This window comes from Grus americana, chromosome Z, assembly GCF_028858705.1.
Source record: "Grus americana isolate bGruAme1 chromosome Z, bGruAme1.mat, whole genome shotgun sequence".
Taxonomy (NCBI): domain Eukaryota; kingdom Metazoa; phylum Chordata; class Aves; order Gruiformes; family Gruidae; genus Grus; species Grus americana.
This window is the reverse complement of record NC_072891.1, coordinates 51,501,774-51,790,131: the sequence shown is the minus strand read 5'-3', so window position 1 is coordinate 51,790,131 and position 288,358 is coordinate 51,501,774. Positions and strand designations below refer to the sequence as shown.

Below are 288,358 nucleotides of genomic sequence, written 5' to 3'. Positions count from 1 at the left end.
TAGTAGGAGCAGAGGCTGGAGCCGCGCCTCTTCTTTTCGCTCAGCTCGGCCACTTTCGGGGCGATGAGCCAGGAGGCGGCGGTGAAACCCAGCACCAGCCCCAGCCCCAGCCCCACGCTCAGCCAGGGTCTCCGGGACCGGGCTGCCATGGCGCGGGCGGGGCGGCTCCCGGAGCGCCGCTGCCGCCGCCGGCTTCCCCCCGCCGCCTCCCGCTGGAGGCGACCCCCGTCCCGCTGCGGCCCCGGGTGCGGCGACTCCCGCCGCGGCTCCCTGCCCCGCCGCGCCGGCCCGGGCGGCTGCGCTGCTCCCGAGTCAAACTTCTCCGGGCGTGAGGGCGGCGGCCCCTCCGCTCCGCTGGCACCTTGTCACCGCGGCGGCTGGTCCCTCCCCCCCCCGCCCACCAGCTCAGCCACCACCACACGGCGGCCGCGGCCCCCGCTCCGCGCTCCGCCCTTCAGCCCGCTTCCACCGCGGCTGCCGAGCGCCTCACCCCGGAGGGCGCCGCCGGCCGTGCCCGAGCCGCTCCGGGGAAGTGGCCGCCGCCGCCGCCGCCGCTCCGGAAGGAAACGATTTTTTTAGGTGCCGCTCGCAGCTCCCCCGCGCCGCGGCCCCGCCACCCTCCGGCGCCCCCTTCCAGTCCCGGGACCAGGGCCGCCCGCCCGGCCGCGCCTCTTGGCCCCGGGTGCGCCCCGGTGCGCCCCGCTCCCGCCTCCGCGTCGGGAGAGGCCGGCGGCTCATCTGCGGCCGCAGCTTCACATCACCCGAGGGCGGCCACGGGACGGCGGGTGGGACCGTCCTGCCCCGGTTTCTCATCCCAAGGGTGGTCATGGAAAGACAGCTGAGGGCTGTAGTTTCAGGAGGAGGGAAGCCGTCTCCTCTGCCCCTGCTCCCCGGCCTCTTCACTTCAAACGCTTCATAACTTTCCAGCCAAGAACTGTAGCCCTCCCTGACCATGTCTTTTCCTGTGGTGTGGATTCCCACAGCCTGCGTATGTTGTTATCACCAGCTCCAAGGTGCTGGAGCAGAGCCTCTTCATCCTCCAGCCTCGGGGTGACTGCACCGTCCACAGCCCAGGATGACTGACACCTGGAATTAAACGTTCAGGCCACTGTGCCTGCAGAGATAGCTTTAATTCTGAAGTTTAAGGTCTCCCTTGCCTCCTCCATATTTATATGCATCCCTAATTTCATTGTGCAAGATGCTCATCTCCAGCAAGAGTCATAAATTGTTCATCACATCCATTTGTCATTTCACTGAAATACACCAAAGCTACTGAAGATGCAGTAGCAAATGTTTAATCATTTGTCAGCAAAACCACCCATTTTTGTAGCTAAGTCTACGGGATTTTCTGTCACTTCACACGACTTTATCAGTTGTCAGGCACATATGTCAAGGCAAGAGGAGGAGTATGGAAGCTGGTACGGTGTGATGCTAGCAGAAGTAATGGAATAGTTGTGAGAGAAAAAATTTCAAACCTTTTTCCAAAAAGACAGAAATTACTTTGCCCACCTAACGAAGAAAAAGGCCTCCTACTCTGCATAGTCTTTAGCTATGAAAGATCACTCACTGAAGTAAATTTCAGTTTTTCCTTGTGCCTTCACCACATGCAGTGAGCAGGCTGTGGGCTCTTTGTGTTTCTGAGATGTGCAAGCATCATGCTCAGGAAACATACCCTCTGGCTTCCCCAGGGCTGAGCATCCTTTCCAAAGCAGCCCATCATTAATTTCCTCTGTACATCACACAAGCTGCAGGATTTATAATGCCGAGCAGCAAGGCACTGAGTACCAGTTATTCACTCCGCTGTCACCACTAAAAACAACAGCCCGATCAATGTGTCCGGGCACATAAATGTTCTGGGAGCAACAGGGTGGCAGATTCTGGGTCTGCCTTCACGGAGCTACTAACAGGCAACAAGTGAAGGGGGAAGGCTCTCCTTCAGAAGGCTTCACCATGGCATGAGGGATTACCAGGATTAGGATTGTCTCAGATTTCCATATGAGTCTTCCATTTAAAAAATGCTGTCCCACAGTCCTTCCCCTCCACTCCCACAAACAGTTGGGGGGTGCTGGGTCCCAGCAAGTCCTGCACAGTATGACTTCCAGCAGTAAGGGCTCCTTTACACCTACACAACCTCACCATCACAGTGTCCTAAAATTTCAGACAACTTGCTGCTAAGGGGTCGCACAGGTGCAATGTCTGACGCTGCGCCACTTCCATCGCTTATGCATACACTGAAGTGACTCCGGTCAGTATCAGCTGTGCCAGCTCCTTAGGTCTGACAGTGCTTATTTTTGTCACAAAAATAGCAGGTGGGCCCATGAGAGGTGACCATAAACCTTTTACACACCTCAAAGATGAAAATGGACCTTAAGGCATTATGTGTTATCAAGACAGTTTATAAGGGAATAGAGTATAAGGATATTTGGAGCAGAAATAGTACACGTGTGTACCTGCATTTATATTTTTTAGTTCAATGCTATACCAGTATTTCAATACACCGCGGGGAAATGTGTTCTGGGTTTTTACGGACAGACCAAAACACAGGCTGGGCTGCTTCTATAGGAACAACAGTGGCATCTAGTGGTTAATAATAAGTCCCAGACCTGTGTTCAGTAAAGGAGCGACACTCAGAATGCCTTTCCAATTAAAAGAAGTATTTGATATAATCACTTGTTAAGCTGGGCTTAGTCACTTCATGTCTACATGGCTTGTTATGTGTTCGAATGCATTTGATAAGACTATTACTCCAATGTCACACTGAATGTGTTTGGAGGGAATGGGAGAGGCGAGGGCCTGGCAATTTCTTAAAAAACCTGAAAAGTAATCTTGTAGCAAAAATTGGATTGGAAATTAGAAATCCTGCCTTCTGTCCACTGTACCATGTGTTTCTAATTATAATCTCAGGGGAGTCTCTTAACATTTTTAGTTCTTCTCTTGTGAAAAAGGTGGAAAACACAATCTCCCATTTCACCATAGTCGTTTTACAGCCTCTAATCAAATTTTACACACATGTCCTTTGATGAAGAAACAGCAGAAACATAGGGCTATGATTGTCATTAGCAATACTTTTAAGTGAAAACAATGGGGCTTTAGCTCCAGAAGAAGTGGGCAATCTTTCTTACACAATGATGCCAGCAGAAGCCAGAGTTCAAACGGGTGGGTATCCACTTCTCACTCTCACTTTACTTTTTTCAGAGTCATTCTGGCCATACTGAACCCAGTCACTTTGTCTTCACCGGGCACAAAGCCCTGAACTGAAGGAGTGGTCAACACGTCTGCAGTCTCAGAGAGGAACAGAGCTGGGTCTTACTACTTTTTCTTCTCAGGTGGAAGTCCAAAGCCATCAGTGATAGATTGCTAGGAATTCCTACTAGGTTTCAAATTCAACACTAGACAGAAAATAAAGGGTGATAAAACTTGAGTGCTTTATTGGATGTTTTCATTCAACTAGCTTGCTGAAATGCCTGAATATGATGCTGACACTTGAGCTGCGCTTTACAGGTTGTACCTATTGTGTAAAGGGCATCTAAACCAAGATAGACATAACACTGTTTGCAATCTCTTCACAGCAGCCATAGGTGAAAAGCATTGACTAAAGCTAGCTCCACTTTAAGTGAGGCTCAGGGTAAGTTGTGAAACTGTATCTTTGGGCACAGTCTCTTATCCTGCTAGTCCCATGTCTTGCGTCAGTCATCTCCAGAAGGAACACTTTAACAGCAGAGGTTGATCATCTGACACAGACATCGCCCTGGAGCAGATTAGAGCTGAGCAGGGAAGAAAAACCAAGTTAATTCCACCATCACAAAGGATCTCACTGAACTGATTTCTGTTCCAGTTTTATTTCACTCAGAAACAGATATCCTAAATAAACAAATAGGTCAGTTAGAACAGCAGCATTTATTTTGTGCATTAGTAACCAGTTGCTACAACATGCAATAAGTCAGCTGTAAAACAAAAGGAGAGGTGCCTGAGGACTGGAGGAAAGCCAACGTCACTCCGGCCTTCAAAAAGGGCAAGAAGGAAGACCTGGGAAACTACAGGCCAGTCAGCCTCACCTCCATCCCCGGGAAGGTGATGGAACAGCCCATTCTGGGGATCATCTCTAAGCATGTGGAGGAAAAGGTGGTTACCGGGGGTGGTCAGCATGGATTCACCAAGGGGAAATCATGCCTGACCAATCTGATAGCCTTCTATGATGGCATGACTGGCTGGGTGGATGAGGAGACAGCAGTAGATGTTGTCTACCTCGACTTCAGCAAGGCTTTTGACACCATCTCTCATAACATCCTCATAGGTAAGCTTAGGAAGTGTGGGTTGGATGAGTGGACGGTGAGGTGGGTAGAGAAGTGGCTGAATGGCAGAGCCCAGAGGGTTGTGCGAAGCAGCACAGAGTCTAGTTGGAGGCCTGTAGCTGGCGGTGTGCCGCAGGGGTCAGTACTGGGTCTGGTCTCGTTCAACATATTCATCAATGACCTGGACGAGGGGACAGAGTGCACCCTCAGCAAGTTTGCTGACGATACCAAGCTGGGAGGAGTGGCCGATCCACCAGAAGGCTGCGCAGCCATTCAGCGAGACCTGGAGAGGCTGGAGAGCTGGGCGGAGAGGAACCAAATGAAATTCATCGAGGGCAAGTGTAGGCACCTGCTCCTAGGGAAGAACAACCCCAAGCACCAGTACAGGTTAGGGGCTGACCTGCCGGGAAGCAGCTCTGAAGAGAAGGACCCAGGAGTCCTGGTGGAAAACAGGTTCTCCATGAGCCAGCAATGTGCCCTTGTGGCCAAGAAGGCCAGTGGTATCCTGGGGTGTATTAAGAAGAGCGTGGCCAGCAGGTCGAGGGAGTTTATCCTCCCCATCTGCTCTGCCCTGCCCTGGTGAGGCCAGATCTGGAGTTCTGTGTCCAGTTCTGGGCTCCCCAGTTCGAGAAAGACAGGGAAGTACTGGAGAGAGTCCAGAGGAGGGCTGCAGAGATGATGACGGGACTGGAGCGTCTCTCCTGTGAGGAAAGGCTGAGAGAGCTGGGTGTGTTTAGCCTGGAGAAGAGAAGACCGAGAGGGCATCTTACGAATGCTTATAAATACCTAATGGGTGGATGTCAAGACCATGGGCCAGACTCTTTTCAGTGGTGCCCAGCAACAGGACAAGGGGCAATGGGCACAAACTGGGACACAGGAAGTTGCATCTCAATATGAGAAAAAGCCTTTTCTCTGTGAGGGTGACAGAGCACTGGACCAGGCTGCCCAGAGAGGTTGTGGTGTCTCCTTCTCTGGACATACTCAAAACCCGCCTGGACGAGATCAATCTGAACATGAAAAAAACTTCTTTACTGTTAGGATGACTGAGCACTGGTCCAGGCTGCCCAGAGAGGTTGTGGAGTCTCCTTCTCTGGTGAGATTCAAAACCCGCCTGGGTGCTATCCTGTGTAACCTGCTCCAGGTGATTCTGCTTTAGCAGGGGGATTGGACTAGATGATCTCTAGAGGTCCCTTCCAAGCCCCACCATTCTGTGGTTCTGTGTAAATATGTGAGTCACAAACAGTGAATTTCATAATGTCTCTCTTCACTGTAGCCCCTTCAAGTGTAAAGATTCATTCCAAGGGGAAACTATATTTTGAGTTATGTTTCAATGTGTTTAGGCTTAATAAAATTAACTTTGATATTAAAAAGAAGTGTAAAATGGACACAATTTCAAACACATCCTTTCCATAATCATGGTAAGCATGACAAGCTTAATACCATATTAATGATTTTGAACCTGTGCTTCTAAATGTAAATCAGTACTTTTACTTCATAGAATCATAGAATCTTAAGGTTGGAAAAGGCCTCTAAGATCATCAAGTTCAGCCGTTGACCCTACACCACCATGCCTACTAAAACATGTCCTGAAGTGCCACATTTACATGTTTTTTGAACACCTCCAGGGACGGTGACTCCACCACCTCTCTGGGCAGCCCGTTCCAATGCCTGACCACTCTTTCCGTGAAGAAATGTTTCCGAATATCTAATCTAAACCTCCCCTGATGCAACTTGAGACCATTTCCTCTTGTCCTTTTGCTAGTTACTTGGGAGAAGAGACCAACACCCACCTCACTACAACCTCCTTTGAGGTAATTGTACAGAGAAATAATGTCTCCCCTCAGCGTCCTCTTCTCCAGGCTAAACAACCCCAGTTCCCTCAGCTGCTCCTCATAAGACTCGTGCTCTAGACCCTTCACCAGCTTTGTTGCCCTTCTCTGGACATGCTCCAGCACCTCAATGTCCTTCTTGTACTGAGGGACCCAAAACTGAACACAGCACTCAAGGTGCGGCCTCACCAGAGCTGAGTACAGGGGCACAATCACTGCCCTACTCCTGCTGGCCATGCTATTCCTGATCCAAGCCAGGATGCTGTTGGCCTTCTTGGCCACCTGGGCACACTGCTGGCTCGTGTTCAGCCTCTTGTCAACCAGCACCGCCAGGTCAACAAGTTATCCATGAGCCATCAGAGAGCTTTATGGAATAGTAAGATTAAAGATATGCATTAATTTAGGCGCTCACATCAAAGATCAAGTAGCTGTTATGGTATTTGTCGATAAAGCAACTTAGTGCCATGCCAGCTAAGAAGCCATTTACTAGGGATTGTTGGCATGATGAGTGTCTCAGCTTTCTGTCTGAGTTTTGTTTGTATGTGTGTGGGATTGGAAGTCATATGAAGTGTGGTTCCCCCAAGGAAGACCAAAACCAACTTTAATGTAGAATTAGGTTTTTTGTTTAGATTTTGAGGTATGAAGAACTGGTTCAGAGAATATCAGAGATGGAAAACAATTTCAGATATCTATTTTGTGTTCTTTTTAAGAGGATCTTGGACACATATTGTGTGAACTCAAAAAGCAGCCTTAGGGATGGCTTCAATTATGTTGTTGCAGCCACTGCAATCCATTCGAGCTCTGTTAGGAAGTTAAGAAGGAGTGATGGTGATGAATGCCATTTTCAAAAGAAAACAAAAAAGCCTTAAAAAATGGTGACAAATGGATCTGCTTGATGCAAGAGAGGAAGAACTCAAGTCTGACATATTCATTATTGAAAGGACTGGCGCTCTTTGTATCACTAATCAGACAGGTCTCGTAATTTTGCGGTAGGGTCTCAGTCTTTGAAGCCAAAACAAAACTTTTTTCACTGCTTTTTCATTTTTGTTCTTTAAAATATCACCAGGAAGCAGGGAATAGTTCCCTTTTAGTTGTGTGAGCTCACAGAAAATTTATAGCATTGGGCTTTAAGTGGTAGACCGTTATGTGCCCAACCCCACAAAAATGGCTCATGTCAGAGCTAGCGTGACCATCTGCAAAAGACAAAGACATTTCAATTGTCTTGCAGAGGAAACTTTTGAAAACATTAAGCCTGAAATTCCCCTGGGGCATTCAGTATTACTGTAGAGGCATATACACATCACTTACAGAGCAGTAGTTGCAACTGCCAACTGTCCTTTAACATTTTCATCAGCATATATTTATTCATTGGTACATCTGGGTAATCACATGCATTAATGGTATATTAACTAAGAAATAGTTTAATGGTCTTTATTTTTATTCTTGTGTTCTAAAACCCGAGGGTGTTTATGCCAAACTTGGTATTGTTATGTGGTGCCTGCATGATCGCAACATCTGATACTATAGCCGTTTGCATTTCTACATACAGTTTGATTTTGGAAAGTAATTGTTGCTCCAAGCCATTAAGGCTCACAGCCATCTGAGGGCATTTGATTAAAGCCTTTTCTGTTGATTTTCCTGGGCACTGCACCTAGCCAGATCTTGCATAAATGTTGCCATTTCTTTCAAGAGAGATCAGCTCCTTCTGTATATTCAGTCACATTCACACACTCATGGTCTTGCCACTGTTTCCTTGCAGAGCAATGACAGCTACTGGAGCAGGAATTTGACTGCAGGACCTTGCTCCTTCCCTACTGTCCACAGAGCCATTTCTGAAGCTCCATGTACTCAGTCCTGCTCCAGACTGAGATCAGTGAAGTGCAACGGGCATTACTGAAAGCAAATCCTTTATATCTTACAGAATTATGTGCAGTTCTGAAAATCCAGCAGTAGCCTGAATTTTAGATTCAAGATGAGTTTGCAACATCAGCTGTTACCAACCTCATCTTTTACTTGTGAAGTGAACATATTCAATCTGCAATTTAATGAAAGATAAACGTGAACTCCGTAGTCCTGTAATTTATTTTTGGATTAAAGCCAAATTGAAATAATATGTGTGATAGGCGAGGCTGTGAAATCCATGCTTATGAAAACCCTTTCAGATTTCACCTTTGCAACGTTTATTTATGAAGAATTATTGTGACACAACTTTACATTGGCAATTTATATGTAAATTGTATTTAACCTGTTTTATTTTGCTCCCCTTTCAAGCTGTTGATTTTTTCTGTATTTTGTAGTAGTTTTCTCTCTCATCTTAGAATATAAATAAATGAGACTAAATCACACTCTCTTATGAATCCATACATGCTCCCACCTATATGTGTGTGGTGGGTTGACCCTGGCAGGGTGCCAGGTGCCCACCAGAGCCGCTCTATCACTGCCCTCCTTCGCTAGACAGGGGAGAAAAAGTATAACAAAAAGCTTGTGGGTCAAGATAAGGACAGGGAGAGATCACTCACTAATTATCATCACGAGCAAAACAGACTGAACTTAAAGAGAAAATTCATCTTATTTATTACTAAGCAAAACAGAGTAGAGGAACGAGAAATAAAACCAAATCTTAAAACACCTCCCCTCACCCCTTCCATCTTCCCAGGCTCAACTTCACTCCCGGCTTCAACCTCCTCCCCCCTCAGCAACACAGGGGGACGGGGAATGGGGGTTACGGTCAGTTCATCACACGTTGTCTCTGCTGCTTCTTCATCCTCAGGGGGAGGACTCCTCTCATCGTCCCCCTGCTCCAGCGTGGAGTCTTTCACACGGGCTACCGTCCTTCATGAACTGCTCCAGCGTGGGTCTCTCCCATGGGGTGCAGACCTTCAGGACCAGACTGCTCCAGCACGGGTCCCCCACAGGGTCACAAGTCCTGCCAGCAAACCTGCTCTGGCGTGGGCTCCTCTCTCCATGGGGCCACAGGTCCCTGCCAGGAGCTTGCTCCAGCATGGGCTTCCCACGGGCCACAGCCTCCTTCGGGTGCCTCCAGATGCTCCGGCATGGGGTCCTCCACGGGCTGCTGGTGGAATCTCTACACCCCCTCATCCTTCCTCCATGGGCTGCAGGGGGACAGCCTGCTTCACCATGGTCTTCACCACAGGCTGCAGGGGAATCTCTGCTCCAGCACCTGGAGCACCTCCTGCCCCTCCTTCTGCACTGACCTTGGTGTCTGCAGAGTTTCTTACATCTTCTCACTCCTCTCTCTGCCTGCAAAAGCTCTCTCTAACTTGTTTCTTCCCTTCTTAAATATGTTACCACAGAGGCGCTGATGGGCTCGGCCTTGGCCAGCAGTGGGTCTGTCTTGGAGCCGGCTGGCATCGGCTCTGTCAGACACAGGGGAAGCTTCTAGCAACGTCTCACAGAAGCCACCCCTGTAGCTCCCCCACTACCAAAACCTTGCCACGCAAACCCAACACAATGTGGGATATAGTAAATGGTCCTGTGTAGAGAACAGCAGTATTTACTCTCTGCCTCCTCAGGTACTGCAACAGCTGTGGACTCATACGGAAGGCAGAGTCTCAAGTGGTTTCAGCAGGTTTGGGAGATTGTGTATGATTTCTCCCCAGAGGGGCTGATCTCCATAGGCAATACTCAGATAAGTTAGGAAGGGTGCATCTTTCCCAGCATCGCAGGTCCATTGCACCCTCATGCCGTCTAACCTGTAACGCAGATATGTTTTGTAGCTCACCGCACAGGCTTTGATCCTGACATCAGATCAGGCACGTGGCTGGAGAGCACTGTGGCATCCTTCCAGTCCACAGGCATGGCATCTTCTCCTTTGAAGCCACAGGATGAGACTGTATGGTGCATGGGCAACTCTTGTGCTGACAGAGACTCTCTCACCTGGAAGCAGGGAAGCACTCTCTGGAGCCACAGTATGCAGGCACTGGTAGAGGCTGCAGGGAAAAAGACTCTTCCAAAATGCTGCAAAACCTGGAGGTTTCCAAATCTGAAGCACGGTCTGCAACTGTCATCCCAAGAAGCGTGCTTTGACCTTACCTGGGTGTTTTGGGATAATGTTCCTGAAAGAATCGTAAGCAGGGGAATCTGGAGAATGTTTCAGGGCAATTGAGGACCTGTTCACCCCGGGGGAACTGTTGGCGGAAGGAGTCTGTTTCTTAGAGGTTCTTGCACATTTCTGATACTAGAGAATGCAGTGTTGTTTCCTGAATTAACATTTTGGTCACACCTTATTGCCTACAATTCTAGCGGCAGACATAAGGATTAAGCCGAGTGATTTCTGCCCTTTGAAAGAAAGTCAGCAATGTGCTGCATCTCCCTATGTGATTAGGAAAGACAGAAAGCCATGTACATCAATGCCGGAAAAGAGGTAGCTGCAATTGTAAAGAGCATGACAGAAAATCTCTCTTTTAAAGACCTCAGCAGAAACATTTGGTTCTCAATGTACTCTGGGCACCGACAGTATGCAGAAAGATTAAGATTGAAAGTAAAAGCCTTTCTTGCTTAACATAACTTCCCTACAGTATCTACAGTAGGAAAAGAACGTGTGTAGTGCTTTCTTCCACAATTTTAAAATATGTTCATAAGGCAGAAAAAGTTCTTGTTGAAATAGCTTTTACTAATTGCTGTAATACCAAAGGTAACACCACCATGTTATCAACCTGGCCACAAGAAGTCATCTTTTTCTTTTCTCTTTTTTTTTTTTTTTTTTTTTCTGGGAGACAAAAGAAACAAAAGAGGGTAAAATACCAGATTAATTTCTAATAGCAATAGCTGTATCCTCTGTACAAAAATACCTTACTGGCTAATCTGCAGGCTGAAGCAACGCATGCGAGGAAGCTGCATGGCATATACTTTGTTGTGTTGTTTTGTGAAGGCAGAGGGTACTGCTTGAGAAGTGGATGCCAAAACCTCTGCAGGTTGTTCAAGCCATTTTAAAAGAAAAATCTCACAGACTAAATAAAAATCTAAACTAAATTAAAAACAAAACCAAAACACTTAGAAGAAAACCCTAGAAAAGCAACATCAGGAAGCCTAGAGAGGTGAGCAGCTATTGCTCCCAGAGGAAGAACTGGATAGTTATCTTCCACTATAAGTCAGCCAAAACAAAAGTGACAATAAAAACATGCACACGCCCTTTTCCATGTAGTGTCACTGAAGCATGCAACATCTTAAAAGGAAAAATTAGAAGGAGAGAGCGGTGAGCCCAGCAGTCTTTTGTATAAGCTTTCTTCTGATCCTAGGCGTGTTGGTCTGGTGAGTTTCCTACAATGTTTTGTTTTATGTAGACCTTTTTTAAGAATTGAAGAGGATATTAACAAGTTTATAACAAACTTTTTTTCCAAATTTGCTAGGAATTTTACTCAAATATCACTTTTCCTCAGGTTTAACATCAAAGTCACCTAATGGAATGTCCTTCTAGTATGCAACTTGAAATGTCAGGATGAAAAAAGTCTCACCCTTTGCGTTAAACGTTACAGCAATATTGTTCTATTGTTATATAAATCTAGTAAAACAAAGTTTTAATTTGTATATTATGTCATGTTTCCCTCCTGCTCTTAGAGATTAATTTCCAAAGTTTGGATTAAGAATATAAAGAATTGTACTGAAACATTAAAGCAAAATATCAGGAATTCTAATTACAACACACTTCTGCAGTATGTGTTTTGTATTTACTTTTGTCATGGTTTAACCTGGCAGCCAGCTAAAACAACCACACAACCATTCACTCACTCCCCCTCTGATCCCAGTGGGATGGGGAAGAGACTCAGAAAAAGAAAAAAAAAAGTAAAACTCATAGGTAGAGATAAAGACAGTTTTATATGACAGAAAAGGAAGAGAATAAGAATAATAAAGATAACATAATAAACAAGTGACGCACAGCACAATTGCTCAGCATCTGCAGACTAGTGATGCCCAGCTAGTTCCTGAGTCACCATCTAAAGCCCCAGCCAGCTTCCCCCAAGTTATATACTGAGCATGGTGTCATATGGTATGGCATATCTCTTTGGCCAGTTTGGGTCAGCTGTGTCCTCTCCCAGCTTCTTGTGCACCACCAGCCTCCTTGCTGAGAAGCTGAAAAGTCCTTGACTTAGTGTAAACATTGCCTAGCAACAACCAAAATATCAGTGTGTTATCAACTCATCCTAATTCTAAAACACAGCGTAGTGCTGTGTTTTAGAATTAACTGCTAGGAAGAAAATTAACTCCATCCCAGCCAAAACCGGGGCAACTTAGAAGCAGTCTCATTGAACTTGGTAGGATTACGGATGTGTCAATTCAGCTTCTAGTTCTGATTACTAGCTGAGTTTATTAGTAATCATACTAAGATTTCTGAAAAGCCGGACGAGAGATAAGCATTATGAGCTTCTTTCTCTGGAGAAGTTTAATATCTTGTCTGCTGTAGCTAATCACGCACGGGATTAGAAAGCCTGGCAGGAGAGCTTTCAGAGGGGATTGGAAAATGGAAGAGCTGTAACTCTAGATTCCTCTTTCCTCCTCCCCTTCCAAAACATTTGCTATACAATGCATAATCTAGGCACCCAATATGATGAAGAGTATGTTTTCTGCTTTGTCAGCTCAGCACCGGATGATGCTTGCTGAGAGATGGCTACATCCCTTCACGTGCACTGGTGGCATCAGAAAATCGTGTGACTTAACAATTCTGTGCCAAACAGGGGGAGGTGAGTTCCTCACCTGAAAACTGATATTAATTGGATTATTCTGTTAGCTCCATGGTAACCTTTTGGCGAAGAGAAAGATTTCCACAGAAGTAATGAATGACAAGCCATGTTTGTGCCGAGATGCCTGTTTCAAAGGGATGTGTTCAAAGGACCTGCCATTGATCAGCTGAGGAATTTTTTTTCAGCACTGAAGCTAAGGAGAGTTGGGCAAATATTCCTTGTTCGTGGCATTCCCTTATTTCTCACTAGAATCACCTCTCTGGTTTTCTAGGCGCAGTTGCCATTTGAAATTGCAATTGCAATGCCTGATGAACGGTATGTCTTGCTTTTTCAAGATCACCTTTTACGAAAAGAGCTACTCAACCTGTGTAGGATTGTGAAGTCCTGCAGACAAGACTGCTACCCAAATCAGTCCAAGTGGGTTCAGGTAGTAACATATCACACCAGAAAGTGTGTCCCATCTGCCGCATGATGGTACGGAAAAATTGTCAAATTCAAAACAAAGACAGAAAGGGAGGGCAGTGCACCCAGGGTAAGCTGTCCTCGAGAAAATTACGTCTGTAAAAATAACGTAGAAAATTACAAGCAATTATAAACCCGCGGTGGATAAACTACTAAATTCCCATCGAAGAGGCTGGAAAGCCGCTCGATTTCAACAAGCCTTGGGCTGGGCACAAAGGCTACCTACCTTGCTTATGCCTTCTGTGACTGCAGACAAGCAGGCTCTTTCACAGCTGCACGGGGATGTGAACCACTTCTCTGGTGGCCGAGGAAAAACGGACGTGCGTAATACGAACAGCAATTGTGCCACCTTGTGAAACAATACTGTGGGTACAGCCTGATGGCTTCTGGCGGCATTTCATTATAATTCAAACCATCATGAGGCATCTTCGGGACCAAGTTACTATGACACCGTTTTGTTTTATTTTATACCCTTCGTTAGAAAAGCCTTTGACAGAAGCTGCTTCTCGGCTTGCTTTCTGAATTATTTGCTAAACATTCCATTAGAGTAACATTATCTTTTACCTGCTGATTTCCGGCCATATGTAGCTGGAATGAGTTGTGCAAAGAGTAGCTAGCTCTTGATGGCAGAAGGTTTTCCAAAAGAATTGTGTCTTTGGCAGAAATAGCAACCAATTTATATAAAGTGTCCTGTCCAGACTATCTAGAATTTTAAGGGGGGGGTGGGGGTGGTGATGGTGGGGGAACGACAAACAGACAAATAAACATTCTACAAGCACAGGGAATTTTCTGGGGGAAAAGTTAAATTATGCGTTTTTTCATTTTATAATTACATTCAAGAAGAAAAAAAATTTGATTTAAAAGATATGATGTTTTGTGAGTACAAGTATGTGTAGGAAATAGCACTCATGCAATCAGTTCAGCAAACTTCTACAAGGAAACTGTTGCTCTGTTTGAAAAATGCATCATATAAAATAATACAGCATGGTTTTTACCATCACTGCTTACCGATAATAGGAATAGGAGATTGGATTAGCAATGCTTGAAACCCGCATGTGGCTGAAGAGAATCCAGCAGTTAAAGAAAGAATCACCCCGCATTTCCTTTCCACCCTTCACTTGATTAACAAGTGATTTGGGGCATATTTTGACTTCTCAGTTACCCAGCAGATGGTGGCCCAAATTCAGCAGAATATATTCTTTCTGGCGTAGAAGCAATCCTGATGGAACTAGGACATTAGATTCTAGAGCTCTCAAAAGTGTAGAAGGTTCCTGATCAGTCCCCGGCTGACCAGAAGTTAAAGCCCATTACACAGAATCACAGAATCGCAAAATCACAGCATCACAGAATGGTGGGGGTTGGAAGGGACCTCTGGAGGTCATCTGGTCCAACCCCCCTGCTAGAGCAGGATCACCTGGAGCAAGTTGCACAGGATCTCGTCCAGGCGGGTTTTGAGTATGTCCAGAGAAGGAGACGCCACAACCTCTCTGGGCAGCCTGGTCCAGTGCTCTGTCACCCTCACAGAGAAAAGGCTTTTTCTCATATTGAGATGCAACTTCCTGTGTCCCAGTTTGTGCCCATTGCCCCTTGTCCTGTTGCTGGGCACCACTGAAAAGAGTCTGGCCCATGGTCTTGACATCCACCCATTAGGTATTTATAAGCATTCATAAGATCCCCTCTCGGTCTTCTCTTCTCCAGGCTAAACACACCCAGCTCTCTCAGCCTTTCCTCACAGGAGAGATGCTCCAGTCCCTTCATCATCTCTGCAGCCCTCCGCTGGACTCTCTCCAGTACCTCCCTGTCTTTCTGGTTATTTGCTGGCTTATTCCCCAGTTGGATGCGATGGCACGAGCATTGGACCCCAGCCCCCGAGTCCTTCAGATTAAAGCCCGTCTCACCAAGTTGGCTGGCCTGCTGCCAAAGATTGCTTTGCCCCTTCCGGACAGGTGGATCCCCTCCCTCCCTAACAGGTTATAGTCATCAAAGAATGCAGGGCCTTGCCCAAACACCTCTTTGTAAGGCTCTGACAGGCATGGGGCAGCCACCAGCTCTCTAGGAAGCCTGTTGCAGCCTCTGACCACCCTCTTGGCAAAGAAACACTGAGACTTGCTCTGTAGTTTTCATGCTTGTCTTTTATTGGGATGTTGGGATTTGGGGGGCTGGGAGCTCTTGATGGCTGGTGCAGGCCCCAGCTGATGGCCCAGTCCTGGTCTGGCCGTCCCCCAAGGCACCCTGCTGGGTCACCGCCGCGGTGCTGGCCTCTTGTTGGCTGGAGAGGCGTCGGAGCTGCCGGTCCTCCTCTTTGGGGGTCGCTGTGGCCCTTCAGGGGAGCCTTCGGTGCCCCGGCTGGAAGCGGAGGGCCCGGGCACAGCCTGCCCTGGCTCCTCCTGGGGCTCCTCTTGCTCCGTGGGGATGGCAACGGGAGCAGAGGGCTGGCTGCCGGGACCCCCACCACGGGCTGCGGACGAGGTGCCGGGGAGCTCCTCCGTGCTGGGTCTCGCAGGGCTGCCGGAGGGGGCTGCGCTGGTGGCGAGAGACCCTCCCTGGGAGGAAGCGGGGCCTGGGACGCCCGTGGGGCTGCCCTCCCGCCCCCCGGCAGCATGGCCGTCCCGCCGTTCCAGCAGACGGTGGGCCTCTCTGCTGCGCCCTTGCACGGCGACACGTGCACGCTGTCGCGCCAGTGTCGCCGTGCGGTTTTGGCGGGAGACCCCCAGCATCCGGCCCGGCAGCTCTCTCTCCAGCCCGCGGTTGTTCGGGGTGCCCATGAGGGTGGCAAACATCATCTCCTGCTCCCGTTGGACCAGGGGCTGCAGGATCTGGATGAGCGTTGAGTTGTTTCGCAAACCGCTCATCCAGTTTGGGGTGTAGAGGCCACCCACAGGACGCCTGGGCAGCCCTTCTGCAGCCCACCGTTGGGGTGCTCCAGGGTGATGGAGGTGGTGGGCGGCTGGGTGCCTGGGAGCTCCTCCCCCCTGGCGGACGACGACTGGTGGAGTCACGGGTGGTGTGACGACGTGCTCCACGTAGTCATCGTCCGCCCGCACCGAGTGCAAGATGGAGCGGATTCCCCTCTTGCAGAGGGGGCACTCGGGCTTGGTCTCAGCCCACCGCAGGATGCAGGGGTAGCAGAAGCGGTGGAGGCATGGCATCACGAAGCTGGGCTCCTCCCAGCTGCCCAGGCAGATGGGACAGCGGTCCTCCAGCTCCGTGGCCATGGCCTCCATGTTCTCCGGTGGGCTGGGGGGAGCTGGCGATGACGAGCCGCTCCCTCTCACCGGCGCTGCAGCAGCGGGCGTCACGCTAGAAAAGGAGGAGAGGCCACGAGCGTTGGCTGGCCCGTTGGCTGGTGGAAGACATGCCCAGGTCCCTCAAGGAGGAAACCCTGGCAGCCCCCCAGGGTGAGGTGCCCCCTCCCAGCTCACCTGCGCTGCTGCGAGCGCGCCTCCTGGGTGCCCTGGCTGCCTGAACCTGGCAGGGCCGGGGGGAGTCCTCCGACGGCTCTGGGGTCGGGCACTGAGAGCTGCACAGAACAACTCCCCGAGCACAACACCAGCACCAAAGGCCTCGCTCAACACTCCAAACCTCGCCAACTGCTCAGCCGGAGTGCGGGCACGAACCAGCTGGGTGTGGCCCAGCGCCCGAATATAAGCAGCAGGGGACGCCTGGTCACAATCCATCGCTAGGTGACATCACAGTCCATCGTTGGGGGACATCTCAGGCCATCCGTCGGTGACGAGAGAACCCATCGCTCGGGGAATCGGTGACATCATTGTTTGGTGACGTCACAGTCTATGGCTCGGGGATGCCACAGCATCCATCCTTTCCCAAGGCGCTCACCCCGGCAGCGCTGCAGCCCCAGCACAGGCATCTGGGGTTACCGCAACGCCACCGCCCGCTCCATCCCCCCATCTCTTGTCTTCTGCTCGGCACAGTGTCTTCCCAGGGCCCCAGTGGCCCCCTCAGGTCGCGCTGGCCATGGCAGATGTCTCCAGGCACATGCGGCAAGAGGGTTCACTTGGTAACACCTCGTGCCTCCCTGGGAGGCTGCAGGACAAAGTCCCACAGGCTCTCCCCACACCCCAGCACTGCTGGCCAGCCCTCTGGGCTCCCCCGATTCCTCCCAGGAAGCACGTGGCTCCTGCAACATAGACAGTAAACGCCACTTGATATCGGCACCAAAAGATACTGTTACAGGAAAGTCAGTGCTTCAAGTCTAGTGTTAGCTATATTTGTCTTTATTTCACCAGTAATAGTAAATAAGCAAGCAAGGAATCAGGATTACTTTGCCCTCGCTCTGTCTATGTCACTAATCCTTATTTCTGGCTTCTTCCATTCAAGTAATCGCTACTTTGAATTTCCAGGCCAGAGCTTATATTTGTCAGCTAACAACTTTCTTCTCTTAACAATATTTTCCACAGATTTCAGCTGTTCAGCAGCTGGTGCAAACTAAGACCGCATCCAATAAACCATGCCCTCCCAATTGCAGCCTTTAGCTGCTGCCAGGGTAAGAAAGGTGACTACCATGCTAAAACGACTGATACTTAAATCACTAAGTGTAGCTCATCAGTATTTTTCCTTAGGCCAACTGAGCACACATCAAGTTCCCTGGGACTACCTTGAGAGGAGCATTCCCCAAACAACACCAGACTGCACAGTTTCTTTGCTGGAGAAGAGCACTCTCAAGAGGTCGGCCTCCCTGTTCGGATGTAAAGGGACTGACCTCAAAGAGTGTGACTCTTCTCACACTCCGTTTTTTCCCCAAGGTGTGATTGCCTGAGCAGAGGGGAGGCAGGGCATTCCTTACCTGTCTCTTGCAATGTCAGGCAGGAAATGATGGATTCTGCTGAAGATTTAAGAGTCGCCATTCTCTCTTATTTAGCTTCACTCTTTTAAGCCTGGGACAGGGAGAAGAGTTACGTCGTCACCTTCAGTACACTCAGTGATTCATCTCTTCTCTTTTCAGAGTTATATAGGAAAGCTTCTTCACACTGAAGAGCGCTCAGCGCGCTGCTTTATGCCTACACACTAGCTGACAGATCCAACGTAAGGAAAAGGGCTTCCCTTTCAATGAAGCTGACACTAGCGTGGGGCGGGTGTTCTTCTTATTTTTGCATTAGAAGAGAACCCACCGCTGACACCTCTTTTCCGCAGAGGACTGGCAGGCTTGAATAAGCTCCGAGCACTGGCAGGCAAAAATCCCTTGGGAGGTGAAGGAAGAGAAGGAGCGGTTCCTTGAAGAAACAATGCCAGGGCTAAGAGAAAAAAAATTCCCATTACGTGTGTTTCCAGCACACCCATGGTTGTGTGCAATAACGGACCAAGGTGACTTAACTGCACATTCTTTAACGCCTTAAAGAAAAAAAGGTGCCTTAGATGCAGGAAGCGGAAAATAAGTCAAATTGCTGAAGGCAAGGATGAAAATGTCATCCAGCACCCAGGGACCAAAGGGGTGCAAGATAACAACAGGTATCTGAGGTATCAAGAACTTACCCTGCAGGCACACAGAAAGTGTGTGTCAGGAAAGCCGTGATGCTGAGCAGGGCAGAGGGCGTGCAAGCAAGCACTCATTGTATCTTTCTTTCCTTTAAAAGGCCTGAATTGGGACGCAGCTGTAAAGGCAGAAGTTCTCTCAGAATAGCGAGTTTGGTGAGATGCTAAGAGAACGGAACAGGACCAACATAACTTTGGTGCTTAAAAATTGATCAATCTGCTTAACTCTGGCTTCTAGAGAGAATAACCTGAAGCAAACCCACCAATTTCTTATTATGTGAAAACATGAGCAGAGCTGAGAGGGGGAAGCTCTCCTGAGCAGGGGGCTCTCCTGAGCACAGGAGGCTGTGCTTGGCCCACCTCTCTTTGTTCTTGACAACAACCAAAACACGTCTTGAAACATTAAGGTGCCTCATAGAATCAGATTAGCATTTCTCAAAGATGACTCGGGTTCAGTCGCTCAAAAATGCAAGTAAAGCAGAGGGAATTCAAGATATTATTCTAGTACCAATTCTTTGACTCCATCCAGATTTTTCAGGGCCTCTACTGAGACTGACGTGGAAAACTAAGAGTCTGCACTGATGGTTTTATTTGAAAAGCGCTCCCCCTTAGTTCTGCTCAGGAGCTCCCATCTGCTCTCTGGCTAAGGCCAAGGGACCTCGGTTTCTCCTTCTAGTTCCGCTGGACACCTCCGCAGTACTTCTGCACTCTCCGGCACGTGGATGAATTTTTCCAAAGACTCCTGTGGAGGTTTCTAGGTGGAGGCCCTAATGCCCTGCCAGAGCAAGTGATTTTCTGCCTTGTCCGTGCTGTACACGCCACTCTCTGACCCTGTGCAATAAAACATGCCTGTGCTCGTTTCTAGCCAGCATTTGCTGGTACACCGACAGCAACGATTTTTTTCCAAAAAGCTGTCTTCCTTGCCTGCCATTTCCCTGTCTAGGTCACAAGCGCAGTGCCTGCGAGAATATGTTTTAAGAGCAGTCTCCAAAAGGAAAGGCGCAAATAAGTTTGGGGTTTTTGAAATTCTTAGTCGAGGTGTGCAATGTCATGATGTCCTAGGAGAAAAGGATTGGGTTTCTATTTGCAGGTGTTGTTAGCAGTAAGTTTGGTCAGGGTGCATTTCATACCAAAACCAGTTTAATTCACAATGACAAAGTTAAATTATTTTGTTGAGGTGTGGGTGTGGGGGGTTTTTTCCATATAAAAAATGGAAAGATAAAATCAAAGATTAACCCTCTGAAATTAGAGATTAGCATTCTTCTCACCAGTTCTTCTGTTACTCTCCTCTCCTCTGCTCTTGCCAAAGCAGGAGGCCTCGGAAGGCAGAACCAGGCTGTAAGGCAGAACAGTCTGCTGCTACTTACTGGAAAAAAAGGGACTGTCTAGTTTTTGACATACTCTGCCAGCAGAGTTACAGCAGAGCACCATCCTTGTTTATGAGCATCATGCCGAATTACTCAGACCTCCTTCATTTTTTTGTCTGGAATGGACAGTCAGTAGTTTTGTGCTTTAGCACTACCGCGTGCATGAAGTGACACACGCAAGACCAGTCAAGACCATTCACCTCTTTGCGTCTGGTTTCCCCCACGCGCAGCAGCCCCTGGCCGCTGGCTGCAGGGCTGCCCCACTCCCCAGGGAGCTGCTACAGCCTGCCAAGCTGCTGCAGCGTCCAGCTGCCCAGATCCTCGTCTGAGCTGCCTGTCCGACAGGCAGGGTCCCTGTACCCCTGTGTAGACTCGCAGCTGCATGGGAAATGCAGCTTACCATAGAAGCAGAGAATGGTTTGCGTTGGAAGGGACCTTAGAGATCATCTCTTTCCAACCATGGAAACCAGGGACGCCCTCCACTAGACCAGGTTGCCCAAAGCCCCGTCCAGCCTGGCCTTGAACACTTCCAGGGAGGGGACATCCACAACCTTCAAGGTCAGACATGCGTTTATCTCCTTAGCAAACTCTTCTCTCCCTCGGCAGTTTGTTATATACTGCAATGTGCATTTCCACGCAACATTACTGCTATAAACCCTCCTTTTTCACTTTCTCGGGAAGCACCAAGTTATTTAGAAGAGAGAGACCCAAACAGCTCAACACAAAATACTGCTTCAGGCTGCACACTTCTATGGAAGTTTTCAGAATTCGGGTGTGCCAAGAGAGAAGCAGCTTTGAAAGTTGAACATTTACTTCATATACTGCACACCCGCAGGTATTAGAAAAGAGAAGTGCACCAAATCTGAAGCAAGTAAGACTGATACCCAGTAGGTTTGTGCTGTGCGTTGTACAACAACTGTGTGCCGTCATAAAACTCTGCCTTAGGGCATTTTCCCCTGTTGAGCTTCTGACTGGCAGAATATTTCACATGTGTTGAAATTTACCTGTATAGTAGTTGTATGTTTAATCCTGCTGCTGTTAGATTGTCACATATATTTTGACAAGCAATCAAAAGTTATAAAAGTTAGGATAATTTGATTATATTTGTAACTTAAAGTTATAAGGTAGCTATAGAATCAGATTGGGAAAATTAGTTTGTAACCAAGGTAATAGGTAATGAAGCTAACTGACCATGGCAAGATACAATGCTGCTATGTTCCTTGTACAGTCCCTACCCAACCGGACAATAGGCCCGGGAATATTAATCTTATGAAGTAAGTTGCTATGGGTAGATGCACCTACAACAAGGGTACTGCGCATGTCTGCATGAAGGAGGTCATCCAGCGGACACAGGTGCAAGACCACTGACGACCACCAGAGACCCTTGAGGACCACCGACTCAAATCACTGAGCATGCGTGACGGGGAGGAGAATATGGAAATGATTTCCCAGAAATGATTATCATAGGACTGCCTTTTCTTGGAAACATAATGAATATGTATATTTTGATTCTATATAACCTGTGTGTTGGTGATCACCTGGCATGCACGTTGGGTGGAGCTATCCCCCGTGCATCCAGCGCTGCAATAAAGAATGCCTGCCTTTTAACACTACATTGGTGTTACGAGGTTTATTCCCGGATTTCGGTGACAGTTTTGGCGACCCAGATGGGACACTGCTTTTGAACCTCGACGGATCCGTGGGATCGCAGGACCTCCAGCCTGCACCGGGGAATTCTCGGGCAGAACCTCCGATCCCCGGACCGAAGAGCTTTGAGCAAGACCCCTGGGAGAGGTAAAGGCATTCTCATTTAATTGAAGTTTGTGAAGGTACCTTAAATAAGGACCCCGTGGCTCCGGGACAGGCCCGTATCGGGACAGGCCCGTATCGGGACAGGCCCACATAGGGACAGGCCCACATAGGGACAGGCCCACACGAAGAGCACGGGAGGCCTGCTCGTAAGGCGCGGTGAAAGCTGCGCAGAGATGGGCTGGAGAGACGTCTCAGGTAAAAGTCTCTGCTAGGCGAAAGCCTGTGGAGCAGGGCCCAGAGGGGAGGGGAAGCCTCCAAGGCTGGGATTTCTGGTGGCAGGAGAAATCCCTGGGATTTCCAGTGGCAGGGGAAATCCCTGAGGGAGCTCTAACACGGGTTGGGGTCCCTCTGACTGAGTGCTTGTGATAGTGCACAATCACAACCACTAAGTCCCTGGGAGATGGGCACTTTTCCGAGTAAGAAACCAATCCCACGAAAAACACCACTGGGATGCATTTTGGAGCACTGGAAAGATCTGGGAAATGTTGATCCTTTGACTCGGAAACAGTTGATTGAATATTAGAATCATTGGTGGCCACTATACACTTTAGAAAATGGGGAAAAGTGGCCGGAAAATGGGACATTGCAATATAACACCATTTTGCAATTAATGTTATTCTGTAAAAGGGAAGGTAAATGGAATGAAATGGCATATGTAGATCTGTTTTTCACATTGCGAAATCATCCGGAATGGCAAAGGCAATGTGAATTGTTTTCACCTAGTTCCGTGATAATGGCATTAAAGGGGCAGGAACCTGATAAAAATTTGGAAAAAGATTGCTCAGCTTGTGATAATGGTAAACGGTGTCTTAAACGTGAATTTGAAGATGATGATGTTGAACTATTGGTTGCGCCTCGCAGAAGGCTAGGAAATGATCAGAGGGGTCAAAATCTGGAGGCTAACAATGCTTCTGCCTCTCCTGTGGAAGGGGAGGCAGAAGGATTCAGCCCGATTGCAGGGAGAACGAGAGGAAGAAGGGGAGGAGACGGATTAACTGTCCTCCAGGCCCCTCTTCGACAGGCTGTTGGCAATGAAGGTCCAGTAATGGTGAAAGTCCCCTTCTCAATAACTGATTTGAGGGCATGGAAGGAGACTGCGGGCACCTATCGGGACGATCCTGAAAGGGTTGCCAAGGTAGTGGAAACAATAATTAGAACCCAAAACCCCGATTGGGAAGATTTACAAGTAATATTGGATACATTGTTGGAAAGTACTGAAAAGAAAATGGTATTAAATCCAGCCAGGAAAGAAGTGGAAAGATCCCATGCTAACGGAAATATACAAGGGACAGTGGACCAGAATTTTCCATCCACAAATCCCGAGTGGGACCCTAATCAGCCGGGACCCAGAGGGATGCTGACTAGGTACCAGAAGTGGATTTTATTTGGCGTTAGACATGCAATGCCAAAAGCAATTAATTGGTCTAAATTATATGAAGTAAGACAAGAACTAAACGAATCCCCTTTGGCCTTTATGGAAAGACTGAAGGTGACAGCTAGAAAATATACTAATCTGGACCCAGAAGAACCTGAGGAGGCTATACAATTGGCCTCTATATTTATGGGACAATCAGCCCCAGACGTCAGGAGAAAACTTCAAAAATTGGAAGGAGCTGAGTCCAGAGATTTGGGCAAAATGCTTGAAATAGCTTGGACCGTGTATAACAATAGAGAAAAAGAAAGAGAAGTCAGACAAATGCAAAGGGATGGAAAAATTCTGGCCATTTTGACTGAGAATAATAAGGGGGGCATGGGAAAAGGACGAGGAATGAATATCGTTGGTCGGGGGCTTGGGAGGGGAAGAGTGGTCTCTAGATTGGCAAAGGATCAATGTATGGTTTGTAAAGAGCGTGGGCATTGGAAAAAGGATTGTCCCAAAGCTGGGGGATTAAATTCAACACTCCAGGCTATTAAATTGATGACTTTGGATAATGAGTCATGAAGGGGACCGGAGGAATCAACCCTAGCTGAGCCCCTGGTTACATTAAGGCTAGGGAATGAAGAAATGGAATTTTTAATAGATACAGGGGCTACATATTCGGTATTGAACACATGTAAAGCAAAACTCAGCCATAAATCAGCAGAGGTCGTTGGTGCGACGGGGCAAAAGGAGAACCAGCCTTTCCTGAAACCATTAAAATTTAAGTTAGGAAAACAGTGGGTTACACATCAATTTTTGTATATGCCCGAATGTCCGTTGCCTCTATTAGGGCGAGATTTATTAAGCAAATTAGATGCACAAATAATTTTTAAAGATGGAGAAATCAGATTACTAATACCAGAATCAAAAGCCATAGAGGCGAGAGTGTTTATGTTACAGGACTCCTCCAAGGAGGAACAGATTCCAGAAGTGGTGGACAATGCAGTAACCCCTTTGGTATGGGCAAGTGAAGCTCCAGGACGATCTAAACTGGCAGAACCAGTAAAGGTGACTTTAAAACCCGGAGCCAAACCGGTAAGACAAAAACAGTATCCTATTAAGTGGGAAGCCCAAAAGGGATTAGAGGAATTAATTACAAAATTCTTAGAATATGGACTGTTAGTAGAATGTGAATCAGAATATAATACCCCTATATTACCAGTGAAGAAATCAGGAGGCAAGGAATACCGACTGGTCCAGGACTTAAGAGCCATAAATCAAATAGTTCAAGATATACACCCAGTAGTGGCTAATCCATACACTTTACTGACATCTTTGAAGGAGGAACATAAATGGTTTACTGTACTGGATTTAAAGGATGCCTTCTTTTGCATACCTCTGGATGCAAAAAGTCAAAGCATATTTGCTTTTGAATGGGAAAGTCCTAATACGGGACGAAAAATGCAACTAACATGGACTGTACTTCCACAAGGATTTAAAAATAGCCCCACATTATTTGGAAATCAATTGGCAAAAGAGTTAGAAATGTGGAAGAAACAGAATCAAGGAGACGGTATATTATTACAGTATGTGGATGACATTTTGATAGCAGCAAAAAGCAAAGAAACATGTTTTGAAATGACCATCAGTTTACTGAATTTCCTGGGCCAAGGAGGATACAGAGTTTCCAGAAACAAAGCCCAGATAGGGAAAGAAGCAGTGATTTATTTGGGATTTGAGATATCTCAAGGACAGAGACAATTGGGAAATGAAAGAAAAGAAGCCATTTGTCAGATCCCTGAACCTAACAGCCCAAAGGAATTGAGAGCCTTTCTGGGAATGATTGGGTGGTGTCGACTCTAGATTTTAAATTATGGACTGTATGTGAAACCCCTATATGAAGCCTTGAAGGAATCCAAAGACCGATATTTGATTTGGACACCTGAATGCCACAAATCATTTAAAGAACTCAAAAAGGCATTGATGACAGCCCCCGCATTGGGTTTACCTGACTTAACCAAACCTTTTGAGCTGTTTGTGCACGAAAGGCAACATTTGGCCCTTGGAGTACTGGCGCAACGGCTGGGATCCTGGAAGCGACCAGTGGGATACTTCTCTAAACAACTTGACAACGTGAGTAAAGGATGGCCGGGATGTTTGCGTGCCGTGGCAGCGACAGTGCTGCTGATCCAGGAAGCCCGAAAATTAACCATGGGCCAAAAGATAGTGGTATATGTACCACACATGGTTATAACTGTCTTGGAACAAAAGGGGGGTCACTGGCTATCCCCTAGCAGAATGTTGAAATACCAGGTTGTCCTATTGGAACAAGATGATGTGGAATTAAAAGCCACAGCAATTGTAAATCCAGCAATGTTCCTGACAACAGAAAATCCTACTGAGAAATTGGAACACGATTGCTTGGGAACTATTGAACAAGTTTATTCCAGCAGACCGGACCTGAAGGACGAACCTTTGAAGGATCCTGATCTGGAACTGTTTACGGATGGAAGCAGCTTTGTGCAAGAGGGAAGGCGAATAGCCGGATATGCTGTTGTTACCACTGACAAGGTATTGGAGTCAGGGACACTACCTGCAAATACATCAGCGCAGAAAGCAGAATTGGTGGCGCTGAAGCAGGCTTTACGGATGGCAGAAGGGAAAAGGGTAAACATTTGGACGGATTCTAAATATGCATTTGGTGTGATCCACGCTCATGGAGCCATCTGGAAAGAAAGAGGACTGTTGTCAGCCCAGGGCTCACCTATAAAATATAAGGAGGAAGTTCTTCAACTTTTGCAAGATGTACAGAAGTGGCTGTAATGCATTGCAAGGCTCATCAGTTTGGTCAAACTGCTATAAATATAGGCAATCGATTGGCGGATAAAGCTGCAAAAGAGACTGCAGAACGAGGTGTCCTTGCATTAGTACCAGTAAAACAGATAAAAATTCCAAATTTAAAAGCAAGATACAGTAAGCTAGACGAACAACTAGCAGAGAACTTAAAGACATCCCAAAATGCGGAAGGATGGTGGGTAACACCAGAGAATCAGGTAATAGTGACCCCACAAATTATGACAGAGCTTGCAAAGAAAGAACATGAGCAGACACATTGGGGTGTGGATGCTATGGTTACAAATTTGAGAACATCTGTAGTGTGTGTAGGAGTGACAGGAATAATTAAATCAATAATAGCTAAGTGTCCAATTTGTCTTAAAAATAATCCCTTAAACCAGAGGAAAGCACCTTTAGGAGTAACAAAGCAGGGTAATTCCCCAGGAGATTATTGGCAAGTCGATTTCTCTGAGTTACCTAGACAGAATGGGTATAGATATTTGTTGGTATTGATTGATACGTTTTCTGGATGGCCGGAGGCTTTTCCTTGCCGCACCAACAAAGCAAGAGAAGTGGTCAAAATATTACTAAAAGAAATAATACCGAGATTTGGGGTACCATTGGGCGTATCTTCTGACAGAGGACCACATTTTGTAGCAGAAATAGTCCAACAAGTAAGTAAAATCCTAGGGATAAATTGGAATTTACATACTCCCTGGAGACCGCAATCAAGCGGGAAAATGGAAAGGATGAACCAGACCTTGAAAAGACAAATGAGTAAAATTTGCCAAGAAACATCTTTGAAATGGCCACAGGCTTTGCCATTAACTCTGTTAAGAATAAGAATCCAACCAAGGTCTAAAGACGGTGTAAGTCCATATGAAATATTATATGACAAACCCTACCAAACTCCCTTAATCCCAGGGAACATGAGGGTAACAGGGGAAATAGATTTAAAAACATATCTGATTTCTTTAGGAAAGACCCTTGAAGCGCTTAGAAGATATATTGTGCTGACCAGGCCGCTTGCTCTTGATACGCCTGTACATCCATACCAGCCGGGTGACCTTGTGTATATAAGGACATGGGGTTCTGAACCACTCCAGGAGAAGTGGAAGGGACCTTTCCAGGTACTGTTAACAACTTATACCACAATCAAGGTAGAAGGAGTGGAGCCTTGGATTCACTACACTCGAGTAAAGAAGGCACCGCCAGATCAGTGGACATGTACGCAAGAGGGACCTTTGAAACTTAGACTGTGTAAAAATTCTAAGGACCAGTTTCTTTAGCCTGTTATCTATTGAATTATGAATATTATGAATTGTTTGATTAGACTGATAACACTTTTTTATATTTCATCACTAATTTGTAGCCAAAGAAATACAGAATGGCCATGGTCCCAAGCTATTGTCCAATATACCTGGAGTGTGGGACCATATCCCAAAGACCGTTCCCCAGATTTAGCCACTGTAGTAATGCATGAATCTGAAGTTTACCACCCACCTGAGTGGGCATGGGACAGAAAGGACTGGGTCCGTGTCTTGACTGAAGCAATTGGGGAAAGAATTCAAGTAGGATGTAAAAAGATGGAAAGATCTCTTCATGAGAAAGCTTCCTCAATTACCATCTCCAGAAATCTATTAGACCCTAGTTCTAGTATTACAAGACTCTGTCCCACCACTGAATGGAAATGTAACAAACAAGATTCTCTCATTACGTGTTGCCGCCAACAGAATGTCGGTCACTACTCCTTAGACCCTAGTACCAATAATGTTGAAATCACCAAATCCTGTATTAAGGAACAAGGAGATTGTTGGCATAATTTTACTTTAACTAAACCAGTTTATGTGGTGTGCAATTGGCGACCTAATCCATTGACAGGAGGACTGTCAGGTCTTACATTTAAATTCAAAATAAATGCTGTAACTAAACCCCTAGTGATGCTTGTTGCAGTAGTCACTCATGCTGATACAGATACTCTCTTTACGTTAACTAGTAAAGGTGAAGTCACCCCCTCTTTTATGGTACCACAAGGAAATGACATCACAATAAGATGCAGATTAATCACTGAATCTCGCATTGAACCTATAAACAGTTATGAAATTGGACCACATGGCCCTATTTTGTGTAAAAATCAAAATTTAGACTGTTGGTTAATTGTGACTGCTGTACAATACTCCCATAAAGTAATATGTGGTAAAAATAACACCAAATACTGGGGAGAACTTAAAATAGATGTCATAATACCTACTACCCAACCAATTGTTGCGCTTAATTCGAAAATCTTTGAAATTGGACCGTATGTGATTAGAAATACAGGCTTGCAACAAATGTTGTTTAACCTGGCATGGTCTCTCAAACAAGTTGAATTGTCAATGCGAAACAATATTTCAGATATTCAACCAGCTTGTTCACCTTTCTTAAAAATTTCATATGAGGGATGGACAACCTGGCTACAGAAACGAACTCTTACTATGAAAAGGACATGGAGAGACTTGACCGGTGTTTTGGGAACAGGATTGGGAGTTTTAAATAGCATTGATTCAGAAGTAATAATGAACAAATTGGCTGCCTCAGTTAGTGATTTGACTAAATTACAACAACCCTTACGATCTTCTTATTGACTCTAGGAACTAACCAGTGGCTGTTGTCAAATATATTGCCAACATGGGAAAGAGTAAATGTAAGGGACCACGAATTAATTACGGACGCACTTGGGGTGATCCAAAATAACCTCTCTTTGGCTCTGAGTTGTATCCAGGCTCAATTATGGATGCAGTTGGTAGCTGCCTCAGTTATAAGAGAAGGTGAAGAAAGCACTCTCCCCACTGAAATTAGGAAAATAGTTTGGGACAGTGCTACTGATTTTGAGAAAGAACTCCAGTCCTGGTGGAGCCTGGTAAACTTTACTTATGATCCCGTTACAAACACAGCTACAACTTTTGTGCTCACTATATCTAATGCTACTATATACCCAATTTATCCCATTGTTGCATTAGGGTTGAACCACAACGGAACTATACTCTATCCTTCCGAGCATAGAGTATGGGCCCGAAAAATGAATGAAAAATGACAAACTGTTAATTTGGAATCTTGCATCGTGTGAAAACAACAAGGATTTGTCTGCGAAGGTAATGCAATTGAGGCACAAGATATTTGCCTGGATACTGAACAAAATATTTGCCATTTTGAGGTTCATCCTAACGAGAACCCTAAAACAGTTATTATATATATTGGTAAGGGCTGTGTATGTTTAAGGACTGTTTGTGATTCTTTATATGTAGATAAGGTAGTCGTAGAGATTAAAAATCATTCAAATTTTTGTGTTTGTAATTTTACTAAAATTGATGGATGTGACTTTTCTTATTCGACCCCAGTCACATCTCACCAACTTTTGCAGTCTAACTACATGTTGATTCATGAATTATTACCCATACCTATTGGAATGAATCTCACTTTAGTGAAACAGTTATTACAACACAAGGATTTGATTGCAATTCTGGAAAAAATCAAGGAAAACGGACAAAAAAACCCTAATAACTGTTCATCACAATGTGAAAGAAATACACCGAGTTTTTGAAAGAGCGCAGAGAGATGCAGAACTTAGATGGTGGGACACACTTTTCGGATGGTCACCTACTGCTACAGGCATCCTAAACAAGTTGTGTCACCCCATCGTGATTCTCTTAATATTGGTTTTGATCAGTTTGACCTTGTCAGCAATATTGTATGTCATAGCCTGGAAAATGATGAATCGGTTAACATATCTGAGAAAGCAAATTACTCGTGAAGCTTCTTTCACTCATATGATCGTCCAAGCTGTTGCAGAACAGCAAAAGAGACAAACAATCCCAGAGTTTCCTCCAACATAGAAAATGATTAATATAGTGAAAGTATTGAAATAATTTTCAAAACTTTCGAAGGGGGGAAATGTCACATATATTTTGACAAGCAATCAAAAGTTATAAAAGTTAGGATAATTTGATTATATTTGTAACTTAAAGTTATAAGGTAGCTATAGAATCAGATTGGGAAAATTAGTTTGTAACCAAGGTAATAAGTAATGAAGCTAACTGACCATGGCAAGGTACAATGCTGCTATGTTCCTTGTACAGTCCCTACCCAACCGGACAATAGGCCCGGGAATATTAATCTTATGAAGTAAGTTGCTATGGGTAGATGCACCTACAACAAGGGTACTGCGCATGTCTGCATGAAGGAGGTCATCCAGCGGACACAGGTGCAAGACCACTGACGACCACCAGAGACCCTTGAGGACCACCGACTCAAATCACTGAGCATGCGTGACGGGGAGGAGAATATGGAAATGATTTCCCAGAAATGATTATCATAGGACTACCTTTTCTTGGAAACATAATGAATATGTATATTTTGATTCTATATAACCTGTGTGTTGGTGATCACCTGGCATGCACGTTGGGTGGAGCTATCCCCCGTGCATCCAGCGCTGCAATAAAGAATGCCTGCCTTTTAACACTACATTGGTGTTACGAGGTTTATTCCCGGATTTCGGTGACAAGATAACTATGCTGTCCTAAAGATGATGTTGCAGCACGAGGTAAAAATTGCCTTTTCCTGTGTAAGGGCAACATGCCTGATTAGCTGGAGAGGGAATGTGTTGTATTGCATGATCACATCCCATGTGCAAAATGCTAGCCGTTGTTCCAGGTCTACTTGTACCTCTTAGCAGACAAATGACTACGAATAAGACTGACTTCATCTCACAAAGAGCTTAATCACACATGATGTTAATCGTTGAGGGCTTTCATTCCAACTAAAGGAAGCAATTCAGTGCACTTACAGGAAAGTTGCCTTTTGGTCTTTCAAACTGATACTCTGTGATTTTCCATTTTCTTTTTTGACATCGGTCATTGTGAAATTACTGCAACTAAACGTGTAAATTGTTAGAAGCCCCCAAAGGAGCTCAAATCTTTGAACACTGGACTTTCTTTTTCAAATCGGTTAGTTGGATCCAAAGGTGAACATGCGTGGAAGACAAACAGGCAGTAGTTTCCCGTTCTGCTCTACGGCCGTGGTAGCCAGGAGAAATACTGAATGAATACTGGAGTCTGTTGGGAGAGTTGATGTTTCTACTTGAAGTACGTTGACCGTGCAGTGCAGATCTTTTCAAGCTGTGACTTCACACCTACTTTGGAAAAATAAAAATCCTGCGCGTACTATTTATGAATGCTTTAGTTCATGGCGAATCAAAGTGGAAGACTCCTATTAATTGTTTAAGGAACGAAAGCGTGAAGAAGTGTCTCTGTATATGTGTACACACACGCATGTATGTGTGTGTGTGTGTACATATATATATAAAAACAATGGTAGGAGAGCATACCAGTACTCTTGAGTCTGACAGTTTGAGGTAATTTCCTTGAAATATCCGCAGTAAAATGCAGATGTTTAAAAGAGGTTTTTGGACAGGTTGGGAAATATGTTCCCATGACAACAAGGCCTGCATAAATGCATTGCTTTCAAGAGATTAAGGTCTCTGAAGAGAAAATGGCACATGTGCAGCGTGGATACGTTCTCCAAGCTTTCAGCTTTCTCTTCTTTAAAGCCAGCAGTCCTGGCTGGCTGCGCTGAGTATGAGTTTGCTTCTCACACGTGGATTGAATGAGTTGTATGAATAGACTTGCCAAGAAGTCACCCTGTAAGAGATCTATAACTAGCGTGAGATGACAGTGATTTCCAAAGGTAGTGAAGCCTTTATCTGAGGCCACCATATTCTTTTTCCCCAGCCACTATCTTAAATGGCTTTTGTAGTAGCTATAGTATCACCTATGCAGAAGATTTAATTACACGCCCTCATAGCTGCCATTCATTATGTTTTAGAGGAGGAGGCCATGTTTCTGCCCACTTGAGGTGCCTGCAGATTTCTATCTGGTAACGTGTGTTTTCCTAGAGTTTCTCCTGGAATGCCTGCAGCCATGTTCCGCGTTCTAAATCTTTCAGATTTAATCAGTTAAATGTGGTTAGTTCACAACGTGAGTTGGATGGGAGACTTATGGCAGAAGAGCTTTGGTGTTTGAAAGAAATTATCTTGGCAATACCCGGTGCAGTTCTCACTTTCCTGAATCCCCACTCAGCGAATGCCTCTGGACTATAGTGAAGAGGGGGCTCTCGGGGTAGTGCTTGTTGAGATGCTGTCTCTATAGAAGGTACCAAGTTGTGGTCCTGGCAGCTAATGACACAAAGAGATCCCGTGTTAAGCTACTGGACAGCCTTTGCCTGTAGGAGAGCTGAACTCCTTGGACTTCTATCCAACACAAGTAATTCTAAAATCTTTTGGTGTTCAGATGGTTTACGACCTTCATGCTGGTGACTTTTCTTTCACTACATGCGTGCACAGTGAGCAGTTTAAGCAAATCAATAGTAGGCAAAGCTCAACAGGCTGTTTGGATTGTGAACTGCTAGTGCACGCCGTTGGGTTGGCTGCAGAGTTTCTATAACCGTTTTGTAAAGTGTTTCTGAAATGTAGGTAGAGGGACAAATTCGTTAAAACCTTTTTTCCAAAGCTTTAGGAGGAGGTACACACTCAAGGGATGAACAAACCCAATTAGTTGCCTTGGAATACAGATCACATCAGTTACTATATTGTGTGTTTATATACAGACACACGTGTATGCATGCAGAAATAAGCAGATTCTTCTTGAGCAAAAGAATAAAGTAATTTTTTTCTGCAAAAACCTGTGCAATATGTCATTACATAATAATCTATTTTAGCAAACCGATCGCTTTAGAAATAAATAGTCATTAAAGTGGCAGGCACTGTCTTTTGGATGATTTAGAAGCTCGCACAGGAATTTCCAGAGCGGAAGCTGTCTTTGCAAGTGAATTTCCCACTAGCAGAGGTTATTCTCTATGCCGCTGAAAAATGGAATTGTAGCCAAGATGCAAGGAACGCTGTTGTTTCCAAAGAGTTCAGAGGACAAGGCCCTGACCCAGCGGGTGACACGGTGCCGGCAAAGCCCTGCAGCGGTGAAGAGCGGGGAGGGGTGGGAACATGACATCTGCAGCTTGCACGTCCGCATGATCAGCGCTGAAGACGGAAGACGAGGAGATGGAAGGCGAGACTGTGAGATGTTGTTAGTAGGCAGAATGAGGGTACTCACTTGAAAATCTCTTGAGAGAGAGAAAGAAGAACTCCGTGGAAGTGTCTCGCCGTCTTGTCCCATGGAGGGGAGAAGGATGTGACAAAGTGAGAGCTTGAAAGAGGAAAGCAGAAAGTAAGGAAGAAATGCGGTCCCCTAGGAAGGGATAAAACCCAAGTATGTCTAGTGTGGGGTGAAATGTAGAGCTTTGGGGCAGGGCCGTGAAGCTGAGGGCTTTTGACCAAATGGTGTTAGAGTTGGAAACAGGGGGAGGCTTTGCGTGACTGTGCGTGTCTTGCTGCCAGCAGAGGAGATCCATTTGGGGCTCTCGTAAGTAGGTGAAGAAAGGATAAGGTGGAAGGACTATTCAGTGCTAATAACGTCAAAAGGCAGTCAGTTTCAAACATCATGGTAATGGAGATGGGATGTTCTGAGTGAAATTAAAGCTCCACTGGTTAAGCCCTGATCTGTGTTTGGCAGGAGTAGCTACTGTGCTCTTTTTCTTTAGAAGAGGCAGTTTATTAAGGGTTTACACCTGACATAAAGGAAACTTGAATGAAGGGTTTAGTCGATTGTGGTTTTAATAACAAAAAGTCTTCCCTGAGTCTCTTTAACAAATTGGGCATTTCTTTACAGCCCTCCAGGTTTAGTTTATTTTGGGGGGCGGGGTGTTAATTTTTTTTATTTTTTATTATTTTTACAGCAGAGGTGCTGGGCACCCAAATCAGCACAAGATGAATAGAGCTGTACAAAAAAGCAATGATCCGTGAATGAAAGGGAAGTGTGGGAGTCACTTTAAATGTGTGCAGGTATGGTTTATAGTGATTTGCCACTGCTGCTGTTTTCCTCTTTGTTGTTCTGTTTTTTCCAGCTTAATGGATTAGTGTTGTCACTCAGGCGTTCTTGGTCTGTAAATTCTTGGGACTGTAAGTCCCCAGCCTTTCACTATTAGCAGCAACAAGAAGAAGTCACGTCAGAGTCTGTGCGGTAGGCTGATGATGTTGTTCATCTTCTTCACTTCCAGAATGCACACGCGTCTCTTGTCTACTTGTCGAGTGCTGGATTGAAACACCCGGTTGTAGCACCCGGTTGCTTGCCCAGTTAGGTCAGACAGAGCTGAGGGTGTCCGTTCTAATAGGTCTGCCTCCACTTAGGAACCAAATCTTTTCTTCTGTAAAAATTTCATGGTGTGGGTCCAGTTTAAAAGGGCAGCAGGGGGAAAAAAGAAGTCTGAACTTGCAGACTGAGCCTGACTCAGGCTCCTTCCAAACTATTTCCAGTGCTGCAATGTCTACAGACTTTTCCTTCAAACCCCTCACCTAGTTCTTTTCAGAAACTCTGATTTCAAATTTACTTGACATCAAAAGTTTCTGGATAGGTTTAACTCAGAACCTTGGAACTAGTTAAAGACAGGTTCATTGCAACTCTGCAATGAGCCCAAAGTGACAACTTCTACATCTGCAACCCAATATATATACACAGATACACGCGTAAGTGCGCGAGTATTTCACAGATGAATGACAGCTGACAAACAAGCAGCCCATTAAACCACTCAAACAAAAGCAAGTGACAAACAGGGAAGCATACAGTTACTCCAGTTAACTTTTCACAGTGTTTTCAATACTGCAAGCAACCACGCTCACAACCTAGGCTTACAAGTTCAGTTTCTTCTTTCTTTCCTAAGAGCAGGACACTGCACGAGTAACAGCAGCAGCAACAAGCGCAGACCAAAAGCAAGCGGGTTGCAGAACATCTTTTTTTAATGGTGCTGTAAAACTCGTGAAATAGGGCCAGTGCTTTTCAGAGACACACGCTGCAAAGAACAGCAGCTTTACAAGCAGCCTTCGGCGGCGGCGTTTGCTCAGCCCAAGTGTCAGCGAGCCAACGCAGAACTTTTGTTACTGCTCAAAACATCACTTCCGAGCAGTACCGAGTCGAAGCCTTCGGGCTGAGCCGCAACCGCGGCGGGGGCTGCCCGGCCGGAGCAGGACGCAGTCGGCAGAGCTCTTCGCCGCTCCCGCCCGCCGCCTGCCCACGGGCGGCGGGACGAGGCGGGACTGCCACCCTTGGGCTGCGCAGCCGAGCGCGGCGGGACGCGGCGCCGGCACCACCCCGCCGCTCCGCTGCCCGCCCACGGCCCCTCTCCGCCGGGCCGGGCCGACCCTCTCCGCCGGCCCACGGCAGAGCCTCGCCCGGAGAGCCGCGCCGCAGCAAGCGCGGGGGCCGCAGCACCGAGATCCCACGCCAGGACCGCTCACCGCGCCCGCCGCGGTCCAACCCCCCGCCTCAGCCCTCCAACGCGCCCCGGCACCGCGGCCTCCCCAAGGACGGCCCGGCCCGGCCCGGCCCGGCCCCGCGGGGGCACCTCGAGGTTCCCACCGGCACCTCAGCGCCGGGACAGCACCCCACGGCCCGCACACGGTGGCTGGAAGCAAACTCCGCCGGGGCGGTGGGTGGGCCGAGGTACCCCTTGCGCTCCGCCACCGGGCGGGAACCGACTCTCCCCACCCCCCGCGGGACCCCGCCGGGCCGCCAGGCCATCGCTCCGCTCCCTCCCTCCCGGCGGCGGGGCGCGCCCCGGTCACCTTTAATGTAGACGTCGTCGTCCGCCCGCATGAACCATTCGTACTTGTCCAGGTAGCGGTCGTGCATGTACTTGATCATCATGAAAGACTTCTTCTGCGGCGGGTAGGAGTCGTCCACGCCGGGCAGGGCGACGACGGGCAGCCGGGGCAGCCCGGGGGGCGCGGCGGAGCCCTGGCTGGAGAAGAACTCCACGCGGCCCGGCACCGAGGGCGCCCACGTCCGCTGCGCCGCCACCGCCCGGCTGCCCAGGTACTTCTGGGCCGTCATCACCCCCACGTAGAGGAAGTTGCGGGGCTTGGCGTAGCCCGGGGCGCCCCCCCAGTCCCCGCTCCCGTTGTGGCTGCCGCCGGGCCGGCCGCTCCGCTTCTCGCCGCCTTCCTCCTCCTCCTCCGGCTCCCCTTCCCCGCCGGCGGCGGGGCTGGACACCATGCCCTCCGCCGGCGGCGGCGGCAGCTCCCAGGGGCTGCTCCTGAAACTCGTGCCGCCCAGCACCGCCGCTGCCTCCGGCGGCGCCTGCTGCCCGCCCGGCACCGCCGCGCCCCCGGCCGCCCCCGGCCCCGCCGAGCGGCCGTAGTAGGAGCAGAGGCTGGAGCCGCGCCTCTTCTTTTCGCTCAGCTCGGCCACTTTCGGGGCGATGAGCCAGGAGGCGGCGGTGAAACCCAGCACCAGCCCCAGCACCACGCTCAGCCAGGGTCTCCGGGACCGGGCTGCCATGGCGCGGGCGGGGCGGCTCCCGGAGCGCCGCTGCCGCCGCCGGCTTCCCCCCGCCGCCTCCCGCTGGAGGCGACCCCCGTCCCGCTGCGGCCCCGGGTGCGGCGACTCCCGCCGCGGCTCCCTGCCCCGCCGCGCCGGCCCGGGCGGCTGCGCTGCTCCCGAGTCAAACTTCTCCGGGCGTGAGGGCGGCGGCGAGGACGGCAGAGCACTAGCGGCGGCCCCTCCGCTCCGCTGGCACCTTGTCACCGCGGCGGCTGGTCCCTCCCCGCCCCACCCACCAGCTCAGCCTCCTCCACACGGCGGCCGCGGCCCCCGCTCCGCGCTCCGCCATTCAGCCAGCTTCCTCCGCGGCTGCCGAGCGCCTCACCCCGGAGGGCGCCGCCGGCCGTGCCCGAGCCGCTCCGGGGAAGTGGCCGCCGCCGCCGCCGCCGCTGCCGCTCCGGAAGGAAACGATTTTTTTAGGTGCCGCTCGCAGCTCCCCCGCGCCGCGGCCCCGCCACCCTCCGGCGCCCCCTTCCAGTCCCGGGACCAGGGCCGCCCGCCCGGCCGCGCCTCTTGGCCCCGGGTGCGCCCCGGTGCGCCCCGCTCCCGCCTCCGCGTCGGGAGAGGCCGGCGGCTCATCTGCGGCCGCAGCTTCACATCACCCGAGGGCGGCCACGGGACGGCGGGTGGGACCGTCCTGCCCCGGTTTCTCATCCCAAGGGTGGTCATGGAAAGACAGCTGAGGGCTGCAGTTTCAGGAGGAGGGAAGCCGTCTCCTCTGCCCCTGCTCCCCGGCCTCTTCACTTCAAACGCTTCATAACTTTCCAGCCAAGAACTGTAGCCCTCCCTGACCATGTCTGTTCCTGTGGTGTGGATTCCCACAGCCTGCGTATGTTGTTATCACCAGCTCCAAGGTGCTGGAGCAGAGCCTCTTCATCCTCCAGCCTCGGGGTGACTGCACCGTCCACAGCCCAGGATGACTGACACCTGGAATTAAACGTTCAGGCCACTGTGCCTGCAGAGATAGCTTTAATTCTGAAGTTTAAGGTCTCCCTTGTCTCCTCCATATTTATATGCATCCCTAATTTCATTGTGCAAGATGCTCATCTCCAGCAAGAGTCATAAATTGTTCATCACATCCATTTGTCATTTCACTGAAATACACCAAAGCTACTGAAGATGCAGTAGCAAATGTTTAATCATTTGTCAGCAAAACCACCCATTTTTGTAGCTAAGTCTATGGGATTTTCTGTCACTTCACACGACTTTATCAGTTGTCAGGCACATATGTCAAGGCAAGAGGAGGAGTATGGAAGCTGGTACGGTGTGATGCTAGCAGAAGTAATGGAATAGTTGTGAGAGAAAAAATTTCAAACCTTTTTCCAAAAAGACAGAAATTACTTTGCCCACCTAACGAAGAAAAAGGCCTCCTACTCTGCATAGTCTTTAGCTATGAAAGATCACTCACTGAAGTAAATTTCAGTTTTTCCTTGTGCCTTCACCACATGCAGTGAGCAGGCTGTGGGCTCTTTGTGTTTCTGAGATGTGCAAGCATCATGCTCAGGAAACATACCCTCTGGCTTCCCCAGGGCTGAGCATCCTTTCCAAAGCAGCCCATCATTAATTTCCTCTGTACATCACACAAGCTGCAGGATTTATAATGCCGAGCAGCAAGGCACTGAGTACCAGTTATTCACTCCGCTGTCACCACTAAAAACAACAGCCCGATCAATGTGTCCGGGCACATAAATGTTCTGGGAGCAACAGGGTGGCAGATTCTGGGTCTGCCTTCACGGAGCTACTAACAGGCAACAAGTGAAGGGGGAAGGCTCTCCTTCAGAAGGCTTCACCATGGCATGAGGGATTACCAGGATTAGGATTGTCTCAGATTTCCATATGAGTCTTCCATTTAAAAAATGCTGTCCCACAGTCCTTCCCCTCCACTCCCACAAACAGTTGGGGGGTGCTGGGTCCCAGCAAGTCCTGCACAGTATGACTTCCAGCAGTAAGGGCTCCTTTACACCTACACAACCTCACCATCACAGTGTCCTAAAATTTCAGACAACTTGCTGCTAAGGGGTCGCACAGGTGCAATGTCTGACGCTGCGCCACTTCCATCGCTTATGCATACACTGAAGTGACTCCGGTCAGTATCAGCTGTGCCAGCTCCTTAGGTCTGACAGTGCTTATTTTTGTCACAAAAATAGCAGGTGGGCCCATGAGAGGTGACCATAAACCTTTTACACACCTCAAAGATGAAAATGGACCTTAAGGCATTATGTGTTATCAAGACAGTTTATAAGGGAATAGAGTATAAGGATATTTGGAGCAGAAATAGTACACGTGTGTACCTGCATTTATATTTTTTAGTTCAATGCTATACCAGTATTTCAATGCACGGCGGGGAAATGTGTTCTGGGTTTTTACGGACAGACCAAAACACAGGCTGGGCTGCTTCTATAGGAACAACAGTGGCATCTAGTGGTTAATAATAAGTCCCAGACCTGTGTTCAGTAAAGGAGCGACACTCAGAATGCCTTTCCAATTAAAAGAAGTATTTGATATAATCACTTGTTAAGCTGGGCTTAGTCACTTCATGTCTACATGGCTTGTTATGTGTTCGAACGCATTTGATAAGACTATTACTCCAATGTCACACTGAATGTGTTTGGAGGGAATGGGAGAGGCGAGGGCCTGGCAATTTCTTAAAAAACTTGAAAAGTAATCTTGTAGCAAAAATTGGATTGGAAATTAGAAATCCTGCCTTCTGTCCACTGTACCATGTGTTTCTAATTATAATCTCAGGGGAGTCTCTTAACATTTTTAGTTTTTCTCTTGTGAAAAAGGTGGAAAACACAATCTCCCATTTCACCATAGTAGTTTTACAGCCTCTAATCAAATTTTACACACATGTCCTTTGATGAAGAAACAGCAGAAACATAGGGCTATGATTGTCATTAGCAATACTTTTAAGTGAAAACAATGGGGCTTTAGCTCCAGAAGAAGTGGGCAATCTTTCTTACACAATGATGCCAGCAGAAGCCAGAGTTCAAACGGGTGGGTATCCACTTCTCACTCTCACTTTACTTTTTTCAGAGTCATTCTGGCCATACTGAACCCAGTCACTTTGTCTTCACCGGGCACAAAGCCCTGAACTGAAGGAGTGGTCAACACGTCTGCAGTCTCGGAGAGGAACAGAGCTGGGTCTTACTACTTTTTCTTCTCAGGTGGAAGTCCAAAGCCATCAGTGATAGGTTGCTAGGAATTCCTACTAGGTTTCAAATTCAACACTAGACAGAAAATAAAGGGTGATAAAACTTGAGTGCTTTATTGGATGTTTTCACTCAACTAGCTTGCTGAAATGCCTGAATATGATGCTGACACTTGAGCTGCACTTTACAGGTTGTACCTATTGTGTAAAGGGCATCTAAACCAAGATAGACATAACACTGTTTGCAATCTCTTCACAGCAGCCATAGGTGAAAAGCATTGACTAAAGCTAGCTCCACTAGCTAGTGAGGCTCAGGGTAAGTTGTGAAACTGTATCTTTGGGCACAGTCTCTTATCCTGCTAGTCCCATGTCTTGCGTCAGTCGTCTCCAGAAGGAACACTTTAACAGCAGAGGTTGATCATCTGACACAGACATCGCCCTGGAGCAGATTAGAGCTGAGCAGGGAAGAAAAACCAAGTTAATTCCACCATCACAAAGGATCTCACTGAACTGATTTCTGTTCCAGTTTTATTTCACTCAGAAACAGATATCCTAAATAAACAAATAGGTCAGTTAGAACAGCAGCATTTATTTTCTGCATTAGTAACCAGTTGCTACAACGTGCAATAAGTCAGCTGTAAAACAAAAGGAGAGGTGCCTGAGGACTGGAGGAAAGCCAACGTCACTCCGGCCTTCAAAAAGGGCAAGAAGGAAGACCTGGGAAACTACAGGCCAGTCAGCCTCACCTCCATCCCCGGGAAGGTGATGGAACAGCCCATTCTGGGGATCATCTCTAAGCATGTGGAGGAAAAGGTGGTTACCAGGGGTGGTCAGCATGGATTCACCAAGGGGAAATCATGCCTGACCAATCTGATAGCCTTCTATGATGGCATGACTGGCTGGGTGGATGAGGAGACAGCAGTAGATGTTGTCTACCTCGACTTCAGCAAGGCTTTTGACACCATCTCTCATAACATCCTCATAGGTAAGCTTAGGAAGTGTGGGTTGGATGAGTGGACGGTGAGGTGGGTAGAGAAGTGGCTGAATGGCAGAGCCCAGAGGGTTGTGCGAAGCAGCACAGAGTCTAGTTGGAGGCCTGTAGCTGGTGGTGTGCCGCAGGGGTCAGTACTGGGTCTGGTCTCGTTCAACATATTCATCAATGACCTGGACGAGGGGACAGAGTGCACCCTCAGCAAGTTTGCTGACGATACCAAGCTGGGAGGAGCGGCCGATCCACCAGAAGGCTGCGCAGCCATTCAGCGAGACCTGGAGAGGCTGGAGAGCTGGGCGGAGAGGAACCAAATGAAATTCATCAAGGGCAAGTGTAGGCACCCGCTCCTAGGGAAGAACAACCCCAAGCACCAGTACAGGTTAGGGGCTGACCTGCTGGGAAGCAGCTCTGAAGAGAAGGACCCAGGAGTCCTGGTGGAAAACAGGTTCTCCATGAGCCAGCAATGTGCCCTTGTGGCCAAGAAGGCCAGTGGTATCCTGGGGTGTATTAAGAAGAGCGTGGCCAGCAGGTCGAGGGAGTTTATCCTCCCCGTCTGCTCTGCCCTGCCCTGGTGAGGCCAGATCTGGAGTTCTGTGTCCAGTTCTGGGCTCCCCAGTTCCAGAAAGACAGGGAAGTACTGGAGAGAGTCCAGAGGAGGGCTGCAGAGATGATGAAGGGACTGGAGCGTCTCTCCTGTGAGGAATGGCTGAGAGAGCTGGGTGTGTTTAGCCTGGAGAAGAGAAGACCGAGAGGGGATCGTACGAATGCTTATAAATACCTAATGGGTGGATGTCAAGACCATGGGCCAGACTCTTTTCAGTGGTGCCCAGCAACAGGACAAGGGGCAATGGGCACAAACTGGGACACAGGAAGTTGCATCTCAATATGAGAAAAAGCCTTTTCTCTGTGAGGGTGACAGAGCACTGGACCAGGCTGCCCAGAGAGGTTGTGGTGTCTCCTTCTCTGGACATACTCAAAACCCGCCTGGACGAGATCCTGTGCAACTTGCTCCAGGTGATCCTGCTCTAGCAGGGGGGTTGGACCAGATGACCTCCAGAGGTCCCTTCCAACCCCCACCATTCTGTGATGCTGTGATTTTGCGACTCTGTGATTCTGTGATTCTGTGTAATGGGCTTTAACTTCTGGTCAGCCGGGGACTGATCAGGAAGTTGGACTAGAAGACAGTTGTAGGTCCCTGCCAACTGTGACTATTCTATCCTATCCCATCCCATCCTGTCCCGTCCCAGCCCGTCCTGTCCCGTTCTGTCCTGTCCTGTCTTGTCCTGTGCTAAACAAATATTTGTGAAAGCTGCTGAATGAAATGAAACCAGGAAGTCAAAATCCTCTGGAAGCTGTGGCATCTTTGGAAACCTTTGCTGTGTTTCCCACTGGCAATGCTTTCTCTTGCAGGACTTCAGTGCGCAACGCTTTGCGATCTTGTGACAGTTGTGCTCTGGGTTGTGGCCACTCAGGTCTTGAAGACCTCCAGGCTCAGGGATCCCACAACCTCTCGGGGCAACCCACTCCAGTGCTTCACGATCCTCACAGGGATTTTGGTTTTCCTTCCTTATCTGCAGCCCAAACCTCTCTAGTTTCAGGAGATGCCACTGTCTCTCACCCTCCCACCAGGCAGCGCTGGGAAGAGCCTGTTGTCCCCGTCCCCTTGATGCCTTCCTCACAGGCACCAGGCCATGCTGTGAGGTGCCCCGATGACTTCTCTGCTCCATGCTGAACCAGCCCTGGCCCCACAGACCCTTCTTGCCTCCCCTGAGCCCCTCTGGCCTGACAAGCTGTCTCCAGGACCCCAAAAAGGACGGAGTGCCCAGATGAGGCCTGATGGATGCTGAGGCAGAGGGGATCATCACCCCTGTGCCCTCTGGCTAGTAGAGAAGGCAGGAGAAAACCCCCAAGAGCCAGCCAAGTGCTTCCTGGGAAGAATCAGGGGAAAAGAGGTGTCAGCGGTGGGTTCTCTTCTAATGCAAAAAATAAGAAGAACACCCCCCCACGCTAGTGTCAGCTTCATTGAAAGGGAAGCCCTTTTCCTTACGTTGGATCTGTCAGCTAGTGTGTAGGCATAAAGCAGCACGCTGAGCGCTCTTCAGTGTGAAGAAGCTTTCCTATATAACTCTGAAAAGAGAAGAGATGAATCACTGAGTGTACTGAAGGTGACGACGTAACTCTTCTCCCTGTCCCAGGCTTAAAAGAGTGAAGCTAAATAAGAGAGAATGGCGACTCTTAAATCTTCAGCAGAATCCATCATTTCCTGCCTGACATTGCAAGAGACAGGTAAGGAATGCCCTGCCTCCCCTCTGCTCAGGCAATCACACCTTGGGGAAAAAACGGAGTGTGAGAAGAGTCACACTCTTTGAGGTCAGTCCCTTTACATCCAAACAGGGAGGCCGACCTCTTGAGAGTGCTCTTCTCCAGCAAAGAAACTGTGCAGTCTGGTGTTGTTTGGGGAATGCTCCTCTCAAGGTAGTCCCAGGGAACTTGATGTGTGCTCAGTTGGCCTAAGGAAAAATACTGATGAGCTACACTTAGTGATTTAAGTATCAGTCGTTTTAGCATGGTAGTCACCTTTCTTACCCTGGCAGCAGCTAAAGGCTGCAATTGGGAGGGCATGGTTTATTGGATGCGGTCTTAGTTTGCACCAGCTGCTGAACAGCTGAAATCTGTGGAAAATATTGTTAAGAGAAGAAAGTTGTTAGCTGACAAATATAAGCTCTGGCCTGGAAATTCACAGTAGCGATTACTTGAATGGAAGAAGCCAGAAATAAGGATTAGTGACATAGACAGAGCAAGGGCAAAGTAATCCTGACTCCTTGCTTGCTTATTTACTATTACTGGTGAAATAAAGACAAATATAGCTAACACTAGACTTGAAGCACTGACTTTCCTGTAACAGTATCTTTTGGTGCCCATATCAAGTGGCGTTTACTGTCTATGTTGCAGGAGCCACGTGCTTCCTGGGAGGAATCGGGGGAGCCCAGAGGGCTGGCCAGCAGCGCTGGGGTGTGGGGAGAGCCTGTGGGACTTTGTCCTGCAGCCTCCCAGGGAGGCACGAGGTGTTACCAAGTGAACCCTCTTGCCGCATGTGCCTGGAGACATCTGCCATGGCCAGCGCGACCTGAGGGGGCCACTGGGGCCCTGGGAAGACACTGTGCCGAGCAGAAGACAAGAGATGGGGGGATGGAGTGGGCGGTGGCGTTGCGGTAACCCCAGACGCCTGTGCTGGGGCTGCAGCGCTGCCGGGGTGAGCGCCTTGGGAAAGGATGGATGCTGTGGCATCCCCGAGCCATAGACTGTGACGTCACCAAACAATGATGTCACCGATTCCCCAAGCGATGGGTTCTCTCGTCACCGACGGATAGCCTGAGATGTCCCCCAACGACAGACTGTGATGTCACCTAGCGATGGATTGTGACCAGGCATCCCCTGCTGCTTATATTTGGGCGCCGGGCCACACCCAGCCGGTTCGTGCCCGCACTCCGGCTGAGCAGTTGGCGAGGTTTGGAGTGTTGAGCGAGGCCTTTGGTGCTGGTGTTGTGCTCGGGGAGTTGTTCTGTGCAGCTCTTGGTGCCCAACCCCAGAGCCGTCGGAGGACTCCCCCTGGCCCTGCCAGGTTCAGGCAGCCGGGGCACCCAGGAGGCGCGCTCGCAGCAGCACAGGTGAGCTGGGAGGGGGCACCTCACCCTGGGGGGCTGCCAGGGTTTCCTCCTTGAGGGACCTGGGCATGTCTTCCACCAGCCAACGGGCCAGCCAACGCTCGTGGCCTCTCCTCCTTTTCTAGCGTGACGCCCGCTGCTGCAGCGCCACTGAGAGGGAGCGGCTCGTCATCGCCAGCTCCCCCCAGCCCACCGCAGAACATGGAGGCCATGGCCACGGAGCTGGAGGACCGCTGTCCCATCTGCCTGGGCAGCTGGGAGGAGCCCAGCTTCGTGATGCCATGCCTCCACCGCTTCTGCTACCCCTGCATCCTGCGGTGGGCTGAGACCAAGCCCGAGTGCCCCCTCTGCAAGAGGGGAATCCGCTCCATCTTGCACTCGGTGCGGGCGGACGATGACTACGTGGAGCACGTCGTCACACCACCCGTGACTCCACCAGCCGTCGTCCGCCAGGGGGGAGGAGCTCCCAGGCACCCAGCCGCCCACCACCTCCATCACCCTGGAGCACCCCAACGGTGGGCTGCAGAAGGGCTGCCCAGGCGTCCTGTGGGTGGCCTCTACACCCCAAACTGGATGAGCGGTTTGCGAAACAACTCCACGCTCATCCAGATCCTGCAGCCCCTGGTCCAACGGGAGCAGGAGATGATGTTTGCCACCCTCATGGGCACCCCGAACAACCGCGGGCTGGAGAGAGAGCTGCCGGGCCAGATGCTGGGGGTCTCCCGCCAAAACCCCACGGCGACACTGGCGCGACAGCGTGCACGTGTCGCCGTGCAAGGGCGCAGCAGAGAGGCCCACCGTCTGCTGGGACGGCGGGACGGCCGTGCTGCCGGGGGGCGGGAGGGCAGCCCCGCGGGCATCCCAGGCCCCGCTGCCTCCCAGGGAGGGTCTCTCGCCCCCAGCGCAGCCCCCTCCGGCAGCCCTGCGAGACCCAGCACGGAGGAGCTGCCCGGCACCTCGTCCGCAGCCCGTGGTGGGGGTCCCGGCAGCCAGCCCTCTGCTCCCGTTGCCATCCCCGCGGAGCAAGAGGAGCCCCAGGAGGAGCCAGGGCAGGCTGTGCCCGGGCCCTCCGCTTCCAGCCAGGGCACCGAAGGCTCCCCTGAAGGGCCACGGCGACCCCCAAAGAGGAGGACCGGCAGCTCCGACGCCTCTCCAGCCAACAAGAGGCCAGCACCGCGGCGGTGACCCAGCAGGGTGCCTTGGGGGACGGCCAGACCAGGACTGGGCCATCAGCTGGGGCCTGCACCAGCCATCAAGAGCTCCCAGCCCCCCAAATCCCAACATCCCAATAAAAGACAAGCATGAAAACTACAGAGCAAGTCTCAGTGTTTCTTTGCCAAGAGGGTGGTCAGAGGCTGCAACAGGCTTCCTAGAGAGCTGGTGGCTGCCCCATGCCTGTCAGTGCCTTACAAAGAGGTGTTTGGACAAGGCCCTGCATTCTTTGATGACTATAACCTGTTAGGGAGGGACGGGATCCACCTGTCCGGAAGAGGCAAGGCAATCTTTGGCAGGAGGCCGGCCAACTTGGTGAGATGGGCTTTAATCTGAAGGACTCGGGGGCGGGGGTCCAATGCTCGTGCCATTGCATCCAACTGGGGAATAAGCCAGCAAATAACCAGAAAGACAGGGAGGTACTGGAGAGAGTCCAGCAGAGGGCTGCAGAGATGATGAAGGGACTGGAGCATCTCTCCTGTGAGGAAAGGCTGAGAGAGCTGGGTGTGTTTAGCCTGGAGAAGAGAAGACCGAGAGGGGATCTTACGAATGCTTATAAATACCTAATGGGTGGATGTCAAGACCATGGGCCAGACTCTTTTCAGTGGTGCCCAGCAACAGGACAAGGGGCAATGGGCACAAACTGGGACACAGGAAGTTGCATCTCAATATGAGAAAAAGCCTTTTCTCTGTGAGGGTGACAGAGCACTGGACCAGGCTGCCCAGAGAGGTTGTGGTGTCTCTTTCTCTGGACATACTCAAAACCCGCCTGGAAGAGATCCTGTGCACCTTGCTCCAGGTGATCCTGCTCTAGCAGGGGGGTTGGAGCAGATGACCTCCAGAGGCCCCTTCCAACCCCCACCATTCTGTGATGCTGTGATTTTGCGACTCTGTGATTCTGTGATTCTGTGTAATGGGCTTTAACTTCTGGTCAGACGGGGACTGATCAGTCACCTTCTACACTTTTTCTTTTGAGAGCTCTAGAATCTAATGTCCTAGTTCCATCGGGATTGCTTCTATGCCAGAAAGAATATATTCTGCTGAATTTGGGCCACCATCTGCTGGGTAACTGAGAAGTCAAAATATGCCCCAAATCACTTGTTAATCAAGTGAAGGGTGGAAAGGAAATGCGGGGTGATTCTTTCTTTAACTGCTGGATTCTCTTCAGCCACATGCGGGTTTCAAGCATTGCTAATCCAATCTCCTATTCCTATTATCGGTAAGCAGTGATGGTAAAAACCATGCTGTATTATTTTATGTGATGCATTTTTCAAACAGAGCAACAGTTTCCTTGTAGAAGTTTGCTGAACTGATTGCATGAGTGCTATTTCCTACACATACTTGTACTCACAAAACATCATATCTTTTAAATCAAATTTTTTTTCTTCTTGAATGTAATTATAAAATGAAAAAAAGCATAATTTAACTTTTCCCCCAGAAAATTCCCTGTGCTTGTAGAATGTTTATTTGTCTGTTTGTCGTTCCCCCACCATCACCACCCCCACCCCCCCCTTAAAATTCTAGATAGTCTGGACAGGACACTTTATATAAATTGGTTGCTATTTTTGCCAAAGACACAATTCTTTTGGAAAACCTTCTGCCATCAAGAGCTAGCTACTCTTTGCACAACTAATTCCAGCTACATATGGCCGGAAATCAGCAGGTAAAAGATAATGTTACTCTAATGGAATGTTTAGCAAATAATTCAGAAAGCAAGCCGAGAAGCAGCTTCTGTCAAAGGCTTTTCTAACGAAGGGTATAAAATAAAACAAAACGGTGTCATAGTAACTTGGTCCCGAAGATGCCTCATGATGGTTTGAATTATAATGAAATGCCGCCAGAAGCCATCAGGCTGTACCCACAGTATTGTTTCACAAGGTGGCACAATTGCTCTTCGTATTACGCACGTCCGTTTTTCCTCGGCCACCAGAGAAGTGGTTCACATCCCCGTGCAGCTGTGAAAGAGCCTGCTTGTCTGCAGTCACAGAAGGCATAAGCAAGGTAGGTAGCCTTTGTGCCCAGCCCAAGGCTTGTTGAAATCGAGCGGCTTTCCAGCCTCTTCGATGGGAATTTAGTAGTTTATCCACCGCGGGTTTATAATTGCTTGTAATTTTCTACGTTATTTTTACAGACGTAATTTTCTCGAGGACAGCTTACCCTGGGTGCACTGCCCTCCCTTTCTGTCTTTGTTTTGAATTTGACAATTTTTCCGTACCATCATGCGGCAGATGGGACACACTTTCTGGTGTGATATGTTACTACCTGAACCCACTTGGACTGATTTGGGTAGCAGTCTTGTCTGCAGGACTTCACAATCCTACACAGGTTGAGTAGCTCTTTTCGTAAAATTTTGGCCACCACTCTGAAAGGTGATCTTGAAAAAGCAAGACGTACTACCGTTCATCAGGCATTGCAATTGCAATTTCAAATGGCAACTGCGCCTAGAAAACCAGAGAGGTGATTCTAGTGAGAAATAAGGGAATGCCACGAACAAGGAATATTTGCCCAACTCTCCTTAGCTTCAGTGCTGAAAAAAAATTCCTCAGCTGATCAATGGCAGGTCCTTTGAACACATCCCTTTGAAACAGGCATCTCGGCACAAACATGGCTTGTCATTCATTACTTCTGTGGAAATCTTTCTCTTCGCCAAAAGGTTACCATGGAGCTAACAGAATAATCCAATTAATATCAGTTTTCAGGTGAGGAACTCACCTCCCCCTGTTTGGCACAGAATTGTTAAGTCACACGATTTTCTGATGCCACCAGTGCACGTGAAGGGATGTAGCCATCTCTCAGCAAGCATCATCCGGTGCTGATCTGACAAAGCAGAAAACATACTCTTCATCATATTGGGTGCCTAGATTATGCATTGTATAGCAAATGTTTTGGAAGGGGAGGAGGAAAGAGGAATCTAGAGTTACAGCTCTTCCATTTTCCAATCCCCTCTGAAAGCTCTCCTGCCAGGCTTTCTAATCCCGTGCGTGATTAGCTGCAGCAGACAAGATATTAAACTTCTCCAGAGAAAGAAGCTCATAATGCTTATCTCTCGTCCGGCTTTTCAGAAATCTTAGTATGATTACTAATAAACTCAGCTAGTAATCAGAACTAGAAGCTGAATTGACACATCCGTAATCCTACCAAGTTCAATGAGACTGCTTCTAAGTTGCCCCGGTTTTGGCTGGGATGGAGTTAATTTTCTTCCTAGCAGTTAATTCTAAAACACAGCACTACGCTGTGTTTTAGAATTAGGATGAGTTGATAACACACTGATATTTTGGTTGTTGCTAGGCAATGTTTACACTAAGTCAAGGACTTTTCAGCTTCTCAGCAAGGAGGCTGGTGGTGCACAAGAAGCTGGGAGAGGACACAGCTGACCCAAACTGGCCAAAGAGATATGCCATACCATATGACACCATGCTCAGTATATAACTTGGGGGAAGCTGGCTGGGGCTTTAGATGGTGACTCAGGAACTAGCTGGGCATCACTAGTCTGCAGATGCTGAGCAATTGTGCTGTGCATCACTTGTTTATTATGTTATCTTTATTATTCTTATTCTCTTCCTCTTCTGTCATATAAAACTGTCTTTATCTCTACCTATGAGTTTTACTTTTTTTTTCTTTTTCTGAGGCTCTTCCCCATCCCACTGGGATCAGAGGGGGAGTGAGTGAATGGTTGTGTGGTTGTTTTAGCTGGCTGCCGGATTAACCATGACAAAAGTACTGGACCAGGCTGCCCAGAGAGGTTGTGGTGTCTCCTTCGCTGGACATAGTCAAAACCCGCCTGGACGAGATCAATCTGAACATGAGAAAAAAACTTCTTTACTGTTAGGATGACTGAGCACTGGTCCAGGCTGCCCAGAGAGGTTGTGGAGTCTCCTTCTCTGGTGAGATTCAAAACCCGCCTGGGTGCTATCCTGTGTAACCTGCTCCAGGTGATTCTGCTTTAGCAGGGGGATTGGACTAGATGATCTCTAGAGGTCCCTTCCAAGCCCCACCATTCTGTGGTTCTGTGTAAATATGTGAGTCACAAACAGTGAATTTCATAATGTCTCTCTTCACTGTAGCCCCTTCAAGTGTAAAGATTCATTCCAAGGGGAAACTATATTTTGAGTTATGTTTCAATGTGTTTAGGCTTAATAAAATTAACTTCGATATTAAAAAGAAGTGTAAAATGGACACAATTTCAAACACATCCTTTCCATAATCATGGTAAGCATGACAAGCTTAATACCATATTAATGATTTTGAACCTGTGCTTCTAAATGTAAATCAGTACTTTTACTTCATAGAATCATAGAATCTTAAGGTTGGAAAAGGCCTCTAAGATCATCAAGTTCAGCCGTTGACCCTACACCACCATGCCTACTAAAACATGTCCTGAAGTGCCACATTTACATGTTTTTTGAACACCTCCAGGGACGGTGACTCCACCACCTCTCTGGGCAGCCCGTTCCAATGCCTGACCACTCTTTGAGTGAAGAAATGTTTCCGAATATCTAATCTAAACCTCCCCTGATGCAACTTGAGACCATTTCCTCTTGTCCTTTTGCTAGTTACTTGGGAGAAGAGACCAACACCCACCTCACTACAACCTCCTTTGAGGTAATTGTACAGAGAAATAATGTCTCCCCTCAGCATCCTCTTCTCCAGGCTAAACAACCCCAGTTCCCTCAGCTGCTCCTCATAAGACTTGTGTTCTAGACCCTTCACCAGCTTTGTTGCCCTTCTCTGGACATGCTCCAGCACCTCAATGTCCTTCTTGTACTGAGGGACCCAAAACTGAACACAGCACTCAAGGTGCGGCCTCACCAGAGCTGAGTACAGGGGCACAATCACTGCCCTACTCCTGCTGGCCATGCTATTCCTGATCCAAGCCAGGATGCTGTTGGCCTTCTTGGCCACCTGGGCACACTGCTGGCTCGTGTTCAGCCTCTTGTCAGCCAGCACCGCCAGGTCAACAAGTTATCCATGAGCCATCAGAGAGCTTTATGGAATAGTAAGATTAAAGATATGCATTAATTTAGGCGCTCACATCAAAGATCAAGTAGCTGTTATGGTATTTGTCGATAAAGCAACTTAGTGCCATGCCAGCTAAGAAGCCATTTACTAGGGATTGTTGGCATGATGAGTGTCTCAGCTTTCTGTCTGAGTTTTGTTTGTATGTGTGTGGGATTGGAAGTCATATGAAGTGTGGTTCCCCCAAGGAAGACCAAAACCAACTTTAATGTATAATTAGGTTTTTTGTTTAGATTTTGAGGTATGAAGAACTGGTTCAGAGAATATCAGAGATGGAAAACAATTTCAGATATCTATTTTGTGTTCTTTTTAAGAGGATCTTGGACACATATTGTGTGAACTCAAAAAGCAGCCTTAGGGATGGCTTCAATTATGTTGTTGCAGCCACTGCAATCCATTCGAGCTCTGTTAGGAAGTTAAGAAGGAGTGATGGCGATGAATGCCATTTTCAAAAGAAAACAAAAAAGCCTTAAAAAATGGTGACAAATGGATCTGCTTGATGCAAGAGAGGAAGAACTCAAGTCTGACATATTCCTTATTGAAAGGACTGGCGCTCTTTGTATCACTAATCAGACAGGTCTCGTAATTTTGCGGTAGGGTCTCAGTCTTTGAAGCCAAAACAAAACTTTTTTCACTGCTTTTTCATTTTTGTTCTTTAAAATATCACCAGGAAGCAGGGAATAGTTCCCTTTTAGTTGTGTGAGCTCACAGAAAATTTATAGCATTGGGCTTTAAGTGGTAGACCGTTATGTGCCCAACCCCACAAAAATGGCTCATGTCAGAGCTAGCGTGACCATCTGCAAAAGACAAAGACATTTCAATTGTCTTGCAGAGGAAACTTTTGAAAACATTAAGCTTGAAATTCCCCTGGGGCATTCAGTATTACTGTAGAGGCATATACACATCACTTACAGAGCAGTAGTTGCAACTGCCAACTGTCCTTTAACATTTTCATCAGCATATATTTATTCATTGGTACATCTGGGTAATCATATGCATTAATGGTATATTAACTAAGAAATAGTTTAATGGTCTTTATTTTTATTCTTGTGTTCTAAAACCCGAGGGTGTTTATGCCAAACTTGGTATTGTTATGTGGTGCCTGCATGATCGCAACATCTGATACTATAGCCATTTGCATTTCTACATACAGTTTGATTTTGGAAAGTAATTGTTGCTCCAAGCCATTAAGGCTCACAGCCATCTGAGGGCATTTGATTAAAGCCTTTTCTGTTGATTTTCCTGGGCACTGCACCTAGCCAGATCTTGCATAAATGTTGCCATTTCTTTCAAGAGAGCTCAGCTCCTTCTGTATATTCAGTCACATTCACACACTCATGGTCTTGCCACTGTTTCCTTGCAGAGCAATGACAGCTACTGGAGCAGGAATTTGACTGCAGGACCTTGCTCCTTCCCTACTGTCCACAGAGCCATTTCTGAAGCTCCATGTACTCAGTCCTGCTCCAGACTGAGATCAGTGAAGTGCAACAGGCATTACTGAAAGCAAATCCTTTATATCTTACAGAATTATGTGCAGTTCTGAAAATCCAGCAGTAGCCTGAATTTTAGATTCAAGATGAGTTTGCAACATCAGCTGTTACCAACCCCATCTTTTACTTGTGAAGTGAACATATTCAATCTGCATTTTAATGAAAGATAAACGTGAGCTCCGTAGTCCTGTAATTTATTTTTGGATTAAAGCCAAATTGAAATAATATGTGTGATAGGCGAGGCTGTGAAATCCATGCTTATGAAAACCCTTTCAGATTTCACCTTTGCAACGTTTATTTATGAAGAATTATTGTGACACAACTTTACATTGGCAATTTATATGTAAATTGTATTTAATCTGTTTTATTTTGCTCCTCTTTCAAGCTGTTGATTTTTTCTGTATTTTGTAGTAGTTTTCTCTCTCATCTTAGAATATAAATAAATGAGACTAAATCACACTCTCTTATGAATCCATACATGCTCCCACCTATATGTGTGTGGTGGGTTGACCCTGGCTGGGTGCCAGGCGCCCACCAGAGCCGCTCTATCACTGCCCTCCTTCGCTAGACAGGGGAGAAAAAGTATAACGAAAAGCTTGTGGGTCAAGATAAGGACAGGAAGAGATCACTCACTAATTATCATCACGAGCAAAACAGACTGAACTTAAAGAGAAAATTCATCTTATTTATTACTAAGCAAAACAGAGTAGAGGAACGAGAAATAAAACCAAATCTTAAAACATCTCCCCCCACCCCTTCCACCTTCCCAGGTTCAACTTCACTCCCGGCTTCAACCTCCTCCCCCCCCTCCATCTTCTGACAGAGGACCACATTTTGTAGCGGAAATAGTCCAACAAGTAAGTAAAATCCTAGGGATAAATTGGGATTTGCATACCCCCTGGAGACCGCAATCAAGCGGGAAAATGGAAAGGATGAACCAGACCTTGAAAAGACAAATGAGTAAAATTTGCCAAGAAACATCTTTGAAATGGCCACAGGCTTTGCCATTAGCTCTGTTAAGAATAAGAATCCAACCAAGGTCTAAAGACGGTGTAAGTCCATATGAAATATTATATGACAAACCCTACCAAACTCCCTTAATCCCAGGGGACATGAGGGTAACGGGAAATAGATTTAAAAACATATCTGATTTCTTTAGGAAAGACCCTTGAAGCGCTTAGAAGACATATTGTGCTGACCAGGCCGCTTGCTCTTGATACGCCTGTACATCCATACCAGCCGGGTGACCTTGTGTATATAAGGACATGGGGTTCTGAACCACTCCAGGAGAAGTGGAAGGGACCTTTCCAGGTACTGTTAACAACTTATACCACAATCAAAGTAGAAGGAGTGGAGCCTTGGATTCACTACACTCGAGTAAAGAAGGCACCGCCAGATCAGTGGACATGTACGCAAGAGGGACCTTTGAAACTTAGACTGTGTAAAAATTCTAAGGATCAGTTTCTTTAGCCTGTTATCTATTGAATTATGAATATTATGAATTGTTTGATTAGACTGATAACACTTTTTTGTATTTCATCACTAATTTGTAGCCAAAGAAATACAGAATGGCCATGGTCCCAAGCTGTTGTCCAATATACCTGGAGTGTGGGACCATATCCCAAAGACCGTTCCCCAAATTTAGCCACTGTAGTAATGCATGAGTCTGAAGTTTACCACCCACCTGAGTGGGCATGGGACAGAAAGGACTGGGTCCGTGTCTTGACTGAAGCAATTGGGGAAAGAATTCAAGTAGGATGTAAAAAGATGGAAAGATCTCTTCATGAGAAAGCTTCCTCAATTACCATCTCCGGAAATCTATTAGACCCTAGTTCTAATATTACAATGAGATTCTGTCCCACCACTGAATGGAAATGTAACAAACAAGATTCTCTCATTACGTGTTGCCGCCAACAGAATGTCGGTCACTACTCCTTAGACCCTAGTACCAATAATGTTGAAATCACCAAATCCTGTATTAAGGAACAAGGAGATTGTTGGCATAATTTTACATTAACTAAACCAGTTTATGTGGTGTGCAATTGGCGACCTAATCCATTGACAGGAGGACTGTCAGGTCTTACATTTAAATTCAAAATAAATGCTGTAACTAAACCCCTAGTGATGCTTGTTGCAGTAGTCACGCACGCTGACACAGATACTCTCTTTACGTTAACTAGTAAAGGTGAAGTCACCCCCTCTTTTATGGTACCACAAGGAAATGACATCACAATAAGATGCAGATTAATCACTGAATCTCGCATTGAACCTATAAACAGTTATGAAATTGGACCACATGGCCCTATTTTGTGTAAAAATCAAAATTTAGACTGTTGGTTAAATGTGACTGCTGTACAATACTCCCATAAAGTAATATGTGGTAAAAATAACACCAAATACTGGGGAGAACTTAAAATAGATGTCATAATACCTACTACCCAACCAATTGTTGCGCTTAATTCGAAAATCTTTGAAATTGGACCGTATGTGATTAGAAATACAGGCTTGCAACAAATGTTGTTTAACCCGGCATGGTCTCTCAAACGAGTTGAATTGTCAATGCAAAACAATATTTCAGATATTCAACCAGCTTGTTCACCTTTCTTAAAAATTTCATATGAGGGATGGACAACCTGGCTGCAGAAATGAACTCTTACTATGAAAAGGACACGGAGAGACTTGACCGGTGTTTTGGGAACAGGATTGGGAGTTTTAAATAGCATTGATTCAGAAGTAATAATGAACAAATTGGCTGCCTCAGTTAGTGATTTGACTAAATTACAACAACCCTTATGATCTTCTTTATTGACTCTAGGAACTAACCAGTGGCTGTTGTCAAATATATTGCCAACATGGGAAAGAGTAAATGTAAGGGACCACGAATTAATTACAGACGCACTTGGGGTGATCCAAAATAACCTCTCTTTGGCTCTGAGTTGTATCCAGGCTCAATTATGGATGCAGTCGGTAGCTGCCTCAGTTATAAGAGAAGGTGAAGAAAGCACTCTCCCCACTGAAATTAGGAAAATAGTTTGGGACAGTGCTACTGATTTTGAGAAAGAACTCCAGTCCTGGTGGAGCCTGGTAAACTTTACTTATGATCCCGTTACAAACACAGCTACAACTTTTGTGCTCACTATATCTAATGCTACTATATACTCAATTTATCCCATTGTTGCATTAGGGTTGAACCACAACGGAACTATACTCTATCCTTCCGAGCATAGAGTATGGGCCCGAAAGATGAATGAAAAATGGCAAACTGTTAATTTGGAATCTTGCATCGTGCGAGAACAACAAGGATTTGTCTGTGAAGGTAATGCAATTGAGGCACAAGATATTTGCCTGGATACTGAACAAAATATTTGCCATTTGGAGGTTCATCCTAATGAGAACCCTAAAACAGTTATTATATATATTGGTAAGGGCTGTGTATGTTTGAGGACTGTTTGTGATTCTTTATATGTAGATAAGGTAGTCGTAGAGATTAAAAATCATTCAAATTTTTGTGTTTGTAGTTTTACTAAGATTGATGGATGTGACTTTTCTTATTCGACCCCAGTCACATCTCACCAACTTTTGCAGTCTAACTACATGTTGATTCATGAATTATTACCCATACCCATTGGAATGAATCTCACTTTAGTGAAACAGTTATTACAACACAAGGATTTGATTGCAATTCTGGAAAAAATTAAGGAAAATGGACAAAAAAACCCTAATAACTGTTCATCACAATGTGAAAGAAATACACCGAGTTTTTGAAAGAGCGCAGAGAGATGCAGAACTTAGATGGTGGGACACACTTTTCGGATGGTCACCTACTGCTACAGGCATCCTAAACAAGTTGTGTCACCCCATCGTGATTCTCTTAATATTGGTTTTGATCAGTTTGACCTTGTCAGCAATATTGTATGTCATGGCCTGGAAAATGATGAATCGGTTAACATATCTGAGAAAGCAAATTCCTCGTGAAGCTTCTTTCACTCATATGATCGTCCAAGCTGTTGCAGAACAGCAAAAGAGACAAACAATCCCAGAGTTTCCTCCAACATAGAAAATGATTAATATAGTGAAAGTATTGAAATAATTTTCAAAACTTTCAAAGGGGGGAAGTGTTACATATATTTTGATAAAGCAATCAAAAGTTGATTATATAAAAGTTAGGATGATTTGATTATATTTGTAAAATTTTAACTTAAAGTTATAATGTAGCTATAGAATCAGATTGGGAAAATTAGTTTGTAACCAAGGTAATAAGTAATGAAGCTAACTGACCATGGCAAGGTACAATGCTGCTATGTTCCTTGTACAGTCCCTACCCAACCGGACAATAGGCCCGGGAATATTAATCTTATGAAGTAAGTCGTTATGGCCGGGTACATCCACAGCAAGGATACTGCGCATGCCTGCATGAAGGAGGTCATCCAGCGGACACAGGTGCAAGACCACTGACGACCACCAGAGACCCTTGAGGACCACCGACTCAAATCACTGAGCATGCGTGACGGGGAGGAGAATATGGAAATGGATTCCAAGAAATGATTAGCATAGGACTACCCTTTCTGAGAAAAACGATGAATATGTATGTTTTAATTCTATATAACCTGTGTATTGGTGATTACCTGGCATGCACGTTGGGTGGAGCTATCCCCCGTGCATCCAGCGCTGCAATAAAGAATGCCTGCCTTTTAACACTACAGTGGTGTTACGAGGTTTATTCCCGGATTTCGGTGACATTACCACAGAGGCGCTGATGGGCTCGGCCTTGGCCAGCAGTGGGTCTGTCTTGGAGCCGGCTGGCATCGGCTCTGTCAGACACAGGGGAAGCTTCTAGCAACGTCTCACAGAAGCCACCCCTGTAGCTCCCCCACTACCAAAACCTTGCCACGCAAACCCAACACAATGTGGGATATAGTAAATGGTCCTGTGTAGAGAACAGCAGTATTTACTCTCTGCCTCCTCAGGTACTGCAACAGCTGTGGACTCATACGGAAGGCAGAGTCTCAAGTGGTTTCAGCAGGTTTGGGAGATTGTGTATGATTTCTCCCCAGAGGGGCTGATCTCCATAGGCAATACTCAGATAAGTTAGGAAGGGTGCATCTTTCCCAGCATCGCAGGTCCATTGCACCCTCATGCCGTCTAACCTGTAACGCAGATATGTTTTGTAGCTCACCGCACAGGCTTTGATCCTGACATCAGATCAGGCACGTGGCTGGAGAGCACTGTGGCATCCTTCCAGTCCACAGGCATGGCATCTTCTCCTTTGAAGCCACAGGATGAGACTGTATGGTGCATGGGCAACTCTTGTGCTGACAGAGACTCTCTCACCTGGAAGCAGGGAAGCACTCTCTGGAGCCACAGTATGCAGGCACTGGTAGAGGCTGCAGGGAAAAAGACTCTTCCAAAATGCTGCAAAACCTGGAGGTTTCCAAATCTGAAGCACGGTCTGCAACTGTCATCCCAAGAAGCGTGCTTTGACCTTACCTGGGTGTTTTGGGATAATGTTCCTGAAAGAATCGTAAGCAGGGGAATCTGGAGAATGTTTCAGGGCAATTGAGGACCTGTTCACCCCAGGGGAACTGTTGGCGGAAGGAGTCTGTTTCTTAGAGGTTCTTGCACATTTCTGATACTAGAGAATGCAGTGTTGTTTCCTGAATTAACATTTTGGTCACACCTTATTGCCTACAATTCTAGCGGCAGACATAAGGATTAAGCCGAGTGATTTCTGCCCTTTGAAAGAAAGTCAGCAATGTGCTGCATCTCCCTATGTGATTAGGAAAGACAGAAAGCCATGTACATCAATGCCGGAAAAGAGGTAGCTACCATTGTAAAGAGCATGACAGAAAATCTCTCTTTTAAAGACCTCAGCAGAAACATTTGGTTCTCAATGTACTCTGGGCACCGACAGTATGCAGAAAGATTAAGATTGAAAGTAAAAGCCTTTCTTGCTTAACATAACTTCCCTACAGTATCTACAGTAGGAAAAGAACGTGTGTAGTGCTTTCTTCCACAATTTTAAAATATGTTCATAAGGCAGAAAAAGTTCTTGTTGAAATAGCTTTTACTAATTGCTGTAATACCAAAGGTAACACCACCATTTTATCAACCTGGCCACAAGAAGTCATCTTTTTCTTGTCTCTTTTTTTTTTTTTTTTTTCTGGGAGACAAAAGAAACAAAAGAGGGTAAAATACCAGATTAATTTCTAATAGCAATAGCTGTATCCTCTGTACAAAAATACCTTACTGGCTAATCTGCAGGCTGAAGCAACGCATGCGAGGAAGCTGCATGGCATATACTTTGTTGTGTTGTTTTGTGAAGGCAGAGGGTACTGCTTGAGAAGTGGATGCCAAAACCTCTGCAGGTTGTTCAAGCCATTTTAAAAGAAAAATCTCACAGACTAAATAAAAATCTAAACTAAATTAAAAACAAAACCAAAACACTTAGAAGAAAACCCTAGAAAAGCAACATCAGGAAGCCTAGAGAGGTGAGCAGCTATTGCTCCCAGAGGAAGAACTGGATAGTTATCTTCCACTATAAGTCAGCCAAAACAAAAGTGACAATAAAAACATAAACACGCCCTTTTCCATGTAGTGTCACTGAAGCATGCAACATCTTAAAAGGAAAAATTAGAAGGAGAGAGCGGTGAGCCCAGCAGTCTTTTGTATAAGCTTTCTTCTGATCCTAGGCGTGTTGGTCTGGTGAGTTTCCTACAATGTTTTGTTTTATGTAGACCTTTTTTAAGAATTGAAGAGGATATTAACAAGTTTATAGCAAACTTTTTTTCCAAATTTGCTAGGAATTTTACTCAAATATCACTTTTCCTCAGGTTTAACATCAAAGGCACCTAATGGAATGTCCTTCTAGTATGCAACTTGAAATGTCAGGATGAAAAAAGTCTCACCCTTTGCGTTAAACGTTACAGCAATATTGTTCTATTGTTATATAAATCTAGTAAAACAAAGTTTTAATTTGTATATTATGTCATGTTTCCCTCCTGCTCTTAGAGATTAATTTCCAAAGTTTGGATTAAGAATATAAAGAATTGTACTGAAACATTAAAGCAAAATATCAGGAATTCTAATGACAACACACTTCTGCAGTATGTGTTTTGTATTTACTTTTGTCATGGTTTAACCTGGCAGCCAGCTAAAACAACCACACAACCATTCACTCACTCCCCCTCTGATCCCAGTGGGATGGGGAAGAGCCTCAGAAAAAGAAAAAAAAAGTAAAACTCATAGGTAGAGATAAAGACAGTTTTATATGACAGAAAAGGAAGAGAATAAGAATAATAAAGATAACATAATAAACAAGTGACGCACAGCACAATTGCTCAGCATCTGCAGACTAGTGATGCCCAGCTAGTTCCTGAGTCACCATCTAAAGCCCCAGCCAGCTTCCCCCAAGTTATATACTGAGCATGGTGTCATATGGTATGGCATATCTCTTTGGCCAGTTTGGGTCAGCTGTGTCCTCTCCCAGCTTCTTGTGCACCACCAGCCTCCTTGCTGAGAAGCTGAAAAGTCCTTGACTTAGTGTAAACATTGCCTAGCAACAACCAAAATATCAGTGTGTTATCAACTCATCCTAATTCTAAAACACAGCGTAGTGCTGTGTTTTAGAATTAACTGCTAGGAAGAAAATTAACTCCATCCCAGCCAAAACCGGGGCAACTTAGAAGCAGTCTCATTGAACTTGGTAGGATTACGGATGTGTCAATTCAGTTTCTAGTTCTGATTACTAGCTGAGTTTATTAGTAATCATACTAAGATTTCTGAAAAGCCAGACGAGAGATAAGCATTATGAGCTTCTTTCTCTGGAGAAGTTTAATATCTTGTCTGCTGCAGCTAATCACGCACGGGATTAGAAAGCCTGGCAGGAGAGCTTTCAGAGGGGATTGGAAAATGGAAGAGCTGTAACTCTAGATTCCTCTTTCCTCCTCCCCTTCCAAAACATTTGCTATACAATGCATAATCTAGGCACCCAATATGATGAAGAGTATGTTTTCTGCTTTGTCAGATCAGCACCGGATGATGCTTGCTGAGAGATGGCTACATCCCTTCACGTGCACTGGTGGCATCAGAAAATCGTGTGACTTAACAATTCTGTGCCAAACAGGGGGAGGTGAGTTCCTCACCTGAAAACTGATATTAATTGGATTATTCTGTTAGCTCCATGGTAACCTTTTGGCGAAGAGAAAGATTTCCACAGAAGTAATGAATGACAAGCCATGTTTGTGCCGAGATGCCTGTTTCAAAGGGATGTGTTCAAAGGACCTGCCATTGATCAGCTGAGGAATTTTTTTTCAGCACTGAAGCTAAGGAGAGTTGGGCAAATATTCCTTGTTCGTGGCATTCCCTTATTTCTCACTAGAATCACCTCTCTGGTTTTCTAGGCGCAGTTGCCATTTGAAATTGCAATTGCAATGCCTGATGAACGGTATGTCTTGCTTTTTCAAGATCACCTGTTACGAAAAGAGCTACTCAACCTGTGTAGGATTGTGAAGTCCTGCAGACAAGACTGCTACCCAAATCAGTCCAAGTGGGTTCAGGTAGTAACATATCACACCAGAAAGTGTGTCCCATCTGCCGCATGATGGTACGGAAAAATTGTCAAATTCAAAACAAAGACAGAAAGGGAGGGCAGTGCACCCAGGGTAAGCTGTCCTCGAGAAACTTACGTCTGTAAAAATAACGTAGAAAATTACAAGCAATTATAAACCCGCGGTGGATAAACGACTAAATTCCCATCGAAGAGGCTGGAAAGCCGCTCGATTTCAACAAGCCTTGGGCTGGGCACAAAGGCTACCTACCTTGCTTATGCCTTCTGTGACTGCAGACAAGCAGGCTCTTTCACAGCTGCACGGGGATGTGAACCACTTCTCTGGTGGCCGAGGAAAAACGGACGTGCGTAATACGAAGAGCAATGGTGCCACCTTGTGAAACAATACTGTGGGTACAGCCTGATGGCTTCTGGCGGCATTTCATTATAATTCAAACCATCATGAGGCATCTTCGGGACCAAGTTACTATGACACCGTTTTGTTTTATTTTATACCCTTCGTTAGAAAAGCCTTTGACAGAAGCTGCTTCTCGGCTTGCTTTCTGAATTATTTGCTAAACATTCCATTAGAGTAACATTATCTTTTACCTGCTGATTTCCGGCCATATGTAGCTGGAATGAGTTGTGCAAAGAGTAGCTAGCTCTTGATGGCAGAAGGTTTTCCAAAAGAATTGTGTCTTTGGCAGAAATAGCAACCAATTTATATAAAGTGTCCTGTCCAGACTATCTAGAATTTTAAGGGGGGGGTGGTGGTGATGGTGAGGGAACGACAAACAAACAAATAAACACTCTACAAGCACAGGGAATTTTCTGGGGGAAAAGTTAAATTATGCTTTTTTTCATTTTATAATTACATTCAAGAAGAAAAAAAATTTGATTTAAAAGATATGATGTTTTGTGAGTACAAGTATGTGTAGGAAATAGCACTCATGCAATCAGTTCAGCAAACTTCTACAAGGAAACTGTTGCTCTGTTTGAAAAATGCATCATATAAAATAATACAGCATGCTTTTTACCATCACTGCTTACCGATAATAGGAATAGGAGATTGGATTAGCAATGCTTGAAACCCGCATGTGGCTGAAGAGAATCCAGCAGTTAAAGAAAGAATCACCCCGCATTTCCTTTCCACCCTTCACTTGATTAACAAGTGATTTGGGGCATATTTTGACTTCTCAGTTACCCAGCAGATGGTGGCCCAAATTCAGCAGAATATATTCTTTCTGGCATAGAAGCAATCCTGATGGAACTAGGACATTAGATTCTAGAGCTCTCAAAAGAAAAAGTGTAGAAGGTGACTGATCAGTCCCCGGCTGACCAGAAGTTAAAGCCCATTACACAGAATCACAGAATCGCAAAATCACAGCATCACAGAATGGTGGGGGTTGGAAGGGACCTCTGGAGGTCATCTGGTCCAACCCCCCTGCTAGAGCAGGATCACCTGGAGCAAGTTGCACAGGATCTCGTCCAGGCGGGTTTTGAGTATGTCCAGAGAAGGAGACACCACAACCTCTCTGGGCAGCCTGGTCCAGTGCTCTGTCACCCTCACAGAGAAAAGGCTTTTTCTCATATTGAGATGCAACTTCCTGTGTCCCAGTTTGTGCCCATTGCCCCTTGTCCTGTTGCTGGGCACCACTGAAAAGAGTCTGGCCCATGGTCTTGACATCCACCCATTAGGTATTTATAAGCATTCGTAAGATCCCCTCTCGGTCTTCTCCAGGCTAAACACACCCAGCTCTCTCAGCCTTTCCTCACAGAAGAGATGCTCCAGTCCCTTCATCATCTCTGCAGCCCTCCGCTGGACTCTCTCCAGTACCTCCCTGTCTTTCTGGTTATTTGCTGGCTTATTCCCCAGTTGGATGCAATGGCACGAGCACTGGACCCCCGCCCCCGAGTCCTTCAGATTAAAGCCCATCTCACCAAGTTGGCCGGCCTGCTGCCAAAGATTGCCTTGCCTCTTCCGGACAGGTGGATCCCGTCCCTCCCTAACAGGTTATAGTCATCAAAGAATGCAGGGCCTTGTCCAAACACCTCTTTGTAAGGCACTGACAGGCATGGGGCAGCCACCAGCTCTCTAGGAAGCCTGTTGCAGCCTCTGACCACCCTCTTGGCAAAGAAACACTGAGACTTGCTCTGTAGTTTTCATGCTTGTCTTTTATTGGGATGTTGGGATTTGGGGGGCTGGGAGCTCTTGATGGCTGGTGCAGGCCCCAGCTGATGGCCCAGTCCTGGTCTGGCCGTCCCCCAAGGCACCCTGCTGGGTCACCGCCGCGGTGCTGGCCTCTTGTTGGCTGGAGAGGCGTCGGAGCTGCCGGTCCTCCTCTTTGGGGGTCGCCGTGGCCCTTCAGGGGAGCCTTCGGTGCCCTGGCTGGAAGCGGAGGGCCCGGGCACAGCCTGCCCTGGCTCCTCCTGGGGCTCCTCTTGCTCCGCGGGGATGGCAACGGGAGCAGAGGGCTGGCTGCCGGGACCCCCACCACGGGCTGCGGACGAGGTGCCGGGCAGCTCCTCCGTGCTGGGTCTCGCAGGGCTGCCGGAGGGGGCTGCGCTGGGGGTGAGAGACCCTCCCTGGGAGGCAGCGGGGCCTGGGATGCCCGCGGGGCTGCCCTCCCGCCCCCCGGCAGCACGGCCGTCCCGCCGTCCCAGCAGACGGTGGGCCTCTCTGCTGTGCCCTTGCACGGCGACACATGCACGCTGTCGCGCCAGTGTCGCCGTGGGGTTTTGGCGGGAGACCCCCAGCATCTGGCCCGGCAGCTCTCTCTCCAGCCCGCGGTTGTTCGGGGTGCCCATGAGGGTGGCAAACATCATCTCCTGCTCCCGTTGGACCAGGGGCTGCAGGATCTGGATGAGCGTGGAGTTGTTTCGCAAACCGCTCATCCAGTTTGGGGTGTAGAGGCCACCCACAGGACGCCTGGGCAGCCCTTCTGCAGCCCACCGTTGGGGTGCTCCAGGGTGATGGAGGTGGTGGGCGGCTGGGTGCCTGGGAGCTCCTCCCCCCTGGCGGACGACGACTGGTGGAGTCACGGGTGGTGTGATGACGTGCTCCACGTAGTCATCGTCCGCCCGCACCGAGTGCAGGATGGAGCGGATTCCCCTCTTGCAGAGGGGGCACTCGGGCTTGGTCTCAGCCCACCGCAGGATGCAGGGGTAGCAGAAGCGGTGGAGGCATGGCATCACGAAGCTGGGCTCCTCCCAGCTGCCCAGGCAGATGGGACAGCGGTCCTCCAGCTCCGTGGCCATGGCCTCCATGTTCTCCGGTGGGCTGGGGGGAGCTGGCGATGACGAGCCGCTCCCTCTCAGTGGTGCTGCAGCAGCGGGCGTCACGCTAGAAAAGGAGGAGAGGCCACGAGCGTTGGCTGGCCCGTTGGCTGGTGGAAGACATGCCCAGGTCCCTCAAGGAGGAAACCCTGGCAGCCCCCCAGGGTGAGGTGCCCCCTCCCAGCTCACCTGTGCTGCTGCGAGCGCGCCTCCTGGGTGCCCCGGCTGCCTGAACCTGGCAGGGCCGGGGGGAGTCCTCCGACGGCTCTGGGGTCGGGCACTGAGAGCTGCACAGAACAACTCCCCGAGCACAACACCAGCACCAAAGGCCTCGCTCAACACTCCAAACCTCGCCAACTGCTCAGCCGGAGTGCGGGCACGAACCGGCTGGGTGTGGCCCGGCGCCCGAATATAAGCAGCAGGGGACGCCTGGTCACAATCCATCGCTAGGTGACATCACAGTCTGTCGTTGGGGGACATCTCAGGCCATCCGTCGGTGACGAGAGAACCCATCGCTTGGGGAATCGGTGACATCATTGTTTGGTGACGTCACAGTCTATGGCTCGGGGATGCCACAGCATCCATCCTTTCCCGAGGCGCTCACCCCGGCAGCGCTGCAGCCCCAGCACAGGCGTCTGGGGTTACCGCAACGCCACCGCCCACTCCATCCCCCCATCTCTTGTCTTCTGCTCGGCACAGTGTCTTCCCAGGGCCCCAGTGGCCCCCTCAGGTTGCGCTGGCCATGGCAGATGTCTCCAGGCACATGCGGCAAGAGGGTTCACTTGGTAACACCTCGTGCCTCCCTGGGAGGCTGCAGGACAAAGTCCCACAGGCTCTCCCCACACCCCAGCGCTGCTGGCCAGCCCTCTGGGCTCCCCCGATTCCTCCCAGGAAGCACGTGGCTCCTGCAACATAGACAGTAAACGCCACTTGATATCGGCACCAAAAGATACTGTTACAGGAAAGTCAGTGCTTCAAGTCTAGTGTTAGCTATATTTGTCTTTATTTCACCAGTAATAGTAAATAAGCAAGCAAGGAGTCAGGATTACTTTGCCCTCGCTCTGTCTATGTCACTAATCCTTATTTCTGGCTTCTTCCATTCAAGTAATCGCTACTGTGAATTTCCAGGCCAGAGCTTATATTTGTCAGCTAACAACTTTCTTCTCTTAACAATATTTTCCAGATTTCAGCTGTTCAGCAGCTGGTGCAAACTAAGACCGCATCCAATAAACCATGCCCTCCCAATTGCAGCCTTTAGCTGCTGCCAGGGTAAGAAAGGTGACTACCATGCTAAAACGACTGATACTTAAATCACTAAGTATAGCTCATCAGTATTTTTCCTTAGGCCAACTGAGCACACATCAAGTTCCCTGGGACTACCTTGAGAGGAGCATTCCCCAAACAACACCAGACTGCACAGTTTCTTTGCTGGAGAAGAGCACTCTCAAGAGGTTGGCCTCCCTGTTTGGATGTAAAGGGACTGACCTCAAAGAGTGTGACTCTTCTCACACTCCGTTTTTCCCAAGGTGTGATTGCCTGAGCAGAGGGGAGGCAGGGCATTCCTTACCTGTCTCTTGCAATGTCAGGCAGGAAATGATGGATTCTGCTGAAGATTTAAGAGTCGCCATTCTCTCTTATTTAGCTTCACTCTTTTAAGCCTGGGACAGGGAGAAGAGTTACGTCGTCACCTTCAGTACACTCAGTGATTCATCTCTTCTCTTTTCAGAGTTATATAGGAAAGCTTCTTCACGCTGAAGAGCGCTCAGCGTGCTGCTTTATGCCTACACACTAGCTGACAGATCCAACGTAAGGAAAAGGGCTTCCCTTTCAATGAAGCTGACACTAGCGTGGGGGGGTGTTCTTCTTATTTTTTGCATTAGAAGAGAACCCACCGCTGACACCTCTTTTCCCCTGATTCTTCCCAGGAAGCACTTGGCTGGCTCTTGGGGGTTTTCTCCTGCCTTCTCTACTAGCCAGAGGGCACAGGGGTGATGATCCCCTCTGCCTCAGCATCCATCAGGCCTCATCTGGGCACTCCGTCCTTTTTGGGGTCCTGGAGACAGCTTGTCAGGCCAGAGGGGCTCAGGGGAGGCAAGAAGGGTCTGTGGGGCCAGGGCTGGTTCAGCATGGAGCAGAGAAGTCATCGGGGCACCTCACAGCATGGCCTGGTGCCTGTGAGGAAGGCATCAAGGGGACGGGGACAACAGGCTCTTCCCAGCGCTGCCTGGTGGGAGGGTGAGAGACAGTGGCATCTCCTGAAACTAGAGAGGTTTGGGCTGCAGATAAGGAAGGAAAACCAAAATCCCTGTGAGGATCGTGAAGCACTGGAGTGGGTTGCCCCGAGAGGTTGTGGGATCCCTGAGCCTGGAGGTCTTCAAGACCTGAGTGGCCACAACCCAGAGCACAACTGTCACAAGATCGCAAAGCGTTGCGCACTGAAGTCCTGCAAGAGAAAGCATTGCCAGTGGGAAACACAGCAAAGGTTTCCAAAGATGCCACAGCTTCCAGAGGATTTTGACTTCCTGGTTTCATTTCATTCAGCAGCTTTCACAAATATTTGTTTAGCACAGGACAAGACAGGACAGGACAGAACGGGACAGGACGGGCTGGGACGGGACAGGATGGGATGGGATAGGATAGAATAGTCACAGTTGGCAGGGACCTACAACTGTCTTCTAGTCCAACTTCCTGATCAGTCCCCGGCTGACCAGAAGTTAAAGCCCATTACACAGAATCACAGAATCACAGAGTCGCAAAATCACAGCATCACAGAATGGTGGGGGTTGGAAGGGACCTCTGGAGGTCATCTGGTCCAACCCCCCTGCTAGAGCAGGATCACCTGGAGCAAGTTGCACAGGATCTCGTCCAGGCGGGTTTTGAGTATGTCCAGAGAAGGAGACACCACAACCTCTCTGGGCAGCCTGGTCCAGTGCTCTGTCACCCTCACAGAGAAAAGGCTTTTTCTCATATTGAGATGCAACTTCCTGTGTCCCAGTTTGTGCCCATTGCCCCTTGTCCTGTTGCTGGGCACCACTGAAAAGAGTCTGGCCCATGGTCTTGACATCCACCCATTAGGTATTTATAAGCATTCGTACGATCCCCTCTCGGTCTTCTCTTCTCCAGGCTAAACACACCCAGCTCTCTCAGCCATTCCTCACAGGAGAGACGCTCCAGTCCCTTCATCATCTCTGCAGCCCTCCTCTGGACTCTCTCCAGTACTTCCCTGTCTTTCTGGAACTGGGGAGCCCAGAACTGGACACAGAACTCCAGATCTGGCCTCACCAGGGCAGGGCAGAGCAGACGGGGAGGATAAACTCCCTCGACCTGCTGGCCACGCTCTTCTTAATACACCCCAGGATACCACTGGCCTTCTTGGCCACAAGGGCACATTGCTGGCTCATGGAGAACCTGTTTTCCACCAGGACTCCTGGGTCCTTCTCTTCAGAGCTGCTTCCCAGCAGGTCAGCCCCTAACCTGTACTGGTGCTTGGGGTTGTTCTTCCCTAGGAGCGGGTGCCTACACTTGCCCTTGATGAATTTCATTTGGTTCCTCTCCGCCCAGCTCTCCAGCCTCTCCAGGTCTCGCTGAATGGCTGCGCAGCCTTCTGGTGGATCGGCCGCTCCTCCCAGCTTGGTATCGTCAGCAAACTTGCTGAGGGTGCACTCTGTCCCCTCGTCCAGGTCATTGATGAATATGTTGAACGAGACCAGACCCAGTACTGACCCCTGCGGCACACCACCAGCTACAGGCCTCCAACTAGACTCTGTGCTGCTTCGCACAACCCTCTGGGCTCTGCCATTCAGCCACTTCTCTACCCACCTCACCGTCCACTCATCCAACCCACACTTCCTAAGCTTACCTATGAGGATGTTATGAGAGATGGTGTCAAAAGCCTTGCTGAAGTCGAGGTAGACAACATCTACTGCTGTCTCCTCATCCACCCAGCCAGTCATGCCATCATAGAAGGCTATCAGATTGGTCAGGCATGATTTCCCCTTGGTGAATCCATGCTGACCACCCCTGGTAACCACCTTTTCCTCCACATGCTTAGAGATGATCCCCAGAATGGGCTGTTCCATCACCTTCCCGGGGATGGAGGTGAGGCTGACTGGCCTGTAGTTTCCCAGGTCTTCCTTCTTGCCCTTTTTGAAGGCCGGAGTGACGTTGGCTTTCCTCCAGTCCTCAGGCACCTCTCCTTTTGTTTTACAGCTGACTTATTGCACGTTGTAGCAACTGGTTACTAATGCAGAAAATAAATGCTGCTGTTCTAACTGACCTATTTGTTTATTTAGGATATCTGTTTCTGAGTGAAATAAAACTGGAACAGAAATCAGTTCAGTGAGATCCTTTGTGATGGTGGAATTAACTTGGTTTTTCTTCCCTGCTCAGCTCTAATCTGCTCCAGGGCGATGTCTGTGTCAGATGATCAACCTCTGCTGTTAAAGTGTTCCTTCTGGAGACGACTGACGCAAGACATGGGACTAGCAGGATAAGAGACTGTGCCCAAAGATACAGTTTCACAACTTACCCTGAGCCTCACTAGCTAGTGGAGCTAGCTTTAGTCAATGCTTTTCACCTATGGCTGCTGTGAAGAGATTGCAAACAGTGTTATGTCTATCTTGGTTTAGATGCCCTTTACACAATAGGTACAACCTGTAAAGTGCAGCTCAAGTGTCAGCATCATATTCAGGCATTTCAGCAAGCTAGTTGAGTGAAAACATCCAATAAAGCACTCAAGTTTTATCACCCTTTATTTTCTGTCTAGTGTTGAATTTGAAACCTAGTAGGAATTCCTAGCAACCTATCACTGATGGCTTTGGACTTCCACCTGAGAAGAAAAAGTAGTAAGACCCAGCTCTGTTCCTCTCCGAGACTGCAGACGTGTTGACCACTCCTTCAGTTCAGGGCTTTGTGCCCGGTGAAGACAAAGTGACTGGGTTCAGTATGGCCAGAATGACTCTGAAAAAAGTAAAGTGAGAGTGAGAAGTGGATACCCACCCGTTTGAACTCTGGCTTCTGCTGGCATCATTGTGTAAGAAAGATTGCCCACTTCTTCTGGAGCTAAAGCCCCATTGTTTTCACTTAAAAGTATTGCTAATGACAATCATAGCCCTATGTTTCTGCTGTTTCTTCATCAAAGGACATGTGTGTAAAATTTGATTAGAGGCTGTAAAACTACTATGGTGAAATGGGAGATTGTGTTTTCCACCTTTTTCACAAGAGAAAAACTAAAAATGTTAAGAGACTCCCCTGAGATTATAATTAGAAACACATGGTACAGTGGACAGAAGGCAGGATTTCTAATTTCCAATCCAATTTTTGCTACAAGATTACTTTTCAAGTTTTTTAAGAAATTGCCAGGCCCTCGCCTCTCCCATTCCCTCCAAACACATTCAGTGTGACATTGGAGTAATAGTCTTATCAAATGCGTTCGAACACATAACAAGCCATGTAGACATGAAGTGACTAAGCCCAGCTTAACAAGTGATTATATCAAATACTTCTTTTAATTGGAAAGGCATTCTGAGTGTCGCTCCTTTACTGAACACAGGTCTGGGACTTATTATTAACCACTAGATGCCACTGTTGTTCCTATAGAAGCAGCCCAGCCTGTGTTTTGGTCTGTCCGTAAAAACCCAGAACACATTTCCCCGCCGTGCATTGAAATACTGGTATAGCATTGAACTAAAAAATATAAATGCAGGTACACACGTGTACTATTTCTGCTCCAAATATCCTTATACTCTATTCCCTTATAAACTGTCTTGATAACACATAATGCCTTAAGGTCCATTTTCATCTTTGAGGTGTGTAAAAGGTTTATGGTCACCTCTCATGGGCCCACCTGCTATTTTTGTGACAAAAATAAGCACTGTCAGACCTAAGGAGCTGGCACAGCTGATACTGACCGGAGTCACTTCAGTGTATGCATAAGCGATGGAAGTGGCGCAGCGTCAGACATTGCACCTGTGCGACCCCTTAGCAGCAAGTTGTCTGAAATTTTAGGACACTGTGATGGTGAGGTTGTGTAGGTGTAAAGGAGCCCTTACTGCTGGAAGTCATACTGTGCAGGACTTGCTGGGACCCAGCACCCCCCAACTGTTTGTGGGAGTGGAGGGGAAGGACTGTGGGACAGCATTTTTTAAATGGAAGACTCATATGGAAATCTGAGACAATCCTAATCCTGGTAATCCCTCATGCCATGGTGAAGCCTTCTGAAGGAGAGCCTTCCCCCTTCACTTGTTGCCTGTTAGTAGCTCCGTGAAGGCAGACCCAGAATCTGCCACCCTGTTGCTCCCAGAACATTTATGTGCCCGGACACATTGATCGGGCTGTTGTTTTTAGTGGTGACAGCGGAGTGAATAACTGGTACTCAGTGCCTTGCTGCTCGGCATTATAAATCCTGCAGCTTGTGTGATGTACAGAGGAAATTAATGATGGGCTGCTTTGGAAAGGATGCTCAGCCCTGGGGAAGCCAGAGGGTATGTTTCCTGAGCATGATGCTTGCACATCTCAGAAACACAAAGAGCCCACAGCCTGCTCACTGCATGTGGTGAAGGCACAAGGAAAAACTGAAATTTACTTCAGTGAGTGATCTTTCATAGCTAAAGACTATGCAGAGTAGGAGGCCTTTTTCTTCGTTAGGTGGGCAAAGTAATTTCTGTCTTTTTGGAAAAAGGTTTGAAATTTTTTCTCTCACAACTATTCCATTACTTCTGCTAGCATCACACCGTACCAGCTTCCATACTCCTCCTCTTGCCTTGACATATGTGCCTGACAACTGATAAAGTCATGTGAAGTGACAGAAAATCCCGTAGACTTAGCTACAAAAATGGGTGGTTTTGCTGACAAATGATTAAACATTTGCTACTGCATCTTCAGTAGCTTTGGTGTATTTCAGTGAAATGACAAATGGATGTGATGAACAATTTATGACTCTTGCTGGAGATGAGCATCTTGCACAATGAAATTAGGGATGCATATAAATATGGAGGAGACAAGGGAGACCTTAAACTTCAGAATTAAAGCTATCTCTGCAGGCACAGTGGCCTGAACGTTTAATTCCAGGTGTCAGTCATCCTGGGCTGTGGACGGTGCAGTCACCCCGAGGCTGGAGGATGAAGAGGCTCTGCTCCAGCACCTTGGAGCTGGTGATAACAACATACGCAGGCTGTGGGAATCCACACCACAGGAACAGACATGGTCAGGGAGGGCTACAGTTCTTGGCTGGAAAGTTATGAAGCGTTTGAAGTGAAGAGGCCGGGGAGCAGGGGCAGAGGAGACGGCTTCCCTCCTCCTGAAACTGCAGCCCTCAGCTGTCTTTCCATGACCACCCTTGGGATGAGAAACCGGGGCAGGACGGTCCCACCCGCCGTCCCGTGGCCGCCCTCGGGTGATGTGAAGCTGCGGCCGCAGATGAGCCGCCGGCCTCTCCCGACGCGGAGGCGGGAGCGGGGCGCACCGGGGCGCACCCGGGGCCAAGAGGCGCGGCCGGGCGGGCGGCCCTGGTCCCGGGACTGGAAGGGGGCGCCGGAGGGTGGCGGGGCCGCGGCGCGGGGGAGCTGCGAGCGGCACCTAAAAAAATCGTTTCCTTCCGGAGCGGCAGCGGCGGCGGCGGCGGCGGCCACTTCCCCGGAGCGGCTCGGGCACGGCCGGCGGCGCCCTCCGGGGTGAGGCGCTCGGCAGCCGCGGAGGAAGCTGGCTGAATGGCGGAGCGCGGAGCGGGGGCCGCGGCCGCCGTGTGGAGGAGGCTGAGCTGGTGGGAGGGGCGGGGAGGGACCAGCCGCCGCGGTGACAAGGTGCCAGCGGAGCGGAGGGGCCGCCGCTAGTGCTCTGCCGTCCTCGCCGCCGCCCTCACGCCCGGAGAAGTTTGACTCGGGAGCAGCGCAGCCGCCCGGGCCGGCGCGGCGGGGCAGGGAGCCGCGGCGGGAGTCGCCGCACCCGGGGCCGCAGCGGGACGGGGGTCGCCTCCAGCGGGAGGCGGCGGGGGGAAGCCGGCGGCGGCAGCGGCGCTCCGGGAGCCGCCCCGCCCGCGCCATGGCAGCCCGGTCCCGGAGACCCTGGCTGAGCGTGGTGCTGGGGCTGGTGCTGGGTTTCACCGCCGCCTCCTGGCTCATCGCCCCGAAAGTGGCCGAGCTGAGCGAAAAGAAGAGGCGCGGCTCCAGCCTCTGCTCCTACTACGGCCGCTCGGCGGGGCCGGGGGCGGCCGGGGGCGCGGCGGTGCCGGGCGGGCAGCAGGCGCCGCCGGAGGCAGCGGCGGTGCTGGGCGGCACGAGTTTCAGGAGCAGCCCCTGGGAGCTGCCGCCGCCGCCGGCGGAGGGCATGGTGTCCAGCCCCGCCGCCGGCGGGGAAGGGGAGCCGGAGGAGGAGGAGGAGGAAGGCGGCGAGAAGCGGAGCGGCCGGCCCGGCGGCAGCCACAACGGGAGCGGGGACTGGGGGGGCGCCCCGGGCTACGCCAAGCCCCGCAACTTCCTCTACGTGGGGGTGATGACGGCCCAGAAGTACCTGGGCAGCCGGGCGGTGGCGGCGCAGCGGACGTGGGCGCCCTCGGTGCCGGGCCGCGTGGAGTTCTTCTCCAGCCAGGGCTCCGCCGCGCCCCCCGGGCTGCCCCGGCTGCCCGTCGTCGCCCTGCCCGGCGTGGACGACTCCTACCCGCCGCAGAAGAAGTCTTTCATGATGATCAAGTACATGCACGACCGCTACCTGGACAAGTACGAATGGTTCATGCGGGCGGACGACGACGTCTACATTAAAGGTGGCCGGGGCGCGCCCCGCCGCCGGGAGGGAGGGAGCGGAGCGATGGCCTGGCGGCCCGGCGGGGTCCCGCGGGGGGTGGGGAGAGTCGGTTCCCGCCCGGTGGCGGAGCGCAAGGGGTACCTCGGCCCACCCACCGCCCCGGCGGAGTTTGCTTCCAGCCACCGTGTGCGGGCCGTGGGGTGCTGTCCCGGCGCTGAGGTGCCGGTGGGAACCTCGAGGTGCCCCCGCGGGGCCGGGCCGGGCCGGGCCGGGCCGTCCTTGGGGAGGCCGCGGTGCCGGGGCGCGTTGGAGGGCTGAGGCGGGGGGTTGGACCGCGGCGGGCGCGGTGAGCGGTCCTGGCGTGGGATCTCGGTGCTGCGGCCCCCGCGCTTGCTGCGGCGCGGCTCTCCGGGCGAGGCTCTGCCGTGGGCCGGCGGAGAGGGTCGGCCCGGCCCGGCGGAGAGGGGCCGTGGGCGGGCAGCGGAGCGGCGGGGTGGTGCCGGCGCCGCGTCCCGCCGCGCTCGGCTGCGCAGCCCAAGGGTGGCAGTCCCGCCTCGTCCCGCCGCCCGTGGGCAGGCGGCGGGCGGGAGCGGCGAAGAGCTCTGCCGACTGCGTCCTGCTCCGGCCGGGCAGCCCCCGCCGCGGTTGCGGCTCAGCCCGAAGGCTTCGACTCGGTACTGCTCAGAAGTGATGTTTTGAGCAGTAACAAAAGTTCTGCGTTGGCTCGCTGACACTTGGGCTGAGCAAACGCCGCCGCCGAAGGCTGCTTGTAAAGCTGCTGTTCTTTGCAGCGTGTGTCTCTGAAAAGCACTGGCCCTATTTCACGAGTTTTACAGCACCATTAAAAAAAGATGTTCTGCAACCCGCTTGCTTTTGGTCTGCGCTTGTTGCTGCTGCTGTTACTCGTGCAGTGTCCTGCTCTTAGGAAAGAAAGAAGAAACTGAACTTGTAAGCCTAGGTTGTGAGCGTGGTTGCTTGCAGTATTGAAAACACTGTGAAAAGTTAACTGGAGTAACTGTATGCTTCCCTGTTTGTCACTTGCTTTTGTTTGAGTGGTTTAATGGGCTGCTTGTTTGTCAGCTGTCATTCATCTGTGAAATACTCGCGCACTTACGCGTGTATCTGTGTATATATATTGGGTTGCAGATGTAGAAGTTGTCACTTTGGGCTCATTGCAGAGTTGCAATGAACCTGTCTTTAACTAGTTCCAAGGTTCTGAGTTAAACCTATCCAGAAACTTTTGATGTCAAGTAAATTTGAAATCAGAGTTTCTGAAAAGAACTAGGTGAGGGGTTTGAAGGAAAAGTCTGTAGACATTGCAGCACTGGAAATAGTTTGGAAGGAGCCTGAGTTTTACCTTGTTCCCACAATTACTCCGCAATGAAACATATTTACCTTGGTTAATCGAGATTTGCTTTGGTCTTTTCAAAAATTAATCCTATTAAAATAAGACCCGGCATTTCCCTTTCCCTTCCCTCCCTCCCTCCCCAGCCTGGAACTATATTGGCAAATTGTCCTACTTTAGAGAGAGTTTTAAACTACCAAGGAAGTGCTTTCCATTAGTCCTGATTGAGCAGAACAAGGTTTAGTGGTAAAATGAAGTTTTGATCACGTTCTGGCTTTTGGCTGAATGAAAATGTCATTGTAATGTTAATTAAGAAAAACAAAAGAAGCTTGTGAAAGGTAAACTTGTCCAAGGGTGTTTTCAGTTAGGTACAGAATACTGCTTTGGAAGTGATTTTCTGTGACAGTCTCAGGTGCCTGTTACGTTTTTAAAAAAGCTTGAAGTACAGGAAAAGAGATGGCTGGCAGACTAGGCAGAGAAATAACAGTAATCTTTTATCTTTTTCAGGTGAAAAATTGGAGGAGTTTCTTCGCTCACTGAACAGTAGTAAACCTCTGTATTTGGGACAGACTGGTCTGGGTAATATTGAAGAACTCGGAAAACTTGGGCTGGAGCCTGGAGAGAATTTCTGCATGGGAGGGCCGGGAATGATCTTCAGCCGGGAGGTTCTCAGGAGGATGGTGCCACATATTGGTGAATGCCTTGGAGAAATGTACACCACTCATGAGGACGTGGAGGTGGGCAGGTGTGTCCGAAGGTTTGGAGGAACTCAGTGTGTTTGGTCATATGAGGTGAGTGACAGTGTAAATTGCAATGTGCTGTTTGTTTACAGAGTTTTATGTCTTGCAATGTAAGTAACTGTATCTGCAACCTCTTTCCACCGTAATTATGTTTTAATGCATGCATCAGAATGTAAACTGCAGACTGTAAGGAAAAAAGAGAGGAAAACGTTCACGGCATGTTGCTGCAAGCATAGTCATTTCTACTTGTCTTTCAATTTTCGTTGTTGACAATTACTGCAGCCACGTTGTAAGTATTGCTATGCTATAAGTTGCTAGAGCTTCACCTTGGGCATTTCTACACATAATGCTTGACAGGATGCTGCTGTATTTGACGTATGCTCTTCAGGTAGGATCTTTTTATGAACTTGTCTTTGGATAAGCGTGCGGCATATCTGTTCTGCATTGCAGGTTCTTAAAATATGTTGTAGTGTTTGAAGAAGAATTGCCTGTATTTTCTTAATTACTCAGCTGTATTTTAATGGAGTTCATGACTGGCAAAAGCAGAAATAGTGGTTGTGGGTTTTTTTTCTTGTACAGAAATGAAATTTGTTGCGCTGTCTTTGTGTATGATAAACTTTTACTAGTGTTTTTCTTAGTGTAGAACAGTGTTAAAATGCATTAAGGACATACGCAGTGTAACAAATCTTCCTATGCTGAAGTCATTTGGGGAGCAAATGACTTCGTTCCATAGTATCGTTTTCTAAAGTAATCAAAATGTGGTGCAGTACCCAAAAAGTTTGTTTGCGCTGCCATAACTAAAATTCAGACCTCTTTCTCTGGAAACGTTGTGATTAGTGGCAAGACTAGCTTTGTAGATAAAAATAGACTAAGCGTGCAACTGCCAGAAAGGGTAAAGGGTGATAGTTAATGTGATGAACAGGATTTCAGTTACATTGACTCATTCTTTAATATTAATATATGCTTGCCCTTGTGGCACTCCCTTGTTCAGCAGGAAGAATCGTTTAAATGGGCCACTGAAAGAGGTTATGTGCTATTAAAAACAAAAAGACAGGAAACATAATTGATTTTGCAGATAAGTGTTTTTCTGGATGACCTGGGGAGGGGAAAGGTTGCCATTTTAAAAATGGGCTTGGTAGGCTACAATGCATGTAAAGAGGTGAACAAAAGTAAATTTTGATTAGTTGATACTAACTAGGTAGAAACCTTAGAGGTGGAAATCGGATCTTTTACTTCACAGTAGAAAGGTGCTTTTAGAGACTATTTCAATCAATGTTATAAGTCCAATGTAAAATAATACACCTGTTGCACTGGTAGAGCAGGGCAGGCATTTATCGTGCAGATGGATAGTGATGTAGGACTAGTGGTCCTTAATCAGACTTCCAAACCGCATGCTACACTGGCAGCTTAATCTGACACTCTGGTGTATTTGTGCTGTGTCATCCTTATGGGCATGTGATGCCTGCTGATCTCTATCAGCAGAATTATGATTCTGCCTTGACAGTTACATGTTGGAAGGGGTTTTGGTTTTGTTTTTCTGGTTTGTCTTCTTGGGAAGAAATCTGGGAAGGGAAGAAAACTGATAATAGATAACATTATCACTGCATTGGTTGTTATTTATTTTGATGTTGAATGTCAGGAGTTTTTGGCTCCAGGCACTGAGCGTAAGTGGGATAGAGTGAAAAATTATGTTTACTTTCTTCTGTTTTGGAGACTGCGTTACAGGACTGTCCAGCAGCTCAGCTTTTCATGGTAGGATTGGGGCCTGAAAGCATAACCATTTTGGAAAAAGCATGTGTTTTTATGGGATGTGGAATAGACTGACACCAGTCTTGATTGTCAGTTACTCTTGAAGGCCCGAGGTCTATATAATAAAGAATGGAAAAAGAAGAAAATGTGTTAGGCATTGCAATAGCAGCTGCTCATTTCTGATCAGTATTTCCGTCTGTTAGAAGAATCTTTGACTCTGTGGCCGATACAGGAGATGCTCCGGAAGATGCAGATGACTAAGCCAAAGCTGCTTAGGATGCTATGCCAGCGTTAAGTGTGTATGGAAGGGAAGGAGTGAAATAGAGTGAAAGGCGAGAGAGGTTGCATTCATGCTCTGGCATAGTTTGTGTTGTGTAGCTGGTTGTTTCAAGCAATCTAGTAGGGTACCTGAACAGATTGGCTTGTTGTGGGTTGGTAAATTAATTGGTGACAAGGGTGACTTTTTTTCCTAGGGCACTGAAACTCTTGCTGTGTGATTTTTCACTCCTGCCTTAGATCAGGAGCGCTCTTTGTGTGCTAGAAGGGGAATTATTCCCTCAGGTACACGTGTGCAAAACCTGAGATTGGGGCCAGGACTTTCTGCATAGGCAGTTGCCCTTTTGTCCTGAAGTCCTCTTGTTGTATTTACGTATTAAACTGAGCCTCGTTGAGCTGCAAGATTTTTATGGACTTCACTGCTTTTGGGAAGAGGCATGACTTGTGTTTAGGATGTTGCTGAAGACTAATATAAACTGAAAACAATGATGGTGACATTCATAGAAGCAGAAAAGATCTAGAAGAGTTGAATCTCTGTTGCATCATTTTTTACTAGACTTCTTTTCTAAGAACTGGAACGGAAAGTCTCTTTTTGGTGAGGATGAAAGCAATCAAAGAGTTCAAGAGAAAACCTGAAATGCTTGATCTTTGCTGGGTGGCTCAACTGGCGTAGGTAAGACTGGCTGCCTGTCAGGGTTTATTCTATTGCCTTGTAGAGGTTGCAGGTAAGCTGCGCTAGTTTATATGTGTAATATGCTTGCTGGCAAGGAGAGGGTTACAACTTTGACTTTTTTTTGTCAGAATGAATAGGAAAAGAAGAGGTGTACAAGTCTGCAATGAGCCACTCTTGTTCTTGATGCTTTCCAGAGTTTAATTCTTGTTCTGCCAGATTTGAGGCCGGGGCTAAAGGCTGGGTCTCCCACATACGAAATGACTTATGGCTGAGGTGATGAGTCTCTCCTGGTCTCTGCTGATGGAGCTTCTCCACTTTGAATAAAGAATTAGTCATTGGATTTCTGAGCGAGTGAATCTAATAACAGGGGTTTTAGAGCAGTTGTGCAGAATGGAGGAGATAAAAACCTGCCCTCGGGCTGCAGTTTGACAGTTGCTCTAAGCCGACGTAAATATGGGCTTTGGCTGAAGGGTAGTTGCTCCTTTCGGTTGCTGTCCTGTTCTGCAGGACTTGTGCAGCCCTGTGGTGAGCTGGGGCAGGGGTGGGATCCACTTGTAACCTGGACCTGACCAAGAGTGTTTTCTTCAGCTGAATCAGCACTCACGGCAAAGCTTTGCTGAGCACAAGCATCAGAAGAACGAAGAGGTGGTCACGTTCATCCAGGAATGAAGGGGCAAGAGAGTGCCAAACTGCCTGTCTTGGCAGCAGCTTACCTTCAAATTGGCTGGAAGCAACACTGAACTGCAGCCTAAATCTAGTTCCTTGCTCCATGAGGAATTATCAGCTAGAAGTGTTGTATTTTGAGTGGATGATTTTCTTTCTACAGGAGATCCATCCTTGTTCTGATATGTTTTTTAAGTATATCTTAATTTATCCTCCAGTTTTGATGATGCTGTAATGATTAAGGTGTAATAAACCTGAGAAATTTGGCTAAAATATTTCTGCAAAATGCCTTTTTGGTTTTGAGAGGTGTTAGCAACTTCTGCTTCCCCAAATCAGTAACAGTAGAGATTAAAAAGGGCCTTTTGCTTTTGTGCTTTCCAAATCCGTACTTCAAGTTAGCACCTTCTCTTCCACTAATTTTAAATCCTTGAAACATTTTTCTTTAAATGAATGAAGAGATTAGCTTGATTTTAGTGACTCATACTAATTTTATTCTTTGGAAGCACAAATATAGTTAAAAACCTGAGATGCTGTGTTATACCTCGCTTTGCTGTTTAGGAGGGACTTGCCTACAGAGGGCCATTTGGAAAAAGCCTGATTGCTTTATTTGTCCCCCTGACGCTTTTTTTTTTTTTTTTTTTGGAATGATGTTTCTGGGTCTAGAAGACCATTTTGTAATTTGTAACCTAAGTTTATAACAGATCAAATAGTGTTGTTTCACAAAAGGCCAAACTAAAATGCAACACATGAATTAAGTGGCTATAACAATTCAAGCAGATATCAAACATTGTCAGGGTATAAATACCGACTGTCAGAGAAGGTTTCTCTTCAGAAAATGCAAAATGACAAATGCAGCATAAAAAAGATTTAAAGACCATTCCTCAGTGTATTTGGGACATTTGTTCTAATGTTAAGTTTGTAAAGCTTTTCTTTTTGTAGCCTTTTTTCCCTTTCTCTGGTGGAAAATATCATAGAATCAAAATATCTCAAATCAGAAGGCACCTATAAGGATCATCAAGTCCAACACCCACTACATGCATTTTAAACTTAAAAACTACATTCATGCAAAAAACTACATTCATGCAAAACACCCCATATACTTTTGATCTTTTGGTAATATGTACGTTGATATTGAAAGAAAATAGTGCACTTTGTACATACCAGCAGTCCACATTAACGTTTGTATCTGTTTTCCCATTGTGTTTTCCTTTTTGGGTTTGTCACAAGTCTGTGACAACCATAGAATACAGTCTCATCACTATAACATTTTCTTTAAAAATACAGATAATATTAATAATATTAATTTAAAATTAATAATAATTTTATTTTTTTCATTTGAGGTTTTGTCTTTATCTTTGGTGAAGATGTTGGTGGATCACAACTCAGCTTTGACTAGAACACTCCACCAAACAGAAGCATTAGAGGTGTATTGGCCTTTGATGATGGCCAGATGGCATTTTGCTCATTTGGGTACTGGAATGGTCAGTCTTGAAGCAGCAGTACCCACCCCCACTTAAGCTCTTGGTTTTGGTCAGCTTCATTAGGTAGTTACATAAATGCAGCCATCATTTTCGAAAAGCATAGAGCGAGCTATCAGTAACCCTAGAATAGAAATGCATGGAAGAGTGGATGATTAAGATTGTAGCAGGGGTCTCTGAGGGTATCTGGAGAGGAACAGGATGGTCACAGAGGCCTCAGAACCGTTTGCATTAATGGCCAGTTACTGACATGGGATGTGCTCTCTTAGCTATTTGTTTTTAAGAGTTGTCTGATCACAGCAACGTTAAAGGTAGTTACGAAGCTTTTTTACTTCAAAACGATTCTCAGTTGGTTAGAAAAGTGAGTTCTATTTCCGTACCACTGTAGTATAGTATTTCTGTGTGTACAGGATACCGAATAAAATGCAAGTCGTTAAGTGCATATCCTATTGCAGTAACTGTGGTGCTAAAGTTGGCTCATTACTCTTGCCCTATGCGGCTCTGGTCTCATCTGAGCTGTTGTGCTGTACTGTGCAGACTCCTTGCTCTTTCTCTGGCTTTGTAAGTAACCTCCTGTTATTCATTTGCTCTTTTACGCCGGGAATTTGGGGAGACTGCCCTGGGGTCCTTGGGGACTCCTTGTCTTCTTGCCCCTTCTTCATCCTGTGTGGTGGGTTGACCCAAGCTGCTCTATCACTGCCCTCCTCAGCTGGACAGGGAGGGGAGAAAAATGAGATAGAAAAAAACAACCCCAAACTTGTGGGTCAAGATAAAGGCAGTTTAATGCAGCAAAACCAAAAGGCTGCACTTGGGAGCAAAGCAGAAGCAAAAGATTATTCTCTGCTTCCCATCAGCAGGCAATGCTGGCCACTTCCCGGGAAGCAGGGCTTCAGTATGCGTAGCAGTTGCTCTGGAAGACAAATGTAAAAAGCCGAATGCCCCCAGTTCCTCCCCCTCTCAGCTTCTTATTGCTGAGCAGATGTCATATGGTATGGAATATCCCTTTGGTCAGTTTGGGTCAGCTGTCCTGGCTTTGTCCCCTCCCAGGAGCTTGCCCACCCCCAGCTTACTGCTGAGGAGGGGAAGAAATGTTGGAGAGACAGCCTTGATGTGTGCTGGCACTGCTCAGCAGTAGCCAAAACACCAGTGTGTTATCAACACCTTGCTAGCTACCAATACACAGCACGGCACCAGGAGGGCTGCTGTGGTGAAATTAACTCCATCTCAGCCATACCCCATACGTCCTGCAAGATGAGCTTGGCTGGGAGTTGAGGAAGTTTGTGGTGAGGAAATAGAGTTGTCTCTGGTACTTACATGTTATTGAGGGTCTTAAGTGTTTCCCCATGTGGCTCAGCAGGACTGCAAGAGTTGGAGATACCTTGTTTGGGGGCTTTTATTGTGAAGGTATTCCCACAGCTACCGTGGAGGTGTGCACCAGCACACACAAGCCCGTGGCTGTGGTCCCTGGCATGATGGCATCTTAGCTGTGGAGCCAAGAGCTAGGGGGGTGTTTCTCAGCCTGACTGAGAGTCAGCTTGTCATAGGTTTCTGGCTTATTTGCAGATTGGGTGCCCCAAGAGGAAATACTGCTTGTGCCTATTTGGAGTTTGACAGCTGTGTAATTCTGACTCCTGGTGCTGAGTTCACGAGGTGCAGGAGGACTCTGGGGATGTGTTTGCATGTCCATGATGTAAAGAAAGTGTGGATACACCTTCCTCTTAACGCACTTTCCTCTAAGATGCCAGCAGCTGTTTATGTGCAGGACTGTGTGGGCTAGCTAACAGCTTTCTGGTCTGCGTTGCATGTTTGTATGTTCTTAAAGCAAATATTTCAAAGGTTTTCCTCTTTAAGAATAAGCTCTTGTTTGAATTACCAAAGCATCCCACAGACAAGCAAAAGGAAAACCTTAGGAAAAGTTCTTAAATTATTAAAAATATGTCTTTAATTCTGCATATGGGTACCATGAACCATCTCTCAACCTACATGGAAATTTAGACCTAACCATGTTCACTTTCTTCTCATGTTTGCTCTCATTTTATTGGAAATGTTTTCTCCAGACTTTTGTGCAATTGCTATATTGGAGGTGGTATGTCCATAGAAGTCTAGTGCAGAAGGCTGGCTGGTCAAGTGTGTTTAAAAACAGTTTGACATGAGATGACACAGTTGTGGCACAACTGTTGTAAGAGTCATCTCATTTAAACCCCTCACATCATCATTCTTGACAGTGCCTGTCACGTTAGACAAGGAGTAAGCTTGATTTTTCAAAAGAGACTTACAGGTGAAGAACTTGTTGGCTTTAGGGTCAACAGTGGATTCAGTGCTTTAAGTGAATCCCTGAAACAAAGCACAATGAAACCCTAATGTTTTTTAGTGTTTACCCTGAAATAGTTTTCGATCCTTTACCTTAAAATCAAGTAAACCAAACCACATGCGAAACATTAGTTTCTATAGATACTCACAGAATTATCTTTATTTTCAAAATTTTGTCTTTCCTAGGTGTTCAGAAATAAATTTCCCTTTCACGTGTACAGATTTCATTGTGGTTATTGGTCATACTTTGAGAAAATGTTTTGTTAAACTGTCCTGCTTGAGCCTTTCTGAAGATGAAGTGTTCGTTGCAGGTTACCAGGTAAAGCAAATAGTACAGAGGCGCTCCAAGTGTGTATAGTCTTCTCAAAGACACTGACAGTCCACAGGTTGTTTCCTCCTGTTCCCTCCCAACGCCCAGAGCTGACGGATTTTGTTCCTTTTCCTGGGCTGTTCTTTGTATCTCTTCTTGTCCTGACTTAGAAATCTCCCAGAGATAACTTTTTCCTGACTTTCACTTGCCAGATTCATGTCTTTTGATGAGATCAAATGATGTGCTTCTACTGAAATGGAAAATGCTCACAAAGAGTGAAGCTGGAAGTTGTAAACAAGGAGAGTTACAGAAATTACTTGAAATAGGTGCTAATTAGATGTACTTCTATTTACCGTGGTATTTCACTGGGTATCAAAGATAGGATATGTTTCTTTTTTTAGAAGAATAAGCTTTCAAGCTCTCTTCCAATTCTGTATGTTTCTTGGGAGTTTTCTGGAAGCAGACAAATAGGGGTGAAGTGCAGCTAGTCCTCGGACTTTATTTATTTATTACTATTTATTCTGTGGCTCTCATTACCAAACTAGTTTCCACCTATCTTCAGTTCTTATGTGAGAAGGTATGACATGTATTAAGCCATTGTCAGTATATGCTGCTGTAACACATTCTCTAAAATATGCTTTTATTTACTGATTGGATTTCATTATATAACATGAAATATTCAAAGAATACATACATTATTTAAAATGTAGCAAGAACTGCTACGCTTTGAGGAGTTTATTCCATCTGACCAGTGTGGGCTGATGATTTAAGCTCAAGGTGAGTGCCCAGGTTGTTTATTCTTTAGTACACATTTGAAACTGGGCAGCAAGTAAATGTGTAGTCCCACCCCGGCTGCAGTATTTTTGGCTTCCTGAGTATCACACTAAGACAAGATTTTTGGCCTGCTTTTAAGAAGTCTTTTAAATCATATGTATACTTTAGGAAACAAAGAACATCTTAAACTAGGGGTATAATTTTAGGAAATCTGGAGGATGATAAGCAGCCTTGTAACTGATACAGGCTTCTTGAATGCTGCTTTATGTATGACTTAGTCTTGAAACGAACCTAGGAAAGGGAAGGTTACCTTTTCATTTATTTTTTATTTAGTGCTTTCAAGACAAATTTTCCAAAGTTGTTTTCCACATTGGTTGAAGTTTTACCTTCAGTAAAGTAACCTCTGTGAACATTTAAAAATAAAAAAAAAGAAAAAAGAAAAAAGAAAAAAAAGTCTGAAGTCTCTTCTGGAATGTGCTGGTTTAACCAGGCAGTTAGAATACTGAAGATTAAAACCTGAGCTACTGACTGGACAGATGGTTTGTTTGCTTGGTTTTGGTTCTTTAATATTTAGTTTGTGATAAAATATTTGATTTAGAAACTTGGAAGTATTCCTTTTAATAATTTTCAAATAGGATTGTCATTTTGTGCCTTGTTTTTTTGTGCACTTGATACTTGGAAGGATTTTATATTTTTAAAGACTGCTTTATGGTGCATTTGAGTCCCTAAACATTTTTGCTTTTTGTTTCTTTCTTATTATTTTTTTACAAGCATTCAAGGGCAAATGAACATCTGAAGGATGTTAACTTGATCGCCAGGGACGATGCTCCTTCTGACTCTGCATTTGCTGGTCTCAGGGAGGTGTTTGTTCACTGGGCTCTTTCTGAGTGCAGCGTGTGTGAACAAGCTCCTCATGGCATGGAAGCAGCTGTACCAGAGAAACGCAGCATTTCTTTAGTTGTACACGTGGCCGCAATGCCGTGGAAGTCTGTGTGGCCTTAACAGCTACACGAGGCATACACTGTAAATCTGTGTGCATGGAGCTGTGTATTTGTACGTACATATGCATATGTTTAAAGCTTGTGCCTAGTTGATAACCAAGCTCCCAGGGGCATGAGTGAAGGTCCTTTGGAGCTTTTAAGCTGTGCTTCCAGGTATTTACTGCAATATCTCTCCTGTAAAGCTTAAGAATTTAGCTTTCAGCTTGTTCTTCATGTCTCTTCATAGTTATATCTGTGCATTTCTCTTCTGTATGTATGTACATTTTGGCTTCAAGCTTCAATTTAACGTAGTTTTTTGGCTATTTTCCTTGAAAGCATTTTCTTTCTAGCTACAGACTGTAGCACATTTATTATCATAATAACTTTTTATCACCAAAGGGGACTCTCTGATGGACCAGCTCTCACCCTGCCAGAATTGCACAGCTTCCTATTGTTGACCATGATAAAACACAGTGACTTTTTCTGTCATTTTTTATCAACTTTGTGCAAACTTTTCTGAAGTGCGTGAAGTGCATGAGGACTCAGTTCCAGAAGTCAGGGAATTAACTGGAACAGATGTAGGTGACGACATACCTTTTAGGAGAGTGTTTAACTCGGCAAATGAAACAGTTTTGTTATGTGCTATTGATATTTTAATTGTTGTTTTAAAACAATTTTATAGGTATAAATCTATCCTGCTAGAATGAACAAAAGCAGGCGCTAGTATTTTGGATTCTTCTTTTCTTCCACTCTAAATTTTTGTGATTGAAGATACTTTTCTCCATGTGGTAAGGGGAAATAATTGCACCTAGGTGAGGGTAATAACTAACTGTAACAGAAAATATTGTCAAGCAATTAAAAGTATTTTTTCTTAATATTTGGCTGTGGTAATTTTGGGAAATGTAGTATTAGCGTATCCAGGAGGGTGGTGTAAGTATGTATATTTCTTTTGTGGCTTTTGATGCTTGGGGTTTGCTTGGAGTTGTAGACCATGTCTGTTATGTCTTTGCAAAAATTGATTATTGTTTGTACCTTCAAGAAAGAATTCTGTACAGAAACTATGCATTGGGCTTTCCTCCATCCTGGGCATGGTAAGTTGGTGCTCACTTCCCTCTTCCAAACCTGTTAGCCTGAGTTTTTACTGTGCTAAACCCAAGAATAAACATACCTTCAGACTCTGTTCTTAATGTATGCTTGAAGATGACAACTCTGTCATGGTAGAGGGATGTAAGACATGTCTGGTCTTTATGGGTCAGAGAGCCTTGAATGAGTAAGGGCTGGTCTTTCTTCAGTATGCTTATCAACTCTTCCAGCCCAGCCTGAGCTTCCTAACTTGTCACTGGAAAAGTATTTTGAACAGCAGTGGCTTTATTATTTTAGCTACACAAAATGCTAGAAGCAGGAGAGGGAAATGCTGGAAGAAGGTGGGTTGGAATAACAGATTGACTTTGTTGAGTTTGGCGTGTTAGAAAACAGCTACTACAAATAAGCAGTTCATGACTGGGAGTTGCATCCTCGCAAGTAAGACTTCTTTCATGAGTTTGTGCATTAAAAAGGATGTGGTGCCAGTGTTCTCTGTGTATGTGTGTAGATGTGTATATATGTGTGGGGATGGTGGTGTGTGTGTATTTTAGGAGTCATGCAATGTATTGACATTTGCGTTTTTGCTCCGCTTTGAGCGTTGAATAGTCATAAAGACTATTACATTCATGTCATTAACTTGTTACCAGCTGTTTCTGGAGACTGATGATTACGATAACAATTGCTGTGCCTAGACCTATGTGGGCTTGCAGGAACCTCACTCCCATGTGCAAATCTAGTGTTGCGCTATTCTGTCTTTACTAAAGATGCCAGTTACCTTCTAAAGTATTCGCCTACTGACTGTGTTTTGTTAGTGCATTGAGGAATGTGAAACCATTTACGCTCCCACATTGATCTGAATAGTATGTCTGTTAGTGGTGTATGCTGCTGATACAATGCTGGTAATAGTTCATTAGTTCAGAAGGGGAAAAATTGAACTGAGGCCCTCGGAACAGCCATGTTAAAATAAGTTCCTGAGTGTAGGTTAGTTATTGACTTGATTAAAAAGGACCTCTCAAATTTTTCTTACTTCTAAGCATTGGTGATACCTACTTCAGTGTCCAAAAATACGCTTCGGTAGTAGCATTCCTGCAGGTAAGTCCAGAACTGCAGCAGCTTCCCGCTCATCTCATTTTAAAACAACTTTGCCCCTGCTAATTGGAATGTTTGGCTTAGTACTAAACTCATCATTTTAGTACCTCACTTCAGTGCTAATTTTCCATTGCGAAACGACATTTGGAGACCTACTGTTTTCCTTGGAAATGGCCTTTGAAAAGATTTATTTGGAGGTTCTGCCATAAATCTGTGGAGTGGCCAATGAAAACAAACCAGCTGATGGTTTCACCAGTTTTAATATCCATGTTACCTTCAGTGTAGGTACACTTTGTGTTCTTTCAAGCTTGAAAGAAGATAAAATGTGACGCCCTGGGTTGGGGAAGGAAGGGATTTGTGCTTTTCTTGTTGATTTTTATTGAGTTGTTTCTGTTTAGCCATAATTATATTAATCAGCTTGGTGAAAATAAGTCTTTCTCTGCAGACTAGATACTACCTTGTACAAACGAAGTAACTTTTCATCCTTATTACATCCCTTTCATCCCTACCACATGTAGGTAGGTAACAAAAATAGTTGCTGGATTAAGTGTTTCGGTTCTATGGGAAGAGAAGCTTTAATGACTAGTACAAGGATAGACTCATACAGTGTTGCTCTGTTATTTTTTAAACAGTTTCGAGAAAATTGTTCTCTGTTTTGTAGTGTAATTATTGTTCTTTCTTCAGTGGGGATCAATACATAGTAATGAGAGATGTCCAGTAGTTTTTGGCATCTCTTCATCAGTACAGATAATAAAACAGCAACACTGTTGTGTGTAACAGGTTGATATTTGCCTTCATCCACACACTCTAAGGAGGTATTTAAGTGCAGAACTATTTGTCTGTCTGTCTGTGTGTAATTTGATTCGTGATTGTTTGCCTGCCTGCCTGTACGTGTGACCTGATTTAACCTCCATCTGTGTGTGCAACCCTGCTGTAAGTTTCGGGTGACACTCGCCACCCTCAAGTCTTTAACTGAGTCGCTATTTTGATTGTAACAAATGCCATTGAATTGCTTTGTTAAAGTGGCTGATGATTAAGTGCTGTTAATAATTACACAACCTAATCCTGTGATCACTCTCAAAAATATTAATAAATCCTAAATTGCTGCTAAACCAAAGCCCTGTAACAAAATCTCCACCGCGACAGGTAGTTTTGCTGGTTTGTTGTGATGAGTGCTTGTCTTTTTTCATTTTCTATTGCCTGCTCCTCTGAGAGAGCGGAGCTATGGACTGATAAATGGTTGGTGGTTTGAGCGGGACAGTCTTCGCTTCTGGGTGCGGGAAAACTTGGTTTTGTAAGCAGTAATGGGTTGGCTAGTGTAAACAGCGATCTTTTTCCCAGCAAAATGAAACTAAGCAGAAGATCAGGCAGCGGCTTCCACTATATTCAGATGGTCTTTGAATCAATGCTGAGGCCTGTACACCAAAAGCAGAATTACTGTTTTCTTTCTTTCAGCTTCAGTAAAGTCAAACATCACTGTTTATATGGCAGTACGCATCATTCTTCAGCTGACAATGGATGAGCTACTGTTTAAAAAATGACGCAAGTGTAATATAAATGCCTCCCTTTCAAGTTTAGCAGCAGACTTTTAAAGTAGTTTCATTAAATTCATTTAAATGTGTGTTTAATAAAAATACTGATGTATGGGCGTGTGAAATATATTAGCCTTTGTCTCCAGTGTGGGCATTTTTTGAAGTGCAGATAAATTATATACCATTATATACCGTAGGTGGTGTAATCTAGGACAGGAAGAATGAATACTCATGGAAAGAGGAGAGTCATTCTGACACTTAGATGGGAACTGACCTCAGGAAAAAGTGCATCATTGCAGTTACTGAAATTCACCTCTTTCTTTACGTTTTTAAAAACGTAATGCCGACAAATGCGAGGATTATTTCCAGCATTAATGCTTCTTGAGAGCTTTTCCACCTCAGTAATAAGTAGTAAACGTATGTGTGTTAAATCTCATGTGTACCTATATTCCTTAAGGAGTTTTGATCATGCCTGTGTCTGGAGGTTGGCACCAGTCCTGCAACTAATATGAAACAAACATCTCTGTCTTTGCAGCGTACAAGCAGTCTGCTGCTGCCAGCTCTGGGAGCTTTCTTGGAAGAGAGATGTCAACTTTTGCAGAACTCAACTTTTCCTAAGGAAATAAATTAATGCAAGTTGTAGGCCTAAAGCTGCCTCCAGAGTCTCCTTGCAGTGACCTGCATTGCATGCTGCTACATCCTTAGGTATGGAAAAATGTGGTTTTGGTGCCCTTTGGGCATCATTCCAGGGATGAGAGGAGCCAGAAAACCCTTGAGGAAGCTCTGGGGAGGCCAGTGTGCACGCAGGGGTTAAAGCTGCTGCCCATGACAGGTGGTGTGAGCTGAGCTGGAATCAGTCACCTTCTCTCTTTGCTCGGATCAAAACCTCTGTCTTTTTATACCCTTTTCTTATAGCTGTGACGGGAAACCTTTGGCTGGCAGGAGAGATGCAGCCGTGGAGTCTGGCAGAGGCTGTAGCGGCTTTTTTGTGCTTTGCTCTCAGCTAACACAAACCCGCGTGGTAGCAGGAAAGCTCACCAAAGGGTTTGGTTAAGTGCAGTCAGTCCTCACCCCGGGAAGGTTTGTCCCCTCTCCTATCTTGCTCCACGTGCTTTTAGAGAGCATTTTCAACGTTTAATAATTCCATACGCTTTCGTACCATCAATGTTCTCTAGACGACGAAATCGCCCAGCACTAAAAACGCTTTCAGCATGGTAACGTGTGTTTTCCTAGAGTTTCCCCTGGAATGCCTGCAGCCATGTTCCGCGTTCTAAATCTTTCAGATTTAATCAGTTAAATGTGGTTAGTTCACAACGTGAGTTGGATGGGAGACTTATGGAAGAGCTTTGGTGTTTGAAAGAAATGATCTTGGCAATACCCGGTGCAGTTCTCACTTTCCTGAATCCCCACTCAGCGAATGCCTCTGGACTATAGTGAAGAGGGGGCTCTCGGGGTAGTGCTTGTTGAGATGCTGTCTCTATAGAAGGTACCAAGTTGTGGTCCTGGCAGCTAATGACACAAAGAGATCCCGTGCTGTGCTACTGGACAGCCTTTGCCTGTAGGAGAGCTGAACTCCTTGGACTTCTATCCAACACAAGTAATTCTAAAATCTTTTGGTGTTCAGATGGTTTACGACCTTCATGCTGGTGACTTTTCTTTCACTACATGCGTGCACAGTGAGCAGTTTAAGCAAATCGATAGTAGGCAAAGCTCAACAGGCTGTTTGGATTGTGAACTGCTAGTGCACGCCGTTGGGTTGGCTGCAGAATTTCTATAACCGTTTTGTAAAGTGTTTCTGAAATGTAGTTAGAGGGACAAATTCGTTAAAACCTTTTTTCCAAAGCTTTAGGAGGAGGTACACACTCAAGGGATGAACAAACCCAATTAGTTGCCTTGGAATACAGATCACATCAGTTACTATATTGTGTGTTTATATACAGACACACGTGTATGCATGCAGAAATAAGCAGATTCTTCTTGAGCAAAAGAATAAAGTAATTTTTTTCTGCAAAAACCTGTGCAATATGTCATTACATAATAATCTATTTTAGCAAACCGATCGCTTTAGAAATAAATAGTCATTAAAGTGCCAGGCACTGTCTTTTGGATGATTTAGAAGCTCGCACAGGAATTTTCAGAGCGGAAGCTGTCTTTGCAAGTGAATTTCCCACTAGCAGAGGTTATTCTCTATGCCGCTGAAAAATGGAATTGTAGCCAAGATGCAAGGAACGCTGTTGTTTCCAAAGAGTTCAGAGGACAAGGCCCTGACCCAGCGGGTGACACGGTGCCGGCAAAGCCCTGCAGCGGTGAAGAGCGGGGAGGGGTGGGAACATGACATCTGCAGCTTGCACGTCCGCATGCTCAGCGCTGAAGACAGAAGGCGAGGAGACGGAAGGCGAGACTGTGAGATGTTGTTAGTAGGCAGAATGAGGGTACCCGAGTGGATGCTCACTTGAAAATCTCTTGAGAGAGAGAAAGAAGAACTCCGTGGAAGTGTCTCGCCGTCTTGTCCCATGGAGGGGAGAAGGATGTGACAAAGTGAGAGCTTGAAAGAGGAAAGCAGAAAGTAAGGAAGAAATGCGGTCCCCTAGGAAGGGATAAAACCCAAGTATGTCTAGTGTGGGGTGAAATGTAGAGCTTTGGGGCAGGGCCGTGAAGCTGAGGGCTTTTGACCAAATGGTGTTAGAGTTGGAAACAGGGGGAGGCTTTGCGTGACTGTGCGTGTCTTGCTGCCAGCAGAGGAGATCCATTTGGGGCTCTCGTAAGTAGGTGAAGAAAGGATAAGGTGGAAGGACTATTCAGTGCTAATAACGTCAAAAGGCAGTCAGTTTCAAACATCATGGTAATGGAGATGGGATGTTCTGAGTGAAATTAAAGCTCCACTGGTTAAGCCCTGATCTGTGTTTGGCAGGAGTAGCTACTGTGCTCTTTTTCTTTAGAAGAGCCAGTTTATTAAGGGTTTACACCTGACATAAAGGAAACTTGAATGAAGGGTTTAGTCGATTGTGGTTTTAATAACAAAAAGTCCTCCCTGAGTCTCTTTAACAAATTGGGCATTTCTTTACAGCCCTCCAGGTTTAGTTTATTTTGGGGGGCGGGGTGTTAATTTTTTTTATTTTTTATTATTTTTACAGCAGAGGTGCTGGGCACCCAAATCAGCACAAGATGAATAGAGCTGTACAAAAAAGCAATGATCCGTGAATGAAAGGGAAGTGTGGGAGTCACTTTAAATGTGTGCAGGTATGGTTTATAGTGATTTGCCACTGCTGCTGTTTTCCTCTTTGTTGTTCTGTTTTTTCCAGCTTAATGGATTAGTGTTGTCACTCAGGCGTTCTTGGTCTGTAAATTCTTGGGACTGTAAGTCCCCAGCCTTTCACTATTAGCAGCAACAAGAAGTCACGTCAGAGTTTGTGCAGTAGGCTGATGATGTTGTTCATCTTCTTCACTTCCAGAATGCACACGTGTCTCTTGTCTACTTGTCGAGTGCTGGATTGAAACACCCGGTTGTAGCACCCGGTTGCTTGCCCAGTTAGGTCAGACAGAGCTGAGGGTGTCCGTTCTAATAGGTCTGCCCCCACTTAGGAACCAAATCTTTTCTTCTGTAAAATTTCATGGTGTGGGTCCAGTTTAAAAGGGCAGCAGGGGGAAAAAAGAAGTCTGAACTTGCAGCCCGAGTGACTCCTGATCACCTTACGGCAACCATTCCTAGGCAGAAGTGCTACTGCGTAGCCCCCATGTAATACCTGGTAGGCCCAGGTTTTCCTGGCGCTCTTGCTTTTTAGGCATCGGATGAAAGCAGAGCTCTTTTTCCATAGTCCGAATGCACCGTCCAAGTCAAGAGCATCTCTCTGTGCAGAGGCTCTGGCTCCTGCCAGTTCAAACAGGCTTCCGGGGCTCTGGGGAGCAATGTGGGGCTGGAACCCAGGGTTTTTCAAATTCGTGGGGGTTATCTGCTGCTTTGGATGCTTCCCCTCTGGCTTGAAATAATTGTTTGTTTTCAGCTGATTTGTTCTCTTCCTATGGAAAATTACCATAGAAGAAATGAAAGGACTGGAAAATGTGATCCTGTTTATTCAGTCAATTTTACTGTTTTGCCTCATTATTGAACTTCAGGCAATTTTTGATTCTACTTGGTGATTTTTGGGGACACTGTGTCTTATTTTTAATGCAGTATGTATCTTATGCCGCATACCGTTCCTTTATGCAGATTTCCAGTTGAGAATGTGTCCTCTGGCTTCACCTCTACCAACAGTTATCTTCAGTAAGCTTACTGCAAAGCAGCTCAGGTTTCAATATGTGGCAGGTTAGAGCAACTTCTGCAAGCGTGAGCTAAAGCTGAGGTTCCGCTGTCTGGGCAAGTTGCCTGTTTTTGCAGACTGTGTCCTGTGCGGTACAGAAGTAGAAAAGCAAACTCACTTCAGAATAGCTTTCTGAGCACACACTCAGAAAGATGTCACCACCATCCTAGTAATAACCTTTAGTTTTCATACTCCGTATCTTACCTGCAAATCAGTACCTTTTTTGAAAGCGAGCCTGAAATGTCTCCCCTGGATGAATTTTTTTCCTTTCCTTTAGTCTAAAGTAGTGTTTTGGAGGCTTTCAGTAGGCTTGGGACCTCTGTGCTATGCTTAGATGTGCTAAATATAGAAGGTACAAAAAAGGGAGATGACTGAATTTACCAAGGTGTGCAGAGCAGGAAGGAGTTCTCCAGCTGTGTTGGGATGAGTAGGATGTTGCACCCTCCTCGGACAGCGCAAATCCTCAGGGACGACTGCAGCACGTTCCCTGCAACAGGCAAATAGCAAGGAAAACGTGCAAAGGGAAGGAAGATAATCAAGAAGAGTTGATGGTATTGAGGCAAGCAACGCCTGACCAGCCTTACTGCCTCTTAAGATGAAATGACAGGCTTTGAGGATGAGGGGCGAGTGGTGGACTGAGAATACTTTCACTTTAGAAGAGGTTGGTGCTCCCATGTTCTTCTCATTGGTAAGCTGAAGAAGTATAAGCTGGATGAACAGAGCACTAAGTAGGCTGAAAAATGCTGGGACTGCTGGACCTAATGGGTACAAGTGATGGCTCCGTGTCCAGTTAGCGTCTGGTGAAGAGTGGCGTACCTAATTCATGGCAAGTATTTTGAGAATTTGGAGGGGTTTTGTTATTAATACGCTGGGCTTGTGCTTCATGAGCTGTCTAGCTACAGCACATGGAAAGACAATGCAAATTCATAGCTTACATTCTTTGAATGGGAACTGTAATGTTTGTATTTGGTAAAGATAATTCAGTGTGGTTTCTCTGCATTTCCAGGAAGCAAATTTCTTCTGAAATGTCTGCTAAAAATAGTTTTGCTCTTGTAATGGCAATTGCCAGTCTCTGACAAACTTCTAAAGGAGGATGGATTGATTTGGCCAGTGGATTTCAGCGTGGTCATTCAGGTCTGTGTGCAGAAGGTGACTAATCCAATGCACTGTCTGTTTGTTCTCCTGACCAAAAAATCTGATGTGCAGAGGCAAAATGTTGAAAACGGAAGAAAATGTGTTATGGTTATCAGCTTGTATCCCGAGTAGTGATAGGGCTGTAAGGAGTAACCTAGTCTGGTAAAACGAGTAAAAAGTAGGAGCGGAGTATTGTAGGCCGCTGATGCTGGTTTGCACAGTCTCTGGATACCAGCTCTTTGTATTCCTTGAGAAAGGAAAGACGTGTACTCTGCTTGATTACTTAGTGGCCTCATCATGTGTATTTCTCTGTTTTCTTCACTGTGACCAGACCTTTAGGGAAGGCAAATTAAATATTTTACATTTGTAATTTGAACACTTTGATAATAATCCTATTCAGTAATTTTAATTCTTTAATAATCAAAAGAAAATAACAGCCTTTTTTCTATTCTTTTAAACGTTACTGGCAGTAAGAGTGTTAAGTCTGTACATCTCAGCAGAACATTGTCACCTCTACGATGTGTTCATTTCTTTCCTATTAAATGCTCAGGAATACTGTTATATAATTTGACATCATGACGATCTACAGTTTTAGAATTTGTGGGATTATGTTGACTGGACAGCAGATTGTGTGTAGGAGCTAATTTGGTTTGTACCAAAAGGACTCTAAGATGCTGACTCGGGCCAGTAAACAATCTACGATGCTGTCCAGAGCTAGGGAGGTCTGTCCAAGTTAAGAATTGTTTGAGTGAAGTGTCATCACACCAGTTTTATCTTTTGCACGTTTGGATGACTCTGCTGTACAAATACAGCCTGCTACAGAGCTACCTGTGCAGTAAGAGGCATGTTCCCTTAAGTACATTTACCCTTACAAAAAATAACTATGGACCAAGACAGGAACTTATTTGAAGAGAAAATAGTGGGGAAAAAAAGGGTTGTTTTCATCATTTCTAGCACTGTACAACAATAAAGTTATGGCACTAGACCTTCCCAAGATATTTAGAAAAATTGAGGTTTTGGCATTCATATACCAAAAGCAGAGAGAAAAAAAGAAATGCGGCTTAAGTTTGAGAAAAGCTGAATGATGTAAGTCAGTAGCTTAAATATTGTTTTTAATCAGAGTGGAGCCTTGTAAAAGACATATGAAAATATCTAACTTTTCCATGACCTTTTTAAATAGCATACATTGTTTGGTTGTATCGATTGGCCATTTCATTTTAATTGGGCTTGTGATAAGCAGTGCAGACTCTAGTTTGAGGCCTGCAGCTAGTGGTGTGCCCCAGGGTTCAATACTGGGTCTGGTCTTATTCAACATATTCATTAGTGGCCCGGACAGACGTTTACTGACGATACTAAGCTGGGAGCAGTGGCCGATCCACCAGAAGGCTGCGCAGCCATTCCGCAAGACCTGGAGAGGCTGGAGAGCTGGGCGGAGAGGAACCAAATGAAATTCAACGAGGGCAAGTGTAGGCTCCTGCACCTAGGGAGAAGTAATCCCAAGCACCAGTAGATGTTAGAGGTTGACCTTGTGGGAAGCAGCTCTGCAGAGAAGGACCTGGGAGTCCTGGTGGACAATAGGTTCTCCATGAGCCAGCAATGTGCCCTTGTGGCCAAGAAAGCCAGTGGTATCCTGGGATGTATTAAGAAGAGCGTGGCCAGCAGGTCGAGTGAGGTTATCCTCCCCGTCTGCTCTGCCCTGCCCTGGTGAGGCCAGATCTGGAGTTCTGTGTCCAGTTCTGGGCTCCCCAGTTCGAGAAAGACAGGGAAGTACTGGAGAGAGTCCAGAGGAGGGCTGCAGAGATGATGAAGGGACTGGAGCGTCTCTCCTGTGAGGAAAGGCTGAGAGAGCTGGGTGTGTTTAGCCTGGAGAAGAGAAGACCGAGAGGGGATCTTACGAATGCTTATAAATACCTAATGGGTGGATGTCAAGACCGTGGGCCAGACTCTTTTCAGTGGTGCCCAGCAACAGGACAAGGGGCAATGGGCACAAACTGGGACACAGGAAGTTGCATCTCAATATGAGAAAAAGCCTTTCCTCTGTGAGGGTGACAGAGCACTGGACCAGGCTGCCCAGAGAGGTTGTGGTGTCCCCTTCTCTGGACATACTCAAAACCCGCCTGGACGAGATCCTGTGCAACTTGCTCCAGGTGATCCTGCTCTAGCAGGGGGGTTGGACCAGATGACCTCCAGATGACCCCCTTTCAACCCTTACCATTCTGTGATTCTGTAATTTTCATAAAGTTGGTTCAGGCAGAAAGTAGTATTATTCCAAATCTCATACACCCCACTGAGACTCCTTGTTTTTTATTTGTATCTCAAATTTTACTAATTTTGTTTAAGGAAGAGTGATGTTAGTTGCATACTTTGCATGTCTTTGCAAGTCTTTGACTTACACGTTTTGATAAGACCAAAGTGCCATAATATTCTGTCTCTGAAGCTGAACAAGGACTTTTCTTTGTGAGATTGGCCTTAAGTCATAGAGACTTGGTGGGTCACTTTTCTGCCCCTTTTTTGGCCCTTTTCTCCTCATAGTGTAGAGAAGAGGTTTCTTGAATGTGTAAGACTATTAGGACAGAACGTGTTGTAAAATAAAGTACAGTTAGCAAAACCAATTGTCAATATATGCAGCAAAATCAAATTATTAAAATATGAAAATGCACTGTTGTCATTAGAATGAAATTCTTTCTGTAATGACAGTTGTAATATGCATTCGCAGTTAAGGTTTGTGGTCTTATAGTACTGATGATCACAAATAAGACTAACGGTTGTTGTTTCTTTCTAAAAGACATGTAAGCTTTTCTTTCCGGCTGATTGCACCAGAGTTGAGGTTAGCTGAAGAAAGTGGGCCAGAAGACTTGGCTGCATTTCATAGAAGAATAAAACCAAACTGACCATTTTCTAATAGGAATAGTTATCCTTCCATTCTTTCATTTCTTTCTTTCCTCCCTCTCCTTTTACAAGAAAGATAACTCTTAAAAGGTTTATTCACTATAAAAATAGTATGGCACATGTTATATTAGCTTATAAGAGAATTGTCATCCACTTTTAAAGCTGATCTCAGCAGGTTTTTGGGTGCTGTCTGTGTCCATGTGTCCATCCGTCCCCGCCCTGGCTACATTCTTCAATCCTGTTGACATGATCCCAAGTGCACAATTTCTGTATGAGTATTGCCTCGGCTCCTGCCACAAGGGAAGTGTGTATACCATGTACCTTTATTAAAGCTTTGCACCTGACTACTGAGAGAGAAATAATAATAATGTTGCTTCTAGAAGTGAAAGATTCAAGAAAGATGCCTGCATATTTATGATCATATGTAGTACATAACATGAACAAATGCAAATGTGTGAACCGGACAGTTCAATGGAAAAATATTTTTCTTGTTAGAGGAGCAAAATCTCCAAACATTAAATAACATGCATACCTTGTTTCATGATACATGCAGAAAAACCTCATTTGCGTGTTGTGGTTCTCCAAAGGTAGTTGTTTTTCCTCTCTGAAGTAGGGGGGAAAAACCCCAACAACCAACGAGGAAACCAAATTTTAGGCATAATTTAGAGCAATAACGTATTTGTATAAGTAGAAATCTGTTACAGCTTGATTTCAGATACTTACAAGCCTGGTGAAGGCTAAGTGAGCAAGAAAGCTGACGCTGTTGATGAGTCAGATTGCCTCTTTATGGAAATTTCTGTGTTTTACAAATTAGTCTGAAGAATCAAAGACTAAGAAGGGCTTTAAATAGAGAAAACAGCAATTTTGCAGAAAATATGAGTTGTGTCTATTCATACATTGCTAGAAAATATGAATTAGTTGGAATCGGATGACCACAAAAGCTTATGCTTGAAGCTCTTTCAAGGAGCTCATCAGGTTAGGTTTATCTTTTTCAGAGCTGAACCCCTCTTAAATTGTTTGAGGCTGCTTGTCTGTTATAGACATCTATATTCGCCCCAGGTGGTTATTATAAATTCCAGCCATTGCTTTTTGAAGTGCAGATGAGTGATCCAACTTCTTGACCATAGGAAGTTTTTCGAATTTACTGAATGCTTTGAGTAATACATTCTCTTTCATAAATTCTCTAGTTTTTTAGAAACCTTCACATCCTCCTCTGTTGTCCTTGGTGACAGGTTAGCTGTCTGGGACTTGTATGAAAAAAGATGCTAACTTGTTAGGGCACCATGCAGTGAGGTGTTGGCCGTCATCAGCTGGTGCCAAAGTCCTGGAGCTCCCTGGGATGGGAGTGATTCAGTGTTCTGAGCAGGTTCTGTGCAGCCCGAGTACACCATCTTTGTGTTATGCCTCTGTAGAAATTTTGGTCTGGCAAAGGTAGAATAGAACTGAATGCCCTCAGAATAAAAAAGAGTGGCAATACTGGACTATATTTTTTAAAATTAAATAAATGTGGATATATGTATATGTATCATTGATTAGAAATTACTGTCTGTATGAAACTTAGAATAAGTAACCTTGCCTAAGTGTAAACACGCACAGAAGCAGAGATGTGATTCTTGTACTTAGTGCTGCCATATATTTCAAACTTTGAAAAGTTTCAACACTCAAATGTTCTAAGAGCTGACTCTCCTGAAGCAACTTACTTAGTATGTTTTTTAAGCTTCTTGCAAATTGGAAGTTACTTAGAAGTTACTGAAAGTTGTTCTATCCATTCTGATCACTTTCCAATCTGAAAAGCAAAAATATGTTCCAATGAGATAGTATTCTAAATTGTTTCAAAAAGGATGTAGTAGTCTGCCACAAACCGCCGGTAGACTAAATATAGTCTAGTTACGGAGGATTACTCTGGTTAATTCTATTTTTGCTAAATCTGCTATATGACAGGGAGATATGTAATCTCCTGAAAGAAAGCAGACCAGACAACAGCTGTACAAACTGCAGTAGCTGTAGTAGTAACCTCTCTGTAGAGTGTGGCAAGGCAGAAGAATGAAATGGAGACCCTACTGTGAAACAATGCACTTCTGAGGGCAGTAACAAAATCAAGGCATCTTTCTCCCTTGTTATGGATTGTTTCTCCTTGTATATAGATCCATTAAATAATCTTTCAGTATACACTGCAGTAAAAAAAAAGACCACTTAATGAAATGTGGTCCAATAACATGGCTTACAATAAAAGTTGTCTGAAGTGAAAACGTAAAAGCAATGTAAAAGTGTTTCAAAATTTGATGTAGCTTATTGTTTCATTTGTGTATTTTATACTAAAATCTGGAACTTTTTTAGGAGAGAGACATCCTCAAGTATCCTGTTTACAAAACTGCCATTTGCCACTCAAAGAGGCATGAAGAGACTGTATAGCATATTATAATAGGAATTCAGAATTAAAGATGTAATAAATCTTGCCACCATGATCCTGCTCAGGGCTAGATAGTTCTGCCACCTGCAGACTGCAGAGTCTAGAGGTGACTTCCACAAAGGTGTTTTGTTCCCTGGTGGCAGGGTTACTTCTCCACCAACTCCTGGGACAAATCTGTGTGACAAGGCTTGTGTAGTGTTGCGTTTTGTGGTGGGTGTTTTGAAGCTCTGCACTAGATTCAGTTATCAGGATATGGTTTTAAATTACTGTCAGTACAGTGAAAGGAGACTACTGAGTGTACTTCTGGACATCCTTCTGAAATTGTGCAGTGAAACTTAATTCTGGAAGCTGCTGAATTAGTTTTCTTTCTAAAATGATTTTCCATTTGGCAATGAATTAAAAGCATATTAAGAGAAACAAACCCTATTTATTTAAAAGCATTACAGTTGCTTTGTCAAGCATTTAAAACTTGAAGCACCAGGATGCAATTTAAATGCATCTTGCTTGTGTTAAAATAGAATTTCTAATTACAGACGTGCATGTAGGTGTTCTTTCAGTGGAAAAATGTAAAATTTTGCTTCAAAGGATTTTCCCAAAATCATAAACAGGTGGAGCATTCATTGCTGTGCAGTAGCATGTAGTGACCTTGATAAGATAGCAGATGATGATTTCTCTTGTCTCCAATACACATCTCATCACAAATGAGGGCAAGCCTATAAATGAGGTAGTATGATGAATAATGGATTCTTCTTTCTAATGCATATTCCTAATCCTTATGAATGTGTTTTGTAGCCTATAAAAATGAGCTTTGATAACATAACTATGCACTTTGGTTTGCATCTGATACACATGAGAGCAAGTAATGGGTAAGGTAGCCTTGTGCTGTGTTTCAACAGGTGTCTGAAGTCAGAGGTCTGTCCCAATTTGACAGTTTATTCACAGTTTTTTAGTTAAATGATTGGGTGCATTTCTTCCCATTCTCCTGCAATGGTGTGACATATAAACACAGTGTAGACACAGCCAAAACTTTGTATGAGTACTAGTAGGTAGTGGCTGACAATGCTTTGTGCTTGATGCCTTCTGAATAGATTTGGGTAACTTAAGAGTCCATTCGTGTAGGAAAGTGTTGCTACTTGCCATCTATTTACTATATCTAGCCTTTAACGAGGTTTAAAATAGGAGAAATTAAGACCCATCAGTCCTGTCTTGTAGTCAGCTACATCTTTGAACGAAGGAGAGAATTTGTGTAGTATTACCAAAATATATCCTGTTAATTGCCTGTTCATTTCATTTGTCGAGTGATGAATCTGCACATTCTATATTTCTTGGCTTTGAACTTCCAAAAACATTACAGCTTTGACAGGTTGATAAATGCAAAATTACTTCTACAGAAATGTAACAGGCAACCCTTGCTGGCAATGTAAAACTGAAGTGCTGCAGGTCTTAACACCTCAAAGATAGCTGACTACAGTCTGCTTTGTCATTTCTGTTTGCTTTCAGTTCTACTGAGTTGCACTTTAGATGATGCTTTAAAAGTTAGAGGAAAATACGTATTGGTTATGACAGTAGAGTCTTCTCAAATGGATGAAACCATCCCTTCAAAAACCAGTATCTTCAGACATGTACAATTTTTTTTTTTTCATTTCGGAGTTCTGTCTGTGTCCAACCTGGAAGTATAAAATGATAAACTTTCTTAGTGAGATTATAAGAGAAGAAGCTTTCAGAAGAGTTCAACAAGATGAAAATACATTCCTCTGTTTCTTTGCATGTGAGTTAAATCTAAAGATAGTTGGCAAGGTTAGAGTTTTATTTTCATCCTGCTTTTAAGAGATACTCCCAACCACCTTGAAAAACACACAGCGCTAAGGGAGAAAATTGTTGTTATTAAAAGTCTTCTGTGGAGGACTGTACAACAACTTTTCCAGCTGGCTGATGTGACATGCATTGCAGTGTTAAAACAAGTCAGAGCAGATAGCAACCATAAGGTATTTTAGAGGAATTAACAATTCCTGTGTTATTGGATGGTAGTTTAAGTACAGATCTTTCATTAAAATAGGTGTCGTCTTCAGTACAGCTGAATTACTTGTGTTGGTTGTCTTTGGACTGCAGCAGCAGGGGCAGCTGGGCACTTGCCTGCGCTCAGTAGTGTTGACCCCTGAGATGAGACGAGCTCGGTGGTGTTGGCTCCTGAGAAGCGCTGGGTGCGGGAGCCTGTTGGGAGGTGACACTGGAGGGCCCCAGAGCTGCACTCTGCCGCTGTGTGCTGTCGGTCCCTGCAGGCCTGCTTCTGCCAGCCCAGGGGTGGTTGGTGGTGGGCTGCTTGCCCAGACTGCAGCACTGCTGCAGGGACCAGCTGCGGGTGCTCTCCATGGCCATCCTCCTGCACAGGCGTGTGGGCAAGCTGACCACGTACTCCTCGTAGCCGTCATCCCCTCGCACCGAGTGCAGCCGCTGCTCCAAAGGCTGCCTGCAGACTGGGCAGGCATCTCTCCCCCGGCCCACTGCTGGAGGTGAGTAATGCAGAAGCGATGCATGCATTAGGCCATGTAGGCTGTCTTCTGGATGTCTCCCAAGCAGATGGGGCCCCGGAAGTCTGCCACTGCCTCTGCTTGGCCTTCCTGTGGTGACTGGCTTGTACCGCCATCCCTTGCAGCGGAGCTGCTCTCCCCCATGGCTTTGTTGGGGCACAGTGCCATGTCCTGCCAAGAGAGACGTGCAAAGTGCTGGAGCTTGTCTGACACTTGGAGTGGAAAAGCCAAGCAAGCCCCAAAAGGCTGTGGGAGAGGGAAGGCAAGGGACTCCCGAGGGCTCTCCTTGGACCTGGAAAGCACCTGCAGGGATCATCAGAGTAGTCCCAAGATGACTGAGTGATTGAGGTTGGAAGAAATCTCTGGAGGTCATCTGGTCCAACGTGCTTGCTCAGGCAAAGTTCACATAGAGGACATCACCCAGAACCATGTCTAGGTGGTGCTTTTGAAGACCTCCAAGAATGGAGAGTACAGCAGCTCTCTGGGCAACCCGTGCCAGTGTTCAGTCACCCTCACAATAAACAAGTCTTTCCTGATGCTGGGGAGGAACCTCCTTCCACTCTTTCAGTTCATGCATACTGGTCCTGTCCCTGGGTGCCACTGGAAATAGCCTGGCTCTGTTGTCTTCACACCCTCCTTTCAGATATCCGTACAGCTTGATGAGATCTGCCCTGAGCCTTCTCTGCTCCAGGAGAAACAGTGTGAGCTCTCTCCACATTTCCTCCTATGGAAGATGCTCTGATCCCTTCCTCATCAACAAAGATACTGAATAGTACTGGTCCCAATATGGACCACTGAGGGACACCACTTGTTAATTTTCTCTGTTTGGATATAGTGCCATTGACTGCAACTCTTTGAATGCCACTGTCCAGCCAGTTCCTTTTCCATGGAACAGTCCATCTATCAAATCCATATCTCTCCAGTTTATCGTCGAGAATGTTGTGTGGTACTGTATCAAAGGCCTTACAGAAGTCCAGGTAGATGACATCAGTTGTTCTTCCCTTATCCACCAACACAGTCATTCCATTGTAGAAGGCCACCAGATTAGTCAGGCATAATTTTCTGCTGGTGAAACCAATTTGACTGTCTCTAGTCACCTCCCTGTCTTCCATATGCCTTGACACAGCTTCCAGGAGGATCTGTTCCGTGATCTTGGTGGGCATAGTAAGTTCCCAGGGTCCTCCTTTTTACCCTTTTTAAAAATGGGTGCAATATTTACCCTTTTCTGGTCACGACAGACTTCACCTGACTGCCAAGACTTGTCAAATATGCTTGAGGTTGGCTTGGCAACTATACTAGCCATTTCCCTCAGGACCCTGGGGAGTCCCATGGACTTGTGTATGTTCAGATTCCTCAGGTGGTCTCTAACCTGATCTTAGATGATGGGAGGGACTTAATTCACCTAGTCCCTAGAGAATGTGGGAAGAGCACTTGCCAGTGAAAACAGAGGGTCTTGCTCTATTTTTGTGGGATCCTGCTTTCTTTTCCTCTTCTTCCTGCTCCCTGCTCTCCCTAGCAAGTGCCCGGTAGTCTGAATTGATTCAAATCATAGAATCATAGAATGGTTTGGGTGGGAAGCGACCTCAAAGATCATCTAGTTCCAACCCCCCTGCCATGGGCAGGGACACCCTCCACTAGACCAGGTTGCCCAAAGGCCCATCCAGCCTGGCCCTGAACACTTCCAGGGATGGGGCCTCCACAACTTCTCTGGGCAACCTGTTCCAGTGCCTCACCACCCTCACAGTAAAGAATTTCATCCTAACATCTAATCTAAATCGACCCTCCTTCAGCTTAAATCCATTACTCCTTGTCCTATCACGACACTCCCTGATAAACAGTCCCTCACCATCTTTCCTGTAGGCTCCTTCAGGTACTGGAAGGCCGCAATTAGACCTCCACAGAGCCTTCTTTTCTCCAGGCTGAACAACCCCAACTCTCTCAGCCTGTCCTCATAGGAGAGGTGCTCCAGCCCTCTGATCAGCTTTGTGGCCCTCCTCTGGACTCGCTCCAACAGCTCCATGTCTCTCCTGTACTGGGGCCCCCAGAGCTTCATATCTTATGTTTCTCTCTATTCCACTCCTCTCCCTCTGTTAAATTTCGTGAGCTAGCCTTATCCTGTAACTTCTTCCAGATCCACTTGAATACAAACTCCTTTTGTTCCTGTATTTGGGATGAGTAAAACTTGGCTCTAATGAGCATGACTGCATGCTGCTGAACGCCGCATTGATACACAGTCTTTGCAGCTGTGGCACTAGCTTCTGTTGTGAAACCTGGTTTTGTGGTAAGTTACAAAAATGTTACAAATATATTAATCTTAGCACACTTTTTGTGGTAATACCTTATAACATATGAGAACTAGAAGTTCTTAATGCATTAGAATTTTAAAAAGAAATTTTCACACACTCCTCCCCCCAAATGAACGTTAAACTATCTATTGGTCATTTTTGTGATTCACAGTGGAGTATTTTCTGCAATATATCAGTATTGTTGGCATTAGCACAATCCTGTGTATCTTCAAAGCAAGTCTTCATATTATAAAAGTAGCCATCATTTCTTGAATGCTGCTAATAATAAATAACTGAATTAGATACAAACTCATTTCTGAAAGATTTCTTCTTTAATTTAAATGAATGCCATTTTATGATGCTTACTTTCTGCCATCCATTGCTAGTCTTCAGTTGGCGTAAAATCCTTCTATTTATTAGGACAAGCCAAATATATTTGGAGTTCCTTGGCAAAAGAATATTGATTGTCATTAAACCAGAATTACAGTAGAGACCTTTAAGCCTTTATCTGCATCTCATTAACTGGCATGATTTTCTGGAGTGGCTATTAATTATACACAAGACACTGAGTGAGTATCAAGGATAATTCAAAGACAAGCTGTCTTGACAGCTGGTTTTGTCCTTAGGCATTGCACCTTTTTGCTGACAGCTCTCAATTAAACTGAATGTTTAGATTTTGCTGTGATAAATGCCTAAAGGGTCACACCCAAAATTGTTACTTGTATTTGGAATCCTTTTAATTTAGTCTGTTGTCAAGTCATTTATCCTAAAATCTTTGTTGGAGGCTTCTGATAGCTGGAAAGCAGCAAATAGAGTTCAGGGTGAATAAAATCTGACAAAAAGAGACATCCCTCTTAATGTGAAATCCTACCCAAGCTGTAAATGATGCTGACAGGCTGTTAAAAAGTGCCACTGTGAGTGATACTGTAATACGTTACTGTGTTGTAAAGGCATGCAGTTCAGGATATAATTACACGTTTTATGAAGATGTGTCGATGAGTATGCTGTGCCTTGTTAACCACATCATTTATGAGAAATTTTCTATTTTGTGCTTGCCATGGTTATATAGTTAAATTTGGTTTTGACTGCATGCTTTAAAAAGGAAACAAGGTGTATTTTCAATGACCTAATAATAAAATCAGTGAAAAAATAAATTAAATTAAATGGTAGTCAACTGAAATTGAGAGGAACCACGTGTTAAAGGCCGTTTGTTCTTTGCATGGGGAAGAGCTGATTGAAGGGATCACCACAATCTTTCAGTTCATGTGTGTATCTCATTCATATTGTTGCAGTTTAACATGGCAGGCAGCTAAAACAACCACACAGCCCTTTGCTCACTTCACCCCGCAGTGGGATGGGGGAGAGAATCGAAAAGGAAAAAAAAAAAAAGTAAAACTTGTGGGTTGAGATAAAGGCAGTTTAACAGGACAGAAAAGGGACATAGCAATAACAATAATAATAATAATGTACAAAACAAGTGATGCACAGCACAGTTGCTCACCACCTGAAGCCGATGCTCAGCTAGTTCCTGAGTCATGCTACCTCTTGGCCAACCCCCAGTTATATATGGAGCATGATGTCATATGGTATGGGATGTCTCTTTGGCAAGTTTTGGTCTGCTGCCCTGGCTTTGTCCCCTCCCAGCTTCTTGGGCAGCCCCATCTTCTTGTGGCAGGGCAGTATGAGAAGCTGAAAAGTCCTTGACTGCTTGGCAACAGGTAAAATCATCAGTGTGTTATCAACATTATTCTCATCCTAAATCCAAGACACAGCACTATACCAGCTGCTAGGAAGAAAATTAACTGTATCCCTGCTGAAACCAGGACAGTGTCTATCCCTTATTCTATACCATCCATGTCATGCCCAGGTCCCACACTTCCCAATACATTCCAATTAATCCCCACCACTTTTCCTGTCTTTCAATATATACACACGGCTATCAGTCCTTTAGTCAATGGACGACCCCTGTGAAATGTCTGTGAAGTGTTCATAAGTGTCCACAAAATGTCTAGTGAGTTCCTTGAGTCCATGACTTTGGGATCCATCTGTCATAACAGTCTTTCCGGGCAGGGGAGATGGTGTGTGCTGTGGGACTGTTGCATGCTGCATCTGGAGCTCGTAGCTGAAGTACCTGGCGTGGTCCATGCCCATGGTCTGAGGGGCTGAAGATGCCAATCTTGAGGAAGTTGCTGGGTGCTCGTTGCTAAAGCCAGTTCTGATTCCATCACCTCTGCACCGTGCTTGTTTTCATCAAAGTTCATTCTTCATTCCTCTAGGTGATTCTTACTGTAATACAGTTGTTTTGGCATATAGCAATCGTAGTACTGGTGACATGCATTATTATGTAGCAATTAACATCATACAATTTAAATTATTGGCTATTCTCCCCCCAGATCAAATCCCCTTGAGGCACACATCGGACTTCCCCATCCTTCCACATCACCCACCAAATGCACCCAGGTCCTTGAGCAAAAGCAATCCCACGCATGGGTTTGTGTTTGTCTGAAGCAGGGACAACCCAGACTGTCTTCCCCAGCGTAGACTTCACGTGCACTGCGGGGACTTTATCTCCTACTACAGTACATGGAAGTTTTGATTGGACAGGGCCAGCTCGATTGGTAGACCTCCTAGTGTTAAATAACCAGATGGCCTTTGCTAAATGTGTATCCCACTGGAGGGGGAGGAGTGAGTGAGCGGCTGCATGGTGCTTAATTACCGTCTGGGGTTAAACCACGACAGTCCTTTTTGGCGCCTAGCATGGGGCTCAAAGGGTTGAGATAACAACAGATCTGACCACAGTGTGTTGAAACAAATTTGTTACAAGCATTCATTATATTAGTTTTTATTGTTGCTGGTCACAATGTTGTTTTAGTTGATCTCAGAATTGCTCTCAGAGTTGCATTACATAGCGCCTTACTTGCTGTATATATTGTTTACCAGTGTTTATGTGTGGTTTGTCACCTCTGGGCATTTGATTAAGGTTATCCTCTGCTGTACTGTGTAATACTTGCTTACGGTATGATAAAATCATTGATTGTCAGCACCTGGTATTTGTACTCAGCGGCTGAGGGCAGCACACAGAGTGGAGCGACAGCAGGGGTTTCATCTCCGAACTTCAGGAGCCATCTGTTGAAAGCTATTAATAATTACAATTTTTACTTTTTCTCCTCAGAGAGCGAATATGTTGGGGAGACCCTTTTGTTATCTTCCCCTTCTCCTCCAGGCTAATTACAATAGTTGTTGAGAATGTTGAATATCCTTGGGATGGTGAAACCAGCATGCTTCTGTTGCTATGTATCCTGAATGTGGTTCAGGTCTTGTTTAGGCTTAAACAACTGTTTAAGAATACTACCCGGAGATCAACCCCTGTGACAGTCACTGTGGCTACTCCAAACCCTGCAACAAGCATTGTGGACACTCCAACCCCTGCAACAGGCGCTGTGGCTACTCAAACCCTGGCAATAAGCATTGCAGCTGAACCAGAGAACCAACCCATACCAGTGTCAGTTGCCTCCATACAGAAGAAGAAATGGACACAAAAGTCAGCTTGTTTTGTAAAGGATGACAAAACAGGGCCATCACAAGGACGGCAGGAAGAGGCAGAACCAGAGATAACCACCCAATCCCTTTCCCTGAGTGAGGTGTGAGATACGCGACAAGATTTCAGTCGTTGATTAGGTGAGCAACTTACCACCTGGCTGCTGTGATGCTGGGATGATGGGGCAAATAGCCTGGAATTAGAGGGCAGGGAAGCCAAGCAGCTGAGATCCCTGTCCGGGGAGGGGGGCATTGACAAGGCGATGGGGAAAAAAATCACAAACCCTCAGGGTCTGGAGGTGACTCTTGTCAGGCATGAGGGAGAGATATCCCTTCAAAGAAGATGTTATATGTCACCCAGGCAAGTGGACCACTATGGAGGGAGATATCCAGTACCTGAGGGAACTGACGATGTGGGAGATGGTTTATTACGACCCAGGTAATGTGCAGTTACCCACAGATCCAGATGAAGTCCAATGTACCCAACCCATGTAGCAGAAGTTTGTATGGAACATACCACCATCATATGCCAAATCATTGGCAGTACTGGCTGGGAGAGGTAAAGAGCACTGACAGTGAATGAAGTGGCTGGCCAGCTCTGGCAGTATGAAGAAAATCCCTCTTCCTCCCTACAGGCCCGTGTCTCAGCTGTGGAAAGACTGTCTCAAAAATCTGAAAACCTGTTTGAAAAACTCTCCCAGGAAGTCCAGCAACTCCAAGAGGAGGGTGCTAGGGTGCTTCTGTGTCAGATCATTCATATGCTTAGCACGAATATTTGTACTGATCTTAAAATGAAGAATTTCTCGGGCACTATTTTATGGGCAGCTCTGAGCAATGAAACTGTCATTTTTGTTGGGGTTTGAAGTCCCAGTTTAATAGTGGGAAGCCTATGTAAGTACTGCAAATGTAGGAAGAGCAAAGGGAAGGATCTTCAATCTGGGGAAAAAGTTTACTGCGTTTTATTTTTTTTTTTTAAATAATTATTATTTCAGGTAATGTTGTGTAAGTGTTCACTGGCTTTTGAGCTGTGTCTTGTGGTTGCTCAGTGGAAGCAGGCACCTGTACTGGGGTGCTGCTGCATGAGAAGTGAAGGGCTGGTCTCCCTGGGGGGAGCCGCTGCATGGTCCTCCATATTCTTAGCTTTCCTGCGTGGTAAGCCAGCAGTGGGTACTGCCTTCCTCTGCGAGCCACGGAGAGGTTAAACCTCAGGGAGACATTGCCATTTTCCAGCCTTGGACTACTGCCAGGGTTCTCCCACCACTTGAGCTTTGGAAGTTGTGACTCTTGACTGTATGAAGTTTTTTAACATGGTCAGAAAGATTCACCCCCCCATCAAGTGGCATATAAATGGTGTTGGGAGAGCTTTTTTTCCACAAATGCAATGCTGTAGTTTGAAAGAAAACTGTTTTGATCCAATATGTGCCTGTTTTAAGCAAGTCTTAATTTGGTCAACTGCAAGTGTGTGTGGGAAACTGGGAGTAGCATGCTTGGTCTGCCTGCCATTGGAATCACAGTGCTTGTGGCTGGCTAGGCTGTGCTTTTTCCAACAACTTTGATCAACTTGTATTTCATTAGCACTTAGACGGTGAAGTTTTCATATTTCATACTAGATCGATGATACGAAGATACGGTGTGAGTTAAAGCTAAGTGTCTAATGCACAGGTCATGTTTTCAATACAGCAATGGGTGTTTGGGAGACTTGTATTTTGGACACAGCAAGAAAATCAAATTGCAGGAACTGATTGACTTGGATCATTATGATCTAGAAAGTTCAGCACATCTTGACTTGGATCATTATGCTATAGCAACTTCAGCAGATCTTTCCTGCCATATTAATTCAAAAGTAGAGTACTGAAGAACTGAAAAGTATTTAAAAATCTTTAGCGTGTCAGAACTGGGCATGTGTGTTGGTTTTTTTTCAGTCAGGTAGCTTAGCCACAGGTACACAGCCTCTGGAGCATCAAAAAGTGTATGATTTTCTCTTTTGGGTGAGTTCACATCAGTTCCACAAAGTTAATTGAGCTAGTAAGAGAGACACCTTCTTTTGCTCCAAAATCAGCAAGCAGTGACATTTTATTTTCTTGAGTTCCCAAATGATTTTGCATATGGAAACTAATTTCAGCTTTATGTAAAAATATGTAGCATGCTAAAATAAAACTTTCAATCAAACAAGGTATATAATTCACTCTGTAACTTATTTTCCTTGATTTGCATTTTGTAAAGCAAGTCACAGCTTCCATTGATCCCACAGGCAGGCACAGCTCTTGCGCAAAATGTTATGGTAATTTTCAGTAGAATGCACAGGTTACATTTTTGTATTGTAAATGTGCTGCAGCCAGTGGATGGGCCAAGGTTGGGAAGCTTCTTACCTGCCTTATCGTTGTGAATAGGCAGCATCAGCTTTAGGACTACAACAGGAAAAAACATGACCGTTGCTAAGAAATGGGATGGAAAATCCAAAAATAGAGTATTATATCAGTAGGTACCTGCACCCCCTGACAGGCTCAGTGAAAGTGCCTATCAGCTATAACTTGTGAAAGAAATGCTAGCCGAAAATCAAGAAGACTTAAGAAAAGTATACATAGTAAAAAAAATTATTGAAATTCTTTTCTTACTAAGACTTGGACAAAAGGTTACCACTGACCACTCAGCAGTCAGTACTACTCAATTTGGAGATAAGGAGATAAAATAATAAAGCATGAGTGGAATGTCAATTGTTATTTTAACCTCTTTCATGTTTTCAGGTAGAGACCAGCAGTGAAATTGAAAAGTATCAAATTTAAAACCAAAAAAAGACTTCTCAGTGCAGTGTGTGTGTAAGGTTGGAAACACAAGCCTGTGAGGGACCACAGTCAAGAACTTGGGAAAAAAATATAAGTTTTATGGGTAAATAACATCTACAGTTACATTAAGGATAATTTAAAAAAAATATTACTCCAAAGCCTTATCATTTATAGCATAAATTGGCTTTGATTTCCTAGGGCAATGATGATACTTCCTTTGTCTGCATCTGTTTCATGTGTGTTTCATGACTTCTGGACCTTCTTCTGAACTGTCTGGTATGTCTTACATGTCTAACTGTAAGACAGGATACTGAATTACATGAATCATGGGTCCTTTGATGACAATTTTTATGAGCTCGAGATCCTAATTCTCATTTCGAGAAAACACGACATAATAGTGGGACTATGTGAAGAACCATCTGCTATCACAGTCACATGGCTAGGACAATTTGAACTAAAAATAATAAGAGAAACAGCAAACTCTGTGTATTTTTTTCTCATTTAGAACAGGCTATCATTAGTTAGATGAGAATTGTAACTGACCTTTAAAAGTATATTGCTTTTGTGATTCTTTTAACTTTGAAAATGTAATATAGCTAAGTATAAGTAGATTCAGACTTACTTGTGTGTGCATAAGAGAGAGATTTGAAGTTATTACTTTCATGCTACAGGTCTCCAATGTTGCCATGTTTAAATGGTAAAAAGTACAAGTGTGAGTTATGGTTTACTAACCATAAGTAATGACTGACTACAGAGGGAGTAACAGGGACGTCTTTCAAAAGGGTGTAGCAGTATTGGATGCCAAAGGATCTGGCTACTGTAATTGAGATGGCAGGAAAAGATTCCATTTTCATGCATGAAAATAATCTCATCAGATTAAAACACTTATGATTGTAAGATTCTAAAGAGCTATTATAAAGATAATTTTACGTAGTCATTTATATCTAAAATTTTGTAAGTCGGCTTTAATCTCTAGTCTACTCACTTCAATGAGTAGACATACAATATGGAAGTAATAATACCAAGATACTAAAAAAATGGCTGCTGTAACATACTTTAAAAATACTGCAAACATTTGTGAGACTGGAGTTCTGTTCCGACAACCTTGAAGAGAGAGTTAAACCCCCAAGTAATTATTGGAAAACTGAGCAACTGCCTGTTCTTTCAAGTAGCACCTAACTCTGCTCCAACTCATCATTAGTGTTTTGCTTTTGTGCTTTTAGAAAAGCACTTCTGAACTTAGTTTTACGATTACTTCTGTGAAGCAACTCCACTCGCTGGTGACTGACTCTGATGTGACAGGAGGAGAAAGAGCACTTGCCACAGATAGGATTTGTAAAACCGTGGGTTTATGCAGAGAGAGATGGAAACAGGTACACTGTTGAAATTTTAGATTGATTCTAGTTATGATTAAGTTTCAAGCTTACATTCTGGTTTTAAAAGAGCTTGGGGGCTTTCCCCCACAAATGCCAGTCAACCACAAACTCTCTTGCTTTTAGCTGGAAAGATCTGCCTTTATGATAAAATAGAAATATTCCAGTCTGATTTCATAATCACAGTAGTGCAACACAGTGCATAAATACTGTTGTTAGTTGTTAATTCCATTTAATTAGATTTAAAAAAAAAATCATTGTGGAAGAGGATTTAGAAATGTGGATTTTTCAATTACCTTTAATTTTAGTCCATGCTGTAGCACACAAATTTCAAGTACAGCTGAAGACTTTGGCAAATTAGATTAGTATACAGTAATGGCAGATGAAAAATGAAGTTTTCATTCAGCTCAAGAAAATATAAATTCAGACCTTAAATTGTGCTCTGGGTGTATTAGCTTAGTATTAATTTTTAAAATAAGGCTTATTAAATTGACTTCTGTTTTAATTAAAGGTAAATACATTTAAGGGAGATTCAGGAGCTCTTTGAGTTTTTGTGTAGGGGTGGGATTTTTTTTTTTTTTTTTAACAGGAGTAACCTCGCTTTTCTGCTTGGGTTATGGTACAGCGTAGCTGTTGACATAAAGGGACCACAAGTGTGATCCTCCTATATCTTTTTTCAGAGTATACAGTGTAATTTTAATTCAACATGGTGTTCCATCTTGTCAATTTTTCAGAGAACTGCTTGACTTTTTAAATTAAGATTTAATTTCTAGAATACAACCTTTTTCAAGGCTTGGCACTGCAAGTGTAAGTAGTAGAACTTACTGAGGTCAGTTTTGTATTTGTGGTGAAGGCATAGCTCAATGGTAGCTTCTGCTTCCTTTATTTAGTGCTTTTGTCGATGTAGGAAGCACTACAGTGTGGCTATTGAGAATATTAGAAAAACCTAAAATAAATGATGGGTTTTTCTTCTAGTTCAAACATTAAAGCAGAAATTTATATGATGCTATATTAGAAATATGGTTTCTGGAATCAGAATATAGATGTGAATTGATTTGCAAAATAGGTTTTCTTATTTTAGCTCTCCTGCTGGCATACAGCTTTCATAGACATATATAAGTTAACTGTCCGAGATGAAAGAATAGAAGCATAAATAGAAGGTCTCTGAATATTTGTCTGACAGCAAACCCCCACAGAAAAGACCTATACTAAGTCTGTCCAGCTTTCCTCAGAATTTGTCAAGCCATTTCCCTTAGCTGTACCTGAAGTAAGTACAGGTTTTCTAACTCCCACTTTGGTAAATGGAAAGTTTTGTTTAGGCACTAAGAGTTATAACAATTATCACAGGAATTGCTGTTTGATCTGTTTCAAAATTTTATTGCTTTCTTTCCCTTGAACTTGACTTTACAATTATAATCTTGCCTGCTGCTGTTGTGTAAACAGATATGCAACAACTATGCCTATGGCATTTCTCTGAGCAGTGTGTCCGTGTCATCTATCCTAAAACAAATTGTCATTGCTTTACTTTTACAAATGCTTATATAGAAATAAAGAGGTTAATTGTCATTAGGCATTTCCTTGCTTGAAATAATTTCCCTTTTATTGTAATTACTCATTTTATTCATCAAGGGATTGCTCTGAATTTTAACAAGCTTTAGTAGCTTTTATAGCAAATTTTATTACTAAAAGCTGTGTGAATGACTGCAGCATTTATTATAAATGTGAAAAACAGCATCATTTTTCAAAAGTATAAATCATGTCAGTAATAGGTTCAATCATTTGACATAATTGATTTATATGAATGATATCTTTGCAGTCCTGATTTCATTTTTTTTTTTATTACTAGATATAAGCCAGTTTAGCATTTCTGCATTTGGAGAGGAAAAATGCAAGTTGATAGGACTGAATTAATTCTATTACATTCTGTTTTGTATGGAAGTGTAGTCTATAAAGGCTGGTGACATGTTAGTTTTCTTAACTGTCTATTTATTTCACTTTTCAATGTTGTGTCATGCTAAAGAATGGCTGGGTGTTTCTTTCTGTGATGTTACATTCTTTTCAGATGGGGTTGGATTGGATTATGGGGAAGAATTTTTTTCTTTCATATGCACTATTCTCTGTTACTTAGAAGGGAGTTTTGAGTGACTGTAATGACTTTGCTGCAAAGGATCCTCCAGCAGTGGCAGCTCATTACGCATCTGTGGTCTGCATGTTTGGAAGGTAATGAGAAGGTTAGCATTCTGCAAGGTCCCTAGGCAGTGCTTGAAATCGGGTACTGAAGAGGTGGATTCCTGTGTTACTCTTGACTTTGCTGTCTGGAGGGCAACCTGAGTGAAGAGGTTGTTGCCTACACCTGACCTTTCTCTCTTGCATTGCCTTTCTTGAGGGAATCAGGTTAAAAAGAGGTCCTTTGCTTTCTCCAGCCTGTTCTGTCTTAGTCATAGATACCAGACTCTTTGAACAGGGAATGTCAGCCCTCTTCTGGCCTGTGTGTAACTATGGTGGATAGCTTATGGTGTAACGCTGGTCACTCTGTTCAGGAGAATGCAATGTATCTTTTGGGTCAGTAAACTAACTTCATCTTAATTTTTTCTCTTCTCTTCCCATGTGTAGAAATTAATCAGTTGCTTTCATCCTCATGAGCCTTTAAATTTTTACCATGTGTTGTACTTAGAGTGGGGAAAAAGTGAATATTCCCTGGGTATTTATGTATTTACAAGTAGCTACTGCAGGTTCTTGAAAGGAGCTAGATGTTTCCAGCATCTCAATTGTACCAGTTGGTCACTGGGCTTCCATTTTCAATTGTCTCATGGATTAAATGATTCTGTAGGTGAGTAGTCTTTTCTTAAAGAGCAACAAGAGATGGAATTTTTTTTTTTCATTCCTTTTTAAGCTTCTCTCTTTAGGCTGCATTTCCCTCCTCTTTAGTCCCAGTGATCAGTCGGGCACCTGGAGTGCATGACTTGACTCTCTAAAATTCGGTCAGACATCTTTTGGGACTGGGAGCATGGGAGGATGTTATCTGAATAGTCTTCACACTCCATTAGATGCACAGATGAAGTTTCTTTTGCAACTCCATTGTGTGTATTTGGTACAGATACTTGGATTTTGCAAACTCTGTCAGTTTTATTTTCAAGAATCTTAAACACATCTGAGCTTCTCTCATTCATCTGGGATGTGAGCATCATCTGCTGCTGCAAGAATGGTATTCTCCTTTCCCTTTAATGGTCTTTCACAAATTCCCCTGTGATTGTTATGTGCAGTCCTTGTATCTTCAGAGTTATCTCACTTTAAGTTATATCAAGGGAACTTGGTGTCTATTGTTTTTCCAAATTAATAAGGATATAGATGTTGCACACTTTCATTGGTGGTAGTAGTATAGTAACTATTACATGTTATTTCTCTGGTTTTTGTTTGGGTTTTTTTTCCCCCTTTTTTAATTTCCTTTGATGCTCCCTAGTTGGGTTAAAGAATCTGGTTATCGTAACCAATGAGAAAATAATTTAATTTTAACAATATTTCATAATTTTGAAATATTGTTTCTTGAATATTAGTGGTTTAATTCCTATTTGTGTATCAGTAAGGAAGAGACTTCTTAATAGAAAAATATATGAAAACATTGTTAAATATAACTAAGTAATCCTGTTCTTTAATCTTACTGCAGGTTAAATATGAGATAGAGTTCCCTTCTGACATAATTGTACAATTGCTATTTTTTGAGCCTCTGAGGATTTAGATCAGTGCAAAACTTTATTTCTTGCAGAGCAATATAATATATATTGCAAAATTATGGTAATAACATTCCTGCTTCATTCAAATACATTGGTATATGGGTTTTTCTGTACTGCAGACTTCAGGATGATAAAGAGCTACGTGAGGTAGCTTAGATAACGGAGGTGCAGAAGGCATGGCAACATGGCAATGCAATAATGTCACGTGCATCACTTGGATGGCAGGGTAGCATACAATGCACTGTAACTGTGGAGGTCTAAGCCACAGAAAGCCTATTATGTTTATGTTTGGAGGTGGCATAATATAAAAGTAGATTTATAGTAAAATAGGGTAAGCCCTTGAGAAAAAATAGGATAGCTATTTTTTATTCTTTATTTCTGTGATGTTTATTATTTAAGTCCTATAACCTTCTTTCACAGCCAGTTTCAGGACAGGGAGGAGAAGGAATTGGGATTCCATTTTCTTTCCTATTTGTTGCCAGCTGCCAGCAGTAGCCAAAGGTGTAGTAAACTACAATTTACCAGCAGTTATGTCTGTGATGATACTGGTCCATCTGTAATGAAGCCGTGAAACTCATTGCATCCACATCTGATTTAAAACCAGTCCTGGTAATTCTTATGGACGAGTCATGGCCAAGGAATCCCCCCCAAATCTTTGTTTTGCTTCAGGGCATGTGGTTGCAGTTGCATAGAAATGCGTAATGATGATTTGTCTCCAAAATTATGTTAGATCTAGGGCAAGATTAGACTTTATTAACTTACTACAAGCTGCAAGAAGTTTTAGTCTTGGTAACACGTTCTTGAGATGTAATGTTATTGTTCAGAATACAAGCATAATGTTTGGGCAGGTTCAGCTTTAAGAATGGAAGCCATCACCACGCAAGTCCTTTTCTCCCTAAGAAGCTGCTGATTCTGGTAGCCTCTAAACTTTGCTAAGTTTGTTCCCAGTAGGATCACATTGGAAAGGGCGTATCACGTCTTGCATTTTCTGTTCCATCAAGATTGGCCAAAGTGAGGCATGTTTTAGTAGTGCTTTGAATATTTCTTCTTCCTCGAGCAAGTTTTAAAGTTTTTTTCCTCACTGAACTCATCTGTCACTTTCTAAAGCTGCAGTTCAATGTAATGTTTTTGGAAACAGAAGACTTCAGAGAAGCCTTAGCATTAAGAACTGACAGTCTGATCTATTTCTGCTTCACCTAAAAAATGCGTATCATGGATTGGAGCTTCTGCATCTGAAACTGATGCTCTAATCCGTCAGTTCTGTAATTGCTTCCAGAAGGTGAAGTTTAAAACTGCAGGCTATCAGTGTCTTCTTCAGTGCCTGTTTACTGTCTGCCTGGAGTGCAATCCTTTTAAATATGTACTGTCAGCACAAACCAACAGTATTTTCTGCTTGGACTCTATAACAATTACTTCTTGGAGCTCGTTCATCGTGGTATAAGCAGTATACCATTAAACATAACTAACTAAAAGTTTCAGTCCCTCCTTCATGGTCTTCACTGAATGTAAAATGCATTTTCCTGTAGCATATTCTCTACCGATCATCCAGGTTGCCCATATTTATTTCAAATGTCTTGCACTTGGAAGGGAAGACCTGGTAACATTACTTTGCCCTCTTTTGAGTCAAAATCCTAAAACACAGGAAATAAGGACTATTTCAGGATAAGCATAAACTTTCTGAAAACATGCTAACTTTTTTATTTTATGGTACCTTAGTTGTTATTTTATGGTACTCAATTTCTTTTTCCATCCAAGCACCCATATTATCTGTTTCCCATGATACCACTCATATTTAGAATGGGAATAACGTGCAACGTTGTTGGGGTCTGTTCCCTCACACCTCACCACAAGTACGTCACTGTCAGCAATAGCAGTTGTGTGGTATTGGAACGAGATGTACTGCTACAGGCACCCAGCTACCGTAATTACCACACAATGACACATATTCTACTTCTGTAAGAAGTTATCCTGTGCTGTGAAGAGTCAATTATCAGCCCTGTGAAGAAGAAGTAGTACAAAACCAGGCTCCTGAAATGAGTTGAGCTCTAGGTGTGGAGAGGAAGAAAAAAAAAAGATTTGCAGCTTTGAAGGTGCGTTTAAGGACAGAGAAGTTGCTGGGAAAAGAGTTGGCAGCTAGGTAACATGTATTATGAATGATAAGACCAGAAAAGGTTTTTAGTTAAGCCTACAATTGTGAAAGATATTGTTCAACATTTTCAACCAAATTCATGAATGTATTTCTTCCTGTTCATATAAGGTCATATGGACTTTGGAGGTTGAGTATACTTCAAATGGACTTTGGAGGTTTAATTTACTTTAAAATAAAATAGGCAGTTGCTTGATTTGTAGTTCTGTCTTTCTCTAATTCACTGTGTGAAAAAATAGGTATGTGTATACTTTTACATGATAGGGAAAGTATAAAGTGTATGATGGTGCTTCTTATGGGAAAGTATTATTTACAGAATTAGATTTGATACCTTTTGTATCCTTCAGGAGATATAATTTGATCTGTAATACATTGATTTACTATTTGAGAACAGAGATAGTGGGAGTCATGCTTTCTCCCCTTGAGTCAGGATTATTCTATTTTTTTCTCATATAACCAACCTAGGGAATTTTGTTCGGTTTAGTGTTATTAGTTTCACAAAAATATTTTTGTTCAAATTGCTTTTAAATTGCTTGGGTGTTTAAATGCTTTCTTTATCAAATAGCTTTTGGAGCCAGTAAGATGATCTTGTATCTGCAGACTTCCCATGAAAAGTAGTTCGTAAAAGCTAAGTGAGGATGCCCCTTTTAGTGACCTTCTACAGACTCTTCAGTGGTCAGTGCAATCTCCAGGGAGAGAAAAAACATTTTTTCCATGGATGTACTGCAGAAGCATTTGATGGGGACCATGTCACTGTTAGAAACGTGCAGCACTTCAGAGTGTTCTTATCTTGAGCAGGGATGTTTGGAACTTGAGACCTTGTTCTTTTTTTTTGTAGTACAGCACTTTATGGCACAAGCTTTGTTCTGTGGAAAAATAATGGAAGGTAAATGTATTTTGACAGCTGCTCTTTTTCACTGAAAATGCTAAAAAACCATTAATTTTATTCTTATTTCTTTAGTAATATGTATTACTAAAAAGAATCAAGAATTCACTCTACAGAAATTGTTGGCAAAGTTAAGGAAAAAATATACATGGGTACCTGTGTGTGTGGTGGTGCAGCTGCCTGGGCCACTCTCAGATCTCAGGACAAGCCCCATTGTACTGCTGTCTTGGATACAAGTGCAGTGGCTTGGGCGTCAGGCATTCTGGCCATACTTGGGCTATCTGCTGCCTGAGTGGTACCTCAGGACAAGCCATGCATGCTTTGGGAAAAACACCCATTGTGCTGTTATCTTGGTGGCAAGTGCAGTAGCCTGGAGCTGGGGTGGCCAGGCACCCCTTGGCCACACCTGGGCCACCCGCTACCTGAATTGTCCACCAGAATGACTCAGCACGAATTGTGGCCAGAATGGAGAATACTGACCAAAGCCAATTGTCTCGAGATCCTATAAACAGCGATCCAAAAGCGAGACCTTTAGAGCTCTCAGGACTGCAGCAGGCTGTGTGACCCAGTATCTCGTGAGTCAGCAATGTGCCCTTGTGACCAAGAAGACCAATGGTATCCTGGAGTGCACTGAGAAGAGTGTGGCCAGCAGGTCGAGGGAGGTTATCCTCCCCCCTCTGCTCTGCCCTGCCCTGCCCTGGTGAGGCCACATCTGGGGTTCTGTGTCCAGTTCTGGGCTCCCCAGTTCAAGAAAGACAGGGAAGTACTGGAGAGGGTCCAGTGGAGGGCTACACAGATGATTAGGGGACTGGAGCATCTTTTTCATGAGGAAAGGCTGAGAGAGGTGGACCAGTTTAGCCCGGACGAGAGAAGACTGAGAGGGGATCTCATCAACACTTATAAACATCTAAAGGGTGGACGTCAAGACCATGGGCCAGACCCTTTTCAATGGTGCCCAGCAACAGGACAAGGGTACAAACTGGAACACAGGAAGTTCCATCTCAATATGAGGAAAAACTTCTTCACTGTGACCAAGCACTGGGCCAGGCTGCACAGAGAGGTGATGGAGTCTCCTTCTCTGGAGATGTTCAAAACCCACCTGGACGTGATCCTGTGCAACCTGCTCTAGGTGATCCTGCTCTAGCAGGGGGTTTGGACTAGGATCGTCTGACAGGCTGCAGATGTCAGAGACTGGATTACGTGACCCTGTGATGTAAACCAGAAAAGCTTCTGCAAGGACTAAATCAAATGCCACACTGTACTGCCGTGAAAGTAAGTTCCTCTGAAGACAGATAAGCAAATAAAGACCTCATCTGCCAAGGTCTGGGACAGCAGTCCAACTGTCTGAACAGTACAGAAACTGTGAATGTTGTGTGAAGCTTACCCTTTTTGATTTAAAAACTACTCACAAGAATGGCTAAGTTTGTTGCTGTTGATGGCTGGTAAGGCAGAAAGCTGCACCAGATTTCCAACAAGCAGGTAATTAGGTCTGCTCAAATTCCTTATGTGTGGCCTAAACAAGATGAGCTGGAAATTTGCTTGAGCTACTAGACAAACTTACCTATTTTTGTAAACATACTGACTTCTGAAGGAGGTGTAGGTTGAACAGGAGACCTTTTTCTTAGTTGTTGTGAATTTGGCTATTTTGCCAACCCGCCAGTTCTTATATCTTCTGTTTTCTCAAATAGTATCACTGAAGTGTACAATTCAGAGAGTGTTGTCAGCATCTGGTTCAGCATTTGCTTGTACTGCATACAACGGTGTACCGTACCTACTAGCTTGAGCAGCAGTATGAGGATTGTCATAATTGTCAACCCAACTTGAATTAAGAATACCCTATATTAGATTGGGTGCCTTAAAATTTAGATCAAGGACATGTCATTTTACCTTGCTTTACCTTTGCATAAGGAAAGTGTGTAAGTTGAGAATATATTGTGCAATATTTTGCATTTTTCATATTTTATATATTGTATCATATGATACAATCCTGCATCATGCACTACAGAATATAGCATTACCTATTTTATAGTTATACCAGTATGAGTATATAAATAGCTGCATACGTAATGTAAAGTGTGGTACATAACAACATTGACCATAAATTTTTTGAAGCCCACAGGGCTGAACTGTGACCCTGGAGTTGTTCCAAAACTAATAGGACCAAATCTGTGTGCTGATGGCAAGAAGAGGAGAGAAGCAGCAGAGTGGGTCACAGCCCTTGGATGAGTTAATATGTGCTGTGTATTCTGTGGAAGAGTGTGTGGCTGTAGTTTTTGCTCAGTAGCTGAGCAATACAAAAATTCTGGACAGAAGTTTGGTTTCAGTTCATATGAATTTAGACTGTTGTGTTTTTTTAATTATTTAAATCAAGTATAGCTGTTGTGTTATATCTGAAGAAGTGAAGAAACCCCAAAATTAAAAGCCAGGTTTTCTACGAGCTCTTCAAGTTCCGCGGTATTTGGTACACTTGTGGAATCAGAATTTTCTAATATTTTCTCAATTTAATGTTTGGATCTTCATAAAACCTTGAAAAAAATTGCTCCCTGACTGAGAAGGAAGAGAAAATTTTAATTAGAAATTCAGAAAAATTAATTTCACTGCAATGGAATAGTTGTCTTTCATTTTATATTCTATTTTTATTTTTTTGAGTTAGAGTTATGCATAAATTTAGTTTGTAGAGACAAGATGGAGTATTTTTGCTGCTTGAGCATTGTCTAAACCCAACATCTTGATGTCATTGGTCGCTGTAAGAATTGGGGCTCTGATATAGAAGTATTTTACTACTAACATAATTCCTGGCAAATTTTATGCCTGTACTGCAAGGGTGTATTTTCTTCTCTGTGGGCTAAAAATTGATTTGAAATATTTATCTGTGTAGATCATTTAAGTTTTTCACCTTATTTTCCTAAAAGCACTACTGTCTTAGTACTGCATGCATTGAAGCCTGGGAATAGCTTGTAATTGTCTGACCTTTTGGAAGTAGAGTAATACTGACAAATGTGACATGAGGAAATACAGATGTGTCTGAGTAGAAAAGCCTATGGTCTTAAGCTTTCAAGGCTCTTCATGTCTTTGAGGAATCTCACTGATGTCATCTAAGACCAAAGACTAGCATTCTGCTGTTACAGGTTCTGCCAATGCAGATATCCGTTTGTTTTGTTAGGCAAAAATGGGATTTTCTTGATGTGAAAAGGCCAGTCTCTCTTTTGACATTACATATAACTAGTACACGTTTTATTTATCAAAACCTGAAATAACCGAAATGCAAAATCACCCAAACTCTAGTAACTCTAGTTAATTGCAACTGCTGAATTTAACAGTGCATTAGCATTAGCATTTGCATTAGTATTAACATTAGCATTAAAATTAGCATTAACATTAGCATTAGCACAGTGATTTATGTGTTTAATCACTCGTAAATTATGTCTTTATCTCCCAAACTAGAAATGAAGACCTAGTGCATACTTACGATCTTTATCTATTCCTTCATTTGTTAAAGTGGAAAAAAACTTGCAAGTCTGTTGTGAGAGGGAGAAAGGTATTAATGTTTGTGAGACGTATTCACTGTAGCTATGATCTCGGCAGAAAAGCATACAAAAACCTAATTGTTACTTCAGAGCATAACTTAAGTGATACACGCTAAGACCTACGGAGAAGAAAGGGATAGTGAATAGGTTTTTGTTAACGGCTGCAATACATTTTGTGCCTTCATGGAAGTGTCAGCTCTTTTGGAGAGATGTGTAACCGAGATTGTAGTCTACGAATTCATGTGATGCAAACTGAGGCTGCATTAGGAACCAACATACTGGTATTGCCTGACCCGGAACACTTCCAGTGGTGAGGCATCCACAACTTCTGTGGGCAACCTGTTCCAGCGTCTCACCACTCTTCCTGTAAAAAATTTCTTGCTTATATTAGTTTAAAACTACCCCCTTTCCATTTAACACTGTTGCCCCTTATCCTGTTCCTTACAAGCACTGGTAAAAAGTCTCTCTCCATCTTGTTGTAAGCTCCCAATATGTATTAAAAAAACATAATAAGGTGTCCTTGGAGCTTTCTCTTCTCCAGGCTGAACAACCCCAACTCTCTCAGCTTCTCTTCAGAGGAGAGGTGTTCCAGCCTTTTCATCATTGTTGTGGCCCTCCTCTGGACCTGCTCTAACAACTCCGTGTCTGTCTTGTGCTGGGAACCCCAGAACTGGATGCAGGAGTCCAGGTGGAGTCATGCGAGAGCAGAGTAGTGGGGGACAATCATGTCCCTCAACCTGATGACCATGCTTCTTTTTACGCTGCCCAGGGTACGATTGGCTTCCTGGGCTGCAAGCACACATTGCCAGCTCATGTCCAATTTTTCATCCACTGGTATGCCCAGGTCCTTCTCCACAGGGCTACTCTCAATCAATTCATCCCCCAGTCTGTACTAATATTGCAGATTACCCCAACTGGCCCTTTGGGGATCTCTCCCAATTGCCATGGTTGTTTAAAGATTATTGAGAGCGGCTTCACATTGACATCAGCCATCTCCCTCAGCACTTATGGGTGCATCCCCTCCAGGCCCATGGAGGTACGTATGTCTGCTTTGCTCAAGTTGTCTCTGAGCCAGTCCTCTTCAACCAAGGGTGCATCCTCCTTGCTCCAGACTCTCCCCCAGGTCTTTGGGACCCAAGATTTCTCACAGCTGGTCTTGCTTCTAGAGACTGAATCTAGGCATTCAGTACCTCAGCCTTTTCCATGTGCTGCATCAGCAGGTCTCCTGCCTCATTCAGCAATGGGCCCACATTTTCTCTGGTGTTTTCTTTGCCACTTGTGCATTTATGGAAGCTCTTCTTGTTGCCTTTGGTGTCCCTCACCTGATTCAGTTCCAGGTGGGATTGCAAGGCTCTCTTGGCTGGACTCTCTCCAGTAGCTCCATCTCTGTCTTGTACTGGAGAGTCCAAAACTGGACACAGTACTGCTTTCCAGCCTGTTGGCCCCCAGCATGTATTGGTGTATAGGGTTGTTTCTGCCCAGGGAGAGAAGTTTTCACTTCTCCTTATTGAAACTTCACGAGGTTTCCATAAGCCAATTTCTCCAGCATGTTGAGGCCCTTTGGTTGGCACAACAACTTTCTGTTGTATTAGCCACTCCTCTCAATATTGTATTTTTGGTAGACTTGCTGTGGGTACAGTCTGCCCCATCATCAAGATCATTAATGAAAATGGCCTCCAAGTAGACTTTGCCTCACTAATCACCCCTCTCTGAGCCCAGACATTCAGCCAGTTTTCAGTCTCCCTCACTGTCTGCGCATTCAGCCCATACTTCATCAGTTTCTTTATGGGGATCTCTCTAGGGGGAGACAGTCTCAAAAATCTTACGTGAGTCCAGGTAGACAATATCTGCTGCTCTGCCCTTCTCTCCAGTCATTTTATTTTAGGTGATTTAAAGTTGGTCTAGCATGACTTCCCTTTGGCGAATCCACGCTGATTACCGTCTTGTCCTTCATGTGCCTGGAAATGGTTCCCAGGGTTAGCTGCTCCATCACATTCTCAAGGATCAAGGTGAGGCTGACCCATCTGTAGCTCCCTTGGTCCTTCTTTTTTGCCCTTCTTGAAGACAGGAGTAGAATTTGCTTTCCTTGATTTCTGAAGCACCTCTCCCAATTACCATGATTATTCAAAGATTTATCAAGACTGGCCTTACAATGACATCAGCAATTCCTGAGTTGTTTTAAGGTCATCCTTAAAGGTATAATAAAGTTATTTCTTTAAGTTAAAGAGATTAAGTTTATGTTTCCTTAGAAAATGCAGGAAAACTGTATTGCTTTCTATTTTCAATTAGAATTAGGTCAAAGGCATTAAAAACAGTCTTGTGCTTTGTAGCATTACAAAGTGTGTGCTTGCACATTTGCACAGCTTGAGTTGAACGGGTCAGCTCTGTCACCGTAACAGGACAGCAGTCCCATCCCTTCCTGGTCCAGCTCGTGTTCCCCTGAGTCAGAAGCTGCATCTGCTCACTGAAGCAGCAAAGTAATGACCCCAGAAACAGTGATATTTTGAAATGGCTTAGTGGAGTTCAGTTGGCTTACCTTCTGCTTGGAAGGACATCAGAATTAGGCCAAGGTAAGCAGTGGGTACGAACAGTCAAGAGGTGAGAGTGAGTCGTGGAGGGGAAAGGAGAAAAAGAGCTCTTATGTTTGATGGCAGAAGACTGTAAATTCAGTACACTAGTATGGAGAAACTGTTCTCTAATAAATGAGACTGAAGAGTGATGGGATCAAAACAGTTAAATTTAGGAACAAAGAAGAATAGGTAATGATTCAGAGAAGAAACACGAATTTTAAAATCAGTAAGTTAATTACAGTGACAGTTCATTGAATAGCTTTTAAGTGATTTGTGTTTTAATAAAATATAAGGCAAGTATGTGAATATTTGTGGATAGTAATAGTAATAGTTTCAGTTAATTTTGCTGGTAAGCATATTTAATTTTATTTTGACAATGTCTAAACATTTCTGAGATATGTTACAATGGTATATTTTACTGTTTAATGACGATTAAATAACTAACAGGTTTTGTTTAATATTAAGCCAGTTTTCAGGATTACTGCTTTAAAAGCAGCTTGTTATTCACAGTGTACACAGTGCAATGTAAATTATTGACACATTCCAGATATGCAAATCTTCATGGCTGTGCTTGGATTTGCATCAGAATTTGAAGTAGCAACTCTCTTGCAAGTATTCTGGTTTTGTAATGAGGTATTGGTTCACTTTGTTGTAGTTCAGTTTTACAGAGCATTGCTTTGTTCATTCAGCAGTTTAGTCTTTTGCCTGCCAAGAAGATCCTGATGAATTCCAGTTTTCCTTTTGAAGAACAGAAGCACTTGAACACTGCAAAACAAACATGCTTTCAAAATTACTACCACTGACTGCTGGCAGGGTGTCTGTCTTCCTTTGTCCATTTCACTGCAAAATAGAGTGTTTATACAGAAGGCTTTCTATGGTAACTTTGTTAATATCAAAGATGCAGGTAACATTTAATAAATGGCTTCTACCTTTTGCCACACCTGTGAACCTTTGTTTTGGAGAGAGGAGTGGTTATCAGAGAGCACTGTCACCTCAGACAGGATTTCAGGCAAATTGTGCAGCTCGCAGAGCACATACATGGCATTGAAGATTCTCAGTTCTAACAATCCAAAATCATTGTATTGGTTGGTAGTCACGAAGATTTCATGCTCTTTGTGTTGTAGTGTTGCTGGAGAGGACGTTGTAAAACTCAAGGTTACACAACAAGATAAATCTGCCGTGAAACTTGAGACTTTGGCAATTGTAAGACAATGTAGCATTTGTATTACTGATTTACCGCATAGTGAGGTTTCATAAAAATGAGCAATAAACACAGAACTCGGTGTTCTTAAAGGTGACTGAATCAGTGCAAGCATTGGGCAAATGTATGTAAAGGTCAGTGTAATGTTAGTTTAAATGAACCTTATTTTCCAGTCCTTTAGGTTATTTGAGCGAGCATACTTACTTTGTTAGTTGTCTTATGCAATAGCTTTTGATTTACAAAGGATTTTAATGTTTTGATTTTATTAGCCACACTGGGATTCTTTTGTGTGTACACTGTCAAAAGGAGCTGGCACTAGATAAGAAAATAGAGAGAAAGAACAAACTAAAATTATAAAAACAATAGTGGGGTTTTTTTTCTGTTTCTTTGAACTGAAACTGTAGGGAGTTTTTAACATCAGGTTATGGTGACTTTCTTGACCAGTGCTTCCAACTGTTGCTTTAGAAAGGAATGCATGAACCACTTTAGTCTCACAGTACATTAATCACTAACACAAGGAGCTTGTTCTCCATGATATCACCAACAGAAATATGGCTCTATTCCCAGAGGCAACACTGTGTTTTGAAAACAACAAGATATTTGTGCATTCCCTTGGAGAAAAATGCAATTGTGTATGAAATCATTATGGGAATTATACTGCAGTTCGTTTTCAGTGTAGAGTTTCTTGGCAATGCTGTTTCCCATATCATCTGTAGAAGCATGTCTTAGGGCTTTAATTTCATCACCATGGGATGTCACGTGCCACAACAAAAGAAAAAAAAAGCAAAATTTTTAGTTTATCTAAGTAATTTCTATCATGTTTTGTTCTTACAAATGGTATTTAAAAATAGTAGTAGTATTAGAAATAGAATTGTGGTGGTTTTGCACTGTCATAATTCTGAGATTATAGGTGCCTGCTATTTATTTGAAATGGTAGGGGATCTGATTCAGTTGATGCTTTATCTTTTGAAGCCATGCTTATATTCTTTTTTGCACATTACGTTTATTTCAATGTGCTCATTTATTAACATTTCTGCCTAAGAGAGAAGCCATCACTTTTGTTTCTATAGCGTATGTGCTCTTCATCCATTCTGTCATGTAAGCTAAGTGTGTTTCTCTTACCTAATAACATTTTCTAACCCTTTCCTTTTGTCTGTGTTCAGCTGCAGTAGAAGAACTGTTCTCTGTTTTAACATGTTTGGTCCTCCACATCTCCTCCTTTACGTTCTAGTTCTATGGGTTGCTTTTATACCCCTCCCTGTTTTCACTGTCAGTGTTGTTCATCAAGTCATGCATCCTATCATATCTAAACTATCCTTATTGTTTACATCATTGTTTTACAAGGAGGGATTGTTTTTATCCATCATTACTTTCTCCTATGTAAAAACATCTTTTTTTTCATTTGGAGAAAAGAATAGACTTTTTGTTTTTGAAGGTGATTCTTTACTTGCAATCACAAATGCATTTGGTATTGCATTTGTCACACTATATTGTTTTTATCAGAGATTGATGTCTGGGAAGAGCTGTTCAAAGTCATTTTCAGGTGTCCTTTCTCCAGTCACTTTCATATTTATATTAGGCATTACTGTCCCTATTATTCTATGTTTATTCGTATCTCTCACTATTTTTTTTTGTAATTTTGTTTTTCTTATTCTTTCATATTTCTGTCAGTCTTTGTTAAAACCTTGTCAGTATTCAGTGTCTTCTGATTTCTCCTCTCGTCTTTCTTCATCTTGTGTTTTGGTATATTTTATTTCTTTTGAGTTACAAAATTTGCCATTTTATATTAGGATACTGTTTCTGGTGGTCTACATCCGCATACATTATGTTCAGTTCATATTCTAGAAAGGTGTCAGTCTTCTCTGATGGCGTCCATATATACACCTTCAATTCTGAGCTTGGAAGCAAGAATAAAAGACAGATCTGTTCCATCTATGATTTTTCCCTTCCTTTTTTTCCCGTTTCATAAAAGGGGAAGATTTTCTACAACTATTTAACACATTTCTCATTCTGTACACTGACTATATTCTTAACCTATTTCTTCTTCCCTCTTTTCATAAGTCCTGTGTACTCTCAACAGTCTTCTTTCAGTTCATTTCATAGTATTTGTTAAGATCTATTCTGCTTGTGATTTTTTTATCCTTCTATCAAGGTCCTTATTTCTACCTATGATTCTTCTTATTGATGAAGTCATCAGAGTCCTTTCTGGAATTAGAGGCTGTTTCGTCTTCCATCTGTTATATCCTGCAAAGTATGCATTTCTTTTTGACAACTGTCTTTTTATATGTGCATTTAAGTGCTTTTTTGAGTTACTATCTCTAGGAAGACATTTTTTTTCTTTCTTTTTTTTTTTTTCCCACTAGGAGAATAAACTTTCAACTAAGTCTGCTTCTGCATTTTGTCCACTCTATTAATATTCCTTCCATAAAGATAATGGCATCAGGAAGTGATTGCAGATTTTACACAGCACTCTTCTGAATCTCTGGTACTTCAGGTATTGTGTAGCACTGACTGAGATTTGGTAACATTTAAACCTAAATTCTAATCACTGGTTCTTTATTCACGTGCTTGTTCCAACAGGAATGGGAATTTTGGTTAAATATGTCTAGTAGGTTGTTGCAGGGCTGCTTCTTTTTGTTTCGAGATTTTTTTTGTTTGGTTGGTTTGGTTTTTTAGCTGTGCTTCATACATAATAGTAGCTCCAAGTGTTGAGTATTTTTCTTTTTGCTGCCTCCCTTGTGGTGATTATCCCTGTTGGTCGCAAATATTATCTTACTATCTGTAAAATGTTTGTTTACACAAAAGTGTAAATTAAAATCAAATGGTATTTTTACCCAAAATAAATTTCAATTAAAAAAAAAAAAATCCCTACAGTTCACACTGTAGCTATTTAGGTGTTTTGGGTTGGTGTAGGGTTTTTTGTTTTAAATCTTAGCTCTGACTCATCAGAAAAATATCATCTGGCTGGCTGTTTCTTTCAAAATGTAGCTATAAGACTATTCATAGCACTGTGCATATGTGAGAGACAGAGTGAGTGATCTGTTTTTTAGGCTGCCTCATTGCATTCCACCCCTTCTTCTGAGTTGTCCTTTTAATCACCTCCGACAAACTGCTACTTATGGGAACTGAATCACAAAAATGTTGGCAGTTTTTCTTCCAGTGGCTTAATCAGGGTCATGTTCTTCCCAAATAGCTGATGTCAGAACAACCAAATAAGAAATTTAATAAAGAACAGCATCAAAGCTGGTTGCCCAGATGCTTATCAAACAGGACCATTCCCGAGGATTTTAAAGGAGCTCTGAAGAAGCTCATCAGTCTGAGCAATAGACAATGGGAAAATACAGTTTTTTAAGAAAAGTTTCTAAATTTCAAATAAGTTGTTAACAATGATTCTACAGATTCTTAACACAGTCTTCTATCATACATGTTCTAGTTTATTACCCTACACAGTCTTCTATCATACATGATCTAGTTTATTACCCTGTGCAAGATAATGTAATTATACAAAAATTCTATGACTAATCATCAGGAAAAATATAAATATACAAGTATAAAAATTAAATACATTACTAATAATACGTGGTTTACTGAGAACTGTAGGAAATCAGAACTGCTTAAAACTTTGTGGATGTGAGCAAAAAGCAAAAGTTTCTTACAGTTTCCTCTCCTATTCTCTCAGCAAGTTTGGATTGCTGTAATATTTTGATACTTAATGCAGTGCACAACATAGTATTATATTGCTCAGGTATTGTTTAAGCAGAAAAAAAGAATGAAAATTATGAAGATATACTTGAAATCGCTTTAATGAGAAATGTGTTAAAAATTTGCATGTTTCACTGAAATGTTTTGAATTTGTTTTAATAGAATTTGGTGAAAGTGATATTATAAACATTTTTAAAAGTTTTAAAAAAGTTTTTTTAAACAGTTGGGTTTTTTTCTAATTGCCAATAGCTTCAAGTTTTAGCAGCAAAGTGCTTTATATTGAGGCCTTTATTGAATGGAAAAAAATCATAGAATATATTTCAGGGAAGAAATTTTTTAAAGCTTACTTTGTACATGTGTTTTACAGAAATGCAACTTGGTCTAGTGGAAGTCAGATTTTTACTTAATTTTCATTGCTGGATTAAGATAGAGCTAGATTTATTTTTTTCTTCCCACTATATTTGGTTGGTTGGTTATTTTGTATGATTATTGTAGAGTAGCTTAGTTGGCAGCTGTGAGGTGTGAGATGGCAGGCATGACGGTCAGTACTAAAACAAGCACCACGTTGTTCAGGTAGGTAAACACTGTCAAGGGAGATGCCTGCTCAGAATTTTCCTTAGACAGTGTGTAATTCACTTCATGGAGTTGTGAGAGTGAGCCTCTAAGCTAGGTTGAGGTGCTGCTGAATAGCTGCAGTTTGTCACCTAATATGGTTCTAAATTTTAGAGAGGTTATGCTTAATGTAAAATTAAGGAACTATTTCTGGTGAAGAATCTCCTGAAAAATATATGATAACATTTGTATTTGTACCTATTCTAAAATTTGTGGTGCTCGGAGATTCCGTGCTTCCTTTTTCAACTATCAGAGCAGAGGGGAAACTGCAATTACTGTTAGATCATGGCAAACATCCAGTCTTGTGGCTTCATTTTCAAGATAAGCTTGTGTCTTGAACAAACAAAGAAATAGTGAGAAGTATACTACTCCTGCTTCTTTTTTTTTTTTTTTTTTAATTTTCATAGCATCTATTAAACCATGGGGCAGGAAGAGGAAACAGAGGTGTAGAAAATGTTTTAGAACAAATGAAGTATCTATTTGAAACCAGAATAAGTAGTTTTGAATGTTAAGAATGTCCTGCTTAAAATTTGGAAATTTCAGGAAAAAAATTTTCTCACTAGTTTGTAGGAAACATTGAAACAGAAGTTATTTTGTTGTTTTGATACAATTTGTCAAAATCCTGATGAGGTCATAAATTGATTTGCCATAGGTTCTCTTATTTTTAACTCCTGAAATAGTTTTAGTTGGAAATTTCATGCAATTCTACTGAAAAAGCTCTTCTTTGGCTTACATTTCTTGACTGGGAGCTTTGTTGATTCATATTTTTGATAAGTGTGTTGAATTGTCCTTTAATGGTTGTCATCCTTATGTGGACTCCAGTATTACTTCTTAAATAGTTCTATTTTCTGAAGATTTTTAATTTCTCACACTATTTTTGATAAATTATTGCAGCATTTTCTAAAGCTATTCTTTTTCAAGTACTTGTTGTTACTAAAGATTAATGGAATCTTTCCATCTAGCCTGATACATTCTGAGAACCAGTTTGGCTCTTTACATGGGTTGCAACATTACGAGGTTGAAGTCTGGGCTCTGTTCCTCTTCTCCTTTTGTCTAATACATTGCTTTAGTCAGATCATCTCATTTCTTTTAATTAAGGTATTTTCTCTCTGGAGAATTACGTTTCACTATAAAAGGTTTCAAATTTTCTCTATATACAAAGTGTTTGAAGTATGACTATTTTTGCCATTTACTCTTTCTGTCCTCATTGGTTGACCTGTCTGTATTTTTTGCAGAAAGAAGATTTATCTTCCTTTTTCTCCTCACTAGCAGGTTTGCTACAAGGTACAACAAATCAGTTTTGCAGCTATCTGGTTTGCATTCTTCAAGTATTTTTATTTTTCAACCTGGAACTAAATGGAGTGGGGTTTAATTTCTTTAATGCATGTCAACCCCCCCCTGAATTTAAAGAAAATCTTCCTGTCACTTAGTTTGACGTTTGGTGAATATCTGAAAAAATATTAATAAAACACTTCAGTTTATTACATTTTGTTGAAGACTGCATTAGCACACAGAAAGCACACCTGAGATTTTATGGCAGCTATGGGCAAAATTACTGTAATACTATCCTGATGAAAAGGATATGCAAGCAGCAGAGTTAAATGAGCTGGCTGGAGAAGGAGAATGATTCATTCATCTTACTGTTGGATTGAGTTTTACAACTAAGTGAAGAGCTTAATGTTTTCATTTTGAGGCCTTTTCAATCTAACTTCAGTGTTTCTAAATGTATGTCCTTAGTGTACCCATTTGCCTTCATCCCTCTCTATTTTCTGTTGTGGATTTGTTTTTTTTTTTAACTCTCATGAAAAAAAGAAGGCAAACTTGTAAATATTGTCCCTGAAAGACTGAAAAAGGTATTCTTATGAGCTGAAATGTAATAATTTTTTTTTTCTTTGTAATTTGTTTTTCCAGGTGTGGTAGTTGAAGAATTTCAGAAGCATCGTTTTTTTTTACTTTTCAGTGGAATTACTGATTAGAAAGAGTGCTGTTACCAGTGCTATTGCACTTCATTTATTGCAAGACAAAACTGTCACATATTAAACTTTTATTACTCTTCTCTTTACCTGTCATTTTACTGTAATATTCAAATATCCTAGATTGAAAAGTGATTTTACATAGGAGTGAATATTCAAATGTCTTGTAGCAAAACCAAAATGACACTTGTACTATGTACTGTGAACTTTTATGTCGTTGGGGCATTCTGCTTGATATTTAAATTTTGGTTTAATTTTTATGGTATTTAGTAATTTGGATTTCCTTTTCATCTTAGGGCAGTATGTTACTTCTAAAACAAATAGGGCTTACAAGTGTAGCTTTGCAAGAAGTGTGTATTTTTGGTTCACAGTTCCTGGAATATGTGTAATGTTAATATAAGAAAATACTGAAGCTTGAAAGTTAATATGCTATTGCTAATATTTGGTATTGCAGACTTATCCCAATTCTGTTGTACTCACAGAAAATACTTGTTGGGGTAAGTGAAACTTCTGTTATGATTGAGTGATAAGCTTCGAATAAGAATATGGTTGTGCAACTGAAGTCATTGATAACAGATCCATGAAGCCAGAGCCTATGTTGTTGCCAGCAGTTCATGTTAAATAGACGTGTTCACTGTACTGTATGCTGGAAAACTGAATATGGACTTCATTATTTGGGATAATTCTCTATCAATCAGCAGTCTGTTTCTAATACTAATGTTAATACTAATACCAATCACTTTCTAATACCGGACCTTGTTCTGTGCAGTCAGTCTTACAAAAACAAAACCAACCAACCAAAAACTAGTTTGTATTTGATCTATGAAAACAATGACAAAATCTTTAAATCAAATATGCGACGTAATAAAGGTTATTTGCACAGAGATTATAGAAAAATATGCGTTTTGCAAAATCACTTATTTCACTGTTCTTTGTGAATAAGCTATATCCAGCATAGATTCACCAACAATTTGCATTTCATAGACTCTCACTGCATACTACAGCATGGCTTTATTTGTTGATGGTTAGCTATAGGAATGTTTCTGCTTTGTATTAATGTTTCAAAATTACATATTATTTAGAATTAGTTTTGAGAAATTAACTTCTCTCAAGGAAATCAAGAGTTTTCTAACAGTTGGATGACTATAAATGCTATTAGAAAATGTCTTGTGTCTGTATTCATTCAAGTTATAAAATAAGCAGCTAGTGCTACCATTGTTATTTTGGTGTTCTCTTTAAGGATGCAATGTTTAGTGCATGGGCTATTGGTTAACTATGACAGTCTGCACAGATATTTAGGGTTTTCACTATTCCTCATTTCCATACAGGCGGTATAAATGAGCACATATGAACAAAATCGATTTAAGGACAAAATATTGAGAGGCAGATCCAAAATCCAATAAATCGGATAGAATACATTGATCTCCTTTTGGCCAGATACAAATTAAATTAGCAGTATTAGAAAAAATGGAAGTGCCTTTACAATACTTCTTTTACATGTCATATATTAGTATGTCTGGTATGTTAAATAAAAAGCAATTTATAAAGCACTTAGATCTCTGTTACTGCTTGGTTCTGGTCTTTTGAAGAAAAATAGGAACAGGTACATTAATTTGATTCAGAGCAACTAAAGAAGTCTGTTAAGTGTTGGTTCATGATGTGAAAAACTTCAATTTAAATAGACTTCTTAGAAAAAAATAAGGTGATTCCTTTGCTTTTAAAATAATTATTATAATTTATATTCCAATTTTTTTTTCAAGTTAATAACTAACCAGATAACAAAATATTTTCGCATTCCGTCTCCTATCAGACAGTTTATTTTTGTTACAGCCAATTTCCTTCCAATTTCCACTGTCACTTCTGCTGGTGTTGGCATGTGGTGAAATCTGAAACCCTTTCTTCAGGTCCTTGTGTGAAATTAATTTTAAAATTTGCATTAACATTTCTGTAACTATTTTTCAAAGGCAGCCCACTAGTTTGGTCAAATAATTATTTAAATTGTGATGACAAGTTTGTGACCCAAATCACTGTGACACTGAGGAAACCTTATTGAATAGAACATCAGTGACCCCGAGAAGATTGATATTAGCTGCATATTGCTTCCTTCCACAGGAAATGTCCTCAGCAAACAGGTGTTCTTTTTGTCTTTATTATAATCAGAATTAAGTTATTAACTTAAAAATGGGTGCTTGGTTTTGCAGAGGTAAAACTGATTGAATTTATTGAACAGTTCTATTTAAAAGGCTGGGATGGAGCAAAAAACTAGTAAACGTACACATCCTCTCTATCAGTGTTGATGTTCTGTTAATTAGAAATGAACTCTGACTTGGAAAAATGTAACTTCATATTATGGATGCCAATATATAAGAAGCTTCTCTGTGTGAAGCTCTCTAATTATTTACTGTCCATTAAAAAATAGTATGTATAAAAAGCTTTGGACCATATCTCTTATAACACAAAGCTCCTGTTCAGTTATACTTGTAGCTTCATTTTGGTTTGGGTTGTGGTAGCTTAGTACTTCACATTGACTACGTGGAAGGTACAGTAAAGAATTTACATGTTCATTTTCTGAAAATGAGTGAATTTTATAGATGAGAGCTGGAACTCTCGACACTGGGTGGAAAGGGGAAGAGGCAGCTGCTAGGTCCAGACTGCTTGAGCAGGGTACGTAGCCTCAGGCTTTAAGAGCCATTTTATCCTGAATGTCTCCAAATAATGTGTCAGGAAATGTATACCAGAAGTTTTTTTAAGTTGTTATAGTTTATTTACTTGCCTGGAGTTTCTTTTTTTCCCCTGAAAATTGTAGCTGGTCTCCTGAGCTCTTGCTCTGCAGATCAGTCCATATGAACTTGGCAGACTCTACACCGACAGAGTTGCATAAGCTGCATAGTTGCATTTATTGAATTATATTATACCTTCCAAATGTTTCTGGGTTTTTTTGGGGGGTGGGGATTGTTGAGTTTGGATTTGTTTTTTTTTAAGTGTGGATGGAATTTCAGAACATTATCATTGAAACAGTTTCCTTAAGTACCATTAGGAGTTGGACTGCACATTTTGCATCTGAATTGTGCTTGAACCCTTTATTCATGTATAATATTCTTCTTTGATGATTTTGCCATTTGGAAAAGATATGACTTCTAATTGACAGCATTTGTAAAAACCTTAAAGGTGACGGAAGATAGTGCATCTGCTAATGAAATCTTAGGAAAGCAACGCAGTAAGAAATTCACACAATCAGAATCAGATGATAAGGACAATACTAGTACTAGAGTGGGTACATAGACATATATTGCCTATTAATCCACCTTGAATCTCATTAGCTATGCATACTCTTACCTTCTTCCAGTTCTGGAAAATACATTATGTCATTAAAAAATTAGCTCTGGTTGTTTTAGAATTGGGCACGGCCACACCAATGGCAATATTTTGTACTGAACTTTCCATGACCACACCAATGGCAATATTTTCTACTGAACTTTCTATAAATAAAAAGCTAAAAAGGAAACTCTTGAACAATTAATTTAAATTTGCTTTTTATATTTTAAGTTTTTTTCTTTATACAGTACTAGTTTAGAAGATTAGCTGATGTGTGTTTAGTGATCCCTCAGGCCAACAGTTAATAAACTTTAACCTTTATAATTCTGACCTGCATTTGAGAGAGTTCCAGATAAATGCAAATCAACATCTTCACTTTTAACAGAAGAGAAGAAGCTCCTCTTCTCTGACTCCGGCTTCTGAAACCAAACCCCCATTTTTCTTACCTATTTCTGACCTTATTCAAGATTTCAGAGCTGGACTTCATCCAGCTTATCAAAAATGTATGTGGAAGAACGGTGAGTTAGGTAATGCTGATTATATCAAGCTGTCTTTGGGAAAATAATACAGATATACATTATCCATGTATATGGCAAGTGTACAGGGTTGCCCGGAGGAGAGAGGGACCCGGTGGTGGGGGTAGCTAAATTCAGTACCTGAAGATATCGTTGCCATCTCTTGCCCTGACAAGCACTGTCAGGGCATTTTTTCCCCTTTTTTTCTTGCTGTGCATGGAATTTCTGACTACTGAGGCTTGAAGCAACATATTATCTCTGAAATTGTCCTTACACACCCCACCTTCTTGCTCTGGCAAGGGCACGTCCCAGCACAGTGAACAGAAGGATGGGTGAACTATCAGGAGATGTCCTGACTGCGCTGGGCCCAGGTTTCCTCCCTCAGCCGCCTTGCAGAAGAACACAGGATACCAGCAGTCCACCACAGTTTCTGGTGTATGCTCTTGAAACCTTAAGGGAATATAACTTGATTTTGAGAAAGAAAAATCCAAAGTAATTAATGTTAACACTTAATGTCAACCAAAACATTGGTTCTTGCAGTAAGATAACGTAAAGAAATGGGTGAACAAGAAAATACTATGTAATAAAATAATTTATGACTCTTAACCCTTTTGAAGTATACATTCATTTATATGGTCAAGGCTTCTCTCCCCCCCTGGCCAGTATCAGCCCCAAGCACAAAATAACATTAAAAGTTAAATTATTTCTCCCAGAGGCCAAATGAGAGAAAAAAAGTTCTCTATGTGAAATACTTCCTAAGTGCCCTTGTAGATGCATAGGGGATATACAGGTATATTGTTTCACAGTTCTTGCAAAGTCTGCATTGTGTACTGTCTAAGGCATAAGCTGTTTTTTAAACATTGTCTATTATCAGCAGTCAAAGTGTCCTTTTCACAACAGGAAACAAAACATTTCCATTCCTATTTCTATTTTAATTAAGGGTGTTTTAATATTAATGCCAGCAGTTTTTATTGAAAACATGGTTTATTTTTAAGAATGGCCGCATTTTTTCAGTAATCTCATCTGGTTACACTTTTCTTTCCCACAGGCTAGCCAAATGTAGAGTCTGAATGGAATCTCCTTAAAAAATATTCATAGCTCTGTGGAAATGAGTTAAAGAATCAAAAAGAAAGTTTATAGAAAGAGAAAAGGAAAAGGAACAAAAACCACAACTACAGGCTGGGCGAGGAATGGATTGAAAGCAGCCCTGAGGAGAAGGACTTGAGGGTGTTGATTGATGAGAAGCTCAACATGAGCAGGCAGCGTGCGCTTGCATCCCAGAAAGCCAACCGTGTCCTGGGCTGCATCCAAAGAAGTGTGACCAGCAGGTCGAGGGAGGTGGTCCTGCCCCTCTACTCTGCTCTTGTGAGACCCCACCTGGAGTACTGCATCCCGCTCTGGGGCTCCAGTGCAGGAGAGACATGGAGCTGTTGGAGTGAGTCCAGAGGAGGGCCACAAAGCTGATCAGAGGGCTGGAGCACGTCTCCTATGAGGACAGGCTGAGAGAGTTGGGGTTGTTCAGCCTGGAGAAGAGAAGGCTCCAGGGAGATCTAATTGCAGCTTACCCAGTACCTGAAGGGGCCTACAGGAAAGATGGTGAGGGACTATTTATGCAGGAGTGTAGTGACAGGACAAGGAGTAATGGGTTTAAGCTGAAGGAGGGTCGATTTAGATTAGATGTTAGACAGAAATTCTTTACTGTGAGGGTGGTGAGGCACTGGAACAGGTTGCCCAGAGAGGTTGTGGGTGCCCCCTCCCTGGAAGTGTTCAAGGCCAGGTTGGATGAGGCTTTGGGCAACGTGGTCTAGTAGAGGGCGTGCCTGCTTGCAGCAGGGGCGTTGGAATTAGATGATCTTTAAGGTCCCTTCCAACCCAAACCATTCTATGATTCTATGATTCTATGATTAATATACTAGGGGAAAAATGAAAGTTAAAAAAAAAAGAAAAACCACACCCAAACTCAGTATTGAGCTGAGGAGAATTAAATTATTTCTTATCCTCAATTCTGATGGTAAAAACCAAAATAGGAAAAGGAAAGCTAAGGGAAAAAAAGAAATTTACAGTATTTTTATTCTAAAGGAGTAATTGAGTATTAATTTGGATCTTCATAGCAGTTGTCTTATTCAAGTGAATAGAAAATTTTTTTGATAATCACACGTCAGCTACAGATATTAGCATCAAATGATTTGTTCGTGATAGCTTTGATAGTAACAAATATATATTTTTTCTTAGTGTGTAGCTTATTTTAGGAGAAAAATGTGGGTTTTAAAGTATTTTTTGTTTCAGTTTGATTGACTAGAATAACCTAGCTACCTCAGGATAACTGAAAATCTGAAAGAAAGTTTGTTCTGTGAAGGAGGCTTTAGGAATCAGCAAGAAGCTGAAGCAAGGCTTTGATTCTGTCAAACAATCTGGAGGATGTTGCTCAGAACTGTTTTGAGGAAGAATTTGGAATCTAGCATTTGGCAGGAGAAAAATAAAAACCTTGACAGCAACCCTTCAAATGCTACTCCTACAGAGAAAGCAAATTTTTATTTTGGATTTTGAACTGTTATCTTTTCCAGGAAGTGTATTTTTCAGTTTTTGTCTTAAGTTATTGGCCAATGTGCACAGAGTCAAACAGTACGACAAGTTCTTTCTGCTTCTTTCTGTCACTGTAGCTGTCACAGACAAAGTTGTCACTTCTACAGAACTTTAAAGGATTTAAAATATGTGAGTAGGACTATATCTTAAATAGGATGTTTAAATAGTTTTTACAAATGTAATGGAATAAGATTTGGTTTTTTGGTTTTGGGGTTTTTTTGTTGTTTTTTTTTTAAATTATTTAAATTTCCTGAGTCTTAGCATTTTCTTGTTGTAGAGAGATTCAATTACAAGGGAATGTGTGAAAAAAGAGAGATCCAAACCCTCCATCTTCTGTCAGAGAAATCACATTTAGAAAAACTTTCCTTGTTTTACCTCTCTGAGTACTGATGGTCATTACCAGTCCCTGTATTGAGACCTGTTGGAAAAATGGAATTTTATTTCCAAATTTACACTTCATTAATAATGTTTTGTTCTGCAGTTTTTTAATTGGAAGAACCTTCAAAAACTCTATTATAATATTCAAACAGAAAGGGTTTTTATAAATAATATTTCTAACCATGGATTTTAAAAGACACTTAGCAGATAGTTCTGGTTTAATGCCAGAATAAAAATTAAGATTCTGTGTTTTCTTATTGCCAACGACAATCTGTCTTGCAGGAAAGGTGTTATAATATGAAGCAGACCACAACAAAAAAAGTATAGGAGTACAGTAAAGGTGTATGCACACTATTCTCATCAGTGATAGCTTGAAATTTCAATCTGTGTCTCTTCAAAACTTAGATTTGGGGATCAGCTAGCTGTTGCAGCTTTGACAGATCCCTCCTTTTATTTTCTAGCTCAGAAACACTGAAATTTTATTTCCAGCTTTATGAGTATTTGTATGTGAAGTGCTCTACAATGCTGGTTTCTAGGGTTTGTTCAGTTGATAGATTACTTTATTCTGTAGTACTCTAATTTATTTGGAAGCAAGCTTGTGAAGATTATCGAGATGTACTTAATTTTCATCTGATGGCCTGCATACAATAATTAAAATGTTCAAGATTAAGTAGTGCCCTGTTTTTGGATCTACATGATTTTTACTTTTTTCTCGCTTTTGAGGAATCCAGCTGAAAATTTATCAGTAAAGGTGTATTTTTATGAAAAGACTTAACAATAACTGTGAAGAAAAATCATGCCTTCCAGTGTGTTTGGACAGTGCCCAGTTCAGTGGGGTTCCGATCTTGAAGGAGACCTCTAGGTGTTACCAAAACTTGTGCGCTCACAGGTCTGGCTTCAGAGCGTATGGGTGTGCTTTGCAGAACTGCTGCCTGCAGCTGACTTTCAATGAGTGTGGGTGGTAATAAAAAGGGAGGAGGGTGGCATCTGTTAGCCTGCACACTTTAAAAAGTGCAGTGCCTTAGTAGGGGTAAGAAAATCCAAGGAGTAGATATTTTATAACCTTATTCTGGAAACTCTGGTTAGCTGCAAAATGAACAAAACTCCTTTGTCTCAACTGTCAACAGCCAGGCTAGGAAATACAGCTTTCGATTGCACTCTTTGTTGAGGGATTGCTAAAAGTAAGACAGAGGGATTTTGGTATGAGGAGAATTATTAGAGTCCTATGTGAAAGAGACCAAGGGGCTTCTTAAAGTTCAAGATGAGAGGTCTGTCAGGCAAGGGCAGAATCCACATTTAGATGTGAAAGTAAGTCAGAATAATAAAGTTACAGGAGCTAACAATTAAACCTGAAGGTTTTGATCGTGCCATGTCGTATTATTAGTGTTCATTCAGCAGACTGCAAATTTCAGTTTTCCAGGATATGGAATCATAAAATATTTTCCATCCTAACTTATTTGCTTGACTGTTCAAACATGTGCATTATGTTGACCTCAGCCATTTATATTATCAGTATGCAAGACTTAATCTGTCTTTTATTATGCTTTAATCTCTGTCAAATTTATCCCCAGAAATTAATAGTTTTTTCCTTCTTATTTTCAGGAACACTATTGTTAATTAACATTTTAAAATCTTCAATTTCTGATTTGTTATAAAAGTTTTAATTTTATTTTTGGCTCCAGACTGATTCAGTGAACAAATTGTAAGGAATGTATTTGTATATTGTGCACATATATTATATATGTGTGTATATAAGCGTATAGTTTACCAGCTACTAGAATGAGGTTGGTTGTTAGTGTACTAGATGGGTATTTAGGACAGGAAATGCAAAAACAACTTTTCAGTTAAAAGGGAAAGGCCCTCTGTTGCTACAGCATGTGTTGATTCAACTTGGAGTTGGGATTGGGGTACTGAGTTTGTTAGATATAAAAGGAGAAGGGCATGAAAGGAGACAATCTGCCTTTTAATTAAATCTGCTGTGTAGCTGAATTGGACAGACTGTAGATACACAGACATACATGATGTAGAAATTGAATATTAGAATTCGATCTGAATGTAACCTCAAATGATGCTTACTGCTGATACAATTTAGTCAGGCTTTAGTGGCATACTTGATCCTTATTTCCTGACTTTGACATCTGTTTATGGAAGATACATGATTTTGACATTTTTCTGTTGTAGCCAGTTTTTGCCACATGAGCATTAACTGAAGGGAACTTGACAGTGAGAGGGAATCCTTACATTGTAGATACTTGTATTTCCTTATCCTCTTACTAAAAATGCTTTGAAGTTTCCTTTACAGAAGGTGAGATTTTCAAAATTCAGATTCAGAGTTAGTGCAAGAAGAGAAGCACCAAAGTGAGGCTCTCTAAAGACTTATTATTAATACTGTGTGTACATCATATATATATATATATGTATAATTAATTCAAACATGTAACAGTTTTTTATAACATGTCCAAGCCAACTCGTGCATCTTAAAGCTGATTCTTGGATTCCTTGTTGCATACTTATTGTATAAAAAAAGGAAATAAATAAAGTGTTCAATTTTTGCCTTTTAATATCATTTGTAGGTGAAGATATGATGCTTAGATATGAAATATTTAGCACTGAAATGACAAGCATTTGCTGGTGTGGAAGGAGCCTAGGGCACAACTTAGTATCAAAACTAGAGCCTTTATGTTCAATGAAGCTAAATCTCAGGCTTCACCAATTTTAAACGAAAAACCCGAGGTAGTTCTTTCTTCTTCAAACATGTACTCGATGTATATCAATGAGAAAGGATCATTAGCACAGGAAATTCAACAGATATTGTTGTTTGTAACAGTAGATTGAAGATTCTTCCAGGCATACCTGTTACACAGCCCCACAGAGCTGACTGTGAAACTGGCCTTGCAAGTCAAGCGAACAGGATACTGAGCAATTTCTGTGGAGCTCAAATGCCTCAAGCAACACAATAGTAGCACTCTTTTCCATAGCTTATGTTGAGCCATTCTGTAGAGATTCATGCAAAGTGTAGATACTTTTATTAAATTTGATGCCTGTTTACAGAACTGTGTGGAAATGTTGCAATTTCCTATTAAATTGAATATGAATATTCTGTAGGGAAAAGCAGTTAGCATAAAATGTAGGCTGGCGTTAACTGCGCATCTTAGAGAATAATCTGCCAGATCTTTCCTCTGAGGACCAGTGCACAGGGCTGTGAGTATGTCATATCAACACTGTTTATGTATTAGCTTGTGACAATAATACCTGACAGTCTGCTGTAAAATACTAAAGCTTTTACTCCTTTCTGGCCTTCTGAAGAGCTGTGGTTGGTCTCTGCTGTTTTTCCACAAAAGCAAGTGCCTGCCAGTGCCCTCCACTGAAGTTAATGCCCCGTGAGTTGCTCCCCATGAGATGCAGAGCCGGATCGGTGCGGCTGGTCCCTCAGCAGCACGAGGGAGTTATGGAGACCCTCCGCCACACCAAGTGAGGCTTGCAGCCCTGGCAGCAGCATTCTCTGCCTCTAGCTTCACGAAGTGGTGCCAAAGTAAGCGTGAACCCACCTCCTTCAGATAACTGGTATCGAATGGATCCCATTTTTTTGTTGAATAGGACCCATTTCAGCAACCCTGCTGTATAAGCCCCTTCGATGCTTTGTTGCCTCAGGATGAGGGCATCACCCCAGAGATGACTGAAAAAACCTCTCAGCTATCCCAGGCATCATATAGAAACAGCTGCCACAGGAGTATAGCTGATTTTCCAGATCATCCTTGAAATGCTGAAACGTGGTGTGTCCATGTTCCTAACACAGTGACTGAGGAATTTCAGAGGGAAGTGATAGAAAGTTCTTGGGTATTTTCTACATAGGTAAGTGTGCAATGATAGACTGTGTCTGTGTTTTAAGCCTGAAGAAACCATTGCTGAAATCTAGTAAAATCTTGGTCAAGAATCAGTTCCAGAGTCTGTGTTAATTTGTGATTAAGCTAAGCTGAATTTTTCGTTTCAGTTGTTCATTATTTTTTATGAATCACTTTTTATGAATGGACTTCATGAGATAGCATGGCTGTAATTTATGAATTACATTTATTTTTGTCTTTGGAGTAGCCTGCATATTCTCAGTAGAGATGAATGTATTTGATGGCTTGTCAGGAGGATTAGAATTCATTTCATGGTGACTGTCAAGCCTTTGGAATTTGGGTTTATTCTGCAAATAGAGGTAAATACCTAAGAATGTTCCCGAAAAATAGGATTGTTTGGAGGTTTGACTGTATTACGTCAACTAAGTAGTGACTTATTTTGCTGCCTGGCAAAAGGTGCAAACAAACATGCTATCTGGCATCTTTTTCCACTAATGTCTACATATGTCTGTGGAGGTAGGCCCGATTAAACTTTTGTGCGGGGGCATCCCCATCCACGGGGATGTACTCAACAGAGTGGAAGAGAGGGAATATAAAATCCCTGTTAACTGTGGCCATTGATTTTAATGAGGCCCGTATGAGTTTGTGCTGTTAATTCTGTCTTTAGATTCATCTGGCTGATTGTATTGTTATAGTACCATTACTTTTTAAATATCTGTGATTACTACATTCTTTGAAATTTGATTGTAGAACAGCAAATTGTCAATATCTCAGATATTGGAGTTTTGGTAAATGTTTGGAAATGGTATCTTTTATATAAGTTGCTTTCTACCTAGCTACCTTGTATAGCTAGTGTGATGCTTCGGATCAGGACAAGACTGTCTACCCTGGACTAGAATTAGCACCTGGTCTAAACTTTATTTGCAAAAACTTAATGAACACCTGCTATGGTAATCTTGTGATTCTTTTTGTGTGTGTTTTATTTTATATTTATGTAATAACGACATTTTATTTTGTGAAAATTGCCAAGAGAATTCTGAAAATGCCTCCTCCACCTGTATGTGATCTCTTCCCACAGGATCCAAAAGGCAGGAGGTGGGCTGTGCAATGAGGTTGCTATTGAGTGGGTAGGGGAGAGGTTCATCTTCACATTTGAATGTATTTGTGGTAAAGGGAAACTGAGCATGGGGAGGTCTTTCCTCCTCATTATTTCCCATTTAGCATTACATTAAGAAGACATAGAGGATAGCTTTTTTCTGTGTTTGAAAAGCATCATATCCATATTTTTCTTTTGACTGTTTTATCAATTTCCAGTTATGATGGAATTAGGTCTGGATTATTAGAGACATAAGGACAAAAAAAAATTTCTTTAAATGAGGTTAAGAGTATCCTTGCAAACTGAAGCATCTTCATTTTGAGGAAATAGTTTATTAAAATTGTATGTACCTCTTGATTATTTCTTAAGATAACTGGCCCAAAATGGCAGACAAAACAGATGTATGCTATATGATGGCCAGAGACTGGGCCACGTGCCAGCAGCGTTTATTATAGCATTAAGAAACGTATTTGGGTTTTTAGAAAGTTGCGCTCTTTTGTTAAAGAAAATTGAAGTATCACTTGTTCCATATATGCAGGAAAACTGAATGCTCTGTAAGCATCTTTTCAGAGAGAAAATGAAGGATATATATTTATTTAGCAACTTTACTGGTATTAAAGAAATTAAAAGTTGTCTCTCATGTAATTAAGTTTATCTAATTTGTAAGTTTGAAATCAAGGGAGTACTACAACTAGCTCTTAATGTAGCCAGGGAAATTGAATGTGCACCCCGGTTCAACAGTAAATATATACCTTCTGCGCGGAGTGAGGGAAGCCTCTGATGTTGGGGTGGCCAGAGGAGGATTAACTTGCACAGCTGCTGATGGAAGGAGGATTGGACACGTGGACAGGCTAAACCAGCCTGGGCTCAAAGTCAGCCTAAAATGCAATGGCACTGCAACCTGTGGTGTGTTGCAGCCAGTGGGGGATGCATTTACGTGGGCTCCTTGACCACTCTGCCACTTCACACTTGCCCGTTCTTAACTACCATATGGACTTATCACTGTAGCAAATTAGCTATGATTAGGTCCAAGTGCTCAGGGGAGTTTGCTGTTCTGGCTTTGTTTTTGATATAGATGATACAGATTTTATTGTTAAGTTAGATCTAAATAAAGAAACAATTTATTCAGGTCAGTCCTGTTGATTCAGCCAAACTCTGACTCAGTGTTACATGCTCAGGCCTTTGAAATCCAAATTTAAATTCCCACGTGAAACACAGTTGTCCTAATGTCCATAAGCTATCGTGATTAATTGAATTAGTGGCTTCCTTTAACAGGTCTTCATGGACTGTCCGATTTTTGAATATTTTAAATGCATTTTCTTATCTATGATATGAGAATACTTTCATCCTTTTCCTGTTTTCAGCTGTAAGGGACATAACCTTTTTGTAAACCTGTACGTCACTTATGAACTGTGATGCCTGTTTGCATACTGAATTCTAAAAGCATCGCAGAATTTCATCTCCCTCAAATTACTGCACAGGCATGTTACAGAAAACACAGCATTGGGCTTCTAGGTGGAATTAATCAGGAATATTGTAGGATACCTTAAAGAGAATGAAAGTAAATCAACTGACATTCCTAGTGAAGTCGATTTAAAATACAAGAATGAAAGTATTCAGGGTTTTGCTAAATGTTCGTATTTCTCTGATTGTCTACAAAAAATGTTCTTAACATAAAATGCAAATGGAACTGCTACCTTGCATGAAGTCATGACCAGTAATTGTAAAATTATAAATGAGCTGGTTCATATTCTATTCATTTATTCAGGCTTCTACAATTCTGAAAGGCACAGGGTGAACTGAGAATAAATAAAAATCCTACACTTCTTCACATTTTATTTCTGCTTTTTCAGTCTCCATCTGAGTTAGATGAGTGATTTCTGCCCGACTCAGTTAAAATGTGGCTCTCTAGAAAGAATTTTGATGATGCATAAGTAACAGAGGTTTTCTGGTAGCAAACTGAGAAGAGTTTTTCTTGAAATACGGCTGAAATTCATACAGAGGGACTACTGTGTTGCATAATAATTTCATTCTCCATTAAAATGATTTGTGAGCTTCATATTAATGCACTTGCTACATTAAAATTGTATTTTGAAATCTGTAATTGCAAAACTGTGTAAAACTCTTTAAATACTCCATGAATAGGTGTCTTCATTCAGCACATTTCTACATGCTATTATAGAACAGATTTAAAAAGTCATTGTGAATGTATGTTTTCTTGAGCCCAATGACATTTGTTTTGAGTTTATTACAAAGACTTGCAATAAATTTAATAGATTTCAGGTTGATTGCTTTTGCAGTTTTCCTTAAATTGGATAGGCTTTTCTAAATTTATAAAAGCCAAAAACCAGTCTCACCACTTGTGTTGAATTTGATTTTTAAGAATCAAATATGAGAAGATGATTTCTGCAAGAATTCTCATTTTCAAAGTTACATTTTCATAATTCTAGGAGAGCATTAACAGTACCTGGTTTTTATATTATATACATTTTATTCCATAATTAGCAAACTGATTTATGCATCATTTAGATTTATTACCATTTATTTTTCTTAGTGAAAGCAAGTGAGGTTTTTTTTTTTTTTTTGCTTTAAAAGATCTTCAAGACAATTCTTTGTGTTTCACAGAAGTATTCTTATTGTATCTGTAGAATGAAAAACATTCAGAAGCAATTAGGATAAGATAAAGGTCATTTTGATTGAAGAACATCAGATGAAATGCAAAAATGAGTTTTGAGACATCCGTTTACAAAGCCATTAACTGCACCCATTCAGTATATTGCTGAGTAATATATGCTTTTATTCAATCTAAGTCTATAATCATATTTAACTTCTAAATGGTTGTCCTTCTGATGGAGATTACAAGGAGCAATAGTACAAGTACAGAAGCTGCTCACAAGGTACTTGCTACCTTATCTATAATACACCTAATGCATTTAATGAATCTTTTGTAGTATTTCAGCTATTACGTGATATTTGTTTACTTTTTGAGGGAATGTTAGTCTCTTTCATTAGTTTCCTTTAACAGCATTCAGTGATAGATCAAAACTAATAAACTATAAGTTTATAAGTTCTATAAGTGTTTCTCCCTACAATGTCTAGATGGTTGCAAAGATTCCTCTGGTATTTTCTTGGTTTTTGTTTTACGTTGGGTTTTTGGGGTGGGTTTTTTTTTTTTGGTATTACATATTGTCCATGAGAAAATTATATATGAAAAAGAAGTGCCCATAGAAGAAGAAAACATGCAACGTTGCAATGAAGTTTTGAGCATTTAGAACATTTATCCCTTTTTCTTGTAGAATCTGTCACACCATCTTTATATACGTGTTATCTAAATGACATTTATCACAACTCTGTGCACTATATGGTAAAAAGAGAAAGGGAAGATGAGTCTGGAAAGTTTGTGTAAAAATTATGTGCACAAACATTTGCTAGTTGAAGCTTTTCTTTTGTAGTTAACTGATAGAGCTCAACATCCGGTATTTCTCAGAGGCAAACGTACACTGCCACTAATAGTTTGAATAATCAGCTTCATGTCATGCTTAAAACTCTACATTGTTTTAATGTAGCATGTAGGTTTTTTAAAATATTATCAGAGCACATGCCTAAAATCCTTATCTGGAATTGTAGAAGTGGAATTCTGGTCCAGCTGTGGATCTGAGAGCAAAACTTGAGCTTACTCCAAGGCAGAATTTAATCATAAATGCCAAAGACACGCACTCAGCAGACCTTTTAAATACTCTTAGGAACAATCTGGTGAACACCACTGGCAGGTCTGTTCACAGGCTTGAAGTCGGACATTTTAGTTATTTGAAGGCTCTGATGTTTTTTAGGAGGACAGAAATAAACATTAAGGAGGATAAATGTTTTAATGTTTAAATGTATTTATTGGATACACAATAGTGTGTCCAATAATAATCAGATTGCAACTTTTTCTGTTCTTGTTTTAGTGTATGTAAAAATTTTCTTTATTGAAATACACCAAATTATTTAATAACTTATCCAAAAACTTAACCATAGTCAGTTATTTATGAAATACCACCCCTGTGGTCACACTAATAAAGAAGAGAAACAGGACCTTTGGCAAGACTTATTCTAAAGCTGGTCTTGCCATATTACTCCATTTGCCACCTCTTCTTAAGTGAGAAGCAGTCTAAGCATCAAATATTGGTGAGTTAAGCTAAAAGTTGTCATTATAATTCATCTTTACAACTTAACTAAAACCAAAATATGATCTGATTTGTGCTAAGAAATTTTAAGCAGTGTGGAGGTGCACAAGGCAATGAAGTAGAATCAGTGTAGTATAGCCTACATTACACCTTGAGTTTGAGTGACACTGTATGAAACACTTCCATTTCATTTGTCCACTTGTTCCTCTTCAGCATAATTAATCAATCTCTGATTGATCAATAGAGGGAAGGTGAGATTCAGTATTCTTCAGTATACTACCTCTGATTTAAGTGTTTTCTTTACATGTTAATCAATGCATGAAAGGAACTTTGTCCGATTGGCTTGGCAGTTTTGCAATCCAGAGTATTAGCTCTCCGAATTACCCAATTAAAAGCACACTTGGTTTTTCGAGGTTAGGATTGGAACAAGGGGCATTTTAAGAACATGAAGAAGCTATGCTATTTAGATGACTGCCACAGGGGAGCTGTTCCTTTATTTATGAGCCATCAAAAAGGAGGTGAACTGCATCTGTCAGCACTGCATCTGAAATGAATTTACATTGTTCTACTCAGTCTCGAAGAGCCAAACAGTAATTTGGTTCATGGTTATCTTGCATTAGGCCAAAAGCTGCCATTTTAAAACTTTTCTCAAGGCTTTGCAAGACCTTACTGGACTGTTATCTTTGTGCTGAGACGTGTTGCTATCCTGAAAGTCCTGCGCTTTTGTTTGATTTCTGTGCACATCCTGGCTTCCCAGTGGTGAATGCAATTCATTGACCCAGAAAGCCTTTGATGGCAGCTACTGGGCACTTGAAGCAAACTGTCTGGCTTCACTGGTTAAAGCTGTGCCCCTTCAAAGATGAGAGAGAAAAGCCTGACAGTATGGTGCTCATGCAAAGATAAAGGATAAAAGATAGCACTGTATTGCTTTCTGTGTTAAAGGCTTCTTTCCTGCCTCTTTTTTTCCACAGCTCTTTTTACTAATGTGTTTGGCTTACGCTATTAGCGTAATAAAAACAAGCGCTCTTTAATATAGGGAACTACTTGATGCATATGAATGTTTTGGTTACAGTAAACATTAGTGCTTTTGAAGCCACACAGACTGATAAGTATCTGTGTTTAATAAGTTATTAGATTATTTAAATGACTACATAGCAACAAAATAATAGTATTATTCATCACAGAAAAGCATATTGACTGCCTTTTTGCTTGTGGAAATTAATCTTACCATATCAGTATTAGAAGCCCGACCTCCCCTTTCTTGGAAACCTCATCTTTCAGACACCCAGAGTCATGTTTTTCTAATTATTATATGGTATCTTAATTATGAACTGCTAAATGTTTGATTCCACTGCTATAAATATTCTGTGGAAAAGCATACTCTCCAATAATTTCAACTGAACCAAGCACAGTTTTGTGGAGTGCACTTCCACTTGTGCTTAGATTTCAGATTCTCAGTGTCTGCTTACCTTATTTATAATACTTATTTTTTTAATCATGAATTAAGTACTCACAGTTGTTAAAAATGAAGGTGATGATATAACAGAAACTTTACATTGCCATACCACAGCTTCAGCCCTTGACCGCATAGTAGTGAGACTTTTTGGGTTTTTATACTTGTCTGTGTTTTGTCTGTGCAGCTTCTTTGAGATTGAAATATACTGGTTTTAAAAGGAAAGTTGAGGTTTTTATAAATACGCCGGCTGAAGGCCATCGCTTCTTATTGCCACTGTCATTCCAGGGAAGATCACTTCTCTCTGCAACTGTTGTCCCTGGAATTGCATGCTGTCCTGGTTTAATGGAAATTAACTGGATTCATTTAACCATTAGTTTAACTTAAGTAGCCTGACTGATAAATTAAGGGGCCAGAAGTCTCTGACAGTGATGGGAACTTTGAAGTAGTATTGCTGTCATGTCAGCTGGAACAGCTGCCCCTAAAGGGAATCTGTGGTTCAGCTGTTAGCTTTGTCAGTCGCCAAATACTGGACATAAAAAGTGCAAGAAATTGATACACTTAATTATACTGTTCTACAGGATGAAACTGCTTAGCAAATAGTGATTTTCCTTTTGCTAGACACTGTATAAACATTAAAAGTTTGTGCTTCCTAGAAGCCAGTAATATTGTAGGTGTTAATTTCTTCAGGTTAGAGCAGATGAAGAGAAGATTTTGAGACTCTTAAGGCTCATGTTGCCTATAAACACTCCTGTGGACTGTTAAATTATTTTTGTGGAGAGACTTTACAGGTAACTTGAGGTCGCTCATTTAGAAACAGGTCTCTAGGAAAGCTGGCCTTTCGGGGCTAACAAGATAAACATTTTAAATGTATAAGCAATTGTAGTCTTCTTCCTTAGCCAGGAGCTGTTAAGACAACTTGAAAAATAAACATGGAAAGTTAGAAATAACAAGCAGAACACTTGGTAAGTCTCTACTTGCAATGAAGCCAGTTTTCTGTGAGTAGTAGGTAGGCACATGGTTCTTTTTGCCATAGGTATAGATTAGCATTTATTTCTTAATATTGCAAAGGCACTTAAGCATCTCCTTGTTTAGTTCTCAAATAATTTATTTAAAATCTCTATGTAATTTAATCATTAACAACTGTCCTCTTGGATGTAGTCCTATACATTACCTATGATAAAAAATATTGTTGGGAATTACACAATCTCTGTATTTGGCAATTAATTTGAATGGTAATTCTGGTCATGAATGTCTGTGGATTCTGATACATGGATGTAAAATATGCTTCAAGAGCTTATCTGTAGGGGGGAAATTCCTTAATTAACTCCTGCTGTTGTGTGTATGTATTTATTTTGCACTGATTTAATCTAGTTCCAAAGTATTTCTGTTGGAACGAGGATATTATTTTTTTATATATATATATACACACACACACATACATGTGTTTATAATTATATAACAGTTAAGTTAGAACAGCTCTTAGTTTTTAAACTTTATTTGATTCAATAGACTTGTGTAGGCAGGCTTCAATATATCATACACTGTCCTAAACTGGGAATTACTTTTTCATTGAAGAAGATCTGGTCAGCAATATCCCATTTTTATTAATTATTTGGTTTTATAGTGTGGCATTTATACGCAAAAATATTTTTGCGTTTTATGTTATTCCTCTCCTGTTTTGTTTGGAATAGCCTATATTGCTTTTTATCTCCAAACAGCAAAAACCCTGGAGCAAGTTTTGAATGTGGCTTATAAAATTACAGTTGTGGAAAAGGTAGATCTCAAAAGGTATCATTTTCTTCCAATAGTTATTGCCTTCCTCTGTTCTTTTGCAAACAGCGTGCAAATCCTTCTCAAGTACCTTTTATTACTACATTTTAGGTCTTATCAGCAGTCTAATTCAGTAAAAATCCATGGCTGCTTCAGTACAGAGCTATAGTTATTCTAGCAGACAGTGCTCTGATGAGGTGGTTCGCTTTTAGGAAATGGCTTCACAAATTGAGCTCTTTTCATAAATGTTTTCATAGTCACCATCAATTCTGAGAGAAATTAAAGAAGCTGAGTTAATTTTAATAAAAACAGGGAAAAAGCTGTTTGTGTTTAACAGAGGTATTATAAAGGGTCTAGAGATTCAATACAGAAGTTATATAATGAAACAGCTTTTTAATTTAAAAGTAATAAAGCATTTAAAAAAATACCAAAAATAAATTGCAACCAATGTCTTCACAAACCACTCGGTTACTACTGTCTTTGTAAGTATGATATCCTTGCTGTTTTTTAAAACTTGGAATGTAACGTAATTAACACAAACACCAACAGAAATCAGTGTTTGTAATCATCTCTACTGTAACAGCTGGTTTATCCTTTTGGTGTGTAAACTGCACATTTGGAACATAAAGAGCGAAAGCTGAGTAGATTGACCTCTGTGGGTGAATGAAGAGGATGATTAATCTTAAAATATTCTTAGAACTTCCTGACATAATTAATTTCTATTTTTGATGCATAGTTCATCACTGTGGCCCCGGTAATCTTGTATTAAATTAAGGTTGTATTTTTATACTCTTTTGAGGGGAGTTGCTGGAATCAAATGCCTTTCCCATCAGGATAGATACGCAAGTTTTGGATGTATGTTTTTTTTCTACCTAGGACTTTTTTCTCAAAGACTTATAAAATAGTTAACTACAAACAAAATAAAAATCTAATTTAATGGTAAAATCTGTACTTTTTTCATTTTTTTTTCCTTTTTTATTAAGTATTAAAAAGTAGCACCTTTGTTCTGTTAAGATCTTTCAGGTTTTTTCTTGGCCTTTATGAAAATATTCATGATAGTGGTAAGCTGTTGTAAAGATAATACTCCTTGTTCTTGCAACATTATGGATAGTTCTGGGTTGTTTTTACAATAGAGAGAAAAGGAAAATAAAGAAGATGAGGGTCAAACACACTGCAGCTTTATTATATATTTTTCCTTTGGTAATGTTAGTAGGACGGAGACAGCGAGAGCAGCCACCAGGACAGCAATTGTTTACCTCTTTGTTCTAAGACTTTTATGAGTCAAATTGAAAAATGCCAATTAAGCTCTTAGGAAAAAATCTTGGTTGTCATTCAGAGGGTTTTGATTTTAATTGCGTAGTTACTCTTGTATAATGGAAATATACTAAAATGTATTCTCAGGATGAAATGAATATAAATGCCTGTACTCTTAGCATGCAGATTAGCAAATGGTTTTGCAACAATAATGGCACTTTTTGAAGTTTTGCTTATTTACAGACCTGACAGTCTAAGCAATTGTAGGCAGCAGAAGATACTTTATTGGCTGGTGGTGTAAACAGGGATGCGTATACCTTCCTTTTCTCATAAATGGGGAACATTGGACAGACAGGCTATGCAAGGCTTTTCTTTTTTGGTTGATTTTCTTACTGTATGTTGTAAGTATAACTTGGCTTGTGTAACTTTTTTGGTTAGCGCAGATTCAGTATTTGGTTGAAAGCCATATATATTCATTCCTCAGAATAAATGTGTTCTTCCTTGCATAATTTTTTTTCATTAAGCATATTAAAATTAATAGTATTTGTTTGGGAACCACAAGCTATCCTGTTATTGGCTAAACAGCCTAGGAAATGTTTTTAGATCATATTTGCTATGTTATGTGTAGAATCCTTTTATTTAAAATCTTGGAATTCTACTTACAAAGATAAATTACTACTAGTAAATGATGGATAAATTGTTTGGGAGGGCACCATAATAAATGAAAGAACATAATGAAAACAATGATTTAAAATTGAGCAATAAAATGTGTTGCATGCACCCCTTTTTTTCCCTCACCTTAGTATGTGTGAAATTAGTGGAAAACTGTTTTATTTGAATCCAAAGTGGGTTAAGTCTTTCACCTGTTTTCTGTGCTGGTATATATAAGGAAGGTTAATTATATTTGCCAGTTGCAGAGCCAGTCATTGTTTCCCGAACCATTTTGTCCTTAGACATAAAACATGATATACATTGCCTAAACTTTACATCCCAGCTATGCCACATCCCCACACATGGGATAATTTTGCTTCAGATGTCAGATTTAGGTGTCTTGGAATTTGCCCTTCACATCACAATTCTTTCTTGCTTAGTTACTTTCCTTTTTGTTGCAGGGTTCATTTTTTATAAGATATGCTTGTTTATAAAATGACTAGAAAGAAATATCTCATTTACATAACTGTTTAATAAGGGACATTAATGTTATTGATTTTGCTATAACTGCCATAGTATTGTTACTCCATGGAGGACTGACTAAATTTTGACTTCTGGAAGTGAATGTTGTAAAGTTTGCCTATTGAGTAATTTAAAATTGTTTGCCAAAATTTATATGGTAATATTATATCACCTTTGTTTCACATGCATTCTACTAAATTTTAGCTTCATGATATTTAGGTAAGTACTGTGTTAAAGAAAACACATGAATGCAGGGGAGGGGTTTCCAAAGCTAATAAATAGCACATTACACAGAACTAAAGGAATAATCCTGGAATTGTACTGTGACTTGCATAATGTACTCTCTCTATAGGATGATACCTTTAAACATTAGAGTCCTGTCAACTATACTTCTTAACATTGTGCAGAAACAGATCATTGCACAGAAAAGCTTCCAGCAAGTGTAGCATAAAATGGCCACATTTTACAGGTAATTTGCTGTCTGTGATACTCCTTCAGCTGAGGTTCATCTTGTCACTGTATATTTAGAGCAGTCCAATTAATATGTGCTATTAATAAGACATCAGCATACTTTAATTTGGAAAGGGAAATTAAAAATTTAAAATTAAACAAAGGATAAGACTTAATTAATGGACAACTAGAATATTCTTGCAAGAACTTGGTTCATTGATATTGAGCTAGTTGTTGTGCAGCTATCATATGCATCTAGGTTATCTGAACTTCTCATTGCAAAAAACCAGACACAGCAGTTTGGTGTTGTATAAAAGGTATCAGCATGCCTTCTGATACATTTTTCCCTGCTTCTTGAGGGTGTTTCGTATTAGTGGGGAACATTTTTGTAGTTTCTTTTCCTTCCCCCTCCTCACCAATCTTAAAGGCCATAAAATATTATTTATGTTATAGCAGTAGTTCTCAGTTGAGACCTGCAGAGTACTTGTGTTGCTCTTTCATCACTTCTTTTCTTCCTTTTAATTTGTGAGCATCACTGCAAGCAACTGTATATTTTATGAAGAATCATGTAGGCTAAGGAGAGACAACTTGTGGCTAGTAACTTAGAAAGTCAAAACAATGGTAGGAGGAGACAGATGGAAAGAGTAAGGATAAGGTACTACCAAAGCCAGCAGCAGATTAGAGCAGAAACTATAGGGCCATAAAGCTTCCAATGGTATGACGCAGCTACTGCTGGGAAAGAAAGGCCTGCAAGAGAAATTGCAAAAATTTGGTTTTATTGATAATGGTGTGTCACAAGTTTGCCAAGTCTTGTAGCCCTGTAAGAGTCTTCAATAGATAGGAACTGTGAGAAGCATTGTGTATGGGGTGTTAGACGGGAAATTTACAAGACACTCTTTTTTTTTTCTGAGATGATGAAAGTGGTAAAAATCTTAAGAACCATTTTTGCAAATCATATTTATGAAAGGTGGCTTTCAGTTCTTCTGGACTAGCTATTTCTACAGAAATAGAGAGTTTGGGTAATTGTCTGCTTTAGAGACATATTTCTCTGTATAGGCAAAGCACTCCAGCAGCTGTCACATTTTACGCAGCAGGTACAGCCCCTCATGTCTCTTCTCTTTGCGTCTTTGAATGATGACTCTTTCTTTGGGAAGGCACTAGGAGCTTCTCGTTCTCAAGGCTAGTATAAACCTATAGCATTTAATACATTACAAATTATCCTTAATATGTTCACATTTGAGAAGAGTATACTTTCTCTAAAGAACATCATCTTTCTGGTGGGTTTCTTAAATGGAAGCTGTAAATTCTGTTAGTAAGAAGAATTCCTACTTAGATTCTTACTTAGAAGTAGTGAAAAATATTGAACAGTAGTAACTACTACAAGAAATGAGCTGCACCTTGTTTTGGAAAACAAGTGTGAGAGCTGATTGCTTGTCTGTTACAAAGCAGTGTGATTAAGTACAGGGACAACACGTTTGCACGTGCACATGCTCTACTTTCAGCTCGGTGGTGATCCGGTGGCTTAGGGCAGTAGCCCCACACTCAGAAGGTCTGGGTGTTCAGCTGTTAAGTGCTTCTGTAGGATAGAGAATGGCAGTAAGTCCTGCTGCTGGCTTCTTCCATCAATAAATATGAGTTTACCCCTTCTTACTGACAGTGTTTGTTCAATGAGAGAATACAGGCATTGAATTAGCAAGATGACTTGAAAGTAAATCTTTTGATGACTATTAAAGCTTTTAAAAAGTTTGTATTTTCCCTAAATAAGTCTTTGAGGAATTTAGCAGACTTACTGTGACCAGGAGAAATTTTTGCTTTTGAAAATGTAAAAGGGATAACTTTGCCTACCTGCTTCTGCTTAAAAATGGACACATGCATGTGTAAAGCCCATTGTAAGCCCTGTGATCTCACTGTAAGCCCTCAAAGAAGTGCATTTGTGAACCCAGCTGCTCCGTGTTAACTTTGAAGCATCCCTTACTTCAAGTCAACTTGGACACCATGTACCTTGCCAACCTTCGCTATCTGCTGGGTTGGGGAAGAAACCTCTCCTTTCATATGCAAGGTTGTACTGCATCAGTTGTTACTTTGAGGATTTATTTGTAGCCTTTCAGACTCCATGGCAGGGAAATACTTGGAATACTGACCGTTCTCAACCTCGCTGAGAGAATTTTGCCACTCTGCTTTTCTGTGCAAGACTGTCAACATTAGGTCTTAAAACACCTTGTAGAAGGAAGGCAGAGAGGCATGAGTCTCCCTATTTTTTTGATGTTATGTATGTCAAGTAAAAAGAAAAATATATCTGTAGGATAAGTTGGTTATTTTGTCTCATTTTGTACTGCTTGAAGGCTGTTGGATGGAGATAGTTTCATCAGCGTGCTGGCTGTTTGTGAAAATGTTTAATGCCTATAGTTGTTAATGTTAGAAATACATTGTGAAAAAGGATGGCATTGCTTTGTTTTTCAATCTTATCACTGGTTAAGAAACGTGAAATGTTAGTTTAAAAATACTGTATTTGTGTTCTTGTCAGAGTGGAGAGAAAGGATGTAATAAGGAGAGTTCGTTTTGGTTTTCGCTTATGAGAAGTATCACGTCCATCTTTATTTGCCAACAATTTCAGGGAAAGAGTGTATTCTAACATGAAGTATTTTGAATAGTATAAATGTACCTTTCATTTTCCTTAATGTTAGTAATATGTTCAGTGTACCTTCAGTAGCTGGGTTTGAGAGACCTGTTGTTAAAGGTTTTTCTGAAAAGAACTAGATGAAATTATTCTTAATGCTTTTATATTCCAGATTATCTATATTTTAATTGTAAAATGCAAATACACTTAAACAGAAGAAAGTCCTTCAGCATATTTCAGAGCACTGTTACAAATCTCAAATATCTTTTCTTCTCCACTACATCTGTAAAGGAAACAGTCAGGAGAAGATTGGTTTATGATTAAGTTAGAGATACTTATTGTTGAACTGTATTGGCAGGATTTTTCGTCTATAAGCACTGTAAGAAGAATTGCTTTTCTTCCATCTTGCACTATTTTGTTTATAAAATGGAGTACTTTATTGAAGCTCTTTCTGAATGCTGATCTGTTGTACTGTATCTCTGTAAGTTTCTTGTTGCATCGTCTTTTGAAGATTCATTTTTGTTTGGGTTTTTAAATTAAAAAAAAATGGCCAAAAAACCACTCTGATATACCCATGGGAAGAAACTAAGTTTCTGGTTTAAGGTGCTTGTATGCTTCATGTTGTGTTAACAGTTCTGTTTCCTTGTCTACGTAGAATTACTTATTATGGTGTTACAGGTTTGTGTTGCACAAAATCCACCTATAATGAACTGGCATTTAAGAAGATGCTGAATATATGTGAATTCTTATGTAACAATTATCAGGAATTATAACAGCTAATGTTGTTCCTTCTGAAGCAGATGTGTAGATGATTGTTCCTATTTGTTAGAATTCAGTTCCTAAGCATTTAAATGTGACTTCCTGAATGTAATGCTGCATTTGTGCGGACAGTTTAGCCTCATCTGTTTTCAAAGTCATCCATTTGTATGCTTTCAGCATTACTGTAGAGGCCTCTGCAGTGCAGAGTGTAATTGGGCCGGATTAAAAGACTGTAGGAGTTTTGACAGTGAGAGTTGGGTAGAATAAAAACAACAGAGTTCAGGAGAGGAACCCAGTAAAATTCTGTGAAATGCTGTAATACACTTCAAACCGTTACTGGAAATTTTCAAAAGCTTTTAAACTTGTTAGGTATCCTACTGTGTCTTTGCCAAACTGTATGCATAAAATGCATCCCATCTAAAGCTGTTTGAGATGCAGAGATCAGCTTTATGTAAATAGAACAGAAAATACTGATCTCGTCGTGTTTTGAGCTGAAGGGGCTTTCAGGCTTACCTCTACAGGCACACTGAACTTTGCAGTATGTGCTTAAAACCATAGGAAAGAGAGGGGTTTTGGCAAATCGCTTTTTTGGGTGTTGGGCTTGGCATGCCATTGATTGGACTGTTGGCTTTTCTGAATCCTCATCTAGCATGTACCTCTATCCCATCTGATGTTCAAGGAACCACAATTGTATAATGGTACTTACATCGTGGATCCTGCTTCTGGAATCAGTCTTGTAGGTATCTCCATGTGCAACCTACCCGTGTCTTAAGTTCAATTAGAGAGCTTGCTTCAGCATGAAGAATAAATATAAATGTATTGATAATTTTGGGTGCTATTATCTAAAAACCTGGGATTTTTGACCACTAAATAGTACACTGAAACTGAAAAACCATGCAGCTAGACAGCTGTATAGCTATGTACCTTATGAGAATTTTTCTAATCCTTCCAGTACTATGTGCAAATCAGTGGAAAAGTGGAGATAGAAGTGCAGATTAAAAGAAAATTTTTGTCAAAATATTAAACACAATAAATCTACGATAATTAGGATTAGATATCCATCTTTCAGGAATTCACCTGGACACCATTCACCAGATTTTTTTGAATGCTACCTACAAAAATTTTTGGTATCAACTGTTAAGATACGTGTTTATGGAAAACACATGTGAAACAGTATATCTTCTTTTTCTCCTACAGGGAGAGTTTATGATTTCACTCACATAAGTAATTTCTTTTTTCTATCAGTTGGTCCACAGGAATAGTGAAAGAACTTTATTACAGGTATGCTGTACTAGAGCAACATAGAACAACACTGGAACAGGTTGCCCAGAGAGGTTGTGGATGCCCCATCCCTGGAAGTGTTCAAGGCCAGGTTAGATGGGGCTTTGGGCAACGTGGTCTAGTGGAGGGTGTCCCTGCCCATGGCAGGGGGCTTGGAACTAGATGATCTTTGAGGTCCCCTCCAACCCAAACCATTCCATGGTTCTATTTTATGATGACATAAGTTCTTGATTCATAGGACACCTGTATTTTTCTGTCTTCATGGTAAGGTTCGTCATACATAATTTAATTGCTCTATCATTTGCTGGTTTTATTCTAAAACATTTTATTTAACTTTCAAATACGATAAAGCTGACATTGAGACCTCTAAAAAATAGAAGTCTTAAGAGGTGGAGTAACACTTCCTGATTCTCCTACTGTAATGGTGGGGTTTTATCAATCTAGAGTTACACTTGTCATCCATAGAATTGTAGAATCATAGAATCATAGAAGGACTTGACGATCTTAAAGGTCTTTTCCAACCAAAATGATTCTATGATTCTATGAAACAGGACAGCTGGAAAGGAATTGAACTTGTAGGAGCTGGCTATCCAGTAGCTAGATGATATTACTATTTTTTAAATTGGTTAAATCCAATGTATGTTTTGTGTGCTACTGTGTACACAGGTGTATTCTAGATTCTGAATTACTTCTAGTTTTCTTGTTTGTAATCGAGTTGCCATGTGGATGCTGCAGCTGTGCTGCATTTTGAATAGCAGGCCTGGCTACTACTGCAGACGTTAGAGTGCAGAGGGTGCACAAGAAATGCAGCAAGTGCTTATCAGTGATGACCACCTTCTGCTAAAAGGGTGCTGATCAATTCCTATATTCATAAGGTATCTGAATTTGATTGTGGGACTAGAGGAAAAAACCAGCTTTTTAATTTTTGGGCTTCTGCAGCAATACCTATTTTTGCCAGTAAGGGGGGGGAAGGGGGAAGGCGGGGGGGCGATGGGGCAGTTTGTGTGTGTGTATGTGTAAGCTTCACTCCTGCTAATGTGGTATTGCATTGCCAAGTAATTTTCTGACATATTGGAGAATATATTCTTTGGGTTGTGCAAGAAAAGAATACTTACTGTGTGACTGAGGCTGTTAATCTTCCAGGTAATTTGTGGCCATCAGTGCACGGGCACACGTGCACACTGTGATGGGTTGACCTTGGGGGGCTGCCAGACAGCCGCACAGCTGCTCAGCAGGACAGGGGGAGAAAATAAGACAGAAAAGCTCGTGGGCTGAAATAGGGAGATCGCTTGCCAATTAGAGTCACTGGCAAAACAGACTCAACTTGGAGAAAATTAATTTTCTTTATTGCCAGTTAAGAATACAGTATGATGGAGAGAAGCAAAGACAAAACTAAAACCACCTTCCCCTGTCCCCTTTCTTCCCAGGCTCAACTTCACTCCTTTGTTTCCGACTCTTCTGCAACCTCCTTCCTCCCCAGAGCACCTTGTAGATAGCACAAATGTTTGTGGTTTGGCTGTTGGGATTATGTTGGCTCCAAATTTTCTTCTGATGCTGAAGTAGACTATCTTGCTTTGTTTCATGTGTTTTATTACTGTGCTGGTCTCTATCAGCCTCTGCCATTTGCAACAAGTATACATATTACTCACATTGTGTGTAGAATTAATGATACATATTTTATCTTCCATTTCCAGTGGGCGTGCTTTGTTGTTTTTAAATTACCTTTGCTATTTGTTGCACTGGGAGATTTTCCAGTGGCTGTTAAGTGAATGATTTACTAAACTTTTCAGGTGTGTTGTTGATGAACAAATTGTCACATAGATTTAATTACTTCTACTGCCAAGTTTTCAACATAATTGTTTCAGTGGTATTATGAAATAACCATCTAAACCCCCATCATATTCTATTTACTACCCAAGGCAGCAACATAAAATTGAAATCATTGTCATCTCTGTAATAGAGCTAGTTACATGGACCCTAGGTTTATCCAAAGTGATTGTAAAAAAAAATGGCAATGTAATATTTAAATATTTTTTCACTCATGTAATATAAAACATTCAGGAGGGAGAGGGCATTTGTTCCTTCAGCTGTTACACTGTGAAAATTTTTAATGTGTACATTCATCAAATGGCAAAGGTGGGTTTTTGTTTGATGAGAAATGCTTCTTTCCTGGCTCTAAGTGGTGCTTTGATATTAATTTAGAGTTGGTTAGTCCAGAATAGCAATCTTTTCTCAACCAGTTTTAGCCCGTATAAAACCCACTAAATAGTTAAAGTAAAATTTCACAAGTGTATGTATGACTGTGTCCTGTTGCTTTGGTAAAATAGTATTGCCCTTTAAAATATCCATAACTATGTTCTTGAGAAGTTGGTACTGTTGGAAATGTCTGCTTTAGACTTTAAGTGCTACAAGTCCAGTATTAAAAAAAAGGATGAAATTATTCATTTGACTATGTAGATACTATATTCAAAAATATGTTGCACAGTCACATTTAAAATGTGTGAATGTGAAGATTGACCATACCAGCTTAATTTGTTCCCCTCATTCATGTGCGTTATGGTGCAATTTCCAGTTTCATATCCATGTACATTTTTACCTGGATACAGGAAAGATAATGGTTAGGAAATAGATAGATGGAGCTTTTGCCAATGGAACAAGGGATAGCACATAATGAGTGATGTAAATGATTGCAAGCATGAAATAGTTTTATACCCAAAATTAATATAAACCTTATCATTAATTTCTCTGCCATAGCTCTTCCTTTATAAAAGAGAAAATTACCAACTTATGAGAATAAGGCATATTGAAAAATTGCAAATTTCCCCATTGTACGTGCTGGGAATAATGTGGTGTAGGTTAATAAATATGTTTTGAAAAAAGTAATGTTAATGGTGTACCAAATGAATATGATTATAAATATCAAGAGTCCATTTCCATGATGATAAACAATAAGAATTTCTGTCCTCTAACTCTTATCACTCACATCACAGTCAGCCTGAATCCCTCCAACAGTGGTGTTGTCTTGCCAAGGAACCAGATTCCTTATATCTTAAGATTTCTTCTTTGTACATAAAGATAATTGTTGTTGGGTTTTTTGGGGGTTGGATTTTGACCTTTTTTTCATGGAAAACTTTCTTGTTCTGTTTAATTACACAGGCATTATTTATTTTATCTTACCTCACTTTCTCTGATTGCAGCTTCTTTTGATATATAATATTTTGAGCTTTCTCTGTTTAGTGGAAATAGTGATAGTTTATTAAAAGAGAAAAATTAGCAGATAGTATTGCAAAGAGAACGGTTCAAAAGAACATGTGGCTGAATTTTCCATTAGCTGTCCTGTAATGGTGTCTTGATCATGAGATATGACATAGTTGTATCAGTAGCTGAAATAATGAAAATATTTCTTTAAGGTCTACCTCTTTGAACGAGATGAGAATATTGTCTAAGGCCTTTCCTGTTGTTTGATGAGCAAAATATTAATTACTTTCCTGAGAAATTGTATAATTTTATTCTTCACAAAATTATATGAATTTTGCATTTCAGAATCATTCCCACAGATCTGACATTTATGTGCTGCTATGTGTGGGTTTTAACAAAAAGGTGAATTTGGTACGTATTATTCCCCAAAGTATTATAAGCTGTATTTTTAAAGATATTTTTAGTCTTGGGAGTGAGCATAATGCAAATATTCATCTGATTCATAAGTCAAATATGCCTTTTTTTTCTCTATCCTTTCCTATCTAGAAATAGTTTTCTTGGGTTTCACTCTTTGATGGCTAGACTGGAATGTTGTGCTAATATGTTTATGCTAGACTGACACTTTACTGAATTTTCTGTACCATGCAGTCTAATGATGTGATTTTTAAAAGTTGAGGTACAACAGGATGTACTTGGTTTCGCTGGAATAGAGTTAATTTTCTCCATAGTAGCTAGTGTGAAGCTATGTTTTTGATTTATGCTGAAAACAGTGTAGATAACACAGAGATGTTTTTGTTACTGCTGAGCAGTGCTTACACAGAGCCAAGGCCTTTTCTGCTTCTCACACCACCCCACCAGCGAGTGGGCTGGGGGTGTACAAGGAGCTGGGAGGGGACACAGCCGGGACAGCTGACCCCCAGCTGACCAAAGGGATATTCCATACCATATGATGTCATGCTCAGCATATAAGGGGCTGGGGGAAGAAGAAGGAAGGGGGGATATTCAGAGTCATGGCGTTTGTCTCCCCAAGTCACTGTTACGCGTGATGGAGCCCTCCTTTCCTGGAGATGGCTGAACACCTGCCTGCTCATGGGAAGTGGGGAATGGATTCCTTGTCTTGCTTTGCTTGCACACAGGGCTGTTGCTTTACCCATTAAACTGTCTCTGTCTCAAGCCATGTGTTTTCTGACTTTTACTCTTCCAATTCTCTCCCCATCCCACCCGGGAGGAGCGAGCGAGTGGCTGCGTGGGGCTCAGCTGCTGGCTGGGGCAAAACCATGACATAGGGAAGTACATAATGTGGGAAGAAGAAATATGACATGTAGTAGGCATCAGAATTTATGTTATGGAGCATCCCAAATGGGGCAAATAATTCTTTTTACAGAATACATAAATTACATGAGGAAAATAATAGCTGGCTTCTTCCCAAGTATGTTGTTAGACTAAAAGCTGGTGTTTGTTAAGTGGTTTGAGATCCTCAAATAGAATTAGCAGCTTACATGCAAATAACATTAAAAGCCATGTCTGATTTAGTTCTAATGTAATTAATCTAGTAAGATAGTTGGTGAGTGCTGTCTCTGGTGTCAGTCATGGTCAGTGTCCTGCTAAAGTAATGTGATACTTCTCATCAGCATGTCATGAGAATACTCAAGTGCAGATATTCTGAATAAAGTGCCCTTTGGAAATGCTGCGTACGTATTCTCTTTACATTTGGAGCTAGCTCATAGAGACCAAGGAAAGAACTATGCTTTATTAGTTGAAGAAAAATTGTGTACTTGGTCTAGGAATTACAGAAACATGCTCTTTTATCAAGACAAAGCAGTATTTCCTGTTTTCATACTTGCTTGCTAACACCTTCACTTGAAAAGAAATAGAGTTCATCCCAAGTCAAAAAGAAGTAGAGTTCATGCCAAGCCATCTACATACTTGTTACTATTTCAAAAAATACTCAGTTAGTTGTCTAACAATTTTTAAACCTTGATAAATAAAGCCTGTAGATTATCTATAGAAAATAGCTTTTTGGTTTGGGTGACTCCTTCTCTCCATTTTATGAAATGCAGGAATATAATGTAATAAAAATCGTGTGATATATCCTATTATGTTACCTTGCAAATGAAACCATCCTATGAAGTGCAGAGTACTGTCTGAGTGTATATTATCATATATATCATGACTATGTCTGAGAATAGTGAAAGATCTTGCATGATGAGACCATAATAAAATTACTTTATAGTTTTAAGCTATTTATATAATTAAGGAGTGAAATTAACTAGAACAATGTTAAGTGAAATTAGAAATTCACATGCATTAGCAATTGTAGTCGAAGCAAATTCATGTTATAGCCAGATAATAATAAAAAATCTTAGGAGATCTAGCTAACTTGGCCAGATAATTCTCTAGCAGCAGGCAACCTTCGCAGTTCTCTCTTCAGGATTATGTATCTTTCTCAAGATTTCATGTCACTTTCAGTCTACAGTGACAGACTTTCTTTGCAGTCCATTTTCTTTCTGTTTTCATTTCTCTCTCTCTCCCCATACCTTTGTTTCTGCTCCATTTGTTTCCTCTGTGATTTGTTTTTTCTCACTGCCATCCCAAGCACTGGTAAAAACATTCTTCAGAACGGCAGATGCTAGTCTTGACCAGCTAACCTTTTTTTACATTTTCCAAATTGTTGATCTGTAAACTTATTTTCCCAGCATTCCAGAAAATCAGATTAGCCTCATTCTACTTTCTATTGATGTTGTAGAATTAATCAAAGAGCCTGTTTTACATGGTATTCTGTGTTTCTTAATTACCATAATATGCAATTTTTCTTCAATTACTTAACTGTGGATTCTTTCCTTTGCTCTCCCATCTTCTGATACTGGAGTTAATCTCACATATTAACTTTTTATAGGGATTATGTTATTAATTCTGCTATATTCTGTGGGTTCTGTTGTCTTGAACATTACATCAGTAAGCAACATCTGGAAACAGGGAATGATTAGTGCTGGGGATGAATTCAGTATTTATCCAGTACCTGATACCTTGTTCTGCTTTCTTCACAAGTAAGAACTTTCCCGTAAAACTTTCAAACTTGCAATACATTTTCAAGTTATATATTAATAAACATCAAATTACAGATTAATGTAATGAATTATATAATATTAGTGATACATATTATTCAAATTATATATTAGTTAAATGCCATATTAAATGTCTCCAGACAGGAGACTATTTCCTTGGGAGGGGAGGCGCTATACTGTGCAGATCCTTGCTACCAGATGTGAAGGAAGAAACGTGTCTCAAAGACTAGTCGGATCTGTAGCTTTCATGTTGACTTCACACAGCTGCCTAAGAACCTAGATTTCATATAAGGTATAGATTTTTCTGTTCCAATTTTAGTGCATAAATTTCATTTCATGTCATATTTCTCAAATTATTTGAATGCATACAATCCATAGGCATTCTATTTTTATTAGCTGTGTCCCGTTAGTATTGTCTAGGTTTTTGCACATTGTGAGGAAACAATATTCTCCTGTATGTGCCTTCTGCATATTATCTTCAGTGTTAAACTTAGCCAAACAGTAGATCTCATCTTCATGCCCTTCTTTATTGGAAAAACTTTTAAAAAAAAAAAACCCAGAACACAGCTGCCTGTGTGCTGTTGGAAACAGTTCTGAATAGCTAGATGAGAAAGGAGTGCAAACATAGAGAAAGTTCGACGCAAAATTTTAAGGTGAGCTGAACATTGGAGAACTTGTAAAGTCAGATGTCAAGGGGAATGGGTTTAAGGGGTCTGAGTGTCTTCCTGTAGGTTTGCTCTACAGTACTATGGGGTAAGTGGGTGAGGAGGGAAGGGGGTTGTGGGCTTTCTCAAAAAGAGGGCTCTTGCTTTGTATTTGAGCCTGCACTGTTTACTACATCCATACATGTGATGGGCGTATCAGGATTTTGAGACCTCTGACTCTCTTTTTAGGAGGACTGCTGGAAGAAAAGTTGTTTCAGAAATTCTTACATATGCATCTTTACACATCTTAGATAATACAAATGACTTTCTGACTTGAATGGTAGGAATGCCATTAATAATGTGGTAACCTCCTTTAGGAGATAACCAATATATTTTGTTTTAAAAGTATTAATAGGATTGGTTGATAACTTCAGATCATCAGAGGTCCAGTTTTCATCTTGTGCAATTCCTGTATGTTCACTGCTATAATTTATTATTACTTCAGATCTTTTTTCTGAGACAGATTTCGAACCAATTATCTTTGCCATTTTATGCACTGAATTTGCAGTGGTATTGTGTTTTTCTTTCTAAATCTGCCTTTGGATTACAATTGCTTTACTTATCTGTGCCTTTGAGGAAGAAAAAGGAAAAAAAAAAACAGTTTAGTAAGTGCAGGAGCAGTAATTCAACTTTAGCAAAAGGGGAGAGGATAAATAATGTTTTTCTTTGATTTACAGTGGAAAACATAGATTTCATACATTAAAGGTCTGTACAATACCTTTACGTTATGCTCAGATTGCAAGATTTGAACAAATTATGTTAGTAATAATAATAATGACTTCTAAAGCATCTGGGTTTGTTTTATAAAATTATTTTCTCAGTTTATGGGAATAATATTTTTGACAGCAAGTAGTTCATCAAATTTATCTGCCTCAGTAAATCACAGTCTTTGCACACAGGAAAAGAAGCAGTTTACACATGCATTTTAAGTATGGTGTTAATTTGCAGATTAGTAGCATTGCAAGAAAATATCAAACTGCAAACCTGGATTACTTTATTATTAACCAAATACTACATTTGCTGTAACTTGCCACTACCAAAATATTTATGGAAAGAAATCAAGGAAAAGTTTGGAGGTTTTTTTCTTTTTTCCTTTGAATGAACCATTTGCCCATTGCAATAGATTTCCAAATTAAAATTATTTTCAAAATCTGATGAAACAGAGATTAAATATCAGTGCTATCTAGCACTGATAAAAATGTTGCATCAAAATTCACCCTTTTCTGGCAAAGATTTATGCCATGAACTCTCCTGAAGGAGATTCAATTGCTATCAAAGCAGTGTAGTTTTATATTTGAACACATCTTTTCTGGTGGGATTTTTAACATCTGTCATGGTAAGGATGTTTTTAGAAAGGATAAACATGATCACTTTGATGGGGTAGTCACCACTTGGCAGAATCGTATCACAGGGCAAGTCATAGATGTAAGGAGTTAATATTCTGCTGCGGTTGTTCAGCTTCATCAGATTTGATTCTTATGTTTCTCATGACAGTTAATCTAATTGCAGGACTTTCTGCACTTTTAAAATTACTAATTGAATTCACCAATATTAAAAAAAGATTCTACCGGTTCTCACTGTTGTTGAAGAACTTTGTGAAAGGCATTTGCTGTCAGGAGTACTTAGACATGTGGATATGCCTGAAGAATTGCAGTACAATAGGGAACTTCTACCTTTATAACGCAAAATGATTGCACCCAGTTACACATGTCTTCTTCCAAAGGATGCTAGTGATACCGCATCATACTCCTCTAGTGTAGTACATATACACATTTTACAGATTTTTGTACACTTTTAGAAAGCTGCAAGCACTTTTTTGACATGAATTTGTCTTTGTTTCATCTATCGATTTTGAAAGGTTCATTTGGGAACAAATGTCCCCAAACACATGCTTTAAACTCTAAAAATGATTGAAATAAATTTTCTCTCTAAATAAAGATTCTTGAATTTTGAAGATGTGACTTTTTTTTTCCTTGTGACTGCTTTAAAAAATGAAACAAGGATTGGAAAAAAAAAAAAAAAGGGTGTGTTCTTTCCATCAACAGGTGTTTCCAGTTAACCTCATCTGGATAACTGAAAAAGTGAAATATATAAAATTATACAGTAAAGTTATTATTTTTATTTCAAATTATAAGTAACCATGACATGTTTTACTGCAAGAAAATCCCATTAATTCAGTTGCAGGGATAGTGATCAGTAGTACTTCTGCAACCCAAAACTGCATCTGCAAATATGCTTTATGCAATTACATGCATATATAAATTTCTCCTGCTGCAGTCCCGTGGTGTTAAATTTTTTATTTCATTTTTTGTATAGGATAATGCTTTGATCAGTTGATAACTTCATTTGAAAAGCTCTCATGCTAGCTGAAATAAAATGGTGGAAATCTTTAAATTTGAAACATAATGCTGTAAGTTTTTGAAGATTGGGTGTATCTATCCAAAGCTGCCACATGGATTTAAAAGTTTAAAACTCTAATGTAACTAGGAACCTGTCCTACAAGATTCAAATTAGATTCTATGACCACGGATATTTGAGATTTACAGTAAGTTATGATAACAGAAATACAATTATATCAGACTTCATACTAACCCTTATTTGTGTTGTGTTCAAAATAATTTATTATAAATTCACAATTGCTTTGCTTTTCATTATAGCTGATGTTTAGTTTCTCCCTAAGTAATGCCTTATCTCACCAGTTGATTGCTTGAAATGCTTGTTTTGTTTAAAGCCATGTTTATGACATTGCAGACACTCTTGGCATCTTAATTGTAGTTCATTATTGCCTTGCAGTTGTTATATTTTACTGAATTTTACTGGAGTAGTGTTTGAAAAACTTGCGTTAATATAGTACAGCATACTACAGTCATTGAAGTAGACTGAAATATGTTGTCTAGTTTTATATTAATTTTAATTTCCAAAGGTTACTAAAACCTTTTCAGATAATACATTCTCAAGAGTATTTTACAAGCTAAAACTGTAGTGTACATTACAGTTGGAACAAAATGAATTGTGCTATTACTATCTAATAAATACAGCCTTTTGAAACATTAAGAAGAACAGTATTTATTACTGGATTTACACTCAATATCTGTATATACGGTCAGACAGTACGCTGAAGGTTTGCTTACTACAGCTCGTAAGGCTGTCTTTGTCTGTCTGTTAATAAATGCTGTTACTATTCACTGGAGAATGAACCTTGTGTATTAGGGCTTCTAACATAAGTGCTTAAAATGAAATATGAATTTGTCTGGGCACCATTCTATTTTTAAGTAAACACAAACCCTGATGCTAAATGAACAATTATGTTTGTACTTCAGGATTGTTATCTATCCCTCATATGTTCCCCAATTTCCAGTAGTATTGTGATATTTTACTCTCTGATACATTTTGCTCACTTGTAATAGTTCTAAGACACCTATAAATTGTATATCCATTAAAGAAGAAAAAAGCAAGTTATGAAATCCTATTTGCAGTCCAAAACCAAGTTCTCTTCAAACTCACCTTTTCCTTTAGTTTTTATCGAATTTTCTCTGTGTGTCTGTCTTCTGCACAAGTTCTTTACAAGTAGATATGTAAGTATACCTGTACCAATTTTACATCCTATGACAGCGCTCTGTATCGTTGGCTTAGGTTTAACTAATTTTGGATAGTTGCTAACATTTGTGTGTTTAGTGATTTCATGCTAGACCAATATGCATGTTTAAGCTACAAATCTAGCTTTTTTGTCTTTTTTTTTTCCTCTTTTCTCTACATTGTTTGATGATTGGTTTTTGTTTGGTGAAGTATTGCAGAAAAAATACTGAAGAAATTTATAGATGAAACCATACCTTTGGGAAACTCACGTCAAGGGTTACCATATTCTGTAGGAACAAACATGAAGGGTTACATGTGACTTTAACTTTGACTAACCTGATATTACTAAAATGTGACAGCTAATTAGAAACCCTCTTATAAATTTTTTTAAACCTAATGGAATGAATTATGATCTCTGTGTGTTTTACTTATTTTAGAGCTCCAGATGAAACCCAACCCAACCAACAAATAACCCAGCCAACCGTAGCTCTGTTAGACTTTCTCAGTGGCTTTTAAATGGATTGTGCTTTTCCTGCTCATCCAGGACAGTCAACAATGTGTTGCTTTAGTCAAACCTTGCTGCAATGTTTGTATGGGTAAAAAGTTGAACAGATTATTATTAGTACCTGAGAATCAGGGATTTTGTCGTTGTTGCTTCTATTCTAATGTAGATCTAGCTTAGGCAGTGATGCACTTATGTGTGTGTTTAAATAAGACTTCTGAGTTGTGCTGCATTCAAAATAACGATAAACAGTCTGTATGGGTTTAGATAGCTTGATTTATGGGATCATCTAGAAGTAAAGCAGAACATACAGTGATATAAAGCTTCCAGACCACATGGGTTTGGAAGTACAATTTCTCTCTATGTGTAAAATCCTTGTATGATCTCAGGAAGGTAGACAACAGGCAAGTGGAATAACCCTTAAAGAATCCTTTTTAACACTTTCATGTTATGTATAAATGTCACGATAGTAATGGGGGGGGGGTGTTCTATTTATTATTTCTGAATGCCACTTAAGAAGTCTAATGTGCTTGCCTTCTGTGTTGAAAACATTTTATGAGAGAAGATCCACTGTAAATAAATTCAACAAACTTTCAAAAATCAGTCTCAGTCTGTAGGAATATGGAAGTGTTGTTTAAAAATAATGCATGACAAATATCTCTTGTATGGAATTTAAAAAAATATTTTCAGGTGGCAGGAATACCAAATGTCAAATTTGAATAAAGCAATAGATATTTTTAGTTTGGGTACTATGAACAATATCATTGGCTTAATACAACCTATGTTAATGAATGAAGGTTTATTTTCTCTTTCTTCGCAAAAAGAGAAGTTATTAAATTTTAGGGGATCTACAACAGCTATAGTGATGCTTGAAGCCACTGTGCTGGACAAAATACACACTGGCCCAGCAGACCATGAAAGGAGTGGGGATCACACAAACAGTGAAGAATTCCATGTTTTAGGAGAGACTGAAGACTGCGGCATGCAACAGCTGCATTTGCAGATTTTCAGACTTGCAGTGGGAACTGATGTGATACGGTCAATCCAACATACAATTTCTTCAGTATAACACTGATACCAAATCATATTCTCTCACAGTTTCATGGCTACAGTTCCCTTCAATGCAATATTCTGGCCTTTGATTGGTGGGGGATGAGTGGGGACATGACTGGTGTTTTCAGTAACACTTTCAAATTGAAGCACTCTTTCATCTTTTTTTCCCCCTGATACTTCCATTTTAATTATATCTGTACTGTTAACAGGAAAGGAAAGTATGGAGTCTGCATATAAAGAATCAAAAAGATGGATGAGTAGAAATAAATGGGGAAAAAAATGGTTTGTCAGCTACTTGTCCTAATGGAAGAAAATCTGATAAAGTAAGTATCATAGATAGAATCCATCTGGGTAGAAGCAGCAGTGAAAGTAATCAAGGATGAGTGGAACAAGAAGTAATCTGAAACAAGAAATTTGAAACTGAGAGAGTAGCCTCAATATAGGAAAGGCAGCTGGTGAGAATAGACAGAATCCGATTAAATGAGAGCACATCTAATGAACAGAACAGGGACTAGTGCAGGACGAAAATACAATTAAATACTGAAATAATGTCTTCAGATGGATTTAAATAGAATTCATTATGGTGAAATGTACAGTTTCATTCCTATATGTAACCTTTTACTGATACGTATATCTATTACTGCCAGATATGTTGTCTGTCAACATAAACATACCAGTCCAGTAAGTCCGTATTTATTATCAAGTAAATAGGTTCCTATTTATACCATTTGTCCTTTCCTTTTTATGTGAGAGTATTTTACAGCTGTCATAGACTGAATACTGCAATATTTTACTGTTGGTTTAGCTCAAACAATAGTCAAACTCTCCAGCATAAGGTGTGGGGATTGGGGTTTTTTTTTAAAATCAGTGTAATCTGTATTTTCTGAAGACAATGAAGTATTTTTCTTTTAAATCGTATTATTTACATTTAAAGCTGTCACTGTTTGATAGCTGAAGTGTTTGTCTGCACTGTGCGTTGACAGTCTAGTAGTGATAGATACAAACCTGATGATAGTGCTTAGCACCATTTACTTACAGATTGCCCAACCTACTCTTACAAACTCTTCAGCTACTTTACACGGAAGATTTATTTGACAAATTAGACTTTTAAACTAGCGCTTTCAAACTACATCATCCCTCATAGAGATGGAGCATGTCTATGAATGATTTTGAGATGAGGACACCTGGGCAGGAGATTGGTGGGGAGATTGTTCTGGAATTTTTTAGATTTTGTGTGGTTACTTAGGTATTAAATTTGATTTGATCAAAAATGGTTGATGGCATATGTTTTTTGCAGCCTCACAGGGCACTGGAACTGCATTTTGTCTGTAACAGTGCAAGGCTTTTACCTTAAGTATAGAGGAGTCCATCCACAGCAGAACTTTACAAAACTTGCTAAAATAATTCACTTTTATTCTGCTTTAGTGGTGACATGTAATGACGGCATGGCACAGTGGAGGTTTAAGAGAGCACTGTTACATGAACGTATACCTATGGTATAGGTTATTCAGCATCAAAATAATAACAAGGTGGAAATAGCTGTTACATGTTTGAGAACAGAAAAATTGATTGGTTCTGTGTAAAGCACTTTGTGGCTGTCTCCTGCATGGCTCTTTTTGGGTTCAGCCTGAGCTGACGCAGCCCATCTCTGCAAGCTTGGGGATGACGAAGTTCTCACTGATAACTACCTCTCAGGTGCAGTGTTGTTTGCCATGAAAATACATCCCAGCCTATGGAAAGGGCAACTGATGATTGTCTGTAGGAAATTGTGTTATGTAGGCTTTTAAAATGTATTTATCTGGGCACCAAGCAACACTGAGAAGTCTTGATAATGACTAACCTGTACTGTTCTTGGGTGATAGTGTTGTCTTCTGCTGCAATGTATGCCTGGGCACATGGACAGGCAGCCACACATGTACCTTCAGCTGAGCTCTCCACCACTGGAAAAGCATAGGAGCCCCCATGGGATCAAATTATCTTTCCGTGCATGGAAATTTAAGGCCTGGTTTTCCTCCCAATATGTTCTGCAATTTATTGCAACCAACAATTCAAGGTATCTATGTGGCTGGTGTTTCCTTGAGGGATCTCTTCTGTCTCAAGTGGATGTTCAGTTTTTATTCTTCAGTGAGGTACGTACATGAAAAACTTGCTATTTTTAATGCCTCATTTTAGAGTAATTCCTGATTAATGATTTTCAATAATTTAATATTTTAGCAGGACAAAGTGGGATGAATTTCAGGTCGGCAACGTGAATAACAGATTAGTAGAGATTCTGTTGTATGTTTAGCTATGAATAATGTGTTAGTTATAATTATTAGTTATATTAGTTATAATTATTAGTTATAATAATAAATGGACAAAATTCAGTAATTGGATTGAGATCCAATTTCTTTGATGTCCAGTTGCTGTTCCCATAAAGAAAATCAGGCTGATAGGAACTTCCTGGGATGGATTTATTCTGTATTTGGAGACATTAAAATGAAAAAGTTGACATGTTACAAAATTGAAAAACTTTATATGGTACCAATATTTACATCTTTTACTGCAAGTTAAAGCTAATGAGGAGATTAGAGTTTTCTGGGATTGGCTGTGAGATACTTATATAAGAAATAAATTTAAAAATTAAGTGGTTACGGTGGAAGTCTAAAGTAGTTCCCATTGAAAACAACAGGCTTTTTAAAAGGCAATATGTTACCCATAATGCTTTTCAGCTATTAATTCTATAGAAGGTAGTTATGATAATTTAATGATTATATCAGAACTGTAAGAAAATAGGTAAAAATAACTGTTTATATTGTAAATATTTTCTACTATAGTAACATTTTTTCCCTCTTTGAGGGAATCCTTGTCATGAGTTTAGAGATGTAGAAGTAATTGTGCCAACCTTTCAAAAAGCACACACTTACTTTCTTATTCTTAGCAGATTTTTTATTTAGTACTACTGAACTACAATAACAACAAAGTTATCGTTAAATAGATCTATCTGCAATAGTTATAGAAGTCACTGCATTTTAAGTACATGGTTTGGTCTGTGGGACAAGCCTGGAAGACCTACGTTAAGCCTGAAACTCTGGGAAAAAATTTCCTGTGGTCACAAACCTTGATTACATATCTATGATTAACAGCAAAACGCTGATTGTAGCATTTAAAAACACATCCCCATTCCCTTCCAGTTAGCATTTTAATTGTGGGAAGGGTGTGCTTTTAAAGTGAACTTCACAGTCATGGTCACTTTCTGCATCATCACTCTCCTGACTGAATAGATTTTCACTTTGGCATCTAAATCTGTTTATGATTTGTGTTTCACAAAGTACATGTTTTTATATGAATATTTAGCTTCTAAATATCTGACACATGTAACACAGTTTTGCCCCACCACACAGTTTAGTGATAATTACTGCCCTCGCTCATTAGTCGTCCTTACAAAGCTGTGGGTACAAACTTTTGCCTGTGAATGCTGTCACCCTGAGGTGACAGCCTGAACTTTTGAGCTAGCCCAGCATGAACATACTTTCCTCCTCCTCCTTCTTCTTCTTCTTCTTTGTCTTCGTCTTCGTCTTCTTCTTTCTTTTCATCTTTGTCTTCGTCTTCTTCTTCATCTTTGTCGTCTTCATCGTCTTCTGGCATTCTAATTACCAGGCCAAATAATAGCATATTATTTTTTAGCTCTGACAAGCCTGTAAGTCTAATATAATGTGCTATAGCACACAGCCAATACAGAACTTTATGTGGAGTAATTTTCAGCTGGATAGCTCTGTGCCATTTCTGCAAGCTTTCCCATTGACTGGAAACGTGGGAAAAAAGGAGAGTTAAGTTATGCTTAGTGGTTCCATAGCGTGAGTTTGCCTGGTAAGACACCTGCCTGGATTTTAGATGGTGTAACACTGCAGACGGAAGCAAAGCATGGAGACAGCGGCAGGTGGGTGCAGTTGTGGTGGGGAACCAGAGATCTGGCAGCAGGGTGGCTTCAGTGGCTTGAGCACAGCACTAAGCCTGCTCTTAGACACTTCTCAGCTGTGCAAAAGCCAAGCAGCACCGCACCAGAGAAGTGTGACTGCTCCCCGTGCCTACCTCAGTATCTACAGACCAAAGAGTGTGGCTCTTTGAGTAACAGGATTGTCCACAGATTGGAAATGGAAATTAGTTTAGTAGAGCACTGTGTGTCACTCTTCCGAATAAATCCTGTTGATCTGTGCAACAAATAGTGCAGTTTTACAGATCTGTAGATTCAAAATATTTAGGGTTATTTTTTACTGTGGGGAAAAAAGAGTGTAACTAACACGTCTAGTTAAATTATCAGCACTAACCATTAAACTACAACGTATTTTCCTGTGAATCTTCATCCACAAAACAATTATTTCTTCTTTCCCAAAAATACTGACGTAATTTAGAAGGTAATCATCCACAGAATGCCTGGGGACTTTGTATTCTTGACCTAGAAATTTTTTTTCTTTTTTTGTAAACCAGTTAATTGCTTTTATTTCTTTTTTTTTCCCCTCTATAATCTTGTGATACCAAATTGCAGAATTCTAGTGACATATCATGCAGAAGGTACAGTGTGCACTGTTTGTTACAAATCAGTAAGTTAGACTTTCTTTCAGAAAATAGAAAAAAACCTAAAGCCTCTTTTTCCTCCAGAAGGGAGACATGAAAAAGTTTGGAAATGAAATGCCAAAGTCTTGGAAGCACTTCATTGCAAGACACCCAGCAGGCAAAAAAAAAAAAAAAAAAAAAAGGCAGTTTATCAGCAGGAGAGTAAGACACGTTTGCCTCCATCTGCCTGTTTTTTCCCTGAAGTGAAACTTTTCTGCAGTGCAGTCCTCAGCATGTCAGAAAGCAGAAAACAGGTTGTTTTGTACGTTTACTGTGCATGTAGGTCTCCTTTGGCAAGTTCTTCCTGCGTGGCATATCATTGCAGATACCTGTTTCTGGCTGGATTAGAGAGATTTGAATGCTGAACAGAATAAAAAAAAAAAAAATGGAACAATCTCCTCAGTCTTCACTGTTAGTGCACATAGAGGAACAGTGTTCTCTGAGGAGCAAGCAGTTCTGTTGCAAGTTGTAAAAGAGCTAGGAACAGGTTTTTGCAACCAAATGGCATATCCAGAGTTTGGCCAGCTCTCACCCTTACCTAAAATGAACACCTTTCCTGCATTTTTCTTCTGAAGGAGGTCTGTAATCCATTAGCCCTAATGGGAGCTATTGGTGCTTAAAATGAGTTCTGATCCCTGTGTGAAGTTAGGTAGTGCTGACACCAGAGTGATGGGCATTGGTTTCATTCTAGCTTTTTTTGATCCTAACTGTGGAAAATGGGAACTGCTATTTTTCCACTCAGGTCAAGTAAACCCAGTCTCTCTGCAGCTCATGGTAACATATGAAGGAAGACAGAGCTCGCAAGTGAAGGTCAGAGGATTTATGATCCCTTAGAAAAAATGTTTTGAATTCATTCCTCTAAAAGTTCAGGCAGCAGCTGCTTGTGAAATGATTCTAAGACAACACTGTCTTAACGGCCTTACCTAAATTGCCACAGGTAAAAGCTACATTTCAGGCTTAGCGTGTTTGGGTGGAACTCTGAAAGAGTCACTGCTGGTTTATTGGTAGCATCTTTAAGTGTTTTGCTGTAATGACTGGGCAGGGGGTGGGGAGAAGCCTGAAAATATGTGTTGGGAAGAGTTTCAAATGGTTTTAGGAACTATAAATTGTTACAATATATAGTGCATAGTCCGTTTCTTCTTTTCTTCAACAGAATGTACTGGAGTCAGGTTGGTTTACAATAGCCTTTCCTTGAAAAAATCTTGCATAATGAAATATTCCATTTAAAAAAAAAAACCCTAAAGCTTTCATTTTTTGATGCTGTAAATTGCATGTTGAGATCCACATAAAAGAGTGAAAATTCTTTTGTTAGTGATGCAAACTGGAAGACAGCAAAAAATCACTCTCTTAAAGTGATATTTATTTTATCCGATTGGTTCTTGATGTTATCGTACTCATTGGCATGTTTAATTTTCTGTTTTCTGTAAACCAAAAAAACTGTTCTTAGGACACACAAAATCCAGTGTCTCAGCTGCTCTTTGTAACTTTTTCTCCTGTACCATCTTCCTAATCTGCCTCACCAAGGCAGTACACCTGTTCTGTCTTATATCCTTTCATAAAACTGGCTTTTTCTGGGGCACCTACTTACAACTGATTAATTAGTAATATATGCTGATATCATGAAAGGCCTGCATCTTTTTTGTTATTATTACTATTGTTTATTTGTTATTGTTTCATAAATAGAGAGAAGAGTAATGGGTAATAACAACAGGAATTGCAGCTGGATTTTATGCTAGAGGAGAACGAAGAATTTATTGAATATAGCATTAAATATATATAACTAGAACTCTGTGTATAATATGTTCTCCAGTTTTCTTTGCGTGTAAGTTAAATCCTTCAGATGCTTTATAGCTGGATAGAGACATACTTTGGAGTATAGGTAAAACTTTAAAACACTTTAAAATTTTACCACAATCAGACAGTGGTATTTCCCGGTGAACAGTTCCAGAATAATTTTCAGTGTCCTCACATGTAATCTTAGGAATCTAATTTTCATTAATAGCTTTCCATTTCTACTATTTTTATATCAATATTTAATTGTTTTCAATATTTGAGGTCTTAATGGTAGATTATTTCCTGTCAAGATATGACATTTAAATATAGTATCTTTATTACATGCAAACTACCTACTAGTATCCAAATATTTGTCTCTTATTTTTTATGTGTATCTTACTTAGTGTGAAATTTAAAAGTGACTTGAGGCCAAATAAATGAGGATGATTATGGTGCGATGCAAGTTTTATGTAGTGTAATCTTTTAGGTGAGCACTTTAAAACAATGGCTTGCATTCCTTTTGTTCTTTCAAAAGCACAGAAGAATAGGCTTAATAAGCAAAGGAAGATGGAACCTTTGAAGATGGAAAGGTACAGATGGGAATTTTGTGGTCGCCTACTTGTGAGTTTACATATCAGCTTACTGCATATCAGCTTCATCAGCTTAATCTTCATTGACTCTCTCTACACTGAGTGGAAAAAGATGCTTCCATCTTTCTGAAGGTGATTCAGAGAGGGAGGCTAAATTAGGTTCTTCATTTAGGGAATTCAAGTGTTTGTGTTCCAGAGCCAGACGCCTTTTTTCCCCTCCTTCCACTCCTGTTCTACCCACTGTATCACTTGTAGTCTGTCCTAATATCTGTCCAGTGAAAGATGACAAGGAGTTAGACGCTGGTGGTGTGTCACTGACTACGAGAGACCAATACTGTCCCTTCTAACTGCTTCTGGGTCTGCCAGCCCCCCTTTTCGGCCAAGGGGCTTGTCAGAGCAGGGAGTTTGTGCAGATGGGCTTTGCTGTAAGACACCCCGCTTCTGTGGGGCCTCTTAAGGCTCTTGCAATGTGTTGTCTCATAGATAACCTTATAACAGATTTTTAAAATATCATCTGAAAATACTTGGAGAATGCTCACGTAGATGGTTGTACCCACAAATGGGATCTATACGGATTTAGGCGATTTGATCTACAAACTCACAATACAAAGATGGCAAAATGCCATTTAACTGGGTTTCAAACCATACTGCATTAGACAAATCTGGCAGCACTGGCAAAATTTGTTAATGCTGTTTCACAAAGGTTCTTTTAGACCTAAAGAAAGACAAGGTCTGGCATCTTTATAAAACGTGGCCCTTTCCCGTAGCTGTCATTCTTACTTGCATGGTGCGGAGTTGAGTTGCTGCCGAAGTTCAGTGTTTGTATACATTCAGAACATGCTGAAATCATGAGAGGGTGAGGAATCTGAGGCCTTTTGGTGTTTGTAGTTAAAGTGATTTAAGTTGGTTGAACCAATTTAAGTTTGGCTCATGGAAGGTCCTTTACAAATGTTTAACATTGTAGTGCAGTTCAGTTTCATTTAGTCTCTGTTAATAAGGAATTTATTTGGGTAGACTGAATTCCTGTTAGTATTTTTAGCACTTTAAAGTTCTACTTTTAGCCAAACTATTAAAATTGGCTTTTATGGAAATCATCTGCTTTTTTAAAAAGTGGAGTGTGTATAACGCAGTCTGAAGCCATTCCCATGTCAGATGAATGAGCCAAGGAGAACGCGCCCTCTGACAGTAGCCATGCCAGTGAAAAAAATGTTAAGTATAAATCCAGAATCTACCTACAGGGCTGTAGCTCACATTAGCCATGGAAGTGTGCACATATATAGTTAAAAATTAACAAGACAAAGACACGTCTGAGACAGGGCCTTTTTTAGCCCACTCAAACAGTAAATCTTTGTGTTTCGGAATGTCAATACAGGGATATTGCTCCCTACTATGTATTTCACCCAACAGAGGTACCAAGAAAAACAACCTTTCTTGCTTGTAGAGTTTGCAGCATATATGTAAAGTTGTGCAGTCTATACAGAAATACTAGTTAAAAGGCATAGTCAAGAATTTGTGCTCAAAACCAACTCTGCAAACACACATGATAAATGTTCTCCTGTCAGACTGTCCCTGCAGCCCATCTGCCAGGCTAGCGTGCTGCACGCCCCCGCGCTAGCTGGGTGCCCGTCCTCTGTTTAGATCCAGGCAGCAGGGACTTTAGATGAGTGGTTCTTCTGATGAGTAGTTCTTCAGATGAGTAGTCAACACCACCACTGATTTGCTTCAAACTTGCAGTCACTGATGTGATTGAAACTTAATGGCCAAGCCCAGACTGATGACGGGCGTTGACTGAACTGTGCGTCAATTTTTATATAAGGGGGAAGCTCTTATTACTTAGTCTGTTAGCTGACAAATAGTGAGTTGGATGATATTCAGTATTTCAATGTCTACATTCTATTTCTTTCCTCTCCTGATTGACTGCGTTACGTTTCATATGTTGAATGGCATGCTGTGCCTGTACGTATTGTGAGAAGGGAATGATAGTTTGGGAAAAAAATGTAGTGAGGCAGCAAATACAATTCTGAGCTGGAAGAAAGGTAGAAAAGATGAGAGTGGGTAAAACAGTTTGCAATGAGAAAGAAACAGGAGAGTGAGCAAACTTAGATTCCGAAAAAGAGAAAACAGCATTAATAAGAAAAAAATAGCATGAAAGCAGTAACTTCAGCTTTGTTTACTCAATTTTATATGATATTAGAGTGAATTCTAAGTGATCAAAAAGCTTACATGAATACAACGAATAATCAATAATTCGTCTTCAAAATATTTTTAAACAGCTCCCCTCTTTCTATTCCAAAAGACGTAGTCTTCACTAAATGTTCTGGTCATTATATCAGAATAATGTCACTGAGTATTTTTTTCATGTGGGTTTTTTTTTTTTAAGTAGTATTTAAAACCTACATTCTTATTTGTAGTCATGGATTTTCATTTCACTTTTCTCATGATCATGGAAGGTTTGGCTTTGCCTACCTGAGTTTTCATAAAATCACTATAATATCCTTCACTTCGTGATCCAGTTTCTTTGAGGTACCTTATGCCGTGTGTATTTTAGTTGTGAATGGCAGAATCCTCTGCTAGTAATTCCTGTGGTGGTTTTTTTGCTTTTTTTCCATTATTTCTTCATTTGCATTCCTTATAACTATTTTTCTTGTTCGTCTCCTCCCTTCCTACCTCTTATTTGTGTATCCACTTCCCTTCTGTTCTGCTATCTCATTTTCTAAATTTTTAACTAGAGAAAGGCTAGAAGAGCACTCACTGATTATGATAGTCACAGTTTCTACTTTCTCTGTCCTTGTCCTCTTAGTTCCTAAAGTCTGTCTGTTGTGTTTGACCACAACCTAGTACTGAGCTGAAAGTTTTATTAAAGTACCGATTAAAATGCCAAGTTCTTGTTTGCAGTTGTTGGTCATTGACTGGGAACGCACCAAAGCTAATGATTTGTATGTTGCATGTTCCACGGCTGAGAAACAGTCACATTATGACATTTTCACATCACCCTGAAAATGTAGATAAAATGACTGAAACTTTTATTCATTGACAATCTGTTTATAAAAGAACTGAGTGGAAGACACTCAGAACAGCGTGTCACTATGAACCCTGAGTTAGAGTGATAGTTGCACTGGAGAAGAGTAGAAAAATTAATGAAATGGGGACATTATAGTGCAAACTTCACGGGTGGGATTTCCAGGCATGCCTGTTCAAGTGGGCATGTTTTTCCCCACCCAGGTGGAACATAACAGTACCTCTCTGAACCTGAGCTGCAGAGAGTTCTGACAGGGTGTAATCTCAGTCCCTGGAAGGTGTCTGCTTGTCCTTGATATCATATTCATTCTGTTCAGACCTCTGACGTCTTACCAGCAGAAATGCGTTGGCACATATGGCTGCTGCCCACATGCTGGAGACCTTGAGCTCCTCTAGGTAATGTAGTGTTACAGTCTTGTTGCCATTTGATTATGAATGAGTTGCCACATGTTGTCTTGTCCTTGGGAAGCTTTTAAAAAGAAAATCTTGGATTTTTTCCTCTTTACAAAGCAGTCGGTAAATAGGACAAAAAAAACCAATGAGAGTTATAAAATCAACTTTAGTGCCTCTGAGAAAGAGTTTTGTAGTGGTCTTCAGGAGGACAAATTTAAGGGAAAGAGACTTTGTTCTATCTGACATGTATAAAAGCTTTGATAATTTCAAGAGTAGATACAGCACTTCTCAGTTAGTACATGAAAGGCATTCCTCTGAGGAAAGCATGAACGTTTTGACCTATCTTTGTATTTTAGAGTCAAACAAAGTATAGCCTTTGAGTTAGAACAAATTTTTTTATTGCTGAGTATTGGGTTTGAGCAGTTCAGAAATCTCCAAGGTTACTGGAAGTCCTCCAGAAAGAATATGGTATTTTCCCAGATACTGATAATCTCACTCAGATCTTGTACCAATCATTCGTAGGTTTGGGGGGTTTTGGTTTTGATTTTGGGTTTTTTTTAATTATTGTTGATACTATTTAAAATTCAGAAGTTTTTATAAAACTGTATCTGTATAAATGTAGATGTTTCTGTATATAAATTATTATTTCATGAATCCTCAGACATTTTTACAAGGCATCATTTTTAACCTAATTCACTGTTAAATTACATTTAATTTCTGACTAATTCCTTCTGACATAAATTTTCGATGGCTGAATTTAACATGTGGGTCTAACTTTTTCAGGGATATTTAGGCACAGAAATACAACTGCATGAAAGTCATCTGACCTCACCTGTTTCAGTTCACTGAGGCCTGCATAAGTCTGCTTAGACCACTCCTTATATAAATTTCAGAACATAGAATTATGCTCTTAGAGTCTCCCAGGTAGGACATTGCAACATATCCTATTTAATGATGTCATATATTTTTTCCACTGCATGTATAGCTAAAATACCAGTTTCTAATGTGTGAGCAAAATAACCTTGCTGCAAATTAAATCCCATTCCTCATACCCTTTCCCTGGAGGCCCAATAGACATGACCACATTCTTGATAGTGATTTTTTGAATATTGGAAGGTTGCTACCTTATTTTCGCTCATTCTTGTCTTTGTAGTTCTTTCTGTTTTCTCCAGCTAGATCATGTTTCCAGCATGAGCCGGTTTTGTGCTTTCCCTAACCTCTGTAGATTGCTGATATCTTCATTAAAAAATTATCCCCCAAACTGAATACAATATTCAAGGTAAGGTGTCACCATACAGAGTATGTTTCAGAATGGGGTGGGGTTTTTTTTGGATCCCTTTAGCTTTATTTAAACATGATGGTCAGCATACCATATGTGGTCTGTCTTCTGAATCTGTAAAAACAATAGCATCTTAGGCTATGAATTAGCTAAATTAAAAACATACTGACTTTTCTTTTGACCTTTTCTTAAATAAGTAACAAGGATTCTATCTATATATTATCACTTCTTCCATGGGAGACCATTATCACCTATATTCACTGCTATTGGCCTTGATAGAGGAACCTCATAACATTAACTCTTAGAAAAATCAGGCTTATGCAGACCTCACAAGATCACTTAGTTTGTGCTTGCAGGATCAACTCCTATGTTATTCCAGAGAAATTTTTGCTTAAGTTCTTTTCAGAAACGTCCTGTGAGGGACATCCTCATTAAGAAGTCTTGTTTCAGTATTAAACAAGGTTTCTTTTACTACCTTTTTTATCCCTTCCTCTCTCATGCTGCAGTTTAATGCTAATACTTGCCCAATCCACTATGGATGCAAGAAACATCTCTTTGCAACAAACAGCATGTTTCTCCTCAGTCTTTTCTAAAGTAGTGAAAAAGGCTTAAATTTAAGGATTGTGTCTCAACTGTGGTTTCTGATGGCGTTTTCTGTAGAAATTATTTTCTACTCTTTCTCATTTAGGCTTTTGAAAGATTTGTAGGAAAACAGTATTTATCAGTATTATTGAAAGAAGTAGATGATTGCACTTGGATCTCCAAACTGCTTGTTGCTTTCTTCTTTACTTGCCAGTCCATGAAAAGATTAGACATTGGGTTTTAGTAGTGAGAAAGAGGAATGGTGATGCATAGAGCTCATGTTATATATTGGTATTTCTTCTCCTTTTGATGCCATGTCTGTGTAACCTGTTCTGTTTCTCTGTCCTCTCCTGGGGTGGATGTCTACTACTCTTCTCACTTGCATCCTTTGTTATGACTTTCAGTTTTCAACAAACACAAAAGATGTTGTTATCATTCTGTTCCCACTGGCCTAAGTGACTTTGTTAACGCTTTCTGATTTACATTGACTATAACATCTTGAGAAGAAAGGTGAAACCTGATTTTTGGACCTAGCCGCTTTCTGCCTTAGGCTTATATTAACAAAAACCAACCAACCAAACAAAAAAACCCCACAAACAAAACAAAACAAAACAAAAAAAGTGTTAAAAATGAAGAAGCCATTGCTTCCAAACTCTGCATTTCTTCTTGATATCTTCATATACTCTATAATTAGATTAGCTCCAGGCTACGTGAAGCTATCCTGTGTTGGAAAAGAAAGAGTAGGGCATGTTTCTAGGGTAGTTTGTTGTTGGTTTGGGATTTTTTAAAAATTTTTTGATGGCCATTATGCAACAGTTGTTTTATTAGGTCTAGAGCATTGAATGCATATACTTGTTACAGGATTTTTGTTTTCTACTGATTTGGAGGTGTTAAAATAGCAATACTGCTGAAGGTTGGCTGAGTGAAAAGCTGTTTTGTAGAAGAATTAAGGAACAGCTGTTAGGTTTTTATCTGTCACTTTGTGTCACTGAATTATGTCTCTGAAGAATGCTCTATAGGTTGGCATATTTTCAAGATGAGAACGTCAGTCATCACTCAAAAGGCATATTGAAAAAGATGTAGACTGAATATATCAGTTACATTTTCTACTAACTTAGATTCCATTTATTCTTTCGTCCTAAAATGAGTGTTACATTACCATTTGTCCACTAAGCATGTTGTATCAGCCAGGTACTCAGTGGGTTGTTTTGGTTAAACTGGGAGAAATTTAAATCTTTGCTCGGATATAGCTATTGGTCATGGTCTTACGTAGCTTGGTAAACCTAGGGTATATTCAGAATGAGTTTTGTGCTGGTACAGTCTGGAATTCTGGATTTAAGATTGTTTTCAGCTTACTGGCTCAATGTTCTTGGCGATATGTATCCTGGCAGCTCTCTCCAGACAAAATTGGAAAATTAGGTCACAAACAGGCCTTGTAATGAAATATATTGTTGTGTCTGGAATGTAGAAGCTTTTCATGCCAAAAAAGCGTTTGGACATTATTGCTCTGGTGGTTGCCCTTGTAAAACCTGAAGCTGCTTGTTAAGCATTTGGCCCAGTGTGGTGGTTTGCCTTGGCTAAGGACCAAACTCCCACCCAGCCGCTCGCTCACTCCCCTGCCTCAGTGGCTGGGGGGAGAGAAGATCAAGACAGGTACATCACTTACCAATTGCCATCATGGGCAAAGCAGACTCAGCCTGGGGAAAATTAATTTAATTTAGTGCCAATTAAAATGGGACCTTCTTCTCCTCCTTCTCTGACCTTGATGTTCTCTGTGCTGTATCTCGCTCTTTTTGTTCCCTCTTCCTCTCTCTGCCCACCGTTTTTTGCCTTTTCTTAAATATGCTTTCACAGAGGCACCGCCAACGCGGCCGATGTCTCGGCTGTGTCCTGCAGTGGGTCTGCTGGAGGTGGCTGTAACTGGCTGCAACTGGCCATGACGGGCACATGGCACTGCGCAGCTCCCTCCCAACAACACCAGGACACAGACACCACGTACATCCAGAACGTGGAGTCTGCTACGTTGTGTAAAATCCCAGCTTTGCAGGAGCAAGAAGATACCTCTTGATACAGTAGTCCAAATTTAAATATTACCTCCTCAGTGCAAATAACATTTTACTTTTTCACTTGGTGTATTCAAAGGTATCAAATAACTGGCTAGCTACTGTAGAGCATGTAGAAGTGGTAGTACTTTCACCCTGTGAGTTTATGGTGGAAAGAAGACTGCACACTGGGTGGAATTTCCTTTTAAGTTTTTCTTTACAGCACAATAAAAGTTTTTGGAGCTTTTATGTGGGAGAAAGGAAAACCTTTTCTGATTACAAAGGTATGCTTGATTCTGTGCTTAAAAACTGAGCAATAATAAACTCTTGTTTTTCCTCAATGTACAGGTTATAAATTGATTTAGAGTGTTTCATGCTTTTTTCATGTAAATCTATTTGCAGTTGTGGGCATACTGCTAGCGGTGGGGGGATGGGTATTATTAGAATTTTCTCCACCAATATAATTGCTAATAATCCGATTAGAGTTCATTACTATCTATAAGGCACTCTGTAAGCCTGTTTTTTAAGATTCTTTTGAAGTGTTTTTAATAGCTTAAGCTAATTGTTTTTAATAAGTGCACCCTGATTTATTGAGTTCTCTATTGTCAATGCGTTGGACCTCTACTTTGCACTGAAAGTCCTTTGTCTCTTCTGGAAGGCAGGGAGCAACCTCATTTTGTCTCTTGTTTGTTATTTTAGTTCATTTAAATAATTGAAACTTCCATATCGTGACTAGTTTTTGGCTGAGAAGCCTGTAGCGAGCACACTGAAATAGACAATGCTTGCATCTCCAGCATGTACTGTTGGAGCGTGTTGTCATCTACTGCCAGGATCTGCAGACACAGCAGCTGCTGGTCATTCCTGCAGAGCTGCCTGCCAAGATGAATGAAATGGTGAGAGAGGAGATCTGTGAGTGGCAGATGCTTGAAAAAGCAGAGTAACAGTAGGATTACGGGAGCTTAACTAAGCAGGTCCTATCCCGTTACATATAGTTGGCAGATGTATTTAATGTCATAGATATATAGGGCATAGGGTGGGAGGATGTTACATGCTCTTTAAGCCACTTCAGTGATCCATGTGTGTTTCTGCTCCTTGCTCTGAAACCAACTACTTTGTACCTGGGAGCAGAGAAATGAAAAACATCTGGGATAAACTCCTATTTATCTGTTGCATAAGGAATTATCATGGGGAACTGTATATGCCACAAATGTTGTGTGGTTTCTGTGTTTATGAAACTTGTATTTGCTTTGATGATCTGCTTGTGAAATAATTGATAAAGGATTCTGGGAGCTCTTGTTTCTGGAAAAGGAGCAATGTAAAAGAGGGTCATGTGTATTTTCTTTTCCCCTTCGAGAGCTGAATCTCTGGTACCTAATGATACTACCATAAAATCAGCAGCTTTTTCTCTGTGCTTTCTCACCACATTAGCTATATTATTATAGTCAAACACTTTTAGTAGACTTGCGTGATCAGGTGAAAAGGTTAGGAAGGTGAAAAGGTTAGGATATAACCTAGCCTTTTAGAGTCTTATATCTACCCAACGCAGAAAAGCATCCGATTATATAGAGATTAGATTCCCTTGAAACAAATCTGGATGAAACAGTCAAACTAATGACTTTTTAATGGGGCTGAAAAGTAATCAGTGCAGAAAAGTAAAATAAGCATTGGGGAAAAAAAACCCAGCATTTATTTATTTGTTGTCATGATCTCTGAAAAAGAAAGAAAATATTTTGAAATGTATGTTGGAGTACATTTATGCCTTTGTCCTTGTTGGATACTGACACCACTGGAAGTTAGATCCAGAGGACGTGAGTTATCTTAATTTTTAAACCCAAGGAGATTTATTTACAAATTGTGGCTAGAGAGAACAGTTGGTGGTAAATTCAGGCAGATGTTGCCCTAAATACTCTTGTTCGGTTTATGAATAGGGTAAACCAAGAATGATAGATTTGCCTGCAATCTTGAAAAGTCTCTTGGAAATGGAAATAAGCTGAATAATATGACAGTGTTTCCACCCCTTTCCAGAATATATTTTTAGTGAGCCTGTTTATTTTCCTTGTCCTTGGTTTTTTTGTAAAGACTGTTGTATACAAGCTTAAGACCTTAAGATCTTCCTTACTCTATCATGTGTGGGTTTATATTATTCAGAGATGTTTGCATAATGTGCAATAAACTTTAATCTGGCTAAGCAGTATTTTACCCTCTTGTTGCATTTTTCTTAATGCTATATTCCTTTGTCCTTGACTCTTTTTTCTTTAATGTCCTTACTTGTTCAATTCCTCCTCAATTCCTTTTCTCATTTTAAATTCTCAGAATCTTAAGTGTTCTCCACCTCTATTTTTAAGAGTCAAATCAAAGCCAAAAAATTATAAAATACACTTTATTGATTAATCAGTTGAATACTCTTAAACATGTAGACACGAATAGCCCCATATTAGGCTCAGTTTCCTAAATTCAGTCACTTGTGATCCCTGTGTTATAGGCACTGGTGCCAGTTTATGTTACGTTTAATTTTTGAAACTTCCAGTGAATGCTGTATGTAGTGTACTTATTAACAGAAATTATTCTTCTTATGTAACATGAGTTGTGCAAACACTAAAAATCCTTTTTAGAGGGATTGGCTAGTATGTTAGGGTCTGTTCTTGTGATCGCTTTGTGTGACCCCTGGTGAACTGCTTGTATGATGACTAGAGGTTGTCTTTTGAGTCACACTTTCCTCATCAGATATTACCTGATGAATATATTACATGCATTTCATTAATATATTCCTGATTTGTTGTAATTATAGTGCCATTTATTAAAAAAAGAAAAAAAGCAGTTGGCTTTTCTGTCTTCTCCCAGCTAACATATGCAGCAAGCACTAACTGTATTTAAACCATTTATGGTTTCTTTTTATTTTCTAGGTAGCATATATCTGACTCTGGTACTTCATTTTCTGAGTAAAAATAAGCTTTTATATGATTATATTTTACTATTTTATAGTAGTCTGTGCATGAAATGATGAACTGTAAAATGCAGGATAAGATTTCAGGACATACCTTGGCTACAGACTTTTTTATAGTATGCTCACAATAGTAGATTTCAGCAAAGACTTGCAATCATTAGCTCAAAAATGTGATGTCATCTGGTAATAGGATCTACAACTGTGAAATTACATAATTTACTGTAAAAGCACCGTTAGACTATTTGGTTATTTTGGCTGCTGGCCTCAGCCGGTTATATTCAGACAGAAGAAACTTTGTTCATTTTGGAGGTTTCACTGCTGCAGTCACAAAATGTGTATTATCTTCTCTCTGGTTTGTGGTCATTCTGTTTGCTTTTGTCTTTATAATTCCCTGACCTGGATATTTTCAGATAGTTCTTCAGCAAAAAGTAAGAGATTACTATGCTTGAGACCAGCTCAATGTTCTCGTCTTTTTCTGTAACCTTGTAGGTGGATTCTGTACTTAAGGAGGATAAGGAGAGGGAGAAGCTTTGGCTGAGACAACAAAGAGTGATTTTCATTTGAATTTTTTTATCAGGACTTTCATGTCTGTCTTTTAAAAAAAAAAAGAATAAAAAGGTGTCATTAGGCATGCCATTGAAGTAGAGATGTGGTAAGACCTTGCTTTTTCTTTAGTTAATAACTTTATGAAATGTTTTACTGTATTAGATCATATCATGTCTGTCATAGACTGGGACAGCTGCTTTGCAATTACCAGATAACTTCCTTATGTGTTGCTGGTAATTTCCTCTCTGCGTGTCCATGGAAAGATTGTCTTGCTTTGTCCTTGTGTTACGGGATGATACTAGGGAATCGTGTATGTGTGCTGCAGCCTTTTCAGATCAAACTCATTTCAAAGTTTGGAAGCATAAACGAAATGTCTTGAACGTAGCTCATTTTATACTCTGTTTCAGAGGGATTCTGCAGGCCCACACATTGGCAGCCCTAAGTCCCTGTTTGCTCCTTTGTCATGGATTGTGCTTCTACCATAACTCGTATCTGCAAATTCATTCTGGAACCAGATTAAGGTCTTTAAATTCAATAGTCCACTATTAGTTGTAAGTTTTGGAAGAAAAATGAATTAGATTTAAAAGTGAAAAATGTAGTTAACATTCATCAGAACTGTTAAATGGAAAATAAAAACTGTCAGCCAGATTCAATTGCATCCCTTGATGAGATTCAGGTTTGCTTAATAAAGGTAAATTGTGTAGAACTAATGATTTTTGTTAAATGTTTAATACCGCTTGACATAATTTTTCTTAATAGCATTGTATGCTATGAAGACAGTACATGTTAAAGCCATTAAGATACAATTAACAACGTGTCAGATCTTCAAAAATACTTGTCAACTGGGAGAGATCATCAGCAGTTGTTTCTAGGAATTGCATTTTCTGCTAGACCTGACACAGATGGTGAAAAGCACAGCTGAAAGATAGGTTAAAAGACAGTGATGGTAAATTTAACTGGCATATGCTTTTAACCAAGGCAAGTGAAGAGTTAGTGCTTCAGGAGCACGGAAAGGAAACTGTTCCTATAAAATGTGGTGAGAGGTTTTTTGTCCCTGAAAACAACTTCATACAGAATTCAGGGGTCAGAACAGAAAACACTGAACCTGAGCTCACGGTGTGGCTGCCAGAGTTAGCAAAATCCTCGAAAATGAGGAAGAAGTAAATAGAAAGGAGGTGGGTTTACTTCTACCAAGAAAACCTGTGAATGTCACCTGGGGGTGTGTAGCATTTGCATTTTGAAAAATGAGAATAATTCCAAAGAGAACCGGGTAACTGCCCACGAGTTAGAGAAAATGTCAGTGGGGGTAAACATCGGAGTTCAGTCGTTTAGCCTATAGGAAAGAGGTGGAGACATGACTGGTTTACTGGAACAGAGAAGTGAAAAAATTACTGGTACTAAATGGTTCCTTTTCTTATCGGAATAAACAAAACAAAAACAAAGGGCTGAAAGGTTCAAGCAGACAAACTCAAACTGAAAATTTTACAATGTTAAAGGGAACATGTTTAATTCCTGGATCAATAATTAGGCACACAGCAGAGACTCTTCCCTTTGATGCCTTCAAATCAGGCACGTCTTTTGGAAAGATACTTCTTTGCCAAAGATAATATATAGAGTTTAATACCAGGCTTAACTAGAAGATATGTAAGCTCCAGTGGTCGGTAAGCTTGACAGTGTACTCTGATGACATTCTAGTCTATTAGTCTGTCTATTAGTCCGTGAAAATGGATGACCCTTTTTGGCTTACTTGCCACCAGTTTGCTCTTGGATGTGTTACATAGTTAAATTGCATTTCTGATGTCTTCCTGCAGTGAAATTAGAGAAAATGGCAAAGGCACAACACCTGGAAGAATGATGGCAGAGGAGACAGAATGAGAGCATGCATGATACTGTAGAAAATGAGAATACAATGCTGGCGCTAAGATGGAGTGAATTGGGAGGGAGGGTGGGGCTGAGGAAGTCAAGTGCGGTGGTGAGGAGGTTTGTCACCTTATAAAGGAAAGAAGTTTAAGAACTAGACTGAGTTCTTGGTGATTAAAAGAATTCGGAGATAGCTACTGATATTTTTGCTAATAGAAGTAAGCAGGATAATAATTTTAGCAAGAACTGAAGGAGTATATTAAACAACTCAGCTGTGTTACTGTAACTTCCTGGTGGGCTAAAATAATAAGATAATTAAAATCAAACAAATGTTGAAAACTGCCAGCACAGAGGAGAAAAAAATGAACAGATTGGCATTTGAAACACAAGGTAACTATTGTTCAGAATAAAGCAAATATGGCATGGGGAGATCTGAGACTTTGGTTGTGAGACCCGAAGAGATGAGGTGACATGTAAGAGAAAACCTAGGGAAGATCTGTCCTTTGGGTCGTGCGTGTGGCTGTGATGATGCTGATGGGCAGAAGCAACAGGGTGGGGAGCTCTTCAGTTGCAGCAGTAAATCCAGTTTTGTATCGGTACATTCTTTAAATGTGTTGCCCTGGGTTTATGGACAGCACCTGAGATCTGTGCTATGCTGTTTCACTGTTCCCACTCTGACCTGAAAAGTGCTTAGAAGGGGGAATGTGAAGGTGCAGTGAGCAACAGGGTTAAGAGGCAGTTAAAAAAAAAAAAAACCAAAACAAAAAACCCCGTTATAGATACTGTAAAGTTCAGCATTTCTGTTCTAGGTATGGTCATGAACTGCTCAAAGCTAGTGCACTCACAGGAATATGAGAGGCATCCAGTAAGTGATAAAAATAGACCCTGAGTAGCAATAATGTTTTCAGTCATTAAAAACCAAAACAAAACAAAGCAAAAAACCCTCCAAAACCCCAAAACCCAACCTAAAAACCCAAACCTTTCATTTTTTAAGAGTATATTGTTCCAAATCAGAGTAAGTGCATTTCTAACTGAGATGACCATTTGAATTCATGAGATTGCTTCATTTATCACAGCATCTTTTTTAGTTGAAAAGCATTTTACCAGACTGAAGTCAAAATGATCTACAGTTCAGAAAATATACAATAGATGGTGCCAGACTAAGAAGAAGTTAGGATATTCATTAAGCCACATGAAGATTCCTGTCATTTCTTTCTCAAAACCAGTGCAGAAAATAGGGAAGTCATCCTTCCATAACTGCCAGATTTTCATACTGACTTCATTTCATCTCAGGAGTTCTTAATTCGTTTCTATATCACATGAAGAGGGAAGTATGTCAGTTTAGATACATCTGAAAGTGAGAATCTCTGGGGTTTGCTTGTCAGTGCCGGTAGCAGATGCACCATTGTATGCGCATTTTACTTGAGCAGTCTTACATTTACTGTTATTTTAAGTGATGCTTTGGAGGATTAAGACACTGTGGTTGGATTTGTAGGGAACTTCAAATTCCTGTAGGTATTCTTTCACTAACCATGCTAAGAAATTTTATATATTATATATTAATATAAACTATTTTACATATTATATATACAATTTTATATAATAAGGCAATAGTTCTTTATAAAATACGCAAAATACTTTATGCCTATGAATTTTTTTATTTGCTTCTCTTATCGACCCTGCAATATACAAAACTCCTCTCTTTTTCCCATTCTATGCATTAAAAGTTTATGTCTTTTCCTTTAAAGGCAGGGCCATGTCATTTGTTATCTTTTGAATTAAGGAACAAACACATGATGGAGAAAATGAAGCAGGTTTTGTTCACAATGTCTAAAGCTGTATTTTGTTTCAACATCTGCTGATCTCAGTCACAGTTTATAAAGATGAAAGAAACAATGTATTTACAAAGGATTCAAAATATCCAAGTGTCTCCAATTAAAGGCAGAAAATACAGACATGTCTTGCTATATCAATCCCATCTTTCTAAAGACAAAATTCCAGGAAAACACAGTTTGATCTTCCTATTATTTCTATGACTGAGAATCCAGAAAAATGTCTTTCAGAACAATAACACAAACCTTTCTAATGTTTTCTTTATGAAATTGAGGCAACAAGGGGTAAAACTGTTCTTTTATTTCAGTGATGAAATGCCTAACTATTATCAGGCTCACAGATGCTGGCAATTCAAATTTTGACATCTTTCTTCTGGAGTTATATATTGTAATGGAAAACTTGATGCTGAAGATGCTGTAGATGAAAAGGGACTAAATTGTATGGATTATTGAAATGAAATATCAGTTATAATATGCTAGTTGAGAATCAAAAGGTATTTACTTTTTAGCTAACAGTGCTGAACTTTTTTACACATTATTAGAGTGATTTCCTAATTTGGTCATCTTGAGTTTCTTTGGCCTTTAAAAACTAGAAATTCCTAAAGAGACTAATGGTCAAAAAAATACTAGTTAGTTAAAACTATCAGATTGTTTTATTTCTTCCAGTATTTGCTTGGCAAGAAAAAAATAACCAAAACTGTATCTTAAAGTTTTCCATAATTATGCATTTTTTTATTCTGCCCCGTACTGCTTTGTAATAATATTCACAGGTTGTCTTATTCTATGAATCTTAAGTTGCTAAGAATGTAGAAGAAAAACTAATTGGTTTTGGTGGAAGAATAGAACAATAGTCAGTTCATGTGTCTTATACCAGCATCGTGGAAAGAAATATATAGGAACTGTTTGAAAGGAAGTTATTCTAACAGCTTTAATATACATTATTATATACAGAGATTATATTGCTGCTATGTTTAGAATTTCTATACTGTCTATACTGATAAAATCTAAAAATAGGGCATTTTGCTTTTCATATTGGAAAGACAAATGCAAAGTTTAAAAAGAAATAGATATCAGGCCCAGCTATATTCTGAAAGCAAAGCACCTGTCACCTTATGTAGCAAAACCAAGGAGATCTGCATTTTTTTGTACAGCTTACTCTATTTTCAGTGAGTGGATTCATGAATTCTTCTGAATGCCTTCAAGCACGTTTCCAGCTTCAGCCATTGCTGTTCTCTTGCATTTCCTTCCCCTGCTCTTGAGCCCAATTTTTCTGCTCAGCTGAGAATAGCATAAATGTCTTTCCTTCCTTCCTTCCTTCCTTCCTTCCTTCCTTCCTTCCTTCCTTCCTTCCTTCCTTCCTTCCTTCCTTCCTTCCTTCCTTCCTTCCTTCCTTCCCTCCCTCCCTCCCTCCCTCCCTCCCTCCCTCCCTCCCTCTTTCCCTCCTTCCCTCCTGTTCCCCTTGTGTGGGATGCTGCCTGTGCCCTTCTTGTTGACATTGTCTTTCTTCAGATTGCTGCTAGGTACCCAGTCCTGCATGTTGCCTGTCAAAATTCAAGCAAATAATGCTAACTTGAGAAGCCAGTCATAGAATTTGGTTATATTGTCCTGTCATTTGGGCACCATTGGTTAACCTACATTTGAGGTCTGAGACAGTATTTTGCATACATCTTCGATGTTTAGCAATGTATACGGTCTAATTAAAGATTTCCTGAGACTCAGGAACAGGGTTATTTTGTTATAGTTAGCAAAATTTATGCTTTTTTCCGGTTTGAAAACATGGAGGTTTGTTTCCTTATATTACTTCAGAAGATGGTAAAACATCAGAGACCAAAATACTGACTGAATCAATGGTCAGCCTTGGTCTTTGATAAAATTAGGAAAGTGTTGCACTGCTTCCAAGTAATCCCTTTGCAGGTTTGATTGGTTCTGAGCCCTCTTTAAAGCTGTGTTAGTAAGTTCCTGCAACATTGAAGTCAGACTAATTTTCTGCCTTTCAAATTACTGCTCTGTGTAGTAAAAAAGGCAGAAAAAAAGGATCAGTTAAATGATTAAAATAATGTACACTGTATACCCATGTGTCCTGTAAATACTGTGAATTGTTTACTCATGAGAGACAGAGAATTAGAAATATAAGCCAGAAGTATGAACAGTGAAAAATGGAAAGTTGAACACTAATGGTACACAGAAGAAATTCTTTTTCTCCCTTCCTTTACCTATGCACTTGTCCTTCTTCCCATTCTCAGAATGTCCAGCAGTATTTGGTTGTTCCTAGTACATATACATAATTTGCTAAAAGACACAAAAGTTTAAGTCATTCTGGGTGGTAGTGCTAGAATGCCACAAAACCACCTCTATCTTACATTCCCCAGGCATTTCTAACCCCTTTTCATCCTGCAAGTTTTGCACAGGTAGGACATTTTGGTTTGGTGAACACTTTTCAATCCCAAAGGCATTGCAAGATACAGAAACAAACAAAAGTTTAAAGAAGCCAGATTTAGACAGGAAGCAAGGCACGATGCTTAGTAATTAAGGCAATTAACTGTTGAAACATTTTTTGAGTAGGTATGAAAACTTTTTCTCTCTAGACCTTTTAAGGTTGACAGTCATTTCAAGATATGTGACTTAATCAGAATTTATAGGGTTGTTTCAGGAATTTCAGCATAAAATGTTGTATAATATGTACTATAGAAAGCCAAGGTAAATTGTTATAATGGCCTCAATATCTGTGAACCTATTGGAGCGGGGGATGGGGAGGAGCTGGTGAAGACTCTCCTATTAGGCTCTTCAAGATACCATCTTAACAAGTTTCAGAAAAGTGGATCTTGGATCTATTTCCACAATTGATCATGGTATATGTTCTCATGTCTTTCCTTTGAGGTGCCCTGTGGCTACATCTCAAAGGTCCTCGGTATCTGATTTGACAACCTGTGGTATTGCCTTGTTCTCACTCCACTCCCAAGACTGCTGTCAGCGATTGCGATTACATGATGGTCAGGGACATCGTTGGAGCTGGCTTTGGAACTGGATATTAAAGCATAGGGAGAGCTACCTAGGAGGGCATATAAGAAAATGTAAAATCCTCTGTTCAAAAAAAAATCTCTTTTGTTACATATAGTCAGACAAACCGATCTGGGGAGAATGTATGGGTTTGGCTTTTGCCAACTGCTGCAAATGTGCTGTGAAAACATGTCCAAGTGTTTAGTATGCTTCAAACCACTGGCTTGTAGAGCTTTCTATAACATTAGGAAAGTCTCATTAATTTCTGGTGATAAATGACAGATTTCCTGTACTTTTAAGCAAGTCTTTCCCTAATACTCTGCAAGTATCTAATTACTTATTCTAAATATGTTAATTCTGGTAGACTAAATGAGCTCAGAAATTCAATTGTATTAGTGTGATCCTCTCACTGAAAAATACTAAGTAGTCATACTGGGTTTGGGATTTCAGATGCAGACACTTGTATCTGTCAAATAATTGCTACTTAAACCTTTTAAACACTTCATTAAACTACAGAAGGGAGGGAAACCACTAAAGCATTTGAAACACAAAGTTTTAAGGAAGGTTTGCATTTTTTACATTGTTCTTCATTTTCTTTTTCTTTAACTGCAGAAAGTTGGTTTGGTTTGGTTTGGTTTGGTTTTAATGAGAAATGCGGCTCAGCATTCTTTTGGAAAGTTTTGAAGGTGGAAGGGAGTGGAACTTCATTGCACTGAGCTGTGTTTTAATCTTACTTCTGTGAATATCCCTTTCCTCTCACTTCCAGAGAAGAGGCCAGAAAGAAAAAGATCCCTGCACAATGGGGAAGAGAAAACAAGGAAAGACAGAAAAAGGATATAAAAACAGAAGTCTCACATTCTTGGAGGTAGTTTGGATTTAGCAGAAACACTTGCACGAGCTTGGGCTCATCATATCTTTGGGAGTCAGTCTGGTGACACCCAAACAGTAACATGGTGCATCTAGAGATGTATCTGCATTTGAACTAAGTGCCTGTTGTTGCTGATGTTATTTAGCCCATGTATTGAATACTTCTTTACAGTCAGCACTGTGCCACGCAAGCACGACAAGGCTAGGATGAGTACCTGCGAGTATTGCCTTGGGTACATGCAAGCATTAGCATAAGGTTTAAAACTAATTTCGATGAGACTTTGGATTCTACGTGCCCAAGTCTCTGTTTAGTGCCTTCTTGCTTGTATCCTTTAGCTTTCTCATGACTCAAAGTGACTTGTCTCAAGTGTCACCAGTAGATTTGTGGTGGTGTAAGGAACTGAATAGGATTTCCTCAAACTGCAGTGGCTGAATCACGGAACTGCCATTTCTTTCATTTTTATTTCTCTACTCTTATTCTTGTTGCGTACTGAACACTTGAGGTACAATGAAGAGGAAGATCACTATTTTTAGAAGTGTTATGTCAGTCCAGTTCTGGGGTGAATATATCTAGTTTTCAGAATCATGAATACACTCTTTTTTCCTTTAAAAAAAAAAAAAGACAACACTCTATGCACCCATTAAGCAATCTATAGCAATAGATCTTGCAACAATACATTTCTGTGGACCCAGGAAGGTTTTGCCATCAGGTCTGCTGCCTAAAACAAGTGAAATACGTAAATGACTCTCTCTCTTTGTGAAAGAAGCAGGGGACCAGTAGGGAATATGATAAAATGTGTTAACATAGCAGCAAGGTTTGATATTTTGGCAAGTATTCTGCAGCTGCAAGGTGTTCCCTAATGGAAACTTGAGGTTAGTAATTCTTAAGCAAGTTTGGCACACAAGTCAGATGTGCTGGAGAGTAGCTGCAGTAAAAGCTAACCTTAAGTAGATGTGTTAGAAAGTCAGCAGAGAAAAGCTAAAGTGTTCTTTCTCCAGTGAAACACTTACTTCTAAGCTCAATGTGATGGGTTTTTTTTCTCACTGCAGAATCATTGAAGCTCTTTTTCTGTATATGTTTTTGGCATGTCCAGAGTAGGAGTTAGTGTTATACAATTAGTTATTTTTCAGAATTGCCTTTGTGACACCCAGTATCAGGGTTCTGTGGGTTGAAAAAGCAGAAGGTAGGTGATTATAAGCATTTTGGGGGGTACAGATTGTTCGTATGTCTTTTTCTACTGGAAATGTTAATGAAAATAGAGGATCTTATTTGCAGTACTGAAATCGCAAAACAGTATGTGGCTATCTGTAATGGAAATAAATTTCCAGATAAATTCTAAAGGGCGTTTGACAAACTCTGTGCACAAACACTTTATATTCTACTCTGTGTTGTAAAAGCACTTGTGAACTGTGATAGAATGTGACAGCTAAAATAGATATCCTCATAGTGGGTTTGGTTTTATGTATTCTGAATTTTTAATTGTAAAAGAACCATCTTCAATCCAGCAACCATAATGGACAGCTATCACCCCCTTACCTTACCTAAGGATGGGAGTCCATTAAAACATACTAGCAGCTGGGGAGAGCTAGTATTTACAAAGTATTGTTTAACAGATTTGGAGGGAAGAGCGATAACAGGAACTGTACCAAATAGTACTTCTGCAGTTTCAACACTGGAAATAGATTTTGAGTTATACTGAAAAAGATACTTGCCCATTGTTAGGTTACTTTAGTGCCACATCTTGATGGTTTATGTCATTGGAGAACAGAGTTACTGCAGCAAACTAACCAGAAAAACTGAACAAGCTCCCTCTCCAACATAAACGTAACTTTGAATTGGCAGTGGACACAGACAGCAATCCTTACGGTATTTTTCCTGATTTCTATTCAGGTTTTTGTGCTGGATTCTCTTCTAACTAATGATGTTTCATTTAGAAGTTTTTTTTTTTCATGAAAACTGGCATTTGATTTTCAGAAAAAAAGTCATAAAGCTTTTGATTCCTTTGTTTTAGGTGACATAAGTATTGAAGCAATCTAGAAAAGTAATAAAAAGGGTTACTTCTTTTCTTCCCTTCTACCACTTATGTGAAGGCAACTCTAATTAAAGTGCAGCGAGTGTCCTACTACAGTTCCATGATCAAAGCAGATGGTGAGATAGGAGATAATGGGATGCAGTTTCCTGTACGCCTGTGGTTGCTCATGTGTAACTGGGACCCTTTTGCTGCAGAAAGGGCGCGTAAGTGCTCAGACTGCAGAATCATTCAGCCACATTGCTGCCCAGTGCTTCAAGCGGGCTGTGATTTCATCCCTAATGCTTCTACTGGACAAAGTCAACCTATTTAAGAGAGGGAAATACAGTATTTGGCCCTGAAGACATAAGACCCGATTTTTTTTTTTTTTTGGTGGCTCTTGAATGATTTTTATAACTTGAGAGAAGCAAGCCCCCAGCATGTTTCCTTCTGAGATTTTGTGAATATCCATAACCAACTGTCCATGGTTAGGTTGTTAAAATCAAATGTTTATTATACCATGTTATTTTTTCAGGCTTGAAGAGTAATTTATCTGTTAGATTTAATACCTCCGTTAGGTACATCTGAAAAGGGTGAGGTGCTCTTCTGTACGAGTCCAGAATTTTGAGAACATGTAGGATCTTCAAACCAGAAACTGGAAGTTTCTTTCTAAATAATCATTATCCTTTAGTGAACACAGCAAACTAACACTTAATGCAGATGTTGTAACTGGACATTAATTTTTAGCATACTTCTTACATCACTTTTTCAGTATAGCACGTGAATTCCAGTCTTGTGTCACCATTGCCTTCTTTTTCAATTAACACTAGAAATAGCTGGAAAATAAATGTAACAGCGAATGCATTTCTTTTTTTGTTTTAGCATGAAAACAAGCATTTTCTGTGGAACATAGAATGTGTGGAGCAAAAGACTACAGAACACAAAACAGTTTTGCAAAATAAGTTGTGTTACTTTGTACTTGCAGATAAGGGTCTTAAACAACAATTGTGAATACAAGCTACAAGATTGCTGTATTTCAATTAAAGCACAATTGCTTTGTGAATACGAGCTACAAGATTGCTGTATTTCAATTTACATATCCGGTACAATAATAATGATTGCAATATTGTTATAGCACTATTAGTTGCTCTCAACCATCTTTTAGTTGAAAAGAAAATTCGTTTGCAGAAAACTGTTGGTTTTTTTTTTCTTACAATGTTTTGCCTGTGAGAAACCTACAATACAAGCAGGAAGAAGCATAAGGAGATGGAAAAATGTGATGATAAAATCATGTTTTGATCAAATTAGGGAAATACCACAGGATATCAGCTCCCACAAAAGTATGGCAAAAAAGTTTTGTGATAAACCACATTTGTCAGTAACATGTGATGGTCGTATTTAGAACAAGGGAACTAAGTGAAACACAACACAGTGTTTTAACGATAATATCTAAAGATACTTGAAGATGCCTGACTCAAATGGCTGACTTTGTTTTGGTTAAAATTTGGCTGTTTTCATCAGTGAAAGTCTTTCTGTGCCTTTTTTTTCCCTTCGTGTGTGTGTGCTTTTGTGCAGATTACCATGATCTGTGCTCATATTAAGCCTATCCCCTTTAAAATGCAGGACTGCTCTAGTTTTCTAAGTTTATCCATCCATCTTTATAATAAAAGTAATCAGTAACTTAGGCTCCCTGCAGTGTTTATTTTGAGATGTTCCTTCAAAGATTGAGTAGGTTAGGGAGAGATTTATAAACATTTCTGTGTGTGACCCTGGACTTAAACATAGAACCATAGAATCATAGAATGGTTTGGGTTGGAAAGGACCTTAAAGATCGTCTAGTTCCAACCCCCCTGCCATGGGCAGGGACACCCTCCACTAGACCAGGTTGCCCAAAGCCCCATCCAACCTGGTCTTAAACACTTTCAGGGATGGGGCATCCACAACCTCTCTGGGCAACCTGTTCCAGTGCCTCACAGTGAAGAATTTTTTCCTTATATCTAATCTAAATCTACTCTCTTTTAGTTTAAAACCATTACCTCTTGTCTTGTCACTATACTCCCTGATAAACAGTCCCTCACCATCTTTCCTGTAGGCCCCTTTAAGTACTGGAAGGCTGCTGTAAGGTCTCCCTGGAGCCTTCCCTTCTCTAGGCTGAACAACCCCAACTATCTCAGCTTGTCTTCATAGGAGAGGTGCTCCAGCCCTCTGATCATCTTTGTGGCCCTCCTCTGGACTCGCTCCAGCAGCTCCATGTCCTTCTTTATGTTGGAGACCCCAGAGCTGGACGCAGTACTCCAGGTGGGGTCTCATGAGAGCAGAGTGGAGAGGCAGGATCACCTCCCTCGACCTGCTGGTCACACTTCTTTTGATGCAGCCGAGGACACAGTTGGCTTTCTGGGCTGCAAGCGCACACTGCCGGCTCATCAATCAACACCCCCAAGTCCTTCTCCTCAGGGCTGCTCTCAATCCATTCTCCACCTAGCCTATAGTTGTGGTTGGGATTGTGCTGACCCCTGTGCAGGACCTTGCACTTGGCCTTTTGAACTTCATGCGGTTTGCAGGGGCCCACCTCTCCAGCCTGTCAAGGTCCCTCTGGATGGCATCCCTCTCCTCCAGCATGTCGACCACACCACACAGCTTGGTGTCATTGGCAAACTTGCTGAGGGTGCACTCAATTCCACTGTGCATGTTGCTGACAAAGATGTTGAACAGTGCTGGTCCCGGTACCGACCCCTGAGGAAGACCACTTGTCACTGTTCTCCACTTGGACATTGAGCCATTGACCACAACTCTTTGAGTGCGACCATCCAGCCAATTCCTTATCCACCAAGTGGTCCATCCATCGACTCCATGTCTCTCCAATTTAGAGACAAGGATGTCGTGCAGGACAGTGTCAAATGCTTTGCACAAGTCCAGGCAGATGATATCTGTTGCTCTTGCCTTATCCACTGATGCTGTAGCCCCATCATAGAAGGCCACCAGGTTTGTCAGGCACAATTTGCCCTTAGTGAAGCCATGTTGGCTGTCACCAATCACCTCCTTATTTTCCACGTACCTGAGCATTGTTTCCAGGAGGATCTGCTCCATGATCTTGCCAGGCACGGAGGTGAGACTGGCCAGCCTGTAGTTCCCCAGGTCTTCCTTTTTTCCCTTTTTTAACAATGGGGTTTATGTTTCCCCTTTTCCAGTCAGTGGGAACTTCACTGGACTTCTACGACATCTCAAATATGATGGAGAGAGGCCTGGCCACTTCATCTGCCAGTTCCCTCAGGACCCATGGATGCATCTCATCAGGTCCCATGGACTTGTGCACCTTCAGGTTCCTTAGATATTCTCAAACCTGATCTTCTCCTACAGTGGGAGGTTCTTCATTCTCGCAGTCCCTGCCTTTGCCTTCTGTGACTTGGTTGTTGTGGCTAGAGCCCTTGTTGGTGAAGACTGAGGCAAAGAAGTCATTGAGTAACTCAGCCTTCTCCATATCCCAGGTAACCAGGTCTTCTGTATCATTCTGGAGAGGGCCCACATTTTCCCTAGTCTTCCTTTTATTGCTGACATACCTATAGAAGCTTTTCTTATTACCCTTGATGTCCCTGGCCAGATTTATTTCTATCAGGACTTTGGCTTTCCTAACCTGATTCCTGGCTGCTTGGACAATTTCTCTGTATTCTTCCCAGGCTACCTGCCCTTGCTTCCACCCTCTGTAGGCTTCTGTTTCATGTTTGAATTTGCCCAGGAGCTCCTGTGTAAGATAGCATAGGACTATAGTGCTTATCATTCTCACTTTATATACATGTGTACACTCCTTTGTAAGTAAAGTAAGAAATTTTTAAAAGCCATTTGCAAGCCCTGTGGAAATTGCAGTAGACACAGTTACACGTAAGAATGTGAGTAATCATCTTCCCAGTTGTCACACCAGAAAGGTCAGAGAAATCACTTGCACTTTGCAGCTGGTGGATTTTGTAATTTCCATTGCTCAGGCAGCAATTAACAAAGAGCACACCTGCAAGTTTTGATGTACACATAAAGACACCTTTGGACATTGGTTAGTGTTCTACAGTCCTTCAGAAATGAGATTTAAAATGGCCACTGCAATAAATGATGCTTCTGCAAGCAGCAGTAGACTCCATTGCTGCAGTTCATAGTCTTGTGTGATAGATGGTGCAGCTGGCTCAGAGGTCATCTTCTCTGTGCTCCCAGCTCTCTTTCAGGGTTCTCACTTGCATTAATCAAGGCTGGATTATTTGAGCTGCAAATTAAGTGGGGCACGGTCAGGCATATGGAGCTGGTCCCTTGCCAAGCTGACTCAGGGCAGGCAGGGTGTATTTGCTCCAGTGCCTTCTTCACAGATACAGCCCTGTGTCTCGCAGGTGGAGAAGTGGTACAGCTGCTTCAGGTCAACACGGTGCTTGGGCTGATAAACCCGCCGCAGGCAGCACATAGACCCACGCAGAAGCATGGCACTGGCGGTCCATTCCCATTGCTGTTGAATACGGTGAGATCTGGTTTATCCCATCATCGCAGGTATCCTCTTTCTCCTTTCTCCCCATTACTTAAGATAACGAAGGTGGACTATCACTGGTCTTGCCTTTCACCCATTTTCTGTGCAAAAATCCTTGATTTAAGTGGTGATTTAAGGTAACGTTAGGTGGCCCAGGTCAGAGTGCGGAAGGGAGCCCTAAAACCCACACGATGCTGACAACTGAACAGCAATTGAAGGCAGCTGTGGAAGCTGGAGTTACAGAAATGCTTAAGGTCACAATCGATCATGCTGGCTTCCATATCGATTCACAGGAATGACTGCTTTCACTTGAGCTAAAGGAGAGTAATTGAGGTACAACAGCTTGAGCTAGCTGCTCCAATAACACCCTCACTCTGACTTAACCGGACTGAAGTAGGTAAATTTGCTTGATAAATTACTTATTTTTTGAAGACTTCCTAATGCTATATGATAACTGGTAGATATGAAAGCATGTTCTTAATCTAAAATTAAGATCAAGCACAACTAACTACAGTTTTGAAGTGTTTTCTCAGTGATGGTTACAAAGAAAGGGATAATAATTTAGTTAACAAACTGTGTGTTCTTCATCAGTGATGCACTTCGACATGTGCAATCTGTCAGTTCCTGGAGATGATCTTCTCAGTTATTTCTCTTTCTAATAATACACTTCAGCTGTCATAAGGTGGTTAGCAAGTTCTTGTATTTCACAGCAGCTCCGATATGAATTAAATGCAGCTGCTATTTATGAAGAGTGGTAGCGTATAGTTTTTGCTTTCTTCCATTATTATTATTTCAGTGTGACTATTGCTAGGTCAAATGTAAAAGATGCCTTTTTTGGGGTACAATTTGATCCCATTTGTATCAGCCTTTTGAAAAGTTACATGCATTCTTAAAAGACTTTCAGAATTTAGATTGATATACATATCAGACTGTGGCAATATTACTGCTTTTCTGCAGGCTTTGCACATCATTTTGCTTATATTAGAATGTCACCATTGAAATGTACAGTTATTTCTCAGCAATTGCTCTTGGAGAAGAAATGGTTTATGAGCCATAGTGATAAATGCTTATGATGTTTTACACTCCATTTGGTTGGAAACATCCCACATGTGTAGAAAAGCCAGGATTAAAAAAAAAACTAGCAGAAAATATTTCATCTGTTAAAGCAACCATGCTAGTTTTACTAATCCAGGTGATCAGTTCTAAGGAGTTAACTACACCATTTTCCTAAATTTTATATATTCACATATGTAACCTCCCAGCTGTGAATTGCGAACTGAATCAATTGTACTCTTTCTTAACTGTTGCTCTGTTTCCTTATGACTGTTTAAGCACCTGTACCATTTAGACAGGGTTAAGTTAAAATCTTGAGAATGTTCAAGCAGGACTCACATTATATTTTATGGCCTAACAAAGAAAAAGACATTTTCAGGAGGTAGTGCTGCCAGTTTCTCTGTATGTGCAGAATTACATCAAAATCAGAATCAGTGTGTCCAGGTTTGAACTGGGAATGATACTAATTGTATCTTAGTGTTTACATTAAAAAGTGACAGACTTTTTCAGACTCTGAGATAGAGTTTATGGATTTGCAGAGACAATGGTAATGCAATTCTGGGCAAGCTGTATGCAAAATGAGGTGTAACCAGACATTAAATTAGTATATATCTTATTTTGTCATCAACAAAATTGTTTTTTACAATGAGCTGATAAAATATAGGGGCTAGAAAAGGGAACTGCAGTTCCAGTTCTTACTCTCTGCAGTTTGTTTAGTTCTTTGTGACGACATCTCCTGTCTGTGCTGTCTTTAAAAGATGCATCATCACTTTCATAAGGAAAATGAAGTTATTTGCATTCCTCACTATAGACAGAAATTAAATATACGGAGATGGATATCTTACTAAAAAGGGAAATAAATCGGTAATTAAACTGCACAGATGGAATAGAGATAATTAAAATATATATAAAAATTGGCTTTACAAGCCATAAAAAGAAACCCATCTGTTTTAAAAGAAAATATAACCAAGCATAAAATCAGCTTGACTTGTAATTTTTTTCATGGCTCTTGAACATCTGTGCAAAGCACTTGCTAGTGTAAGTGATGGTGGTTTTGCTTTTATCAGCAAAGATTTCATTCATACAAGTAGAAGCTATAAATACAATACACACACTGCTGAGCCTGCAAGTGTAGGTTGGACTGCTTCCATTAAAGTTTTGTTCCAGGGGTGCTGCAGTTCTTCTTTGAGGCTTTTACTAGTGCAGGGTCTAGTCTGCATGTCACATCCTGCTGGAAGGTCATAGAAACAGTCATGGTCTGCATGATCATTCCTTCTGAAGAAAACAGTATGTAGGAATTCATTCTGTGAAGGAATTTGTTGCATTACTTTCCCTTCAAAATTTTGGATATATTTGCACAGCAACACTACATTGCCTTTCTTTTTTAAATTTTTTAACCTTTCAGGACTTAAACTGATATGGTCCATAATCCAAAGAAGTCCTCTTTTTTTTTTTTTTTTATTTTTTTACTTCATTGTCAGATATGGGGTTTTCTGATAAATTTTCAGCATAGTTAAAATCTGTGATAATACAGTGCCAGAAAAATCACTGAACTTCAGTTATGTATTTTGTGCCTGCAATACCCTGTATTCACAATTCTGAAGTACCCAATGCGTTTTTGGCTAGTTAGGAACTCAGATGGAACCCAAAATGGCTTCTCTCAAATAATGCCTGGCCAAAACTGAGGAGACCTGCATTTCATAGTTAGCTATTATCTGCAGTGTCATGTCCAGAGAAAATAGTTCTTTGGGGATAGAAAGAACACTGAATAGCCTTGGGTAAATACCGTGTTTTCTTCATCTGGGAATCTGAAGGAGCAGTTGCAAATATCAAACTTCATTTTTTTTACTAGCCACAAATATAAAACGTACTGGCTAATCATATCTAAATAAACAGCAGCAGTTCCTTCAAAATTAATTAATTTTTCTAATAGAGGGAAATAAATTATATGTTTTCCTATCAAAACTTTAAAAATCACTGATGTGAAATGAACATTAGATTGATCTAAATTTTGGTTAATGCCAGGGCATATTATTACTCTTAATGGGGGAAAAAAAATCTGCTATGACTGTGGTTAAAAGGTCATAGAAAATAAAGCAACAAGACAGAAATATATATAAGTAAAATGATGAAAAAAGAATGAAAAATTCCAGTATTTTAAATCTTAAGCTAATTTTTGAATCTTAAGCAAAATATTTAAAATCCTCACACAGTGAAATTAGTACTTAAACAGCTGCAAATCTAGCCGCAAACCCTGAGGAAGTGAACTCATTTATCAAGCACAGATACTATAGTAATAGCAGTGATAGGAAATTTTGGATAAATAAGAATACATCATGTAAACATTCCTGGACTTTTGATCACAGACATTTATTTGTCTTTTCCTTTAGTGAGCAGAAGGAAAACTTAATCCTGTGTAAGAAGCCCAAAGCTGCCCCTGTTCTACAGAGCATATGCTATTATTTAATGTGGCCTGGGCTAATAGTGCTGCTGTTAATTACAGGCTGCATAAATCATCCTAGAAAAGGGCTTTATTTTCTTTGCTTATAATTTTGCCAGATTTGAACCATTTGGTCTGAAGTTTTCTATGCCACAAACACAGTTGTTTAAATTTTGAGAAAAATGTTGCTATCCTTTGAAGAACAAGATTAGGGAAATTCTATTGCTGACCTGTATTAAGGAAAACAGAAATGCTTTCTTGCTGATAAATTAGTTCACAATCATACTTGGAGGTGGCTACTTGAAAGCTAATGGGCTGGTGACCAAGATGGAGATGTGTACTTAACATCACTGTGAAAATTTAAATCCAAACTGACTGTACTTTTGTAGGAAGGGTGGAGACAATGATGCTCTCCAAAGATATCTCCTGGAAGGATGTTTTGCCATCTGACAGTTTCTGCCTGGCAAAAAGACTAGTTACTCATTGTCCCACCAAAGCACACCAGTGCAGTGACTCAAGGGGATAAAACAGAAACACCTTTGTGCGGTGGGGGGGAGTGGGGAGGGACACGAAATCGCATGGAAATGTGGATAGGAAAGGAACAGGGGAGTGGAGACAGCAACTGGCAGAGGATCATTGGCTGGAACCAAGGCTTTGGGGAGAGCATATACTAGGAGTGATCACAGGTAGCGATGGGGACAGAGACAGAAGAACCTGTGGGTTTTAGAGCATGCACCTTCTGGAGCCGACGGCAGGACTTCTCATTTCTACACTCCTTTGTGTTCAGCAGTAGCTAAAAGCAAACTGGATTTTTTTTTTCTAATTGGCCTTCATTAATTCAAAGGATGAAGCCTGTGCAGAGGATCTAGGAGACCAAAGTGCTTTAACAGTAGCAGCCAGGAGTCAAAATGGCCTGACCTGGCTATTTCTGGCCCAGGCTTGAGCCTTTCTGCTTTGAACTGTCTAATCTTTCAGCCCTAGGCTGCCATATCCCATACCTTTGATCCTGAACTTTCTTGTGAAGTCCAAAATTGAAGAGTAATTATTTATGTAGTATGGATGGGATAGCAGTTACTCGTTTTTAATTTTTGTTTCTTGGCAAGGAACAGGAAAATTAGATCCAGAATTTAGTAAAGAAGCATTGAAATCTCCTGCATTCAGAAACTGGGGAAGGTGAGGCTTAATTCTTTCCTTGCATCAGTGCTTTTGAGTTTTTATGAGAGAAAAGGTGTGTAGGGGGACATAATGCTCTTTATTAGATCTGCTTGATATAGGTAGAAAAATAGGATTTGGACATACAAGCCCTCTTCAAGTCTGCAATACAGCATTCATTTCCAATTAAATATAACTTGAAAAGAACTATTTGGCACTTCATTATATGAAATCACTTAGATCATCTGAGGAAAAGCTGCAGTGACTGGGAGGAAGCATTGACAGGGTTGGAAAGGTGATGAAGTAATTTATTCCAATGGGATCCTGTGCTATGGGTGATCTGTTTGCTTGCGGAATGAAAGAAGTGAATTATGTTTTAATCCTTCTAAAATGCAATCACCTATTATTTTCTAAAGGGCCCTGTGTTTCCTAACTTCTGAATCTTAATTTGCAAACTTAAAATTATTGTAAATTTGGGTTGTAATTTGTGTAGTGTCTCTGGGAAATGCGTATTTTAGCTACTTGTATTTCCAAATACTATATTTATGCACGTTTTCATTCTTTGCAACTTTGTTCACTTGGGCATATTGAGCTTATTGAATTTATAATCCATCTCTGGGATGTGAATGTGTAGGTAATGGAGAGGATTTTGAAGGTGTTGACATGCTTACCGTAATTCTCAAGTGGCTGTCAGCTTTAGAAAAATAGTGTTGGTACTATGAGATTTAAAGTTAAGTGTTCTGAAAATCTATTTGTTTGATTATGGTGAACAGCATTTACTGTAGTGTCAGTACTGATAACTTCTAGATCATTTTCACTGATCCTAAATTGGAAAGTTCCTCATGCATTTCACTGGTATCTTTCATAGCCTTTATAAAAAGAACTGTGTAGTGCTTACTTGGAATAAGAACAATAAACAGCCATGATTTGTATACACCTAGATGTAATAGAACTGGCAAGCACTTGTGTTGCTTGTACGTATGTCGTGGTTTAGCGCCGGCCAGCAACTAAGCCCCACGCAGCTGCTTGCTCGCTCCCCACCCCCAGCGGGATGGAGGAGAGAGAATCAGAAGAGCAAAAGTGAGAAAACTCGTGGGTTGAGATAAAGACACTTTAATGAGTAAAGCAAAAGCCGCGCATGCAAGCAAAGCAGGACAAGGAATTCATTCCCCACTTCCCATGGGCAGGCAGGTGTTCAGCCATCTCCAGGAAAGCAGGGCTCCATCACGCCTAACGGTGACTTGGGAAGACAAACGCCATCACTCCAATACAGGTTCTGGTTCTTTCCTCTCATATTTTAATCTAAGTCAACTGTATTGTCCTGGTTTTCAGCTAGGATAGAGTTAATTTTCACAAGAAGCTGGGATGGGACACAGCCAGGACAAGTGACCCAAACTACCTAAAGGGGTTTTCCATACCATATGACATCATGCTTAGCTTATAAAGGGGGCTGGCCAGGGAGGAGCAGCAGCTCAGGGACAGGCTGGGTGTGTGGCTGTCAGGTAAGCAAATTGCATTGTATAGCACCCCCTTTGTATATTCTAAGTACTGATGATGTTATTTTCCTCTCCCTTTGCTGTCCCAGTAAACCATCCTTATCCCAACCCACGAGTTTTATCTTTTTCCTCCAATTCTTCTCCCCATCACATAGCAGGGAGGGAGGAGGAGGGAAGAGGAGTGAGCGAGTGGCTGCATGGTGCTCAGCTCCTGGCTGGGGCTAAACCACAACATGTATGAAATTAATAGATCAGACTGCATTGAAAATATACCTCCTGTACCAGAAAGTGCCCATGTTACAGCAGTGATTAAGCGTAATTGTCAGTGGATGCTCCTCGCTGTGTTTGCTGCATCCAGGTTTCGCTTTCTCTTCCAAGTCTTGCATGGGAAGGATTTTCAGGAAGGAAATTGATGAAAATTCAGTGATTATAATTCTGAATTTATTTTATACAAAAGTAGTCTTCATGTCACTATGTGTTAAAGGCTTCTAATGTGGGCATTTTAAAATCCGGTTGATAAGGAATTACATTGTAGACATCTATCTTGGAAAGAGAAGTGAGGACCAGTTTGTATGTTTACAGTTTCTTTAAGCTGAATGAGAGAAAGAATAAAATTGTAAAATGGGAAAAGAGGTTTTTTTATTTGATTCAACTGTAGAAATTAGTTTATGCAAGTTACATGCTTCCTAATTACATAAATACAGAAAGATCCTTTTGGCTAGATGGGGAGTTGTTTCATTGTTGTAGTGTTGAGCTGTTCTATGTTACCAGTGTAAGTTCAGACTGGTAGTGATTGAAATACATTAACATGTAGCAGCTGTTGCATAGCTAGGCTAAGTAAGTATGAAACAACTTAAATCTGAGTTACTAACATAGATTAATTTAATAGATTGCCTATTTAGTGAAAGAGGTCACTGCAAATCGTGCCATATCTGTATATTTAGACGTCTTTTGGAAAGAAACTCCTGTTCATGATATCTGTAAGAAAAATATGTTCATAGATGTTTTAAATGTTAAAGAACCCAGCTGACGCTAAAGAGGAAAGACCAAAACTAATTTCCAGAGTGAAGACAGCTGAATCTTCTGCTTGCTTGCTGAAATCTTTCAGCAAACAATTGATCAGTTCAGCATATTTGCAATAGTGGTAGGAACATTAACCACTATGTCTCTGATTCCTGGTCTTAGTACATTTTAGCTTATTAGCAGGAAGTTCCAATTCATTATTTCTTTCTTCCTTTTTGATAAGATTTGTGAAGTCCATATCTAAGTGAGGTTATTTGCACATTACAGTGTATAGTTTTTCTCAGAAGGCAAAGTCTACCTGATTTTGAGACAGATACAGTGACATTTCATCACCCATCCTCCTCAATCCTATCTCAGTGCAACTTGAGTGTCAATACCCTTTGTGCCTTACTGCTTGCATCCCCACGTTCCATGTCTGTCTTTAGTCACAGTACAGGAAAAATAATTTTGTTGCCACATTTTGGAATGAACTTATTCCTGTTATCATCCTTCTCGAAAGATCTTTGTTGTTTTGCCCATTTTGTTCAGTATCTTAAACAAACATTGCCTGTTTTTACTTTATATAGGAATTGGTAGGCATGGTTGTAATAGAAATAACAGCTCTCTGTAGCCATACATCAAAGAAAACAAATTTAATAATCCTGTTAGGTGGGTTTCAAACAGCTTTGTAATATTTTTTCAAGCAGATCATAAAATGAAATTGTGTGAGAAAGAGTTTATCTTACTATATGGTATCACCAGCATTACAAAATAGAACTGTTGCCCACCTTGAGGAATAATTTTCTTAATATTCATCCTATTAAAAACAAAGGTAATGTTATCCTACAGAAATAGCTCCAGCTCTCTATAGTTCTGGTCTCATTCCTTCAAGGTATTATAATATTTTACAGTGAGAGACAGAGAAAATTAAAATGAACTATTGCATTTTGGTTTTATTTTTACTCTCCTTTCCCTGTTCCCTTCTGCCCTACATCCTCCATTCAAAACACAAATCAAGCCAACCAACAATTTAATAACAACAAGGGCCAACTCATTTCTGAGTAATTTAGGTCAATTGTATTGGTGAAATCTGAAGTCCTTCATTTTTTTTTCTGAATTGTTTTCACCAGGAATTTGCTTCTCTTGCGTGTTTCTCCAAATATATCAATCCTGGCCATTTGCTGTACCCCATTGCACTTCCCCATTTGCCGTCCGTTTTGTTGTGTTTTGTTTCAAAATCTTTATGGTAAGCACTTACAGAACTGCTTTCTGTATATTTGATTATGCTATGACAAATTTCGTCTAAAACAGAATGATGTGATATGATGTTATACAATACATGGTGCATGTAGATTATGAATTCCTTAATGAGTTAATCGTTAAGGTAGACATGCTTTTGTGATTTGTAAGAAAATTGCTAGAATTTATTACTGAAGAACCAATGAATGTGCAGGTCATTTACTACCTGAAAAAAGATTAGTTTGAATTCTATGACTGGAATTAGAAATTGCCATTAGGAGGGTAATACCACTTTTTTCATAACATAGATCTTCAAATGTTTATTAAAGCCAGTAACATTTTCAGCCATAAAGACATATGAAGCAGTATAAAATGGGGTTTAAATTACCACTCTGTAGCTGGAAGACTCTTCACTAATCACCAGCACTTCCCAATTCAAAAATCCAATAATGAAGTACCTTGTTAAGGATATTTTATAATACTGGAAGGATGAAGAGTCACTGTTCAATGCAACATCTCCAGTCCCCATGAAACATGTAACTCAGTAGGCTTGGATTTTGTTTATTTTTAGTGTAAGACTAATTCTCAGTGATGTTGTAAGAATACATTCATTGTAATTAATGCTATATTTTCATCCCATCCAGTCAGAAAACATAGCTATGCCTGTGGAAAAGTATAATGGCAATATAATTAGGATTTCTTCTAAGAAAAACATTATAACAGACATCCTGCCATGCTTATGTTATTTTAATTGGATGTTTAGCTCAAGGGCGGTTCATAATTTATCATAAACTTTAATGTTAATAAAATCAGCTGGAAGGAAGCTATACTTAATCTCCTTGATTACACCATAAGAAGTAAAATCTTAATTTGAACATCCTCTTTTTTTTTTTTTCTTTTCCTAGGGAAAACTAGGTTGACAAGGAGATCATGCTGTTCACTTACTCAGCTGAGTAATGACTCAATGTAGTGCGAGTGTAGGAAAATTAAATCAAAAAAAGATTAAATCTGGTCTATCAGGCAGGCTATCAGTATGCAGACTGCTGAGCAGCTTTTATGTCAAGGGAATGGATAAGTATAACAGAAAATCTTACTGTACTGATTTTGCTTGTTGGTTCTTTGGGAAAATTCTGACTTTTGTTCAGTCTTTAATTCTCCAGTGATAACTTCTGCGAAACCACTGGTCTACCAGCTATAAGAAGCAGGTTTCAGCCATTCCCAAATTTTGTAGAGGTTGCTTTAAATTTTCTGTTTAAGTTTATTGTAAGAAGTGAGTATTTAATCAGCTGAGATAGAATAGAGAGCCTTGGTCCATACTAGGTAGGTCTGCTGATGCTTCTGTTTTCTTACTTAACATGAGAGTTGAAAATGGACTTTGCAATATTTTAAGTGTTCCCAAGATGTGCTTACCAAGTTAAAAAAAGGTAAAAGTTCTCTTTTCACTAGTCTGCGTTTATTCTTTTGTTATCCAAAGGTATTGAAAATCTTGTTTTCAGTATGTTAATGTGATGTGACTTATGTGAAAGTGGTCAAATTCTCATTTTTTACTAAATACTTTTCTCTGGGAAGAGTTACTAACATTGCATTCTGTAGGCTTGATCTTTGCAGCAAGCTCATGCTGAGACCTTGCAATTGGCCATTATTGAGTTACCAAATTCCTTTTGCCCTGGAGCAGCAAGGATTCTCATTGCTCTTGTCCCTTATAATGTCTTGGATGTTCTTGTTATCTGTATGTTTAATCCTTTTAGCTTCATGCTAAGTTCTGAGCTTCAGTAACGTTAAGAAGCCCTGGCTCCCTTAGGTACTTTGTCGCACACAGATTTTTTTTTTTCTCCATTTTACATCTGCTGATTTTCTATTTCTTTGTCCTAGTAAGAGAGACATGTCTGATTTCCGTTATCTATTATTTGTAAATTATTCCTGTGTTATTGTAGCTGCATGACTGTATGTTTTCTCTATAAAATTAATATTCTTAGCATTAGAAAAATCTGGCTGGTGGCAGGTTTTAGTTCCAGTTATCTTCAGGGCTCTGCTCTCTGCCAAACTCAGTCACCTGCCCCTGCCTGGGAAGGACAGACCCTGCACCCAGTCAGGCAAGACCTCTGCATAGTGGTAATACAAACCCCCGCCACTAGTTGGGTGAGCAAAGAGGGGAACCTGGACTTACCTTTGCCGAAAAGGGTGCTCACTGTCTCCTTTCTCTTGGTGGTAAGGTGTCACATCTCACTGAACGCTGTATTCACACCTGCATCCCCAAAGGTGAGCCTAAAAGTATAAAAAAGTTCTGGATGCAGAGGGCAAACCCTGTAGCATGGCCAAAGACAAGAGGAAGAGGAAGGATTTCCTCCCTCTTACCTCACGCAGATAGAAGGACACGGCACCCTGAGTGGGGCATTGCTCAGTGGCTTGCTGCAATGATACAATTTAGGCCTGTTTTTTCAATTGTATACGAAAGATCAAGATTACTAGTCAGCAGTATTTCCTGCTGTGGGCAGCCCTTTGTCGTAGCTCTAAGTCTCCCAAACCACTTCCATATAAATGTATATAAATTAATAAAGTCATAACTGAGTGCTTAAATACACTTCAGTGCTTGTGTCATCTGTCATTTGTCTGTCAAGCCTAGAAATACTGAAATCTCATGAAGTGGGATGACATTTGTAGTCTCGTATGCAGACAAATGTGCGTAGAAGGGGTTGTAGCTTCTGCCAGATTTAATTTTTTAATGCGTTTTGGGGTTTTGTTTGTTTGTTTGTTTTTGCCCTCTGGATGCTGTCTTTCAGGCCTTCTTTGCTCCAGCATGTCCATAGCTGAACACCTACTCCACCCAACAGCTTTTGCAAATCCCAGATTTCAAGGGCAGTTTGAATAAACACGCAGGCTTCAAAGCAAATAAAATAAATTTAATGCCCCCAGAGTCTTAAATGGAAAGTCAGTGCTCTGCTGCAAGTGCTGATTTTTATGAGATTGCCTGTTTTTATGCTAGCAGTATGTTCTTCCTTGTAAGTCTTAGGTACACACTAGTCCTGATCTGTTTCTCTTTTTAGTTTGTCAATTTCTGTCATCCTTTATCCCTTTTGATATCTCACATTTTGTCAGTATGTTGCATTTATTACCAGAAAACAGAAATCCAAACGTCATGGCCTGAGCTTGAAGCAAGGAAACTAGTTAGCTATCTGAGATGTCCAAAAGGTTTCCGGGCAGGTTTTAGGTCTCTTAAAGTTTTCTTCCCGTAGAAGCATGTTTGTATTTTCCTTTCATGGTAGTTATTTTTAAAAATGTGTGTTACCTCTGTCTCACATTCCTGCTTCTGTCCTTAGACCAGCACTGCATAAAAGATTGCAATGAGTTTTTATCTGGTGCTGCCTGGCTGAGCGTAATTTAAAATGGATGCTGCAGGTTGAATTCTTGTTCTCCATCTTTAAGGATGTAACCAAGTATCACTCCTATACTAAGCTTGTAAGTTTTTCAGTATGTCTCTTTATAATGCTTGTCCTTCCTTTATTTTGTGTGGAAAATCTATCCCAATGAGGCTAATGGACCAGGGAATTGAAATATTAAGTTAATTCTTTGTGAAATATTGCTAATTGTGAATAAACAAACACATCTGAGGCCACATGTTTTCCTACACTGTTTTTGTTGTAGGTGTTTAGGCATCAAGGTAAACAAATGTGTAATATATTCAGACAGTTGATTTGTCTGATTGATGTTTTTTTAACACAGAATTCAGGGTATTACTTAATGGAAGTTATGGATGCTGTTCTTTCTATATCATTTCAACATTATGTGATTGTGCTGGAATATAAATCTGTACTTAATTGGTTATACAAGCATTTATTGAATTTTCTTCTAATAATTAAAGGCTTCAAAAGCTTCTTTAAAGGGTAAAACCAGCAGATTTCTGAAGTGTATTTGCAGTAGAATGATAGCTTCTTAAGAAAAAAGAAAAAAAAAAAGAAAATTGTAGTTGGTGAACAGTAGAGGAGAAAACAAGCTGTGTACCTGGGCCTCAAGAGAAATCAAATTTTAGATGCATAATTATGGATTGTGTTGAAATACAGATAGAATTACAGGACTTTTTCCCAGCCAATCTCATTTTTTCCTGAGGACCTCAATGACTTTTTAGACTTTTTTTCTCATTTCAGTGCTTATTTTTTTATTGCTAGTCTCATTTGCTATTATGAGTTATGAATATTTTCAGATAGGAAAACATTTCTTTTCAGATGCGCCTATATCTGAGGAGAAGATATCTAGAAATAATCAGACAAGCAACAGCGTAAGCAAATGCAGCAATCTGTTATATTTCTTCTTTTGCATATCTCTGATCTGAACAAACTCAGTGTTGAGAAACGCATCAAACGCACTTCTGTTTGGTTCTGTTCCGCAGGGGGTAGCAAACTTTAGTCTGGCATTTCAGCCAGGGACCAACACTGCTCTGGCTAGCAGTCCCAGGCCCCTGTGGGGTTGATCTTCTGTCTAGAAACCCTGCAATATTAGAAAAGCTGCCTTTTTCGTTAACCTAGTGCTTATTTCTCATGGTCCCCTGTAGCTAAATCCCCTAATTCTAGCTGCGTGAGCGTTCCTGGTACGGCTTAATTTCCCAGTGGGAGTAGATGGTTGTAGGCAAGACTTAATGTTGCAGTGGTGTTAGGAGCACATCATTAGTATTCACTTGTTGACATAACAAATACACAGTTACTGACAAAGCAAGCCCCATGTGCAGTTCCCTGCCTTGTTTCCCTTTACTGTCCAGAAGCATTTTATTAGCAGAGAATAAGTCTCATGGTACAGTGCGTTCTCGTATATGGGGCAAGGTATGTTTTCTGATAGACGCATTCCTTCCAGTGTATCTGACCTTCCCAGCTCTTGCTTGGTCGCGTAAATGAATTGGTCCTCACTATTCCGCAGGATAGGTTGACATCCTCTTGTGATGCTTTCTCTTTGGACTTTTTGTTTCAACTTTTGAAGTGTCTTGTTCTTACTAACTTCTATTGTCACTTTCATGTGCTTTTCAGAGAACTTTAGCAAACTGATTTTTCTGCTCAGGCAGTACTTTAACAGCACTACTTTGACCAAGAAATAAGTATCGAATATTCAGTATTAAGCTGAGTATTCTCATTTGCCGTTTATCTGGTAGATGTGCATATAGTCTTGTTAGCAAAAAAGAAATGTCTTATTCTGCACAATATTTTATACAGCACTCTTCGTGGCATCAACTACTGCATGCCACTAAACTATCAGTTTAATTTGCATGGAAGTTCAGCTGATGAAATTGCCATTGATATTATTTTGTTTAACTGGCCGTGTACGATACTTTTTGTTGAGACTATGTATTTCATCTTCAGGAAGTTGTGGTACTTAGAAATTATAATGGCTTTTTCTCAGTGTTTTTTTCAACATTTGAATTGTTGAATTACTTCAAAAGTAAGGAAACTTATGACTGAATCAGTTAAGGAAGACCTTTCAAGCTCCAGCAGAGCAATGTAAGATGTCTATTTTCTGTAGTGGATAGGAGGTTAAGTAAAGTACAGGCATGCAGATTCTTCAGTTAGATTTATTTGCCAAGGGAAGTCATAAATACCAGGGAAGTCTTTGTGTCAGACTGTTGTAGTTTGCAGAGATGCTCATCTTCCAGTAAGGAGGATTGTGCCTTGCAAAATACCACTACTGTATAAGGATTTTTCATGAGAAAGGAGCCTCATGCTCTTTATAGCTAGTGGTGCTACTGGGACGGGGCATGCGGAGGGCTGCTTTCTCTTGCTATATAAAATTGTTCTCTCCCACTATATTAAGATTACCCACACAGAGTACTTTAAGCATAAAGGCTATAGTAACATTAAATTTTTATATTGCACCATAAAGTTGAGGCACAGCAGACGATCATCTCCCCATTCTTCACTCAGCAGTAGAGATTTCATGCATTGCGTGTGGCAGGGTCGTGAGTGGAGGGAGTTACTTTCCCACGTCAGGCGATGTGATGGGAGTGCAGATCACGTGCTGAGCCTCTGTTCTTGTGTCAGCTTGTATGATAGGAGTGAGGTCACGGCATGACGTACAGCCAGGCAGCATGGCCTCAGGCCTGTGACAGGATGGTAATTCCCTGGCCGCAGCCTCGGTTAGCTAGCATGAAACGGGGCTGGATGGACGAAGGCTCTCAAACACCTCATACAAGAAGAATGGTCTCTACAAGTGAAGAACAGAAAGGGTGCATTACAGCTGGTTTTTTTAGGAATAGCTCTAGCCACGTATCTGAGAAATACTGTCCCGTGCACCTTCATACAATCATAGAACAAACTACTCTCTGGTGTAACACTGCAGAGAGCTTCCGCCTTCTTACTGTGCTGAGTACATCCATGCTAAAAAATGTTGAGCGTGCTAACTGTCAAGATTTGGATGGTTTCTTTGGATGTCTGGTTTTGGTTTTTTTCGTGGGAAGGAGTGCTGTTGGGATGACCTGAATATAAATATATGAGCACTGCTGGGAACATAAGAATGGAAAGGTCAATACGCAATCATTGTAGATTGTTGACGGCAATTACAGGCAAACATGTGCTAGTTGCTTGATGCACAAGGGTCCAGAGGACATCCACACCATATGTCACAAGCCACAAAATGTTCCCTAATTCTCTGTAATAAAACACAGGATCAGAAAATCAAAAGCTTGAAAAACCCAACTTGTCATGAAAATAATGGACTTGCGCGTGACCTTTGGCTGTGTAACAAAAGGGACATTTTTCAGTAAAAGTTCCTTCTGGGGTAATCCTGTAAAGTGGGATATGTTGCTAGTCTAAATGTGATATTACCCATATAGCACAAAAAAAATAATATCAGGTTTCTAATTTCTGTGTAATTTGTGTATGTGGAATCAACTTTTGTGCTATTAATGCACTTACAAGAATAATTACAGTGTTCACATCTTTGATCAGATACACAGATGCACAGCGCCATGTTTTATTAAAGTTTAAACAAATATACCAGCTCATTTCACAAGACACACTGAAATGATTCAGAAAAGATAATCAGTCATCAAATCACCATTTCATCTTTTTTCTGTAATCTGAAGGATGGAATTTGATCTTTCTGACTAAACATGTGACCTTTAAAGATTTTTCACATTTTTTTTCTGATGAAGAGTTGGAGACTAATAATTTAACAGATTTTAATGGTTTTGTCCGTGTATGGCCAAATCTGACACATAGTGAAAAAGGGACAAGTTAAGATCAAGAAGTAAAAATACTTACACATTTCAAAATACATGTATTATGTAATACAGTTAATTTTAACTTTTACTTATTTTAATAAATAATTCTGTAGCCACAATAAAAAATTATTATTATTATTATTATTTTGACTAACAGGAAAACTTGTTTTTTAATTTTGTGATACAGTGATGGTTGTAAAATACTTTCAGAAATGGTCTACTCTTAAGGGTAAGGCGTTGGAAAAGTAGCTTTCCTCTTCTTTTTCTCCTTGAGGTAAATGCTTAAGCATTTTTCTAAAATGCATAAAAAAAGTTATGTTTTGTAGGTAGAAATATTTTTAAATGCTCCAATGAAATATTCTGTTTGAACCTTCAGGAAGTTTTAGTGACTTACACTGAAGATGTATTTTTCTTTTGCTGTAAGTGATTATGGATCGCTTTTGTGATGAAATTTTACAAATTTTTTTTTTTAAAAAAGCATTAATTCTGTGAATAATAATGCAAATACATAAAAAAGCTAGTATTTCTTGTAGAATGTAGTTGATACAGATTACAGATAACTAGTAGACCATCATAATGAAATTAAATGTGCTATTTTAATGATGAAATATTTTAAGGACTTGATACAAATGCTGAAAGAGTTTATTGTTTCTAAAATGCTGAATGAAAGTTATGAAATATATTTTAAAATTTGTGAAATACCACTGATTAATGAATTCTGCATCTGTCTTATACTGTATATCTAAAAAAGAAATAATTGAAATCTCGGTCTTAATATTTGGAATGAAAATCAATTTTATTCATCTTGATCACAGGAAATTATTTAAGGGCTCGGCGTGAGAGCATTTTACTCTACTACTTGTTGATCCTAGAACAATCATCCTAACATTTACAGTCTGAAGATAGACTTTCAGTATGTAAAGAATTATGTTTTCTGAATTATTTGTGTAGATACTGCTGTAGGATGTTACACAGCTTCACGTTCTCTGAGCAGCATACAAACCTATTCAGAGGACATCTTGTTTTTAGGAAAACTCCAACCAAAAAAAAAAATGATTGGGAATATATGTTAACTGTCAGCAAGCTCAGACAAGAAAAAAAGATAGTCAAAGACACCACCTTTGACACTGTTCTTCCAGATCTGAATTTTTTTTCAGAGCTCACTGGCAAGTAGTGAACATCTTTCAGCTCTCCTTTCTCCCAGAGGTGGAACAGTTTACTCAGAAACCAAGGCAGCAATTTCTTAAATCTTCAAATGGGGTACTGGCTATCAAATACTAGGCATCTTTGTCTACTGCAGGAATAAAATCAAAATCCCCATTTCTGGGAGAGCTTCCAGACGAAGTACCTCAGGAACAGCCACCGCCAGTGAGCGAGGGGCAGAGCCCCAGGGAGGGTGCTTGTACGGGCAGCTGCAGCAGCCTTTGCTTTGCGCTGTGGCGGGAGCCTGGGTAAGATCCAGTTTGGCAGTACGACCCTGAGGGTGTGGGAGGGTTTGGCTTGTGCGAGGATGGGTTGCCCCTTCACCTGATGAAGGCGGGGGGAGCCCGATAGCAGTTTTATCATTTGGAAAAGTTTTAAGCACAGACGTGTTGCCTAAGGAAGTGCATGTGTCCTGCCAAGATCTTCAAAAGGGTGTAAAGTACGTGTATGCTCTGGGCTGTTGCCTGGCTGAAAGAGTAGGCAATGCTGCTGTGATAAGCCACCTTCAGTAATGAGGCAAATGAATGGCAAAACCGCAGATGGATTTACCTGCTGGATGGCAAATATATTCAGTTAGTGCTGAGGAGGGCATGTTCAACTCCCGAGACTCGTGTTGTAAGCATGTAGCTGGTCCCAGTGCACTTGCCAGTGTCCCTGTGTGACTCCATGAGAATATGGATGTGCTTTCCTCTCCTGAGCTCTCTTGACGGTGTGAGGGTAGAGGAGCAACCACAAGTCTTGAAGATCACTGAATTACACAAAGCTGAAGCTATGATAGGAAAATCAGTTATACCTTTTCTGTGATCACTTCTCCTTTTTAATCCAGAATAGGGATGAGTCAGATCTTCAGCAACATCAAAACCCCTGAGCCAGCCTTTAGCCTTTCACGTGCTGATGGAAAGAAGATTGGCAGTGAGTGGGGGGCTGTTCATTGTCACTGTTGCACTGTTAACAATTTGTTAATCCTTCACCCCTTCCCCATTACCTGTGGTGCTCCTACTCTGAAGGCTGGTTTGTGCCAAAGAAGGGCGTTAGTGACACCAGGCAAACCAAACCTGTGCAAGCTGGAAGGGTGACAGCCTAGTTTCCTTAAACCTGTTGACTTCTGAAATGCAGCCTTTTCCGCAACTGTACCACTTAGGTAATGCAGAGGGTAATTTAAAACATTTTGTTGTTTTCTTGCATGTACGCTCTGTACTTGCATGTCAGTGCTGTTTGTCTATTTATAGGCTAAATTAAAAAAAGTTTAAGTATCTACCGTTATTTTTCTAACATGCTTTTTTTTGCCTGTACAGATTTGTTGGAATTTATTACATTGTCTGCTTGGTGAAGTGCTATTATTATTGGTGCTATAAGCAGGAGGGTAGCTAGATTCATACACAAAACAGCATGACTTTCTACATCCTTCTTGTATTGTCTGTTCTACATTGCGGGAAAACTTTGGGATTTACTGTGGGGTTTTTGTAGTTTAAAGGTATGAAGAGATGAGATGCCAAAAAAGTCTACTAATAGTAACAGAGCAGCACTGTTTCATGAGTGCTTTGTCTTAGCTTTTCTTGATATCATTTGGCTTAGAGTGTGCTGAGCTAATTTCAGTCCAATGGCTAGATTAATGTGAGAAAGGAGGTGGTGGGGAAACGGTCCAAAAGGGCTTGCTATTAACCTTTATTTATTAATCTCATTAAGGTGAGGGCCAGCAGAAGAGACATAAATAATTAATGCACAGTTATACTCTTAAAGAGTCAAAAAAAAATAGCTCTTTTTTATTTTGATCACTACATTTCCTACCTAGATAATCTGCAAATAGTAAATTAAATCCCTTTCTGTGGAGTGAACAGTCCTGATGCTGAAAAAACTATTAATTGTATTTGTGGTATGCACTTGGAATTTTTCTTCTTACTAACCCCTGCATACCAGAGCTAGAATCAATACATCAAGTTTTGTTCATCCTGGGGACGATGTCAGCAGGAAGATTGTTCATTCCGGTGCTTAAGTTATTTAATGTGTCTGTTAATGATGTGTGAAACGGAATAGTATTCAGCACTTTCTTCTGTGGCTGTGTTGGCTCAAACTTATTTCTCTAGGAAGAATTAGCAGATATACCTTTCAATATGCAGCAAGATGTATCTCTTGTATACATGGCATTTTACTGTCACTCATAGATTATAATTACACTCCAGTTTTCCCTGTTGTTTCTGGTGCCTCATATGCTAAAGTGATGGGCATAATATAAAGATAGCAGCAAGTTTTAATCCCTTACAATACTTTGAATAGTGAAATATGAATCCTTGTTCTAGTTTTGTGGCAAAATGCTTCACAACATTATTACTATAATGCATCATAAACTACAAACAAATGGTTGTGTTATAAAGCCATTACATTACTAGTCATTGTTTTTACAGGTACAAAGCTGCTTTGCTAGGCGTTACGTTAAGTGGAAGCATAAGGAAACACTGTTGGCTGAGGGCTGTGAAAAGAGGGTATTAGGTACTTTCCATGTAATGTCTGTTTGTAGGAAGGTTGGCTGCTCCTAATTAATAATATGTAATTAATTCTTAGTAAAAACCAAACACTGTATCGTTAGGAAAAATTGAATGGATCTCCAGTCATTGATTCCCCTACTCACAAGCAATCCAGGGGTTTTTTAACCTGATTAAATTGTATGCGTTACTTGTATTGAAAATCTGATCTAAACCTTTCTTCTTCTGACAGCTAGAAATTTTCCTTTAATTTTCTGCCCGTGTAAACCTAAGGCTAGTTGGCTTTCATTTTCTCTCTCTTATTTACTTAATGTATTTGAGACAATATGATTCTTATCCTTCATTTTGCAAGGTTAAACAAGCCAAATAACATTAACCTCTTCTTATAGGATAGTTTCACGTCCTGGCAAATTTCTTTTCCATTGATTTGGTCCCACACATTTCATATAGATGCAGGTTCAGAATTGTGTGAAATTGTCTGCTGTGTCTTTCAGAAATATTCTGACTTGTGCAGCACAATATCTTGTTTTCTTTTCTGTGCAGGATTCACACTGATGTTTCATAATCTCTCCATGTCACCTTACTGTCTCCTAATATTCTTATGTTCTTCTTACTTGTCAGTTATTTCCAGTTCAAAAAGTCAACTTTCCTAAGATACTTAGTGCTCTACCTCTTAAAACCACAGGTGCAGGTTTATGTGTGTTGTTGTAACAACTGAATTTCTGCACTGTTGCTTCTCCAAGTTCTCTGGCTCTTCTTGTGGGTTGACTTATCCTCTTGTCTCTTCATGATGTCTCGACTTTGTGTCATGAGCAATGTCCCAGATTTTCTGCCAGTGTCACTAGGTATGATATTGTTCCTCAGATGCTTCTGTAATGACTTCCCTCCAAACTGACAGTTCCTCACTTAAGCATAGTTGGTTATTGCTTCTGTTATCCAGTTCATATGCAATTCATAATTAGAGTCTTAATCCTTATCTTCACCAAGCTGGCAGTTTTTCTTATAGCACCTGCGGTGGGTTGACCCTGGCTGGAGGCCAGGTGCCCCCCAAAGCCGCTCTATCACTGCCCTCCTCAGCTGCACAGGGGAGAGAAAACATAACGAAAGTCTCGTGGGTGGAGATAAGGGCAAGGAGAGATCACTCACCAATTGCCATCGCAGGCCAAACAGACTCGACTTGGGGAAATGAGTTTATTACCAATCAAATCAGAGTAGGATAATGAGAAATAAACCCAACACCTCCCCTCACTCCTCCCATCTTCTTGGGCTCAACTTCACTCCCGATTTCTCTCCCTCCTCCCCCAGCAGCACAGGGGGACGGGGAATGGGGGTTGTGGTCAGTTCATCACACGTTGTCTCTGCTGCTCCTTCCTCCTCAGGGGGAGGACTCCTCACACTCTGCCCCTGCTCCAGCCTGGGGTCTCTCCCGTGGGAGACAGTCCTCCACTTTATAACACGGTGCAGACCTTCAGACTAGACTGCTCCAGCATGGGTCCCCCACGGGGTCACAAGTCCTGCCAGCAAACCTGCCCTGGCGTGGGCTCCTCTCTCCATGGGGCCACAGGTCCTGCCAGGAGCCTGCTCCAGCGTGGGCTTCCCACGGGGTCACAGCCTTCTTTGGGCATCAGCCTACTCTGGTGTAGGGTCCTCCACAGGCTGCAGGTGGAATCTCTGCTCCACCATCATCCTCCATGGGCTGCAGGGGGATCTCTGCTGTGGTGCCTGGAGCACCTCCTGCCCCTCTTCTGCACTGACCTTGGTGTCTGCAGAGTTGTTTCTCTCACATCTTCTCACTCCTCTCTCTGCAATTCCTGTTGGTTTTGTTTTGGGTTTTTTTTTGGGGGGGGGGGGTTGGTTGGGGTTTTTTTGCATTGGCTCTATCGGACACAGGGGAAGCTTCTAGCAGCTTCTCACAGAAGCCACCTCTGTAGCCCCCCCACTACCAAAACCTGGCCACGCCAACCCAATGCAGCACCGTACCAAATTACTTGCTGAAATCTGTGTTCTTGTCCAGAAACTTATGATCACCCATAGCTTAGTGTTGCATTTTATTAAAGTAGACATTACTGAGAACATCGTAATGTGCCTGTAGTAACCTGAAATTTTTTTTATTTTTTTTTTAACTCGAAATTGATTAAGCTACTCAGCTTGCTGCTGTTCAGCCAAGCAGTATCATCTCAAACACAGTAGATTTTACATGTATTCTTTGTAAGGATGAAGTGCCCCCTGAACTCACTGGAACTAGTGAATAAATCCTCATCTTTAGGAGAGCTAAACTCTAAAGAGCAGAGTGTAGGAAAAACAGGAATAGTTCCTGTTCATCTTATTTCTAAATTTATTAAAAGTCCAGTTTAGAAAAAATGGTCAACAGTTTAGTATTACTGTGGATTTAGGAAAAGCTAGAATGGCTGGAGAAATAAGTTCCAAGTCTTCTCTGTTAAATGGGAAAAATTGTTCTTAAACAATGCTCAAAGAAAAATTGTGTTAATTTAAAAAGCACCATTTGCATTCAAGCTTCTAATATGTGATAGGCATGCAATAATAAAGTAGGTTGGTTTGGGCTTTTGTGTATATGCAATAAGAACTTTCATTTTTTATTACATCAGTAAATCACAGAGATTACAATGATTTCAGAGCTTGCAATGCAAATTACATTGTGCTTACGTATTAGCTATTGTATTTTTCTGCCACTGTAATAAAGCATTGCCTTTGTTCTAATTTGTTTCTGCTCATTTTTTTATTCCTGTTTGCAGTTCAGAGTTCCTCAGAGCATGATTAGATTATTCATATTTCTTGCCAACATCTAGTTTCAGCTGGCATGAAAAGACTTCCCAACTCTTGCATTAGTTGTGCTGTAAGAATTGTTCAGAAGACGGTAAACTCCTCAGGAAAGTTGCAAAAGTCATGCAATATGAAAAAAAAAAAAAGTTGTGCCTCCATGTATTATATTGAATTGAAGACAACTTCTCCCATTCACTGCTTTCAGTAACGTAAAGTGGTTGTATCATGTCAGACTAAATGTTCATTTGACAAAGTATCCTCTTTCTTCAGTAACCAGTAGAAGAAGTCAAGGCAGGGGTGTAAGACAATAAAGACATTGCAATACAGCCTCAGCCGGGGCTCCAGCAGTCTGCACTACAGCAGTGTTGTGGAGAAGGCGTACCTCTGTGTTTAACATAGCAATGATGGAAGACACACACTAAGCTGTTGGCTCACTCTTTGAAGCCATGCCAAATTTTACATCAGCAGCTTGCTGTGCCAGTAAATTCTGTGGTTGAGCTACGTATTTCCTTTTCTGTTTTTGAATCTTGAGAGCGTCGCTGTATGTGTCATAGTCCTTTATGTGAGAAAAGACAGTGACTATTCCTATCCATTTCCCATATGGTGCTACTAACTTTAGATCTTGGGGTTAGCCCTCTTTAGATTACTCCCTTTCATTCTAGTCTTCTGTTCCTCTAATGATCCACATGTGTGATCATCTGGTGGCCTTGGTTAGTACCTTTCTACTTGTATGTTATCCATGTCAGATGGGACATCACAATATTGACAAGGTACCTGCCCACATTAAGGTGCCCTATGGACACAACTATGTGATGGTGTTTCTGATTCACTCTAGACTTGCTGCATGCTATTTGCTATTTGCTTTTCCTTTCATCGCTACTGAACATCGATGTGACATTTGCACAGAATTGCCTACTGTGTAACTAGGTTCTCTTTCCAGAGTACTGACAGCTTGCACACAGTCCAACATTCTTCAGGTATGATTAGGATTGCCTTCTTCACATATGCTTTGCATTTATCTACACAGGATTTAATCTGCCATGCTATTACCTAGCCATTCAAAATCATGAGAACTTTTGCAGGCAGGTTTACTTTACCATGCTGAATATTTTTAATTTAGATTCAGTAAATGTCACCACCTCCCAAATCACCTCCTTGTCCGGATCACTTACTACTGCATTGACCAATTCAGGCCCTTGCACAGATCCATTCTCCAGGAAACTCAATCATCTTTCCCTTTGCCTCCTAGGCTTGACCACCTTGCTTAAAAATTTCAGAGCAAAGTTAGGATCATATGGAATTGCTTTCATCTAGATGTTAATAATTTGAGTTGTAAAAGTTAATTTTTATGTTGCAATATTGAAAACAAATTTCTGTGTGGCACCAAGATTAAAACCTGCTATCTTCAGGAAGAGTTTATGATTTCAGTGTCATGTTTGTTCTGAACCATTTTCTCTGTATTGAGATCTTTTAAAAGCATTCAGTAACATAGTTTAAAATGGATTAGTACAGTTTTGTGTATGTGTGATAATATCGTATTACTGAGTTGATTCCATTTTTTTTTTTTTCACTGCTGCTGTTAATCTGTTGTTGATTATCAAAAGCAAAATCATTAGTATAATGGAGTACATCCTCTCACTATGATCTCAGTGGAGCATATCTAATAAACCAAGGCATCTGAAATTGGAATGTAATAAAAATGCAGTATTTATGTTAATAGAATATTCCTGTTAAATGGGTGCTGCCAGTGAATCTGCTGTGAAGCTGAGCTTGTAGTAGGTCAAGGGTTACAGAAGAACTTGCGCAATAGAAGGACAGCATTTAGTTTTACAGTGATAGTTTGACATCTGTGAAATATCTTTTGGACAAAATACATTATACTACTTTAAATAAAACTTACTGTGAAGATTCAAGTACCATAAGTTAAATATGTAAAGGTAGTTAATGTTTTGTGGGTTTTTTTCAGTTAAATACCGTTCCTCTTTGTGGGTGAAGAAAGACTCAAGTGATTCTTTATGATGAGAGGATTTAGGAAATAGTGGAGTGTCAGGGTTTGTGGGCAGGGATTCTGAGACAATTCAGCAACCAAACATCCTCCCCTTCTTTCTTTTGTTTTCAACATTTTACATTTTCTTTTTCTTTATTTTCTTATGAAGGGATTTTAATGAGAAATTCTAGATGTGAAAAATCACGGATTCAACTTTTTCCAGAAAAGTGGAGAATACAAAAGCACAGTCACATTGCAGTAGACAGCTTTAAAAAAAAGGTCTACTGGAGAGATGGAAATCTAGCCTGATCAGCTGATCTTTTTTCATTATTCAAAAGGTAAAGGGTAGAGGAAGAAGGGAAAATTATTCTTCCAAAAAGCAAATATCCTCATCCAGCCCTTTCCTAGGCACTTTTCAGTGGGATTTATCCCTAATCTCTAATCTGTGTCCTGCCAGTGTCCTCAAGGAAGCCATATTTCAATTTTGTTAGCACTGCCGGTTAAACGCTGACTCAGTACCAATGGTGTTGGTTCCTGTTCTCTGTGGTAGCAAGGAAATCACCCAGACACTCATGTCCCTGGTTCATCTCATCTCATCTCATCTCATCTCATCTCATCTCATCTCATCTCATGTGACAAGCAAAATACCCACGTCCCAAGACAGGAAAAATGTGCTCTGACAGCTTTAGGTAGGAGTTCTGTGAATAAGGAGTATTTGAGTAATTTTCTAAGTATGTGTGTTTTTTCACGCTCACTCTTGCTTTAATATAACAGACACATCTGTTTTATTAAAGGCAAATTTTAGATAGCTTAAGGTAGTTCTCAGAGTTAGGCTGTTGCTTTTCTCCATGTTATATGACTATAGCCTCAAAAATGGTGACCTGACTAATAGTAGTAGCTATGTTTTCTCAGGCAGAATCATTTAGGGTCTGAATGGGATGGGAAGGAGATTCTAGAAATTTTGTATTAACATTCTGGTTTTCTAAATATGAAAATGTGTATTTCTTGTACATGCTAATGGATTTTAAATATTTGTCATGCTTCTTAGATTTGTTAGGAGTTATTTTACATTTATTGCCCTATGCTTAATATTACTTCTAGTAGCAAACCCTCTGTTATAGAAAGAATTGCAGTAAAATGAGCTAAAGGGTTTCAGTCTGAGACAGGGTCATGAGACCTCATGTCTCTTGATTTCATCAGTGCATAAAAGATAAACTTCAGTACCCATCTCAAAATCTGATTATAGCTCAAGCTCACAACACTTCTTTGAACAACATTTTCTAACTAATTAGCACATTTTCCTTATGTATTAATTACAGACCAGTCTGTTTGCAGATGAAAAAGAACAGCCTCTTCTCATTTATCTGCTACGCATGAAAAATAATACTGTTTCTCTGGAGTTAGTAGGTGTTAGCTTAGCAAAGAGCAGTGGGTCTTAAATGTTTTTATGATGTTAAAATTTTACTCCTCCATATCACTTTCTCTTTAAAAATAAATATTCATCACATTCAATTAATAATGAGCTAAGTTTTCTTTTAGGGAGGAAACTGAGTAAGAAAAAGTTTTATGATTTGCTCATAGTTCAGCTGTTAGCACAGAAAAGTATAAAGGCCAGATACTTTCAATCCTAGACCTGTGCTTCAGCCATAAAAATCTATCTATCTCTTCACTATTTAGCAGATATTACAATTACTAATTTGACAGAAGTAGAATGTCTTTTCTTGCCACGGAAATATATTGGAAATATCTCAGGGTGAGTTATACTAGCATGATCTATAGTGTAACTGATGTACTCTGTTATACGTCTCCCTGCCAACACACATATTCCAACGGTTAAAATTCAGTCATTGAATTCTTTGTCTGCATGGGAAAAAAAAAAAAAAAAAAGTTTTGTTGAAATGAATTCTATTCAATTTTTGAATGTTAAGTAGCACTATCCATTTGCATACGTCTGCAGGAAATGCAAGCAGCTTTGTGCTCAACAGGCATAAATACAAGGTTTTCTTAAAAAACATCAGTGTTGCTAATCTTTCAGTAGGGATCTGTGCTAATACAGGTTTAGATGTAGGTGAAGACTGGGTGTTTCATGGATAGCAGCATTCAGCCTACACCGAGGAACTCAGAAATGCTACCTTTGGTTAAGTGTTTCATTTAGTTTTGTAGTTAGATGAAGAAAAGATAAACCCAAGGTATCTGCCCTTCTGTTTAATTAGAGGACAGTATTTGCTTACTGTGGGGACCAGTGAAACTGAGACCAGAACAATGTAAATAATTCCTACTGAACACTTTAACGTTCTCTGCCTAAAAATAGCCGTGATCTATAAGAATTAGTAATGATCAACAATACCAATGAGGGTCCTTTTGTGAGTAGAAGTGCTTCCATTTACTGTCTTTTTTTTTCTTTTTCTCTGTCTATCTCTTTCTAGATGCAGCAATTATTCCATGAAAACTATGAACACAACCGCAAGGGTTACATTCAAGATCTTCACAACAGCAAGATTCACACAGCCATAACACTTCATCCAAACAAAAGACCAGCCTACCAATACAGGCTACACAATTACATACTGAGTCGCAAAATTTCCGAACTGCGCTATAAAACCATCCAGCTGCATAGGGAAAGTGCCCTGATGAGCAAGCTCAGTAACAGTGAAGTAAGTAAGGAAGATCAGCAACTGGGAGTGATGCCATCTTTCAATCATTTCCAACCACGTGAAAGGGATGAAGTCATTGAGTGGGAGTTCCTAACAGGAAAATTTCTTTACTCAGCGATGGAGAACCAGCCACCCCGGCAGAGCCTGAGCAGCGTCCTGCGAGCTGCACTGGATGACACTGTGATGCAAGTCATGGAAATGATAAATGAGAACTCTAGATCTAGAGGAAGGCTCATTGATTTCAAGGAAATACAGTATGGCTACCGCAGGGTGGACCCTCTGCATGGAGTGGAGTACATCCTGGATTTACTGCTTTTGTACAAAAGGCACAAAGGAAGAAAAGTCACGGTTCCAGTGAGACGCCATGCCTACCTTCAGCAATTGTTTAGCAAACCTTTCTTCAAAGAAGCAGAGGAGCTGGATGTAAGAAGCCTGCTGGAGGATGCCAGCACCGACACTCAATCTTTCTCTTTTCTTTCAAATTCTTTAAAGATTTTTTCCTCATCATTCCAAGGCACCAAAGACATTGGGGGACACAGTGACAAGAAAATACATATTCTTGTCCCTCTCACAGGAAGATTTGACATTTTCTCAAGATTTATGGATAACTTTGAGAAGACTTGTTTGATTCCCAGGCAGAATGTGAAGTTGGCAATAATTCTCTTCAGTTCCGAATCGGGCCAAGACTCCAGCAAACACGTAGAGCTAATAAAAGAATACAGCATTAAGTATCCTCAGGCAGATATGACTGTGATTCCGATGGCAGGAAAATTTTCTAGAGGTTTAGGTCTTGAAATGGCCTCATCTCGATTTGACAATGGCACTTTGCTGCTGTTCTGTGATGTTGATCTGGTATTCACGTCGGACTTCCTCCAGCGATGCAGAGATAACACTATTCAGGGAGAACAGGTTTACTACCCTATCATCTTTAGCCAATATGATCCAAATGTAATATATGGAGGCAACCCTCCAGCTGACAGTGCTTTTGTTTTCACGAAAAGAACTGGATTTTGGAGGGAGTATGGATTTGGTATTACCTGTATTTACAAAAGTGATCTACTCACTGCTGGTGGATTTGATACCTCAATTCAAGGCTGGGGACTTGAGGATGTAGACCTCTTTACTAAAGTGATAACATCTGGCTTGAAGGCTTTCAGAAGTCAAGAAGTAGGAGTCGTCCATATTTTTCATCCAGTTCAGTGTGACCCCAATTTAGATCCCAAACAATATAAAATGTGCTTAGGGTCCAAAGCCAGTACGTATGCCTCTACCATGCAGCTCGCTGAACTCTGGCTACAGAAACATTTGGGTGTTAGGTACAATCGAACTCTCTCCTGACATCTCAGCCCATTTGGCCTTTTTAGGGGAGTTTACCTCATTATTATTATTATTTGATTTTGCTGTCATAGTTTTAAACTCCCTCCTTGTTGTCTTCCAAAGACTGTTGACCTCAAACAGGATGAGTCTCCTGTTCACTGATGTTTCTTATACCTACTGAACTGGTGAGGTGAATTCCTTCGTATTTCCTTTATTTGAAATTCAGTCAAGTCATGGCAATCATATGATCCCATGGAGCACATCCATCACAAGAGACTGCATCAGAAGAATGTTCTCTTTCAGCTTTGGGATGCAGTATCATCTTTGTTGCATTTCGCAGATTTGATGTGATACAAGTATTTACTGGTGAAGGTACCACAAAAGTGCTTTATGCTTCTTCTGGGGATGGAACTCTATAAGATAAACTTGAGTTTTATAATTTATATGAGGACTTATATGTATAAACGCTACTTTTCTTCATCTTTAGAATTTTTAAAGTAAATGAGTAACTATGATTGTACGTTTATTTAAAAAAAAAAAAAAAAAAACAAAAAAAACCAAAAACCAAAAAACCCCCCTGAAAAGCTGAGGAGCTACTTGCAAATACAACTGGTACTGGCTACCAAGGTCCTTAAATGTCTTATTATAATAACAAACTCCTCATTGTTGTTCACTCTAAGTGTAAACGAACTTTATTTTCACAAGGAACAGGATTTAATCAAATGCTCATGTACACTTTAGAAGATTAGTGAACCAACATCCTTCATTTGCAGGCAAGAAGAAACTATGACTTAGCATGGTTATTTATGATAAAGTGCAGGCATACAGTATTATTTGTTTGAAACACATAGTATAAGTTGCTGTTCGTCTTTTTAAAATGAGTGTCTGATACATAATTTTCTTTTACATTCCTTTCATAATGCTGCACTTGATACAGAGTATATATATATATGTATTTTTTTTTTTTTTTTACATTTTCCATGAATATTGGTACTCAGTAGCAATTTGATGTTGTAGAATAATTATTTAAGTTTCAACAATTACTATTGCTGGTCAAAGTTCCTTGCCAATATATTTATATTAGTGGAGTTGTAAGACTGTGTTAAGATTTATCTCTCTGAAAAGCCTGAAGTTGTCATATTGTGGATTCACACAGTAAAGTATTTAAAATTATACCAACATAAAAAATAAAAAACCCAATTCTTGTATTTTAGAGAAATGTTTATATAGGGTTATATATATGTGTGTGTGTGCGTGTGTGTATACCCCTATATATATATATAGATAGGTAGATATAGAGAGAAAGTCATTTCAAAATATGTTCCTTTTTTCAGTTCAGGCAGCGATTTGTGACAATCGTTGTTATTTTTGCCACATGCTTGGAACATTTCATGTTATACTGTGGTAAAAGCTCAAAGGCATCCAAGAAACCATCTGAATTCAGCAAACTTAAATTAATATAGTGGGCACATTTAATAACCTCAGCACCCTTGATTTCAAACTATATTTTAAATAGAGCTGGGCAAGAAAAAGTAAGCAATTATTGAATTTAAGTTTTCAGATGTTTAAATACACATTCAACTGAAACTGACTCTTTCTGTGTTTCCTGTCAAAAACCAACTAAGAGATTGGAATTCACTGACACATCTATTTGTATGAAGATACCCTGATAAATTTCCTAAGGGTGTGTAGGTCAGTTAATGTCTCTTATCTGTGGTTCTCTGTTCTGGATTTACCGTGCAAGGAAAAAGGCATCCCTGAAAAGCAGTGAGGAAACTCAGAATTAAAGGGCTGGCCGTAGATTTTTGTATGCTTTAGAAAAGGCCATCCCCATTGCCTTGGAGAAGGTAGCAACTGTGGGAGATGAGAACAGACGGAAGGTAATTCATGCTTGTCTGCCCTCCCCAAGGGTAGCTCCTGGCTTGTTACTCTTCTGGAGGCTCTTGCCTTCCTAGCCCAATATTGTTAGCTCAAATGTCTGGAGAAAGTAAAATTCAGTATTACTTATGAAATAATTCTTGGAAACCACTCTTTAAATTGAGTGCAAAGGTGATGCTTTGTTCAATTAGATAGCCAAGAACAAGGAACATACAATTTATTTGATCAATCTTGACTAACTGATGCAACTCAGATTGTCAATATCAAAAACTGAATGCCTGTTGATAAATGTTTGTGATGATTTCATGAACATGGGAAAAAAAAAAAAAAAGATTTACAAGGACATCTAAGGAAGTCATTGTCCGCTGGGCTGTATTCCAGTGCTTATTTTAATTACTTAACCTAGTGGCCAGGAAGTATTTGCTCAGCTTAAAGTAAAATAGTAGATTAGAACAAAAAATGAAACCTGTCATTCAATGGGGATAAAGATGTATACAGAGGGCTTGCAGGATCAGGTCCTACATGATATAAGCGAAATGCTAGTATTTACCAGTACAAATATTTATTTAGTGTCTGACTGATTCATTTGTTTATATGATGAATTACTTTGTTAAAAACCTGACTATAAATGTTTATTATGAAATACTGCATTGTTTTTTGAAATAACTATCCTGAGATAACTTGACAACTTGTGTTAGTTTGTGTAAGGAATAATATGCCTTCTAAGGAGATCATATTAAAAAAAAAAAAGCACAAAAGTGTTTGAGTTATGTTATGGATATATAGAGTAAGATGGGAATGTCTGTGCTAATCAGCTGTTTGCTTTTGTCTAGTCTGAATCATAACCTTGATTGTAAAATGAAACTTCTATGCGTATGATGTCCCTCTGTAAATGTGTAACTAATACCCAGTTTTTCCAAGACTTCCTCACCCTGGGAATAGTTTCCCTGGTTTCATTGCTGGGAAGTCGCGAACTGCCCTCTCTTTGGCTTTTCAGACACTGCCTTTCTTAAAAAAAAAACTATCCCCACACAGAAACCTCTAGAATCTCCACGCCACCCCATCCTGACATGTTTTCCCATTCACAGTGCTTAATTTGACAGAGCATTTGCATCTTCTGGAGGAAGGAAAAACAGCAGTTTGGGCTTCCTAAGACTTCCTGAGTATGCCCTGCATCAGGGTACTGGTTCTCAAGCTGGAGACAGGCAGAGGGCCGGGGGTTGGGGATGGGGGCTGGCGGTGGGCACGAGGCTCAGGCGTGGGAGTCGGCACCTTCTGCCCAGGTCACCTTGCTGGCACCAGTGCTGCCAGATGCCTCTCCGCGGAGCTGTGAACAGGCAGCGCGAGCCAGAGCAGGAGAAGAGCCGCGCTTGCTGCCACCAGCTGCTTTTGGGAAGCAGAAGGGACATTTTAATCAGGGCTTGGGAGGATGCTGAACTGAGGTTTCACTGGGTTGGGGCGGCAGGGTATTTTTTGCAAATCCTGTGTCTCCCTGTCGCCGAATGGAAAGGGAGTCTGGTCCCACAACTCCTCCCTGTTTCCTCTCAGGGGCATTGCGAGGGAAAGGGCAAAACCAGCAGTCCTTCCGCTCAGCGGGGCTAGTGGCCCTGGACCACGCGCTTGGAGTCCTCCCCTATCACGGGACATGTGGGGGGAAAAAGGTGCCAAATGGTGTACCCAAAATGCCGTACAGAGAGAGACACCTCCTGCACTCACCGGAGACCAGAAGGATGAGCACAAAAGTGCCTTTTGGAGCCTTTGTACCAGTGTGTGCTTAACAGTGCCGCAAGACTCTTGCAAAAACTATAATGCTGGTAAAATGGCTCATAGGAGTGTACTGCGGATCTGGGGTCACGGTGGAGACTTCCAAGGAGCATGAGTTAACAACCACTTTCTTTAAATAGAGCAAATAAGCAATTTAAATTTCATTTGGTTTCTTAAGAAGCAATTCTAGTGATTAGTTAAAACATAGTTTGCCACACAGAAGATTTTGCTCCAAAGAACAATGCCAGCTTTAAGATACAGACAAAACACGTGCAGTCTACATCTGGTTTTCCTGCAACTTGAAATTGCTTAAAATTTTTGGAAAAGAATATGGACTAAGAATTGGTGAGCCAATGACTGGAGAAAAGTTTTGTGTTTCTGCTTTATTTTTAAAAGAGAATCACATGAGAAGAACACAAAAAATGCCTATGGTAGATACACACAAAAATCAGCCCTGATGTGAGGGTAGCAGTGATGATTAAACTGCAGCACGATGAGAAGCTTCACAAAAGTGTAACTATTTACAATAACTGAATATCACTGAAGGTTATACTCTGTCATAAGTCCATAAGTAACATGTAAAGTAAATCAGTATGTTTTTAATTCTTCCATTTCTTAGAATAGTTTTCTTTATGTTTTCTTCTGTCAGCATTTATTCACTTGATTAATGAGCCGGCTTTTCATGACTCACTCTCTCCTTCCTATTTTTCTTTTCCTTGGGTCTTCCCATTTGCAGTATACATTACTACAGTATTTGAAACTTTTTCAGCTAGCTAGATATTTCTGTTACGGTTTTATGATGTCACTGCCATATAAAAATGCTGAAGTAGAGTATTTTGCTGAATGAGTTTCCAGTCCTGCTTCAAATTGTTTCCATTTGCCTGTCACTGTAAGTTAAAAGTGTTCTGAATATTATTACTTCATCCCTTCTTCTGGTCTCCTTCGTACTGGAATCCCACCAAGGCAAAGACATGCAAAAACTTTCCAATCCTTAACTCTAGGAAAATAAGTAGAATCTGGGGATTTTTTTTATCTCGTTTTTTGTTTGTTTGTGTGGGTTTTTCTTTTCCTTCAAATCTTTTATCTAGAATTCCAGAAGCATATTTATCCCTTCCATAATTTTAATAAAATTAATAGTTGTTAATAAGATGTAAGACAGCACATATATGGACTATATGATACAAACTGTAATTTTACATCCTTATTTTCCAGGCACCTAATTATTCAACAGATGTTTACCATTTATAGGAACTTTAATGATAAATTGAAAGCATCCTTGCTGATTCAGTGTTTATTTAACATTAGCAGAAAGCTTAACCATGTAGGCAGAGATCAAAAGATGAACTATATACTGAAAGCTGCTGGGTTTTGTTTCTTTTGTAGTGCTGGTGGGAAGATCTCCTCAGCTCTGCGTAGGATGCCTGCGTTGTGGTAGTGTTCTTCATAAATCAGCTGCATCTAGCAATGATTTTAAGTGACTGCAAAGCTACAGGCATGGCATCCAGCTTCATCTGGCAGGCAAGACTTAGTGGACTTACCTAAACATGTGAGAGACTGATCCTCAGATTCAGAGGGACTCTGGTGTGGCATAATCAGATGGTAGGTACGTAGGTCAAATACACCTGCTGCCACAACTTCTGGGCTCATACACCGAAGGCATCCCTTTAAAAAAGAAGCCCCAGCAATGCAGTGGGCTCTGTGAAGATATTCCCAAAAGACATGTATGCTAGCTAACATAGGTGCCAAATACTTAAAGCACGTAAATTGCTTTTAGGTGACTTCATCAAAAAAAGGATAGAAAGAATAAAATGAAAGATGAAAGAAAAAATACTTGTGCTTGAAATCATGAACATTTTTATTATTGATTATTTGGAAAGCCTTCACGACTTGCTTTTGCCCTGGCTTCGTGTAATATGTATCAATAAACTATGCTTATGTTACACATTCATCCATATGCTATTGACTAAAGAAAAGATAAGCTGACTAAATGCTTTGAAGATGGCGGTTGAACCATGAGTGACCAGAGAGAGAACTGTTGAGTGTAGTTCAACCTCAAAATCAAAACTCAGATCTGCTCCCAGGTAAGGACAATTCTCCTTGCTAGCCATCTTGGGCAGATGTAGGAAGTAGAAGCCTGAGTTTCTACAAAGCATCACGATATCCGGGGATCCACCTTCATGCTTCTAGTGTGTGGTTGCTGGGAGCAGCCACGAAGTCCAAACACAGTGATACCACCAGTTGAATTAAAAAAATGAGGAATGCAGTTATGTGAGGAATTCAGTAAAAAGTGTTTCATGGGTGACAGGATGAATAGGTATGATGTAAATCTGAGAGAGATGTGTGTGTCTTTGTTATGTTAAGAGAGTGGAACAGAAAACTTGTTTTAAAGGCTTTCCTTTCTTCTTGAAAGCTTTTTGCCTTGCTTTGAGTTCCACTTGTGCATGCAGTGACAAATGCTGAAACCATCTGGAGCAATACCAAAACTAATAGACCTTTCACACCTGGTTTCTTCTGGCCAGCAAACCCAAGTTCACTGAAGTGATAGTTTAACTGGCAATTATGACTTTTTTTCTGTTCTCTTTTTAGACATGATGATACACTATATTGTTATAGTGACTCCCCAGTAACTGGGAGCGAGACCTTTGACACCTTTGTTCTATTTGTGCCTATGATGCTCTAGTCTTTCCATTGTAACTTCATGTATTGCACTGTTATGTGGCACATCGCTGCTATCAATGAGAAGGACTGTGTTTAAGCAAGGCTTCTGGACAGTAGTATACAGCTGGTGTAATCTTGCAACTGCACCTACATGGTTGAAATAAAGTATGTTCACCTATGGTCTCATTTGCTGCAATGATACAATGGTTTTGCTTGATGAGAAATCCAGAATGAGTACGAGTTATAACTGAATATTTTCTGTTGACAAAGCTGAGCAAGTTTATTTAAATAACTGAGGCCAAGTGATGAGCCATGCACCTAGCATGTGCTGATACTGGAGGATATCCAGAGAATATAGGTGCTTGTAACAAAACAAGTTATAGGAAGATGTCTCTGGTAAAAGTGAATGAGAAATGCTGTTTTCCACTCCAGAACTGCTGGTAGCAGATTTCTATTGCTTGTAGAATTATATCAGTCATAACTTCTGCCATGATCAACAGGTGTTTAAGGGAAGGACACAAGGGCAGATCCCTGGATCTTTCCCTTATGTATGAAAGAGACCAGAGAGATCAAGATTCAGCCTAGAACACCCTCAGAAGAGAGCTCGCTCTGAGAGAAACATGCAGCTGGGCAAACAAGAGAGCATACAAGAAACTAAAGAGAAGATTCAATTTCTTCTTTTTCTTTATGGCTGACATGTTGCTGTGCTCCAGAGGGAGCTACCGGGTCTGCCTGGATTCAGCTGGGCACCAGGTGGGGAAGACCATTTATTAAGCCTTGTGGAAAGAAAGGATGATTGCTGTGCGTATGACAGGAGCAGATACTGGAGGACAATGGGAAAGAAAGTTCCTGGGAAATCATAAGGAACCAAAAAAAAAAAGGAATTTTTTTTTTTTTTTTTTGCTTGTGAAGTAGAAATTTAGTCTGTGGATAAGCAATTTTACTAGCCTTGATATGTAAGAGCAAGACCTAGTGTTTTGGGTTTGCATGGCAGGGTTTTGGTAGCAGTGGAGGCTACAGGGGCTGCTTCTGTGAGAAGCTGCTAGAAGCTTCCCCTGTGTCTGACAGAGCCAATGCCAGCCAGCTCCGAGATGGACCCACCGCTGGCCAAGGCCGAGCCCATCAGCAACAGTGGTATCGCCTCGGGGATAATGTAGTTAAGAAGGGAAAAAAAAAAAAAAAAAAAGAAAAAAAAGGAGCGGCAGCTTTTGCAGGCAGAGAGATGAGTGAGAAGATGTGAGAAACTCTGCAGACACCAAGGTCAGTGCAGAAGGAGGGGCAGGAGGAGCTCCAGGCACCACAGCAGAGATTCCCCTGCAGCCCGTGGAGAAGACCATGGTGAGGCAGGCTGTCCCCCTGCAGTCCATGGAGGAAGGATGAAGGGGTGTAGAGATTCCACCTGCAGCCCGTGGAGGACCCCACACCGGAGCAGGTGGAGGCATCTGAAGGAGGCTGTGACCCCATGGGAAGCCCACGCTGGAGCAGGCTTCTGGCAGGACCTGTGGATCCGTGGAGAGAGGAGCCCAGGCTGGAGCAGGTTTGCTGGCAGGACTTGTGACCCCGTGGGGGACCCATGCTGGAGCAGTCTGCTCCTGAAGGTCTGCACCCCATGGGAGAGACCCACGCTGGAGCAGTTCATGAAGGACGGTAGCCCGTGTGAAAGACTCCATGCTGGAGCAGGGGGACGATGAGAGGAGTCCTCCCCCTGAGGATGAAGAAGCAGCAGAGACAACGTGTGATGAACTGACCGTAACCCCCATTCCCCGTCGCCCTGTGCTGCTGAGGGGAGGAGGGAGAGAAATCGGGAGTGAAGTTGAGCCCAGGAAGATGGGAGGTGTGGGGGGAGGTGTTTTAAGATTTGGGTTTATTTCTCATTACTCTACTCTGTTTTCCTTGGTAATAAACTAGATTAATTTTTTTAAAGTCGAGTCTGTTTGGCCTGCGACGGCAATTGGTGAGTGATCTCGCCCTGCCCTTAATCTCCACCCACGAGCCTTTCGTTATGTTTTCTCTCCCCTGTTCAGCTGAGGAGGGCAGTGATAGAGCAGCTTTGGGGGGCACCTGGCCTCCAGCCAGGGTCAACCCACCACACCTAGTAATAAAAAGAGGGTGAAATAAGAGGACATAAATTTGAAAGGAAGGAGAATGTACAGACACAGTGCAGAAAACAGACTACCTATAAAAACACAGAATTAAGTAAAGTAGACATTAAAGTAGATGGGAAAAAATACCACAAGAAATAGAAGGAAAGAACTGCAGGAAGAAAAGAATGTAGAAAGGTGTTATAAAAACCAGCTGATGGACTAGCATAGATGTAACTGTTAAGCATTGGGTACAGAATGCATTGCAGTGCTGTTTGAGAAACATGGGAAACATTACGGGAAACATTTCTACTGCACTGCATCCCACTGCTTTACCTGGGGGTGGTTTAAGGAGCAAATGCCAAGCTAATGTTAAAATATTCCTACTTCTGTTTGTTTTTTATCTGTTTACCTGCATTTGTTTTCATGTTGGTTTGCCCCCCATCCTGCATAGTAAACATCTATTTTGATGCTATGTTACTGGGATTTTCTGAACAGAGTAAAAAAGATGGGAGAGCTCTTTAGTACTAACAGTTGAAGCTTAGTGGTACAGAAATGGCTACACCAATGCTGTGGTACACCTTCTAAAATTATTTTTTTTTTTTAGATTATAATGTCCTCTAATTACAAAAAGCTGACACTCGAAGGGAGCTTCTGTAGTCTTGTCCCATCTTCCTTTCCCTTACTATTCCACCTTCAGTTTCTAGCTTCTGCTGAACTTAGGTATTGACGACAAACTTAGAGAAATAAGGAAATCCATCTTCTTTTTAGTATCATCATAGCAAGGAATTAAATTTTGGGCACAAATTTTTTTGTGAGCTTATGCATTTAACCCAAATTTATATATTCCAGGTAAAATTATTTTTCAACACCTTGGTAGTTTATTCATACAAATATGATTAAGTTAGACACTGGAATGATGTCACTGCTGTGTAAAACTGCTGAACTACAGCACTTTGTTGAATTAGTTCCCAGTTCTGTTGCAAGCCATTTCCATTTGCCTGTCACTTTTTAAGCTATCCTGAATTTTATTACCACTTCTCTCAGTCTCTTCTCCTGACATCTTGAGTTTCTTGCCAGGAACTGGAACACAGAACCTTTCCAGACTTTAAAATGTATCTCCAAAATTAGGGCTGGGGCATACAAGAATCACTCATTCAGCAGATGTTAAAGGGCTCAGTGACACAGAGAAGCGAACCCTTGAAAATGGAGAGAGAAAATGTTGAAGAAGTGGGAGGTAATTAACTCCTGAGACATATATCAGGCTTTGTGAGGTCACATTTTTATAATACTCTTTTTCCTGCTAACACTCATGACAACTATGTTGCTTTATTACAGACATAACTGCTAAGTGTTGTCTGACAGTAGTATTTGTGAAGTAAATTAAAATGTCAGGAAAGGTGTTTGGGAGAGAAACAAGGAGGAAAAATGCACCCATACTTCTCTACTACAAGGCTGGTTCTGTCAGTGCTCCCGGAGTGGTGGGGTCAGCAAGGTCTCTGGAGGGCACCCTCCCTTCCGTAGTGAGGTTGGGTTCCCTGCACGTACGCACCTTACTAAAAACTCATTCTTGTGTACTGCATATATTTTACAGAATCACGCGTAATCACTGAATGGCTGAGATGGGACGGGACCTCTGGAGATCATCTAGTCCAAACCCCTGCTCAGAGAATCCCCTAGTGCAGGTTGCACATGATGTGTCTAGTTGGGTTTTGAGTATCTCCACAGATGGAGACTCCACAGCCTCAAAGGGCAACCTGTGCTTGTTTAACCAGACTCATTGGGCACTGCTGAGAAGACTCTAGCTCATGTCTTCTTTATTTTCCCCCTCAGCTATTCATACACAATTATAAGATCCCCATGAGCCTTCTCTTCTCTAGACTCCCAACTCTCTCAGCCTTTCCTTGTATGACAGATGCTCCAGTCCCTTAATCATCTTTGTGGCCCTTCACTGGACTCACTCCAGTGTGTCCATGACTCTCTGTACTGGGGAGCCCAGAACTGGACCCAGAGATGTCTCGGTAGTGCTGAGTAGAGGGTAAGGATTACCTCCCTCTTCCTGTTGGCAATGGTCTTTCTAACACAGCATAGGAGGCTGTTGGCCTTCTTTGCTGCATGGGCACGTTGCTGGCTCATGGTCAGCTTGTTGTCCACCTGAAGTGGGACCCGAAGTCCTCTGCAAAGTCTCTTTCCAGTTCTGGTCAGCTCCTAGTGTGTACTGTTGCCTGGGATTATCCCTGCCAATGAGCAGAACTTTGCACTTACCTTTGCTGAACTTCATAAGGTTGTTGTTTGCGTGTTTCTCCAGCTTGTCAAGGTCCCTCTGAATGGTAGCACCCACCTGCTATATCAATTATTCCTCCTGGTTTTGTATCACCTGCAAACTTGCTGAGACCGTGCTCAGTCCCATCGTCATTAATGAAGATGTGAAACAATATTTTCCCCAGTATTGAGTGCTGAGGTACACCACTAGTGATTGGCCTGGATCTGGACTACTTTGTGACATTGATCACAAATGTCTGTCCTGGCCATTCAGATAGTTTTCAGTCCACCTGAGTGTCCATTTATCTAGTCTGTAGATCTTCAGTTTGCCTATGGGAATGTTACAGAAGTGTCGAAAGCCCTGCTAAAGTCCACATAAACAACATCCACTGCCCTCGCCTTAGTCACCACATCAGTCATTTCATTGTAGAAGGCTATCAGGTCGGTCAGGCATGATTTCTTCTTTGAAAATCCATGCTGACTACTCCCAGTCACCTACTTATTCTTCATATATTTGGAAATGGTTTCCAGCTTTATTTTCTCCATCTCCCCACCAGGATCAAGGAGAAGCTGACCAGCCTGTAGTTCCCTGAACCCTCCATCTTGTTAGATCGGGTGGCATTTGTTTTCTTCCAATTCTCAAGAACCTTCCTTGAGTGTCTTCACCTTTCAAAGATGATCAGGAGTGGCCTGGCAGTGACATCAGACAGGTCCCCAAGCACTCATTCATGAGTGTACCCTATCTGGTACCATGGATTTGTGTATATCCAATTTGTTCAAATATTCCTTAACCTGGTCCTCCTCTACCTAGGGTGAGTTTTTCTTTCTCCAGACTTTCCCACCGGTGTCAGAGGTCTGGGATTCACAGAATCACAGAATTGTTTGGAGTTGGAAGGGACCTCTGGAAGTCATCTGATCCAACCACTCTGCTCAAGCAGAGACTCCTAGAGTTGATTGTCCAGAACCATGTACAGACAGCTTTTGAATATCTCCAAGGATGGAAACTCCACCACCTCCCTGGGCTACCCTCAGTCCCCCTCACAGTGATTCGTGATGTTTATATGGAACCTGTTGTGTTTCAATTTGTGAGAGTTGCATCTTGTCCTGCTACTGGGCACCACTGGAAAGAGTGTGGCTCCATTCTCTTTGCACCTTCCTTTCAGGTGTTTATTATACACGTTAATAGGTTTCCCCCCAAGTCTTCTTTAGGCTAAGCAGTTCCAGCTCTCTCAACTTTTCCTCACAGGAGAGTTACTCCACTCCTTTTATCATCTTTGTGACTCTTTATTGGACTCTAGTAGCTCCATCTCTCTCTTGTACTGGAGAGTCAAAGACTGGACAGGTGTGGCCCCATCAGTGCTGAGAGTTGAAAGATCACCTCCGTCAACCTGCTGGCAACACTCCTAATGCAGTTCAAGATACCATTAGCCTTCTTCCCCACAAAGGCACAGTGCTGTGGGGTCAGTTGTGTCTAACTTGGTGTCCACCAGGACCCCCAGCACCTTTTCTGAAAAGCTGATTTCCAGCTGATTTCGGCTTATCCAGCCCACACATAACAGCTCGAAGGCAAATTCCTGAAGGAAAATCATAACAGAATCCTGAAGATTCCTGAAGGCAAATCTTAATAGCAAGATGTAGGCAAAGAAGCCATTGAATGACTTGACCTTTTCGACGTCTTTCGACACAATGTTCCTTGCCCAATTCAGCAATGGACCCACATTTTCCTTTGTTTTCCATTTGTGGATGATACATCTTTAGCAGCCCTTTTTGTTATCTTATGCCTCTTGACAGGATCAATTCCTGGTAGCTTTGGCTTTCCTAATCAACTGCTGCATGCTGGGAAAATGTCTCCCTGTTTCTTACGGGTTACTTGCCCCTGCTTTCACCTCCTGTATGCTTTGTGTTTAGTTTTGTTCATACATGCAGGCCTGTTTTCAAACGATGGTGTTAAGGCAGCCTTCCAGTAGAAACCACTGATTTATCTCTGAATTAGTAGCCTGAATGCTACTGAATTACATCACTGCATTACTGAATGCATTTTCAGATGTAATTTATACTGCTAAAACTGTTCTGGATTGTTAATTGAAAAATATCTGTGCAGTGAATACATAGGTGCAAAACAGCTCCTACAAGCTTCCCTCCAGGACCCACCTTGTTCTGCAGCAGTAAGTAGGATACTCAATGATACCAAGATGCCACAGGGAAAAGACCCAGGGTTGAGCAGGCAGAGAAGATAAGGAGCATCTCAGGGAAGTTTTTATTGGTATTTCTAAGATAAACTGCAGTGCTGCGGTTGTTAAGGCAGTTACCTGCTGAGGACTGAACTGAGATGGTAAGTTGACCAGCTTGACTACCAGCATGGCCAGAGATGTCTGTTAAGTGCTATGATACTGTATCAATAACCTTAAGCCATTGTATATTTGGGATTTGAAAACCTGGGACTGTGATCCAACTACTATTAATTGGTGAATTTATTTGTCCCTGTCATCTTCTTTTATAATAAAATTAGGTATTTATAGACAAAAGTTTGGCTTAATTTTGGTTCCTGCAAACCTAATCTAAAGCAGCAAAGAGCAATAGTAATATCTTGATTAAGAAAGAAAATGCACTAAGATGAATGCCACTGACACTGATAGGAATGTTCTGCATGTATTGCTATCTGTTAGGATTATGGAAACAAGAAAATCTGTATTCTGTCAGTTCTATAGGTTTTTTTAGGCAGTGACATTTCCTCCTATGAAAGGGAACAAATGGCTCCTTCAGTTACTGCCCTATATAATCTCTCTTTTTTTGTCTACTCTGGACAGCTTAGACTTGCTAAATGTGGTCATCTTAAGTAGTGGCAACAAGTATATGCCAAATTGGTCTCATCATAAGGCTGTCAAAACAGATTCACCCGCAGACCAATACAGGTAAAACCTCCGGAGAGCAGCAAGTGACCAATTAAATTATTGCTGGTGGCATTTAACAGTTAGGAGGGGGAAGAAACGTCAGTTTTGTGAAGCTATTAATGAATACTTCTGAAACTGAAGCATCTGTTAGAACTCAATATAGAAGTGCTGTAAGGTTTCCTATAACTAAAAAGCAACTGATCTTGTAATGCCAAGCTGTACACTCCAGATTTCTGTGGCAATTTCAGAATTTACAGAGTAATACCAGTAACACAGATAGTGTGTTTTATATGTCTCTGGAATAAGAGAGGTTTTCCCTATAAATATACACAGTGGCATATTCACACCATCTTTCTGGTTAGTTCACATATCTAATTTTGGCATGAGTCAGACCACATAAAGCTGTAACCTAACTTCCAAACAGTCTTTGAGAGCATGCCAGCACTAAAAGAGGAGCATAAAACTAATATGATTCCTGCCCAACATGCAGCATCAGAAGGTGTGGTGCACAGTTTCTGCTAGTTGACATAGGAGCGCAAGTGGTATCACAGCAGTCTTGAGTTTGCTCAGAAAATAAGCAAAATTAATGGGTTAGGAATGGCTTACCACTTAAAGACAGCGTCAAGGCAACCATTCACTAGATCACATGTGGACAGCACTCAGGATCTGGTTCTGTATCTACCGTCTAATGAAATAAAATTTTGCTTAGGAAGCAAGTTTTTCAACACTGCCAACAAAACAAGTTTAGATGTTCTACCTGTTGTACTCTTGCATCATCTCTTTTCTTTTTTCTTTCTTTTCTCTTTTCTTTTCTTTTCTTTTCTTTTCTTTTCTTTTCTTTTCTTTTCTTTTCTTTTCTTTTCTTTTCTTTTCTTTTCTTTTCTTTTCTTTTCTTTTCTTTTCTTTTCTTTTCTTTTCTTTTCTTTTCTTTTCTTTTCTTTTCTTTTCTTTTCTTTTCTTTTCTTTTCTTTTCTTTTCTTTTCTTCTCTTCTCTTCTCTTCTCTTCTCTTCTCTTCTCTTCTCTTCTCTTCTCTTCTCTTCTCTTTTCTTGTATTCTTAAACATTAACTCATGATTATTTAGCATTTTGCTGAACATCTTGTCCTCTAACAAAACTTGAGGCAAACCAGAGTTTCCTGTTTTCTCTCACCCACCTTGAATGAATGAGATTGGTGGGGGATGGGGAGACACAAGCTAGCTGAACTACTTGCCTGTTCTAAAAGCTCCTTCAGTTCCTGAGAAACTGAAAAACAGTCTTTCAGAGCAGGGTACGTTTATCCTATTTTGATACAGAAGTGAGCTTCATTTCTGTATCAAAGAAGGACCATATCAAAGGGAAGCGATTCAGAAAGTGCTTTTTGCAGACAGATAGGATTCATAAATCAGACTGATGATGATTGCAGTAGTCCATATTCAACATAAGCCATATTTTTGTGATGCAATATATCCATTTTTTTAAATAAATTAACTTTTAGAAAGGATTTTTGAAATCTGTACCACTTTCATTCATCCATATGAGTGAATCATAGTTGCCTCTTTGTCTGCCCTCACTTTGAGAGTAAGACAGAAGGAATTTCTGTTATTTCATGGGCCATTTATAGATGAAGCCATCTTTACAGAAGGCTTTGATGTAGGATTTTAAAGATTTTCTGCAGGGATTTTTTTTATTAAAATGTAATTCTGCAGGGAAGGGGAATAGAATGAAGGATGAATGTCATTTGGATGACATTATTTGGCTGATTAAAGCTACACTAAACATCATTTGATGCTCCTAAATTGTCTCAGAAGCTTTGCAGCATCTTTGTGTTTGTGGTAAGCGTAAGATCAGCTTTTGGAAAAGTGATGTAAAAAACATCGTCTAGGAGAAAGTAGATAATGATGAATGCAAAGGATTGAGATTACTGGACAAAATTATACTTAAAGCTGAAATAAATTCAAAGCCAATTTTCTTCAGAGCTCTATGACTCTTTACAAAACTTCAGCCCTGGTTAAGGGGGTGGTGATTGCTGAGCTTACAAAAGGCTGCACCCAGCTTCAGGAAAGGGGGAGACAAGTTGCTTGAACTGAACAGGTTTGGAGGCAGCAGGATTCCTGGGACTACAATCCACACCTTAAAGGTTTTGAGAAGGAGAAAGCAAGATTGACAGTGCATGTGTCTGTAAAGTGAGAGAATAGGAACGATGGCTGCCAACAGCCCACTGTGGGGCTGCGAGAGGTTGTTCGGGCCCATCTTCAGTTTTTCCTGAATGGAATGGAAAACAGGGAATTGTGAAGACATTGACAAAGGGTTGCTATGCTAGTCTTACACAGCTGGTGAGCACACACTGCAACAACCCCATACCCGCTCCAATTTATGCCAGGACTGATTGGGTCATATGCGATTAACTGACAGTCACTACTTGTGCTGTTGATATCCCACAGGCAACTATGACACTACATTTGCAAATAGGCAAATAGTGCTTGCAGGCCTGGAGAGAAAAACAGAACATCTTGAGGATGCACAGAATGACAGAGAGAAGTAAGTAAGTGCTGTGGACGTATTGTGCCACCTCTACCTTTACCTAGAGAAGAAAATGATTATTTAGCCAAATGTCACATGAAGAAAGGATGGTCTAGATTTCAGGCTTGCACATCAGGGGGTGCAAGTATAAAAGGAGAGTGGAAAAGATGCTGGAGGTGAGTTTTGAGATGAAATTCCTAGTGGCTGGCGAAACATAATGACAGGTTGCACACAGGGCCTACCTCTATGGGGTCCATGCCCAGACTCCCTGCATGCCATGGTTATATAGATAAGAATAAGAAGTCAGGAAGAAATTTATTGCCTACCCTGGAAAATAGGTTCTTAGCTTGTTCACAGGAAAAGGTGAGGATACAAACATCACTGAAGCTAGGGAACTGTTTGAGAAATCCCATGCTGTCAGAGCTGAAATGGTTCAGAAGACCTTGCTGGGAGAAGCTGGTGGAAAACTTCTCCAGTCACAGGAGCTGTTCTTGAACAAATGCCAAAGGAATCAAGCGTGACTCATTTTTGATCATGGGAACAATCAGTTTGCAGCTCAAAGTTTAACCAAAGCAATGCAATTTGACAACCTGCTAAAACCTATGAGATCAAGATACATTTCCTAGAAATAGGATGCCATTAAACATGATCATCACCACTGACCCTTTAGAAATCCTCCCAATTTCAGCATTATCAGTTTCAATTAACAGTAATGGTTTATGGAGGGTACCTGTCTGGCTTGAGTAACATTTGACTGATTGACAACAGATGCTCCATTTTGCATAGTGCGGTTTCCTGAAGTTTTGTTAAAGAGATTGTAACTCACATGAAGTGTACATTTTGACAAGGGCAATTATGTTTATTGTGAGGAAAAATTTGGCAATGTTCTTATTTTTTCCTTGACAAGCTTAATAAATTTGGTGGAAGCCATGCTAGAACTCAAAGTTAGGATGAGAACCATTAGAAACCCAGGTAAATCCAAACCAGAGTATGCAATAATATTTTTTTCATGATGTATTTTGAGTAAACGTAAGTTAGGAACTCAGCACCATGCCACCCAACTATCTTCTATATTCCCTAAAATGAATGCTGCTTTTCTGCAGTTCTGGAGCTGAGCTCACTTCCATACACACCACCTCTCTTTCATCATCAACATAAGATACTGCTGCCAAACTGTTGTTTTTAAACAAGCATCTTTTATACAAATATCTATGGTAGATTCTGCTTGCCATTTCTCCCTTCCTCTCTTATTTGACACAAGGCTAGTGGGCCTCTGAGGTCCATTCCATTCCTTGGCCTATGTTTGTAATTTGCAAAATAGGCTGCCAAGTCCATTCGTGGGCTTCAGTGCACCCCAGTAACAAAAAAGCCTCATGTGATTTTTGCCTTCTATTGTATTTGTGCTTCACCCTTTAATAAAATTATATACTGATGTAGCACCTCGTGAGGCCAGCTTTGCAGAGATAATGCTTTTATCTATAATAAGATAGCATACAATCTCTTGCAAGGTATGGAAACACCAATTGCAGAAAGATGAACTTGAACATTACAGAAATTTTTGTTATAGTAACTTCCAATCACTTTATATATAAATGGTTCAGTTGGTAGAAATACTAAAGAGCAAAAAATGACTGAACAGCTATACATACATCTGCAAAGAAACACATTGTTTCCAGCCATGCAATTTGCATTAAGATCAATGAGTTCTGCAGCTAAGTCCCCTTGCGACGCAAAGTTCAATTAAATGGTTCTGGGTTTAGAAGTTTATAGCTAGAGCATTCAATGGCAAAAAAATGTATGTTTCAGAAAACTGTTCTCTGTGTCTGCTTACAGAGGTTTATCTCTACCATTGCGTAGATTTTCCACTTTAAGTACTCCTCTATCAGACTCAAGAGTGCAATTAATTTGGTCATATAAAAACTTTATTCACTTTTGTATTTGATGTCTCTTGCTTGAAAAGGAAGGGAGAGAAATAGTGCCAGTAAGAGGGAATTTGTCTTCATGAATCAGTAAAAAAAAACCAAACCCAAACCCAAAACCACAGTGTCTTATAAAGCTTGTCTTTAGATAGGTCACCCTACCTTTGAACATACTTGTTCTGAGGCTGTCAGCTGGAAGTTATCCTCAGAACAATATTTGTGTTTGTAACTCTACTCAACATTTTGCTTTTGTCAGCTGGGAGAGAGCAAAGTGTATCACCCCTAGTCCATCCGTGCAAGTGTTATACAGCTAACACCTGTCCCTGCCAGCCGCTGGCACTGGCAAGCACTCAGGGACGTATGATGCCTACGCAGACGCTGGCAGCAGAGAACCATCCAGGAAACTGGACTGAAGCCACAACCAGGTCCAGATAAAATGTAATTAAATCTGTTTTGTTCTCCTTTGCTTCCACACGTGCTGGACATTGGTCTTTCTGTAACTCACATCAGCGCCTTATCTCCTGAAATAACTGCACAAAAGCAGGAGCCATGATGTGGAAACATTTGTGGGAGCATTTGTGTGTGGTGGTATATTTTAGTCCTGCTTTAATACCATTTGCAACTGCCGGAGTCATCGCCTTCAATTCAATAGGATGAAAACATGGAAAAGGGACACTGCATGAGTTTATCAAAGACTGTAGAACAAAATTACAGTAATTAAGAACCACTGATGAAAGAACAAAGTGCAAAACTAATGACAGGCTAATGCAGAAAGGCAAATTGAAAGCATCTCCATTATCTGAGATGAGCTGACAACTGTCACAAAGTGAGAGGGGGGAGGGGAAACCTGTTAATGAGCACAGATCCATGCTCTGTCAAGAGCCCCATCTTTGCCTTATCTCCCACGCATTTTCCATGCTTTGTAAAGTGAAGAAACCACACAGATAACACAGAGTAGCATATCATCGTTGTGTTGTAGTTCTGGGCCACTGTAAGCAGCCAGAAATTCTGATGGGTTTACATTATGAAAACTGATGGACTATTGTATTCATCTTTGTTTGCATGAACCAGTAACTTTCCCCCAGCTTTCTCACTGCTCTTGCAGTGGTTTTTAAAGCCAGTAAAAATATACTTACATTTGATTGCTAGTTAGTTTTAAGAGAACAAAGGCATAAACTCCCTCACCATTTTGCCACTGAAGTTAACTGTTCATTGAGCAGTATCTGACTACATAAAAATGAGGGAGCTCTTTTCTTGCCACTCATTTTCATGTTGGGTTGTTTGGGGTTTTTTTTGGTTAAAATTTCTGTCTCTGTCAAGAGATGTGTATGCTTTGGCCCGACTAAGAGACATTGAAATATGGGACGAGTATGTCTGAAAGCTAACCATATAGTATTGAGGCTTGAATCAGGTACCCAGACCAGGTGAAACAGAGCTAATCTCTGTCGAAGTCAGTGGTCTTCAGTATTTATTTGCAGTTTGATTCTTACGCAGCTTACACTCTGGAGCATCTCCTAGCTCTGGAAGGACATTCAAGCCTTCTCCCAGAACCCAGTACCAATAAGATTTATGCATGCAGTGACTCCCCTTCCACCCTCACCTACCAGTGGATGGGCGACACCACGGGGCTGTCTGAGAGGGTCCCTCCAGGGACCAGCTCCGGCCGTGACGTGTGTGAGGAAAAGCAAACGCAGGGCTGCCCTTTCCGCTGGTCACCTTACCGCCTCGGAGTACACCAGTTACAGCTGGCAGCAGCATTGGTGCCCTCTGCTCTATCCCACATGCCTTGATGCTTTATCAGTCTTCATTTCGACATTCATTTAGAGCAGTGGGGAAGGCTATTAAAAAAGTGGCTAGTAATGAAAATCTGTAACGTTTTCTAATTGTATTATTTTTACATCCCCTCTTACATATTAGAATAATGCGGCGTTTAGTTGAAGCCATGGCGGCTTCAGCTGAAGTCTTGATATCAAGGTGGAATCTGAGTGTATGTTCTTCCATTTTATTTTAAATTTTTACTCCCCCCTTCCCCAGATAAATCTGTCTTAAAATCAATTTTTTAATTCTAGGCCATCAAAGTACATGTTCTGTGCCTCTTAAATGCCTCCTTAACATTCCTCTGGTTGTTTCAACGGATGACATTTTACAAGCCTTTACTTTTCTACATAGTGTTGCTGTTAGGTATTTTGGAAATAAAGCATTTCAATAACTGGTGAGGTCAGTATGAGTTGATAATTGCTGTCTACTTTCCAAACAGCATTGCTCAATTCTACCTGCAAAACATGTATGTAGAGTATTTTCACTTCATATTTATAACCTTTCATGGATTTCAGACCTGAATCCATTTGTGTTTGGGATTGCTATTTGGATTTAAAGATTTACTATGAAAACAATGTACATATGTTTAAATATTTTCATTATAAATAAGATATATGAAATGTTATTAAGCTGGTTTTTTCTTTCGGAGAAAAGAGGAAATGTAAACCAAAGTGTCTAATTTTAACATCAGAATTTTCAGAGTTGCCATAGTAAGTAGTGCTAGCATTTTTAGTATTCACATATTCCCCTTAAATTTGACAGCCTCTGCGTTTAGAAGAAATGACTCTGAAAAGACATGCAGTTACAGCGTCACAGTGTCTGTTGACTGGCAGCGTCTGATAGCATGTGGTATAGTTACAAAACAGGCCCTCAGAGGGGTAAGGGTGGAGCGGACACCTTCAGCATACTTTTTCTGTGTCTGCTTTGTAACTAATTCTGAACTTATGTATGCTCGTGTGTTCATATGCCGGTCCTAAGTGATAATACTGTGTCATATTTTGCTCACAAAGTGAATAGGGTGATTCAGGCATGTAGCATTTCCAGTACAGTACCTTGACTGAGCTCCTTCAGGAGAGGGTTCAGAGCTCCTTGTAACGGGAACTAAGGAAAAAAAAGAGACATAATTGCCTCTTTAAAATTCAGTATGTCCTGACAAATCCTTACAGTCTGACAAATTTAAAGTTACCTTTTTCATTTTTAGGAATCTAACTGCAATTATATTAGAGTCTTCGAATATGTAATTTTCCAGTTAATAAGAACATAAGAAAATGTTTCAAGAGCATTCATTTGCAAACTAGATTCATATATCCCTGCTCTCTTCTACTTTGGCAGGAATGCTGTGAAGAAGCCTATGCAATTGTTTCATCATGGAACAATGCATTTAGCAGTCAGCACATACTAGAGGGTTTGGAAAAAACGCAGTATTCCACATGAAGGATAAAAACACATAGCTTGAAATGGAAAGGACAAAGGATGACAGAAACATGTGCTTCCAGAATTGCCCTTGTTGCTAGACTCCACAGTCTCTCTTCATTTTAAGAACAATGGCTTGAAAAGGATTAGCCCTCCATGTATTCCTCAGCACGCTTCTTTGTATGACTAGAGTAACATTCATGGCTCAGCTTTCATGCTTTCACCATATTGCACTGCCAGAATGCTAGATTTCCTGGAGATAAAATACAACAACAAAAAAAAAGACTTTTGGGCTGCCCTACATGCAGTGCATAGTCTTACTGAATTGAGTGATGGTCACATTTCTAAACAACCCTGGGTTCATTTTCAGGACTCGAGAAGAACTAGATAATGTGACTCAAAATTCATACTCATCCTTTTAACACTTGAAAACCTGGCTTAAGTAATTCTGGAGAAAACAGTAAACAGATTTTTAAAAATGAGATAAATCAGCATAATACAAGATATATTTTTTTGCAATTTTATTGACAAAAAAAAAAAGAAAAAAACCTTACAGATGTTGACTTGGGTTTAAGTAAGAAAGCATAGGCAAAAAGATAAGGGAGTTACTCAGCACTGGTTTTGAGTGTTCAGCAATCTTTATCCCTTTATCCAGCAAGGAATGGCTCTATGAGACAGTTAAAGGGAACTAAATCATCTTTCTGTCTGCTCATTAAAAAAAAAAAAAAAAAAAGCAACTGTGGGGAGAATTTGTGATCAAGCCAGCAAGAGCCTGCTAGAGTGGACTTAAATTCTCAGTATTAACAAACAGAGGCTTCTGACATGTATCATGCAGTCAGGGACTGTATATGTTAATTTTACTTTTGCCACATTAGGAAAATTTGAGAAAATCTAACATTATGAAAGAATTTGAAATTAATCTCCGATTCTTTAATTATCATGCATTATTGCATGCCATACATACTGTGGAAGGAGTAATGTTGCTTTCCTTTTTATGAGTTGCCTTTGTGACACTTTACCTTGCTTTCATATTTCTATTTTCCTAACTGTGTAGTCTGCCTTGATTGTACTGAAAAAGTGGCTTTGTACTAAGATATTGCATACATATTAGAGGGGCTTGACATAAAGTCTTAGAATTGCTGGGATACTTCTGCTCTCCATCCATTTTTTTCTGCTTCAAGCTGTATCCTAAGGGTGCACATGTTTGGGCCGTGGAGATTACAACACTCTGCAGAGCAGGAAAAGCTGATTTTTTCCAAATTCAATGGAAGAATATCACAAAAGAAAAGATTAGAAGAAAATACCAGCACACATATAGCGTCTTCAAGCCATAGACCCTGAAACCAATAGGACTTATTATTTCTATTGTACATAGTTGAAAGCCAAGGGGTTAACCCACTTGGTCTATCTTGGTTGATAGAAAAATAAACTAATAATAATACAGTCCAATAACCTAATTACTGTCAGTTAGGTCCCTTGAATTTCTCAAGCTGAACATAGTCTACAGTCTTTCAGCCCATGTGAGATGTATGAATAATCTTGCAGGTGTATCAGAGATCCTCAGTGTCATGTCATTCCTTAGAAAACTGCTGAACTTTTGTAAACCCTCATCCTTCCTTAATTTAGTGAATTTTTTTAGTTAGCTAGATCTGCTTAAACTGCTTTCTGCCAAAGCAGAATTACTTATAAAAATTAGTGAAGGACAGACCTCAAAAGGTTTACCAATTTATGTCAGGTGCCCTGATGTTTAGATTCTTATCCAAGCTCTTTGGTTGGGAAATCTATCAGAAAATCTCCCCAATAACAGACTTTATTGTGAAAGACTTATAATTTCTGGGCAGGAAATGTTATGGCATCATGTTGTCTTGCTACATTTAACTATCTTCATTTCTCTGAAATCAGGTATATGAAAATGAACATAATTCAGAGAGACTGAAAGAAATTATTTAGAACCACCAGTAGAAAGCAAAGATAATAATTCATTCCAAAAATCAGATGCAATCAGAACATCCTGTAACTACATCCTATATCACCAGCTGAGAAGATCCTAAATTAGTTTCAGCACTAACACTCAGAAGTAGACAATAAATAAAGTGACTAACAAAAGGATACAACTTCACAAACATATTTGTATTGCTTGAAATTAGTTACATTGATTCATGCAAAATTGATTATGAGGAGAAACAACACATGAACACCCATTTCTTTATCTTATCAGTGAAGTCAGTTTACTAATGAGGAATGTATGTTCATTCTTTTGCATTGAGAAGAAAGAATGTGATGCTTCTTCTCATATATCACATCAGTTAGATCAAATGGAAACATTTCCAAACCCTAAGGCTCTCAGGAGCAAGTTCATACTATGCTATAAAATAACTTTCATATAATGTTTCAGGTAGGACAATACCAAAACTGTGGCAAAGAACAGATTTTGATTTCCCTAAAGGTGTAGAAATTACAAACAAAAATGCTTAACTCTGGATGAGGTAGTGAACACCTTTGCTTACGACATTTAAAGTTTAAGAATAAATTTTCATGGTAGATCTTCATACATGAACTGTCACCAGCTACAGATGAAATATGGGATAGTCCAGGTTTGGTGTCCTCAGCACCTGAACTAGCAGGGGACCCAAACCCAAGGTGACTCTAGCACGTGCTTCCTGTCATAACAAATGTCTACAACAGTCTTTTGTGGAAATAGGGTTTGCTGCTCTTTCTCTTGCACACTTCTAGTCCTTTACATTGGTTAATTCTTAATTACCTTCTGTGTAAGGAAACACAGTAAAGTGTGAAACAGAAGTGCATGACAAACATGAAGCTTTTGCATTGGCTGTTGATGATCTCATATTTATGTCTATAAGATCTCTTAAACTCACAGCAAAGTCTGACTGCTGTACTTTTTTTTTTTATTATTTATGTTTAAGGTAATTTTCATAAAGATCTCCATGTAGCAGATTTCTGAGCCATTTGGCTTATGCTCCCCTGCCTTTCAGTACTTCTGCAGGCTTGTTATATTTGCCCAGAAACTCATTGCCTGATTGCTGATTTATTTCTCTTTAAGACGTGGCACACATTGGTTTTGCTTACGTGTAGTTTTTCTTGCACTATAAACAAAATTAAAATTAAGAGGAATGGAAATGGGAACAGAGAGGACAGTGTTTGCTAATGTGTACTCTCAGTTTACAGGAGACCTGGACCTGAAGTGATGCTTCCTGGGTTTTTTCATTGTAGTCACTATGGGCCATTGATTAATGAGCCAATCTCATTTCAAAATACAAGGACGTATTATATTATACATAAACTATTTTATTCCATCTTTTGGAAAAAAATTAATAATGAAATATAGCAAATAAAAGCCCCAGATAAAAGATGTGACACTTAAAAATAATGACAATATTGTGATGACAATGATTTAAAAATTGTTAGTTTCCATTGTTTGAGTTCTGTGGTGGGTTGACCCTGGCTGGGTGCCCACCAGAGCTGCTCTCTCACTCCCCTCGTTCACTAGATAGGGGAGAAAAAGAATAATGAAATGCTCATGGGTCGAGATAAGGACAAGGAGAGATCATTCACTAATTATCATCACGAGCAAAAGAGACTGAACTTTGAGAGGAAATTAATATAATTTATTACCAAGCAAAACAGAGTAGAGCAATGAGAAATAAAACCAAATCTTAAAACACCTCCCCCCACCCACCCCTCTTTCCTGGGCTCAACTTCACTCCTGGCTTCAACCTCCTCCCCCCTCAGCGACACAGGGGGACGGGGAATGGGGGTTACGGTCAGTTCATCACACGTTGTCTCTGCTGCTTCTTCATCCTCAGGGGGAGGACTCCTCTCATCGTCCCCCTGCTCCAGCTTGGAGTCCCTCTCATGGGAGTCAGTCCTTCATGAACTGCTCCAGTGTGGGTCTCTCCCATGGGGTGCAGACCTTCAGGAGCAGACTGCTCCAGCATGGGTCCCCCACGGGGTCACAAGTCCTGCCAGCAAACCTGCTCCAGCCTGGGCTCCTCTCTCCATGGGGCCACAGGTCCCTGCCAGGAACTTGCTCCAGCATGGGCTTCCCACGGGCCACAGCCTCCTTCGGGTGCCTCCACCTGCTCCGGCGTGGGGTCCTCCACGGGCTGCAGGTGGAATCTCTACACCGCCTCATCCTTCCTCCATGGGCTGCAGGGGGACAGCCTGCTTCACCATGGTCTTCACCACGGGCTGCAGGGGGATCTCTGCTGTGGTGCCTGGAGCACCTCCTCCCCCTCCATCTGCACTGACCTTGGTGTCTGCAGAGTTTCTTACATCTTCTCACTCCTCTCTCTGCCTGCAAAAGCTCTCTCTAACTTGTTTCTTCCCTTCTTAAATATGTTACCACAGAGGCGCTGATGGGCTCGGCCTTGGCCAACGATGGGTCTGTCTTGGAACCGGCTGGCATTGGCTCTGTCAGACACAGGGGAAGCTTCTAGCAGCTTCTCGCAGAAGCCACCCCTGTAGCTCCCCTGCTACCAAAACCTTGCCATGCAAACCCAATACAAGTTCTTTATACCTGTATGAAGTCAGGTGTAAAACTCCACCCACAAAAAATTATGTGAAAGTTATGCCTCAGCTGCTGGCTATATCTTTACAATTAGGAAACACCATCAGAATCCTAAAGAAGAATATTATCAAAACCCTAAATTTATTTCTATCATTGAATTAGTAATTAGTAGTTAATTTCAGTCCTCAAAGATTGCATATCTTCCTTTAATTAAAATTGCATGTTGCTTTGTCAAATTTCAAACTGAAAGAGAGTAGATTTAGATTAGATGTTAGGAAGAAATTCTTTACTCTGAGAGTGGTGAGGCACTGGAACTGGTTGCCCAGAGAGGCTGTGGATGTCCCATCCCTGGAAGTGTTCAAGGCCAGGTTGGATGGGGCTTTGGGCAACGTGGTCTAGTGGAGGGTGTCCCTGCCCATGGCAGGGGGGTTGGAACTAGATGATATTTGAGGTCCCTTCCCACCCAAACCATTCTATGATTCTATGAAATCTACAGACTTGACTTTGAAAGACTAACTTGAGTCTTTAAAATCATTAAAGGGAAAACATTTCTACTTTAACTGCAGAGAGAGTAAAAAAAATCATGGCATTTCTAGGCAAGTGCTAATCTCCTCCAATCATTTTGGTTGAAAGAGGGAGATGTCACCCATTTATCCTAACCATTTCTGATAGAAGAGTATTCATTTGAGTATTGCAATAATAACAAAAAAGTCTACTTTTTAAAGCCATTATGTGGTGAGGGAGCCCATTAACATGCTTGTACATGCTAGCCACTTTGAATGCAGCCTATCAATTAAAGAATTCATCACCACATGTGACTTTTGAAGTAAACACAGCAGGAGAAAAACAAGAATGGGGTTTGCTTAGAGGCCTCATACCGTATATCAGAAGTACTTTCTAGAGCATTCAACAGTCATAGTGCCCTGCTCTGCAATCCATGAAGAACTTTTAATCCAAAATATCATATGCACATTTGTTAGCCCTGCCAATTTGTTAATAAAATTCTGAAACATTTATTATGCTGTTACAATACCCGAATTCTCAAGTCACTGACAATGTTCAGTGAGACAAAGTGGTGTAGTCTCCAGGTTACAGTGCCATGAAGCACTGCATCACAGCCAGCACCTGCTGCTGGAGCAAGCAGCCAGGTGAGTGTGAGGTGCTCTATAGTTCAATAGCTCTGAAATGACCACTGTGAATGTGGGGAGGAGGAGTAAAATTAATTCAGAATTCCAGTAGAACCTTTATAATGAAATATTTGGGATTAAAGGATGACAAGTGGCTTAGTTCAGATGCTGTATTTTCTTTGGATCATGAAAAAGATGATGTGGGTTCATGTAACTTTGTCATGGTTTAACCCATCCAGCAGCTAAAACAACCACACAGCTGTTCACTCAACTTCCCTGCCTCAGCGGGGTGGGGGAGAGAATTGAAAAGGGAAAAAAAAAAAGAAAAAAGTAAGACTCATGGGTTGAGAAAAAGACAATTTAATAGGACAGAAAAAGAATAATAGTAGTAATAATAATAATAATAATAGAATCACAAAGCAAGTGATAAACTGCACAATTTCTCACCACCCGAAGCTGATGCTCAGCTAGTTCCCATGCTGCCTTGCCTCCTAGCCAGCTCCCAGTTATATACGGACCATGACATCATATGCTATGGAATATCCCTGTGCTTAGTTTGCATCAACTGCCCTGGCTGTGTCCTCTCCCAGATGCTTCTGCACCCCCCACCTTCTTGTTGGCAGGTCACTATCAGAAGCTAAAAAGTCCTTGACTGCTTGGCAACAACTAAAAACATGAGTGCATTATCAACATTATTCTCATCCTAAATCCAAAACACAGCACATGAGATGTGCTTATGAAATTCACTGAATACACACCCAAGTAAAATGGTGAAATTTCTGTAATAACCCTTAGTTTTACCTCCTCAGTGTAAGAAGAAATGTACCAGAAAAGTGATGATTCAAATATCTGCCAGACCTTTGTAAAGTGGTGTTTCCAGATACTCTCCAGGTATATTTCTTAGAAGTATAAGTAGCTTAAGCCCTTGTGCCCCCAATGCTCTGTAGGGTTTGTATTATTCAAATGGAACAGTCCCATGAGGAAGAGCAGCAAATACTTGATGAGAAGTATTCTGTATTTTGGAATGCAAAATCTTAGCAGATTCAGTCCTCATTAAAAAGTTACCATATTTTTCTGGGTACACATCAGAGGCTGTTGCTATATATCACTGATGATATGATATTCTCATGATGATATGATATTCACAAGCTCTCCAAATCTGTTAAAATTGATTCAAATTGATAAGTAAATTTTAAGTTGTTTTGCAGCTGCTCTGGCGAGAGATCCCACACAGAATTTCTAGATAAATTAATTATTTTCACAGTCATGGTTTCATTTCATATGTAATCATAAGGAAGAGAGAGCAGTGAAATTACTGGAAGGATTTGTATTGAAACAAAATTTTTTGGTCCAGATGTCTAGGAAGTATTAATTTATACTCTTTGCTTACATTGATCACTGCTGTGGGCTACAGTGAGGTAAACCAGTCTAATGTTAAAGTGTAGACCAACTGAAAAATATGCAAAGGATCTAAAACTTTCTGTAAGTGTCCCTAGTTACTCTGCTTATATACTGAGAATGACAATTTTGGGACGCACCTACAAAACACTGGGCTGTCGTGGTTTAACCCCAGCCGGTAGCTCAGCACCACGCAGCCGCTTGCTCATTCCCCCCCAGCAGGACGGGTGAGAGAACTAGAAGAGTAAAAGTGAGAAAACTCATGGGTTGAGATTAAGACGGTTTAATAAATAAAGCAAAAGCCACGCATGCAAAGCAAGACAAGGAATTCATTCCCCACTTCCCATGGGCAGGCAGGTGTTCAGCCATCTCCAGGAAAGCAGGGCTCCATCATGTGTAATGGTGACTTGGGAAGGCAAACGCCATCACTCCGAACGTCACTCCCCTCTTTCTTTTCCCCCCAGCCCCTTAAGTGCTGAGCATGACATCATATGGTATGGAATATCCCTTTGATCAGTTGGGTTCAGCTGTCCTGTCTGTGTCCCCTCTGAACTCCTTATGCACCCCAGCCTACTCACCAGTGGAGTGGTGTGAGAAGCAGAAGAGACCTTGGATCTGTGTAAGCACTGCTCAGCAGTAACAAAAATGTCTTTATATCATCAACACTGTTTTCAGCACAAATCCAGAACATAGCCCCATACCAGCTACTGTGAAGAAAATTATCTCAGCCAAAACCAGCACATGGGCATATGCAGGATCTCGAGGAATTATCCTGTGCATACCAAGAGTTTCTGTCTGGTTTATGCTCATGTACCCTCACCCAAACAGTGGCTGAGCTCACAAGCATTTCCTATCTAATCCAAAGGAAAAAAGTTTCAGGCAAAGAGCTTCTTCAGCTTTGAATATTTGAGATAATCATACGGCCATCTCTGGCAGAGAGAGGCAGAGAAGACAGCTAGGTTGAAAGCAATTGCCGAGTTAAAGAGAAAGAAAAAAAAAAAGAGGGACAGCTTGGCATCCCATATTAGTCCTACAACATGTACCTGCTTAGCAATGAACAAATGCCAGGGAAATTTTCTGAGGTCCTGGGGACTATGTGCCCGACTGGAAAAAGGGAAACTCTTCTTTTGGTGTGCCCTGCTCTGCAAAAGGCAGTCACGATTCTCCTGCAGGTTGACTGATGTGGAATGAGTGATGCCTCATATCATAGTGCAACCTCTTGGCAGGGCAAGGAAGGCATTGACTTTTACACCTTGTTTCACTTGCATTCACACACTGGGATAAAGTATCAATTACACCTTTTAAGAAGTGTCAGAAGCAAGATTCACTATGTACAATCATAGAATCATAGAATCATAGAATGGTTTGGGTTGGAAGGGACCTCAAAGATCATCTAGTTCCAACCCCCCTGCCATGGGCAGGGACACCCTCCACTAGACCGTGTTGCCCAAAGCCCATCCAACCTGGCCTTGAACACTTCCAGGGATGGGGCACCCACAGCTTCTCTGGACAACCAGTTCCAGTGCCTCACCACTCTCACAGTAAAGAATTTCTTTCTAACATCTAACCTAAATCGACCCTGCTTCAGCTTAAACCCATTACCCCTTGTCCTGTCACTACGCTCCCTGATAAACAGTCCCTCACCATCTTTCCTGTATGCCCCTTCAGTTACTGGGTAAGCTGCAATTAGATCTCCCTGGAGCCTTCTCTTCTCCAGGCTGAACAACCCCAACTCTCTCAGCCTGTCCTCATAGGAGACGTGCTCCAGCCCCCTGATCAGCTTCGTGGCTTCCTCTGGACTTGCTCCAACAGCTCCATGTGTCTCCTGTACTGGGCCCCCAGAGCTGGACGCAGTACTCCAGGTGGGGTCTCACAAGAGCGGAGTAGAGGGGCAGGATCACCTCCCTCGACCTGCTGGTCACACTTCTTTGGATGCAGCCCAGGACACGGTTGGCTTTCTGGGCTGCAAGCGCACGCTGCCTGCTCATGTTGAGCTTCTCATCAATCAACACCCCCAAGTCCTTCTCCTCGGGGATGCTTTCAATCCATTCCTTGCCCAGCCTGTAGTTGTGCTTGGGATTGTCCTGACCCACATGCAGGACCTTGCACCTGGCCTTGTTGAACTTCATGCGGTTTGCAGGGGCCCACCTCTCCAGCCTGTCAAGGTCCCTCTGGATGGCATCCCTTCCCTCCAGCGTGTCAACACCACCACACAGCTTGGTGCCGTTGGCAAACTTGCTGAGGGTGCGCTCGATCCCACTGTCCGTGTCACTGACAAAGATGTTGAACAGTGCTGGTCCCAGTACCGACCCCTGAAGGACGCCACTTGTCACCATTCTCCACTTGGACATCATAGAATGGTTTGGGGTGGAAGGGACCTTAAACATCATCCAGCTCCAACCCCCCTGCCATGGGCAGGGACACCATAGAGAAATATACACAAATGGGAATACGACATATTCCCAACTATTGGTGGATTCACACCAATTCAGTGTCTAAGTCCAGCACATCTTCATTAGCCTCATAGCCTCGGTTTCTGTCCACTAACAGCTTAAGGAGTCCCAGGCTGCAAAGGAGCTAAAAACCAATTGAGGTTAGGATGTGAACTGTGGGATTCACAGGCCTATTAAGCTGTGGATGTTTCTTAATGCTCTCTGGAGGGCAAGGATGACTCAAGGAAGCAATTAGGAAAAATAAATACAAAAGGAATGAGTTTACAAGGGCAAATTCACTGTTAAGATAAAGTAGAGCAGCAAAAAGATGCTACAGTTATTCATTAAGTATAAAAGGACAAGGTGCTGGTTATTGACAGTATTCATTCACCTAATATTTAAAAAAGTGGTACACAGTGATGAACAGCCTTCAGAGGAAATACAGAAATGAACTATCCCATAATTGTTCATCTTCACATTATTGTTCAAAGCTCCAGGAAACTTTGTAAAGTTTAGGACAGACTGAAACTCCCATGAGTGAGGCACATGTCACCATGTAGTCCTCACTTAAACAGAATCATTGCTCTAATGAGGGGACAGCCCATGGTTACTGCCACAAGGGAACTGGATGTCAACCTCTACATTATTACTGAAGTGGGGAGTACACTGAATTTCATAACTGAGGTATGCTCTAGGCTATGCTTCCATAATTTTGCTGAGGATGCGGTGCCTGGCCAGGGCTGAACAAATGACTGAGACTTCTTGGAGGGTATCAGGAAGGTCATAGCGGGGAACTGGAGGAGCTCTCTTGGGGATGTTATGTACAGAAATGAATGCCTGATCTTTTACAAGTTAAACACATGGCACAGAATTCTTAATGAAAAACTGAATTTATACTACTATTTTGATAATACAAATGTATTTGTTATCTTGCCCTTCAATCTTTATTTGCCATAATAAAATGGTCTTTAAAGGAAACTGAACTCAGTTGCTAGACATTTTAGTGTAGCTGGATCACTCCCCTGAGCACTACGTTAAGGAAAGTTATCTTCTTTACATTGTTTCCTTTTGAAAAGATCCTAAAATGAAAACTTGCAAAGAATAAATGATATTTGGTTAGCTAGCTGAATTTTATCTATAACAATAATAATTAATTTACCAGAAAAAGCCATTAAAATTAAGGTCTTTCTCTATGCCTCTCTCCCCCTCCCTCCCTTGTACATTTGCAATGATGTCAGAAGGCAATAATAACCTGTTTTTCTTCTCTTTACAACCCTGGCATCCACACAACCTAATCTGCAGTGTGCTTGGAGAAGAGACATTGTCAGATGCTCCTGCTGCTACTACCCAGATCAATGCCTTTGGACATCACTCATGTTGATCAGGGCTAATCCCACCTGTTTGTTGTTCTGGCTGTTTTCTTGAAGCAGAATTATTTAAGACTCCAAAGCCACTCCAGGGAAGGCTCTAATACTAATTCAAGATGTGGAACAGATGGTTAAGAGCAAATTCTGCTAACTGAAACGCAGCCTGATCCTGTGTTTGTTTTGCAGCCAAAATTCAATTTCTACAGAATTTTTTCTAGTTTGTAGTTTATCACTGGATTTAATCTCATTCACAACTTTAGTTTGAAAGCTTGGTAATAATAAGCCTTCTCTAAAGGGAGATCAAAACTCAAAGCGTCCAAAGATCCTAACTGATACTGATTCAAGTTTCTCTTAACCTTTTCATTTATGTTTATTTTTGAAGATACATGTTTTATTTGTTCTGTCTCTTTCCCAATCGACTATTCTGTCAAGTATATGCCAATTTCCTATTTCCCTTTGCTTTTATTGCCTTTCTTCTTTCCTTCCTCCTTTTGTCTTTTCTCCAGACAATGATTTCTCCAATCACTGGCTTTCTGCCTTATTTCAAGGAAGATATTTATGTTCTGCGTGTAACAACACCACCTCACTTTATCAGCCTTCCCTTCTTTCCTCCTACAAAGTGCTTCACAAGAGTACCTGAGCAACTATCCAGAATTAAATTCATTTTGCATGTCCTGCTTGCTGGAGCATAAAGGGAAAAATTGGGAATGTAGTGAAAGTCTATGTATTCTAGTGCAGTAAAGCTTTTTGTTCACAATGTAAACTCAAGCAGCTACATACTTCTGCCTTTTTTTCGCCCTTATAGCAATATTCTTCTTAAAAGGCATGCAGTCAGTGGCCATCTTGTGTTGTGCTGAGATGTGATGCGATGTGCCAGGAAATATTAGGTGAATGAATACTGATCTGCAAATCAGTGTTTCATAAAATAACTGCTGTATATCACTTTGGACTACCTCAGGATATATAATAAGAGTTTTAAATATGCTACAGCCTGGCCGAAAAGAAGCAATTGCACTTAGGCTGCTAGATGGATGCAGCCTGTATGGCTGGGAGAATGGTTAAAAAGTGGCTTAACTGCAGCTGCTTAGTATATTAATGGCATCTGAAACTGAGCCCTTGAACAGTAGTAACAGGATTATCATAGCTATTCATCTAAAGGCCACCCGAATACCTTGTCTCTTTATCCTTCCTTTAAAAATGTATTCCTCTTTCAGTTTGGCTGGTATAGCTGGCATGCCTTAATTTCAGTTGCATGCCCAGAATCTGTGTAAAATGCTCCTGTAATTGATTGAGAGGATTTTGAAATGGATTTGCAAGAAAGAGTCACAAGCAGCTGCTGTGACTTTGAGGATAATGGGATACCCATTTGCTGAATAGAGACTGATGATAAAAAGCAATAAAAAAGCGCTAATGCCTGTGCCATTGTGCTCTGGCTCTGACTGATGTGCTTCTGTAAGTGATTTACTGCCTGCCCACGGCATTTCACTTGTGTAGGAGAGGGGGAGCATCTCTCTCTGGCTTGGCCTTGCTGGGCACTATTAGTGTTTGCTTTATGAATATGGAAATGGGACAACAGGAGAAGCTACTGAGCTCCTCTGTCATTGCCTGCCTCCCAAGAGGATGAAACATTTGAAGGGATAGTTGAGCTTACAAAATCAGGAGAGAATGGGTGTACAACACGTATATTGAAAAATTTCAGGAGCTCTTTGGAAATGTAAATGACTCTGAATTTCTTTTCCCAGTTACACAAGCGATACAACAAATGAATAGAAGATGCAACAGTCAGTGAGCTGATTAGCTTTACCAATACAGAGTAAGGGCTCAAGAAGAGAAAGGACACAAAATGTAGCACAGATGTCAGGAGTTTGTTTAGTTATGTATTTATTGGCTTAGTCTCTAAAGCTTTTGCTGTCACTTACCTGCCTCAGAGTAAGCAGCACATCAAGACAAAGGGAATTATGAAATGGAAAACTAAGGTTTTGCTCAGGTGAAAACCAGATGATCTCCTAGGCTAGGCAGAATTTTTTGTGGTCTGTATGACTCCTTCATGTGGTCATGGTTTTTTTCTTCTCAAAACTGCATGTTAAACTTAAAAATGGAAATTGTCCTGCTGTCTCTTTAGTGAGAGTGTAAATGAAATATGCCATCATGGGAAGTCTTCAGTACCTTTAATCTCATTTATGTCATAATTTCTTTCCACACTGTCAGCTGGAATTTTTTTTAAGGAGGAAAAAAGTAAGATTGCTAATTGCTACAATTAGAGCTACTGCTGCTAAAGCAATTATCCCTATAAATTAAAAAAAAAAAAATCAAAACAAACCCCAAATGGCATTAACATTTCAATTTCAGCAAGCCAAGAAAGAAAATTCACAAAAGGCTGCTACTCTATCCTGAGGCTGCACTTTCGTATGTTCCATGAAGATTCCAGGGGTCTGACATTATTCACTGTCACTGTACACATCTTAGCCTTGTTGAAATGAAAAGCCAAACTCCTATTCACTTAATGGAGGAAAGTGTATTCTCTGCCTTAATTCCATATATCTTTTATCACAGCTTATTTTAGATTTTTGTTATCACATGAGAATAATTCAACTTGGACTTGCATTATTAATGATCTGAGATCTCCATTTTATTGTATTTTGTTGGTATATGTGATGCTGATAGTTAATGATATTGAACATGGCTAAGTTGATGGATGAAGCTGATGTGAATCATATAAAATGTCAGTCCTACAATTACAGTCTTACACTTGCAATTTCACAGAATCATATAATAAGTAGTGCTGGAAGGAACCACTGGAGATTGTCTAGTCTACCCCCGCCACATCCTCAAAGCAGGGTTGCCTAGAGCAGGTAGCTCAGGGCCCTGCTCAGCTGGGTTTTGAACATCTCCAAAGACAGAGAGTACACCAACTCCATGGGCAACCCATTCCAGTGTTTCACCACCCTCACAGTAAAAAAAAAAAAAAAAAAAAAAAAAAAAATTCTTATGTTTGGATTGAATTTCATGGTTTGTTTGTTTGTTCGTTTTTTTTTTCTTTTGCCCGTTGCTTCCTGTCCTGTCAGTAGGCATCACTGAGAACAGTCTGTCTCTGTCTTCTTCATTGCCCCCTTCAGGTATTTATACACATGGATAAGATCCCCATGAGACTTCTCTTCTTCAGGCTGAACCCTCCCGACTCTGCCGGGCTCTTGTCGTATATCCAGTCCCTTAATCATCTTTGTAACCCTTCACTGAACTCACTCCAGTGTGTCCATGACTCCCTGTTCTGGGGAACCAGAACTGGACCCAGAGCTCCACCAGTGCTGAGTAGATGGGAAAGATCACCTCCCTCTTCTTACTGGCAATGGTTTTCCTAATGCAGTGCAGAAGGTTGTTGTCTGCCTCTGCTTCATGGGCACATTACTGGGTCATAGTCAGCTTGTTGTCCACCAGGACCTGAGGTCCTCCTCTGCAGAGTCACTTTCCAGTCCTGGTCAGCTCCTAGTGTATATTGTTGCCTCAGATTAACCGTGCCCATGAGCAGAACTTTGCATTTTCCTTTTTTGAACTTCATGAGGTTCTTGTTTGTCTGTTTCTCCAGCCTGTCAAGGTCCCTCTGAACGGTAGCAATGGCTTATTAACTATTCCTCCTAGTTTTGTATCACCTGCAAACTTGTTGAGGGTACACTTGGTCCCATTGTCCAGGTCATTAACGAAGATGTTAAACAGTCTGTATCCCAGTATTAACCCCTGAGGTACACCAATAGTATACCACTGACTGGACTTTGTGTGTTGATCACCACCCTCTAGGCTCAGATGTTCAGCCAGTTTTCAATCCACCTCACTGTCCATTTATCTAACCCATGGTTCATCATGGTGTCTATGAGGGCATTATGGGACACTGTCAAAAATCTTATTAAAGTCAAGGTAAACAATATCCACTGGTCTCCCCTCATCCATCAGCTGGTCACCTCATTGTAAAAGGATTTTCATTAAGAATATCTTTCCCCTTGTAAATCTCTGCTGACTATTTGCAATCACATTCTTACTCTTCTTATGTCTGGAAATGGTCTTTAGGATTAGTTATTCCATCACATCTCCAGGGATCAAGGTGAGGTTGACCAGTCTCTAGTTCCCTGGGTCTTTCTTCTTGCCCTTTTTGAAGTGAGGAGTGATATTTGCTTTCTTCCTGTCCTTAGGTACCTATATGAGTCACCATGATTATTTAAAAATTATCAAGAGTAGCCTTGCAATGACAGCTCCTTCAGCACCCATGTGTGCATCTCATCAGGCCCCATGGATTTATGTATGTCCAAGTTTTTTAAGTGCTCCCCAATCAGATCTTCCTCTATGAAGGCTAAGTCTTCCTTGCTCCAGACGTTCCCTGTGGTCTCAGGGGCCTGGGATTCCTGAAGACCATTTTTACTGATAAAGACTGAGTCAAGGAAGATGTTGAGTACCTTAGCCTTTTTTGTGTCCTTTGTCACCAGCCCCCCTGCCCCATTCAGCAGCATGCCTGTGTTTTCCCTAGTCTTCCTTTTGCTGTTTATGTATTTGTGGAAGCCTTTCTTGTTTTCCTTTACATCCCTGCAGCAACACCAGCTCCACCTTTACTTTCCTAACCCTATCCCTGCAAGATGGGACAGCCACTCAATACTCCTCCTGGGCCACCTACTGCTGCATCCACTTCTTGTACACTTCCATTTTATGTTCAGGGTCAGTCAAGAGCTCCTTGCCCATCCATGCAGGCCTCCTGACACCTTTGCTTGATTTCCTACTTGATGGGATAGACCATTTTTGAGACTGGAGGATGTGATCCTTCAATATCGACTTCTGAAAAGCTAGTGGGATCTCAAGAAAAACTGTGTCCATATGAAAAAACAGATCAGATAAGAAAACTTATGGAGAGACTATGAAACTAAATTGGGCTTACACAGGGCATATGTAATTTATTCCTTATTGTTGCAGTTCACAGGCCAGTCCTCAGCACCAAGTGGGAAAATGTTATTTTTCATGCAGTGGTGTAGTGTTTTTTGATATTTTAAAAAAGCAATTTCCATGACTTTTTAACTTTTTTAGTATGATCATTGGTAACCTCTCCTGAAATAGCTGTGACAGAATAATCTCCTGATTTAAGGCACATTCATTTAGTGGGCACATGTTGAGAGTGCCTGTATTAAAAAAAAAAAAAAAAAAGGTTGCCATTGAAGCTAGAATGGGCAGGAAGTCCTTGTAAATTCACACAGCGCTCACTTCTTTCTCTTGTCGCAACAGCAATGACACTCTGACATCCCTGTCCCCAAACCATTCTTCTTTGCTCCTTCCAAATAACCACTTTATTCTGTCCCTGTCAGCTAACCCCATTCTTTTTTTATTCCACCATATGTATGCTTACTAAAAACTATTCAGCTTTCAAAAAGATGAGACTTTTCTTGCTAGAATAATTTTCCTCAAATTTACTGACTGTATAGTGCATAGTATACGCGCAGACTAAAATAAAGGTTTTATAATATAAGATTTTCCCTTAAATATTCCACTTATGTCCCCAATGCAGTCCATCTTTCCCCAAACCTATGTTCCCCACTCTTTGGTCCATTTCCCTACTATTCCTTCCTAAAATATTTGAAAGTAAATATAATAAAGCACCATGTGCTGAAATATGAGTCCGGAATACATACAGATAGGATTTATTGCAGGTTGCCCCTGAATGAGGCAGGCAATATGGCAGAAAATGGAAAAGAGAAAGAAAACTATTTCATCAGATTTTTTCCAGCAAGGAAAAATTTCAATTCCAACCTGGTCAGGACTTGAGAAAAGCATACATGACCAGAATTAACATACAGGATGGAGCTGGGATTGATATTGTTAAGTTTAGAGTATGCTTAGTTCCCAGCAAAGAAAACTCCCATTTTATGTCAGTTTTGATTCAGCCTTCACCGTTATAAATCCATTTGTGGGGCTGAAGTAGGGGAGAGATCGTAAGAACACTAATAAGACATCTTTGATGCTACTATACAACTCTATAATAAATGTACTTGATCTTTTTTTTCTTATGTTCAGAATTACAAATTACAGTCATTGTATTGAGGGCATTCTATGGGGAAAACACAGCTCAGAAAATCTGCAACAGTCCTCACTAAGGTTATGTACCCAGATACTTTCATTATTCTTCCAGGTTGACAAGGGATTTCTTTCCTGTCACTCTCCCTGAATTGCTTTGCCTTTTGGCTACACAGACCTCAGAGGTCTCTAGTGCTGCAGCATGGCTGAAGAGAATCCTCCTCCAGCCTTTCCCACACTTCTCCCCACGAAAAAGCACTCTTTTTTAATGTGTTCACTTCAACAGGTCATAACAGCTGGTTTACAAGAGACGGCTGTGTTCAGTAGCTTTGAAATAGCTTTAATCTGCTAGCAGACTGGACCTGTGCTCTTCAGGTCTAGACATGGTCTCGTTTGTGAAGGGAAGACTCAGTCCTTTGGTCCAGCTCAAGATCAAGTGACTTGGAAAAGTGTTCATGCAACTCCAGCCGCTGCCCCAAAGCTACGCATGGTCTTCCTCCTGCCTCCAGCAAACCCTTCTGCCAGAGAAGGACAGCGAAAGGGAGAGGGCTTTTCTTCTACAGCTCTGTTGTCCTCTGGGGAAATGTGTTGAGTTAGTTAAATTGTATTAATGTCTGTCTTTGAAGCAAATGCACCAATTTACTTGCACTGTAGTAAGCAGATGAATTGAGGCTGGCAGATTCATATGAAAATAAACCAGATCCTTTTCCCCTAGGAATAAGAGAAATATCCTGTCAGGTCAACTGAGCAGCTCTTGAAGAAAGGAGCTGGGGGAGGAAGAGAGAGGGAATTCATTGATAATTCAAGGTGTCAGTCTCTCTGACAGCTCAGGAGCCCGAAGCTATGTGGTTATCCTTGGAAGAGAAACACAGTGGGGCGCAGCCGTGCAGGACCAGTCTGACAGTCAGCCAGGCATGCCCAGGAAGCATTTTGCCTCCTGTGCAATGACTCTGAGGGCAGCATTGGAAATGTAACATCAAGTCATTATGTTTCAAAACACTGGAAAGATTGCTAAGTCAATCTCTTGGAAATTATGAACTATGAAGCTGGCAATATAATTGATTCAGCAACTCTGCCTTACTTTGGAGTGCTGCCTTCCTGACAAGGTTACATGTTACTTTTTTTTTCCACTGGAGCCCTTTCTGCATTCCTCCGTGCACTTTCAGTCATTTTTTAAAGCCTGTCCTTTCACCTTTTCTACTTAAAAAAGAAATAGAATATGGCAGGTGAAATTTGCATGTGCAAAAATAGAGGTAAAAAGTTGTAAATGAATACAGTCAGCTAGTCTAAGAAAAATATTTGTAAAGTTGGAATGAAAGAGTGAGTTACCTACTCCCATTCTAGCAATCTGTTTCCCCCACTTGGTCGGATCACCTGTTCTGAAAAGCAAACTCAGTACTTATTTCTAAGTTTACAATTCCAGTACTTGGGCAGACAGGCACTCTGAGTCTTAGAGGGTTCATTGTTGTGTTGCCGTTATTCTCCCATGGGCAAATCCAATGTCACCAGGGTGAGATAACTGATTTCATTGAGGGTCTTAGCACTTAACCTGGCTTGCACCAGCTGGTTTAGGCACTGAGGCAGACCAGTACCTGCTCAGTTGGACAGCAGGGTAGACCAGTCTATGTTAAGCTGGATGCTTATCAGAACATGAGCTTTTCACTTTAAAGCTGCTGCTTGGATGTAGGGATAAGAATAACACAGTGAAGCATTTACAGTATATAAAATGATAATCTTGCCATTTTAATACTTTTTAAAATTTTGCTTTGTTTTTTGTTTTGGCTTTTCTGGTAAAAGTTTTGATTTTGCTATATTGTACTATGGTTCTTAGAAATTTTTGACACATCTTCTGTGGTTCATCTTGTATATGAAGCAAAACAAATCATTCTGGTTTTCCCACCTATTATAAAATAAGACAGTTTTTTAATTTCTTTAAATTACATATTGAGGAAAAAAAAAAAGAAAGGAAAAAACTGGCTGTAATAGCTAATTGCTTTCCAGCAAGTACTGGAGAAATTAATGTGATTCTGTCAGAAACACTGTGGGTTTGTTAACATTTGATATTCCATCAAGTTAAAGATAATGAAGGTCCTTCTTGTTAACAAAAGGGCTTCTAATTCTTTTAGATGTGTGCCTTTTACTTTCTGCTTTTCTACTTTACTTTTTAGTGTTGAATGATTCACTTTTGTATCAACTCAATCTATCTATTTTATAAAAGGCAAGAACTTTCTTTCTTTGTGAAGCGTGGTTAGGTTGTTTGGAGTAATTAGCCCAATGTTAATGATGTAAAGTCTTCGTTTCTCCTTGAAATGCAAAGAATTAGTGTGATGCTGATTGGCATTAGCAAGAAGGAACAGGGTGGACTTTGTACTCAAAGCTGGCTACATAATGTGTTAAGCTTTGCAGTGGGAAGGAAATGGCTTTTTGGGAATAAGGCAGGGTAATATGGAATAACTAATGTATTTTAGCAATCCCATTAAAAATTAATAAAAGCGAGAAAGCTCTGTACTTCTTGTTCACAACTAAAGCTGTCCAGAGAAGAGCTTACGATGCTGTTTTCTTTTAACTTTCACGTGGAGGAAGCTTCCGTGTCCTGCCTTGTCCTTATAATGCTGAGTGATAAAGCCCAGGATATAATCCCCTCAGGCCATACTGCATTTGACAGACTAGGGTGATTTTTCAGACATGCCACAGAATTACTTTTTCTGGAGGTTAACAAATGTTTCCTCAGTGGGGAGCTGCAGCATCCACCACCACTGCTACACAACCTAGGAACAAAAAAAGCAGTGTTAAAGTCCTTGTGTTTTAATTGTTTTAAGAGTGGCCACAGAAAGGGTGGAAATCTAGGAGAATGCAAGACTGGAAAGGAAAAGAAGAAAAGCTGGGGTGGGTATTCAGTTGTCTGATTATTTATTTATTTTTGCTGAGTTTTTTTTTAGGCTTGTCTTAAGTCAGTATTTGTGCCACCCTATTAGAGCTGTGTCTACTTTGAGAGACATGCTCATTGTGACATATAAGATGCTCTTAGAGCCTGAGTACTTTCCCTTCATTATCTCGTTCTGTATAAATTACAGATAACTGAGTGAGGAGCTAGAACAGCTGCTGGGAAGCAGTTCACACCACCTCCCTGCACACAGGTCTGATAAATGATGTCCACTGCAGTTTAAAATAGCTTCTTGGAGACCCGAATCCAAAGGGAGCTTCCCTCCCTGAGATAAATATTTCATGGTGGCACTAATACTGCATCGCCAGTCTCTTTGTCGCCTTGTCTTTCAAACAAACCGAGCACTGCCAGGACAGCACAAGTGCTGGTGAGGCACCTCTGGAGCTGATCATTTTGGGGACTGTAGTTTGTATCTGAGTTTGCTGCTGAAGGATTGGTGCTGGCCAAGAAGGGGGGAAGGAGAGGAGCATGGTGGCATAGCCCTTCCTGAGATGGCAGGTTGGCCAATAGTTGCACTCGATCACCCACAACTGTGAAGATCCTAATGGTGAAAAAAAGGTACTTAATTTTTTCTGTCGTCTTGCTGCAACAACATTCAGTTAACTTGTTAAGATTTACCTTGCCACTTAGGAGACAATTGGGCAGTGCAAGGGAGCACTGATTATACCAGTAATGCACGTGTCAGATGAAGTAAGTGGCAGAGGAGCAGTTCTTGCTGTTGTAATTATGGCACTGATGACAGATTTTGGCAGGTTATTAAAGTCAAAGAAATATCTGGGTGTGGGAAAGATAGCCTTCATTTGTACCTATTTGTTTTCATTACCAACTTCTACTGAGGCAGTGAAAAAAAAATAAAAAGAGATTATAGCCTCAAACATATGAAAAAGAATACAGAGGCTCAGTTCAGGTCATAATGATCGCTTCGTTATGCTCTGAGATCCCTGTGGAGAAAAGCAAACAAATAACACAGGGTCCTGAGAGCCCCTGAAGAACCATTTTGCATATATACCTCATTTAATACTAGTTGTAATCTGTTTTTTTGATGTTCACTAAGATCCTTTTTGCAGGAAAGTAGAGGAAAGACAACCGAGGAATTCTGCCAAAAGAGATTTTATGAAATCAATCCTGAGCATATTCAGATGCACTGAAAAGGGAGAGAGCAATAAATACAGAGAGCCAATTACATGTGCCTTTAATTTACTATGTTTAATTTCACTGAGTGGCCCAGCTGCCTTAGTGACTCAGCTGTAGCTATGAAAATTGCCTTAAGGTCTCCACACTAACATATTTGATTTCAGCATGGCTCTGTTTGGCTTACCACCTTGCAGTATTCTGGAATATGTAAATTAAAACATGAATGAGTTTAATTTTTCCAACCTCATTTCAATGAGTTTACAGCAGAGGTCTGAAAACATGAAATGGAACCTTGCATAGCAATTGAATACCCATGTTTGCTTTGGACAGTGTCTTAAAGCATCTTGGTACTTTTCTGGGTTAACTTTTATTTCAACTTTCTTCTCTTTGTTGTCAGCCTTTATTTCTTGGGGTTGTGACAGTAAGTTAAACCAAATGTACTGAAAATATCTGTTCCAAAAGTGAACACACTTGTTCATTGAAAATTCAGTGCAGCTCCCCTTGCTCTTGTTGCTTGTCAGATTTTCTGGGAATAGCAGTGGTGAGATTTAATTCATAGAGTGATATAATTATTCCCTTGAATTGCTCTCAGCCAGCTTTTGCAGTCCTTCATCAAACAAGAGAGGTTGGCTGGCACACTGTTAATGCAAAGAGCCAAGGACTATGCAGTCTGGTTTTAATCAAAATCGTGTCTAAAATGTCCAGAAACCATTTCTATTTCTATTTGTTTACTAATGGAATCTTTTCAGAAATTCTACTGAATCTACTGAATCTACTCAGTGAGATGGGATAATCAATTTTTTTCTTTTGCCTTGTTTTTCTTTATAACCAATCATTTTCTTCCCTTGATGTCACATTGGGATTTTGCTGTAAACAAAGCTCATAAGAAACAAATCTAACCTTTCACACTGTGGTCTCTGATTCTGCCTGACAGATAATTACAGTGGTTTCCCAAATGAGTGTCAGAAACTATATCTGAGAACATCTCATGCAGCTGGGAGGTATGAACTAAGCTGATAACAATAAACTAAAAGTCAGGACAAGCAAGAAGTGGGAACATAAAAAACCCATAAATCACATTTTGACATCTCCTCAGAACATTCTTGTACATTCACCAGACATGACAGGGCAGAATCCTTCCCCATCTGAAAGTCTTGGCTGAACACTAATAAGACAAGTGAGGAATATAATCCCCCTCTCCATCTTGCTGTTCAGGACTTTAAAAGATTTCGAACTGTAGGATTATCCCTATATCTCCCTCCTCCGTGGCTGTCGCCCCTTCACTCTGAGGTTATAGTAAGCCATCTACAGGCTACTGGTCTGACTGCTGTTTCCATAAATTCTATTAAATTGTTTTGGGTTTTGTTTTTTGGGCTTTCTCTTTCCCTACAACACTTCTGAAGCCAAATAGCTGACCTGGCAGTCATTAATTTGGTTTACCTACATCATCACTATTTGTCCAAAACAAATTTCCTGAAAACTCTAGTGAAAGCCTAGAAATTGCAGCAGAGTAGCAATATATGAATTCTTCCTGGGCCCTAAATCTCTGAGGTTTTTAAAGTTAATGGGGGGAGGGAGAAGGGAGGTGGGGAAGGAGCGGGGAATGAAAAGAAAATGAGAGGAAATTATTTTGCAGTGTTTTGTTTGGGAATCTATTTGTGTTTAGTTTTTTGTTTGTTTGGCGGGGTTTTCTTGTGGGTTTTGTTTTGTTTTTTAAATAATTCTCCTGCGTGCTAAAGGCTCTTTGATCTCATAGGTCTCCTAGCAGAATTTATAAAATCTGGAGACTCCAGATCATTGGCAGACTTATACCTTTCCAACTCTCATAAAACTATGGTCTTTCAGCTGAATTTTGTCAGTTTGGGTTTGCTTCATGAAGCTGAGCATCTCCTGCTTCTCCAACCAGTGAGCGCCAAGCCTGAAAATGCCTTGAATCACAGAAGAAAACTTTTGCGCACAGTGAAGCAGATAATGTAAACAATTATTATGCTGAAAATACACATCCTTCATAACAGCGATATCTATGAAATAAGCTACTTTCCTTGGTATTGGAGTTTCTAGTTTCTGAGTTATGGGTTTGTCTGAGCATGACGTTTCTGTTTGGAATATACAAGGAGAGAAATGTTTTCACTATCACATACCTAAAAAACAACTCCATTTGCTCATACCATAGAAAAACATTCACATTTTAAACAGAGACAAAGTATGGGAGATATTGGTCCCAAAGACAGGTATTTATTAGGGAAAATTAGTAGAAACTGAAAAGAGACAGCTAGAATGAAAGTATCATGTCAGCCTTGGTTGCTGTGATCTGCTTTAGAGCAGTATAACGGTGGGCACAAAAGAACAATAGATATATATTTTTCATTTATTTGTAGGAGAGCTACTCTTCAGCAGGCTATTGTACTTTATGTCAATGCATTTCACTGTGTAGCAGAGAACAGTAACTGTTACTGTCATGCATATTGTAAAAGATTAACAAGACCTGTGTGTGATTATGGTTTTAATCGCTATGTGGGTTAGGGGTTTTCACCTGCAGTAAACAAAAACTGGAACAGGATCAGCCTCTCAGATCTGAGGATGTGCATTGTGATTAACTTGAAATGAAGAAAACTTCATACGATGAGCTGTTTCTTTTCTTTTCAGATTATGTTTAATATTGCATAAAGTCATGTTCTGTAGTTCAAAGTGTGTTGTAAGACTATAATGCATTCTGACAAGTGTATTTTCTTCTGTCAAAGTGCTGCTGTGTGCATTGTCTCTGTCTTTATTAAAATTTCTTGTATTATGTGCTGTTCCTGAGGAACAGTTCTTGACATTGTTCTTGTTCGAAATATTAAAATGATGTGAAAATGATGATTTAGAAGTGCTTAGACTGCTTGAAAACAGCAATCGTAGAAACATAGTGTGGCTGAGGTTGGAATGAACCTCTGCAGATCTTGTAGTCCAACTCCCTGCTTAAAGTAGGGTCAGCTGTGGGAGGCTGCTCAGGGCTGTGTCCTGTCAGGTTTTTCATATCTCGTAGGTGTAAACTCCACAACATCTCTGGGTAACCTGTGCCAGTGTTCAACCACATTCGCAGTAAAAAAGTGTTTTCTTATGTTTAAACAGCTTTTCCTCTATTTCAATTTGTGCATCCATTGCCTCTTTTCCTGTCAGTGGGTATCACTAAGTCTGGCTCCCTCATTTTCATTCCTCCCATCAGGTATTTATACACATGTGTAAGATCCATCTGAGTCTTCTCGCTCCTTCCAGCTCGTTCAACATGTCCTCATATGGAAGATGCCAGACCCTTAATCATATTCATAGCCCCTCACTGGACTCTTGGCAGTTCAGCCCCTTGTATAGTTTGTGCTTCATAAGTTGATCTATGAGGATGTTATGGGAGACACTGTCACAAGACTTACAAAAGTCTAGATAAAGAACATCCACTGCTCTCCTGTTGTCCACCAAGCCAGTCATCCCATTGTAGAATGCTGTCATGTTGGTCGGGGATGATTTCTCCTTTTTTAAATGCATGCTGACTACTCCAAACCACATGTTTTCCTTCATGTGTCTGGAAACAGTTTACAGGGTTTTGCCCCAACACCTTGTCAGGTATCAAGATTCCCTGGGTCCTCCTTCTTGCTCTTTTTCAAGACAGGGGTAGCACTTGCTTTCTTTCAGTCCTCAAGAACCACCTCCCTCCTCTGATCCTCTGATCACCATCACATTTCAAAGAGGATCAAGACTGGCCGCATAATAACATCAGCAACCTCCCCAAGCAGTCATGGCTGCATCCCATTCATGGGTTTATTTATAAAAATACCTAATTTGTTTGTATGTTCCCTAACCTGATCCTTCTCTATCAAGAATAAGTCTTCCTTGCTCTAGACTTCCCCACTGATCTTGGGCCTGGGATTCCTGAAGGCAAATCCGATATGTGAAGGTGTAGGCAAAGGCGGCATTGAGTACCTTGAGCTTTTTGATATCCTCTGTTACACTTTCCCTACGCAGCTGACATACCTGTAGAAAATCTTGTTCACATTCATATTACTTGTCAGGGCAAAGCCCAGGTGGCTTGTATTTGCCTAGTCCCAGTGTCTACTTATTTGTCCAGAGTAACCTGTCCCTGCCTCTAGCTCCTGTATGCTTCCTTGTTATATCTGAGCACAGTCAGGAACTCCTCGTTCATCTATGCAGACCTCCTGCCACTTTTGCTCGATTTCTTCCTCATGAGGCTCTTGAGCTTAGATAAAGTGATCCTTGAAAATCAACTAGTTCTTCTGAACCCTCTGTTCTCCATGACCACACACCATGGGATTCTTCCAAGCAGGTCCCAGAACAGGCCAAAGATTGTTCTCTTGAAGTTCAGAGTTGTGATCCTGCTATTTGCCTTGTTCCCTCCTCTCAGGTTCCTGAACTCCAGGCTTGCTTGTTTGCTACAGTCCACGCTGCCCTTGCATCCCTGACCAGTTGTCCTTGTTTGTAAGTATTAGGTCCAACAGAGCACCTTCCCTCATCCACTCCTCAGTCACCTGTCTTGGGAAGTTATTAATAAATTAACTTCAGATACCTCCAGGACTGCTTGTGTCCTGCTGTGTTGTCGCTGCAGCAGATTGTCTGGGTGGTTCAAGTCCTCAGGACCTGGGTCTCCAAATGTGAGGCTTCTTCCAGCTGGCTGAAGAAGCCTTACCTACTTTTCCCCAATCAGTCGGTCTGTAGCAGACACCCACCACAATGCTGCCAACACTGGTTTGCCTTCTAATTCTGACCCATGAACAATGACCCATGACCGCCTGTTCCAGTCAAAGCTCCTGCTGCTCTCCCACATTCAGGGCAACTCCGTCTTCTCTCAGTCCCGGTCTATCCTTTACAAAGGATAAAGCACTCCAGCCATGTGAGTTCTTCTGCTGCACTTCTGTGATCCCAGTGAGACTGTAGCCCTGCAGTGGCACACAGACCTCCAGTTCCTCCTGTTTGTTCCCCATCCTGCCCGCATTAGTGTGCAGGCACTGCAGAAAGGCACCTGGTTGTGATGGTTTCTCAGATAAAGTGTTGGATCTTCCCTCACAATGCTCTGTAATTACCATGAAAATAGTGAAACAAATTAAAACCTGGTTTGTTTTTCATTTAGTCTAGAGGATCACTATTGGATTTTACTTATCGGCATGTATTCCAAATGATGCTTTGAAAATCATGCAAGTTATTTCATGGAAATTAATTAAGATTTGTCTTGTTCTAGACAGAACATATTCAATGAATCATAAGAGAAGAAACCGTATGTGCTTGACAGTCTTCAGGGGAAAACAATTTTGACAATTTTATATATATATATATATATATTTATCTATAACACACACACACGTCACAGAATCACAGAATGGTTGAAGTTGGAAGGAACTTCTGGAGGTCATCTGCTCCAATCCCTGGCTCAAGCATGGGAACCTAGAGCTATATGCACATAAAAGTATCTATATACCTTTGTTCCGGTTTCTGATGAAGCTACTGACATGACTATACATTTAAATTGGAGAAATGAGTGATTAGGAATAAAAGCACTTGAGCAGATCATAACTAAATTTCTTATTCTACAGAAAAACTACTAGCAATATTAGGGAAAAAAATCATTAGGATAGTGATAGAAACAGGAATAGTATCTTGGTATAAAGTGATTTTTCACAAAATGTAACCCAAACTGCTGATGGATTTAACTTGTGTCTCTGATTTTTTCTGAGTAATGTCCTTCCTTATTGCAGGAATGGAAAGTACATCATGACTCCCTGAAGAAGAAAAAAGGCAATAAAGAGAACAGACAATGAATAAAGGAGACAAAGAATGATTTTCCAGTGACTTCTGCAGAATTTCCCTCAGATTCATGAAAATCCTTCATCTATTGGGTTCAAGATCTTCATATCCAGGAGATACAGGAGCTATAGCAAATGTTAGACAAAAATAAAATACAGATTTGGTAACAAATGGTTATGAAACTTATGTATCTAACTGGAGTGATAGAAACATAGGGATTTTTTTTTTTTTTAACCTGGAATTTACGGTAAATAAAGCTTTAAAGAAAATGAAAAGTATGACAATAAATTGCGTGATACAAAAGACACAATATATGTCTTTGAAACAAAAATCTGAAGTCAGAGACAAAATCACCATCATTTCAGCACAGTTAGGAACAGAACAGACCTAAATTTACAAATTCCTCAGAGACATCTTTTTCAGAGCTTGAATTGCCTTAAAATAGAGTAAGTCTTCCCAATCAAGTTCAGTGTCTGCCAGGCTTTAGGTTTGTGCTTGGGTACAGAAACCTGAGATGCTGGGCAAAGCAGCTAGATACCTTCTGCACTAGTTCTTTGAAGGTGGTACTAAACTATCCAAAATAGTTGCATTGAAAGCTCCCAAGAAGAGCTACAGAAAGTTCCTTTAATGCTGCATGACTGCAAATGAGAGCACAAATGTCATTCAGTATCAGCAAGTGCAACTAGTATACCCAGGAAAAACTAACCTTACCTTTACTTCATAAGGTCCTCTAACTGCTTGTTACCTTTCAGAAAGAAACCATGAGTCCATTATGAAGGGTTTTCTAAGGACCAGTTGCAGACACAGTTAAAAGGATGAAGAGAGCACGGGGCTTTCTTGGGAAAGGATAAGAGAACAATTAAGTGAAGAACAACATGGTGCTGTATACACCTACGGGTCCTACAAGCCTAGGACAAAATCTTCTGTCATCAGGCTGTGGAGGGAAAGAATACAGAAGAATTTGGAATAGCATTTGAGCAAAGTAATGGAGGACAACTATGTGTCTGGATGAATCTGTAATTTCCCAGCTGCTAGAGCCTTGGAAAAGATACTTTATGCTTCTCCATTTAAGCCACATTTTTTTAGGCTTTTTCACAAAACTCATGGTGGTCAGAGGCAAGGTACAATAAACCAATTCATGTGTTCCTATTCACAATATCTCCAGAATAATTCTATCTCTCATACCAAAGTGAGAAATTCAGTATGATCTTCTCAATCAAGAGAAGGCCAGGTGCCACATCCTCAGCCCACTTTTCCCCTCTCTTCCAAGAGGCAAAGTCTGTAGGTTGTCCTGCAGGAACAGATATATTTGTCCTCTTCATTATGTCAAAAATGAGGTAAGGGGCTAGAAGTATACCTGTGAATAACTCCTCTTTTCTGCAGAAGAAAAAGGAAGGGCAGTAAGTTCAAAAAGCACAGCAAAACATAAACCAGTACATCAACCATACATAATGAAGGACACGAGGAAAATGTCTATTATCACTTGAGTAGGTTCTTGTGCTGACAAAAAGATGAGATTTCAAGCCCTTTGATTTGAGAAGGCCATTTCCTTCTGTGGCTTCCAAGTTGTTAGTTTACAAATTCCTTCCCTAAAATGTCACATTTGTTTCTGAAATGGCTTTGATGTGGAACATTGACTGGTTGCGTTTTTCTTGTATTATGGTAGAGTACTTCATTTAAGGTAATTGCATCTTTTGATGTACTGTGATTTTGCATAATTTTATTAGCCATGGAGTAAAACCATGGAATTAAAATAAAAAAGAACCTTTGCGAGTGCATCTGACTGCTAATGTTGTCTGTGGAAGTTATTGGTATTTTGAATACAATACCATGCCTGCAATGTTCTGCAATACGGATTTGTATTAAAATCATATGGATTGAGTGCCATACAGCAAATGAAGTTTTGATCCACTTCAATGCAGATTTTAAAATGGTAATTAAAGAAGTAATTTTTCTAACCTGCTCATATGAAAAACAAAAAACAAAAAAATATGCTGTGTGGGGCCATTAGAATACATAATACAACAGAACATCTAAGTGAATGTTCTGCAAAGGAAATGGCAAAACAGCTGGTCAAATGCAGCAGACTTTGCAGAGGGAACAATTGTTTAAGTTCTTTAAAGTGTAGCTCTGGATGAATGGTAACCAGAAGGATTAGTGACTACTGAGTAAATTAGAGCAACAGTGTAGTGAAAATAAGTAAAACTATTGCGGTTCCTCATGTCTATGGTGTCCTTGCAGGCATTTTGATATGTCTTTCCTGTTTTCCACTAAACAGTCCTAAGAAATGAAAAACAAGTTCTATAATATATAGCCTTTGTGATACATAAAGGACAGAAAAAACCCCAACCACTGTTACCAAAACCCTTAACACTCTGAAATTCTTTTAAAATGTGTTTTCCTGGAAAAACAATCAATTTTTGTTTCATTGTTGGTCTTTTTACCTCAAAGTCATGTACTGCATATGGATACCACTTAGAGCAAGAATTATGTTCCCAGGAGAATGTCATTCTTCTCTGCAAAGTCCCACTTAGTTAGCATATAAATTACACCTTTACACCATCTATGTGTTTGGGGCATCTGCATCGGGAAATCCCACAGGAGTACATCCTGAGCATTTTAAAGGCAATGCGTAGTGAAAATAAAAGAGGTGCTGAGGGTAGATTCAGTACACATTTTTTGAGCCTCTAATCCTTTAGAAATCCAGTTTATATCTTATGTTATGTCCTGTGATGAGCTGCATCTAATATATAACAGCTTTGTGCACATTTGGCAATAACCCTCTGAGACAAGTGGCTCTGCCCCCCGCCCGCGCTGGCTTTGCAGGAGGATGCTAATCCACCCAGGCAGACAGTGCACTCACTTTCAAGAATCTTAGCATCTAGAGATCTAGAGTAAGCAGCATGATTTCACACCATTAGAAGAGAGATTGGTTTCTGCACATGAATTCAGGTCATTTTCTATACCTGCAGTTATACTTGGCAGTATTCGCAGCAACAGCCTGATAACAGCGATACTGAAATGTATCAAGCTGGAAATAAAGCAAAACTCTCTGAAGCACTGTGGTTAGTGTTACATATAATAAATAAAATTTAACTGAGAAAAAAAAAAATTAGGAACATGCCATCTCTACAGCTGAAAAAGTCTTCAGTTGTAAGAAAGGGACAGATGCTGGAGATCTAGTCTTAACATTGATTTAGAAGACAAAATTATACAGATTAGTTATGTGCAGTTTCATAAATATTTAAGTGTTCAAGTGCAGTAGCAATTCCTGTCTATAATTTTAGTGAATAAATTCATATAAAAGATACACAAATGCAGTATATAGCCCTTGGCTGGCTTCCTAGTGAAATTCTTGAACCTTTGAAGTATTGTAAATTCTTACACCTGGGAAAAGCAGTTATTGTTTTGTGCCAACCTGAGCCAATTTATTGTGAGTTTCTCCACATTTGATGGATTTTCTTCCTTCAGCTGCCATTCATGGATTCATGAATATGAGAGGCTTGGCAACGAATTAATGAGAAATTAGGTTTGCAGCCAACAAAGAGAACCACAAACATACACAAAATGCTGAGTTTGACAATCCTGCCTTCTAACGCTGGATCAGATATTTTGCTGTATCAGTCATTAGTTCTCAGTGAAATATTTGTGAAACTATTCCCACTACCAGTAAAATGAGAAAACTGAACATATTTGAAGAGTTGGTTTTCTTTTCTTGTCTTCATTAGTGCAGTATCTTGTGCCACTTTTTCTTCTGCTTCATCCTGAGTTGTATGTTCAATGTTCTATAAGAAATAGATCTTGCTATAATATTCAGCTCACATTTGGTAAACACAGAGAATAGTTTACCTGGTTACTTCTTTATGACAAATAGTAGTTAATTATCACCATACATTTAATAAGTGTTTAATGATGTGAAATAGCTACTCCTAGTTTTCACAGAAAACAAAGCAGAGGCTGGAGCATGAAGATTTAACAAAGCTAGAGCAAGTGTTGAAAGGCCTGAAATTTGTACTCCACTGATGCAGTCTTCCTTACCTAGCAAATACCCTTTATAACTTTGCCCTTCCCTTCTTATTCTCATTTTTGCCTCATAAAGCTTTGTGAATTATAGCTTCCATACCATAATATAAGAAAGTAAATTCTCTCCTGGCTCTGTGGAGCTGCTCAAAACCTAAGACCAAGCATTTTGTTCTATTTAAGGAAGGGACTTTATCACAGTTTGGCTTCTGTACGAAGTAAAAGAATAGCTGCAGTGTATTACAGTACTGATGTCTTCACCAGTTAAGTGTCTAATCTAGAGTAATACAATATTGATTTTCTTCTTACTACTATATTGAATTTCTCCTTATTTGTATATGCATATAGTAAATCACAGTCAAATAGGTAATTGCTAGAGACTTTTTATCATCCCATTCATATACCTCAAAGCAGCTATGGTAAATTGCTATGTATGTGTTGAGGATGATTTATACTGTTTGAAAGCATGTTGCAAATAATTTCCAAATAATTTCCCCAAGCTCCATCTAATATCCAAAAATCAAAGTGTCCAGGCATGTTCATGTTAACACATTATGCTTGACAGCTATAGGAAGTGCTGTGAAAAATTCCTGTATTATCAAAATCCAGGTCAGAATGGTTTAATAATCGCAAAAGGAATAGCGCATTGACCTAAATATAATAGCTTAGCAGCAACATAATATCCTGAATGTTTAAGACACCCTGGATTTCAGGGAAAATTAGGGTCTTTCTACCAACCCTATGAATTTTCCAATTGCAAACTGGCAGAGCAAACAGTTCATTTTCCAATGGAAGAGCAAGAGTAAATACAGTAAAAAAGACAACAATCAAAATAAGACCTTTTGTCTCAAGAGTCTGACCAGTCCCAGAGAGGGCAATGAGATAATCTATTTTTATTCAAACTGGAGGGCTCCGTTTGTCATGAAGAAATTATTAAATGGAATAATCAATGACAGTGCTTCAGACACCTTGTTTGTACAACTGTACATTTGTTACACTTAGAAAGAGAGAGTGTTAGGTCCGAGAATGATGTCAAATCTTCACATGCCTATCTCAGGACAGCTAGAAAATATTATAGTAAATTACATCTGTGGGGTTTTTGCCCAGTTTGGGTAAAATCTGACCATCGTGTTATAGCGATTTGGGAGCAGAGCAAGGAATGCGTTTCCTTTTTCACCACACAAAAGGCCCAAAGGCAAAACATAGTGTGTGCTTATTTTGCACTTGTGGCTGCTGGTGAAGAAGGTGGGCAAACATCCTGCATCATCAAGGATCTGTGACCAGCAATCTCACTTACAGCCTGTGCTCCTCCTTCCTGCTGCACAGTGAGTGAACAACAAAACGGAGACCACACACTGCTCAGTTTTGGGCAGCAGTGAGGACTGATCCTGTTTGGGTTGCTCTCTGCTATGCTGTCACCCTGCTGTCCCTCTGCATGGGCATCTGCCCTTCTGGTCACCTATTGTTGTTCTCTTCTGGTATATTATTTGGTCTAAGGGGGTTCTATGTTGTTGTAATGTACAGTTAACAGGTGAAATATGGGCAGAAACTATTAAGATTTGAAGCATCAGGTTTTGTATTTGAAAGACTTACAGAATTCAAAATGACAAGAATGTTAGCAAAGATTTCTTTTTTGTATTCCTTGTAGTAAAATAAGTCATGTGGGGAAGAAGTCTATTTAGTTGTTATCTCTGATAAAGCTAGCTCTCGCTAAAGGCAGCTACTTAGGATTTAACTCCAAACATCTTAATTCAAAGCTGAAGCAAATACTTAAGCAGCTATTTGAAGATTAGTCTTGCTACAGTGCTTGCCTGAGTGTGTTTGTACACATTTGAAGCTCTGCTATAAGCTATGTTTCTGAGAGCTACTTCCCACTTAAATAAGCTGAAGGGGACACTTCCAGGGAAAGTAGTCCATTATTTCAGGTAAGATATGTTCAAGCACGTGATGCAAAAGAGCTCCATTTTAATAGAGAGATGCCAAAAGAGAAAGATTTCATGATTACAGAAAAAGCAAACTGTTTTTATGTTACAGTTTATAGGACACGAAACAGATGCCTGGCACACAGGGCTTCTGCAACTCTTTTTCATTTTGGCCTTGGTTGTTTCTGTAACTTCCAAGCAACAAATAAAGCTCTCAATCAATAGTATGGCACTCCACATAAGTAGGAGTGGCACACTCTACCCTGTACGGAGTTAAAGCACTGAGTAATCCACATTTTTATGTATCAGCACTAACTTGTGATTGCACCAAGCAGAGAACACATCCCTCAAGTTAATACACTGAAATAGAATTACCATGGTGCCTTGATAAATATGAAAAAAAAATTTATGGATGGGACTGTATCATTAGGCTGCAGTTCTCAGGTCAGAGGAGCTACCCAGTGACAGTATTTTTTAAAGAATCTTCACTCTGATATTTCCCGTCTTTCACACAGCATTTATCTTTAGCCAAACAAAATTAATTAAAACTAAAGCAAATTTCTGTGTTAAGTAACAATAGTGTGCACCAAGCTCTAAAGTTTACAACAAAGTCTATCCGAATTTTGCAAAGCTACCAAACGTATTTATACAGGAGATGAAGGAAATGTTTAGATAAAAGGAGTATATTACACTTCTTGAAAGTGAAAGTAACATCTTTCTCAAAAAAAAAAAAAAAGAAAATAATAAAGCCATTATAAATGAAAACAAGATGTAAATTTAGATCAAGCTGGTGACTGTATGGAGATCACAATTCTTTGATATTTTCAGTAAGAAAAAAAATTCAGGATCAAATATCTTCTATTCACATAAAGGGGGTTGTTCTACACATCTGCATATGGAGGTGAATGGGACATATTCACAGTAAGGCAAAATTACACCAAATAATCCTGTTTAATTGGCAGACACAATCAACATCTTTTTCACAAATTTTGATTTGGTATCTGTTGTTTGGGTTTCATCTTTTCTTTCACTTCCTTCTGAAACCTCTGCTAACTTTTCAACAATAATTTAAACCAAGAGGGATGTGGAGATTAAGAGATCTTTATTGTTCTGACACAAATATATGTGCATATATTATAAAAAAGAAATAAGAAAAGAAAAGCAGGGGAGCTTTTTAAATTCTTTACCACTCAATACCAATTAAATAAAAATTTGATTAATCTCCTTTGATTTATTAGATATGCAAAATTAGAGAACAGATAATTTAATGACTGCAGTCACAAGTACAAAAGGCATTTTAATGGTCTCCCTGAACTATCCCAAAAGGCAATAGGCTAAGACTTGGTTTTCATTTCAAGATGATTAATTTTATGCAAAATGTTAAATTTTTACCATTTGGTCTGGTTTATGTGGAGTTCCTAGGTAACATATTGAAAATGATCCTTTGGTTATTTACACAGAAAATTAATACAATTTGATAGAAAGTAAACCTCACAGAAAAAAGAATTCAGATTTGGGCCAGTTATGCCAAATATTATGAAAGTAAGATATATGGATTAAACAGTCCCTTATGAAAGTGGAAAAGAAAGTGGTGTTTTCCTTGAAACAAAGTAGAATAAGATCCACTGTAGATCAGAGGCCTGACCCATCTACACTGACAGCAAAATTTCTGTCAGCAGTCAGAAAAATAGGGTAAAATAAGGAGTTTGTCTTCTTCCTGTTCAGTTTGTTTTCTCAGGTAGACATTAACATCAAGACTAGTCCAGGCCACATTACAATTCAAATGTAACCAGCCACTGGAGCACCATTTAAGTTCTGAAGCTCTTCTAGGAAGAAGTGTTTGATTTAATATGAAGCATCAGCTATCTTATACGACATTGTATAACCATGCAAAATTTAGTCAAAGCTTTGCGCTGATGGATCCTTGATTTTTTTTTTTTTTGGGGGGTGGTGGTGTGTGTGTGTGTGTTTGTTTTTTTATAACAGATGCCCAGAACTGCATTGTTGAAATACAATATACAATATTGGAAGTAGACAAAATTGTCTTTTACCCATCTTTGAGGATTAAAATCTTAAATAACAGAAGATTAGCATAATAACACATCAGTATTAACTCTCAGCTACACCATGTTATCTGTGACGCTGTAATTAGAGTCTACGACATCTACAGAAGTTTCCACCTAAAAGTGTTCAATATCCTCCCTTCTACCAAAACACGCATTTGGCATTTTCAAGGCCAGGACTTTGATTTTCCTTTGTGGTCCAATCTTTGAACTGAAGTATTTTGGCAAGAGATGTTAAATGCCACTCTAAGAAGCTGAATTATATATATGTGTATTTGTACACATAAATGTATATTGTACATATACATATGTCAATGTATATATGTGAAAAATGTGTGAGGATAATTGCTCTGATTCTCTCTATAGTTTTCTTGACACAATTTGCATTAAAAATATGTCTTAATGTTTACTGATTGTTTTGTGTATATTTCTGATTTTAGACACTGCTTTTGGATTTAAGAAACATTTCCTGTAATTTTTAACTATATTTTTTAGTTCTTTGGGGTTTTAAAATATTAGGTATTTTGACCAACGAGTCTCCATGTACAAAAGCATTTTCTATGTCTGGCAACTAAGGACAAATGTTCTTAATCTCTGCAGTCACATTTTATTTGCTACAGCATAAAGTGCATTTTACTTAATTAGAATTCCTTTAATTGTTAAATGTTTTATTATGTGGCTGTATAACAGCAGTGCTTTGAAAATTAAGATCTAACATACTCAGAGGCCTTGACAAGGAAATTTTGCTGTCCCTGTCTTACTTCCGTTCCTATTCAGAAATGAGTATGAGGAGCTGGTTAACTTAAAATTCAGCAAACTGATCCACCTGAAAAGCCCTCCTTCTTCCCGCCTTTTTTTTTTTTTAAAAGCTTTATATTCTCTGAATTAATCTGGGTGACTGTGTGATCTCACAAAAACTACTTTTGGCCCATTGGAGGCATGACCAAAGTGACAAGGGGCAGCAAGTTCCTCTTGGGGCTTTTCACGGGTGCGAAGCCACTCACAATACCCCAGCTTGCATTTTTGGTGATTTGGAGTGGATGGAAATGCTTGGGTGATGGGACCTGATCTCTGGGAGCTGCCACATTGCTGGTGGAGGTGGACACAGCACACCCAAACACGGTGCAAGCACAGCTTGGGAGACCTGCCTCCTTTCCCCAACAGCCTCCCCTGCCTCATACTCGATAACACATCACGCCTTTTTGGGAGCAGGGATGGCCAGCTGGACCATGCTGGGGCAGTTGGTGACTTAATTAGGCTGAGTGGGTGGAAAGTGCCAAGCTGCTTTTGGAGAACAGGGCTGGAACAGGGGATGGGAGACTGTAGTGCTGGTACCACTTCTCCTCTTTGTTTTTGTATGCTTATGTGGGTTGCAGCATATTGGTCTGAGAGCTCATCCAGGCTAGGAGAATTGGGGTGGGAGCAACTGGGTTGAGCAACGTGGGTTAGGAGAAGTGGCATAAAGTATCTTTCACACCTCTAGGAAATAGTGCTTGAGTAAACCAAGCCTGTAGCTTGCAGCAAAAGCCACAAAATGTGCAATGTGTACTTTTGGACACAGGCTGAAGACGAAGACATACTGGAAGAAAACACAAACAGAAGTAAAATATAAGTTCTTCTGCTTTTCCCAGGTTTGGTAAGAGTGCTTTCCTTTTTCCTAGTTCTTCCTTCTGGTAAGAGGATTGTGCCATGGGTGGGCACTTGCAAAGCACAGGGCACTTGAAAACCACAGGGCAGTGGGCAATACTAGTGATAGTAGTAACAAATCATAAATTTGTAACAGTTAAAGCAAATCATGGCTTCTCCCTAATGGTGACAGCAGGGATGGGTCAGTATGGAGAATGAATTGTTCTTTACAGTATGGTTTTGAAGTGAGTTTTCTGTATTTCTTCCAGCATGTCATGTCTCTTACAGTTTTCCTAGGCATCTCAGGCACAAAACATCACCTACAGACATCACAGATTGAGTGTATTAATGACATTTATAGCAGGAAGTTCAATTACTATCAAAGACTGCGGAGGAGTTAAGGCACATCCTTGTTTTGTCCCTTGATGATATACCAAACATTTACAAAGCTGAAAGAACATTTATAGAAGATTCTTAAATACATCACAGGAAATATGTTGTGGGATAAGACACATCCCACACATCCTGCTTGCTCAGGACCTGCATTTCTTAGGGAGTCTTTATAAAATTTTTGTAAAAAGTATTGCTTAGTCTAAAGTATTAAATACTCTTTAATCAACAACTGGAATTGTGTTGTTGGCTATTACCATTTAAAGACGGTAGGACAATATTATTTATATAGATAGGCAAGTATAGATATACGGATATATAAAAGGAGAAACATTTCATATAAATGAGACAGAATCAACTCAGAAATTGACTATGAATTGGTTTAGACCCTTTCTTTACATGGTTTTAGTGCCTCACTTTGCAAAAATAACAACTGCTTTACAAATCAGATCATAAACTTGGGCCTAGATCTGGAATATTTCTTTATAAAATGTGAGCTAGAGTCAGTATTCAGATTATGAGATTTTATTGATAATTCCTTTC

General features: G+C 41.2%; 3 protein-coding genes across 12 annotated transcripts in view; 1 reads left to right on the top strand and 2 right to left on the bottom strand.

Annotated features, from left to right (window-relative positions):
* LOC129199981 (chondroitin sulfate synthase 3-like) overlaps positions 1–336 on the bottom strand; it is a 6,446-nt gene extending 6,110 nt beyond the window's left edge. Inside the window, exon 1 of the mRNA XM_054811233.1 lies at positions 1–336. This exon is cut by the window's left edge and continues 569 nt beyond it. Coding sequence (XP_054667208.1) covers positions 1–149 — 149 coding nt within the window. The 5' untranslated portion in view covers positions 150–336.
* Positions 337–35,447: 35,111 nt separating this feature from the next.
* Positions 35,448–36,890, bottom strand: LOC129199983 (chondroitin sulfate synthase 3-like). The gene has a single exon (XM_054811234.1). The coding sequence runs from the start codon at positions 36,561–36,563 to the stop codon at positions 35,550–35,552; it is 1,014 nt and encodes a 337-aa protein (XP_054667209.1). The 5' UTR covers positions 36,564–36,890; the 3' UTR covers positions 35,448–35,549.
* Positions 36,891–71,631: 34,741 nt separating this feature from the next.
* Positions 71,632–232,444, top strand: CHSY3 (chondroitin sulfate synthase 3). Of its 10 annotated transcripts, none has more exons than XR_008574781.1 (4): positions 71,632–72,706; positions 74,540–74,823; positions 88,225–88,394; positions 90,824–91,048. XR_008574781.1 is itself a non-coding variant. In XM_054811225.1 (4 exons), the coding sequence occupies exons 1-4, from the start codon at positions 71,989–71,991 to the stop codon at positions 131,275–131,277; spliced, it is 1,116 nt and encodes a 371-aa protein (XP_054667200.1). In that variant the 5' UTR covers positions 71,632–71,988; the 3' UTR covers positions 131,278–132,260. The 10 variants fall into 10 exon arrangements, 9 of the variants coding, with proteins under 9 accessions (XP_054667200.1, XP_054667199.1, XP_054667196.1 ...); XM_054811225.1 differs by lacking the exons at positions 88,225–88,394; positions 90,824–91,048 and adding exons at positions 130,537–130,585; positions 131,213–132,260; XM_054811224.1 differs by lacking the exon at positions 90,824–91,048 and adding an exon at positions 77,354–77,470 and having other exon boundaries at positions 88,225–88,326.
* Positions 232,445–288,358: the final 55,914 nt, after the last annotated feature.

Coding starts and splice junctions, on each gene's coding strand:
- LOC129199983 (XM_054811234.1), bottom strand. CDS start 36,563: ATGGCAGCCCGGTCCCGGAGACCCTGGCTGAGCGTGGTGCTGGGGCTG.
- CHSY3 (XM_054811219.1), top strand. CDS start 71,989: ATGGCAGCCCGGTCCCGGAGACCCTGGCTGAGCGTGGTGCTGGGGCTG. Junction 72,707..74,539: donor CGACGACGTCTACATTAAAG/GTGGCCGGGGCG, acceptor TATCTTTTTCAG/GTGAAAAATTGGAGGAGTTT. Junction 74,824..228,307: donor AGTGTGTTTGGTCATATGAG/GTGAGTGACAGT, acceptor ATCTCTTTCTAG/ATGCAGCAATTATTCCATGA.